The 288358-nt window shown below is 34.3% G+C and overlaps 1 protein-coding gene, 1 long non-coding RNA gene and 1 pseudogene across 5 annotated transcripts in view; 1 reads left to right on the forward strand and 2 right to left on the reverse strand.

Moving 5' to 3' along the window:
• Positions 1 to 44678, reverse strand: part of LOC105496640 (protocadherin related 15) — a 1825405-nt gene extending 1780727 nt beyond the window's left edge. For 3 of the 4 annotated variants that reach the window (XM_071069550.1, XM_071069551.1, XM_024797557.2), the window contains exons 1-2: positions 43334 to 44678; positions 43091 to 43219 (exon numbers count right to left, since the gene is read on the reverse strand). The gene's annotated coding sequence lies outside the window, so the exon portion shown is untranslated. Of the gene's footprint in view, positions 1 to 18582; positions 19617 to 43090; positions 43220 to 43333 lie in introns of those variants that run through there. The other variant, XM_071069552.1, reaches the window with a different exon arrangement.
• A 10615-nt stretch (positions 44679 to 55293) lies between these two features.
• LOC105496637 (uncharacterized) lies at positions 55294 to 176834 on the forward strand. The gene is made up of 3 exons (XR_011607434.1): positions 55294 to 55370; positions 138549 to 138698; positions 176767 to 176834. It is a non-coding gene; the product is annotated as an uncharacterized lncRNA (long non-coding RNA).
• Positions 73555 to 74539, reverse strand: LOC112429329 (glyceraldehyde-3-phosphate dehydrogenase pseudogene; annotated as a pseudogene).
• Positions 176835 to 288358: the final 111524 nt, after the last annotated feature.

The following is a 288358-nucleotide window of genomic DNA, read 5'->3' on the forward strand; positions in this document are numbered from 1 at the left end:
GAGTAATGGTCAAATTTTCTAAAGTATTTGTAATAAGATTAATAAACTTCATTCATCCACAAAATGTTTTTAGTTTCAAGTCAATATAAACCATTAGGAAAAAAGCAGACGTGCTTGATGATAATATGAATTTTGTAATAAACTTTCATTTATATACCAAAACCAAAATAACAGATATCTAAAAAATTAATTCCTAAAATGAAAACACAGAGTTGGAAAAAATAATGAAGGCAAGAATATATGTTACCTGTCTAAAATTCTATTAAAACATGACTTATTTGCATCTCATCTCCAAAACAAAAATAATTTCTCAAATTCATTGTAATGTGAAATGTAAAACTATATATGTGGGTACATGCTTTGAAGTATAATATATTTCACTATGAAACTTCAAAATTGTTTAAGAAGTGTTTTGAGGCCAAGTGTGGTGACTCATGCCTGTAATCCCAGCACCTTGGGAGGCCGAGGCAGGTGGATCACGAGGTCAAGAGTTCGAGACCGCCTGGCCAATATGGTGAAACCCTGTCTCTACTAAAAATACAAAAATTAAGTGGGAGTGGTGGTGCGTGCCTGTAGTCCCAGCTACTCACGAGGCTGAGGCAGAAGAATCGCTTGAACCCAGGGGGTGAAGGTTGCAGTGAGCCAAGATTGCGCCATGCACTCCAGCCTGGGCGACAAAGTGAGACTCCATTTCAAAAAAAAAAAAAGTGATTTGAATTCATATTGATACTTGGCCAGAATTTATTTTCAGATTATTTGTACATATACAAACACATAAAGGTTTAGAAAAATTTTTAGATCTTTACATTTATGCAGTTGTTATATAACTAATATCTATTTTAATATTATACTAAATTCTGTGGAGATACCTGAAGAAAAAGAATAATCATTTTAACTATGTATTTATTCTACAACTATTTATTCCAGCTCTACCCTCAAGAACCTATTAGTTTACTTAAAATCATGTAAATTATTATCAGTAACTATTTGAAGACTTTTTATAGCATTAAGTTTTATATAAAAAGGAAAAACACTGTTCTTATGGGTAACCACCATATTCACGGTAAAAGACAAAAAGTAAAATATATTGAAAATTGAAAAGAGTCAGTTAACACTGGTTTCAATAGAACTTAACTTTGGAGATAAAGCCTAATGTTAAATTCACCTTGGTGATCAATCAACACAGCCTATGGCTAGCAGCGTTCTTAAATGTGAATTCAGTTGTTAATTTGCTGACATCTTTTATATAAAAAAATAAGAATCATAATGAAGAATCTTTTCACAGTAGTAAATTCAATGATTTGAATTTCTGAACCCTTCAGAAAAGAGAAAATTAACTTTTTAAAAAGTCCATCTTTAAAGAAAGGTTAAAGTTAGGAGAGGGAGAGAGTATTACTTTTCCAGTCCCTGGATTTAACCATAACAATTGAAAAGGAAAAATTGCTAAAACTTTCTAAAATTTGTTTAACCTTAAGAACCAAAACAGGTAAGGTTTTTTAAAACTTACAAATACTACTAAATGTTTTAAGTTGTTCTTTGTCTAATTAAGCCAGGTTGAAAGTTCAAATTAACTGAAACACAAGATTTTATTTTTATTTATTTATTTATTTATTTATTTATTTATTTTGAGACAGAGTCTCGCTTTGTCACCCAGGCTGGAGTGCAGTGGCGTGATCTCGGCTCACTGCAATCTCCACCTCCCGGGTTCAAATGATTCTCCTGCCAAAGCCTCCTGAGTAGCTGGGAATACAGGCACCTGCCACCACGCTTGACTAATTTTTTTTTTTTTTTGTATTTTTAGTAGAGATGGGGTTTCACCATGTTAGCCAGGATGGTCTTGATCTCCTGACCTCATGATGTGTCCGCCTCGGCCTTCCAAAGTGCTGGGATTACAGGCGTGAGCCACTGTGCCCGGCCTGAAGCACAATATTTTAAAGTGATAATTCCCAATGTGTCATCCATTATATTTGGTTGAATTATACCAATTGCACTTTCATTGGTGTTGATTTTAGTTTTAATTCAATGTACGTATTAGTTCGTTGTCACACTGCTAATAAAGACATACTCAAGACTGGGTAATTTATGAAGGAAAGAGGTCTAATTGACTCACAGTTACTCATGGCTGGGGAGTCCTCACAATCATGTTGGAAGGGGCAGGGGGAGCAAAGCCACATCTTACGTGGTGGCAGGCACAAAAGACCGTGTGTGGGGGAATTATTCTTTGTAACACCATCAGATCTAGTGAGACTTATTCACCATCATGAGAACAGCATGGGGAAGATCCACTCCCCATGATTCAATTACCTCCCACGGGTTCCCTCCCATAGCATGTGGGATTTATGGGAACTACAATTCAAGATGAGATTAGGGTGGAGACACAGCCAAACCATATCAATGTGAAAATAGAAGAATATACACAAGCTCTTGATGTTACTTCTCAATTTTAAAACATGTTTATGTTTTCAAATTTTCATGGTTTTGAAACAAAAGAGAATCATTAATAGTTTTTAATTTGATAACAGAATTTTCTTACATAGCATATGTGACCTATGAGATTTATTATTTTATATCTAGTTACTTAATTTAGAATTTCAATAGAAACAGTAAATTACACAGAAATATCTGATTGTATTAGTGTCACAGATCTCCAATTTGAAATACTTTTAGATGACTAACAATAATATAAAAGTACTACAAATGTACCTTAGATGTTTCAGTAGCTAGATGACACAATCATAGAAGTGAAGGTTTTAAAATGATTTCAAAAGCATTATTAGTGTAACACTTCAAACATCAGCTCCTTAAGGAAGTAATTCCTTATTAGTTCCATACTCTCCCTTGAATCACCCACTTGTTCAACTCATCTCTGTAACTGTCCTGAGCTAAAATTTTTATATGATTTCTTTAAGTGACTTTCTGTTCCTCAAGATTCTAACTAGACACTGTCTTAGGTTTCTCCTAAGCAACTTTGTTGTATGACCTGACAAAATTAGTTATTACAGAAGGAAGCAAAAATATATGTAGCTAATATTAGTGGATGATTAAGATCTCAGAAAAAAAACAGATGTCAAAAATATTTATGATCAGGGCAGCAAACATTTTGATAGGAATTGTAATCAATATTAACCAATGTCCCTTTGCCCTCACCCTCCACTCTTACTCATCCATTCACTCATAGATTACTTGAACAATGCATATTGGGTTTTTGTGTTGCCTTTGTTTGTTATGTTTTTTATTTTTTATTTTTGTTTGTTTGTTTGTTTTGAGAAAGAGTTTCGCTCTTGTTGCCCAGGCTGGAGTGCAATGGAGTGATCTCAGCTCACTGCAACCTCCACCTCCTGAGTTCAAGCAATTCTCATGTCTAAGCCTCCCGAGTAGCTGGGATTACAGGCACCCGCCACCACGCCTGGATAACTTTTGTATTTTTAGTAGAGATGGGATTTCAGCATGTTGGCCAAGCTGGTCTCCAACACCTGACCTTAGGTGATCCACCCACCTTGGCCTCCCAAAGTGCTGGGATTAGAGGCGTGAGCCACTGTGCCTGGCCACATATTGTTGTTTTATATGCACACATGTGAATTTATATAAATAACATTTTGTTATATACTTAATTTTCTTAACTATTTTCACTATACACTATGCTTTTAAGACCCATATATTTTTCTGTGTATTCATTATTCATATAACTCACCAATACCCAATGGCTTCTTAAAATTTGGTTTTTTTTTTTTTTTTTTTGGAGAGGAAGTCTCATTCTGTCACCCAGGCTGGAGTGCAGTGACAGGATCTAGGCCAACTGCAACATCTGCCTCCTGGGTTCAAGTAATTCTCCTGCCTCAGTCTCCCGAGTAGCTGGGATTACAGGTGCCTACCACCAAGCATGGCTAATTTTTATATTTTTAGTAGAGACGGGGGTTTGCCATATTGGCCAGGCTGGTCTGGTCTCAAACTCCTGACCTCAGATGATCTGCCCACCTCGGCCTCCCAAAGTGCTGGGATTCAGGCGTGAGCCACAGCACCTGGCCATTACTATGCCTTTTACCTGAAAAATTCTCACGTGTTCATACACATCTAAGAATCAAAATCTATTTCCAATCTAATAGGAAAAAATGGCTAATTTTTCACCACCTTCCATTGCCTCTGGTCGATGTTCTTCAATTCGGCATCACACTGCATCTTCACAGGCTATTGTCCTGAGGAATGTTACACTGGAATCTGGTGGCTGATTTAGTACAGGCCATACATTGTTGAAGTTCATGAACCATCATAGATGGAAAACTCAGTTTCCATCAAGACAGAGGAAATATTTCTCCTCACTTTTTTCTTTTCCTCTATGTGAAAACAACAGTGAGATACGTTGCTTATCCAATTCTCTGAAGATGCAACTTAATCGGGAGTCAGTGATTCCTTTGGAATCCAAAAATGTACCAAAATTTTATACAATATTTTGAATGTACATAATACAAATTTTTGCCTAATTTTCATTGAATCTTTACCCTATGGCCATACATAGAGTCAGCAGTGCTCTTAGGAAAGTAAACATACAGGAGACTTTTTTAAATGTTTAGTTTATGACTTGGTACTGTGTGAAATAATCAAGGACAAAATATTTCCAAAACTAAGCTAATTTTTGAAATAAGTAATAGCAAAAATAGAAAATAAATAAAATCTACTATAGAAAATGCTAATTTTCAGAAAAATATGCATTTATAACTGGATATCTATTTAGATTGAAAATTAAACATTTAGATTGAAAATTAAACAAATAAAAATTAAAAATGTTTAATTTTCAATCTAAATAGATATCCAGTTATAAATGCCTTTCAATTGCTGACTACCTAATTATGAAGGAAGGCAATTTACTCGTTTTTTTAATTTAAATTTTGCTTCTATCTTAGCATGTTGTTTTTTTTTTCTGCACATAAGTGCAAATAATTTCAATAGTAGACTGCATCACATATATCACAAAAATATGTGAAATGATTATGAGTCAATTTAAACTACCTGCAAATTAAAACTTAATTTTAGTTCCTTGATGTATTAAGATATATTAATAAAATATAAAACTAGAAGACATTTATTAGACAACTGTCTGAAGGACCTGGTATATGGGCTTCTGCATAAAAAAACTGAAGCCCCAGTAATTAAATAAGAAATCCACTAAAGTCTACCACACACACACATGTGTGCACACACACACCATTACACATGTGGGCAATTTTTTTTTTTTTTTTTTTTTGGTGGAGGGGACATGGGGGAAAGATTCTTGCTCTGTCACCCAGGCTGGAGTGCAGTGGCACAATCTCAGCTCACTGCAACCTCCACTTCCTGGGTTCAAACAATTCTGCCTCAGCCTGCCGAGGAGCTGGGATTACATGCCACCATGTAATGGTGGAACGTAATTGGGGAATCCCGATCACTGCCTTTAAAAAGCATTCTCTGTCCTGTGCCTATGCTAACGGTGTGGACACGGAGGCCTCCACCACTTCTCATCCCAGTGGTGCCTGAGAAAGTTTCCTGGTTCCATGCACAGGGTGCAAGAATGGCTTCCTCCTCAAAGCCGTGTTGTACTGTGCAACCAATCTAGAATCTCATAAAGTCTCATCCCTGCCGAGAAGCTCATCCAGTCATCCGTGAGCAACAGTTTCTAAATAGTGGCCCTTGCTTCTCTGTCTTTAATCCTAAAAGTGCTGAGTGAACAGTCTACCATGCAATTTATCCTCCTGAGCATTCCTAGGATCGCCTTACTCAACAGAAACTGCTCCTTTCTTCTTGAGTTATAAAAGAAAGGTCTATATGTACATTTCTTAATGTAACCAGATACAGTTTTTAGACTGGAAGAGTAAAGAGGAATTGGGATTATTATGTGCCTTACCTTGTATATATCTATGTTGGCAGATAAAATATAGGGACATATTTATATGTCCCTAAAAAAATAGTGGTTGATCTGAAATTCAAACTGGTTATTCTGTGTGAGTGCGTGTGTGTGTGTGTGTGTGTGTGTGTGTGTGTGTGTGTGTATTTTTTGGCTATATTTGATAAACCTAGCCTTAATAAGAAATGGAACCACAGGTCAGCCAACCACAGAATTCCTTCTTCAATCTGTAATCATTTGAAAATGAGGCTTAGAAGAATTAATAAATTAATTAAATCCATAGGCAGCAGTTATACCAAAATGGTCACTTTATTAATGTGATATGAACAGAAACAGTTATTGATGAATATTTCACTAATGATCTAAAATCATATTGAAAATTAAATGCAGATGTTAGATTTTGATAGTGTAAATACATAATTGCCACTAATATATTCACAAAACATTATTAGGAATGTAAAACCCTTTTTATTGAGTTATCATGATGAAATTGTCATAAATTAAGCTATGGATATCAAATTCCTACTCTATAAATTTTTGACCATCACTTTCATAATATCAAGATTTATTTACATTTTTCCTACAATCAGTCTTTACTTTATTATAAAATGGGGTGCTCTTCTAATTAAAACATGAATCTCCATGACTGATTAAAATGGAATTATAAAAATTTAACATTCACTCTGATAATTTTGCACATTAATCACGGTGCAAACATAATGAGTATAATGGGCATTAAAACTAATCACATGTTTATAGTAAAATAAAAATATTGAGGCCAGAGATTAAAGTTTTCACAGGAAGAATTATGCAAGTGTAAACCATTTGTATCTTTAACACATTCCATTAATTTATATAGCATCAATAGAATATAACTTGACCCACAATGTTTCTTGTTTTGTGTAAGTGTATGTTCTGTTTGATCTTAACACTATCTTATTTATTTATTCATTCATTCATTTTTAAGACGGGGTGTCACTCTGTTGCCCAGGCTGCAGTGCAGTGGCACTATCTCAGCTCACTGCAACTTCCGCCTCCCAGGTTCAAGCGAACCTCCTGCCTCAGCCCCTCAGTAGCTTGGATTACAGGCATGCACCACCATGCCCAGCTAATTTTTGTATTTTTAGTAGAGACAGGGTTTCGCCATGCCATGTTGGCTGGTCTCAAACTCCTGACCTCAGGTGATCCACCCACCTTGGCCTGCCAAAGTGTGGGATTACAGGCATGAGCCACTGCGCCCGGCCAACACTATCTTATTCACACAGAGAATTCAACAACATCAGTTACATAAATGCGATCTTTTCATTACTTTTATAAAACATACAATATAAAAAGATTCCAAAAGTTTTAATAAATATATTTTGAAAAATAATATTTTATATATATACAAGTTTTTTGTTTGTTTGAGATAGGGTCTTGCTTTGTCACCCAGGCTGGATTGCAGTGGCGTGATCTTGGCTCACTGCAGCTTCCATCTCCCAGGCTGAAGTGATCTTCCCACCTCAGCCTCTCCAGGAGCTGGGACTACAGGGTCATGCCATGACCTTGACTAATTTTTTAAAAAAATCTTTTGTAGATACGAGGTCTCACTATATTGTCCAGGCTGGACAATAACTCTTGCACTCAAGAAATTCTCCTGCATTCAGCCTCCCAAAGTGCTAGGCTCCACCGCACCCACCTTATATCATTTTTTCTAAAAATCAATACTTTTAAAAATTATTTTCAGAGGTGAAGTTTGCCTGATTTTACATCTGCTAGATGTCTTGAAAGTCAAGTCTCATCAGATGAGTGGGAGAAAAATCACATAACCTAAATAGTATATGTAAAAAAGTCTCAGCATTGGAATTTTAATTCTGGAAGTTTCCTTAAGGAAAAAAAAAATCAATTAAGCCAGGCACGGCTCACGCCTGTAATCCCAGCACTTTGGGAGGCCGACCCGGGCAAATCACGAGGTCAAGAGATTGAGACCATCCTGGCCAACATGGTGAAACCCCATGTCTACTAAAAATACACAAATTAGCCAGCTGTGGTGGTAGGTGCCTGTAGTCCCAGTAACTTGGGTGGCTGAGGCAGAAGAATTGCTTAAACCCCGGGAAGCAGAGGTTGCAATGAGCCAAGATCACACCACTGCACTCCAGCTTGGGTGACAGAGCAAGACTCTGTCTCAAAAAAAAATAAAAATAAAATTAAAATCCCAGGGCTTCAGCTTTCTCATCTCTAAAATAGATACAGGTATGTAGATACACATATAGATAGATATAAATATCTTATATTTATTATTAGGATTTTGTTGAAGATCAGAGTTGGATCAATTTTAAATCTGGTAAAATGTTAGGCTATAAATACAAAAGGAATTATTGTATGAGCACATAAATTATATGTAAATGTTTATATGTAAATGAATAAATCATAGGCACTTGAAAGTAATATTTGATTACTTTGAAAGTAATATGTAGTTGTTGTTTTATCCCTGGAAAATGTTGACATCATTAATTTGTTAAGTAAACCCTTCTTGTTTAGTAAATTTTTTCATGTTCTATTCAGATAATGGAGAATTATAAATTAATCTATATAATTAATACTATATAAAATTAATTTCTCATATGTATATATATGGAATTATTGTAGCCATTTTTCTACCTTCCTGTGAACAGCCAGTATGTAATAAGAATAACTCTTTTCAAATAACCTAAAAATCATGAGCTTATAGCCTCATAGGATTACTGGGGATTTTTTCTTCACTCTTCCTGGGGGTAAACAATTACATGGATAACAGAAACTAACATTCTTTAAGAAAATCAGTGCTTCCTTGGCCTTTCAGGAATCAAATTCTCAGCTATATCTTCTTTTAAAGACTCAGAACACTATAAACACTTTTACATTAGATGCCAAACTTCTGTTACAACACTTCACTTCTCTTGAAATAATTTTTCTCGCTGGGCCCGGTAGCTCACGCTTGTACCTGCATTTTGGGAGGCCAAGAAGGGTGCATCACCTGAGGTCAGGAGTTCAAGACTAGCCTGGTCAACATGGTGAAAATCCATCTCTACTAAAAACACAAAAAGTCAGTTGGGCATGGTGGCGGGCGCCTGTAGTCCCAGCTACTTGGAGGCTGAGGCAGGGGAATCGCTTGATCCCAGGAGGTGGATGTTGCAGTGAGCTGAGATGGTGACACTGCACTCCAGCCTGGGCACCAGAGTGAAACTCCATCTCAAATATAGATAGATAGATAGATAGATAGATAGATAGATAGATAGATCGATAGATCAATAGATATGAGAGAGAGACTGTTCTGTTCATTTAGTTATAATGGAAACATCACAACTCAGGATAATTTGCTTGTCAATTTATACACAGAACTACTGTTCCGCCAGGCAATTGTTGATCTTAATCTGCTGTTTTCACCAATATGGGGTCTCTATATAGGATAAATCTCCACATTTTTGGTCTAAATGTAAAAGACTGTATCCAGCTCTCACTTATGTATGTGAATTCAGCCTAATCTGTCTGGAAATCATCATCATCATCATCATCATCATCAAATAGCAGTACTCAAATTTGACAAATGCTCTCTATTTTCTAAGTCTTGGGCATGAAGAGTCATTTCATTAAATCTGAACAGAAATCTCATGACATAGGTACTATGATTATCCTTGCCTAATAGGTATAAAAACAAACACCAAAGTAGCTCACTCAAGATTATATGACTCATGAGTGGCAAAGCTGGTTTTTGAACTCTCATCCAACTTACTACAAACCCCAGAATTCAAATAATATTTCAAATAATTTTAAGTAAATTGTATTTTAAATAATTTGATTAAAGACCAAAAGCCTTGCCTTCTTTTCTAGAATAAATGCAAACTACCAGTTCCTTGCACTAGCCTAGGCCAGTCTTGTAACTGAAACTCACTGGATTCAAAATCTATTCCAAGTACTTAACTTCCTTCTGAAAATTCCCTCATCTATAAATTTGAGGATGATGATAACTGCAAAGATGCCAGGGAAATTTATAATCATTACTGAACTAATCCTTTTGAAAATATAAAGCAGCATTAAATGCTAATATTACTAATTTGCTTTAATTAGATAAAGTGGCAAATGTGTCCAAAAAGTCTGCAACTAAGTTCATTACTCTCATTTATGCAGCTAAGCTTAAGTTCTACCAAATATATGTTTTAAGTTGATTAAAAATATGGTTGGCTGCATTTACAAATACCCATTATTAACCTGCTATACTGGTAAATATATTTTTGCTCTTATGACAAGAGAGTGATGTATTTTGGTCAAAAAAAATATACCTCAATAATTATCTGCTCTGCTTCTATTTTTATTTTATTTTCAGTAGACCTGTATTTATTCATGCATTTGTATTCTTATTGAATGAAGGATGTTATGTCACTTGCATTGAGTACACAGGCATCTCTTTTGACAAATAAAATCAGAATCTAAACTACAGAACCAGGTTAAAGTGGGAACAGAAGTACAATTTTAATAAAGGTCAAAGTTTTGCTACTGTTTCACTTAAAATTTGTTTTTAAGCTTTCTGAATGTTCTCTCAAAGAAAAAGACTTAATGATGTACATACCTTTTTTGTATTGTTAACAGGGAAGAAATATACTAATATGAATGGTACTACATACATTATACATGTTATACAAGAAAATTATATATTCAAGATAAACATTTTTATAATCACAATACTTCAACATAAATATGTTCAATATAGTAAAGATGCAGGTTGTATAATTTGTCAAGCAAATTATTCTCAATTATGTTTACACTCTATTTAAAATCAACATTAATGTTGACAATATTCATATTTAAGGATTTGTAATTATTTAAATAGGTTCAAATTTGCTGTTTTCAGTATTATTAGTAAGAAAAGTAGGCTCTGGTACCAAATATATATATTTTTAGCTCCCTTCTGTAAGTGTTTCCATTAAATGCTATGGTCTCACAGTTTTACATGCCTCTCACCACCTCACTGCTCTTGTTGCCTATAATATTTTATTAGTTTAATCCCTCTGAAATAATCCTGGTCATTCAAAACTACATCAAAATCTTCTAGAGTGAACAAAAGAAAAAACATTTGTGAAGATTAAAAGAAAAAGGAGACTTCTCAGATATAATAACTTTAAAGAATACATCTTACAATGGTGGTTTGATATAAAGATAATTTAGATCCATCTACTTTGAAAAGATGCTTTCTTGACTGTTGAAATTTTTTACACTATTTTAAGTGTTTTCCTCAAGAAATTCTTGTTAAGAGGTCATTTGTTAGCTTTCAAGTTCCCTGAGGCCTGGGTCTGAGAGACTATCTGAACAGTGGGTGCTCAGTACAGGTTTGTTGAATTGAAACAGAATAATGTCAGTCATAAAAAAAAAAAAAAAAAAGGAACAAGAGGAAAAAAGAAAGCAGAGCAAATGAACAGCTTTGGTTTTGACACTTGTACAAGTGCTGAATCAACAGCATATGGCCAGGTATAACCTAGTGTGCGAGTGAGAAGGTAGATTAACCTGGGCTGACCTTTTCTAATGGACAAAGCAACTTGGATCCTCTATTTTAAAGCTCTTAAAACTTTGATGTAGGAGGTGTTATATTATTTCATCTTGACTTGTCATAGGCCTCTGGCACCTTATCAGCAAATGAAAACCTGGGGCTACATTTTTTGACTATCTGGTAGATATTTATGGCAAAGACAGCAATAAAAAATTCCAGAAAAGAAGTTGCTGGCAGCTAAGACTCTTACTTATCTGAATGGTACCAAACCCACAAACTTCTTCATGAGATTTGTAAGTTGCCTGCTTCTGAAAATTTTTACTGCTCCAAGCTGACATTAATTCAAAGCTTATTATAGATGTATTATAGATGGCTTGCAAAAATACAAAATGGATGGTGGTTTGTATAAAAACAAAAATGAAACAATTAAAAAAAAACCCACAAACATAAAGAAAGCCTGCACAAATGCAAGAAGACCATGAGACGGTGTGTCTCAGTTCTGGTATGAAAATAACAGTTTAATGTCAATTTGTACTTTTATTAAGATGGGAGTCATAATGATCATGTGCCATGTGAGAATATTTGAGGCAGATCAAAGAAGAGAAAAAGGGTAAAACCTCTAGTATTACCAAACCTTTGCTCTGTTATCATTTCTGACAAAAAAAAAATATGTAAAGCTAAGAAAAACTGGGTCATTTTGAAGAAAATGAAGTCAAAAAGGTGAATACAAAATTTTGCTCTAGCAACACTATGAAAAACTGTTAGAAATAAAGGAATAGGCAGGGCACAGCACCTCACACCTGTAATCCCAGCACTTTGGGAGGCTGAGTTGGGCGGATCACCTGAGGTTGGGAGTTTGAGACCAGCCCGACCAACATGGAGAATACAAAATTAGCCCGGTGTGGTGTCGCATGCCTGTAATCTCAGCTACTCGGGAAGCTGAGGCAGGAGAATCGCGTGAACCCAGGAGGTGGAGGTTGCGGTGAGCCAAGATCGCAACATTGCACTTCAGCCTGGGCAACAAGAGCAAAATTCCATCTCTTAAAAAAAAAAAAAAAAAAAAGAAAGAAAGAAAAAAAAAAAGAAAGAAAGGATTAAAGTTACAAAATCTCACAAAGAGGTTCCATTGCCTTAACTTATCTAGTAACTATATAATAACATTTACTGTTCCATCAAAAACACAAGAGATAGTTTTCATTATAGCAATTTATTTGTTTGGCACTCTACATACATTGCTTCATAAAATATTTAAGGTTATGACAGGCAGTCCTGCTGCGGTGGCTCACACCTGTCATCCCAGCTCCTGAGTCCAGGAGTTTGAGAACAGCCTGTACAACACGATAATACCCCATCTCTACCAAAACTACAAAAAAATTAGCCAAGCCTAATGGTGTTCACCAATAGTCTAAGTTACTCTGGAGGCTGAGTTAGGAGGCTTGATTAAGCCCAGGAGATGGAGGCTTCAGTGAGTGGAAATCGGGCCACTGCACTCCAGCCTGGGTAACAGAGTGAGACTCTCTCTCATAAGTAAATAAATAAATAAATAAATAAATAAATAAATAAAGTTATGATAGGCAGAACTTTTTCAGTATAAAAAAAGGCAAGTAGTCATCATACACATTTTTCATTAAAGAAAAAGCAACGGGTCAATAATTAAACATAATTAAAATAAAATTCAAGATTTAAAGGAATATCCTATCTGACAAACTTTTGCTTTCTTTTTCTGTGAAAATTTCACCTGAAGATGTCCGAGTATCAAGGGAGGAGTAAGGAGGGATAGGTAGAAAAAACTGGCTAGGAGTAGGATGTTTAGCTTTCATTTGACACACAGCCGTCAAACTGAACTGTGTGTCCTTTTCCATCGTAAACAGTCACATAATACATAACAAAAAAAATCTTTAAAGCAATGCATGTATATTTTTAGTTTATATGTTGATTTGTTTGAGCAGTCATAGATTATTAAATACTAAGATATACTGTATTAGCTGTGTAATGCACATACATTATATATATGTCATATATATGACACATGCTACACTTGTTTTCATAGACGTTGAATTCTACATGTAAATTAAAGTGATTTAGGATTTTCAAGATCTCACTGAAAGAATACCTCTTAGAGTGAAAATCATAAATGAATATACATAAAGTATTTCTAGTGGAAAAATGAATTCCCTTGTCTAGACGCAGTCATGAGAAAAAATAAAAGGAGGAAGTTATCTGTGGAGATTTCTTATTGCACTGGATATCTTTCATTTGTCCTGGCAAGTCCAATCTCTATTCTTCTCAAATCTGCTCTGTGCACCCAGGAGGCTGAAATGTACAATGTATTACTTACAGGGCTCTCTTACTGCCTGATGTCAGTGGGGTTCAGCCAATAAAAAGCAGGAGCAAGTGACTGGAGGAAGGGAGAAGAGCAAGAACTGGAGGAGGAGACAAGGGTGTGGCAAGTAGTTACATTCCTGGCTCCCTCCTGCTTCTAGGAATGCCGGCATTAACTACTTCCTTGAACCAAAAGTCAAAGATCCAGCCAGGCAGCCCTGTCCTCACAAGCTTCTCTGTCTATGGATTTTAGTAAATTATTTACTTCTCCCCTACAGGACTATGAATGATACCAGGGCCCCTTTATTACTAACTGAGAGGTTCTAGACTATCCTTGTGTGGCTTCCCTGTGGGGTGCCCAAATATTTATTCCATATTTCTCAAGTTACCACATCAGTTATCTTTTGGAAACCTTTATGTACGCCTAAAATATCTAGAAATTTGACACCTTTGTTTTCTGGATCTTTTTTAAGAATCAGTTTAGGTGCTGACAATAAGAATTTAGCATAGTAATTTTTCAAAAATACACTTAAAACTATGTCAAACTGTTATTTAATTATGTAATATATTTGTTGCTTCATCTAATTAGATATGCATTTCTTATATATACCATGCATATAAAAATATATTTGATACAAATTATAATACAAGGCATACAAAAACATACCATTGTAATAAAAGAACATTTTCTAAAGATATTTTAAAAGTGTAAGTCAAATGCCTTAATGTAATACCACTTCTAAAATGTATTCTAAAGAAATAATCTTGCATGTGTGGTTAGATTTAACTACAGAAATATTCATTGTAACCTTTCTTTAGAAGTGAATATTGAAAACTGAAATAAATCTAAATGTCCAACTGTATAATTGCTAGTTATGGAATACTAACAAATGAAATCCATGCTTTTAAAATAGCATTTAGTGACCCAAATATATGTTCAAAATACTTATAAGGAAAAACTGGTATGTTATTAAAGAAGATAGAATAAAATTTCTTTTTGAAAGTGTATGCTGATAAGACAGTTTTGATACTTAGGAAAACTAAAATGTTAGGTAATATTTTCACTAAAATAAAATTAATTTTCTGTTTGCTGAGATTATAGGTGTTTTTAACAATTTTTACTGTTGTTTATTATGCTATAGACACTGAACATGTATAATTTAGGTATCAAGAAAAATTCAATAAGTTCAGTTTTTAAATAAAAATTTAAAGTCACATAATATATCAGAGAAGATAAAGATGAATTACACTTTTTTCTTTATCTAACAAAAGAGAGTGCATGGTTTATGCAGAGAGACAATTTTTTCTCTGGTTTTAGCTCTAAGATATAAAAGGAACTTATTGTATACATCTGGAAATAAGAGGTACTGAATACCTAATATATATTAAGATTAATTTCTGTTTTAGCTTTTTTTTTTTTACAGTATAGAAGTACTGTGTGCTGACTTACCTTATCAACCATTGAAAGAGCATTTTCAAAGACTGATTAAAATAGAAGAGTTCCATAAACAATTTTCACCAAAGCATTGAAAACTATTATCTAAGATTAAGAAAACACCTTTCTAGGGATACCTCATATCTAGGGATCTAAAGACCATTATACCCACCTGTTATAATGGAATTAGGACAACCCAGAGACCCGGATGATTGAATTGTCATTTGGGGATTATTACCATCATACAGCTCAGTTTATGGCAATTTCTATACATGTATTTAGTATTAATTGAAGGAAACTCATAGCAATTAGATGTCAGACATGAGGACTACAGTCATATCCTTAGAGTGCCTGTGTCCTAAAATGAAAAGTGTGTTTTAAGAGTCTGGAATATGAAACCACCTTTTCTCTATTCTTGTCAAATACATGTCATTCAAGCTACTGATATAATTTGCACAATATAAACACAAATAATAATGAGAAAATTTATGTGAAAATGTTTCCATTGTATAGGTAGTTTTAACCATTCTTTTTAGAAGAAATGTATGTATGTGTGTGTGTGTGTGTGTGTGTGTGTGTGTATGTCTTAATTGTTGAAATGATTAAGTCATTCACAGATTTGTTAACAATGTTTTTCCAAGTAGATAGAGTGATAATAATTTGTATTACATTTTACAGTTTTTTGATGCACATAATAAGAACCAACTCAAAATTTTATTGAGGTTAAACTTCAAGAAGATAAAAGAAAAACTAAAACCACAAAGTAAAATATAATTAAAACATTTCAACTAAGAAAAAAATAAAAAGTTAAGCTATCTCAGACAATATTCAAGGTAGAGGTTGGTTAATTGCAATGGAAAAACTGCTAACTACCACAAATAGTAATTTAGAGACATAAATATTATACAGGTGTGGCTGCAGGAAGTTGATATTAATCAAACACATTTGGCGCTTTCACTGTTGCAAAATTTACAATTGTAAACACCTTCCAATTCAATCAAATGTTATGTGAATTTTAAATGAGTTTCAGTAAATTATGCTGTATAAAAACAGGATTTTTACTATGGATCATAATTGTTAATGTGTTTCATACTCAAGGTTGAAATATAATCAATTCACTCTATTATTTGGTTTGGAAGCCTAAGAGGACAATTCACATTTCCCTTAATACACTCTACCAGTGTCACTGGACTGGTGATGTGACAAGAAAGGTCTTCTGTAGAACTGAATTGCAATAATATGCAGATTATTAAAAAATTATATATGTACCTAAGAATATTGACTTTAAAAGCCTTCTTCAGATTGCAACATTGATTTCTAGATCCGTTGGGAACTGGCTGCCTTACTTAATGCAACAGTCTTGGCAATGGAATAATCACATATATCACCCATGGATAATTAATTTTTAATCATTTAAATTCACTGAAATACGTTGAACATGAAAATTACACAAATATAATTTTGTATGCTAGGATAAGTTTCAAATTCTTTGAAATTTTATTCTAACCATCAATCAAGATAGTATAATATGGGAAAGGCTGAACATGTAATTATAAATTCAACATTCGGGAAGTTTATTTTTCTCTTCTTTTTAATTATGTCACAATGATCTTGATTCCTGCAAAGTATTAGTATATCTGGTAGGTGAGAGTCTGTTCCCTTTAAACTTCATCTGTATTAACCAGCTTTATACGACCAAAATGTCCCCCAAATTTAAAGCTTTGCGCAGTAAGGCCTTATATGTACACCTGGCCTCATTTCAAAAGACTAAAGCAGTAGTTCTCAAATTCAGCTGCACGTTAACTGTTTAAGCTCCTGATGACAAAGCCACATGTGAGACTAATTTATGCTGAATCACTGGGCCAAGGATCCAGGTATCAGTATTTTTTAAAACTACAGAGGAATAACCAGGGTTGTGAACCACTGCACATAATGGTAAATGCAACTTTTATTTAAGTTATTTTTTTTAAGAAATAATGGTTGAATTGATACTGATCTTAGTACCAAGTAATGGCAATTTTTTCAGACTTAGAGAATTCATCCTGGCATTGAGATTATTAAAGAACCTAGAAATCCAAGTGTTTTTATTTACATTTTTCCTGTAAATATTAGAGTATGCCACTGCTCATCCTTATTTGATAATTTTGGAAAACACATTAAACATCTGAGATTGAATATCAAAAATCTCTAAAATAATTTGAGGAATACCATTCTTCCATGAAATAAGTAAGCTCAATCAAGATACATATTATACTGCCCATTTAAGAAAGTCTAATAATAATGCTTGCACTGCTTAAATATTAGGTTGATAAGTTAATTATTGTTAATCCTACTTGCATAATCAACAGATACCTAGAGATGGAGTCTTAAGTATAGACACAGAAGTTGAATACTTTTAATAACTTTTAAATTTATGTCCTGATTAAATCTTCTAAAACTGTGTTGAATGGTTGTGATTAGTACATGTGTGATTAGAACCATCTTTCTCAGGTTATTACACCACCATATAGACACAGCAAAAATAATAGAATTAAAAATAAAGCAAGAAAAATAATGTAACACTTGATTGGCTTAGAGATAATTATTTTGAGATCTAAGCCTACCAAAACATTCTGCTTTTCTTAATTTGATCCTACTTTTTTTTGTTTGTTCGTTTTAATAAAAGATGAACCAATATCCTGAGAAATTTTCAAACAGGGCTGGGTATAACACTCAGTCCCGAGATCTCACTATGTTTTAGAAAAATTGTAAAGTATTTCAAACAAGAGTAAAGTTTCAACTCTGCACCATTGTGTCTTTGTAATACAGGGAAAGTAACTCCACTTCTCTCCCTCTCTCATTTTTGGCACATGCAAGGCAGAGAAAATAATATCTACTCCAGCTATCCCATAGGTTATTATAAAATATAATAAGAGATAGAAAATCACTTTATAATGATCAAAGTATTATAAAAGGAAGGCATGATTATATGTGGGCTTAACAGCAGTCTGTTATTTACCATTTAATGTATTTTAATGTACCTTTCTGCCATATTTAAAAATTATATTTTTACATTTTGATTTTTAAGTGAGAGAGTAATAGTATGACATTATACCACGTTATATCTGATGCCATTATGTCAAACAAACCAGCAAAAGCATTTTAAACTATTTGGAATATGATAAAAATAAATCTTTTAACTATGATAATCAGGTTTTTGAGGATTCAGTTTGTACAGCAAAAGCAGAGGCAAAAAAGGCAAAAATAGATAAACAGGATTACTTAAAACTATAAAGCTTGCACAGAGCAAAGGAAACAGGAGGGTGGAGGGTGGAGAGACAACCTACAAACTGGGGGAAAATATTTGCAAACTTTGTATCTCAATGTACTAGTGACTATCACCCTAAGAACTAGTCATGGGAGCACTGTCACGCATTTGGTATATTTTAATTTTGGGATGCTGCTACTTACCATGGCGGGAGCCTGGTCCCTGTGGAATCGATTGTAGCTGGACTTATCTTGAATATTCTGAGCCAGCATACCCAACCATAATGTGCTAATTCATTCATGCTTGAAGGGCGTAACAATCAATAGACGTTCACGCACACACGTAACGTTCACGCACACGTCCTTTCACGCACACACGTACGTTCACGCACCATTTAAAGGGCTGCTTCCGATTAAATCTGAAAATCTGCCCTCATCCCATCTCTGACTTTATTGTTAAATTAGGTAAGAGGTACTCTTGCCGACCCCCAAAAACAAGATACTTAAATTGAGCTCTAAAAAATCATAATTTAACCATGAACACTCCAACACTAGCCCCTCGATTAACGTAATTTTCTAAAAAAATCCTGATATTCTCCAACCAAATAAGATCTCCAATTTATATGTTAACTAAATTTCGGTGCTAATACTTATATAATATTTCAAGTATCCCTCTCTGAAAAGTGTGTATCCCAGATGTTATAGTCCTAAATCAAATATAACTTCAACTACATGTCGCCCCTCAGCCAAAACCTCTGCTAATTCAACTATTTTAAAGACTCTAAATTTCCAGGACTGTAAACGACCACTTTAGATTTATACCCAACAAGATGCTGACATCCCCCTAGTATTTCAAAATACCACTCAAATGTTTTTCATCCAGTTAATGTAGCTTAATTATTTTAAACAAGGCACTGAAAATGCGTAGATGGGTCCACACAACCCCATAAACATAGAAGTTTGGTCCTAACCTTTTTATGAGTTCTCAGTAAAATTACACATGCAAGTATCCCCGCCCCAGTAAGAATGCCCTCCAGATCACCTGGGTCAAAAGGAGCAGGTATCAAGCACGTATAAACACAGCTCAAAACACTTTGCTCAACCACACCCCCATGGGAAACAGCAGTGATACATTTTAAGCAAAAAGTGAAAGTATTACTAAACTATACTAATATTTAGGGCTGGTAAATTTTGTGCCAGCCACCGCGGCCACACAATTAACCCAAGCTAATAAAACTCGGCATAAAGGGTGTTTCAGGTCTGCACTCAATAAAGTTAAGCTCCAGCTAAATTCCAAAAAAAAACTCCAGCTGAAATAAAATATACCACGGAAGTTACTTTAAGGTCCTGAGGACACAACAGCTAAGGCACAAACTGAGATTAGAAACCCCACTCTGCTTAGCCCCAAACCCAAATGGTTATATTAACAAGACTCTTCGCCAGAGTACATGCAGCAGCTTAAAACTCAAAGGACTTGGCAGTGCTTTATACCCTTCTAGAGGAGCCTGTTCTATAATCGATAAACCCCAATACACCTCACCATCTCTTGTCACTCAGCCTATATACCACCATCTTCAGCAAAAAAAAAAAAAAGCATAAAGTAAGCACAAGTGTTCACATTAAAACATTAGGTCAAGTTGTAGCCCATGGGATGATAAGAAATGGGCTACATTTTCTACATCCAGAAAAATCTTATGATAACCTTCATGAAATCTGAAGGTTCAAGGAAGATTTAGTAGTAAATCAAGAATAGAATGATTGAATGAGGCCATAAGGCACGCACACAATGCCCGTCACCCTCCTCAAGTAGTACTCTAGAAATCACTATTACTAATAATTGTCTACACACGTATAGAAGAGATAAGTCATAACATGGTAAGTGTACTGGAAAGTGCGCCTGGATCAACCAAAATGTAGCTTACCCAAAGTATTCGGCTTACACCCAGAAGATTTCATTACAACCTGATCACTTTGAGCCAGCTCCAGCTCCAAACCTTGCTAAAAAGTATTATTAGAACTACTTAAATCAAACCATTTACCCTAGACAAAAGTATAGGAGATAGAAATTACTTATTCTGGTGCAGTAGATATAGTACCATAAGGGAACAATGAAAGAACTATATCAAGCACCAAAAAGCAAAGACAAACCCTTGCATCTTTTGAATAATGAATTAACTAGAAAAAACTTCACACAGAGAGTTCTAGCCAAGTCGCCCGAATAGACGAGCTTCTCAAGAACAGCTAGAAGAGTACACTCATCTAATGTAACAAAATAGTGAGAAGATCCATGAGTAGCAGTGACAAGCCTACCGAGGCTGGTGATAGCTGATCGTCCAAGATAGAATTGTAGTTCAACTTTAAACTTACCCGCAGAATTACTTATTCCGCCTGTAAGTTTAACTGTTAAAGAGGGACAGCTCTTTAGATATTAGACAATAACCGTCCTATAGAGAGTAACAGATTTTACCACCGTAGTCGGCCTAAAAGCAGCCACCAATTAAGGAAGCGTTTAAGCTCAACATCTGACTACCTTCATTTCTAATCACCCTGTTGAACTCCTCATATTACATTGGACTAATCTATTATTCAGTAGAAGCAATAATGTTAGTATAAGTAACATTAAGGCATTCTCCATTGCATAAGCTTACATTAGACCGGAATAATTCACTAACAGTTAACAACCTAATATTAACAAGTGATTAATAGACATCTTATTATCTTTATTTTAACCCAACTCAGGCATGCTCTAAGGAAAGGTTACAAAAAGTAAAAGAAACTCGGCAAATTTCACCCCGTCTGTTTACCAAAAACATCACCCCTAGCATTGCTAGTATTAGAGGCACTGCCTGCTCAGTTCCATATGTTTAAGGGTCATGGTATCCTGAACTTGCAAAGGTAGTATAATCAAATAGGGACTTGTATGAATGGCCACAATGGGGTTTAGTTGTCTCTTACTTTCAACCAGTGAAATTGAACTACCTATTAAGAGGCATGTATAAATAAGTAAGACAAGAAGACCCTATGGAACTTTAATTCATTAAGGCAAATAAAGATTCAAACAAGCCAACAGGCTCCAATGTATCATCCCTGCATTAAAAATTTTGGTTGGGGTGGCCGGGCGCGGTGGCTCACGCCTGTAATCTCAGCACTTTGGGAGGCCGAGGCAGGTGGATCATGAGGTCAGGAGATCGAGACCATCCTGGCTAACATAGTGAAACCCCATCTGTACTAAAAAAATACAAAAAATTAGCCGGGTGTGGTGGCGGGCACCTGTAGTCCCAGCTACTCGGGAGGCTGAGGCAGGAGAATGGCATGAACCTGGGAGACAGAGCTTGCAGTGAGCCGAGATTGTGCCACTGCACTCCAGCCTAGGCAACAGAGTGAGACTCACACACACACAGACACACACACACACAAATTTGGTTGAGGTGAACTTGGAACGTAATTCAACCTCCGAAACAACTTAAACTAAGATCGCACTAGTGTGAGTTATTACACATTGACCCAATAATTCGATCAACAGGATCAGTGACCCTAGGGATAAGAGTGCAATCCTATTCTAGAGTCCATATCAACAATAGGGTTTACGACCCCGATGTTGGATCAGGACATCCTAAATGGTGTAGCCGCTATTAAGGGTTCATTTGTTCAACGATTAAAGTCCTTCCTGATCTGAGTTAAGACCAGAGCAATCCAGGTCAGTTTCTATTTAGCATTAAATAGGGCCCACTTCACAAAGTGTCCTTACAAGACTAGGATTTTTACACAATATGCTATTGGTTATTGAACCCTATTGTAGATCCAGTGCCCAGGTCTTATAAATTTCAGGTTCTTATGCTTTCCACTAAGCTACATTGCCCTTTTCCTTTTTTTTTTTTTTTGAATTTTTAAATTTATTTATTGCCTCCATCCTACGGACAGTCTGGAAGTAGCGATAGAGATATTTTCAGTCATATTTATGGTAGTTTCCCACCTCACCTGAGGTCTGTGGGTAACAAAAGAGAAAAGTTAGCTTCTTTTGCCTTTTCCATGCCCTCCTATTTCTTCACTAAACCATACTCAATAAATGATCTAGGAGCTTTTACAATGCTCCATGAACAAGAACCTCACAGAGCAATTATACACAGTTCCTCCTTCCAGAGAGCTCTCAGTATATTAGGAGATCAATTTGGCAAAGAGAATTACAATAAAATGCAGAAGTACTATGAGAGAGTTGTGAATGGAATGGTGTGGAAACAGATACACTTATATATTGAATTATATCCTGAGAAGTTAGGAAAAGTTTTCAGTAAGAGTTGGTATTTGAATTGAATCTTATAGGAGTAAAGTATAGTAAGATAATTAGAGGAGAATATGACAAAAACAAGGTAACCAAAGTGACATTGAAATGTGTGAATTTGGTGGAAAGTCACTAGTTGTTGAAGAAGAGAGGTAAACAGGAATAACAAAAGATATAGGAGCCATGATAATTAGATTTAAACTAGATTTACACAGACTTATATACAAGACTAGGATTTTTATACAATATGCTATAAACAAATAGAAGTAAGTGATGTTAATTCGGTGGATTGAAATAGTAATGGTCGCAAGATAGAGGTGATAGAGAATTTATAGATAAATTATGACAATGATATGGAGAATGAAATTGAGCAAAAAAATAGGAAGCTGTTAAACATATCAGAGAAATTATTAAGGTTGACTTAAGGTAGCAGAAATATAAAAGAATTTCATTTAAGAAAAATCTTCAGATAGTATTTAAAAATTCATATACTGACTAGATATAAGGATAAGATAGGTAGAAAATAACTCTGAGGTTCCTTGAATGAAAGGCAGATGACAAACTGAATAATTAAGTTACAAAATACAGAGAGAAAGAGAGAGAGAAAGACAGAGAGAATACTGAATACTATTTTAGACTTTACAATTTGAGTCATTTATAAAACTATCCAAGCAAAAGCGCCTACTGGTCAAATGACAAAACCTGAGTCTAAATCTTCAAGAAACCTTTGGCTTGTAGATAAAGATGGGAGCATCTATGAATGTAGAAATAATAATGGATTACACACAGAGTATAAATTGGACTGATAAGAGACTAAAAACAATTACAAACTTCGCAGAAGAGAAACAGTAAGTGAATATAATTTGTAAAACAGTATAGGCACTCCAAAATTTGGAGGAAGGAAGGAAGAAAGGGAGGATGGAAGAGATAGGGAAGGGGAAAGGAAGCGTAGGTAAGGGGAGGGGGAAAAGGGGAGAAGAGAGAGAATAAAAGACAGCAGGGAGAAGAGGCAAAAGAATTAGAAATGAACTATGTTCCAGGACTCAAGAAAGAGTATCATCTCCCTTAACACATTTTCTGTTCTTCATTGGGTAGGGCAGAAAATGTGTTAAAGCAGATGAGACTCTTCCTTGACTAGGTAAAAATTAGATCTCTTCTCACATGAATTTACTTCAAGCTATAGGTATTCATAAATAATTGGTATATATCTGTTACCAAAACACCAGGGGTTCTGTCTAGATCCTGCTGCTCACCACACAGGAAGTCAATCACTGAGACAATGACTATTGCCAAGGAAGAAGACTTTAATCAGGTCCTGCAGCCAAGGAAATGGCAGATCAATCTCACATACATCTCCCTGACTGACTAAAACTTAGATGTTTATATAGCAGGAAAGAAATGTAACTATGTATGAGAATAAAAGGAGCTCAGTGTGGGATAAGGAAGCAATCATGATGAAGAAACATCCTGGCATTTCATTGTCTGGATGCAATAATCTGGTTTCAGTTCTTTGATATGTTCTGAGAGGCCTGGGGATCCTTTCCTGAGGAAGGAACTCAGATAAAACAAATGTAAGTTTCAAGCTTTAAGAACAGAAGGGTTAATTTCTGTTAATCCAAAAACGATTGTCTATGGAACTATATATGTGTGTATGTGTGTGTGTGTGTGTGTGTGTGTATAAATATATATAACACATACACATATATTCACACAATATTTGAGTAATTTTCTTTTTGTTTCTCGACTTGTGTCCATTTCTAAATGCTTCACTATTGGCTATTCCAGAGTAAAAATGACATCTGACCTGATTGGGAAGAGTTGTAATTCTTATATGTGCAAAAACAGATGAGAGAGGATTTGCATTTTCAGATGAGTGTAACCAATCTAAATGTATTGCATGATATACAAACCGTACTACACCGGATGACAAGAGATGAGAAATTCAGAGGCTGCTCTAGCATTACAAGTTGTATGAAGATGGGCATGCACTATGCTTTCAAACCATGGTCTTTATATTCGTAAATAGCTATAAATATACCTTCCTTAACATCTCATAGCTCTCATGGTAATCATGTGATGTCAAACACGGAAAAATTGTTAATAATCTGTAAAGTACTGTTAGGTACTCTTAGGTATTACTAAAATTTGTGTCCACTGTTCAGATCTTTATATCTTCCTGTGTACCTAACTATTGGAATCATATGTCAAAATGAAAGACATCTTCATTTATGTATAAAAATATTATATAATCAAATATTCAAGTTAATGTACACTCTCCATAACATAGTATATGCAAGAATAATACATATCAAAAATCTGAAAAAAATCAAAATAGTGCTATGTCTTTATTTAACATTAGACTTATGCTCAGGCATATGCATAAAATGATAAATAATTCATAAAATGAGTCAACACTTCATATGGTACATAAGGTTACAATTGCACACAGATATTTCGTGTGGAATTGCTCTGAAAAGCACTGTTCTGTAAAGGTAATATTTAGAAAATAAATATCTGATCCATATATTGTTAACTGTAATAGAAAAGCAAGTAGAAATAGCTCTGTAAACAATATTTAAACTGTCATAATAAGGAGCAAAAAATTGAAGCTATTTTTAAATAATAGGCAAAATAGAATGTGTTCTTCAAACCTTGTGAATTTTATACTGAAAACTTCCAGAGATATATCTTAGGTAATTATAAGGCCAAGCAAAACAACAACAAAATCCTAACTTGAATCCATCAGATGCAGATTTCGTGGCTGACTACATCAAGAGGAAGTTGCAAGCTCTAAGAGCTGGAAGGCCAGTCAATATCAGCAACTCCTCAGAAGTGAAGGAAAAGCAGTTTAAATTTGTTTAACAAAACCATGTTTTCAAACTAACTTTAATTTATGCATGAGGGCCATTAAATGTGTTCTTTTTAAAAGGAAACTTCTTAATTGGAACTAAATCATTCATTATTCACTGTGATACAGGTTATATACCCTTAGGTTCCATGTGATTATTTACATGTTCAGTTGACAGAAAGGAGAAAAAAACTATTCTAATGACTTAGCTTCGCTTTGACTCACTGGTTTTTATCTCACTTTAACTTCTAATCTCAGTTACAGAGAGTGTTAAAGCTGGAAGAAATAACATTTTGGTAGATGATAAAGGATAAGTACTAGTCATTTCAAGTTTTTGAAGCTTTCATTAAATAAAGCAAGCTATTTGAAATCTTAAAGCTATTTAAATAAAGGGCTAAGACTTTTCTGTTTTATTTACTTAAGAACTTAAAAGATACTGTTGAAAATTTAACAGTTAATCTATTGAAGGGTGTGGTTAGACATTTATTTTGACAGTGCTCACTGAAAACTCAATTATATCCCCAGAGTCAAACTTGCTCGTCATCAAAATGTCTAAAGATCTGAGTGTTTATGGGGTAACAAAAAACCCCATATTAAACAGTTTACCAGAAATCTGTCACTACAACATCTAAACGAACAATTGGGTGGTTGTCTAAGGCACCTAAACTCAATATGATATTTCAGCTAAAAAGAGTGAAATTATACCTAAGCACTTCATGCAAGTTACCAAAAGAGAAGATGTTCTTTAATAAAAAAGCACATTTGTAGAATCAAAGAACCTCATTGTTGTAAGAAATATTTGAGATCATTTCAGTTAGGCTTTTCATTTCTTAAATTTGAAACTGAGGCTGAGATTAAACAGCTAATAAAAAGACAAAGCTGATCCATGACATTGGTTTGGGCAATGATTTCTTAGATATGACCAAAAACACACATACAACAAATGTGATTACATCAAACCAGAGAGCTTCTATACAGCAAAGAAAACAATTAACAGAGGGAAGAGAGACAACTCACAGACTGAGAGAAAACATTTGAAAATCGTATGTCTGATAAAGAGCTAATATACAAAATATACAAGGAACTCAACTCAATAACAATAAAACAAATAACCCTGTTAAAAAATATGGTCAAAAGACCTGGACAGATATTTCTCCAAAGAAGACATACAAATGGCCAGTAGGGATATTAAAAGGTGTTCAGTATCACCATTGATTAGGGAAATGCAAATTAAAATGAGATTTCTCCTGACTCATCTTAGAATGGCTATTACAAAAAAAATGAAAGACAAGTGTTGGTGAGGATTTGAAGAAAAGAGAACACTTGTAAAATGTTGGTGCGAATGTAAATACATGCAGCCATTATGGAAAACAGAAGGAAGGTTTCTCAAAAATAAAAAAATATATAATTACTATATGACCCAGAAATTCTACTTCTGGGTGTATATTCAAAGGAATTAAAATCAGCATGTTGACTAGATATCAATACTTTCATGTTCATTGCAGCATTATTCACAATAGCCAAAATATGGAAACAATCTAAGTGCATATCAAGGGATGAATGGATAATGAAAACTATATATACATATTTAGAGTGTATACACACAGTGGAATACTATTCAGCCTTTAAAAAGGAGAAAATTCTGTCATTTGTGAAAACAAGGAAAAATCTAGAGGATCTTATGTAAAGTTAAATAAGTCAGGTACAGAAAGACAAATACATCATGATCTCGCTTACATGTGAAATCTGAAAAACGTCAGACTCATAGAAGTAAAGAGTAGAATGATGGTTAGCAGAGGCTGGAGGAGGCGGGTTAGACAGGAAAAGAAGATGTATTTGTCAAATGGTACAAGGTTCAGCTAGATAGAAGAAATAAGCCCTAGTGATCTATTGAGCAATAGGGTAATTATAGTTAATAATAATGTATTATATGTTTCAAAATTGCTGAAAGAGTATATTTTAAGTGTTCTCACCATAAAGTAATGATAAATATGTGAGTTGAAAGATATATTAATTGACTTGATATAAATGTTCCACAATGTATACATGTATCTTAACATAATATTGTATGCTATAAACACATATGATAATTAATTATCAAATAAAAAATTAAGATGGAGCTGAGTCAAGAATCCAAGACTCTGAAGTTAGATTTTTCATTTTCTATTATGCCAAAGTGTTTCCTGAATATTAAAATTGAATATGGCACGTCCAAAAGAGTGTGTCATAAAAAGACAGGAAAGGGTGGACTGCTGTATATACTCATATTTTTAGTCAGTTGTATAAGATCTTATTAGAAGAAGAAAATCAGATATTTTAAGAAAATTCTTATAACTCCCATAATACTAAAATTTTATGGCAAACCTAAAACCTTCAAAATATAAGGTTTTATTTAAAATGAATCATATATATGCAAAGTTTTTATTGAGATTATGAAAGCAAAATCTCTCAAAGTAGCAACACATGTTTTAGACTGTGCTATGCAGAATAGCAGAATGGTGCCAATGGCAAAATCTCTTTCAAAAGAAATAAAAATTCTAGAGGTCTCAAGCCAGCTATACTAATCTATGTCTTAGCCACCTAGTGTAATTCCTACAAATTCTGAGCATTGCCTTTAATGTATCTGCATGTTTCCCATACCATTTCATAAACTTCAAATATTCACACTTTATAATTGACATGATATACAAACTTTATTATTAAATAAGCTATGGGATGATATTCTCAATCTACCCTATAAGGATACTATCTTCCTGTCAGAAAAGCTGAGACTCTCCAATACATATTTACTCCCCAGATCTTTTTTCTTTTTTTATTTTTTTGAGACAGAGTCTCTGTCGCCCAGGCTGGAGTGCAGTGGCACAATCTCGGCTCGCTGCAAGCACTCCCCAGATCTTAATTGTGGAATCTCCAGACCGTGTTCAGTCAGTAATCCATTATTAGTTTTGCCTCATGTGTCTTAACCACCTTCTCTTTACCTTCTATTTAAGCCCCAAATAAAAGTTATTATTCTTGGCTCAATTATGCAAATCCTTTGAAGGGAACTGGTGACACTATAGCCTTTCTTTGCCACCTTGTGATCCAGGCTTCCTAGGTATCTGTGAATATTCACACCAGGTTACCTGGACTCCATAGAGGCAGCACCAACAAAAAACATAATTGAGAAATACGCCACTTTCAGACTTTCGAATACATGCCCCACCTTATAATATGTGAACTGATTATTCACTTCTAGACATTCAACTTTCAAACAGGTATGCTCTGTATTAAATATCCACATCCTCCTTCCCTTTCACTCAAAGGACATCCGGAAAGCAAAAAGATGCAACACAAAGTTCACACATAAGGATAATTATTTGTGATAATGGTGATAATGATCCCTATTTCTTTTTCTGCTCTTATAAATTTGCAAATGTCCTACAAACTAAGTGTATTAAATGAGTCTGTGAAAGTTCATACAAGTCCCTAGTATTATTTTTTTCTTACTCTCTAGAAAGTGCTAGCCAGGTAGCTCAAAGCAAAATAGAAAAGACGCAAATCATTCATAGGACAAGTGTTGAAGCAACTTTCAATTACTGAATACATTTTTAGCCATTTAAAACTAAAAGAAAAGTAACGTCTGTAATCCCAGCACTTTGGGATGCCGAGGCGGGCGGAACACAAGGTCAGGAGATCGAGACTATCCTGGCTAACACAGTGAAACCCCGTCTCTACTAAAAAATACAAAAACAAAAATTAGCCGGGCGTGGTGGCAGGCACGTGTAGTCCCAGCTACTCCGGAGGTTGAGGCAGGAGAATGGCGTGAACCCAGGAGGCGGAGCTTGCAGTGAGCCGTGATGGCACCAGTGCACCCTAGCCTGGACAACAGAGCAAGACTCCATCTCGAAAAAAAAAAAAAGTACCAAAACTCTTGTACTCTTTTTTTATGATTTAAATTTTATATTAGATTTGAAAAGTGAGATATATATCACTTAACAGTCAGGAAGCATGTAGTAAACTCAATCTTTGAACCGACGTTACCTAAAACATGTTCGTTTTCTTTTTAGAGATTGTAATGAATTCAAACATATTCATTAATTTTATAGCAGTTATTTTGGTTTCACAGTGAAACATAAAAAAGTTCTATCTTAATGGAAAGAAAACGAAGTAGCTATCTAAGTACTTGATGAGAAGGAATTTGTTCTACTGTTTTAAGTGCATGAGTGATAAAGCAAGACTTAGAAATATTTTTGTTAGACCATTTCATTTTAATAGTATTTTCTATTAAAACAGAAATGATCTACAGTAAAATAATTCAAAATACCCTTCCTTCTGAAGGTGATTTCCACATAAAATTGTAAATTACTATGATCTAAATTTAAATAAAATTTTCTATTGATGTTAAAAGTTTGATAATATACAGTTTGTTAAAGTGTTTTGGTCACTATTTGGGTACTATCGACTTCAAACCATAGGTGTTTAAATGAACCAAAGTCTTTGGTTTATTTCTATAGCTTTTTGTCTAATTTGATTAATAACTAGTATACCAGTCAGTCATATATAGTCATAACTGGCCAACCAAGGTTTACTTGGTTGGAGGGTGACAGTTTACCCTTTAATACCATCTGATTAAAATACACAAGATGTTCTATACAAATAACAGCAAATTATTTATTTCTAACAGCATAATTTTCCTTTTATAGGAAGCTCTCAACATTAATTTGGAGCCACATTTTAATTTTATAATGTAATCATTCAGTAAATGGCCATTAGATATTGGGTTATTTGGAAAATTGTAAAAACTCAGATTTCTGACAATGTCCTTTAAAATAATTAACTCAACTGGAAACAGTAAAACAAGACTTAAAAATACAAATCATAAATGAATATTCAAATGATTGTACAGTGAAACAATTGTATGCAAATAATTAAGAACAGTGACTATAATAAAAAAAGTTTAACAGATTTGACATCAACATTTAAAGAATATAACTTACACATATGAAAATAAGCCATCAAAACTTGAAGCTGTCAAATTGTGAAAAACAGTAGTAAACAATGAAAATCACTTACTCATTGGAAACACTGAAAAAGGTCATGAAGTCATTTCAGAAATGAAGGTACATTAATGAAAAATAATCATAGTTTAAACTCAGTCTCACCTCACCTTTAAGAAACACACAGTGTAAAACAGAAATAAATGGGATAATTTATATTACTGCAATAAAATGCAAATATATGTATTGTATACTAGCACCCTCTCTTCAATGTATACTTTAATCCAATAGCTTTCTACCACTAGAAATTTATCATAAGAAAATAATGGTGGCTTACACCTATAATACAAGCTCTCTTGTAGGCTGAGGCAATAAGGTCAACTGAGCCTAGGAGTTTCAGATCAGCGTGGGCAACATAGTGGGATTCTGTCTCTACCAAAAAATAAAAATAAATAAAAAATACCAATCATAGTGGCTGGCACCTGAAACCTTGCTGCTTGGGAGATTCATATGAACCTAGGTTGATTTGAGAAGGAATATCATTTGAGCCCAGGAGGTTGAGTCTGCAGTGAGCTACGATCATTCCATCACTGCAGCCTGGGCGACAGAGCAAGACCCTGTCACATATAAAAAGGAAAATAATTCAGAAGGTGCACAAAAATATATAAAGATATTTCTGAAAGCTGCATTTGTAATACTGCAAAATCAATGCCACATTGAGACAGGGTACCAAGATTAAGATGGAGTCACCAGTGACAACTGAAATCTGGAGTCAGAATGCTGTATCTAAGTGGGACGACAGTTTCTCTACTGCAGCTCACCATCACCATGCAGCAGAGTTGCTCTATTACTTCTGAATTTTCCACATTCTTACAGAAAAGCAGAAAATCCAGTTTTTAAGACAAAAATCAAGTTACAAGTGTTGACAGAAAAATCACTTTTAAATAGTCATAAACAGTAACAACACACTATAACAGTAAATCTAATTCAGTCTGATACCAGGCTGTACCAATAGATAAAATGAAACTGCCTAATATTAGTAAAACAATTGTATGGTACAAAAATACTGGCATAAAAATGTTCATAGTAAATTCATAAATGGAAAAACCAGTCTGTTTTATTTAAATCAAAAGGAGCTAGATGAATTGCAGACTACAAATTAATAGTTATACCTTTCAATTTTAGAATTAATCATATATTTTTCTTTATTTTTTTGAGTTTTCATTATTGCAATGTATTATCAAAAGGAGCTAGATGAATTGCAGACTACAAATTAATAGTTATACCTTTCAATTTTAGAATTAATCATATATTTTTCTTTATTTTTTTGAGTTTTCATTATTGCAATGTATTATGCTGAAATTAGCCAAAAACAAGAGTAACTGTCTGAGTGATACAGAAATTTCTAATGAGAAATAAGATGTGTCCCTAACAAACCCACCTATGAATCAGTTTGAAGGTAGCAAGAAAAGTTTTATCACAGTCAGGGAGAATGGGAACCTGTGACATGTGGCAGTGATATATTGATAACACTGTGCACTGAGCTGACTTGAGAAGTATTTGTACCTAATGATTTCCAGTGTCATAAAACATAGCTAAGAACACTGAATATTAGCACGGTTGATATTTGGTCCCTACAACAGACAGTATGGTGGTTAATTTTAGATGTCAACTTGAATGGACTAAGGGATGCCTGGATAGCTAGTAAAACCTATTAAAGTATTATTTAATGTAGTATTGTATAATATACATTAAAAACATTATTACATTACGTGTATTATAATGTAATACATTATAATGTATTAAGGACATTATTACATTAATACATTACTTAGTATAGTATTACTTCATACATTAAAATGATAACTAAGCTTGAAGAAGCCCTAAGCAGACAAAACCAGATAGACCTCTTAAGCAGCCTCTCAACCTTGCTTGCTTTGCAAACATAAACAAAACTTCAGGTATTTCTTGTAAATGCCTATATGAAAGAAAAACAGAACTTTCTTTTTCTTTCCAAAAGGAGTATTTACTATGGTTTTCCTGTTCCTGTATCACATTACTCACATTACACACTGAGTGTGTGGGAGAGCAGAGAGATTTTATTTACAAGTTTTAGATCAAGAGAGCATAACCAGATCCCAGGTTAAGACTTTACATTACAGAATACTCATATTGGTAATACTTGAAAGATATACTCTTCACTGTAATTGTGCAAACAATAAAATACTCTAAAACAATATGCAGTGTGTTTGTAAAAGGCCAATAACATGCTTATAGTTTTGCTGTTGAAAAACTACACAAAAGCAAATGACTAGAACAGTAGACCAATTAGTATCAGTAGAATTGTATCATTCAACATTCCAATAAGCTTGAATGTAAGATCTGACATAACCAGATAATTCCAGGGCAAGGTAATCCACTGCATTTACATTCTCTTTCTACCAATTGGTGCAAGCATATCCAGATAAATGATATTGATTCTACATTATTTTAGAGTGAAATCACCTAATAACTTCTTCAGTACTCTTTCTTTCCATTTTTATCCTAATTATTTGTCTGATAATGATCATTTAAATTGGGAAAACTCTGATTACATTACATCCTTCAGTTCAAAGTAGCATTGGGTAAAGACATTTTGGCTGCAGACAAATCACTCTTTCATAGTCATCAGCTTTTAGAACATTCTGAGATTTTATTTTCCATCTAAACTTTTCAATTAATTTTATTCTAACTTTTAATTGATGTTACTGAGTAGCAAAGGAGCCTGAAGGACACTGCTTTGTTTTGAAAAATGAAGAAAGAAAGGCATGTAAATCCTATAAATGTAATTCTAATTAAATCAAGATAAAATATAGTGTTTATAAAAAGAAATACAATTATTTCTAATAACTATGCTTTCATTTCAAATAATTTTCAACAAATTAGTGATGTAGAATAAATACAATTCCAGAAGAATCTAGGATTTTTTCTATTGCATTGCTTTTTATTAAATTATAGCTACTTGAAGGCTTTGAAAAATTGAACACCAGTAAAACTGCCCTTCTTTTGTTAATATGTTTTATTTTCTTGTTTCATTTTTTGATTCAACTAGTCATTCACCAGAAAAATTTACTTAGGTCATTCTTTCTTGGTCATCCTTTCATAGCATTTAATGCAAGTGTTACTTGTTGTAGTCTTTTGTCTATGAATCTATTAATGCTGAGAAACTGAACATTCCTAGGAGTGTCCTAATAGGAAAGAAAAATTAACAATTTCAGCTGTATTTTTACTTAAATAAATATTCATATAGTTTGCCTTTCAGGATCACGACAAACACTTTGATTATGTAAGAAGGTCTTTGTATACACATCAAACTACCAAGAAGTCATATCTGATTTTATGCTTTTCTACTACTCTTCCCCAAAACACTTGTTCAAAATTTTTACTTTTAAAGGGTCTGAACTGTGTGTCAAGCACTGACATCAGCATGTTACTTGAATTATCTCATTAAAGTCTTGTGATACTCATGCGGTATTAGCAGTGAAGAAACTGAAGCACAGAAGCTTCAAGTAAAATGTCCAGTTTTAGAGAAACTAAACAGTAGAGTCTGGAAGACCAATTACTGACCTTGTACAATTGCCCAGTATTGTGTACTGACCTAAAAAGGCCTATGAGAGATCAACCCATTAAGATCCATGACATAAAGAAAATTGTTTGTCCTACAATATCCCAATCTGGATAAAAGCGCATACAGAGAATATGCTTAAGCATGATGACAAAAAATTAGAAAGAACTGTGAATGCACTTTACAAAACAAAAAGGAACACAAGGGAAATTGGAACCAAGTTAAAAATTACATATGTTCATGTACACATAACAAAAGCATGATCGTAAATAAACTGAGTCAACACTGTACTATGAAGGTGAAACTTTCTTTTTAGGATAAGCTAAACCTTGTATAACTTGTAAAAAAATGCAATCATGTATTTTTATGTACTAAACCCAATATTTCTTTTGGCTTATATACTAAAAACAGGAATTTCTTCTTGTAATGAAAAAAAAACCACAGGCATCAAGGAGTAACAAAATTAATGTCTTAGAATGTAAAATATAGAAGTACCAGTTAAGGTTTTTTTTTTTACATAATACATGTGGAAACTGCATCAGAATTTTTAAAAACCTACAGCGTAATTGTTTCTGACAATAAGCAATCACATTCTGCTGGAGGTAACTTTAGTAACGTCAAGCAAAAGTCTTAAAATTATGACAAGTGGTATTCGTTTAAAATACTCTCAAGAGCTCTTAGAAATCAAGAATACAGTATCTGGACCCTTGATTTGAATCCACACTCAATCTCTTTCTAACTGGGAAACTTGGGACAAAGTTTTAAACTTTCCTGAACATATCATGCCTAGCTAGTAATAAGTTTAGAAAATACTAGGGGTTTATAAAGTTACAAAAATCAAATGAGTTAATAAATGTAATGTGCTTAAAGTAATAACTGGCACAAAATAATTATAACATAATTCATTATTATTTTTAATATCTAAATTCTCTAACTTGGAGCTATTTTGAACAGATAAATATATATAATTAAAAATTTCTAATACATGTTTTTCATTACTTATCATGTAGAAAACTATAGCTTTCCAGATGAAAATATAGTATCTAATGTAGAAGTCACATATAATATTTATTAAATTGGAATGCTATCATTTTAAATTATTTTGAAGCTCATTAAAGTAAGTCTGAACTGGCCAACTTTTTATTTATTAATTAAATGTTTGCCTAGAACAGTTAGTATCCTTTTCTAAGACTTAATTCCCAAATCTACAATCTTTCTTTTCCCATTTGGAAATGGGTAGGAATACTATTCCTTTCTTGCCCATCCCTTTCTCTAGTTTCATTATAATAACAAATATGCCCTTGCCTAAGCATATGCCCACAATTAATAATACAGATTCACTGTACTGTTTCACCAAATTTAACCTGTTATTTTTGGAAATAGGATGTTTAAAAATGGTTTTGTTATTCCTTAATACAGGCCAAATGTCATCAGTATATAGTGGTCCAGATGTATTCTAAATATCAATTAAAAAACATTCTTTAACCTAACAACACACAACATATTTCAAAGAGTGAATAACTGTGAGAAGCTTGGAAATTGTAGGTATTATTGAAAAACTATTTTTTTTTTGCATATGTGTTACAAGCATTTGCATAGGTTATATGTTTTATAGCTCTAGTTATAAAAATAGAGAATGAATTATATTCCCTCACATCTGTACAAAATGGTCAGCAAGAATACACATCTACAGAAGTTTAAAGTATTTACTTTTTTTTAGTTAATTCATGTTTCAGAACCTTAAAGACAGCAGATCATAATACCCATTGATTATAATGTCACATTTCAGTTATTATATTATTATATTTACTTATTATAACTTTTAGAATTTTAGGCGGAAAACAATAATTCTGAGTATAAAATTTGAATATTTGTACCCTAAAAATTTCCAATTCCATTTTCAATAATTTAGTAGAATGTTTCTTAGAGAAATAAGAAGACATTTAAAAACATGAAGTACTAGGTTTTCAAGTATATTGTAAAGCCATAAATAATATATAATCTAGCAGTGGTATAATAATTAATATATTATTTTTCAATTATATTAAGTTTTAAGAACTCGATGCTCCTAACATTTTTAAATAATACTATATAAAATACAACTCAAATGATATCAGCTCAAATTCATGTATACATCTTTGCAGGTAAAGTCTTTTAAATTAAAAATAATTTAAAATTTTGTCATACATTTATGAACCCATTTTAAAGAACATGATATGTCATGCAAATGTTAATTTAATACATAATGCATTAGTAAAAACTGTTCTGAATATATACATATATTATGTTTATGTTAGAAAATCATTTTTAAACAGCAATTAGATTGCATTGATTCATAAAATTATTAAATCACAGCATTGCTAAACTCAATTTTTACTCTCCTAAGCATATTGGAATCTATGAGAATATACAGTAGAGATAGTAATTTGAATAAATTTAACTTACATGTTTTGGCAAAGAAGAAATAAAAACTGGAATATCATGGGTTTCTAACATGCCTATTTGTTAGTTGTCCTTTTAAAAATTTCTTTATAGAAGCATTTTGAGTGAAGCCCACAGATTATTTAATAACTTATTAATTAGTCAAAAAAGTCTGTCCTTGCTGGCAATGTGGAATACACCATAGAGCAGGGGTCCCCCACCCCAGGGGCTGCAGACAGGTTACCTGCTCATGTTCTGTTAGGAACTGGGCCTCACAGCAGGAGGTGACCTGCGGGACAGGTAATGCTGGGCAGCATTACCACCTGAGCTCTGCCTCCTGTCAGAACTCAGAGCGGCATTAGATTATCATAGGCCCAGGAACCCTACTGTTAACTGCACATGTCAGGGATATAGGTTGCACACTCCTTATGAGAATCTAATAACTAATGCCTGATGATGTGAAGTGGAAGAGTTTCACACACCCCCATCCCCACAACCCACTCACCCAGCCACTCCTGGTCTGTGAAAAATTTTCTTCCACAAAACTCGTCCCTGGTGCCAAAAAGTTTGGGACTGCCGTGTTAAGGTGAAAAAGGGTACATGTGGTAATTATAAAAAAATAGAAAAAGTTCAATAAATATAGGAAAAAACTCTAGCATATATATGTATATGTGGACATATATACTTACATATACATGATTTTTCTGATTTGAAGAATGTATAAAAAATGAGAAAGTGACATTGAAAGCCCTTTTTAAGGATCATTCATAGTTAAATATAAATATTTATATATTTATATATGTGATATATATAAATTTATATATATATCATTTATATATGATATAAATTTATATATTTATATCATAATATTTATATATTTATATATGTGATATATATAAATTTATATATATATATCATTTATATATGATATAAATTTATATATTTATATCTGTATATATATGTGTATATGTTATATATATTTATATATATATACACACACACATTTTATATAGACAGGGTCTCACTATGTTGCCCAGGCTGGTCTTAAACTCTAGCTCAAGTGAGCCTCGGCCTCCCAAAGTGCTGGAATTATGGGCATAAGCCACTGCGCCTGGCCCACAGTTAAATATCTTAAGTCAAAACTTATAATTGTAATTGTACTTCCTTTCTCTTCCTTGCTTCACTCTTGAAAGGAATTCAACCCTGAAAAAGAGGTGGAGACTTAACTGAGTCATTCACAAATAAGAACTTTAGAAAAGTGAAAAAACATAGTTACATGAATCATTTCTAATGATTTGTTCATCTTTAAAGCATAGGCCAATATTTCAATTTTACCCAACTTTACGCAGCTGTATGATGCAGTACAGAAACATCTTAGTGTAGAGAATTTTTTCATAAAATGTAAGACATTTTATTTAAATTAAATGGCTGATCAACCATAAGAATTCCACTGTAAAGTAACCAAAGAAGTACAATTCTTAGAAGACAATCATGAAACAGTTTTAAGAATTAAAGAAAAGTAATCACTTTTCACCAGGAATCAAACTTTTAGTTGGCATAGCATAAAATAATTTCTCACATTGGCAAAAGAAAAACCTCCAGAAACCTGCAGGCGAATGTCCTCTCCCCACTCCCACTCGTAAAGAAAATACAGGCTGGACCGAGGCACCATGATTTCTCCTGCCTTTTGGATTTGCTGTCTGTACCACAGATGTGTCTTCTAGTCTAATCCCTCTCATAAAACTGAGCAAATGGCATACCAAGAAATGGCATACCAAGACAGAGGATCTAACATGTGTTTGACCTTTCTGAAGCATCTCAAGTCCCTGGATTCTACCTGCTGTTCTCCATATTTTCAAACATGTTCTCACTGAAGTATCACTAGTCCCTGGATTCCACCTCCTGTTCTATATATATTTTAATGTTAATGTCCTATTCTCGTTGTTAAAATGTGAGTTTCTATACAAGTTGTTTCTTATTTGTACCTGAAGACTTTGAATAGGCTCTGGCACTCCCAGACATGGGATATCAGACAGATGCAGGCCTTAACTAGGTCATAGGACTGGACTTACATAGAAGTGGCTGTGGTTTGTGAGACTAGGTTGTTGTGGTTTTGTTGTTGTTGTTTTGTTTTTTCATTTTGTCTAAGGACTTGAAAATCTTCAAGGGACATGTGTGTTAAGATTTGTCTTCTTCTAGTGATCCTCTTTTAAAACACGAATCAGTCCTGTTAAGGAATCCATTAAATCAATATTAGTGTGAATGGATTTTTTTAGGTAGCATGGATGAATTCAATGTAAATGCAAACGTAGTATGTGGAAGAAGACCCATTCTCATTCTGTGAATATAGGACAGGGATGAGAATATATATAACATTATAGTTAATGAAAAATATATGTTTCTGGTTTATGTGAAATCAATTTATTTTATATATATATATATTCTACAGATATAATACGAATTTCAGCAGATCACAGAGGATGAGGAGAGAAAAGATAGGACTGGTGGCTACTAGATCCTCCTGGGGGATTATTTTTTAAAAGGCAGTCTTTGGCAATAATGGACACTAACACCTTCTGATAGATATCCACTGGCTTGAAGAAAAAAAGTGTCAGAAATTTATCATTGGAGAAAAGTCAATGTTTCCATTAGTATTAATGTAGCTAAAGATGGCTCAAGGGTAAAATTATTCAAAATACTATGCATCACAATAGTGCCATCCTGTGGACTACTCTCTCACCCCATGGGGAAAGGGGCTATGTCAAAGTAAAAGGAATTTCTAGAACAGCAAAACAAAATTATTTATATTTTTTTACGTAGAAATTGATTGTGTTTGCTATCAGTGGTGTAATTATTTTACAAAGAAGCCCTTGAACTATGGCAGAAATTCTGATTGTTGTGTCACTATGTGTCAACCTCAATATATCAATCGTAACGCCTGTGATTTGGGATTAATATGAAGCAAAAACAAACTTCTCTTAGCTTAAGTTTATTTTCCAAGATTTTAACTAGTTTCCTATTTTTTTCCCCAGGTTTCCAAATTCTTAGTGTAACACCAACCAAATATCAAAAGAGATTATTAGAGTTTCAATAAAAAAATAAAGAATAAGCTTATAATTCACATTATTCCATTACATGCATTATTAGAGAGGACATTTCATTAAAGCATGCAAGCTGCATTTTTTTTTTTTAATTTCGACATGTAGATAGTTTAAACTAGAAGCCAGCCAACACTTTGATATAGCATAAGACAACTGGGAAATGTCAGTTGAGTAAAGTGGTTATTTAAAGAAAATAAGCAAATACAATATTCTTTTTGTCTATTGATATGTGATGTTGTACTATTATTGGGCAAACTTTTTAATTAGTAGAAAACTCTAATGCTTACGATCACAAAAACATGTTCTGTAAAATAGCACTGTATATGAAAATAGTACAAAAAGCAGAAATTAGAACTCTGACACTATAGTGTCAATGAACATCACACAGATTGAATACCACGGTAATGAATGACCAACATCTTTAGGCTGGAAAGAGTGGGAAAAATTAAGAATTTCATGGAGATGTTATTTTCAAAAATAGGCTCAATAAAATGACCTAACTCACCATTGGGTTCAGAATGTGATCAATCATCTCTTTCACTTTTATGTTACCTTTGTGAAGTTTTATTAATGGAAATGAAGAGATGTACTAGAAAAAAATGATTGTAGGCACTGTTAAATTCACTTTCTCTTTGTATAATTTCATGAAAGTGACCTGAACTGCTTTGCATTAGTAGGGAAAAAGATAAATATATAAATACATGAAATTAAAAGGTGAGAATAAAAAATAAAAAAGTTGGTATCTATCCAAGTGAGAAAGTGATAATCATAATGTTTAAAGTTATCATCAAACCAAACCCATCAGTACACTGATTTTTTTTTAACTTAAGATTTTAATAATGCTGAAACATTTCTGTCACCTCAGTACTAGTGCTTTTTAGTTTAAATCTCAAAGGGCCACCATCCAAGGTTGCAAATATACAAATGATAAAACTTTGTTATTTGAGAATGCCCATCTTCTAACAGGACAGCCATGACAATAATAATGGCATTGATAGAAGAAAACAAGAAAATTTCAAGAAGATAAATACTAGGGAAAGTTTTTACATTAAAATGCAAGTATGACACCCTCCCTCACAAAAATCAAGTTCATTAACACTAAGCCTGTCAATTTCATAGAATACTTCTTGAACTAGGAGAACTGGAATCACCTATCCTGTTAGATATGCAATTAATTGGACCCCCTTGAACCAATATCTTGCATGTTAGGAGTTGTAAATCTCAATTGTTAAGCATCTTCAGGCACTAAAATTTGAGAAAAACTGTTCTAGAGCCTGGAACTAAAGAGTTTATTTGAAAGTCAATAGTTACAAAGGAGAGCTGTTTCTTCCCTCCTTGGGATTCTCAAGTCTTTTCAAAGCATTTACCAAGTGAAGAATCCACCCTTTGAGATAAACCTGCTCGTGCAGATTTAAGATAAGGTTGATTTCTGCTGACGATAATCCATCTTCTACACACACACACACACATACACTCTCAAACACACAATGCTCAGAGTTTTGCTTTATTTCCTCCTCTTCTACACTGTCCTAATTCTCCTTCAGTACAGTCCATCTTCCTAATTTTGTCCTACTCTCACCACTTTCATGGTACTCTGGTCTCCCTATACTCATGTCCTCCAACACACCTGGATCAGCAGGAAGCCTAGGCATACACAGTATATACCCAGGAAATGTATAAACTATACTGTCAGGGGATTCGTTTATTTTAATTCAGGGCAACCCAACTGTGAGCTGCCCTAAGGGGAAGAATACAAGTAACAAGGGCCATTGCACAGAGGGAGATTTACGTTCAGACTGAAAGCTACAAGTGTACAGAAGCAAGAGAGAAAGAAAGAGAGAGAGAGAGAGAGAACAAATAAATAAAATAAAAAAGCAAGCAAGCACAAAGCAGCAGCAGCAGTTCAAGTTCCAGATTCCACTAGTTGCAGTTTAATGTAAAGGGATCCTCGTAGAGGAGAGATGTTATTGAGGCCAGATCTTGAACCTTGCCTCCCACTGCTTTATAGGATATCCTGAAATCTACAGCACACATGTGTGAAAAAGTGGATAAAGCTATCTAATATTATTCTACTACAACAAATGAGATCAGAAATAAAAAGTACAGTAGTGTCTTTATGGAACCAAGTATTGCAAGATCCGAATACTAACGGGTTCTTTTATTTCACTGATTACCGTATGTAGATATGAAATTCCAGGCACTGATTTTTCATTAAACCACTCTCTTAAGGTTAACTTGCGTCTCTCTCTTTTCACCTATGAATCCATATTCTTGCCATGTAAATTGTAATATTGATTTTTAACATTTCCCCACAGTTCAAAAATATTGTTTGCCAAAAATCAAGGGCCATTTCTAATAATTCATGTAATTCCTGTTATTAGCTAATGTGTAAGAGTAGGGAACAATTAAACATGCTGTATACAAAATCTTACCATGCTGAATTGCACCCAAGATATTAGTTCAGTCATCCTCCCAATTACCTCAAAACTAAAAAGGATCAGATACTTAAATGAAAAACTTCAGGCAAGGTAGGAAAGAAGTCTTTTATCATCCCTGTATATTGCAAAAGTGTTCCATTCTCTCTAAATTCACATTATATTTATTAATGAGCAGCACATGGAAAGAAAGAAAATGAGAGAGAGAGAGAAAGAGAAGAAGGAAAGAAGGAAGGAAGGAAGGAAGGAAGGAAGGAAGGAAGGAAGGAAGGAAGGAAGGAAGGAAGGAAGGAAGGAAGGAAGGAAGGAAGGAAGGAAGGAGAGGGAGGGAGGGAGGGAGGGAGGGAGGGAGGAAGGAAGGAAGGAAGGAAGGAAGGAAGGAAGGAAGGAAGGAAGGAAGGAAGGAAGGAGAGAAGGAAGAGAAGAAAAGATAAAGAAGGAAAGAAGTCAGGATGGTGGGAAAGTGAGAGACAGAAAGAGAGACAGAGATAACGATGAGAGAGATAAAAGAGAGAAACTCTAATGTCTTTGATATCCCCCAATTTAAAAGATAAGGATGTGACCCCTCCCCTCCATTTACATATAATGGAACAAGCCAAGTCTCCATTCACTACATGTGGACATTAAGAAAACTTGCATAGGGAAAACTTTTGGGGGGCAATGAAGGTGATTTCTGAGCTGCCACTGCAGTTGTACATGACACTGACATTTTTTCCCATAATTCTTGCCCACAGGAAACACATCCTTTAAGAAACTGAATAAAATCAAGTTGGACATTCTTAAAATCTACAAGGTATCAACTTCCCTGAGAAGCTCACATTCCCCCAACACAAACATATATATGTAAGGAGCAAGGCATTCAGGCGATGAGCTGTGAAAGGTACTTCCACCTCGTGAGGGTGCCAAGGATTTGGTTATTCCTGAACCTGGATCTGAAAAGCGGGGGTGGGGTGTGCGATGATAAATGAGGGTGAGAAGAATGTTTCCATGAAATCAGACACCCTTTTGGAATCTGGGCTGAGAATCAGGATCCCACCCCCTTGCCTACCTCCAGGCTCCAGTAAGCAACCGCTTGCGTCCTCCCCTGTGTTCCTTCCGCAGCAGCGGACGTAGGGATCCCGAGCAGCCAGGGAGCTTATGTCCCGCAGAGAGCTCCTGCCAAGCGCTTCTCTCTCGACTAGTTACCAATTGAGAAAAAAAGGGACAGAGACACACAACAAGGATGGTGATCAAAATCCAGTGTCAGGCACCAGTGTCCCAGAAGGTTCCGGCTCCTCTTCTGCGCCCTTACCGGGTTCTTTTCGCCTAGCAAAGGGTCACCCAGGGAGCCCCCAGCAGCAGATCCTTCCCTTTTGCTCCTCCTGATAGCGCCAATCTTCGCCGCCACTGCCACACTGCGCGCCCAGCTATCCACTCACCGCACAGCGAGAAGGCCTGGCGGAGACAGCGCGGGGGGAAGATTAAAAGGATAGATTTTTTGGAAGGGTAAGGGAGAAAAACTTTGATGTTGTAACCACACACAGGACTGAGAAGAAACCAAAACAAGTTGCAGCTTCAGGAGCTGTGAGGACGTTTTCGCCAGCTCGGGAAAAAACAAAATCACTCCCTACCAAAATCAGGGGGTGTAAGCTCCCCGCTACTTGAGCGATCACCGAGCGCACCTCGCAATCTCTGATCTTCGAACCTACTGAAAAAGCACAGGGCAGGGGGAGTCCTGTTGGTTCACGCCCGGGGTGCGAATACCAAAAGCGCCTCCCGCTGGAGAGGCTGCGGGGAACTCGAGGCAAAGACAGGAGGTAAACGCTGCGCTGGGAAGAGCGAGGGGAGTCCGAGCTGCCGCCTGCAAAAGCAGAGACGCGTCTCCCTTTGGGCAAAGTGACTGCTACAAAGTCTGTTCCCTCCTGCCCAGGGACAGAGACATTTAAAGGCCTGAACGGACGTCAGCACCAGTCGAGCTCGCTGGGTGAGCGCCAGGTCTCCCCGCCCCACGGATTGTAGCGCGCATAGGGCGATCTGATGCTCGCGAGGTAGAGAGTAGCTTACTTGGGGAGAAAACAGAGCTGGTGGCGCTGCGGAGTGTCAAACCCTGAAGCCCATCGTCAAGACGTTATACCGGTGGCAGTTCCGCCGTGAGTGCACTTGTCGAATTGAACAGAGCCAGAGCTGCGTGGAGAGGGGTCTGGCCACTCTGCGCGCGCGCACCCAATATTGGGTTACCAAGGAGCTCAACACCTGGTTTTTAGAAAAAACAAAAAAACACTTTTCTCTTTAGCTCTGGTTTGAGTCAGTATTCTGATTCGTTTCTCAAAGTTAGTTGAAATCCACCGAGATGTTTTTTACAAGAAAGGGATTAGACTTTTCTCTCTTGAAATTCCAATCAAGGCAATACTCAATCTTTCCTTAACCTCCACTGTCTGCTTCCTAACTCAGAGTCACAATGGATGAGAGTATTCAAATGTCTTCAAATAACCATTACCCTGCATTCTAAGGCGATTTGTGTACTGAGAGACCATTGGTAACTTAAAGAGCCTTTGCACAAGGAAGTTGTATTTCTTATAGTAATACCTTTCTGTAAGTGGTATCTTCTGAGGATTCGGCATCTATTTCCAGATCGACAGTGAATAATTAAATTCTAAAACTCAGAAATATAATGGAAAGTGGATTTATTTTTGCTGAGTAAAGTGATCAATTATGTTTCCAACTTGTTTTTACATTTTTGCGTGGTATATCAGCTATTAAAGCCACAGAATCAAACAAAGATGGAAAAAAACGGAATTCACATTACTGTGGTCCTTTCCTACAATTCCTTTGAGGAAATACGTGTGTTTGTGTGTATTATGTGTATATTATATGTACATATAAAATACTGTCTGTGCTATTAGGAGCCCAGGTTCTGTGCTGAGCACCTTGAGCCTTGGGTAGAAAGTAGTGAAGAATGGGTAATGGAATGGAGAATCTGAAGACCAAAGGAACCTGTGGTTGTGAAAGGCATTTACGGCTGTATGTTTTTCCTTGTTTAGTTCCAACCTAACCAAGGTAGGGTCTTCCTTGTTTAGTCACTTGAAGTCTTTCAAAAGTGACATCAGTTTTACTTAATAATTCCACACTGCACACAAATATCAAAACATCAGAATGTATCCCATAACTATATCACAGTTATGGTTTGCCAAATAAAAATAGTATTTTTAAAGTGACATAAACACAAATTCCGCCAGACAGCAGGGCCCATATTTATTCCATTTTGCACAACCGCCCAGCGGCCCTCCCTCTAGCGGCGGTCAAGGAATCTGTCTCTCTCTTTCACTTTGTGTGTGTTAAGTGTGTGTGCGCTCGCGCGTTTGTGTTGGGAAGGTTGACCACTAAGAGAGCTTACAAGTATCTGTAGGCTCTCCTGTGTAACCTCCTTCTCTTCCTAGCCAGGGCCTTTCACCCGTAGGCTCTCATGCGCTACTTCTAGAGCATCCTCTGATGTTGGTCCTGAACTGGGAGAATATGACCAAACTTGACAGAGACAGTACTGTCAAAAGGCGTTAGAAACTTCGGAAACTGGCAACAGTGACAGCATTTTTGCTCTGCGAAGAATACGCCCAGAAGGTTCAGAAAGAAGTCGGAAGTGGGCATGGGGAGAAAAACGTTGAAGGGCTATGGAAAAGCGTCAATAACATAAACTGACTTTAATTTTTCTTCATAGAAATACGTTTCCAGTGAAATTTTCTAAGAAACTGGGGGACAGTTAATTTGCTTGGTTGACGCTCACACTCCTCGCTCTCACTAGGTCTCAGGTCTTCCAAGCCTAGCACTCTCTCAGAATGCTTTCGGGTTGAGCGGGAGGGCCTCCTCACAGTAAGCAGGGCAGAGAAGGCAATGCCAGCAGTGCTTTCCTGGATTTCGCGACCACAATCTACCATCCCAAACCTCACTTCCCATGTCCTTGATTTTTGAGGCTTTTTGGGAGGGCATGACTTCAGGGAACATCACTCTTTCACAGATCAGGGGAGCATAGTCGGAAATCTTGGGTGGTATTCCTGACTCAGTCTGGGTGCGGAGCGAGCGGGGACAGGAATCGAGATGCAAAGGCAGACGCAACCAGCGCACCCGCGGACCGCGCGCGGCGGGAACCAGCTTCTAGCCCGGAGTCTGGGGTGCCGGGCGTGCTCAGGAGGCTGGTGGGTGGTTATTCGGGATCACTGGGACATCAGGATAAAGGGGTCACTCCAATCCCTTGCAGATCAGATTCTCGCGGACTCCATGGCCAGACCTGCACAGCGCCCTTCATATGGTGGGCGGAGAGGGTACTCCTTGGCCGAATTGATCCCGCCCTGCCCCCACAGGGTCAGCCCCGCGCCCACCCACACATCCAGTCTCCGGGAACAAAACTCTGTCTGGATCCACACTGACCCGTTGACGCGCTTTCCCAAAGGAGGAACGACACTAACAAAAGCAGAATCATTCGTGGGAGGTTTTCCACCAAGAACTGTTACCTACTTCCCCGTGTAATCGGTTTCCACTGAAAGGGATGGGAAAAGGATCTCGCCCTCTGCTGTCCCTTTCGACTGGCCCGGGACTGCGCGAAGCCTGGAGCTGCAAGGGAGGGGAACCCCGGCACCCCAGCCTCTGAGCACCCTCCCCCAGCACGGCAGCCCTCGGCCCTCGTCACCAATTCCTAGGTAGAAAAGCGCGCGGCCGGAGCGCGCAAGTCTTGGCGTCCGGAAACTAACGTTTTCCGCTCAGTCATGGCGGCTTCCCCAGTGGAACACAGCGAAAGGGCTGAGGGCGACCGTGCGACTTCCTCCAGACCGCGAGCCCGGAGCACTGGCGAGAGGGCGGCCAAACGCGGGCCTAGGGCTCCCCCCGCGCTTCCGGGCGCGCCGAGAACTGCAGCTAGCGCGCTACTGCCTCCCCCGCGCGGTGCCCAAGAGCGACAGTAGAAGGAGGAGGTCTGCACACCTGCTGTTCCTGGTTACCCCAGCTCCCATTTCCTTCCCAGTAGGCCCATTCTCTCCATCCCAACTCGCTCCGAGGCTCCTGCTTGCTCCTGTTCCTCCCTCCCATTCCCCGGGTAACAGTCGACCTTAGGGTCACGGCAGAGTAGGTACTAACTAGCTGGCAGTTAGCGTGGACTCTGACAATCCAGGGCTCATAGGACCACGTTTCCAAAAGCGCCGAGGAAAGGAACTTCCCTTGACTATGCCCAGAAGGATCAACTTACTTTGTGTTTGCGATCAATCAGAGCAAAGCTGCCTTCTGTAACATAAGCACGTCCTTGCCTTTGTTTTTGTTTTTTGTTTTGTTTTGTTTTTTTCAAGTCAAAGAAACAAGATTTGTAGTACTGTGTACACTAAAAACTGTTTCTCTTTTAAAAGATAATTAATATATTTTATTTATTTTCTTTTCTTAGTGAAAATAACGTTGGTTTAATGCATATAATAAAATACATATTAATACTAATTGATGGATTAAATTTACAAGACAGTACATAGTATTGAATTTCCACTTATTATAACCTGCTTTTGTTATAAAAATAAAGGAAGATATCAAGAAAAAAGAGTATTTCATGAGATGAAGAGGAACACCAATAAAAATAAAAGGATCAATTTATCAAGAGGATATAACTCTCCTATATTTTAATGAACCTAGTGGCAGAAATTCAAAATGCACAAAGCAAAATTTGATAGAAGTAAAATAATATACTGAAACGTGGCTGGAATTTTAACAACTTTCTCTGTTAGTAATTGACAAAAGGAAACAAAATATAAGTAGAGATATAGAAGATTCAACACGATCAATTTTAGCTAATTGACATTTATAGAATGTTACCAACAACTGCATAGTTTGAATTTATTTAAAACATTTATGAAACTTTATCCATAGTAGGTCATCTGCAGAGACATAAAATGTCTCAAAATTTTAAATAAACAGACATGACATAGAGTAAATTTTTAACCACAAGCAATTAAATTATAAATAATTTTAATAAGGTATCTAAAACTTCAAGAAGCATGAAACTACCACAAAGATATTTAAAAATTATGTGACACTCTTCTAAAACTCTATAGATCAAAGAACTAATTGCAAGGAAAAATGTGTATTTTATACATATATATGCACATATATACTTATGTGTATATATACATATTTATGTGTATATACACACACATAAATATACACACACAGTATATTTTTTAAACAAAGTAACACTGAAAACATGATGTATTGAATGAAAACATATGTGAGAGTCTGCCAATAAAATGATTAAAGAGAACTTTAATGATTTTTCCAAAGTTTTTATTCTTTTTCTGGTCTCTTTTGCAGATGTAGTTAAGTTATCTACCCTCAGACTCCACTCTTGGTCCTTTGCCTGTTTTATCTCAGACATGTTTCCCATCTCTCCCCTAGTTATTCCCTGTTTTTCTCCAAATTGAATTTTTTCAAGTTTGTTTGCCAACTGGCTTCAGATCAGATTCAATGAAAGCTAGTGTGTAGGAAATTGGCCGGTGCCCAAAGGGTAACAGCTAGGTTATTCCTCATCCTTCGCCTCTGCTATGGGTGGCATCGACACCATTACCCATCCTCTAAATGGTTCTAGCTTCCATCAGGGAACCCTGGCTCCTTGTCTTTAGTAGCTTGACCTTCTCCCTTTATAACTTTCAACCTGTTTCTGATTATAATTTGACTTCTCATGTAGAGTAATCAGAGGGAGACAATTTACTGATTTCAAACAATTACTATTCTCTGTGATATATTTTATTTATTATCATACTATAAGACTGCATTTTACGGATGTTTTAAGTATGAGTCAGCCACTCAAAATTTGACAAAAGCAGCATTGGTATCTTCCAAAAGGAAGGTCAGATCTGGATATGTGGTAAACTAATTAACATGAGATCTACGACCTACAGGCTTAGGGTTTTACTTTGGTGATTGTTATTTTTATAATTCTAAGTATCAGTGTTTTAACACATTTGATGGCTAACCTCATCAAATGATCCTAATTTATTTATTCACTCATTTATGTACTCTTTGAAAATATGTGTTGACATCTTCTGTATCCCTGTCTTCATGCAGAGGAAAGCATATGGTGAAACAAGGAGTTGGCCCCTTCTTGACAACTTGTGCAAATACAAGTGCTTTGAAAGGGGAAGAGACTGGGAAAGCAATTTTCTTAGTGTGGTGAGCTATTCTGCAATATTATAACAGATTCAATATTCAAAGAGCTGCAACTCAAAATGAATAAGATAAATTGAAGTGTTGTGACTTAAGTGCAAATTAAACTCTCAAAAACATTAAAATATAGGTTCTGCCTGTAATTAACAAAGCAAAGAGAGAGTGTAAATCTTACGTGGTAATTAGACTGGTCTATGGTAAAACTGAGGTAGCTGGTAATTTATTTTTCTATGTCAGGAAAAAAAATTAAAAACAAATATAGTAAACAGCAATTAGTGTTTTATGATTTGTAAATAAAGTTATATTTTTAAGATTGAAGCCTCACTTACCATTCTCAAAGAGCCATTTCAAGCCTTGAATCTCTCAGGGCTTCAGTCTGAATTATTATAACTTTCTGGTTTGAGAACATTTTTCATTTATTTGACATTTAAACTGTATGAGATTATATTTTCAGAAACAATTATGTTTATTTTTTATATGAAATAAAAGTGTACAAAATATTAACTGATATTTTTAAAACTATTATGACAAATACAAGGCATATTATAATTATGTGTCAATAAAAAGAGAAATGCCTGTAAAATTATAATAAATCATTCAAATATCTTAAAAGCAAAATGCATAAAAGGTAGAATGTATATATTTTCAATTGAATGAAAGTTTTTTAATTAAAAGAAATAAGAGGAGTCTTAAAACATTCAATTAGAAACTAGGGATCGTCATCTTTTCCCCTGATTCTATTAGAAATGTAAAACAAAATAAATTTAAATTCAAAAACATGATGGACCCTTCATAATGTATTCTCTGCCTGCTGATTCCATGTCACTTCTAATTTCTCCCTCTGTACAAAATATGTTGAAATCATACTAAATCTTTGCTTTCTGTGTTTTATTGTAACACACTCTATCATCTTTGCAGCTGCAATTTTCTCTGTTCATATCTTGCCTTCTTTCTTCTATTTTATGGCTTAACATCTTTTTATCTTTCTTGGATCATCTAAGGTTTAGTTTTCTTGTGGAAATCTATATTGGCTGCACTTCCTAGATATTCCCATTAGGCCTTGATTTCCTCTTATAGCACTTCCTACACTGCAATGTGTTGCCACACTTACTAACATAGCTAACCTGTTATACAGTAAGAACTGTCAGGGGAGAGTTAGGATAAAAAGACTAAAGTGGGTAGAGTTAGGGTTCATGTTAGAATACTAGTTGTATCTCAATTTGCTAGCGTAGCATATATACTAGTTACCAAGTATACGTTTATTGAATATATCTATAAATAAATCAATAATAACTTTTAAAACATGGACCTTTGGTTTGTATCTTATAAAAAGCTTCCCTAAATATGTATGAAAGTTTTCACTGACTTTATGAAATACACATGGCTCTAATTTCTTATTTATTTGTTTATTTATATTGAGACAGAGTCCCTCTCTGTCGCCCAGGCTGGAGTGCAGTGGCACGATCTCAGCTCACTGCAAACTCCATCTCCCGGGTACGAGCAATTCTCCTGCCTCAGCCTCCTGAGTAACTGGAATTACAGGCGCACGCCACCACACCAGCTATTTTTTGTATTTTTAGTAGAGACGGGGTTTCATCATGTTGGCCAGGCTGATCTCAAACTCCTGGCCTCATGATCCGCCTGCCTCGGCTTCTCAAAGTGCTGGGATTACAGGCGTAAGTCACTGTGCCTGGCCCCTTGCTCTGGGGCCTTCTTAGTCTTCTTAGGTTCTGGTCCTTAACATTTGAGAATGTCTGACAGGATCCATGAATTTTATTTTTTAAAAATTGTACATGCCCAAAATTTTCATGCAGTTTTTATGGAATTTTGCAAAATGTATGAAAATCCTGAAGTCAGGCTTGGTTTTTTTTTTGTCTGTTTGTTTGTTTTAAAAGGGTCTCATTCTATCACCCAGGCTGGGATGTTGTGGTGTTATCGTAGCTTACTATAACCTTGAACTGCTAGGCTCAAGCAATCCTCCAGGCTCAGCCTCTGAGTAGCTAAGATTAAAGGCATGTGACACCAAGTCCAGCTTATTTTATTTTATTTTTTTTCAGAGATGAAATCTTGCATTGTTGCTCAATCTCATCTCAAACTCCTGTCCTCAAGTGATCCTCCCATCTAGGCCTCTCAAAGGGCTGGGATTCCAAACATGAGCAACTGTGCTCAGCCTTGAGGTTCTGGCTGCAATCTGGCTGTTATTTATGGAAACAACAGAAGTTCTTGGTATTACCAGTCATTCTTCTTGAGAGAGTCACCCCCAACACTGAGATGAATATAGTTAAGAACTCAAAATGAGGTCATTATGGCAGAACAGAATTGATAGTGCACATTAAAAGACATTACACACTTTGGATGATTCAACTAAATCATAGTCTGAAATGCAGTTACAAAGTGGTAATGTTCAAAAGATTATCTATTAGTCAAAGTAATAGGAAGGGTCCTGGTTATGTTGGTAAAAATTGAGGTATCTGTGATTATTCATCTTCAAATTATTTGTTAAATGTTTATTAAGATGAAAAAGCTACATTTCAAAAGTATTTATATTATTTGTCAATTCCTGCATAACAAATTATCCCCAAAACGTAGTGATTTAAAAACAACAACCTGTATTATCTCAAAGTTTCTGCGGGGCAGGAATCTGAGCATGGCTCAACTGGGTCTTCTATTCAGAAACTCTCACAAGTTATAATCCATCTCACTCACATGCTTGCTGGTAGATTCAGTACTTTGACAGCTGTTGTCCAGAATTCCATATAATGTGAGCCTCTCCAACACGGAAGTTTTCTTCATCAAAATGTGCAAAGCCAAAAAAAAAAAAAAAAAAAAGCCATTGAAAAGAGTCTAAGACAGAAGTCACATCTTTTGTCACCTAATCACAGAATCAACATCTCATCATGTTTGCTGTATTCTAGGCAATAGCAGCAAGCAAATGGATCCAGCTCACACCCATGGGAGGGTATTAGACAAGGGTTGGAATCCCAGGAGATAGAGACCATTAGAAACTATGTTAAATTGCCGATTACAGTAGTGTGTCAAAGAATCCTGAGATAATAATTCTTGGCTCAAAGTTCTTATAAGGCATTGAGGCAGGACAATAAAGGAACAGAAAATAATACTATATTAATTTTAATTATTTACTAATACTAATATACTGGTATAATGTACTAAAGTAGTATACTACATTTTTGGTAATTTGTTTCAGGAGTAATAGAAACATATCCAAATATTAAATATCGAAGCATATTATAATTCTATGAAAATTTACTCTGTAATGCCTAAAAAGAGTGTTTTAAAAATATACTTTATTTCCTAATATACCAAAATGAAGCCTTCACATATGAAATTAATAAAATATTTCTGACCTAATAATTTCATTTTTAGCTTTTCACTAAGAAGTAATATTGTTTGCAAAAATGTTATGTACCAAGGAGTTTATAACATGCATTTGTAGTCAGGAAAAATTTGAAATTAAAAATGTGAAATAAATATATGTAAAAACAGAATAATATAGGCATCTAAATTGCCCTATATAAAAAGCAAACATAAAATTAAAAATTCATATTAACCAAAAATATGCTCTGAAGTATGTCCCTTCACTAAATTTACTTAAGTTTCTTTTGGAAAAAATTAAAAATAATTGTATTTGCTAATAAGAGAAGGTAGAAATATTATTTGCCCATTTGTTTTCAGAAGTAAAACAAGGCATTTATGTTTTCAGAAGTAAAACAAATACAATATTTTCTAAGTAATAAGGTTGAGACAAGAAAAAAACATCAATGAGTCAAAATGTCTATTTACATGCTTTTACAGGAAAACAAGACTTACCTACTTACTTCCAAAAAAAAAAAATTAGTAGAAATGTTATTGTTTTCTTAAAAGTAAATACCTTTTACATACTTCTCTCATAATTTTAATCTGGCATTCAGTTATGGTGATCATGTTAGTCAGTGTTTTGCAGACAAACAGAACCAATAGGAGAGAGAAAGAGATGGGGAGAAGAAATAAGGAATTGTTTAGCATGATTATGAGGGAAAAGACGTCCCAAGATCTGCAATCAGCAATCTGGAGACTCAGGAGAGATGGTGGCATAGCTTCAGTTTGAAAGCTGGCAGGCAGGTTTGACACTCAATAAAAGCCAAAGTTTCAGTTTGAGTCCAAAGCCAGGAAGAGACCAATGTCCCATCTCAATGCATTCAGGTAGGAGGAAGTTCCTTCTTACTCCTAGGAAAGTCAGCCTTTTTATTCTATTCAAGACTTCCACTGTTTGGATGGGACCCACCCACATCACTGGGGAAGTCTACATTACTTGGTCTATGAATTCAATATAGAAAAAGATATACATAAGATATCATTTAAAATTTTTAAAGATAATTTCTAATTAAAATATAACATTTTAATTTTGTTTTTAGAGTTCTTTAAGTGTCCTTAATTTTTCAGCATTCTTTTTATAAAAACAATTTTATTTTATTCAAAATTCCCTTTTGGAAAATATTAAATGGTGGCCTATATAATCTTAGACTTTACATGCTTTTTGATAAATATAACATTAAAAGTAGTATGTGTAGTAGTAACTTAAATTACATATATAAGATGCACATATATTATCCTCCAGAGGAAATAAAACTGTTAAGAACTCTGATTTAGTCAGGGTTCTCCAGAAAAACAGAACTGATAGAAGATGGGTGTGTGTGTGTGTGTGTGTGTATACATATACACATACATACATATATATAGAGAGAGGGAAGGGAAGGGAAGAGAAGGGAAGGGGAGGGGAGGGAAGGGGAGGGGAGGGAAGGGGAGGGGAGGGGAGGGGAGGGAAGGGGAGGGGAGGGGAGGGAAGGGGAGGGGAGGGGAGGGGAGGGAAGGGGAGGGGAGGGAAGGGGAGGGGAGGGGAGGGGAGGTAAGGGGAGGGGAGGGGAGGGAAGGGGAGGGGAGGGGAGGGGAGAGGAGGGGAGGGGAGGCATTTATTAGGAGAATTGGCTTATCTGATTTCAGAGGTGAAGAAGTCTCATAATAGGCCATGTGCCTATTGGAGAACCAAGAAAGTTGTTAGCGTGGCTCAGTCCAAATCTAGAGGCCTTTCCAGACTTTTCCACTAATCAATGCATTATATTTAGAAAGGTATCATAGTAAGTCTCTATTTCAATTTAAAATTCTCTATTTTTGGTAACAATGAAGGACAAAGGGGCAAATTTTATAATTATTGTGAAAAGAGATTATAGACAAAGGGCCTGGATAATATCAAAAATAGAAGAAAGAACCATCCATCTGGGGCAGAGAACTAGCAGTGATATTGCTTGAAATATGGAAATTAATAATATGTATGGTTGAGTTTAAGGTTTAAAACATAAAAGTTAAATCTAAATCTAAAATATATCATTTAACTCTCTAGAACATACCTAATCAGTTATGTGAAATAAGCAGGCTGATTCTCAGTACTTTGTCAATAATAAAGATTTTTCCAAATAGTATTGAAGAAATAGCAAAGTGTCTAAAAGAATAGCCTTAGACCATGAACCATAGAGAAAAAGACAAGGTTTGCCATGAAAAGTGAATAACCTTTTTATTTCCAGTTGTGATGTGCTCATACAAACCATTAGCACTTTCATTTCAGTGAATTATGCCAGTTCTTGCTTTACCTTGTCAAATGAGCCAGTTAATACCCTAAATATAAATGAAACTTTTCTCCCTTAGATGAAAATAAAAAGAAAAATTTATCTAATTAAGTTCAGACAAAATATAGTTCATGCTTTTAAAGATTTTAAAAAAGATTAAAATGTCAGGCAAGGTGTTATTCCCAGGATTAACTTTGGCCTGTACATCATTCCGCAATGATAGAAACATTTGTATGCTCACAAGTGGCCTTTGGGCACTTGGAGAGTGACCAATGTAACAGCTAAGCAACTAAAATTTTACTTTTTTAAATTTTAGTTAATTCATACTTAAAGAACTCTGTGTGGCTAGTGGCTACCATATTGGATGGAGCAATTCTAAATGAATGAAAGTGGCTGGACCCTTTGTCAATTTTAATGTCTTTGATTATTAGGGTAGACAGTAACTACAACTTTCCTCTTTCATCCTCCAGGGTTACGTCGGTTGAAACAACATCCACCTCTGCTGAAAATACTTCTGTCTGCTGCGTGAAGAGTGCTGCAGTCCAGGTGGGTAAAACGAAAATATCATTTACCTCTGTTGCTTGAGAGTATGCTGATATTTGTTCATTGTTTTCTAAAGTATTAATTGCATGTGATCTTGTGTATAAACTGGTGTTGACTAGACAATATATTTGTGAATGAGGCTTACTTTTGGGAAGTAGTTACAGGAGTTTGTGCTGACTCCTCTCTATTCTTCCTGAAGCTGGCCTTTTAGTGTCTTCCATCTCTTATTTTTCTTTACCTTAAATAAAAAACATTCCTATGTTACATTTGTGGTTCATAATAACTATCCTGCTTATTTTCTAGAATGTTTCTATTATGATAATTATTGTGTTCTCTGCTATAATAGTAAGACTTTATAAATGAAAAAGAAAATAGGTAGCACTGAATAATACTTAAAGTTAACTAGAAGACAATTTCTGAAACTTTGTGAATTGGCAAATATAAGACATATAACCTAGCTAAATTTAAGCAACAAATACAAAGGATACAATTAACATGTTAAAAAGTATGTGTTTGTTTCTGTATTAATTGGTGCAGTTGAACTCTTCAGCAAAATTACATCTCCCCAAAAACTGTGTTTCTTAGACTATAGGAGGAGGACTAGTGCATCCATCCTGAATATATAAAGAGCTAATCTTTTGGAAGAGATATGACAAACGTTCTTCTTGTGCCAATAATTAAAAAGAAAAAAAAGGAAAACACAAGACTTTTAAAATTAATAATCTAGGATCAAATATTAAATGTATGACAAGTGCAGATGATAGCAATGTTCCGATGCAATTATGTATAGCATAAAAATTAAGAATGACTTTAAAAAACAATAGAACATCTGTGCAATACAATTGTATAAAACAAAAAAATCAAGGAATATTCTTGAAAAAAGTGTTTTAATTATTTTCATCATCAACTCTACAATTATTAATTACATAATTGCAATTCATTACATTTTAAAATATATTGACATTTTATTTTCTAATTTGCATGTATTTCTTGAACATTTCCAGTTTCATTAATCACTACTTTTGCTAAAGTTCTACAAATTGAACTTTTTGTGGCTGACTTTAATGCTTTACTATCTTCACAAAACTAGACTGGACTCTCCTTTGAAAATATATGATCGACATAAGCTGGCTTATCTCCAGGTAGAGGTTATTTATTGGCATTTCGAAGTTAGTTTGAGTTGTTATTAGAAAGCTATGGAAATAGCTATCACTGAATTGTCCATTGCCTTAAGGAATCACATTGGAATATTGAGTATTAAAGAAAGAGAACTTTATCAACCTCTTATCAATTTTTTTTTTTTTTTTTTTTTTGAGACATAGTTTCACTCTTGTTACCCAGGCTGGAGTGCAATGGTGCGATCTCTGCTCACTGCAACCTCCGCCTCCTGAGTTCAAGCGATTCGCTTGCCTCAGCCTCCCGAGTAGTTGAGATTACAGGCATGCGCCACCACACCCAGCTAATTTTGTATTTTTAGTAGAGACAGGGTTTCTCTATGTTGGTCACGCTGGTCTCGAACTCCCGACCTCAGGTGACCCGCCTGCCTCGGCCTCCCAAAGTGCTGGGATTGCAGGCACGAGCCACTGCTGCCAGTACCCAATCTACTTTTTTATAGATGTGAATGCATTGCAAGGCAAAGCACAAATAATAACCAAGAAACCAGAAATAGAATATTCCCACATGGCCAGGCATGGATTAAAGTCTAGGATATTCAAGTCAGGCATGGTGGCTCATGCCTATAACCCAGCAGTTTGGGAGGCCAAGGCAGAAGAATCACTTGAGCTCAGGAGGTCGAGACCAGCCAAATCCCCGTCTCCAACAAAAATACAAAAAATTAGCCCGGCGTGGTGGTACACCGTCTGTGGTCTCAGCTACTTTGGAGGCGGAGGCAGGAGGATCACTTGAGCAGGGGAGGTGAAAGTTGCAGGGAGGCGAGGCCACACCCACTGCACTCCAGCCTGGGTGACTCGAAAAAAAAAAAAAGAAAAAAAATGTCTAGGATACCGGGAGGTCTCTGCTACTCTTCCCTGATTCATCTAAGATTTTTAGTACAATTTCCTGAGTCACATAAGCAATAAGGCGCCACTATTTCTCTTCTAAAAATAGAGATGTAGTGCAAATGCTTCCATTTTAAAATAATTGCTCTATGAAGTGCCCAATTTATACCTTCTTGAAAGGTTACCTCATTGCTTCAGCATACATTTATCACTGTCTTATATTTTTAACACTGATTTGAAGTTGCATAATTGTATGAACAGAGTTACAAATGTTGTTCTGCTTTTAGGTATTCATTTAAACAACAAATATTTAATGGACACTGAGCTGTTTTCATTAAGAGTTCTTTCATACATAAACAACAACAGGAAATGGATCCTTCAGCCAGAGGAAGAATTGATTCAAAAATTTTTAAATTGGGAAGTGCTTAGCACTCTTAACTTGATGGTCCTGATGAAATATGAACTTGTATAGACAAGCAATGTTTTTCACACAATTACTATACACTCAACATTGTGCTTACTGATGAGGATGCCAAATTAATTAATTAATGAATTAATAATCACTTTTTGAGGATTTTCTGGGTTCTTGTTAGGAAGATGAATATGTACAAAATAATTTTAAAATTATAAAGGGCATGATTATATACATATTGTATGGAAATTTGGAAAGAGAATATTAATGACAATTTTTGTTTATATGCCATAAAATTAACCATATTGCAGGCAAAAATTATAACTATAAACATGTAACTATATAAAAATATATACAGTCATGACTTTGTTTTATATATCTCTATAGTTATCTGCATTGATGACTCTCTGCCAGTTAAACTTACTCTGTTTTTTCATGTTACCTGCAACATACAGCCACAATATCAATATAACAACTTTATTTACTCTTGTTCTTAGTTTAAAATTTTTGCAATCCAAAGTCGTTATTGGGTCCAAATCTAATGTTCTAACTTAGTACATTTGGAAAATTCTTTCCTAATACCTCTGGGAAAACACAAAATATTACTTACAAAAATAAATGCATAAAAATGATTAAAACCTCTATGTAAGTTTGGGTGGGTATTTTCACACTGCTATAAAGAAATACCCTAGAGTGGGTAATTTATAAGGAAATAAGGTTTAATTGACTCATAGTTGAGCATGGCTAGGGAGGCCTCAGGAAATTCACAATTATGGCAGAAGGCGAAAGGGCAAGTGAAGACCTTCTTCACATGGTGGCCGAAAAGAGAGAGCTAGCAAGAGCAGGAAAAGATGCCTTATAAGACTATTAGATCTCCTGAGAACTCACTTACTATCATGAAAACAACATGGGGGAAACCATCCAGGAGCCAATCACTTCTCACCTTGTCCCTCCCTGAACATGTGGGGATCATGGTGATTACAATTCAAGATGAGATTTGAGTGGGGACACAGAGCCAAATGATATCAATGGCTTAGGAAAAAAACTATTGCATGATTACTCTATTTAGATGTTTTAAATGTCATAATTTGTAATGTTTAACATATTTTAATTACAAATAAACACAGAAAAACTAATGACTATAATGTATTTTTACAAAGTCACGTGCAGAATTTGTGATTAAAGTGGAATAATGTTGTGGATTTAAGATCAAACAATATTTTTTGCAAAGTTTTGAAACTTTTATTATTATTTTGTCTCTGTGAAACATCAATATAAAAAGAGAACAAAGAAAGGAAAATTCATTGGAAGTAAGGGTTGGCTCATGAATTTTATGTTCAGGTGTACCTTGCAAGGTTAGATTACTGGTATTGATAATACCACTCATTAAATACTTTCTGTTTTCAAACACAGAAACACTTGCAATCTAGTAGCTATTGCTTCTGCACTACAGATAAATTAAAAACAAACAAAATTTGAGCTCAGCAAAACTGATATCCCTTGATAAAATTTCCAACAGTCACTTACATGGTTCAATGATTTTCTTAACTACCTTCTCAAGGACTCACATAAATTAATCCAAAATAACTGCTTGAAAACTATTTATCTCAATATCTTTGTTCTTGTGACTTAACAGAGAATGAAAGATGATAAAAAGAAAAATAATATCTTTTAATAGTCTTCAGAGTAATTTTAGGAGATGAAATATAATTTTACAACTTTTTTTACTTTTTATGAACGTATGGAGATATATACACACAAATACAAGTTTCAAGTGAATTATTGAATGACTGATTAAATGTGGGTTTTGTTTACATTCTTTTAAATGAGAATTAAGGAAAGAAAAAAAAATGAGTGTTTCCTCATACCTACAAGAATGCCTAAAATGAAACAGAAGGAAAATACAGAATGTTGGTGACCACATGGAGCAACCGGAACTCTCATACACTAATAGTGAGAATATTAATTGGTATGGCTACTTCCAAAAAGTGTTGAGTCATATCTACCATAGCCAAATGTACATACTTTCTATAAATCAGACATTTCTTCCAACCCAAGCATATACTCAGCAGATAGGCACACATATGTTCAACAACAGCAGCAACAAAAAAGAAACCGGAATAATTGTAACAGACTTACCTGTAAAACCCTAAAATAGAAAATTACTTAAATCTCCATCAAGAACATATGGAAATTGTCTTACATTGTACCACAGAACATTTTTGAGAAATGAGGACTGATCATGCACCATTGGACACAAAATATGAAGGAATCTTACAAACATGTTGTTGAGTGAAATAATTCAGTAACATGACCTAATTTGTATAAATTTCAAAATGATTTAATTATTCAATAGTAAAATAAATTGTAGTAGAGGTCATCCTTGTGTGGAGGCAGCTAGAGATGGAAGGGAATTATGAAGGCAGCAGCTTGGTTATAGAATATCATAGGCATCTTTTTCTCAATATACCTTATATTTTTAAAAATGTATTGAGCTGGGTATTTATAATTTGTGCACATTTCTGTTTCAAAGTAATTTTTCTACAAAAACTATTAAGACCCAGATTTTCTACATTTGTCACAGGAATATAAAGGTTTGAAAAGTGCCATTTCAAATAAAATACATTTTAATGCGTTAACTACTGAAAGTGAAAAATTGTTGATATTATATTGGTTATATTAATTGCAGATGTCATATGTTGCCTAAATTTTAGGGTTTGTTACAGTAAGCCTACATAGAGTACCTTAAAAATGTAAAAATGTAAATATTCTATGGAATATTTTTAGTATTTTTCTTTAAAATACAAGACTGGAAGTAAAACAAATTTGAGTAAGTTTGTGCTCTAGTATTAACCTTCTCCTCTGATCTCTGTCATCAAGATACCAATTCAAGAACAGATCCATAAAGGAAAAAATATAGAAGCAGAATCCTCATATCGCATCCTGGCATTATATGCCAGTTTTACAAGTACAGTGTTTCATCATTATATTAGTACTGTTTATTTCTGTGTGAAGAGTTTATGTGTATCAATAGAGATAAATTTAAACTTAAATTGGTTGTTCCTTGTCTTTAGTTCTTTTGCTACTCTTATTTGAAAAGAAAAACAAATGTGAAATTTTTTTAATGCTAGAAAGGACTGGATAGCTTTGTGTTTCTTTCATAAACTAAATCTGTTAGTTTGACAGGAATATTGTAGTTCTGCACTTATTGTTGTAATTATATATGTAGTTATGCATATATTAATATATTTATGTACACCTATAACTATATGTATACACATACATATATATGGATGCATGGTTACTGGAGCAGCACCATCAGATTTCAAAATGGAAATCAAACAACACTCTTGAGTACTAAATGTAAAACATCTATAAAATTATGAACTTTTTCTGGGTTTGCTTTTACTGGACTAATGCTATTCTTTATTACTGTAAAATATTTATACTAGGATTTGCATGTCACAGGTACTTCAACAGCTCGTCTTCTTAAACTAACCCCCAGGGTCTTAGGGTCTTGCCATCTTGTCAGAATACTGGACTGGGTCAGAGAGTGTGCCCATTCTCTTAGAAGCCAAAAGATTTCCTTCCTTCCATTCTGGGAGAAATTTAACCCCATTGATTTTCTCGCTCTCAGAAACATGTTACCATTACTCTTTGTCTTCTAAGACATCTAAGCATCTTAGATGTGGGTACATTTGTTTGTGTGTCTTCTAAGCATCGTAGCAGTGGCTACTTGTTTATTTTGTTTTTCAAAGAAAAGAAGAACCAGCTACTTTTAGTCTTTTTATGTTTTATCCCAGAAAAATAAGCTTTGAATCAGGGCAGGACAAATGGGTCTGGCTTAATATTTGAAATGATGAGAGGAGAAAATATAAGAAAAACATGTCTATATTTTATTACATGATTGTAGAAAATAGGCTTTTCGACACTTTACACATTCACAGGTTCATGAGTAGTTTTGTAATTCACAATAAAGTGCTCAATGACAAAATACTGGAAAGTTATAACGTGTTTGTCTTTACGCTGGAGTACAGCTTAGAGGAAGTTATTTGTGTATTTAAAAAATTTATTTATTGTGTAATTATAAAAATACATTCCAATACAGAGATTCAACAAAATAAATATTTGTCTGAACTTTGGCTTAGAGAGTAATTTTTTTTCTTCTCTCCCATATTTTAGATAATATGTAAGTTCATTTCAATTTTAGATTTATTGACATTTTGGTCTTGATTTGCTTGAGTTTTAGTTATTGAAATTATAATTGGAAATATTAGATTAATCCAAAATTAGAAATTTGATTCATGTCAATATTAAGGTTTTTGTTTTAATTGTAGATTCACATACATATGTAAAAATAATTCATTCACATCATGTGTATTCTTTGCCAAGTGTTCTCCAATAATATCGTTGGGATAATGATATTGCTATAGTCAAGTTCCAGGAAAATTCCATCACCCCAAATATGCTACACATTGCAGACATCCTCTCTTATTCCAAATCTTAAGGGTTAAGCACTATGTCTTTCACTATGAAGTATACTATTGACTGTAGGTATTTGTAGGTAATTTTACTAACCTGAGAAAGTTATTCTGTTTATGTTTCTGATAGTCTTTATCTAAAATTGTATAGACTTTGACAGTTTTGTTCTCAATTGATATGATTATATCATTTGCCTTCCTAAGTCTACTGATATTGTGGATTACGTTGATTAATTTTGGAATATTGAACATACCTTGCATTCATGCAATTAACCCTAATTAGTCTAATATAATTATATTTAAATAGAAAATACTTTGTTAATGATTTTTTTGTCTATATTGGTAATTGGCCTAGAGTATTTTTCTTTCTTTTTATTTTGTGCTTGTTGAATTTTATATTGGGGTAATACTAATTTCAAATAATGAATTGGGAAATGCTTCCTTCTCATATTTGGTGGAAGAAATTTTATAGAATTGATGTTAATTCTTATTTAAATATTTAGTAGATTTCACCAATCAAGGCCTGAAGATTTATTCTCAACAGATTTTTAACTAGGAATTCAATTTCCTTTAGAGTTTTAAGGCTACTCAAATTATCTATTGCATATTTGATAAATTTAGTAATCAGCATCTTTTGAAGAATTTGTCCATGTTATCTACATTATCAAATTTATGTGTGTCGGGTTGTCCTTTTGATATTTGCAGGGTCTATAGTGACATCTGCTTTTCCTTTCATGATATGAGTAAATTGTGCCTTCTCTCTTTCTCTTTGTTACTTTTGCCAGAAGTGTGCAAACTGTATTGATTTTTTTCAAACAGCCAGCCTTTAACATTTATTTTACTTGATTTTCTGCTTTAAATGTCCATGATTTCTGATCTTAGGTTACTGATTTGAGACTTTCCCTTTCTTAATGAAAGCGTTTATTTTTATAGTATTCCCTTGTAGAAATTATTTAGATATGTCCCACCAATTTTGATATATTCATTTTTATTTAGTTCATTGTATTTCTGAATTTTACTTAAGACTTTCTTTTTGACCCATAGATTATGTAGAACTATGTATGTATTTAGTCTGTTGGAAACAGGTCCCCCAAAATCTGGTCATAAACTGGCCCCCAAACTGGCCATAAACAAAATCTCTGCAGCACTGTGACATGTTCATGATGGCCATGATACCCACATTAGAAGGCTGTGGGTTTATTTGAATGAGGGCAAGGAACACTTGGCCCACACACGGTGGAAAACCACTTAAAGGCATTCTTAAACCACAAACAACAGCATGAGCGATCTGTCCCTTAAGGACATACTCCTGCTGCAGATAACTAGCCCAACCTATCCCTTTATTTCGGCCCATCCCTTTGTTTCCCATAAGGAATACTTTTAGTTAATCTACAATATATAGAAACAATGCTTATCACTGGCTTGCTGTTAATAAATACGTAGGTAAAGCCCTGTTCAAGGCTCTCAGCTCTGAAGGCTGTGAGACCCCTGATTTCCTACTCCACACCCCTATATTTCTGTGTGTGTTTCTTTAATTTCTCTAGTGCTAATGGGTTGGGTCTCCCTGACCGAGCTGGTTTTGACATAGTCTTTGGAAATTTTTGAATTAGTTTTCTGTTACTAATTTTTAGTATTGTTCCATTGTGATCACAGGTCACAGAATACATTGTGTATGATATGACTTACTACGAGTCTTTTGAAGTTTGTTTTATGGCTCAGAGTGTGAGATATGGTCTACCTCAATATATGTTCCATGTGCATATAAAATGAAAAATAAAAATTATGGTATTTCAATTCTGTATATCAAGATCTGATTTTTTTTTTTTTTTTTTTTTTTTTTTTGCTGTCACTAATATAGACTAAACTGAGAATTTGGGGAGACAGTAGTCATAATAGTAGTCTGGTGGTGGGTGTGTTTTGCATGTGTTTGGATAGTCTGTTTCTTTTCTTTTATTGACTTGCTTTTTTCCTTTCTTTAAAACATTTTGTATCTCTTTTTCTATTCTTTCTTGTTTGTTCATTCTCTTTTTCCACATTACTATTTTTTATCTTGTCATTTTCTTTTTTAATTTTACTCGTATCCCTAGAGTTTAAATGATAAAAGGAGACCAAGACACACAGAGTAATTGAAGAAACATGACTTGTCCAAAGGAATGAAATTGAGAATATCTAGTCCATTTCCTCCTTTAAATTGAAATGCTATTTCTGTGCCAAGACAAAACTTTTTTGAGTAAGCAGATACTCAAATCAACCAAAGGACACAAGATTACCATGACACAGGAAGCTACGGCAGAGTATAAATTCAGTTCAACATCTGTGTTTCCAGATACATTTAGCTTCAGCAATAACATATGCCTGAACATGGAGACCACATGAGTTTTTGTATGAACTCTGAAAAATAAGCTTTTTCATGTCTTCTTTGGCCTTCAGACTGGAAAAATAGCATATTAAATAGAAACCGAGCATTAAACAGTTTTGTATCTAGTCAGGTGACTCAGTGTATCACATTTAGAGTTTCTTCCACTTTTGTATTTTAAATATTACATATTTTCTGATAATAACTTCTTTAAATACAGTAAAAACTTAAAATCTCTTTTACTTTCATATTCTTTTATCCAAATTTCTTCAGAGATATAATCACTGTTATTGGTTTAGCATTTCATTCTTATCAGTTCTAGTATTTTCTAATTCTATGTATGTGTTATTTTGGATAATCACATTTCTCTCACTTATTTACTGATAATAAATGGAAGTGAATTCCATTATTATTGTGAAATTATTATCTCCAAGGATGTTGTTAATGTATTGAAAATATTATTTGTCAAGTGCCTATTATGCTTCAGGCATTGTGCTAGTCATTGGGGATATAAAAATGTGCAGGTACATAAATAACTTTATGAACAATTAAGGGATATAAGAAAAGAAAAAAATGAAAAAGTTGTGTGCTGAGTATTAGTATACTGTAAGTACAGAGGACAGATAACACAGACTTGTGGTTAAAGTAGTATTCTCATGGAAGATGCTGTCAAAGCTTAACACATAAAGAAACCTAAGAATCATTCACACTTGGGGTATTTGAAGAAGATTCAGCAGGAAAAAAAATGACCTAGAGGCAACAAGAAACATGATACCCTTTCAGAAAGTGAATGTTTTTCATTGTGATTTCATTTTGGATAGGGCATGGAAAGCAGAGACTGACAGAAATGAGGCTCGAAGCAGCTATAACATTCTAAAGGATCAGGTCAGTCATATGCAGAATTCTGGATATTGTAATGAGGGCAGTGAGAGACAATAAAATGGTTTTAAATTGAGGAGCAATATAATCTGACTGAAGTTTTAAAAGTGCACACTGTCTGCAATGTGAAGAATTGATTAGAGGAAAGTAATATTGGAGACAGGTAGAAGATCAGGTAAGAACACTATTGTGATAATCCAAGAAAACAATAATGAGGGACTGAGTTATGTTTTTTTGCAAAATGTAGGAAATGAGTGAAGATGACTTTCAAAGATTTCCATATGTGGGCATTAAAATTATCATAATTTTAGGAATGAATGAGACATGAGAGATTGATAAAAATGAATTGCAAGTTTCTGACTTAAATAACTTCAATGAGTAAAAATGAGTTCATAAGAAAGAGGGCAGCCTGTTGAATAAGGTATTGAGTTCGATTCTCAGAATGGTAGCTTGAGGGGAATATTTAGTTAGATAAACTAGTACAGCTATCTGATAGGTTGCTGGAGAATCAGGTGTGAATTTAGGCAAAAGGTCTAGGTGGGATTTTATTGCAAGCTAATATATAGGAATGGTCAAGAATGAAGAAAAGAAGTCAGAGGAAAAAGATAAGAACTGTATAAAAAGAAAATACATTCTGAGGAACAATGAAAGCTGTATTATTAATGTTATACAGCTTCCAGAGTAAGACTAGATAAAATAAGCTGTAAGAAAAAGATTACCACTTTAAAAGGAAATCATAAAAAATAAAGAAAAGTGTCCCCAAAAAGTAAATGTCAAAATGAATATAAATCTAGACTTTAAATAGAAATCATTTAAGCAACTAATTTTAGCAGTGTAATAATATACTTTAAAATATAAATAAATAAGTTCAATTGTTACCATTGGCATAATGTTGTAAACTAAATGTTTTTTAAGACTGGGTATTGATCTTGCAAGAGTTCTTATAAAAATGGCCATGACCCATTCTCTGGGTATTATCTGTGTGTGTTTATGATTTACAATTTAGTTATTTGAAATTGTCAGCTTCCAATATGTATTAACATTAAAAGGTACAGTTCAAATTGTATATATGGGCTGAGCATGTTTCTTACAAAAATTAAATTGTTGTTACAGGTATAAATGATTGTTATAATATCAAAGCCTGTGGTTCAGGAATATAGAATTCCTCTTTTATAAATGTAAGTACAAAACATCATTTCAGAAATTAAGTTAATAACATAATCATGGGCCATAATAATAATTATCTTATGATATTCATAATTTTTAATAATTTAAACAAAATAAATACATAAATAACATAATATAAGCTTTCTGATATTGTGTAAATTGAACATTCTTAGAATTAACTTAAGATATTAAAATAAGAAACATCAATCTTTAAATTTAATTTTTATACTTATGGAAGGAGACTTCTAATTGGAACAAAATTATAAACAGGATGTATTATTTAAATTACTTGAAATGCTCACATGAAAACACTGAAAATAGGCAAGCAACAGCAAGAAAACAATAGAATACAGACTATCCTCAAAAATTTTTAAAAATGCATGGCAACAGATATTTCTACAAAGTGTAGAATATGAATGGTTTTAGCTATGTAGTCACCAATGTAGGTTCACATTGAGTTCATCTTCTCTGTTGAAAATAAGAGAGAATTAAAGAGAGCTATGATGTTATAATAACTTAGCAAGTCACTAAAAACACCTACACAACTGAGGTTCTGCATTCTGAAGGGAATATTAGACATACACATAAAAGCATGAATGAAAGAGAGCAAACATTAGGTATGAGAAAACCAAAAAAGAGGAAGATTTGGAAACTGAATTGTTAGAGCTTAGGTAATACTTTGAAATTAATGGAAAAACTTGTTTCAGAACTGAAAACCAACTTATAAAAAATGAATTAATTTCATCGTGAAACGAATAATAAGAAAAACTGAGGCTAAAGAGAGAATATGGAGGGAAAATGAAAACAATCAAATCAAAGTTTAATAAAATAATAAAGATCTAAAACTTACATACAATATAAGATACAAAAACGTATGTTTAATCAGAATTTAAATAAAACCAAATAAAGCAGAACAAACTCTGAAATATACAGTTCTAGAAAACTTCCTTAAAGCACACACATACATATTGAAATTACACAATGGTGAATTAGAAAAACTAATCAAGAATAGAAGTCACTGATAAATAGTCTAGTAAAATTGCTCAAAATTTAAACAAAGAAGGAAGAAAAAAGAGGCGGCATTCAGGTGAAAATATATAGTATTTAAAAGAAAACAAAACGCAGACTAACATCAGACATACCGACAATTCCTATCTGCAGACAATGAAACAAACACACTCAAGAAAATATAATGTGAGACACAGATTAATATCTAGTTAAACAGAATTACAGGAATAAAGTTCACAGACAAATGATTTTAAACATGCAGCAATTAAGGGTGTACTATTTCCATGAGCACTTTCTCGGAAGTCTAAGTAATGAGCTCATGTAAACAGTAAATGATAGGAGAAGCTTTGATGTAACGTCTGGGGTGGATAAGTATATATTTAAATAGAAATGTTAATGATGGGAATAAAAAGGTCAATTTGTTTTACAGATGATATGTACTCTAAAATAAAAATTAAAAGGATTTAAAGGTGAGGAAAGAAAAATATATAAAATTATAATAAGTTTGCTAACAGCTTCCTTCATGTAAAGAGAAATAAATACAGGTATCACTCTATAATATTTGGAAAGTGAGGATGGGTAGCAGATGTTTCTTTATAGAAAGAAACAAATGGTATCATAAAAGAGGAAACTACTTTCCTAAATATAACAAAGAAGAAGAAAAACTAATGAAATCATACCTTGATAACTTGAATACATATATATGTGCTTTACATCTATATATATACCTCACATACATGCACATAAGCATAAAACCACATCACATCATTGACTCCACATATAACTTTTATACAAACAAATTTAAAAGCTTAACTTACTAACTTATAGTATTTTAGGTTGATTAATGAAGGGAAATCTATTCTGTATAATAGTGGTACATCTGAAACTACAACTAGAAAGGTTACAAAGAAAAGACATACAAGGTTACAACAGGAGAATGCAAATGCGGTCAATGTTTTCATATACCAAACAAGGTAGACTCAAGCCAAAGAACCTGTGAAAATGAGCAATATTTTATAAGGCAAAAAGTGACTTTCATATGAAACATTTAACAGTTATTAATAATTATATACTAAATGCCTCACCAGTAATTTTCATAAAGCAAAAATTTGAGTAGATTCAAGTAGACAGACAAATATTAAATTATATAAAACTTCTTATCTCTCTCAGTCCAAGTCATATACAATCATAACATTTAGTCAGTACGTATACAGAACTTACGAAGAAAAGTTAATGAAACTGTTCTTATATATCAAACTCCAGATCTAACAATAGAAAATAGACCTCTTCTCAAACGCATATATGAAATATTCTCAAAAATTTAGCAAATATTCAATTATAAAGAAATCTTTTTTTTTTTTTGCAAATGCTGTATTTATGAAAATAGAATTCTCTGACTATATGGTAATAAATTCTATTTTGATTAAAAAATCGAAATGCTTGTACTTGGAATTCAAAAACTCTTATACATGGAACGTCAAAGAAAAATACCAGTTCAAAACAATGCAAAGCAAAACCAAACAAAAAAAATCCAATTATTAGTTACATTTTAGTCAAAGGAGAAATGAAAATATTTTATAACTTTTAGAAAATAACCATTATTTGAGGATGAAATCACATATTGATATGACTAGTTTAAAGCAATGTCTCAACAAAATTCCCAGAACTTACAGTAATGAAAGCTACGTGAATGTAGTCTCTCTTTTTCTCTCAAAATATTTTATTGTACTGTCTTCACCATTCTTCTTCTCAATCTGTCAATCTGGTCACCAAGAGGACTACTGAGTGACTCGTGGGCAGGTAGCATGGACAGCGTGGATATGCTGGGCAAAAGGATGATTCACTAAGTGACTAAGGGACAGGAGCGAGACAGTGAGCTTTCTGACGAACAGCCTGCAATTTAAACCTTATGAACTGTTGGCTGGGCACCGTGACTCATGCCTCTAATCCCAGTACTTTGGGAGGCTACAGCAGGTGAATCACTTTAGGTCAGGAGTTCGAGACCAGCTTGGCCAATGTGGTGAAGTCCCATCTCTACTAAAAATACAAAAATTATCCGGGCGTGGTGGCTCACCTCTATAATCCCAGCTACTCTGGAGGCTGAAACAGGATAATCACTTTAACCTGGGAAGCAGAATTGCAGTGAGCCCAGATCGAGCCACTGTGAGAGGTGACAACGTGCTAGCAACCTTTGCTCTCCCCGCCTCCTTGGTCTCGATGTCCACTCTGGCCACGCTTGAGGAGCCCTTCAGCCTGCCATGGCACTGCGGGAGCCCCTCTCTGGGCTGGCCAAGGCCGGAGCCACCTCCCTCTGCTTGTGGGGAGGTGTGGAGGGAAAAGCATGGGTGGCAACCAGGACTGCAGCGACACAGTCACAGGCCAGCACGAGTTCCGGCGGGCGCTAGTTTGGAGGGCCTTGCACATGGAGCAGCAGGCCAGCCCAGGGCAGTGAGGGGCTTAACACCTGGGCCAGCAGCTGTGGAGGTTGCATCGGGTCCCCCAGCACTGCCCAGAAGCATGCACCGCACTCAAACTCTGGCGGAGTCTCAGCCACCTCTCCGCTGGGCAGGGCTTGGGACCTGCAACCAGTCATGTCCGAACCCCTCCCTCCACGGTGGGCTCCAGCGTGGCCCAAGCCTTCCCGGGCACCACCCCCTGCTCCCTGACACCCGGTCCCATTGACTGCCCAAGGGCTGAGGAGTGCAGACACGGCTAAGGACTGGGGCAGCTCCACCTGCAGCCCCTGAGAAGGATCCACTACGTAAAGCCAGCTGGGCTCCTGAGGCAAGTGGGGACTTGGAGAACCTTTATGTCTAGCTAGAGATTGTAAATGCACCAATCAGCACTCTGTGTCTAGCTCAGGGATTGTAAATGCACCAATCAGCACTCTGTCCAAATGGACCAATCACTTCTCTGTAAAATGGACCAATCAGCTCTCTGTAAAATGGACCAGTCAGCAGGATGTGGGTGGGGTCAGATAAGGGAATAAATACAGGCTGCCCTAGCCAACACTGGGAACCTGCTGGGGTCCTCTTCTCAAGTGCGGAAGCTTTGTTCTTTTGCCGTTTACAGTAAATCTTGTTGCTGATCACACTTTATGTCCACACCGGCTTTAAGAGTTGTAACACTCACCGCCAAGGTTTGCAGCTTCACTCCTGAAGCCAGCGGGATCACAAACATACTGGGAAGAAGAAACAGCTCCAGATGCGCTGCCTTTTAAGAGCTGTAACACTCAACCACAGAGGTCTGCAACTTCCCTCCTGACAGCGAGCCCAGGAACCCACCAGAGGGAACAAGCTCCAGACACATCTGAACGTCTGAAGGAGCAAACTCCGCACACACCATCTTTAAGAACTGTAACATTAACCGCGAGGGTCCAGGGCTTCATTTTTGAAGTCAGACCAAGGACCCACCAGTTCCGGACACAAATGCGCTCCAGCCTGAGTCTCGCAGCGAGACTCCGTTTCAAAATAAACAAATAAATAAATCATGAATTGTTTACTTTTGGAATTTTCCAGGTAATGTTTACTAACCATGGTTGATCAGGTGCAAAGTAGCCGTGGATAATGGGGGCTGTGGTCCACAAAAATTACCATGATAGTGTTCTACTCATTACAAACGAAAAACAAAATAACACAATTCAATTTACATGTAGTTTTATTTAGAAAGTTTAAAAATAATTGTGACTAGAATTAAATACTGTAGGTTACTATTAATTCTGATGTGACAGATGTGTTGTTATATACTTAATCACTTTCTCTTCCTAGACGTACAAGAAGATATTTCTCAGCCTTTTTTGCAGTTAAATACTGAGTCTATGTACTGGACCCTAGACAGGATGTGGGATGAAAGCAGTGACATTTCCAGTACTAGTCCTCCTAAAAATTCTAATACAAACTTCCAGTAATGACCTTGGAGCCCCTAGGTTCCAGATTGAGAAGTTAAAAGATAGACAAGGACTACATAGCCTACATCAAGTTTTGGGTGAGTGAGAAATATTGATTATGGTAAGACATTGATTAATGTATGTTAGAAGTAGGATAATGAGAGCGAGTATTTCCTAGTGTATATATTATTATATTCCATGTTGTAACAAACCCCCAAACCACAGTAACTTTGTTCCACCATACAATGTACTTTTTATAGTGGTTAACAAAGCAAAACATGTAACTTGAGAGCTACCCATTTAACAAAATTTTAAAGCTACAGTACCACATTATTAGCTGTAAGCACTGTTTTACAACATATCTCTAGAACTATTTTATCCTGCGTGAGTGAAATTTTATACCTATTGAACAGCAAATCCCTATTTCCCTCTCCTCCCAGTCCCTGGCAACCAGTGTTCTCCTTTCTGCTTCTGTGAACTTGACTACGTTAGATATCTCATAGAAAATTTAGTATATGCATATAACAGTATACTAGTCCGTCATAAAAGGAGGAAACCTGTCACATGCAACAACATGCATGAATCTCGAGGATGCTATGCTAAGTGGAATAAGTCAGTGCATTTTAAAAAAACTTTCTGTTGGATCTTTGTAGTTGAAAGTCCCCAAAAGTACACCTAAAAGTTATTTGTTTCCATTTATATGTATATTCATCCTATATTTGTTATTTTATCTATTCTTACATTTATTTTTCACTAAATTGTACAGATTCTGCCTCTAACATTACTTATCACTGTTGTTTCTTTCCTCTGCGTTTCAATCCTTACCATTTTTGTTGAGCCTCTAATCTTCTGTTGTCTGAACTTGTGCAAAAGCTTTGTTCCCAGTTTCTCTCTTTGCAAATGCATCACCTGTAACTGAGACCACATTGATTACTGTGGAAAGCAAATCAACTTGTATCACCTATTCGTTTCATGAGTTTATTTGACTCCCAAGTTTTCACAGTATATTTTAAAAATCTTTGTAATTTATTCTCAGTCCACTTTCGTGCTTTCATCTCAATACCAAGTTTAAATGTCACTTTCTTTGAAGTATTTTCTCATTAACAAAAATAATTATTTTCTTTCTTTCTAGCTGCATATAAACTATAGCTTTACCATAGAGTTTGTAATATTGTTGTAATTATTTTTCTTTTTGCCAGTTTATTGAATGAAAACAATGAAAGTGCCTTATTTATCAGTTTACTTAGTTACAGTGTAGGCAATGTATCTTAAGCACCTTAGGTATTAAAAAGTGTGTGCTGTTTACCTATGTAACAAACGTGCACATCCTGCACATGTACCCTGGAACTTAAAAGTTGATGAAAAATAAAATGATCTTATGGCAAATTAAAAAAAAAAGTGTGTCTTAAACTAATTATTGAATTCTTCATTCACTCTAGAAGTTTCCTTTTTATTTTGAAATAAATTCAAGGGTGTTCTAGTGTTTTACCACCAGCCCCATTAATAAATTTTGTGTTACAGTGTGTCATATTAGTTATTTGCTTTGATTAAGTGAATATGTTACAGAATTCTTATTCGTTGAGTTAAATTTAATTTATAGTTTATGCCTATGACAATGTCTTATTAAAACATACATAATGTAAAAGAAAAAACCTAGGTTTGTACTTTCTTGACCAAGAAAATCTAAAACATGCATTTATAAGCATAAGTAGAACTATTTTTATTTGAAAAAATAAAATTGTATATATCTTACAAGTAGTGTGAAACAAGTTTAATTCATTCTTATCTGCCATACTGTCCCCCTCACAATTTATTACTCGTAAGCCATTTACATCATTTGCTTCCCTGTAATTTCGCTGCTTGACAACATATAATAACAACTATAATAAAGTGAAGTTTTAAATTTTATTTTGTTTCCATACTAAGGTATATCAAATTCTGCCTTCCATGTTCTGTGGAATCTCACGCCAAAGGCGTTTTTGAGCAACTGGATCATGACTGCTAAAGCAGGTCTATCACCCTGTTGCTGTAGCCAAATTCATTGTCATACTAGGAAATAAGCTTAATAAAGTGGTTGTTGAGGGCAATGTCAGCTCCAGCATTGAAAGCAGAACAGTGGGTGCCGCTGTTGAAATCACAGGAGACAAGCTAATGCTCAGTGTAGCCCAGGATGCCCTTGAGCAGGCCCTCCGATGCCTGCCTCACCACCTTTTTGATGACATAATATTTGGCAGTTTTTTCCAAACAGCAGGTCAGGTCCACAATTAACAGTTTGGTGATGGGGACACAGAAGGCCATGCCAGTGAGCTTCTCGTTCAGCTCAGGGTGACCTTGCCCATGGTTTTGGCAGTGCCAGTAGATGCAGGGATGATGTTCTTTAGAGCCCTGCAGCCCTCATGCCACAGTTTCCTGGAGTGGCCATCCACAGTCTTTGGGGTGGCAGTGATTGCATAAACTGTGGTCATGAGTCCCTCCACAATGCCGAAGTTGTCATGGATGACCTTGGCCAGGGGTGCTAAGCAGTTGGTGGTACAGGAGGCGTTGCTGACGATCTTGAGGCTGTTGTCATATTTCCCATAGTTCACGCCCATCACAAACACGGGGTCCTCAGTAGAGGCGGCAGAGATGATGACCTTTTTGGCTCCCCCTGCAAATAAGCTCCAGCCTTCTCCATGGTGGTGAAGACTCTGGTGGACTCCACAACATATTCAGTGCCAACATCACCCCATTTGATTTTGGTAGGATCTTGGTCCTGGAAGATGGTGATGGGATTTACATTGATGACAAGCTTCCCATTCTCAGCCTTGACGGTACCATGGAATTTGCCGTGGGTAGAATCATACTGGATCGTGTAGACTATGTAGTTGAGGTCAATGAAGGGGTCATTGATGGTGACAGTATCCCCTTTACCAGAATTAAAAGCAGTCCTGGTGACCGGGTTCCCAGTATAGTCAAATCCATTGACTCTGGCCTTCACCTTCACCATGGTGTCTCAGGGAAGTGGCAGGTGATGCATGAGAATATGCAGCTGTCTGTCGAACCAGAAAAGCAGAGAGCCTGAAATTGTTCTTAATGATTACAAGTACAAAGCAAAATGCCTTAAATGATTTTAAAAGCTTTCTTGAATTATTCAACAGTTCATTTCACCTAGGGGGCAGTGATGAGCTAGGGGAAAAAAAATGACCACATTGGTAGTGCAGATTGCCACTCTCACTCTTGCAAATAATTTTAATTGCTCTCCTAAATTGTCTGTCTTGGAAAAAAAAATTTGAGTTGAATAAATTTCCAAATATTTATGTTTCTCTAGCAACCCACTCACAGCAATTCCAAATTGATTATATGTTGACATTCACTAAAATATTAAAGGAAAATTTAACATTTAAAATTTGGAAGTTTGATATTTTTTATATCTGATGTGATGCTGGCCTTCAATTTTTCACAACTGCTTAAACTAACTGCAGTTGATTCTCATTATTCACAGATTCCATATTTGTAAATTCCCCTATGAGCTAAAATGTATTTGTAATCCTCCAATTAATACTTGAGGCACTTTTGCCATCATTTGTGAACATTCACAGAGCAGCCAAATTTTTTATTTGCCTGATATAAAACAGCTAAGGTAGAGCAAGGTGACTTTCTGTCTTCTTGTTTCCATTCTCATATCCTAATCAGTGACCTTTCTGAGATCTCTTTGTGCAGTGTTCTTTGCACTATTTGCTTTTTACTAGTGACTTTATGCTTTCAAATGCTTTGCCCCCTCAGCCTAGTGCTGAAGTGCTTTCTAGTATTCCTGAGTGCAAGAAGACTGTGATCTGCTATATGGAGAAATCAGGTGTATTAGACGAGCTGTGTGCAGGCACAAATAATAGTGCTACTGGCTGTGAGTTCAATGTTAATGAATCAACAGTAATTATTAAATAAGGTGTCTTTAACTGAAGTACACATAAAACAAGGTTATGTGTTGATTGGTTGATGAAAATGGGTAGCCAGAGTGCACTGGACATTAACCCTGTATTTCCCATAGGGGCTTAGTATTCTCTAAGTCAGTATTTTTGGTGAATTTATAGAACATAACTACTATGAATAGTGAAATTCACATACATGTGTGTATATATAATTTCACAGAATATTTATATACTGTGTATATACTATATTTTACATATATATAAATATATATATATAAATTTATCCTCTTAAAAAATAAGTTACATTTTAGACAAAGGTTGACGTTAGTTTCTAGTAAAGTTTTCTATCTTGTGTAGCTTTTTTCTATTTTTCATTTGGAATTTTAATTAAACTACTATAATTCTATGGTGTTTCTATTCTAATGTATTGCTGTAATGATTTACATATAAAGATTTTCTGAAATTATAACACATTTGAATTATTAGAGTAAACAATACTTGGAAACACACAGAATACATTTTATATAAATATTCATCGAAATATAAATGGCAATCAGAAATATATGCAGATTATTACACAACTGTATTAATCACAATTCTCTTTACAAAAAACACATAATCAATATTCATATGAATAAAAGCAATATTAGGGAGACAACAAAAAACCTTTGACATGACCCTTCCCGGACACTACACCCCAAAGTAGCTACAGTCCTGTCATGTAAGACCACAGCTTCTGTTTACATTTATATAAATAAAATCATAGGGTGTAAACGTAAACTTTCAATGCATTTTTTGTTCAGAATTATGTCCTGGAGATTCATGCATACAGTTGCATGTAATTTGTGTTTTTTAAATTGTAACTCATCAGGAAATTCTTGAATCTTCTCTATCAGATACATCAGGGAAAGTTACCCAATTATCTGTTTCATTCTCTTATATAACATTAAGTCAAAGTTAATGAGAATGAATCTTAGTCCACAGATCCAGTTGAGCATCAACAGCAGCATTAACAAGTAAAATTTTATTTAACTCAAGTTTTAAATTAGTGCTCTCATTCTTCCTTGTCCTATTTTATTGTATTATCCTAGGATAATTCAGCATATTACTAAGGAGGAAAAGCTACATCTGAACTTTAGTCACAGATCAACAAAGGTTGTGGCTCAAATGTCCATTATCCCTGTTCTATCTTATTCCTGTGCTCATAACCACTTCTAGTTTGAAAACAACCTGCTAGTTCTGTGTCATGTTTAGGGCACAGGAGGAGTTTTCTGTGACACTACCTATAATCCTCCATGTTCAATTGTGCTATATAGGAATTTCCCTTCTGACCTCATCAATCTCTCACAGTGATGCTAAGCACAACATACGCTACCTTTGTGTTAAAGACCTTTGGAACATTTCATCTTCCTTTTCTCTTCTTAACCAGCCAGAGTAATATCCTTTCAATTTCATGATCATTTTTTGTCCTTCATGTGTTTTCAAGATATTGTGCTCTTATATCCCCTTCGTTTTATCACTCTGCACACCTTTTGAGGTCCTTTTCAACTTAGATATTTTGCTGGGAAAAGCCAGCAAGACATGAAGGCAACTTCATTTTGCTCTCCCACATGCTTCCTCTTAGATAAGGAATTAGAGAACAATCTACCAATTTAAATGTGTGAAAAAATAAGTAACTAAATATTGTTAATAAGCATACATATTTTAAATCTTCATTATTTTCTTATTACCTCACTAAATTTTACTGAAGATACAGAAATGGAATAAAGATAAAAATTAATTTTGAGAAAAAAACATACAAACTTACAAATGCTTTACATCCAGTTGTGGAGACAACCTTTTGATAGCTTCTGATGAACTTCCTGAGAAACGAGGTTTCATCTGGGGTAAAGAGACTGGACTGAGGAGATGTGAAGGTACTTTCTCACTCCAAACTCTGATTATTCTAAATATTAAATATGATTGCATCATCCGAATTACCAAAGCTCTCCAAATCCAAAACATTCTAGTGGATTCAATTGCTTCTTCTGAGAGTATATGCATTGGTTTTACAAAAGGTTAAGGGAAAAACAGAATCAGAGAAGATTTAAGCTAATGCTTTCATGTAGAACAGAATGCTGAGGTTCAAAAAGGGTGAATGACAAAACTGAGTCGACATATTAGCATCAATGGTATGACATTTTATATATTGACTCCTGTTTTGCTTCAAGGCAAAGTATGTTGAAATTATATTAATTGTGTGTAAGTTAATCTTTCAAGAATGTATTAATTCTGTATGTATTTTTAAAATCATGTTATATTATCTGGAGCTGTAAAACTTATTCTCAAATAGTTTAAACTGTTTCTCACAGGTAGAAATCCATCATTTAATTAATAAAATATTGCGTAATTATTAATTGTTAATAAGTAAAAATGTAAGTGGCTATTAAAAATTATAAATATACCAGTTTAATATGCTACTCCTAAATAATATATCTCCTGAAATTCTAACAAAATTTTTAGAAACAAAAAGAGTATCATACCTTAACTTCTTTATGTCTCAGTTATCCAATTTCTTAGGAAATCACATTATAAATATGCAATTTTAAAACTAACTTCCCTTAAGCTACATATGTAAATGATATGGTTGCTAATCAAATCAGACTTCATCTATTATTTCTTGTTGCATAACAATTTTAACTAAAGCATAATTTTGTTTTATATATCAACAATATTTTCATTCTGGGAAATAGCTTCATAATATATACTAAGACCATATAAAATGAATTATTATTGCAACTAAGTGTGCACTGTGAAATGACTTAGCAAAACACTAGCTTGTATACCATATTCTTGTCCTGCTTAACAATTGCAATAAAATAGAAATGATAAGGCCATAAAGAACAGTGTAGAATTTGAAACAGAAATCACTGTGCATTACATTGCCATTTGATATGATGAACTGTAGCTTGCTGACGGTAATCTTAATGAGGAATACAGTAGAGATATTAAAATATATATGTGGCCTTCTATTAACAATAAGACCCTCAAATGTATTTTTATGTCTATATTTCCATGCTACAGGACTTTGAAAATCCATTTGATTAGAAATTTGAATGCCAAGTTAAACCATCAATAAAATTAATCAGAAACAACATACTGAGCAAATGCAGAAAATTTCAATGGTTTTGAATTCTTATTGTGAAGGCAAATTAAATTTAATTGAGAAGATGTATCATCTTGTACTGACATTCAGAAAACTATCCAAGACTTAGCCATTGGCTTACCAGCTGGATAACTTGCTTTTATGTGCATCTATTCTCCCAAGATGAGCAGGACATGTAGTTGTGTTTAAATACTCAAGCAATCATATAATTAGTGCTATATATTTTCTGCCTTGCTATCAAAGAATCTAAATGTATCTTATTATTTAGGAATCTTTCAGTTAAATGTGTCAGAGATCCTTATCTAACAAGGGCTAAAGTTTGAAGGAAAGGGGTTGAGTTTTGACTAAAAAAAAATCCAAGAAATTGAACGAATCAACAAAAATGCAGAAAGGAAGCTGAACCGAAAGTACATTGGATCTCACACAAGGATCGGTTCATCTTCTATGTTTTTCCCTATTTGTCTTGATGGTATTTTTTTTCACATTAATCATGGCTAGGGTTTGACTGGATAATAGAAGGATGAAAAAGTTCTCTTTGAGGTAAAAGTGTTTAGAGTAGAGCAAGTTATATAAAGGAGGCTGTTGTTCTGAGAAGGAGTGATAAGCAGACCACATAATTGTTGCCTTACATACATTGTTGTAGTTGCATATGGAATTTTAGAGACTGTAAACTGGAGTGCTCAGTTTACATTGATGAATTTATCCAAAATTAGTTGAGTCCATACTATGTGCTAGAAGCTGTGCTAAGCACCTGGGATTCAACAATGAAAGAGATCGACAGCTTCTTTGACCTGGCATAAATACACAACTCAGTGTGAAGAGAGCTGAACTGAAGGTTAACAAACAAGTGCAAAAACCAAATTGTCACAGGTATCATATGAGAAATAAACAAAGGATGGCAACAGAAAATGGTGCAGGGTGGCTATTTTAAATAACGCACTCAGCGAAGAACTTTTTGAGGAAGTTATTCTAGCTAGGGATAAAAAGACAGTAGCATGTGCAGTGTTTCAGTTGGGAAAGATTGTGGTCTGTTCAAACAAACTAGTAGTCTGTAATTAGTCCTAGTTAGTCCAGTCTGTAGAGTAAACCTGATTAAGGTTGGAGAAACAATTAGATCATGTAGGAACTCAAAGTCCTGGAATATGAATTTTATTATAAATGTAACATGAAGCCATTGAAGCAGTTCAGAGTAGGGAGCCACAAGATTTCACTGGTATTTTAAAATGATGCATTTTTGCCATTATGTAGAGAACCACTGGGAGATGGATGAAAAATCTTATTTGGTGATAATAGATTTCAGTACAGAGATAAATAAAAAATCCAGTATAATGAAAAATTTGGGGATGTGAGTATTTAAATTCTGCTAGCAAGCACTAAAAAGACTGTGCATACAGAAATAACTGTGGCAGGAAGAAATCAAGAGTCTGTTGTAGTACATGATAATGTTGAACTGATAGACATTCAAATGAAAGACAATCAAATAAGTAATACCCTTGTTGAATGCTTATGCATCTCCCTGTGGAAACATTATATTCTACCATCAATCATCTCTTTAGATCTCTAAAGACAGGCTCCTTTAACTACTACTCTGTTGTTGTTGCTCATTATTAAGTATTGTGTCCATGTGGCTTTTGACATTTAAGTGCTACCTCCTGGCCTCTCAGAGTACCAATTCTTTTACAGCATCATCACCTACTATTAGCCCTGGCCTGAAAGAAAAAAAAAAAGCCACCACTGAGGTTCTCAAAGACAGTGTTGCCCCTCTCACCTGCGCATTCCTTATCATTTTGGTAAGTGGTGTGTCCTCTAGATTCATCCCTGATGAATCTACTTGGCCAGTGGGTTTTCTAGCCTTATGTTAAATATGTACTTTGCAATCCTCATTTCTCTAAGCCTAGGTGCCTTACCTTCTTTACCAGCATTTTTGGCATTTATACTTTATTTAAAATGAGTAATTACTTTATCCAAGATTAAAAGAGACATCATAATACCATGAAGGCATCATTCCCCGTGATTCTTGTCAGAGTATTAAACCTTGTATCACAGAAGGATTCTCCCATATCAACAAATTCTCCCCTCTTCAATTTTATGTTTTCCCTGCTGTATCAAATAGCTTCTGACAATACTTATTAAACAGATTCTGAAACTTACTTGTTTTATATAATCTCTTCTCTCCTTAAAAGCTCAACTTACCTTCAGTTTTACTATGCCATTCTAACCAGATTGAGGATTATTTTTGTTCTGGTTGCCCAGAAGAGACATTAGGTGAATCCTGAGGCAGGGAAACTTTATAAAGCACCTACATGATCTTCAAACAAAGGAAGAAGAAACTATTTTCTGTCAGGGGCAATGTGCCGCTCTTGTGGGTCCAGTTGGTTCAGTGGAATCTGTAAGTACAGAGTTGTCAATTGTACCTGCTTTATCATCACCAGACCAATCATTCACTATTAGATTCCAAACAATTTTAGTAAAGCAGTACATTAAGTATTTGCTGAAAGGGGACAACTTTCTAAAACATAAGATGGCAGGTATAAAATTCGTGTGAAAATATAAAGGTGTCTTAGCAAATTAACTAAATGTGTTTCATTTCAAAAGGAAAAAAAAAATAAAATTACTAAAGAGGTTTGTTCCCCACAGATTGGTAACAATATTTTCATTGTCAGCAGATTCCTATAACTCAGAAAACAATGGCTTGCACATAATATGTTTAAATGCTGAACTAAATCATATAGAAAAGTGATCCTGCCTGGGTATATATAAAGGAAATAGACAAAAGAGAAGTGTTTGCCTAATGTGTGGCTAATTTGTACATTATGGTGACATTTAGAAAATCACTTCAATTCTCTGATTCTTCTTCCTTCACTGAATGATAAACAGCAGTTACAAAAAGAACAACTGCGTGGTGGGTTGTTAGGAACATTGGAAATAACATACGTAAGCCTCTCAGTATATGAACATAGTAGGTAGGTACTTTTATGAATGTTTCTTGAATAAATAAATTTTACTCATTCCATGCAAGATAACAATTATGTTTATCAAAATTATGAATGGCATTGTGTTTGTGTTAGACAGATCCTTAGAAAGTACATTATCTTATCATGGTGGAGGAAAAGATGTTAAGAAAATAAAAAAAAAATGCCTTTTACATTACTATTGTAAACTTCTACTCCTGGGAGGTCTGAAGTTTCCAAGATCTGTGATATACTCTGAGGAAATAGAATAAGTGGTTTCAGATCTTATAGCACTGAAAATTCAATTGACGTATTTTGTTAAATCCCGTGATAAAAAATAGATCTACATATAAATATGCAGATTTAAATGTAAGTTTAAAATATTTTATTTATGTAACAAATTTATCAAATCTTATGCATAAAAATGACTTTTCTTTGCAATAACTTAGGTGTTGCATGTTGTTTTTATGACACTTTCATTGTTCCAAACATTTTAAAATCCCTTTTTGGACATAACTTTAGAGCCAATATATGGAGTACACACCACACACCACATACAAAAATACACTATATTATTTGGCAATCAACTTTATTTTTCTTTTTTAAGAGACAGGGTCTTTCTCTGTGACCCAGGCTGGAGTGGAGTGGCATGATCATAGCTGACTGCAACCTGGAACTCCTGGGCTCAAACAGCTCTCCCACCTCAGCTTCCCAAGTAGCTGTGACTACAGGTACACATCACCATGTTTGGCTAATTTTTATTTTTAATTTTTGGTTTTTTAGAGACAGGGTCTGGCTGTGTTGCCCAGGTTGGTCTCAAACTCCTGCCCTTAAGCAGTGCTCCCACCTCAGCCTCTGAAAGTGCTGGAATTATGGGTATGAGCCACTACACCAAGTCTCAATCTTTACTTCTTCATTAAAGCTTTATTACCCTGTTTAGTCATCCCACTCACTTTATTCACAGACACAGAAAGAGTTGACAAGATTAAGTAGTCTCAAACAGATGTCCTATGAAATGTGAGCACAAATCCAAAGGGAGGGCTCTAAAACTTGCTTTGGAAACAGTGGTATCACCAGAATAGATATATAACCAACCAAAGTAATACCTGGAAAGCCATTTATGGCTTTTATAGCCATTGGCCTCAAACTCTTGCCCTCAAGCAATCCTCTGAAGGTGGCCATTTATAAAATGGCCACTTATAGCCACTTTATACACATAAAGTGCTTATTGTTTTCCTGCTTGTGTCCTCTCTAATATAAATATTGAAACTTTATCCCCAACGTAATAGTATTAAAGGTGGGGCCATGATTGCTTGGCTCCCAGGAATGAATTATTGCCTCATAAAAGGGCTGAGAGAGCCAGTTTGCCACTTCCATTCCTTTGCCATCTGAGAATGCAGTGTTCATGCCCTCTGGAAGATGCAGCAAGAAGGTGCCAATGTGAAAGCAGAGGGCAGTCCATGCCAGGCACCCAACTCGCCAGCACCTTGGACTTTCCAGCATCCAGAACCAAGAGAAATACATTTCTGTTGTTTATAATTTGCCCAGTCGCTGGTGGGCTGTTTGGTAGCACAACATCCAAGGCATAAAGTAAATTTTTTTAGGTTAGTTTATTCAAATATTCTATATCATATATGTACCATTTCATTAATTTCCACCAAGAGTAAGAAGACTTTATCTTATATATTACTTTAATATGCAGTTTCGGTGCATGTTATGGATTTCTTAATGGATGTTAATATATTTTTGAATACAGGGTGTATTATGAATAATAAATAAATGATGTGATATGTAGTATATCTTATCACTCAATAGAAAACTAAAATATCCATGCTAAAATAAAAATTATATAATGATTTCAATATGGAAGAGAGAAATTCTGCCTCGGACATTAAAATAAACAAAACAACTAAACTCAGGAAAAATTATATTATACATTCTAAAATTATTTTGGTTTAGCATTTCTGAGGAAGGAAAACAAAGGTATACCAAGTCCGAACGTTCTCTATTATCATTTTAGTAAAAAGGCTACAATTTCCTACATGATAAGATTGGAAAAAAATCAGTTGAAGGTCTATTGGTAAACAATCTAAGGAGCCTACAAAACCAATTAAGTTTGTCACTCTTTTAATTTATCCTTTTTAACTTTTACACATACAACCATTTTTGTAGGTATGATATATTTAGTAATAAAACCCTCATTTGCTCACCATCCACCTAAAGAATAGTACATAATAATTATTTTGAAGGCCTTAATATGCCTCTCTCAATTATATTCCTCTGTATCTCTTCACCTCAATAATAATCTAAATTTTGTTTTAATGGTTGTCATGATTTTAAAAAATGAAGACTTTATTTTTAGAGCAGTTTGAGGTTTAGAGACAATTTGAGAAAAAGTCCAGAGAATCTCCATATACCTCCCCCATACACACACATACACACACAGTTTCCTGTTATTATTTTGCACTTGTGTGACACATTTATCATAGCTGATGGGTCAGTAGTGAAACCGTTCTTATTATTATAAAGTTCATAATTCAAATTAGGGTTCCTCTTAGTATCTACAGTTTCATGGATTTTGACAAACCTGTGATGTCATGTATCCAACATTTACAGTATTATACAAAATAGCTCCACTGCTTCTAATATTTCCTCTTCAGCTATTCATCCTGTTTCCAACTCCTTATCTACCCTCATCCCCTGCAATAACTTCCTGGAACCACCAGTATTTTACTGTGTCTGTAGTTTTGGCTTGTTCACAATATCGTATATTATATTTGGATCACCCAGTATGTAAGCTTTCCACATTGCCTTCTTAGACTTAGCAATGTGCAATGTAGATTCCTTGGTGTTTTATAATGGAATGATAGCTCATTACTTTATACTATTGAAAAATAATCTATTCTATAAATGTACCACATATTATAATCCATTCCTCTATTGAAAGACATCCTGATTGCTTCAATTTTTTATAATTTTTAATAAAGCTGCTATAAACATTTGTGTGCAGGTTTTTTACTGTCTACCAGGTTTGCTACTAATTTACATAAAACAATATTTGGATCATAATGTGAAAGTATGTTTAGTTATATTTTTTCAAATGTCAAACTATCTTCCAAAGTGGCTATACCATTTTGCATTCTGGCCAGCAGTCAATGAGTTTATGTGGTCCACATCCTCACCAGCATTGGGTACTGTCAGTGTTTTGGGTTTTAGCTATTTTACTAGGTATGTAGTTGTGTAGTTGTATCTTATGTTAATCTGCAATTTCCTACTGACACATGGTGCTTGAGTATTGTTCATATGCCTCTTTGCCACCTGTATGTCTTTTTTACGTCTCTTTTTAATTGGGTTGTTTTAGCCTCTTTTAGGTGTTTTAGCCTCTTTTTAATTGGGTTGTTTGTTTCCTTACTGTTGAATTTTAACGTTTTTTATATACATGTTGGATGCAACTTATTTATTAGATAAGTGTTTTGCAAATATGCTCTCCCATTTTGTGACTTGTCTTTTCATTCTCTTAACAATGACTTTCACAGAGCAGGAGTTTTTAATTTTATTTAAGTTCAATTTGCAAAATTTTCTTTCATGGATGATTCATTTGATATTGTTCTAAAAATAGACAAACTCAGGTCACCTTAATTTTCTTCTACGTTATCTTTCAAATTTATAGTTTTGCATTTTACATTTAGATCCATGATCTATTTTGAGTTACTCTTCACGAAAGGTTTAATAACTGTGTCTGGATTAATGTTCAGCCTGTGGAAGTCTTGCTATTCCATCATCATTTGTTGAAAAGACTGCCCTTCTTCTGCTAAATAGCCTTTGCTCCCTTGTCAGAGATCAATTGACTATGTTTGTGAGGTCTTTTTCTGGGCTCTTTATTCTGTTCTACTGGCTTAGTTATCTATTCTTTCACTAATACCACACTGTATGGATTGATGTAGCTTTGATCAGTTTGATTACTGTAGCTTTATAGCAAGTCTTGAAGTTGATTAGTTTCTGTCTTCTAATTTCATTGCTCTTCTTCAATATTATGTTGGCTACTCTGGGTCTTTGCCTTTCCATGTAAATTTGAAATCAGTATGTCTAGATCTGTAAAAGTAACTTGTTGGGATTTTGATTAAGATCGTGTTGAACCTATAGATCAGGTTGAGAAGAACAGATATCTTAGAGTGTTGAGTCTTCTTATCCATGAACATGAAATATCTCTCCATTTGATTAGTTCTTTACTTTTTTAATCACAGTTTTTCTGTTTGCTTCTTATAGATGCTGTAAATATTTTGTTTTATTTATGTAGTTTTTATATGAATGTAAATTGGTATTTTGTTTTCATTTCAAATTTCAATTATTAATTGCTGATATATGGAAAAGCAATTAACTTTGATTTATTTTACTTGTATCCTACAACATCGCTATCATTGCTAATTAGTTCCAGGAATTTTTTCCTTGATTCTTTGGAATTGTCTACATAGAAAATAATCTCAACTGCAAAGATGATTTTACTTTTTTATCCCCAATGTGTATAACACTGGTTATTATTTTCTTTATCTTACTGAATTTGCAAGATCTTCCAGTAGTATCAACTTGAATTGCCTTGTTTCTGATTTTAGGGGAAAACATCTGTTTCTTCACTTTAAAGAATAATGTAGATTTTTTGTAGATGTTCTTTATTAAGTTAAGGAAGTGCGTTTATATCCATACTTTGCTGAGAGCTTTTATCACAAATGACTGTTGGATTTTGTCATATATTTTTCTCTGCATTATTGATATGATCATTTGATTTTTTTAGGGTATTGATATGATGGACTACATTAACATATTGTAGAGTGTTGTCATAATTTCTTCCACATGGCCTGTCTGTGATATCTGTCCGTTTCTGAAACAGGGGTGTTAAAATCTCCTGGTATAATCATGATTTGTCTATTTCTCCTTGCATTTCTATCAGTTTTGCTTTATATATTTTGAAACTCTATTGTAGCTACACAAAAAATATAATTTTTATGTCTTCTTAGAGTTTTTACCTTTTTATAATTACATAATACACATTTTATTCCTGGTAACTCTTTTTCCATTGAAGTCTATTCTTTCTGTCATTAATATAGCTACTGCTGCTTCTTTGAATTCATGTTAGCATGGTATAACTTTCGGTATTCCTTTACTTTTAATGTATATGTGACTTGACATTTAAAGTGGACTTCTTGTAAACAATATATATATTTTTTGATACAGGTTCTTGCTCAATTGCCCATGCTGGAGTGCAGTGGCATGACCATAGCTCATAGCAGCCTGCAGCCACAAACTCGTAGTCTCATATAGATTAGATCTATCTATCTATCTATCTATCTATCTATCTATCTATCTATCTATCTATCTATCTATCTTTATAGCAAGTCTTGTAAGTTGATTAGTTTCTGTCTTCTAATTTCATTGCTCTTTAATATTATGTTGGCTACTCTGGGTCTTTGCCTTTCCATGTAAATTCATCTATAGATAGAAAGATAGATAGATAGATAGATAGATAGATAGATAGATAGATAGATAGATAGATCTAATATACATATATATTAGATACCGGGTCTCACTGTTTTCCCCAGGCTGGTCTTGAACTCCTGACCTCAAGTGATCTTCCTGCTTCAGACTCCCAAAGTAGTGAGATTACAGGCATGAGCTACTGTGTCCAGCAGGGTCCTCTTTTTTTGATACACTTTGAGTCTCCGTCTTTTTAATGTCTTTATTTCTTTTTCTTAAATATATAAAACTTTTGTCAGTTATACCATAATAAAGATTGAGAAAAAATAAACAATACCTGAAAAATATCTACCTCCTGGTGAGTGATTAATAAAAATCCTCTTTCAAATTTTTTGCATTTTGGAGTTTGTACTGCATTGATTCCTCTGCTTATTTATACATCACTATTAAAAATATTTGTAAGTCTTTTACAGTTCTATACATTCTAAATATATCTCTTTGGCCTCCTTCTTTATTGCTTTTTTAATTTATAATTTTAAATTTTATTTTAGTTTCAGGAGTATATGTGCAGGTTTTTTGCATGGGTATATTGAGTGATGCTGAGGTTTGGGGTGACCTCATTACTCAAGTAGTGAGCATAGTACCCAATTGGTCATGTTTCAACAAATGGATCCTGACATCTTCCCCTCACTAGTAGTATGCAGTGTCTGTTATTCTCATCATTATGTCCATGTGTACTCAATGTTTATCTCCCACTTATATGTGAAAGCATGCAATATTTTTTACTATTTCTTCAATAATTTGCTTAGGATTATGGCCTCCAGCTGCATCCATGTTGCTGCAAAAGACATGATTTCATTATTTTTATAGCTGTGTAATATTCCACGGTGTATATGTACCATGTTTTCTTTATTCAGTCCACTATTGATGAAACCTATGTTGATTTAATGTCTTTGGTACTGTGAATAACACTGCAATCACCATACAAGTGCTATGTCTTTTTGGTAGAGTGATTTATTTTTCTCTGGGTATAAACTTAGTAACAGTATTGTTGGGTTGAATGGCAGCTCTGCTTTAAGTTCATTGAGAATTCTCCAAACTGCTTTTCAAAGAGTCTGAACTAATTTGCATTCCAATCAACAGTGTATAAGAGTTCCCTTCTTTCTGCAGTCTTGCCAACATCTGTTATTTTTTGATTTATTAACAATAGTCATTCTTCACTTGTGTGAAATAGCATCACATTGTGGTTTGAATTGGATTTTCCCAATGATTAGTGATGGTAAGTATTTTGTCATGTTTGTTAGTTGCTTGTATGTCATCTTTTGACATGTGTCTGCTCATGCCCATTTTTTAAATGGAGTTGTTTGTTTCTTGCTTGTTGAATTGTTTAACTTCCTTATAGAGCTTGAATGTTAGACCTGTGTCAGATGCATAGTTTAATAATATGTTCTCTCATTCCATAGGCTGCTTATTGATAGCTTCTTTTGCTGTGCAGAAGCTCTTTAGTTTAGTAAGATCCCTGTGTTAGTTGGCTTTGTGTCACTATAAAGAAATACTTAAGGGTGAGTAATTTATAAAGAAAAGAGGATTAACTGGCTCGTGGTTCTACAGGCTATACAAAAAGAAGCATGGTTCCAGAATCTGCTCAGTTTCTGGTGAGGGTTCAGGAAGCTTTCGATCATGGTGAAAAGTGAAGAAGGGGCAGGAGTGTCACAGTGTGAGAGTGAAAGGAAGAGAGAGAAGGAGGAGATGTTACACATTTTAAAACAACTAGATCATGCATGAACTAACATAACAAAAAAATCACTCATCATCAAGGGGATAGTGCTAAGCCTCTCAGGAGGCATCCATCCCCATGACAAAACCTGCCACTAGTCTCCACCTTAAACATTGGGGATTATATTTCAACATGAGATTTTGAGGAGACAAACATCCCAACAATATTAGTTCCACTTGTTAATATTTGTCTCTATTGCAATTGCTTTTGGGGATGTAGCCCCCATTTTTTTGTCTACATGGATGTGAAGAAGGGTATTGCCTAGGTTTTCTTCTAAGACTCTTATTGTTTGAGGTCTTACATTTAAATCTTTAATCCATCCTGAGTTAATTTCTGTCTGTGGTAGAAGGTAGGAGTCCAGTATCACTCTTCAGCTTGTGGCTATCCAGTTATTCCAGCAACATTGATTGAATAGGGGGTCCTTTCTCCACTGCTTGCTTTTCTCAGCTTTGTTAAATAGCAGATGGTTGCAGGTTTGTAGCTTTATTTCTGGGTTCTCCATTATGTTCTATTGGTCTATGTGTCTGTTTTTGTACCAGTACCATGCTGTATTGGTTAGTGTAGCCTGAGAGTACAGCTTGAAGTCAGGTAGTGTGATGCTTCTGACTTTGTTCTCCTGAGTTAGGATTTCTTCAGCTATCTGGGCTCTCTTTTGGTTTACATGAATTTTAGAATAGATTTTTCTAATTCTATGAAAAATGTCATGGTAGTTCGATTGGAATAGCACTGAATCTGTAAATTAGTTTAGGCAATATGGCCATTTAACAATATTGATTTATTTAATCCATGAGCATGAAATGATTTTCCATTTATTTTTGTCATCTCTGATTTCTTTGAGCATTGATTTGTAATTCTATGTGTATAAATCTTTTACCTGTTGGGCTATCTATATTCCTAGGTATTTATTTTTTATTTGTGATTATTATAAATTGGATTGTGTACTTGATTTGGCTCTCAGATTGAACATTATTGGTATATAAATATTACTATTTTTGTACATACATTTTGTATCCTGGAACTTTACTGAAGTCATCTACTGGTTCTAGGAGCCTTTTGGTAGAGTCTTTAGGATTTTCTAGGTATAGAATCATATTGTCAGTGAAGACAGGTAGGTTGACATCTTCTTTTCATTTTTGGATGCCTTTTCTTTCTTCCTCTTGTCTGATTGCTGTGGCTTGGATTTCCAGGACTATGTTGATAAGAGTGGAGGGAATTGACATCCTTGCCTTGTTCCAATTCTCAAGAGAATGCTTCCAGCTTTCATTCATTCAGTATGATATTGGCTATGGGTTTGTTATAGATAGATCTTATTATTTTTAAGATATGATAGCTCTTATTATTTTGAAGTTATGATAGCTCTTATTATTTTGAGGCATGCTCCTTTGATGCCTAGTTTCTTGAGGGTTTTGTCATAAATGTATATTGAATTGCATTGAAAGTTTTTTTCTGCGTCTATTGAGATGATCATATGATATTTGTTTTCAATTCTGTTTATGTGGTGAATCACATTTATTAATTTGTGTATGTTGAACCAGCCTTGCATTTCATGAATAAAGCCTGCTTGATTGTGGTTTATTATCTTTTTGATGTGGTATTGGATTAAGTTTGATAGCATTTTGTTGAGGATTTTTGTTCCTATGTTGACAAGGGATATTGGCCTGAAGTTGTAGTATTCTGTTATGTTGTAGCCAGATTTTGGTATTAGGCTGATGTTGGCTTCATAGAATGAGTTAGGGGAGAGCCTCCCTCTTCAATTTTCTGAAATTTTTTCGTAGGAGTAGTATCATTTTTTCTTTGTATGTCTGGTAGAATTTGGCTGTTAATCCCTCTGGTCCCATGCTTTTTGGGCGTAGTTTCTTTATTACTGATTGAATTTTAAAACTTGTTATTTGATTATTCAAGTTTTCACTTTCTCCCTGAATCAACTTTTGAAGGTCGTGTGTTTCCAGGAATTTATCCATTTCTTCTAGATTTTCTAATTTTTATGCACAGAAATTTTCATGATAGACTCTGAGGATCTTTTGCATATTGGTGTAATTAGTTGTGAAGTAATCTTCATCATTTTTATTTGTACTTATTTAGATCTTCTCTTTTTTCTTCATTAAACTTGCTAGCAGTCTCTCAATCTTATTTATTCTCATGAATAACACATTTTTTGTTTTATTGCTTTTTGTATGAATTTTTGTGTCTCAATTTTATTCAGTCTTTCTCTAATTTTAGTTATTTATTTTATGCTGCTAGTGTTGGAGTTTTTTTTTTTTAATTTTCTAGTTCCTCTAGGTGTAAAGTTGGTTTGAGATCTTTCTAACTTTTTGATGAAGATGTTTAGTACTCTAAACTTCCCCTTAATACTGAAATCTATGAGTTGAATCTCATAGATTTTGGTAAGTTGGGTTCCTATTTGTCATCAATGTCAAAGAATGTTGTTGATTCCGGCCTTAATTATGTTGTTCACCAAGGATTATTCTGGAGAAGGTTGTTTAATTTCCATATATTTATGTAGTTTTGAGATATCTTGATATCGATTTCTATTTTTATTGCACAATGGTCTGAGCGTGTGTTTGTATAATTTTGATTTTTTTCAATTTATTCAGACTTGCTATTTGAGTGGGCATGTGGTTAATCTTAGAATATGTTCAGTGTGTGGAAAGAAGAATGCATATTCTGTGGATATTGGGTAGAGTTTTCTGTAAATGTTTAATTAGATCTAATTAGTCAAGTATCAAGTTTAATTCCAAAATTTCTTTATTAGCTTTCTGCTTCAGTAATCTGTCTAATGCTATCAGTGGGCGATTGAAGTCTCCCACTATAATTGTGTGGCTATCTTGGCTATCTAAATATTTTTGTAAGTCAAGAAGAACTTGCTTTATGAATCTGGGTGCTCCAGTGTTGGGTGCATATATATTCAGGACAGTTAAATTTCTTGTTGAATTATGCCCTTTGTGATTACTAATACCCTTCTTTATCCTTCTTAATAGTTGCTGGTTTAAAGTGTGTTTTATCCAATATAAGCATAGTGAGGACAGGCGTGGTGGTTCATGCCTGTAATCCCAGCACTTTGTAGGCCAAGGCAGGTGGATCACGTGAGGTCAGGAGTTCAAGGCCAACCTGGCCAACATGGTGAAACCCCGTCTCTACTAAAAAACACAAAATTCAACCAGGTGTGGTGGTGGGCACCTGTACTCCCAGCTACTTGGGAAGCTGAGGCAAAAGAATCACTTGAACCCAGGAGGAGGAGGCTGCAGTGAGCCGAGATTGTGCCACTGCACTCCAGCCCAGGCGACAGAGTGAGACTCCATGTTGAAAGAAAGAGAGAAAGAGAGAGAGAGAGAGAGAGAGAGAGAGAAGGAGAGAAAGAGAAAGAGAGAGAAAGGGAAGGGAAGGAAGGGGAAGGGGAAGAGGAAGGGGAAGGGGAAGGGAAGCGAAGGAAGAAAGAAAGAGAGAAAAGTGACTCCTAGTCTTTTTTGTTTTCTGTTTGCATGGTAGATCTTTCTCTGCCCCTTTACTTTGAGCCTGTGGATTTTGTTACATGGGATGTTCTCTTTAAAATAGTAGAGAGTTGAGTCTTGCATTGTATCTAGCTTGCCTTTCTATGTCTTTAAGTGGAGTGTTTAGATTATTTACATTCAGGGTTAGTATAGATATGTGAGATTTTGAACCTGTAACCATGTTGTTAGGTGGTTGTTTCATTAATTTATTGTGTAGTTGCTTTGCAGTGTCGGTGGGCTATGTGCTCAACTGTTTTTGTGGTAGCAGGTGTTGTTCCTTCATTTCCATGTTTAGCATTCCCTTAATGACCTCTCTTAATGCTAGTCTATTTGTAACAAATTTCCTCATTATTTGCTTATCTGAGAAGGATTTAATTTCTCCTTTGTTTACGAAGCTTAGTTTGGTGGATATGAAAATTTTGGTTGGGATTTCTTTTCTTTAAGGATGCTAAAAATGGACCCCTAATATTTTCCAGATAGTAACATTTTTGTTGAGATGTTCACTGCTAGTCTGATGGTATTCCATTTTGTATGACCTGATCCTTCTCTCTACCTACCTTTAAGATTTTTTCCTCTGTGTTGATCTTGGAGAATCTGATGACTATATGCGGGGATGATTGTCTTGGATAGCACCTAGCAGGGCTTCTCTGTATTTATTGAATTTGCATGTCAAACTCTCTAGCAATATTAAGAAAATTTTCATGGACTGTGTCCTCAAATTTATTTTCTACGTTGCTTACCCTCTCTCCTTCTGTCTCAGGAGTGCCAATGAATCATAGATTTGGCCCTTTTACATAATCCCTTATTTCTCAGAGGCTTTGTTTATTTTTAAAACTTCCTTTTTCTTTATTTTTGTCTGAAAGTTGATTCAAAGAAGTGGTCTTCGAGCTCTGAGAATCCTTCATCTTGTTCTATCCTGCTGTTAACAATTTTCTTTATTATGAAATTCTTGTAGTGAATTTTTCAGTTCCAGAAATTCAGTTTAGTTCTTTCTTAAAATGGCTATTTCATCTTTTGGCTCTTGGATAATTTTATTGGATTTCCTGTATTCCTTGGATTAGATGTCAACTTCCACCCTAATCTCAATGAGCTTCTTTGTCATCCAGATTCTGAATTCTATGTCTGTTATTTCAGTAACTTTGTTCTAGTTAAGAAACATTGCTGAGCAGCTAATGGGTTTACTTGTATATAGGGGAACACTCTGGCTTTTTGAGTTCCCAGAATTGTTGCACTAGTTCTATCTCACCTTGAAGGGCTGATGTTCCTTTTACTGTGGTGTGAGTTGAGTATAGTCCATTGGTTTTGTTTCTGAGTGCTTTTGGAGAGCCAAGGATGTGTATTGATTTTTATTTGCGGATGGATTTTTGACTTTGGTTTCACAGGGTACATATGGGTGGAGTATTTTTTTTTTTTTTGGTGTTATTGTTTTGACTGCAACCCAATATATGATGCCTAAGAGTAATGGCTGGCAGATAGGCTTTTGGTAGTGCTGCAGTTTTTTTCACAGCCATACTAATTTCCTGGCATCTGTGGCTTTCTTGAGTACTCTCTATGAAAATCCCAGTACTTGTAAGTCACAGGGTGACACTAGCTACAGCCAAGCCTCCTGGGGCCTTCTGGAGAAAAACAACTGGAGTACTGGAGGTGAGATCCTTGAGATGTTAGGGGTCTTATGGATCCTCAGTTAAGACCCCCATCTCTGTCTTTTAATCATGATATTAAGTCCATTCACATTTAATGCCATTATTTTTGATAATGGCATTAGATTGACTTCTACCATATTTATATTAAAAGATGTTTTCTATTTATGGCCCATATTGTTTGCTTATCATTTTTGTTCTTTCATCCTTTTTCTGCCTTGTCTGGTTTTAACTGAGCATTTATTGTGACTAACCCTATTTATTTTTCTATTAGAATATTAACATATTACCATATACTTATTTAGAGGTCACCCTTGAACTTAAAATATAGATTTATTACTAATTTATTCTACTTCCAAATCACAATATACTGTTTCATGGGTAGTGCAAGTACATTATGACAATGTATTTCCAGTTTTTTCCTCTCATCTTTTGGAAGATTGTTGTCATATATCATACTTATCCAAAAGTTATATTCACTCAGTACATTGATTTAATTTTTAATTTGAACATACTGTTCTTTGTTAGATCAATTAATAATATAAAAATAAATAATTTTATTTTACCTTAATTTATTCCTATTCCAATATTCTCTTTGTATGGAACCGAGTTTTTTCTCCATATTATTTTCATTCTTCCTGAAAAAAAAAATTTTAACATTTATTTCTAGTTAGGCTTACTGGCAACAAATTTCTATTTTTGGTTATCTGAAAGGACTTCATTTAATCTTTACTTTTGTAGAGTAATTCTACTCTATACTGAATTCTAGGTTGTTAAAAATTTTTTTTTCATTTAATAGTTTATATTAAACTATTATTACACCAACTGTATATGCTTCTATAAACTATGCTATAAACTTAAAATTAAATTTTCTAGCTTACCAGCTATACTTAACAATATAATGCCAACATATTTTCCAAAGAGATAATAACAATTTTCACTCAAGCTGGTAGTTAATAAAAGTCAGTGTGATAGATATAAAATGGTATCTTTGTGCAAAATACTTTGCATTTCTTTCAATAGTAATAATATGGCATATGCTTTTCTCTCTTGTACACACATACAAAATTGTAAGTTTTGTCTATTTTAGATACTATTCTTTTTATCCACATTTAAATAGAATTGTTTTTCATATACTTTCTATATTCTGGAGACTAATCTTTTGTTTATGGTCACTGTACATTTAGTAATATACAATTTTACATTATTTTTTGTCTGAGTTTTCTATTAGGAATCTCTTGTTAACACATACAACTTTATACAGGGGTCATAGTCTCCCATTTCCTTGTAAACATCAATCCACAATATCGGAATTACATTATTAGCTTTCTCCTCTGATATGGTTTGGCCGTGTCCCTACCCAAATCTCGAATTGTATCTCCCAGAATTCGAGAGGTTGTGGTAGAGACCCAGAAGGAGGTAATTAAATCACAGGGGCAGCTCTTTCCTGTGCTATTCTCATGATAGTGAATAAGTCTCATGAGATCTGATGGGTTTATCAGGGTTTTCCGCTTTTGCTTCTTTCTGTGTCTCTTGCTACCGCCATGTAAAAAGTGCCTTTCACCTTCCGTCATGATTCTGAGGCCTCCTGAGCCATGTGGAACTGGAAGTCTAATTAACCCTCTTTCTCATTTCTTTTCTTTATTTTATTTTATTTTTTTAGATGGAGTCTTGCTCTGTTACCTAGGCTGGAGTGCAGTGGTGCAATCAGTTCACTGCAGCCTCCACCTCTCGGGTTCAAGCGATTCCCCTGCTTCCGCTTCCCGAGTAGCTGGGACTACAGGTGCACACCACCATACCTGGCTAATTTTTGTAATTTTAGTAGACGCAGGGTTTCACCATATTGATCAGGCTGGTCTCAAACTCCTGAACTTAGGTGATCCAACCACCTCGGCCTCACAAAGTGCTGGGATTACAAGCGTGAACCACTGCATCCAGCCCAAACCTCTTTTTCTTCCCAGTTGTGGCTATGTGTTTATCATCAGTGTGAAAATGGATTAATACAGTAAATTGGTAACAGGAATGGGCTGTTGCTGGAAAGATACCCCAAAATGTGGAAGTGACTTTGGAACTGGGTAACAGGCAGAATGTTAGAATCACCGACAGCTTGCACCGTGTACCTGAAAAAGCCGCAAACACTCAACACACCAGCCTGTGAAAGCAGCCAGGAAGGAGGCTGTACCTTGCAAAGCCACAGGTGGAGCTGCCCAAGACCATGGGAATCCACCTCTTGCATCACTGTGACGTGGATGTGAGACCTCAAGTCAAAGGAGATCATTTGGGATCTTTAAAATTTGACTGCTCCACTGAATTTTGAATTGCATGGGCCCTACAACCCCTTTGTTTTGGACAATTAGTCCCATTTGAAATGGCTATATTTACCCAATACCTGTACCCCCATTGTATCTATGAAGTAACTAGCTTGCTTTTGATTTTACAGGCTCATAGGGGGAAGGAGCTTGCCTTGTCTCAGATAAGACTTTGAACTGTGGACTTTTAGGTTAATGTTGAAATGAGTTAACACTTTATGACTTTATGGGACTGTTTGGAAGGCATGATTGATTTTGAAATGTGAGAACATGAGATTTGGAGGGGCCAAGGGCAGAATGATATGATTTGGCTGTGTTCCCACCCAAATCTCAACTTGAATTGTATCTTCCAGAATTCTCATGTGTTGTAGAAGGGACCCAAGGGGAGGTAATTGAATCATGAGGGCTGCTCTTTACCTTGCTATTCTCATAATAGCGAATAAGTCTGATGAGGTCTGATGAGTTTAGCAGGGGTTTCCTTTTTTGCTTTTTTCTCATTTTCTCTTGCCACTGACATGTAAGAAGTGCCTTTCACCTCTTGCCATAATTCTGAGTCCTCCCCAGCCATGTGGAACTGTAAGTCCAATTAAACCTTTTTTTCTTCCCAGTCTCAATATTGTCTTTACACGCAGCGTGAAAACAGACTAATACATCCTCTAAGTTATCAACTTCAAAATTTGCTCACGTTTGACTCACCTGCACCTTCTCCTATGAGTTTTTGTATACTTTCCTGAGAACTAATTAATTCAAGTGTGTGTGTGTGTGTGTGTGTGTGTGTGTGTGTGTGTGTGTGTGCGTCTTTTGTATCTGGGTGTTTGAAAGTGGATAAGGGCTGTGAGAATATGTCTCTATACATCTGGAAGAGTAACATATAGTATTATGGTGCGTGTTTTTGTTCACCTAAGTAACATCCAGTGTTATCTATATTTCTCACATTATTGTTAAATATTCCAAATAACACCCTAGATTTGGCCTGAGTATACTGCCTCTTTTAACTTCCCCTATTTCAGATCACTTTCGATATAGCTTTTGCTGCCCTTGACTTTGACCACAGTAATCTTTACTGAAGCTGAAGTATCCCTGACTCACACTTGCCTTGGATAACATATTTGTAGCCACATTTGATTATTTCACTGTAGTTATTATGCTTGAGTTTCTGACTTATTCTTTTGGCAGTACTAATCTTGGCTTTGAACAGGGGAAAGTCAAAGGTAGCAGAAAAAGGTAACCTTTTGCTTCTTATGTGACAATTCCCTGCTTTTCTCAAATCCTGTCCACAAGCCTATGGGTGCCATAGTTTATCAAATCCTATCCACAAGCCTATGGGTGCCGTAGTTTATCTTTCTCAGGTTGGGTTTCAGACTTAATACTAGTGCATTTCCCTGTATTTCAGGGTACCACCCCTGATTACAGAACTTGTATATAAAGCAAGCAGTTTCTAATTTTTATTTTTGTGATCCATATGATTGAGTATATTTTATAATTGCCTCTGATCAGATTGCACACAACCCTACAAACACAAATGGACACTCATATGCAATCAATCAGAGTTGGCCATTTTCACTCTCCTGGGCTTCAACTCTGAAGCATTTCACTAGAAGGCATTATTATTATCACATATTTTCCTGTTAATGTGAATATTTTATTGATTGAAAAAATCTATTTAGCCTGGAAGAGTTTTGATAATGTTTGCTTCCATGACATATTAACTCTTGTTGTGCTATTTATGTAGTTTGAAATTTCAGGATATAAAATAATTATTCTTTCTCTTCTTAAGTTATAGTATGATATTTTAAGTTTTATTTCTAATAAATATAATTAGAGAAATAAGGGTTAGGTCTATGGTTAAGGAGGCTTCTTAAGACATCCTCCTAAACTTATCAGGTCATGGCCAAAGTGAAGAACTGCAGAGTTGTAGAATAGGAACAATTTATCTAACATAGGTAATGGAGTCATATGGAGTCTGAGGATATAGTATTTCAAAACAAGAGGAAAAAAGGCTGATTCATTTATTCTCATACTGTTTTTTCAAAATATCTAATTAGGTATGTCAATGAGTGAGGAGGAATGAACAGAGTAGTTACTTGCTTCATTTTTTCATTTTTTCTTTCTGAGATATAGAGGAATGTTTATGTCACTAATAAAAATTTGAGATGTTATCCTTTAACAATATAGTATCTGACAGCTATTAGTATCACCTGTGCAATTACTCTCTCAATTTACATCTTCATGCTTAAGGATAGTATATGAAGTACTTGAACACTCTAAAATAGGCAACAGTAATGAATGATAAATTTTAAAAGCAGCTCATATCATTATGAGTGTTTCTAATATTATTAAGGAGAAACTTTTGAGATTCTGCATGGTTCACTTTCTCTGTGCTGATAAATTTTAGGGACTCATGAAGATACTTCCGCTTCTTAAATATTCCAGAAAAAAAATTTAATACCACAAAACAGTTACATTGTCTACTGTATATAGAACCAAATAGCAAATAACAGAAAATAACTTTATTATTATAATATAACTAAAGCTTTCTTATATGAAAACTCTTAGTCTCAAAGATGCTTTCAATAAAGTAGCAAGATCACCTTGAATTAATAGGAACCATGTTTTCCATGAATGCTTAATGGAATGGGGAAATTGTCACAATGTAATGTTAAAATATTTAGATGTCTGTTTGTTAATACTAAGCCAAGACACCACACACAAAAACATATACATGCATGTTCACTGAAACATTTTTAAAGAAAAGGAAGTGTACTTACATGTCAAAAATTACCCTTTGGCATGGTGAAATATCGGTGAATTTTAGTTTTGTGTTATGTCCCAGCAGATTTTCCAAATTGCTTTTTGTGTCTATGGGTTTGACCTAGGGATTCTGAGGGGATTCTCTATGTAATTAGCAGCGAATCTCCTAATGGCAAACAAAACAGTTTAATTTTCTTTCAAGTGTTAAAATTACCTTTGCAAGTAAGCAATCATAGAAGAAAATTTTAATTTTGGAAAGAGTTTTAGGTTTGTTCCAATCTCTTTGATTCCAGTTAAAATAAAATATCCTTTTTAAATTTGGAATAAAAGCATCCAGCATAGCTGGAGATTAGGTGCAATGTTTTCATTTATTCATTTAATTACAACTCATTTGTCACAAATAAATTACAAAAGCACTATGAGTAGAGTTTAACAGTGCCAATCTGGAGTTAAAAAGAGCCAGGCCAGAATCCTGATATTGTAGATTCCAGTTATGTGACTGGGCAAATGGCTTGATCTCACATAGTGTTTTGATGAATACTAACGAAGTCAATGTACTCAGAATAAGTTCTGAGTCTTATTATTCTATTCCTATTAAAGAAAATTAAAATTTACAGTTAAGTACTTAAGAATTTTTAAAAGTAATATTGGTGTTCATTATATAACCATTTCTGATTGAAATAAAACAATTTTTAAATAAATTGAAACATTATATTATTTTTTAGGTAGTATTTATTGTGATATATTAAATATTTATTGTCCCATTTTTGAGACCTTACAATCAATACTTAAAGAGAAGATTGATTGCAGTATTTGGAACTGATGTGTATGTTCATTTGTCTATAATTTCATTTTTGCAAATGCTATAATCAGGTGCATTGGGAGTTATACCTGATGTAAATGACGAGTTGATGGGTGCAGCACACCAACAAGGCACAAGTATACATATGTAACAAACCTGCACGTTATGCACATGTACCCTACAACTTAAAGTATAATAATAATAAATTAAAAAAAAAAATCAGGTGTCAAATGATTTTGCTTAACTGTATCAACTAATTATTTTAATATATGTATTGTCTTCCAAAGTTTGGATTTGCACATTATGCAAATATTATACTCTAATGTTTTCAGAATTTCTTAAAAATGGCATCTAGAAAATACTTTATGCTGCTGCAAATGTTTAATTTTTTTAAACATCAGTTTTATGTATATGCCTTGATAAATTCATATATATTATTGATTTAAACTTATGAAATTATGTATCTGAATGGCAGATAAGCAAATATATTTTAGGTACATTATTTATAAATAAATTAAATTATGCAATATTTTGAGGAACCAGGAATAGGAAAAATGCTATTGTTTAAAACTACTGAATAATGGTAAAAAAAAGCATTATCCTGATGTATTAAAAAAAAATTCAAGCTAAATTTTCCATCCAGTTGTCATGACATGTGCATTTTGCCTAATGTGGATATTTGGAGAGGGAAGATCATCTAACTTCTAGACAAGGTGTTTCTCTAAGATATATTCCAAACACTTCACTCTGTTTTAATCAACTTTAAGTTAAATATTACATAAGTTATTTGCATTATAGCTTGCCTAACTCAGAAAAGCAGGATTGTATTCCAGATTACCTATCCATTAAAACTAGTATCTTAGTCTTACATATCATTTAAAAATATATTTCTTTTATATACACAAAAATTACTAAGCATTCCAAGAAATACCTTTCTCTAAATCAAATATTTAATTAGCTAAAACTATTTGACAAACATGAAAATCAGAAGTAAATTTTGCCATTTATACATTTTTTGTTTAGAATTGAAACCCAATAGTATGTGAATGTAGATGAAACTCTTTTGAAAGACGTACATTTTTTATAACATCTTACTTTTACCAGTAAGATAAAAACAATGTTTGAAAAATTTTTATTAATGTAACATTTTGCTAAATATTTAAAAATATGTACAAGTTTTAATTTTCTTTCTTCTTTGAGTCATTGTTGCGCAATTGATTTTTATTTTTTGCTTATTTTTTTCTCAGAAAAATGAGTAGAATTGGGTTTTGCCTTACTTAAATTGCTTTTCCTTTCAGTTGACTATGTAAGTTCCATAGATTTTATTGTCGCATACAGCTGATTTCTCCTTATGTAAGAAAAGGCATAGAGCTATCATCATTTAAGTGATTTCCAGGTTATGCCTTATTACTGACAGGAATGAATAGTGTACTAAATTATGAAGCGTATACTTGTTAACTGCTTTTATTATTTCTAATTCAAGAGGCCTTTTCTGTTTGTAACCGATTCATGAGGTACTATGGTAAAAAATATGGAAAATGAATAAGACGGGAAAAAATCCTGAGTATTTCAGACAGAACTTCAAAGACTGACTACATGCTTCTCATTCTACAGTGTGGGGAATTCAGATTTATAAATATGTTCAGCAGAGATTCCATTCTGGGAATAGATACATGCTCAATAACTCATAGTAATAAATGATAATGTATAGAGAAAAATAATTTACACCTTACAATGGAAGTTGTGCAAATTTGAAACATAAGTCTCTGTCCCTCAATAGATGACTGAATTTAAAAATGTGATACATAACTATCATTTTAAATCATTTTAACCACTCAAGCATTTATCAAGATTCAGAAAAACTTGAGGTCTTATTTCACCATCAAGTATTTGCTTGCCCAACAGAAATAATTTACTGGAGCTAAAGTGTTGGAAAATGAGATTTTAACCAAAGTCTGTCTGATCCCCAAAACATAGGACAGTTCATTATTCCACATTGTCTTTAAAACAAGAGTGCAAGGTGTTCAGTTATGGTACCTGCTTCCCAATGCAATTACATTATTGCATGCCAGACTTCATGCAGATCATGAAAGGAGCATGAAAGGACACCTGATAAACTGAAAAGAATACCTTTAAAGATAAGTAAATAATCATGTCTGTTAAGGAGAATCCCTCCTTCAAAAATGCTGGCTAAACAATGTTAAAGACCTGCTTTTCAATATTCCAGACCTATTCTTCAATATCCCCTGAAACTCCACACAAATGGCACTTTACCAATGCATCTGATTGAAATATTATATCTATAAAACAACATAATTTCTAATTTGTATTTTTATAGATTCAGGGATACATATGCAGATTTGTTACAAGGATATATTGTGCAGTGCTGAGATTTGGTCTCTTAGTGTACTCATGACCTCAATAGTGAACAGTTCTCAGTAGGTAATTTTTTAGCCCTCATTTCCCTACCACCCTAACCTCTTTTGGATTCTCCAGTGTCTATTACTTCCCTATGTATGTCCATGTTTACCCACTGTTTAGCTCCCACTTACAAGTGAGTACAAGTGATATTTGGTTTTCAATTTTTGAGTTACTTATATTCCTGAGTTACTTAAAATAAGGGCCTCCAGCTCCATCCATGTTGTTGCAAAAGACATGATTTCATTATTTTTTGTGGCTGCATAGTATTCCATGGTGTGTATATAACACATTTTAAAATCCAGTCATCTATTGAGGGACACAGGTTGATTTTATAAGTTTGTTATGATGAATAGTGCTCCAATAAACATAGAAGTGCAGATGGCTTTTTGATATAATGTTTACTATTACTTTGGGTAGATACCCAGTAGTAAGGTTGCTGGGTAAAATGGTACAAATATTTTTAGTTCTTTGAGAAATATCCATACTGTTTTCCATACAGACAATACTAATTTACATTCCCATCAACAGTGTATAAGCATTCTCTGTTCCTCATAGCCTCACTAGCATCGGTTGTTTTCTAACTTTTTATGGAATAGCCATTGTGACTGGTGTACTACTGTATCGCACTGTGGTTTTCATTTGCATTTCTCTGATGATGAGTGATGTGGAGAATTTTTTCATATGCTTGTTGGTCACTTGTATGTCTTCTTTTGAGAAATGTCTATTTATGACCTTTGACTTCTTTTTGATAGGTTTATTTGATTTTCTTTTCTTGAGTTAATTGAATTTATCCTAGATTCTGCATATTTGTACCTTCTCAGATGCATAGTTTGCAAGTATTATCTCTCATTCAGGAGGTTGTCTATTTACTATGTTAATTATTTCTTTTGATGGGCAGATGTCATTTAGTTTAATTGGATATGCAGAAAGTTTTTAGTTTGATTAAGTCCAATTTGTCTATTTTTATTTTTGTTGCATTTGCTTTTGAGATCTTAGTCATAAAGATGTTGCCTAGGTCAATGTCCTGAAGAGTGTTTTCTAGGTTTTCTTTGGGGATGTTTATAGTTTCAGGTCTTACATTTAAGCCTTTAATCCACTGTGAGTTAATTCCGTATATGGTAGGAATTAGGGATCTCATTTAATTCTGCCATATATGGCTATTCAATTTCCCCAGCACTGTTTACTACATAGGGTATCTTTTTCCACTGCACATTGTTTTTTTCTTTGATGAAAGTCAGTTGGTTGTAGGTGTGTGGCTTTATTTCTGGATTCTCTATTCTGTTACATTGATCTATGTGTCTATGCTAGTATTAGTGCAATGCTGTTTCCGTTACTATAGCCATGTAATACAATTTAAAGTCAGCTAATGTGTTACATCAAGCTTTGTTCTTTTTGCTTATGATTTCTCTGGCTCTTTACGTTCTTTTTTGGTTCCATATGAATTTTAGGATTGTTTTTCCTAATTCTATGAACAATAGCATTGGTAATTTGACAGGAATTGCCTTGAATCTGTAAATTACTTTAAGCAGTATGGTCATTTCAGTAATATATCCTTTTGATAACTGAGCATGGGATTTTTTTTTTCATTTGTTTGTGTCATCAACAATTTCAGCAGTGTTTTGTGGTACACATTGAAGAGCTCTTTCATTTCCTTGGTTAAATGTATTCCTATGCATTTTATTTTATTTTGTGGCTATTATAAATAGAATTGAGTTTTTTTATTATACTCTAAGTTCTAGGATACATGTGCAGAATGTGCAGGTTTGTTACATAAGCATCCACATCCCATGGTGGTTTGCTGCACCCATCAACCAGTCATCTACATTAGGTATTTCTCCTAATACCCCCACCCCTGACAGGCCCCAATGTGTGATATTCCCTTCCTTGTGTCCATGTGCTCTCATTGTTCAACTCCCACTATGAGTGAGAACATGCAGTGTTTGGTTTTCTGTTCCTGTGTTAGTTTGCTGAGAATGATGGTTTGCAGCTTCATCCATGTCCCTGCAAAGGTCATAAACTCATCCTTTTTTATGGCTACATAGTATTCCTTGGTGTATATGTGCCACATTTTCTTTATCCAATCTATCATTGATGGGCATTTGAGTTGGTTCCAAGTCTTTGCTATTGTGAACAGTGTTGCAATAAACATTGCTGTGCATGTGTCTTTATAGTACAATTATTTGTAATCTTTATAATCCTTTGGGTATATACCTAGTAGTGGGATTGCTGGGTCAAATGGTATTTCTGGTTCTAGATCCTTAAGGAATCACCACACTGTCTTCCACAATGGTTGAACTAATTTACACTCCCACCAACAGTGTAACAGCATTTCTATAATTAGGGTTGAGTTCTTGGTTTTGTTCTAAGCTTTAATGATCTTGTTTTATGGAAATGCTACTGATTTTTACATGTTGATTTTGTATCCTGAAGTCATCATTTTCAAGTTTAGGAGTCTTTTAGAGGAGTCTTTAGGGTTTTCTAGGTATAAGATTATGTCATCGGTAGAAAGAGAGAACTTTATTTCATCTTTTCCAACTTTGGTGCCTTTTATTTCTTTCTCTTGCCTGTTTGCACTAGCTAGGACTTCCAATACTACGTTGAATAGGAGTAGTGAAAATGGGCATTTTGCCTTGTTCTAGTTCTTCAGGAAAATGCTTCAACTTTTCCCCATTTAGTGTGATGTTGGTTGTGGCTTTGTCATACATGACTTTAATTATTTCGAGGTATGTTTCTCTGAGACCTAGATTGTTGAGGGTTTTTACAATGAATATACTTTGGATTTTATTTAATGCATTCTCTGCATCTATTGAGATGATCACATGGTTTTCGTTTTAAATTCTGTTTATGTGGTGAATCATATGGATTCATATGCATGTGCTGGGCCATCCTTGCATCCCTAGAATAAAACCCATTTGATCATGTATTATCTTTTTGATGTTTTGTTAGATTTGGTTTGTTAGTATTTTACTGAGTTTGTTAGTGTCTTGCTGAGTTTTGCATCCGTGTTCATCAGGGTTATTGGTCTGTAATTTTCTTTTCATGTGTGTGTACTTGCCTAATTTTGATATTAGAGTAACATTGGTTTTGTAAAATGAATTTGGGAGGAATTCCTCCTCCTGATTTTTTGGAATAATTTCAGTAAAATTGATCACAGCTCTTCACTGTACATCTGTTAAAATTTGGCTGTGAATCTGTCTGGTTCTGGGCTTGTTTTTTCAGGGAAAAATAGAATTTTTAAAAAATTACTGCTTCAGTTTTATTACTCATTATTGGTTTGCTCAGGATGTCTGTTTCTGACCTTAATTTGCTTTACTAGGTTGTGCTCTCTGGTACTTCAGGTGATGGGTTGGTCTGTAGAATGCCCAGTGACCTGAGTACCCTGTTCAGTCCAAAGTCAGGAGGACAAAGCTGGGCAGAGTCACACTAGTGAGCTTTCCCATAAATGTCCCAATGACAAGTGTAGGCACCAGTCCTCTTGGGGGTGGCTGGAGGAAATCCTGGTGAAATATGCTGAGGTCACCTTGGAAGGAGGAAGTCAGCACCAAATCCATTTTATCTAAAAATGTTTTTATTTAAAGCAATTTATCTTTCCTCTGAAACACCTGTGGAATCTGAATATCTCTAATACCTTTAGTTACACTGTAGTCCTTAACATAATCTCCACTAATTCTATAATCTTCATAATCATTCATGACTTGAACAACCACCTGTGTTACTTATGATGTAGCTCCCTACGTAAGGCCTTGAATATTCAATACTAGATTGCCGAATCAATGAAAGCATTAACCAACTGGAACATTGATATTTGTAAGATGGTACTATTCTTTATATATTCTTATTGTATGGCATTGTTGTTAACTTTTTTTTTTTTTTTTTTTTTTTTTCCCGATAAAGAGTCTCTGTTGCCCAGGCTGGAGTGCAGTGGTGCAATCTCAGCGCACTGCAAGCCTTGCCTCCTGGGTTAACGCCATTCTCCTGCCTCAGCCTCCCGAGTAGCTGGGACTACAGGCGCCCGCCACCATGCCTGGCTAATTTTTTGTATTTTTAGTAGAGATAAGACGGGATTTTACCATGTTAGCCAGGATGGTCTCGATCTCCTGATCTCGTGATCCACCTGCCTCAGCCTTCCAAAGTGCTGGGATTACAGGCGTGAGCCACCGAGCCTGGCCTTGTCATTAACTTTTTTAAATCAACATTTTATTTTTTAAAAATATCATATGAAATTTAGAAGTCTGCTGCTCTCTGCAATTATTTCAGTACTTTACTTTTTACCTCTTAGCCTCTTACCTGACCCATCAATCCTGCTGTAATCAGATTAAGTGTTGTCTGGCTACACATCCCAACGTACAATAAATGTTAACATCTCACAGATATCCAGCAACTTCTGACAACATATTAAAATGACAAAACACAATCATTTTTGTCTACATTCTAAAATTCACTTGATATAATTGAATTGTAGAAATAAAAGTGAAAACACGTTCAGTACGTGTTATGTCAAAGAAATGTAGAGAAATTTAATGAGTATTTGACAGTACTTTCAAAGAAACTTTACTATGATTCAGAGAAAATGTTTACTATTTGGACATAGAGACCTAAATGAAATACTCCCTTTTTCGATGCCTGCTCTTAATCCTATGTCATGTCACCATTGTTATCAAAACAGCACTTATTTATTGCTCATCCAGAAAAAGATACAATTAACATCGACAGCTTAAAATATACATCCTTTATTTTGTACAATAAATTTTGCAAAATACACATTACTTCCTTTATGCCAATGGTTTCTGAACTCAAACTAGTAATGTGTAATTTTAATGACATTTGAGCTGTCAAAATAATAAACATTTAATATAAATATTGAAGCTGCTGCTAGAAACCTAAAACAAAGGATTGCTATAGTGGAATAATTTTCAAAACTCAGATAATAGATATAATACCATACACAGATCAAAAAACAACATTTGAAAATTTTTTCACGGAAAACAGGGAGGATGTATACATATATGTAAGAAAATATTTTCACAGGATAAATCTAAGGTTGATAGTCATAAAGAAGGCTATGTAAACAATCACTTTTATTAAAACCGAGGCTTTAGATGTTAAAGGTGAGAAATAAAGATGGAAGTATCATATAATTTATGACCATAATGCAATATCACATAAAAGCTGTATATGAAAGATAAAATTATTGTGTAAAAAGAACTAATTACAATTTAATTTTACCAAGTTTAAAATGAGATTCCAATTTAGTCATCACTAATTTATTGTTTTTTGATTTATTTCAAAGCAAAAGGGGTTAAAAATCCCTACATTGCCTCTTCATAGAAAGGTTGTACATCCCCAACTCAATATATAGGGAAATGTTTTTAGGCTATATAAAAGCAAGATATTAACTTTTATTTCTCAAATAGCAAATGAATAAATATATATATAGTGCTACCGTCATTCAGTAGCAATTTCAAGAATTAAAATGTAAGCATAGCTATCTATAAACTTTTTTGCTTATTTTCTTTCAAGTAGTCTGAGGTAATTTTACAAATAGCATATTTTTCCTAATAATTTGCATTTGCTGAAAGAATTTTGAATAACATTTGTAGTATTGTTACATTCTATTGTTGTCTGACATATTTCTGATCATGTGAAATCTAACATAGACTATGCAAATCAATTAAATCTAAAATTTCTGTATTTACTGTGAGTAAACAAAATTATTTCTCTGAAAATATTTACAGTGCCGACCGAATGAGTACTATTTTCATTAAAAATAAAATCAGTTTTTCTGCTGCTGTTTATAACAGAGAAACTGGTAATAAGCTAGATCTGCCATAAACAAGTGAGAAACTAGGTAAACCACTTTCTGATATTATACAAGAGACATTGAATGATGGGAGCCATTGACGAAACAGAAAGTTATATGGTGAGTCCAACGATAATTTCAACTTTTTAAAGGTTTATTTTGTGTTTAACACATAATAATGGTACAAGCTTATGGAGTATGTTGTGGTATTTCTAACATGTATACATTGTATAATGATAGAGTCAGGTTAATTAGGTTATCAATTACCTCAAACATTTATCATTTCTTTGTGGTAAGACCATTCAAAATCTCTTCCAGATATTTTGAAAGGTACAATATAATATTGTTAACTATATTCACCCTACTTTGTAATAGAATACCAGGTCTTATTATTCCTATCTATCTGTAATTTTTCACCTTTGACTAATTCTGGTAACCACTATGCTACTCTTTATTTCTTTGGGACCAGATTTTTAAATTTTGCAACTGTGTGAGATTACGTGGTGTTTGTCTCTCTGTGCTGCCTTATTTCACTTCACATTATGTCCTCTGAGTTTATCTAGGTTGCTGCAAATGACAGGATTTTATTCCTTTTTGTGACTAAACAGTGTTTCACTGTGTGTTTGTGTGTGTATATACATATACACGTGTATATATATATGTATACACATAAATATGTGTGTGTGTGTGTGTGTGTGTATTTTTATGCATTCATTCATTGATGAACAATTAGGTTGCTCCATAGCTTGGCTATTGTTAATAGTGCTGCAATAAACATGGAAGTCCAGATATCTCTTTGCCATAATGATTTCATCTCCTTTGGATAAACACACAATAATAGGATTGCAGGATCCATATGGTAGTTCTACTTTTAATTTTTTGAAAATCACTATACTGTTTCTCATAATGGAAATAATAATTTACATTCCTACCAATAGTATATGAGTTATTATTTCTCCATATTCATACCAGCATTTGTTATTTTTTTGTCTTTTTTGATTTGAATAATAGCCATTTGTATAAATGTGAAGTGATATTTTGTCGTGGTTTTGAAATTTATCTCCCTGACGATTAGTGACTGATATGGTTTGGGTCTTTGTCCCCACCTAAATCTCATCTTGAATTGTGATAATCCCCACATGTCAAGGGCAGGGCAAAGTGGAGATAATTGAATTATGGGGACAATTTTTCTTGTGTCTGTTTGTTGATGTCTGTACATCTAGTGGAACAGTCACCTTTTGTTATATTTTAGAGTAGCTTTCATGGGTAAAAATTTTCACCTGCAGATGTGTCTTAGGGTGTCATTTAGGTAAGGTAGATTGCCTAGGTTCCAGGTGGGCACAGTATTGTCGTTTCCATGCAGTTTATTCAGCTGCAGTCATCAATGCCTGTGAGTGCCTCAATTGCCTAAGCAGCAGGAGCTTGTAGCTTCTTAGACACAGCCTCCATGCTAGGCTAATTCACAGGTCAAGTGTGGGTAGGAGCTGTTTGGTTATTTGATCAGGCATGGCTTGTCCATTGAGGGTGAATGTACCAGGCTGTTCTGGGGGATGGACAGTAGTGAACACTGGTGGCAGAGAAAGGAGCACTTCACACATGAAGAGAAATCTGAGTGGCACACTGCAGCATCCACTAGTACCAAAGGATCCTGCTGCTACATGACAATTATACTATTAGGTGGCTCTGAAGAAGAACAGAAGGGAAATGTTACCAAAAGGCAGAGTTGCAGGCAATGCCCTTGAATATCCACTTTCTTTGGAAAGAGAAATTGTCAGCAATTAGAACAATATATGGATACAGTGGTAATGGTGACAGACTTGGTTGGTTGACTAGAGTTCTGAAATGGGAGAGACAGAAAAATTAGGAGGAGGAGGAATGGAAAAATAGCACATGGCATGGGTAAACATGTTAAGTGGGGAAGAAAACATAAAGATCTTTGCTTATTGATACCTTCTAGAAAGCAATCACCAGGAAGAGATACTAAACAATCAGAATGAGTTGTCTAGTAAGTTTAAACTGTCATACCTTACTGCAGTACTGAATGCATGAGTAGTAATTGTAGACAGTAGACATCAAGACGATGTATGGGCCCAACATTATGGGTTTCCTTCCCTTAACCAAGGGCTGGAAAAAAAAAAAGCTGCTGATGTCCTTTACTTGAGAAAATCAATCAGTTACTTAGAGTCAAGTTGATTACGTTGAACCTATTTCACACTGAAAGTAGTAATTCATGTTGCCACAAAATCTGCACAAATTCAGGGTGTGGTTTTGTCTTTCCTTCATATAAGACTTCAGTTAGTACACGTATCTGAGGACTCAACAAAATGTTCATTCTAGGTTGATAGTTGTGTCCTTCTAAGATGCAGCTGAGATAATGACTTGGAGGCAATGCCTTGTAAAGATTATAAAACTGATATAAATGACTATCGTGTTCTGTTGTGACTCAAAATGGTAGAATGCATAGATGAGAAAATAAAGAAATAGAAGTGGGTTTATTGACTATCCCCTTCAATGATCCACTAGTGCATTTTTTAAATAAACATAGGCATTGAGTCAGTTTCCAGGAACTTATCACTTTTGTCATGTTTATAAAGTTTTGTCATTGCAGTTTGGAGAGAGATTTTGCCACGCTCCTCACAGAAATGCCACTCTGCTTCTACATTTCTGAAGGAAAATTGTTTTGAAACTACATTTTTGTAAACAACCAAACTGTCAATCAAATGTGAAGGCAAAATGAAGACTTTTAAAAGGTATTTATAGAAGAAATGTTTTATCCACAAACTCTAAGCAAATTACTTGGTGATGAATTCAAGAAACACAAAGGATTACATTTAGAAAGAAGACATAAGGTACAATGAATACAACTGAAGAGAGGTGTGGGAAAATAATGATGAATCATGAATGGATAAATCTGTGGAAAGCCTCGGAAAGTAACAAATCTAGACCAGAAATGAATGTGAGAGGTGGTGGAGAGAAGGATCTGTGCAGAGAATATAGTATGACACAGATTTGTTAAATTTAAGGATATGTCAAAGGAAAGCAGCATAAAAAGAGAAATGTATGTGCAAACTTAAGGATCAACAAAACTAAACAAGAATAATATATATTACCAGGTATCATTTCACATTACAATAAAACTCTGATAACAATAATATAAAAAGGTATTTATTTTCAATGTTGACAGTTCAATTGTATACAAAATTAGAAAAGATAACTATCTATGTTAGATTTGGGGAAGAAGTATTGCATGAGAGCTAAGATAATTATTAACAAAAATGATAGATTTATTTTATAATTATTAGAATAAAATTAATGCTTCAGGGATATTACTTATTGATGGGAGGAACTAAAAATAATATTTTGGGAGGAAAGGAATGGAAGTCAAGGAAAATATGTGTCACTTAACTAAATCTACATCAAAATAATTTGTCCACTGTCCACATTCAAATAACAACCAAAAAAATTAACAACCAAAACAAAAACCAACAAATTACAGAAGCATAAACCAGAATATACACTTAAAAGAACTAAATGCGTATTCTGGGGAGTGGAACTGGGAATCAGGTAGAGTGGGCAAAAGATTGGTACATTTTACTATAAGGCTTTTTGTATTTGCTATTGGAGTATTACGTTTTCAAAAATGTGAACACATGCTTTAATAACTACAATTGTAAAGCAACCAAAATTAACTAAATTTAGAAGAGGTATGCTGTCTAAAAAATATATCAATGAATGTTAAAATTATGTCTCAGATTACTCTAGCGGTTAGGAGCACAGTGCTTGAAACCACGCTACCGATGGTGAATCCAGGTTCTGCCATTTAATGGTGTGACTATGTTCACATCATGTTAAATAAGTTATTGCAGTGAGTAAAAAAAAAAAATACACAAATATAAGAGATTTAGAAAAAGAAAGAGAATGATTTAAAAGCAAAAGATTTAAAACAAATTGCTATTGCTAAATAATAATTTATTTATTATTACACGTGACACTGGTCACGTGTGTATCGTTATTTATCCTATCATCCTATTCCTTCTATTAAGAGTTTTTGTGTCTACTTTTATTGAAGGATGTTTTCTAGTGATTTTTTTTTTTTGAGGTGGAGTCTCGCTCCCTTGCCCCGGCTGGAGTACAGTGTTGCCATCTCCACTCACTGCAACCTCTACCTTCCAGGTTCAAGGGATTCTCCCACCTCAGCCTTCTGAGAGGCAGGAATTATAGGCGCCCGCCACGATACCCAGCTAAATTTTGTAGTTTTAGTAAAGATGGGGTTTCACCATGTTGGCCAGGCTGTTCTCGAACTCCTGACCTCAAGTGATCTGCCCACCTTGGCTTCCCAAAGTGCTGGGATTACAGGTGTGAGTCACCATGCATGGCGGTTTTCCAGTGATTTTTAAAGATTTCTTTAAGAGCTAGTTCATAATAAGCCTAGTCTTTTTGCCACAACTTGTAAACCATTTGAGATTGCTGATACAGTATAAGTCGACAGAAGTTTTGGGGCTTCTGAATTAAAATAACACACTAATGATGATGATCTTTCAGTTAGGCCTGTTAATAAAATGGCTGTTCAGCAAAGTAGACTCTATTGTTAAATATATTCCTCTTACTGACAATGGTGCTGTGATAGCTTTTAAATTACAGGAATCAATGTAACAGTAGACTGAGATTAAGCAATGGTAGAGTAAAATGTGAAGAAACAATTAAAATGGAGTTTCTGGTAAGTTATTAATACACCATAAGATTTGGAATAATTTCAGAAATATACTTAGATAATGCTATAAATGGAGAGGATTAATTTTCTCATAATAATTTCCATTCAGATAGCTGACTTTGTCAGTGAAACTGACAATGCTTCTAGTATTCTGTGATCTCTGCATCTCACAGAGATTTATAATGAAGACTAAGTTTAATTGTAACTTTTTTTCCCTCTGACCTGGACATGTTTTTATAAATTCTTATTGTAATACAATCTCAGACATAAGTGCAATACTATGCATTTAAATATTCTACTTCTTTAATCCTGATCCATTGTCCTTAAAATAACCTTGGCAGCTTTTGCTTATTTTCCTTCTAAATATTTTTTTCACAGGAGCATCTTTGTCCCTTAAGATAAATAGACTTCTAGTGTCTGTTTTATCAGTGTACCAGACACATCCCGACATACTGACATTCTGATATAAAAACAAGTTACACTCATATTGTTCACATGCTGCAAACAATTATGCTCATGCATTCTACTGTAGAAAGTTATCATAAAATGTAAATGAATAAAATATGTGAAAGCATTTTAAAAACTATGAACTATATACAGTCCGAGGAATTATCATTTAATTAATTTAATTTTGATGCTTTAAGAAACTAATCCATCTTTCCAATACTGAGGTCTGAGTATTGGTAAGGGTAGGGCATTACTTGGCTTGTAAGTTACTGGTCAAAATTGAAAGAGAGATTTAAGATTTCAAACTTAAATTACTTGTGGCAATAAGTGTGAAATAGACCGAGACTCTCTTTTCAAGCCATGATAAATATGTGTAGGAGAGTACATTGTGCCCTCTCTCTCCTCTCACAGATCAGGAATAAAATGGATACAGGCATGTTGATAAGCATCTGTTTAGGCTACAAGGTTGCCAAAAACTACCAAACAATTCTTGACAAAATTCTGTCAACTGAGTAATTTAAGGCTGTCCACATTTCAGAAATTTTATCTGTAAGAAATTTGTCGACACTACATGGATGATGGCTGTAGTCACTCCTTCCTTTTACTGTGCAGTGATTTGGACAGTAATGGACAGACTCGTTTGAGGCCTCTACGTTTTTGGTAGTATAATATATGGCAATAATAAATTGCTCAAAAAGGGCAATATAAAACCAGCTTTCAGATTTTATTTATTTATTTATTTATTTATTTATTTATTTATTTATTTTTGAGACGGAGTCTCGCTCTGTAGCCCAGGCTGGAGTGCAGTGGCCGGATCTCAGCTCACTGCAAGCTCCGCCTCCCGGGTTCATGCCATTCTCCTGCCTCAGCCTCCCGAGTAGCTGGGACTACAGGCGCCGCCACCTCGCCCGGCTAGTTTTTTGTATTTTTTAGTAGAGACGGGGTTTCACCGTGTTATCCAGGACGGTCTCGATCTCCTGACCTCGTGATCCGCCCGTCTCGGCCTCCCTAAGTGCTGGGATTACAGGCTTGAGCCACCGCGCCCGGCCGCTTTCAGATTTTAATAACTGAGGTCAGTTTGACATTTAAAGACAGTGGGCTTGTTGATGGCATGTCTGCACACTTTTGCATGATTTTAAATATTAAGAAGTCACTCAGCAAACAGAAAATAAGAGTCAAGCAAAAGTAAAATTTTCTGCTTGACTGAAGAGGATGATAAGAGTTTATATTTTTATTATTCTGGAGATTATTTAAAGATTTGTTTCAATTAAGATGAGGTGAAAGGAAAAATAGGCAAAATAACAACGTTTAAAAAATTTTTCAACACTAAGAAAATATAGGAGACCTAAAGCCATTTTGTGTTGCATTTCCAATGAATCGCCGCAATTCAGGAAACCATCTTTGTATTATATTGTCTTCAAAACTAGGGGCTTTAAATATAAGCATTTATACATGCCCTCTTTCCTGCAGACATCCCTCTTGCCTTCCTTACTTGCTACAAGATAACCTTATTTTTCACTTTATACCTTAAATGTTTTGCTAGCATGATGCACAATACCCTGTGGATCTGGCTACTTGGCACCAATTCTTTTGACTTTTCTAGTCTTCTCTCCCTTTAATGTGCTCAGTGCCCCACTAGATTGCTTGATAGTCAGTAAAGTGCCATTACCTCGGTTTGGTGTCTTGATCCACCCGGAAATTTTATGTAAGAAACTGGGTTTAAAATTTTAATTAAGTAAAAAGTGAAAATATTATAAGATGAAAAGAAATGCATCACTTTGCAGTATCATAAAGCAAGAATGAAATTAAGATAATGAAAAGAGTCTGCACTAAACTAAGAAAGTAACATTTGATCACAGTTACTTCCTCATCATTTCTCTCCTTTTCACCCTTGCGGCTTAGAGAAGATAAGGTCTTTGCGGAGGAAGGGAGAAAAATAGTATTCATTATATCTGAAATATATGAAATTCTGTTATGTGATCTATCGTAATATTTATTGTTGTTGTTTGCTTTTATTTTTAATAAGCCGAAGTAGCAATGCAAAACCTAGAATAAGAAAAACCTACCTAAACCAGTAAGAAAGAATATAGTCAATGTTAGGGAGACAGTAATTTATGCTTACAAAATGAACTGACCTATTGACTGGCACTAGAAAGCATCTGTGTTAAACTGCAGTTCTCTGGTGTTTGCACTAAATTACAAGTACAAATATTTGGGTTCCAGGTCTATCTGTTATTAATTAGCTTGAGGTAACTAAATCACTTTAGGAATTGACACAATACACACATTTAATCTGTAAATAAGAGGTTGGAGTGAACGAGTTTCAAAGTTTTTTATAGCTCAGCGAAATTGTTTAATTGAGGAATTAGTCTCAAAATATGACTGGTATTAAAACTAAGATCTTTCCAGTTTCCTAATCCTGTTTTCTAAAAAAAGTCAGACATTACAATAATATAACTTTTATATCTTTTATGCCCATACCGAAGTTGTGATTAGCTCACAGTCTCTGCCCAGCTGCTGTTGTCAAATAAAGGTTTACTCTATTAGGTGGGGCGGGGTGTGTTGGAGGGTGCAATGAAGACAGAAATGAAATTAAACCTTCAAATTTTATTATTCTCAAGGCCCAATCTCTTTGGAACAGGTGTATAAAATGGGAACCAACCAATTTGGAGATTCTTAGAATCTTTATGATTGTCTTAGAAATCCCAGCCAGGCATAAAATTTAGAATTGTCCCTAATGATATTTTAGAGGAGTGTACATATGCTAGCAGGTAGACCCAAGCAGCAATGATTCTGGACCGATTTAAATTTGCAATTGGATCCCCCAACTCTAGGATACTAGCTGTCACTCTGTCTAATCATTTCATTGTCCTTGTAATTAAACAACCCCAAAGCTTCTGCAAATGAATTTTGATTTCCACTGCCGCAAGGTGATAGAGATTAACTTGACTCATTTGGAGAGTCATATGTTTTGGGTATGTGTCCCCTCCAAATATCATGTTGAAATATGACCTTCAGTGTTGGAGAGGGGCCTAGTGGGAGGTGTTTGGGTCATGAGGGAAGACCTCTCATGAATGGTTTTGTGCTGTCCTTGCAGTAATGAGTGAATTCTCACACTTAGTTCACGCAAGAGCTGGTTATTTGAAAGAGCCTGGATGCTCCTCTGCTCTCTCTTGCTCCCTCTCTTGCTATGTGACACACTGGCTCCCCTTTGCCTTCTGCCATGATTATATACCTTCTGAGGCCCTCACCGGAAGCAGATGCTAGCAGCATGCTTCTCATACCACCTGCGGAACTGTGAGCCAAAATAAAACTATTTTCTTTATAAATTGCCAAGATTTAAGTATTCCTCTATAAGAATTCAAAAGACTAACACAGAGGAGTACAAACTATTTTTCAAGGAACGTAAGTTTGACTTTAATATTGACAGTGTTTGCAGGAGCAGGTTAGTGTGCTACAACAAAGGCTGAATTAATGAAAGTGAAAAAAATGCAGCCTAGTGAAAGTGGGTTATGATCTGTAGAACTAGAATGCTATGTTTCATTGGAGAGTTCAGTATAAGAACCTTTCTCTGTTTCTGACTTTATTTTTACTGCTGCTCTTCTAAATTTTATTTATTTATTTATTTATTTATTTATTTATTTAATTTTTGAGATGGAGTCTTGCTCTGTCACCCAGGCTGGAGTGCAATGGTGTGATCTTGGCTCACTGATGCCTCTGCCTCCTAGGTTCAAGCGAAAGCAATTCTCCTGCCTCAGCCTCTCGAGTGGTTGAGATTACAGGTGCCCACCGTCACACCCGACTAATTTTTGTACTTTTAGTAGAGACGTGGTTTCTCAATGTTGGCCAGGCTGGTCTCGAACTCCTAACCTCATGCAGTCTGCCCGCCTTTGCCTTCCAAAGTGCTGGGATTACAGCCGTGAGCCACTGCGCCCAACCCTACTGCTTCTAGACTTGACTGAAATATACCTGTAGCTCTCCGAACTACTGTGATGTGGGGCTAATATAAGAATCACCTGCCACTAGTTCCATTGAATAATTAATTTTTTATAGGAAGACGTGTCAAAAGGCTTTCAGAGAACCATCAGTCAAGACATGGACTGGTATATGGTGTACCTTAAAATTACCAGGGCAGCATCTTATAATTTTGATTTCCTGGAAAACATTGTAGAGCACAATAAAGAAATTGTATGCAGGAAAACAAAATATTTATTCTATACAAGTTACTCACTGTCTATATTATTCATAAAATTGATAACTGCTCATAAGAAAAACAAAAATGTGATTTTAATTAAACTTATTTCTGTGTTGGAATTGTTGGTGCCATGATTTTTACCTACTAAACTTCAATTTTTAACTCTAGAAATATTCCCTACCTTGAGTTCTTCACCCTGTAGAATTTTCACTTTTTTCTGGTGTACAGACATTTTAAAGTTTCAGATTAAAAAATAGCTATCAATTGTATTTATTTTGTAAGAAAAATGTTAAAATAAAGACTATGAAATGATATTTAGAATAAATTCTTTGTTGAAAGAAAAAATATAGAAGTAAAAGTATAAAGAAATGAGTACAACTCTGTTATGTTAAATGGAAATTAGGAATAGTGGTAGGAAATCTTTGTAGTTACTTTATTTTTTAGATATATATTTCATAATTTTGGCTACTAAAATGATTACTAGGAAGCAACTTCCAGTAATGATGTACATTATTACCAGATATATTTTTGTCTCTCAATTCTGAAATATAAGAAATTAATGTTCTTTGGAAAAAATGATTGAATTTAAGTCTCAGACAGGAAAGAAACACACAAAATGGGAACTAGAATGTAAAATTTTGACCAAAAAGCACAATATCAAAGCCTGAAGAGTCATAACCAAAATGATAGGGTGGCAGGTCTGAAGATGATCCTATAGAACAAAGATGTGATCATTAGAGTAACAAAAATGAAAATAAAAATTCGTTAAATTTAACCTCCTAATGACTACTGCAGTTTATTGAGACACATTAATTATCTAAAAGTCCAATAGTTCAAAATAAGTTTAAAAAATAATAATTTGACACTATTTAAAATAACTAGTGTACCAAATACCTACTTTGAAAATTGATAAATTAAAGAACAGGAATTTTTTTGACCCAGTTTTCTGTAAAAATTCTGAGTTTTGTAGAAGTAGGAAAATATATCATAAAATTGCTTTTTAAATACCCCTAAAGATACAATTAAGGCAGTCAACAATTGTCAACAGATATTAAAACCATTACTTGAAAACTTGTTTGGTGACTGGATAGTCACAAGACATTAATGTATCACCATGGTAATTATTTGCTCCTTATAAAGGGAAAACAAGAAATGTGCACTTGTGGGTTCAAGCTCTCACAATTTGAACCCGGTGACCCATCACTAAATGTGGACTTTTAGTGCGTCATGATATAATGTAAAATGAAATACGTACAAACATCATACTATGATCTTGCAATAAGGCTGAAAAAAATTATTTTTATAAATATAAAGATTTAAATAATATATCTATACTGTACCAAAAAAATTGTTATTTTGAGTATCTAAACATTAAAAAAGCCAAGAGTCATTCTTTGTATATAGTCCTGTATTATTATCTTTCAAAAGTGAACTGTTGATATTTATCTGAATAAGTATTTTTTCCAATATATTTTTATCAGTTTTAATTTTTTCACACGATTAAAGCGTTTCTTTAAATTTGCATTTTGTGGTCAACATATTTGAAATTGTTGGCATTCTAATCAACATTTCTCAATTGATCATAATATATTTTTTTGAGAAAATACTCCTTCTTTAGGAGCCAAGGTAACTAGGTTAGATCAAATCTGCTAACAAACAGGCATTATTAATTTTATATTATAAATAGTATGTATAAATATTTTATCTCAAATATTTAAATAGGTACTATTCCTTAGACTGAATTGAGTATTTTTTTAACAAATAAAAAAAAATACAATTACTAATTTCATTTCTTATTTAGTGAATTTTAGCAAAATTGTTATGGGATGAAATTGCTGGTCTTCTGTTTTCTATTAAAGAATATAATATAACTTATCTGATTAAAAATAAGAGTTCTGATTGTCACTTCAAGAACGGCAATGTGAGGAGCTCTGCAGACAGACCTGCTTCCTAGTGAAACAGACATAAATTGTGAAAAATAAAGATAAAAGAATATTTGAAATCTCTTGAAATGGTCTTAAGCAGAAATTGCAAATAAAAAAAATTATTCAAGAAAACCTACTAATATTCAGTAAGTGCACTGAGAGTCTGTGGCATTTGAACTGAAACCTACTCCTTTTCTCCTATAGTCCCTCTACCACAGTATAATGGGTGTTAACTCTTAATAAGTGCATCCAGAATATTGGATTTCTTCTCTCACCTTAACATCTGAAGGCTATGGTAAATTCCTGGTAAGGGTGGGACATTAATAATCTCATTCTCTGCCTACCCCAGCTACCTGACACAGAGGCAATTCCAGGAGAGTTTGGCCAAGAGGTTGGAGGCTCCCTTCTTCCACTAGATCTCCCTCATAAATGATGTCTCTGCCACAGAAGCATGCTGATAATACTTGTGCCCAACTGCTCCCACCTAGCCCATTCATAGAGGTTCCATTCTTCTCTACATAAAGATAAAGGGAAATAAAAATGCCCAGAGGTTGCCATTCCTAACCAGAGCTCTTCCAAAGTAGCAGTGGACTCAAAGAAACAGGTCACTATCCCTGGCATCAGCTTCAGGTCCATAGCTCAGAGACTTTGTCTAAGTGGAGATGCAGGCCATGTAAACAGAGAACTCTAAAGCTCTCCTGAATTTGAACCATGCCGTGGAAGAAAAGAGGGCAAAGCAGGATGACAAAACAGGTCCCTCTGGTGATTGTCCCTCCACAGAAAAGTAATTTGAGAAACTATCCACGCCTGTAAAGAAGAATAATAGATAACCTGATTTTTTACTAGAAACGTCTTTTGCCACTGAGGTTAAGCAAGTATAATTTCAACATTTGCATTGCTCTTCTGCTAATGGTGCTAAAACATTAAGGGTATCGTTTCACTTACATTTCAGCACAAGAATGGTCAATTTTTATTTTTATATCAATGGAAAGTTGGGCTTCTTACAGTAATAGGTAAACCAGTGTTTTGCAGCTGAATGTGTTTCCATTGTTTTCAAGCACAGTGTTTTAAATATTTGACCTTTGATGTGGATATTGTTGCTTCAGTGGATTTATCTTCTGATTTTCTTGGTTTCTGTGAAATCACTATAATCACGAAAGCCCCAATGGTAGGATTTAAATGTCAACGAAAATTTTATTCAAATTATACTTTAATCACCACATTTATTAGTATTTAAATTGCAGTACCTAAAGTCTCATTTTAAACTTATTATTTCAAAAGGATTTACTGTAGAATAAAAACGTGTTCCTAAAAACTAAAACCAAAGCACTGCAGCAAGAATGCTCAACTGTTTTCTATAAGCTCTATGACAGTCTATTTCTGTTCACTTTTCTAAGCTGTGCAGCCTATTTCTGAGCACATTTCGTGTGCACCTAATGTACAATTCCCCATATTTATCCTTGACCTGACCTACAAGAGACCTAGAATATTAGGACATTTTCAACACTGCAGGATTACCTATGAGAGTACTGCCAAATTTTCAGCAAATGCCCAGCACAGTCAGAGAAGCATTGGATGCCTCTCCAGTTGTGCTTCTGAACTCATTTTGCAAGATGTACTTTGCAAGGAAGGAGTTATCTATGCTGTGTCTGCAATGGTAGTAAATGACAACCATCTTCACTGAGCATGCTTGCTTATAAAATAGCAGAAGCTGGAGGTAAAAAGTGAAGGCTTGTGGAAAGAATCTCAGTTACTTTCATACGTTTTGTAACAATAACATTTACCTAACCATGATGCATTGCTGAAAAAAGGAAATCTACGAGATGCTGAACTGGATGCAATTCAGGACTATAGGTAGCTATAACTGAGACTCCGGCAGGTGAACATCTTGTATGGTTATATTAACATTGGTGGAAAAAATGTAAACTCACTCAAGATATGTAATAAAAAATGGGTTCTTGATTATAAGGATACAGAATGATCTAATATGAAGAGTACTTAGGAAATTGAGTTGTCCCTCCAGAGGAACTGGATCTAAGGATGCTTTTCTTTGCATACCTGTTATTTCTGAGTCTTTCACTGCCTACCAACTCTCTACTGTTGGACCATATGGGGGAGAAAGGAAAATCAATGCTAAAAGCTAAGGCTATAGGAAAGGACTGCCAGATAATGAGGGGCTTTAGAATCACATTAGTGCGTTTACAATCTATTCTTCAGGCAACCGGAAAATAATAGGATGTAGGCAAGAAAATATAATCCTATTTGTATGTTAGAAAGACGAATGTGACTGAAGAAAAAAAAATTTTAAGACTTCCCAAGAGAAGAAATTGTAAAATCTACTTTTCAAAAATTTCTTGTGCCTCGTCAACAGTTGCAGGCTTCCAGGAAGTGATTTATTTGCTGATAGAATGCGTCCCAAGTGTACAAATTAAGCATTCCTTCTTACCCAATCTCATAGGCAGAAAAAAAGAATAATTTGAATTGTACTTATGTTTCTCATTATGCTCCAGGCTCTCAAATTGTGTGAAACAACTTCCTCTGTGAATAGTATTTTGGATACTATGCCAAGGGAGTACACCACAGGGTAATAAATGCAGATGTTTTCTGAATCGGGGCTTCCCATAAAGTAAGACCACATTATAATTTGGAGCAAACTTTTTTCGTTACTTTAAATATAAGCTCTGTCAGAATACAGAGGAAATGGCTTAATATGTATAAACATTAAAATTTAAAGGCCCCAAAATATTAAGTACAGGTGTATAAGTAATGAGTTTTGCACTGCGTTTTTATATTTTATCTTTTAAATATGTATTTCAATGTAGTAATCATAAAGTATTTTTTATCTTCAAGGAATAATAACTATTATGTAGGGCTGTGTTCCAAAGTCTTTGTGCATCAGCGGCAGTCTGGCTTTCTGAGATTCTTCTATAGGGCTTATTAAATACAAAATTCATAGCTCTCCTCCTCAAGAATCTGATTCAGTGGATCTGGGGACCATTTACATAAATATTATAAAGCTGAGTTGAGGAAATTTTCTATTTTCAATATTTGCAAGTTAGAAATGTTTCATTTCAGCCTCTTATATTCCATTCTTCCTGCTCTACAGAAATATATATTCACCATGCCTTCACTATCACTCGAACCTTCTAAGCAGAAATCTTCCTGCCTATAGTTTAATTCTGTCCTATTCATTCCTATACATAATATACTTCACAGCACTTCGAATATAAAAATTCCTATCGATTTTACCTCCTAAGGAATTCAATTACTCCTCACTATCTTGACTACCACCACTCTTATCTAAGTTACACTCATCTCTTTCATAATCTACAGGTGTAGCTTCCTAATTAGTCTACCTCCATCAGGCTGTGCTCCCTCCAATCCATTCCTCATAATATAGATGTAGCCAACTTTTTAAAATGCAAATTGAATCATAATATCACCAGCTCACCTGCCTACATGTGTGCGCGCACACACACACACACACACACACACACACACACACACACACCTTACCCTTAAACAATTTCATTTTCCTTCAATAGATTTTTATTAAAGTCAGCATTTCTTAGAAGGCTACAGTGTACATATACTAGCCATGACTCCCTTTCCAACATCACCTCACACCAGGACTTTATTTTCATTCCGTGTTCCGACAACTGCCTTATTATTTTTTTTATTTTATTTTTTTTAGGTATCTGAACTATGGTTGACAGAATAATGCCATAATGCCCCCAACCCAAGGTTGCCACTTAATAATCCCTTGGACCTAGGGATGCATCATATTACATGGTATAAGGATATTGATGATGCAGATTGAATCAAAATTGCCTATAAGTTAATTGTAATATAAGATGACCCCGAATTGTCTGATTGGGAACAATCTAATCACATGATTTCTTGGAAGCAGAAGAAGCAAAGGAAGAAATGTGAGTTAGAAAAATGCAAGTTTTCATTTTAACCAAGGAATATGGTTCCCTCTAGAAGCTGGGAACAGAACAGCTCTCAGCTCATCACCAACACAAAAATAAGGAGAACCTTAATCTTATGACAAGGAGCTGAACTACACCAATAACTTCAATGAACAAGGTAATCAACTCTCCCCTAGAGCCTGCAGAAGAAAACACAGTCTGCCAGCACCTTGATGTCAGCCCATGAGACTGGTGTTGTACTGCTAACCTTCAGCACTGTATGATAATTAGTTCAGTTTGTTTTATGCCCCTGAGCTTTTGGTGAATTGCCACCCCAGCAATAGAAAACTAATTCTTATACCTAAGATGTTATCACATGATGTTCCCTGCCTACAATATGTTTTCTCTCGTATTCTCTCGTATTTGTTAGATTTCAAGTTTAAAAATTCAATTTATCTTCCACTTTTTAAAAAGTTATCTTTCAGTTGGAAAAAAAGTGCCTCCTACTTCTGAATAATTTGGGAAGTACTATCAATGTGCATTCTTGCACAGCTGTAAATATTTCAGTGTTCTTTTTAATAGTAGATTGCAAACCCTTAGAGAGCCAGACATATAACTTCGTACTTTCTTGTATTTTGTCTTGTAAGCAGTATATTTTAATTTTGCTTACTTTGAACTCTTTGCACCTTTTATCCAGTAAAAAACAGATAAAGGAGAGTATTATTCCAGAAATAGGTATTAAAAAGAGCAAGACCCATTCACTCTGCCCCAATCCTCCTCACCATACTGAGAGAGTCACTTCATTAACTTCTAGAGTTCTGGGACAAACCTGAGTCACATACAACAGAGAAGTACTCACTGTTTGAAACTCACTGAATGCTCCCTATCCAAGGAAGAAAATATATCTACAATTGTCCATAGTAAATTTGGTATTATCACAACATAAGGTGGGTACATTAATAATAAAAAATGCATACTTAGAATTGGATTTGACTATGTCTGCAGGATACCAGTAAATTTCAAAAAGCAATTGGATAAAGAAAGTCTTAATTAATTACAGGAACCTGGAAAGTGGCAAGTGGTTTGACTGGTGAGAGATACTTGAAGGATCAAATTTAGACAACTGTATACAAAGAAGTCTGGAAAAGAAACAATCATTTGAATGTCATAGGAGTGGGGTGAAAGTGTGTGGATTTTAGTATCTTGGGTCAGTGATCACAGACAATTTCTACCACAGAAGTGGAATTAAATATCCAGTTATATAATGCTTACACAATGAGCCTCAGAACAGAGTAAACATGGTGGTGGGAATGGAGGTTCTAGATGGGCCCCAAAGTGTGTTTCCCTCAAAATTCCTTCTCTGAATTCCAGGTGTTAAGAGGAGGTGCCCAGGGCACTGAACTTTCTGAAGAAGCTTTGCTTGCTCTGGACCTCTCAAACCTAATAGCCTTCTGTGTAACTTTTCTGTGTAGGGGACATGAAACTTCCCAAATGTGACATATATTCAACATATAAAAAGGCCTACTAAATTCTCTAGCTTTCTCTTAGTGCGTTGAAGATGTAGGGTACAATAAACTGTCCTTCATTCAGAGTGAGTGTTCTAGCATGGTTCATACCTTGAAACTTGAGAATCTTTACTAATGTGGTTCACCCTGAATCTTTGCACGGTTACCACCCAACTACTAAAATTCATGTGTCTTGCCAGAGAATCTGGAGTACGTGCCATTTTCTACTTTTCAGGATACTGAGCAAAGGAATGGAGCAAAGCCATGAAATGAATTACTGACCTTTCCAAGTGAAGGTTAATTTGCATTGTCCTATCTCATGAGAATTAAAAATGACATACTGGCTAAATAGTTTAACACATGCCAAGTCTCAGAAGTTGTGTTGAGCTATTCCAGTGAAAATACTACATCCAGCCTAGCTGCTGTGACTAGGCTAACAAATAGTTAACTGTGGCTCACTGCCATGTAAAATGACCCATCTGGCTTTTACTGGGATTGGGATGATAAATTGAATAGACATAAGATAGATACCACTAATTTACCCTCCTTTAAGTCTTTTTGTGTGGCATTAATCTCTTCCAGTCTACATAGGATGAAACATGGTTTCTAATTTACTTACGTGGCTAAAGACAGGGTCAGTTCAGTAGCTTCCAATTAACCGTTCTTTTTTAGTATATCTTATTCCATAGATCTGGAAACCAGTATGATTATTCTGTAAAATGCTAACTATACTCTTGCTGATTATAAACATAGGGACCACAAGAATGATTGAAGGGTATCAGGGCAGCTTATTCTCATTTCAATATGAATTTTTGGCTTCCCATAAGTTCACTGTAACAGGGTTTATGATGGAACTGTTTTTCTATTGGTGTCAGTGTCTGCTCAGAACCTGCATTCAGTACGCCTTGTAACAGCTGTATATTTCTTTTTCTAGAGTGGACAGTTATTCCAGAAAATGGTCATAGGTCTCATTGATGAAAGTATTAGTGAATTTGTTATGATGTATACTTTCTGAGGCTTTGCTGGGGCTTTACTTAAGGTGTCTAAGCCTCTCTTTCCATGTCTGGCCTCTAAGTCTGAGTACTAGCTTAAGCCTGGAAAATTGAAAAATAAATTCTGATTTTCTACTATTATGGATAACATTGGCCTTCTGTTCAACTACTTTTGAGATTTTTCATGTATCTAAGTCAAGCAATGTCCTTCCTGGCTGTCATCTAGCTCACCCATAGTGCAATATAGATTAGACAACACCCCTGACCCTGTGGTTTAAGGTCTTGTGATTGCCATGTTGACCTTGCTACTCAATACCCTATCATGTCACTTTGTCTCAGTTAAGTAGTTACCTGTCTTATGCTATTTTGGAATATTACAATTGCCACTGGATACAGAATCATCCCTTAAGAGCAACTCTGGCCTGCAGAAGAGAGCATCCATTATCTTTATAAACAACATTGGTGACTGCTCTACTTAGTAAATTATTTATTGCTTTGGTAAAGAGTGTGTCCTTTGGCTCTTCCTGAATAATTTAGTAAGTTGGTAGATTCTCTGATATTATAAAATATATCTATTGCAACAGACTCACCTCTCTAAGTTTTTTGACAATTTTTCCCACACCCTGACAAAGTATTTACAGCATTTCTGCCCCATTCATGGTAAGCCATCGTGTACCCACACTTCACAGATACACTCAGCAGTGCATGAGAACGAGCTCCAAGTGCCTTGTCTGGAAATTCAGTCATAAAGCACAGAAGAGAATTCCGTCCATATTCTTCCTGGCCTTATATCACCTAATCCCAATTCCAGCATCTTCAAAATAAAATTCTAAGCACATTCTCCGAGGTACTGTAACTCCTTGGTAGAACATTGTAACCTTCTCCCTTACCAAATCTAAAATAGTACTTTCTATGTGACATGCTGATATTTGACCCCTGTTTTTTTCTTTGGATTAAATAAGTAAAGGTAGGGGTAACTGCAAGAAATGAATGCTCATTTAACACTATATTTACCCCATTCTCTGAGTTAATCTTTGTCTAACCCAAGCCTAGCTATTCTTTCCTTCACATCATAGATGACACTGGTAGTACACAAATATCTCCACAGATTTTTGAATTATTGCTGACTACGTACTCTTGAATTACAGGGGTATTTCATTATCATATGCATCCTCTTCCATCTTGATTCCATAACAATTTAACATAGGTCAGAGTATTAGCAGTAGTGATGCAATGATATGAGAAGGGTGATCGCTTCCTTAAACCCACCAGCAGTAAGATTGTTGTTGCCATTTAGCTGTCTGGTGACCAATTCCAGAATTGCATCCTGAGAATCTACTTCTTAGGATCAATTCTGGCACCAAATGTGCCTGCAGCACAGAAAGCAAACTTCACTCAGGTGGTCATAGAGCCCAGGCAAAGAAATATTTATATTGGCTACTAAGAGTTGAGACTGTTGAAGTGAAGAAGTAGGGACATAAAGGTAGGGCACCAGTGCTTCTGCTGCATGAGTCTCTGCTCCTAGGTCACTATAAGATAAGAAAAACTTCTCAATTTTACATCCTTATTTCACAGAAATAGGAATATGTCTTTAAACTTTATTTCTGAAAGCTTTGCATGAACAGTTAACAAAATGAGCACAAATAACATTGACCAACTAGGAAAGACAAACATATACACAAACTTAAAAATAATATTTGTTACTAGTCTTCTTTTAAATGTAAACTCTCTTCCACCCTTGGTTTGTATTTCTTGGATTCCAACAGCATCAGGGGTTCATATAAAATTACACAGACATTGCTCTGGGGAAATTTGGTTGGAACTGTGGCCATATCTGGTGGTTTTCTGATTCTCCTGTTTTCCACTTCCTAGATTTCCTTACAGGTGTAGATTCAATATTTTCTTTCAGGACCTGAGTTATGGTGAGTTATTGTTATGTAGTAACTTCTATTATGCTTGCTACCTGCCTACACACAAGATCTGAACCAAGAAGGCAGGAACAGAGCAACGCCAACTTTACAGGACTTGTCCTAAGAAAATCACATTGTCATATTTCTTTTGTAACCTTGTTAAAGTCACATGTTTCAAGGTGAAATATTTAGTAGTAGAGTGTGACACCTCCAGGAATCCCTCCACCCACACAGCAATCAGGCCGGCACTGCTCTACTTGTGCTACACAAATACACTTGAATATTTCCAACAGCTATGCCATTCCTCTATTCCAAGGACTTTCTTACTCAGGTTTACCCATATTCCTATTAAACTAGTTTGCCTTAGTTATCTCCTTTACCAATTCAAAGTTGAATGGTAAAAACCACAGCTATTCTACCTAGAAAAATATAAACCTTGTCATTACTAAGATAAATAATGTCTTCTTACTAAAACTACTACATGTCAATATGAGCTACTTATGTACATTTTATTTGTAAATTTAAAAATCATTTTCTCCTTTGAACTTTTTTGTAATTATTGGAGTTATCTTACAATATGTATGTATGTCTTGATTATTAGGTCAAAATAATAAAGTTTATTAACTTTCCTAGAGGATCAGAAATTAATTCCATTTTGACCATCAGCTTTTTATAATCTATGCTATTATGATGAGCCTAGACTACTTATTTAAAACCCAAGCCTTCTCTTAGCTATTCAGTAGCAGAAGGTAATGTTCTTCAAAGGGAATACATACATATTTTGACTGAAATATTGAAACATAGTGCAGAAAGGTGCTAAAGGAATAATTTCTTCATAGCTAGCTGTATTTTCAAGACGGTTCCCTTTCCAGAATTTTTTTCAAGATTTCACAAGTTTTCGTACCCTACCTATGTAGTGCTTACTTTCTGCCAGAACAGCTTCATCGGTAGGAGCGGACAGAACAAAGTTGTGACGGGAAGTCACACTGAGTCTATTTGTTGACCACAATTTATTTCCCAACATTCATAGATCTCACATCTATGCATATCAACTTTTTATGCATATCAAATTTCATTATCAATGTATCATGCCTATGCTATCAGTTTTCATTGATCTCACATCTTACTGCAGTTAACATCATAAACAACATTTAGACAAAACAATTTGAATATGCCTGAGCTCTTTGATGTTACTGAGGAATTACCCTGGTCTGTTTCCATAGAATAAAATGTTACATAGGGTGTGTACTATGAAAGAAATGCAATGTGCTTTCCAGTATGACAGGACCAAATTAAAATCTGGCTTGAACACTGCCAACTTGTTTGAACTTTTGAAAACTGCATAATCACTTCGAGCTTCAAAATTCTACTTGATAGAATGGGAATTTGATTGTTGTGATAATTAAACATAAGTACTTGAGTAGATTGACTGTTTTATATTAATTATGCATTTAATGGTTACAGTATTAGCTCTGTATTGTTACTTAACATATTACTGCAAACTTAGCTTCCTAAAACAACACATTTATTTCAAAATTACTCAAAATTACTGTGGGTCAAGAGTCTGGGCATGGCTTAACTGGGTCCTCTATGTAGGATCTCAGATGGCTGCAATCAGGTTATTAGCCAGTTTGTGTCCTCATCTGGAGACTGGATTTAGGATTAATCCACTTTAAATCTAATTTAGTTTGTTGGCAGCAAGATGAAGTCTTATACAACTTACTGTAATGACAGAAGGAACTTACTATATTGACAGAAGGAATATCTCATCATCTTTGCCATATTCTCTTAACTAGGTGCAAGTGACAAGTAACTCTGCCTCTAAAGAGGAGGTAATTATACAAAAGCAAACACTAGGCAAGTAAAAATTACAGGGTTACCTTAGTGTCTTACACAGTAAATAAGCTATTACTTCTCCAAGTCCTAGATTTCTTGAGCTTTTAAAGCCCTTTTGGCAATGATTTTACAGAACCAGGTCTTAGATTCTTGCTGATAAAATTTCTTTCAGTGTATGTCTCTTAATGAAAAATGAATGTGTGATTTTTTGTTTTCCAAAGGCTTCTTATATATAAAAATCATTTCCAATAGCTTATGAAGTATGACTTCAATTTCTTCGTTAGGTCTCAATACTAGAAAACATCAAATTCCCAATTCTGATAATCAGATGTTCTTCTAGCTGCATATATGTTTCTCTAATATAATCATATATGTATATACATATAGTCATTACATTTAACACATCATATTAATCAAAAGATAGCATAAGGAAATATTATGTGTATATATGTATATGTGTATATATAATGTGTATATATGTATATGTGTATATGTATATATACACACATAAATACAAATATATATGTGTATATATACACCCATATAAATATGTATTTATATATTATGTATATATATACACACATATATATAAATTGCTAGTAGATATATTAAAAATTATATAACACCTTTGGTTATCATATGAATGCACATTTAGAACTACAGTGAAATATCAGTATATACCTATCAGAAAGGTTAAAATTAAAAAAAGATAAGAAGACAGATAATACCAGGGCTTAAAAATATATGAAATAACTAAAATTTTCTTATGTTCCTTATGAGAATGTAGTGAAACTACATCAGAACATTTTAATGGTATTAACTTAGGTATTAATTCTATGACACATGCTAATTTTATGACCAAGAAATCTCACTCTTAGATACAGAGCAAAGAAAAAAAATGAGCATGCATGCCTATTAAAAGATAAGTGAAACAATGTATTTTTAATAATTTTATTAATAATAACCCCAAATTGAGAATAACCCAAATGAACACATATAGGCAAATGAAATACAATGCGATAAATAGCAATTAAAAATATCAAACTACTAATATGAATAACAGTTGCAAATCAAAAATTTATTATCCTAAGTGAATGATACCAGGCAGAAAAGAGTAAATACTAATAATTTATATGAATTTCAAAAGAGGACGAATTCTTGATAAATAGCATAAAATAATGGTAGATGTTTAAATGAATGTTTTTGTTTTTGTTTTTGTTTTTTTTCTGAGGCAAGTATTACCTAGGAAGGGTCATGAGGCACTTTCTGGGAACCTGGACTTTCTATGTATTAATATGGATTGTGATGACATGGCTATATACATACATAAAACATATTCAAGCTGTATACTTAAGAGTCACACAATTCATAAACGTTATGGCTTATATGTTACACTGCAATAAAAATGAAAGCAAGCATGCATATGGCTACAGGAATGCTGGAATTAGCCTTAGGTTTAGGCGGACTAGGCTCTTACACTATCTTCTTTAAAAATAACCTTTGTTCTACCTTGACTTTTGTTACCAAATCTTGAACTAGGTGAGTTCTGAAATCTTCTACTATTCTGTGTATGGACTAGGGAGTACCTAAACACATATGAAACCTTTTTAGAGTTCTACTATTATTACTACTGACAAAAAGTTTAAATGTGGCAATTTCACTAATTCTACATTTTACTGAGTTTTATATTTTGCTGATGAACAATGTAAACACAAAACTTTCCTTACCCCATATTATTCCACTTTCAAAATTATATACACGGAAAGATGTATGTTCTTATAACTGACATTTTGAATTAGAAGAGACAATAATTGCTAAATTCCTTTTTGTCCCTATTTTAATGACATCTCCTAACAAAACTTCCTGGTTATATTTTCTGCTCTATAAAAAGAGTAAGGACTTAGAAATCCACAATATGATTGACACTTACTTACCAATATATCATGATAACCAGTACAACTTATTGTACCATTCAATGTGTTTTTATAGTCTTTAGTTAATTAAATGGTAACTAAGACCATGTAATATACAGTCAAAGAGGTTTAGCTATAGATGTGTCTAATCATGAAGTCATATTTTTAAATACTCACTTCAGAGGATTTTTTAGCTACCTTACTATTATATTCACCTTATTTCTCTATTATATTTTCTATGAAAACTACTGATAGATAACATTTAAAGCTAATACTTTAAAATAAATGTTTATACCTCTGATGGTCTGAGAATTCAGTTAAAAGCTTTGATTTAAAATACATTTTAGGCAATAGTGGAATTTATCAGATATTTTATTCAACTCTTTGAAATTAAGATACATCACAAAAATCTGATATTGTGTCATCCATAAAAGCTAATCATATCTCTTCCTTTGTAAAAGTATTTCAGTGGCTGTCACTGGTCTGGTGGTAAAGTTGAAACTTTCTATCAGTCTTAGAAGTATGTTCTTCCCTTATATAATTGAGTCTCTGCTGCCATATCCATCCTCAACTCACACGGCTCCTAAATCTTACTACTATGTTTAGCGTTTTTATTGTTTTCAATTTCCTAAACATAGCCTTTTATGTTGCTTATGGACATTTGGATATTGTAACGACATTATAGTCTATTTTAGAATTTTTTTTCAAATATGGCAATTATGCTACTATATTAGAGTCTTGAAAATAATACAGTTGGCCAGGTGTGGTGGCTCACACCTGTAATCCCAGCACTTCGGAAGGCCCAGAAGGGCGGATCACGAGATCAGGAATTCAAGACCTGCCTGGTCAACATGGTGAAATCCCATCTCTAGTAAAACCACAAAAATTAGCTGGACATGGTGGCGCATGACTGTAAATCCAGCTACTCGGGAGGTTGAAGCAGGAGAATTACTTGAACCAGGATGTGGGAGGTGGAGGTTGCAGTGAGCCGAGATCGCACTGCTGCACTCCAGCCTGGGCTACAGAGCAAGACTCCGTCTCAAAATAATAATAATTATTAGAATTATAGAGTCAAATTATACTATGCAAGAAAATGGAGTAGAATCAAAGAGCATTTTATTGTCATATCCCTAGCCATATGCCTGTTTTCGAGAAAACATTTTTATATTTTTCCAGCCTTTCACATTATTATAAACATATGCAAAAGGAAAAAACTGCATATAAATGTCATTCCATTGATCTACTGATATTAACAAATATTTCAACAGTTTAAAATATATCTGATTTCTGAATATAATTTTTTTCCCCAGAAGTGAAGTAAAAAATAAAGAAGCAACAAAGCTCTCTCACTTCCTAGCTGTCTGATCTTGGGCAAATTAAAAGCTCTTTAAGCTTCAAGTTTTCCATGTATAAGATCAGACAATAAAAGGGTTGTGAAATGAACACTCGGTGGATACAATTTCAAATTAAAGTAAGTTGATTAGATTTCTGGCTTCCACATACGTTACAGATGTTACTCTGTCCTCATAAGGAAGATTGAAGGCAGAATGACAGACGGGACCTGAGAAAGTCATTCCCATGGTGCATGCCTGGGGAAGCAGAACATCAGTTTCTGAGGAAAGACACAAAAGTCCATGCAGATTGTATTCTTCTATATTACTTATGGAAAAAAGTAAAAGTCTTACCTGTGGAAAAAGAGGAGCCAATGATGTTGCTGTAGGAGAGAATGGAAGTAAATAATGATAAATGTGGCAATTACTCAAAAAAGCATAACAATGTGAAATGTCCATACCCCTAAAAGTAGAGATCTAAAATATATGAAGCAAAACCAATAAACTGCAAAGAGAAATAGACAAGTTTATAAAATTTATATATCAGTTTTTCATAGACTTGGCAGATAAAGTACAGGGCATATTAGTAAGTATAAAGAAGTAAACAGCACTGTCAAACAACATGATTTACCCAACATCCTGAAATGCTCTATAGAAACAGAGATTATGTATTATTTTCCAGGGCCCATGTGTTATTCATCCAGGTGGATCATATCCTTGGTGACACAGAAAAACAAGCTCAAAATACTGAAAGCTCATGAAACTGTATTATTGGGGCATAATTAAATAGCATTCGGTAAACAGAAAGATATTTGAAAAAAAAAAACCCAACTATTTAGAAATTAAGAACATACATCTAAATAACCAGTGGATCAAAGAGAGAGTCAAAAGAGATTCTGTAAAATACAATCTGTAATGAAGATAGTTATTTGAAAATATCAATAAAATTTATAGACTTCTAGCTAGACTGACAAAAAAAAAACAAAAAGAAAAAAGAGAAGACAAAAATGCAAACGATATTTTAAGAAAGAAAAGGCTATAAAAGGAATATTAAAAGGCTATTAAATAAATATTTTAACAAAATTCTATGTCCTTAAATTTGACCAATTAGATTAATTAGAAACTTTTTTTAAAGTAAATAAACTACAGAAAATTTTCCAAGAAGAAATAGAGAGAGTAACTTTGCATCTGTTTAAAAAAATTGAATTTGTTGTTAAAAAATACAACCAAAGAAATCTCAATATTCATGGAGCTTCTTGCAGAATTCTACTAAATAGTGAAGAAGTTATATCAATCTGACACAATCAGTTCTCCAATAAAGAATGAAGGGACTACCTTCAAAATCACTCACTTTAATTAGGGTATAGTTAATACAACCTAAAACCCAATATGGATATTACGATAAAAGAAAACTATAGATAATTATCATGAACATAGATGCAATCAACTTTAACAAATTATTAGTAAATCAAATCCAGGAACATATGAAATTGATAATATATCTTGACCAGTTTTGGTTTATCTGGTTATTAAACATTGATTCAAAGTTGGAAAATCATCCAATGTAACTCACCATATCAGCACACTAAAGGAAAAAAAGATAATTTTAATAGATGTAGTAAAAGCATTTGACAAAATCTAACATCCAATTATAATATAGAACTTTCAGAAAACCAAAAATAGAGGAACATGTTTTCAATCTGAGAAAGGATATCTTTTTTTTTTTTTTTTTTTTTGAGACGGAGTCTTGCTGTGTTACCCAGGCTGGAGTGCAATGGCCAGATCTCGGCTCACTGCAAGCTCCGCCTCCCGGGTTCACGCCATTCTCCTGCCTCAGCCTCCCGAGTAGCTGGGACTACAGGCACCCGCCACCTCGCCCGGCTAGTTTTTTTTTTGTATTTTTTTTATTAGAGACGGGGTTTCACCGTGTTAGCCAGGATGGTCTCGATCTCCTGACCTCGTGATCCGCCCGTCTCGGCCTCCCAAAGTGCTGGGATTACAGGCTTGAGCCACCGCGCCCGGCCAAGAAAGGATATCTTAAACAAACAAATTAAAAACTGTAGCTCACACACAGTTCTACATAATGTTTCCACATATTGCTGAAAAACTGGGTTTTCTCTCTCTAAGTTTGGAAAAAAACAAGGATATCAACTATGACAATTCCTACATAGTATCATACAGGAGGTCCTAACAAATGCAATAAAGCAAGTAAAGAAATAAAATACATACAGGCTGGAAAGGAAAAACATATAATTATATCTATTTGTAAATATCAAAATTGGATAGAAATTAGTGAATAACCAACAAAATGCTAACAAAACTAATGAGTTAAACAAGTTTTCAGAATTCAAGGTTAATATGAAATGTTAACATTTTTATCCTACTAATGAACAATTAGAAACTGATTCTAGAAAAAAAGTACCATTTACTGTAGCATTATTAATCATGAAATGCTTAAGTATAAATCTCCTAAAATACATGTAACATATGTAGATTTTACTTGTGTTCATCTGGACCTATACTATATATTTAAGCAATCCCAATAAAAATTCCAAAAGAACATTTGAAGGAATTGACTATATTTACATGAAAAGTCAAAGAAGTCAATAAAGTCAAAATAGTTTTGAAAAGTAAGAACAGAGCTAGATGACTGTTGATAGTTGACTTCAAATCTGTAGTAATCAAGACAATATTTTATTGAATAAAAAAGAGGCATAGGAAACAATGCTAAAGAATAGAATGCCCTAAAATACATACGTGTGGTTATTCGATTTCTTTTCGAAAGCCAAAGACAAATAGAAAAGGGGTATCTTTTTGATAATTTATGCTGGAGATATTAGATATCCCTAGGTGCAGTGGTTATCAAATATATATGTAGTAATCCTTGTATACTCCCTCCTCCCTCCTTCAAATGGGAGGCTAATTCATCTATCCTTGAGTGCTGTCTGCACTTAATAATTCACTTTCATCAAGTCAAACGCTGTGGAAATGAAGGTCTGTGTCATCTGTTACTACATTATACTAGGCATTGCTGCTTTCTCATCAGTCTGTCTCTTGGATCATTTGGTCTTGGAGATTCCCTTAACATGTCATGAGGACACTAAAACAGCCCTATGAAGATTTCCATGTGGCAGAATAGAGACCACGTTGCAACATCAATGTGAGTGCTTAGAAATGGATCCCTCTCCTCTCAGTCAGGTGTTTCACGAATGTAGCCTGGGAACATCTTGATTACAACCTCATGAGAAACCCTGAGCTAGAGTTACCCTGCTATCAAGTTCCAAATTCCTAACCCACAGAAATTGTGAAATAATGTATGTTTGCTCTTCAAAGCTACCTAGTTTTGGTGGTAGCCTTTTACACGGCAAGTGATAACTAAATTCAGCATGCAAAACAAACAAACAAAAACAAACATGGTTTACAACTCTCTAATAACATTAAATACTGTATAAACTTAACCATTTGATCCTGCAGTTCCTTCTCTAGGTATTTACTTAAATAAAACAAAAGCTGTTGTTCATACAAAAACTGTAAGCAAATGTTTATAGTGGCTTTATTCATAATCGCAAAAAACTGGAAAGAGCTGAAATGTCCCTCAACTGGAGAATGGATAAATGTAGTATAATCTTAGCAGTAAAAAGGAATGAACTATTGACAAATGAAACAATGACTGAATTGTAAGTACATCATGCTAAGTGAAAGAAGACAGACTCAAAACACTACATATTATATTATTTCACTCACATGTCATCAGGGGATATGCAAAAATGTTTAGTTTTGTAACCTACACTTTAATCTGTAAATTAAAAATGAAATCAAAATCAAATGATTAAATGTCTTAATCATTACAAATATTTGATAAAGATGAAATTTTACTATAACTAACTGGAAAATAGTTATGTTAACAGATCAAATTTAGTTTTGTCAATCTGTTTTCATAATATTTCACCAACTAGAAAAATCTCTAAAAATTGTTTTTGCAAAGAATCCAGAAATTGGCTTTTTATTTCTCCTTATTTTCCAATTTTTAGCATTGTAAAGACTTCCTTTTGCATCTGGGAGAAAAACTTTGGCTCATCAAATAATTAGGGTCACATCAGATACATGTTGGCTCAGGATATTTTTAATCCTACTTTAGCTTTTTTTCTGTTAGTCATTAATTTACAGTACAAATAAAAATTAGTCGTTTATGAGGTTCAAAGCAGTGAGTAAGACAGTGAAAGTGTCAGTGCTTGTCAGTTTGTTAATGTTTATGCTTGACACTTCATTTATTTTTCCTAGGCATTCATTTAAAGTCATTTTAATTATTACCTATTTAGAATAAGATGCAAAAATACATTCACATAGCCCATAGAATAAAATAAGAATTAGAAAAATAAACCATATTATGTTATGTATTACTGTACACTATAGTATGGTATACTATAATATATTATACCATACTATAATAGAATAGAATATATTAGAATAGAATATAATCAAATATAATATACTGTGGTATATTATATTACACTATATTACATTATACCACAGTATATCAGGGTATACTATATAGATTATATTCTATTCTCATATATATATAACAGTATAGTATACTATATTATACTACATTAGATTATATTTTATCATAAAATAATACATTATATTAATATATTAATATACTATATATAGTATATATTACACTATATAGTCTATATAATAATAAAATACTATATTATATATAGTATACAATATCACTGTATTATACTATATTATAAACAAAATTATGATAGTGTATGGATGTCTTTTTATGGAAATATGCAAAAGAATATGAGAGCACTATGTAAATAGATGCCACAATGCATTCAGTTACAGAAATAAATATTTTTATTGCTTTCATAGTTTTTTGCTTCATTATAATAATTTCAATAAATGGTTTATACACTTTCTAATGTAACTGCAGATTTAATTGATTCAAATAGGCTAAGACTTAAGGTCACTGAAAATAATGTCAAAATCACATTAGCATCACTAGAGCTAGTTAATTCAAGTTATTGTGAAATGGAAACATACTTGAGAGATCTAAGTTCCATTACCAACTTAATTAGCTAGAATTTTATTCTGTAGTGGAAATGTCTTTGACTTTCCATCCGATAGTAAATAATTCTATGTGCATTCAATAGAAGAAATTTCATGAGAAGTGATCGTAGTTTTGATGCTGGTGAATGATTAGAAATTTATTTTGTTATGATGTAACATATGGAATTAAAAGGATAATGAGGTTATAGTCAACAATTGAAAGTGTCTTGGGAAAAAGGCCAGTAGGTATGCCACAGAGATGCCACGTGTGACAGCCAGGAAGTACAATGATAGTACATCTCTGTTGGTGAGGAAAGGTAACAGCTTAGTGTGTGGATGCCTATTTATCACTTCATGAAACTCTCTCACCTATTTCTATGAAAATCAGTCTTGGAAGGGAGGTTAAGGAAAATAGAACTATAAAGAGAAGGTTTTGGAGATGTTTAGCCAAATACTCTTATCTGATGAACTGGCTGGGCTACAGAAAACTTGATTCCATGTACAGAAAATAAAGCTTTAGTCTAAAAAAAAAAAAAAAAAAAAAAAAACTTTAATATTTCTTGATGACTGTCTATAGACATAGCATTTATGCCTAGATACACATTATGAAAATTCTTTTGTAAACAGAATTAATAATTGTGTTCCATTATGGGTTGAATTGTGTCACCACAACTTTCATATAGGGAAGTCCTTACTCCGTAGTACCTCAGAATGTGACTGTATTGAAATAGGGTCTTTCAAGAGATAATTAAGCTGTGGTCCGATGCAAGGGCTCTAATCCAATATGACTGGTGTCCTTTTAGGGGGAGATTAAGACACAAGACAACACACAAACTGGGGAAAACCATATGTGAACCCAGGAAAGAAGACAGCCATCTTCAAGGCAAAAAAGAGTCCTCAGGAGAAACAGCATCAGCAGACACCTTGATCATGGACTTCTGGGCTTCAAAATTGTGAGAAATAATTTTTTGCTGTTTAAACTACCTAATATGTTGTCTTTTGTTATGGTAGCCCAAGAAAACTAGGGCATATTCTCATTCCTCCTTCCTTCCAGACGCCTGTGCCAGTTTCTACCTCATCCCCACAAACAAAGTTATAAAGCAAGACCAGATTAGATTTTTTAGAATAAAAAATTCACTGCTTCCCTTCTCTGCCTGAAAACTTCAAGGCTATTGAATAAATAAAAATTATCTAGCATGGTATATGAACGTTTCAGAAATTAATTCAAATATTTTTCTCTAAGCCTTTATAACCTGCTCACCATTCCCCAAATGTGTCTTGCTCTGAATTTTTTCTGCTTCCATGCCTTCGCAGATGTTAAGCAGTCCCTTAGAACGTTCTTTTCTTCCTTTCCTAGCTCATAATTTTTAATCCAGTTCCAAGTCCTCTTACAAACATCTCGTTTTTCAAAATTATTTGACTATCTCCAGTCAGAAATATCTTTATCTCTGTATTTCACAGAATTATGTACCTATTCATTCATTCTCCAATATTCATTGAATACTAATTGAATGCCAGGCAGGCTACTAGGAAAGGGGAAAAAACATTAAACCACTTGGCGTTTCATGAATCTTACATTCTATTGAAAGATAGGCATTAAATGAAAATGTATACATATCTCTACAATTAGGATAGCACATGTACTGCCTACTTTATGCACCAATCTTTAGGTTATGCACAATTCATTTGTATCTATTCATTTGAATAAATTAAAGTACTGAATAAATTAATACACATACAAGGATGATATCATTTATAGGTGGAGTCAGAGGCTTCCTACATCCCATGATGCCAAACACCTTATTTACCTAAAAGGTTAAACATCTGCTTGATGATAATTGTCAATCTATTACAAGGAAAACACAGTTCATAAACAATATAGAGAAGAAAATGCAAACTGCAAATATAATGTAATTTTTGACATATCCATACTAAGATATGACTTACCAGATTCTTTAAAAAAAAAAACAAAACTAGATAATTGTAGATTCATATGCAGTTGCAAAAGGGGTGTGAGAAGGGGAGCGTTAAAGACAAGGTGATTAATGGGTACACATATACTCTTAAATAAATGAAGTAAGACCTAGTGTTACACAGATCTGTAGGGTAACTATAGTTTGCAGTAATCTGTTGTATATTTTAAAATAGCTAAAAGAGAATAATTCAAATGGTTCTAGCATAAAGAAAAAACAAATATTTAAGATATTTAAGATGACGGATATCTGAAATACACTGATGCGATCTTTACAAATTATTGGACTGTTTTAAATTTATCACATATACCCTGAAACTGCATACATCTGTTAATATTATATGTCAATAAAATAAAAATAAATAAATAAATAAATAATATAGACAGATCCTTGGTAAAATTTACCCATTTTTCCTGACATTAGCATTTTGTAAAACTACAGTATAATATCACAATTGGAATATTAACATTTATGCAATATATCCACTCAGATTTATCCAGTTTTACTTTTATTCATTTGCGTGTGTTTGTGTGTGCATGCAATGCTATGTGCAGTGTTATAATCTGTGTAGGTTTTAACATCACAGTCAAGATGATTACCAGTTTCAATACCCAAGAATCCCTTAAGTGAACTATTTATCCACTCTCCTCAGATTCTTTTGAGATATATGTTATTTATTATGTATTATATTTTTATTGTTTGTACATGTAGGAACGACACAGTATCCCAAGGAGAGAAACAATTCAATTAGTAAGACGGTAAGTACAGAAAGGAAAGAAAAGGGGCAGGGGACTCATTATTTATTTTGAGTCACTGTCATAATCTAGTTAAACTAATACTAGGCACTTATTTTTGTCCAGGGGTTTCGTTGAGCACAAAAAAGTTTATAAAGATAAGTAAGTAAGTAACAATTTAATTTTTTCCCCTCAGTTGTGCGAGGTAATCAGTCTGAGCAAGATAAACACTGTGAGATCTATAATATGCAATCCCTGGATCATGCAATGGCAAGGAAAAGGAGTGGTGCCATCCATGTTAAGCTATTTGTTGATTAGCTTTTCATAGATACACAGTACACATTTGTACACAAACACATTTTACATAATATTGTCCACTCACAAATAATTCACATATTACAGAATATCTGAATGTACTTTTATCTGAAGACCTTCTCTTAATTCCTAGGCTTTTCAGCATTTTATGACTTATAACCATTTCCAACTACTCATAATGTAATGTTTGATCAGTACTACTCACTGCCCCTCTTTGGATTCTCCTAGATTTGTCTCTCCTCTTCAATAACAGTTTCCAATGTGGGGAGAGGAGGATTTGTGTGGCAGGCTTTTGGTTAGCTTGTTTATCTGAGTATTTTTGTTAAGATTTCATAATTGAATGACAATTTACCTAGATACAAGAGTCTATGTTCTCGGTGCTTTGTATACAATATGTTAAAAATGTGATTTCAGGCCTTTTGGCCTTTAAGCTTTCCAAATGCAGGTAAAGCATGAAATTGCAGCAACCATTTTGGTGTCATGAGGGTAATCAGCTAAAAGAGAATGCCAGCATGCCAAGGATGGTGCGCACAATGTTACATAGAAACTGAGTCTTTGATTATGTTGGTGAGGTGCTGAAATAGTCAACTTTGGGAAGAAAAAAAAGTGTATTTTATTGTTAACTTTCATGCAATGTTGCTGCTGGAAAATCTGTTATGCCTTTGTATAATACATAATCTAAAAAATTAGAACATCCTCTTTCTTTGTGATAATTAACTAATAAAATGATTACATTTTTTGTTAATTACTGTAAATGTTCAGTCAAAATTCATTCCCTCTCAGTAGTTTAACCCAGGATGAGTTCCACAGAGCTGGAATTTGGCTATTGGGGTTCAGTAACGTCTTTAGATATCTAGGGTTAGTAAGCATCGCTAAGAAAATCAGACTATTGATACTGGCAATACAACCTCTTCTGAGAATGTCTACTGTCTTCAGTTATATTACAACACCCCTTTCTTTAAAAGTTAACTTGATTGTGTGGCAGGTCTTGGAAATGGGAAGAATGTGAACAAGACTCTGAGAAGAGTGGTGGAGGAGAGACAAGCTGACACACCACAAAGTTTATGTGACATGAAATCTCTTTGAGTTCTGAAATATTTTCATTTCTGTATTCCCAGTGGACAAAGCGTGCCACTTCCTAGCACAGAATACGTGTGTAGATATTGAATAAATAAGTTAGCCCTATAAATAGTGGAATCAACTGTTTCATTAGACAGAGGCTCATATAATGATGGTCTACAAGAAGTGTCTACATCTAAGTTTTAAAATTCAACATTCAATATACTTAATACATTTAAGTTATTTGTTGGAAATATGCACAGCTTTTTAAAAATATTATTTTTCAGTTTGGTTTAGTGGATTCATACCTATTCTTTTTTGGGTTCCAAGAATGAGAGAAATGTAGCAAGTTTGGTGTTGCTTTTCAACCGACACAGTCGCAAAACAACTTCCTACTAGTGAAGAATTTTGTTTTCTGCCTTTTTACTGTGTAGAATGCTTTCCAAGTAGAATATAAACCTAATTCATTTATATCATGCTAAGTCTGTTTGTATCACTAAAGTTTTGAACAAAAATATCAAACCATCAACTTCGTGAAAGTCTAATTAGTGTGCAGAACTTCCTCGACTACGTTCTTAAAAGATGTAAGTAAAACTATAAAAACATCTTTCTTGATGTTGAGGTTTTAAATAAATCAATTAAGTGTGTTCCAATTAGGTCGTTTTTCTTTCAAGAAATAATATCACTTTCTACATTTTCTAATGTTTCATATGGAGAATGAGTAATCTAAACTTGGAGTCTCTATGTCCTCAGCTTGCGTACATTCACTTCTTCACCTGTTAAAATGTAGACTCTAATTATTAATGAAGTTTGTCTCTGTCAGTTCACAAATTGTCTCTTACTTGGTCAGTACATTAACAACTTGTAGGCCTCCTACATCACTATTTTATTGCATTGGCTGTTGTAAAATATGTTCTCAAATTTTTCTTTTGCGCTAAACCCACTAAATGTATTGTGTAATTCCTTGGCTGATTTTAAATTGACATTTAAAATTACATTTTAAAAATGTATATTTTAGATATTTGCCAAGTATATAATTTCAAAAATGATAAAAAATATTTTTAAAGATAAAAATATTTATTTTTATATAAATGAATGGAATCTAAAAGCTATAGTGATTTAATACCTGTCACCAAAAATTTATCATATATTAATGTTCTCTTTTTCACTATTCATAAATCGCATGCTGTTTTATTTTCATTTTGTTTTCAAACACTCTTTTGACTTCTCTGATAGAATTGATCATTATATAATCGATTTAGTTGTTTGAAAACATTGTATTTATCAACCTGTTTATCATTCTGTTATAGAATTCTGTACATGTGTTGGAATATAAGTTTTTCCAGGGAACATACATTCTTAATATTAGGAAATCTCTTTCATTGTTACTGAAAATGAGTTATCATTTATATGGTAATTAACACAAAATCAAATAATATAAACAAGTGACTGTTTTGTACAAATAATTATTAAATACAAATACCAAAATATTAATTAAAATGTATCTATTAATATTATTCCTTGGAGAAATATTATCAGCTTTTTTCAATTAACTAAATTGTCAAATAGGTGAATTTATGCTGGAAGGTGATTTTAGTTTTCTCTTAGTGATGAAAACTATCAGGAAAATAGTTACAATTATTACTTTTCCCTGTGATATTCCTGAAATGCTTCTGTCAATCCAATACCCTTTAAGACTCAGCTAATATAATTTTCTATTCTGATTTTCAGTGAAATGAATTAGATTGTGAAGCAAATCCTCTCTGTTAGAAACAAGGAATTTGGAAGAATATTCAGTATTTCAAGATACCTAAAATAATAATAGCTACCACTTTCTGAGTGCTTAGTATGTGTGAATCACATTTTTATGGAATATTTTATCTATTCTTATTATAACCCTATGAAATAATACCAATATTATATATAAAAGAAGTAAAGATCACATATTAGAGATGTTAAATAAATTTTCAAAAATTTTGTACCTATAATAGGGAATATTAAATTTAAAAAGTAGTGATATTGTGTACTGTTCATTGAAATAGCATTACAAAAATTATCTCCTTTCATTAAACTCATATGGTGGTATTTGGTACAAAGTCAAAGTGTTCACATGCTTTGTGCGCTATCATCTTTCAAATTGAGATTATACATGCATACATAATATTTTTATTTTTTGAGACAGAGTCTCACTCTGTCACCCAGACTGGAGTACAGTGGCACGATCTGGGCTCACTGCAACCTCCACCTCCCAGGTTCAAGCAATTCTGTCGCCTTAGCCTCCTGAGTAGCTGGGATTACAGGTGCCCACCACCACGCCCGGGTAATTTTTGTATTTTTAGTAGAGATGGGGTTTCACCATGTTGGCCAGGCTGGTCTTGAACTCCTGCCCTTGGGTGATCTGCCCACCTCGGCCTCCCAAAGTGCTAGGATTACAGGCATGAGCCACCACACCTGGCTTCATATATAAATTTTAATAAAATATAGAAGAGTTGTAGAATGTTTTAGTGTCTGTAATGATGTGGATCCTTAATGTGAACACATGAGAAAAATAATAAATTAAAACTATTTTCTTAATACATGAGATACTTATATTTCATTTTGTATTTTTGTAATTGTTCATAACTTGGCAAATAAAATTGTAGTAAAATAGAATGCAAATTTACACCAATATTTTGTTATGATGATGTAACTATTCCCATATGCTTTTGGTTATGAAATACAAATGGAGTATTTCGCTGTAGTCAAAGCTAGTGAAAGTTACAAAAAAAAGTAAGAGGAAGCCGGGCGCGGCGGCTCACGCCTCTAGTCCCAGCACTTTGGGAGGCCAAGGTGGGCGGCTTATGAGGTCAGGAGTTCGAGACCAGCTTGACTAACATTGTGAAACCCCATCTCTACTAAAAGTTCAAAAATTAGCTGGGCGTGGTGGCACAAGCTTGTAGTCCCAGCTACCTGAGAGGTTGAGTCAGGAGAATCGCTTGAACTCCGGAGGTGGAGCCTGCAGTGAGAGGATATGGTACCACTGCACTCCAGCCTGGGTGACAGAGACTCCATCTCAAAAAAAAAAAAAAAAAAAGGCAAGAGGAAAGGAATTTGCATTTAAATAGGGTATAGCTGAGACATATGTAGGATGCAAAAATAGCCGTTTATATGTATTAATGAGCTTCTATAATTTGTCCCGCACTAAGTTAGGTTCTAGGGCTATGTCTATAAATGAAGATTAACACTAAAACAGATACAGAAGCGACCATATCCTTTTGGTGCTTAAATTACTTTGCAGTGAACCTCTGGGTTTTTCTCCTCATCAACACAATCTCTTTCCCTCTACCCTTATTTCCTGACTTATCTAACCCCTTCCCCTTTTTGTGAAATTGGCTCTTGTATAGCCCATGTGTTATACACAAGCATAAGACCAAGCTAGATTATGTATCTGGGCAGCTTTGATCTTAAACCATGACATATAGGAATAAAAGTCATTTGAAGTTTAATTATCAGATTTCAGAAACTTAGAGTTAGTTTCTTCATTTCTGCAGTTGAGATTCTGTTAAAAAGAGTGAGGAAGACTCTAATATTTTGAAGAAAGTCAATCTTAAGGAGGAGAGAATTTGCTTAAATATTTAGGGATGTAAGAGATGGAGGAATGAAGAGTTGGGAAAATAGTGTTGTGTATGCGTATGTGTGTGTGGTGAGTGTGTTTATTTGAGCATTCTGTATATAACCATCCATATTAGTGTTGTTCATGGACTTGATACTGACATGAATCAGTAAAGTACCCTTTCTAATTTAACTGCCTCGACTTAGGTGTTTCTGGCATTTACAAACTAAAGAATCCTGATTAATACATAAACGTGTAATTTATTATCATCATAGTATATGCTATAAAGAAACATTCAAGCTTATTATTACTGTATAAACTCTAAAGAAGAATACACAATAATATGTTACTCTAAAGAAAAAGCAAACTTTTTTATCTCTACATATTTCTGGTTTTTTCTCTCTTCACACACTACTCAATACAACATTCTGACAAACTTTCAGGTATATGGGGTTTTTTGCTTACAAACCAAGAAATTATTCAGTGGACACCAGCTGCGTCTTCTATAATTCAATTCAATTCTGACACTATCTGTGGAGTTGCAGTGTGTCACTCACCCAGTACATGAATGTGTTGCCCAATCCGGAGGGTCTCTGAACCCCATAGTTCAGGAATTTTTATGGAGTCTTCATCATGTAGGCGTGATTGATTATTAACTCAATTTTCAGCTATTCTCCCCTCTTTCCAGAGTGGGATGTAAGGTAGAAAGCTCCAAGATTCTAATTATTGCTTGGTCTTTCTGGTGAACAGCCCCCAGCCAGGAGCTCACCAAGAGCCACCTTATTAGAAGAAAAGATGCTCAAATGAGTCAGGAAATTACAAAGACTTTAGAAGCTCTGTGTCAGGAACTGGGGTCAGACCAAATACTAGAAGAGAAGACTTTATTTCACAATTAGTAAGAAATATCTTGGAAGAAGCAGAAAAGATACATATGAGGAAGTCAATTTATTCTTAGACCCAAATTATAGTAACTAGCGATCAACTATGTATAAGAGGGAACTAAACATTTCCCAAAAAGCCTACGTGAAAATTTAAACATTAAAAAAGAAGAGAGAGAGAGAGAGACAGAGAGAGAGAAAGAAAGAAAGAGAAAGAAAAAGAAAGCAAGGAAGGAAGGAAAGAAAAGAAAAAAATTTCTTTAACATTCTAAGCAGGCCAAACTGAACAAAGAATCAGAAGCATTAATTACCTTATTTCTTCTTTACCTTTTTATCTGGTAAGAATAGAAAATACAGTGACTGTGAAGTGGGTAATTGATATCATTAATAACAACGTTTAGGCCAATAGACCATCAGGGACAATTTTTTATTCTGAATGGATTGCCTAGTCAGATGAAAATAACTACTTGAAAATCCAATTTCCAGAATACTTAATCTATAAAGAAACAGCCTAAGCTAGAGGAGCCAGAGAAAAAAATTAAGATTCCAGCAATAAAGAAAACTAAGCTAAAATAGCAATCATGTATCTCAACACCGAGGCAAGAGGAACCTGAGGGCAACTTTGCTGTAATCTGCCACCAAGAGGTAGAAGCCCACTATGAGATGTTGCCTTCTCTCTCTACTTCCGCAGCAACTTCTTCCTCTGCGTATCCTCCTTTCTTTTCTTTCCTCAATGACCCTGTTTCCACCGTCAACCTTGCCATAGAGAGTTGGTGTGGATTTTGTTTTCAGACTGAAAAGTTTTGTTAATTATTCAAGCCTGCAATTACTAGGCCATGGGTGAGATAAATTATGTATGTTTAATTTATTAAATGACAACTTTGCCCTGTCTTTTGTTCTATTTTTATCATTTTTCACCTCATACATCGGTGTCCTCAGAATTAAATACTTTATGAAATTGAAAGTTGGGTCATAACTAGAACTCTATATTTTTGACAATTCTCAGTTGAAAAATATTACTTTTACACATCAATGTCCAATGACCAAGCTCATAAATGTTTTTTCCTAAAGCTGAAAAATAAATCAATACTTATATCCCTTTGGATTTCTTAGTACAGGCACTGACAGCTGAGTTAGTGTAAAGCAGGTGGTTATAAATTGCAAGTAGGCACTTACAGCCATCAAAATCTCACTGTTAATAACCCCATTGACCAATAACTAAGCCACCTCCTTATGGATACCATGAGTAAAGCAACCAGACTACTGACCAGTGAAACAACAGAAAAATACCGTCAGTAGGCCAAATTGACTTGTTAATATGTAATCCGGTTTACCTTACATTAAAAAAAAAAAGAGATTTTCTCTTGTCTGAATATCTGTAATCTATAGATTATATCCTGTACCCCTGTCCATGGAGTAGCTGTCAAACTTCTTTACATTGAGTCTAATGCACTAAATTAGAACATTTGCTTTGTTTCTAAATTCCACATCTATTTTTTTTTTTTTACCAAGATACCTGTTTTCAGCAACAAAACTATGTTCTTACTTATGCTATGTTCTGTAAATAGGTACATGTCCCCAGACGCATACAGAGTTAAATGAAAATCAATAGAACCACATATTTGTGCCTACTAAAAGCACAACTTGTGTTGACTTAAATCACTTATCTATTGATGGCAATTGTAGCACAAGACATAACTGAAAGGAGACATCTCATTATCTATCAGAGAAAAACAAAATATGTTATCTTTACCTTTAGGAAAATTACCTACTGAGCTCTTCATACTCAGGAGACCAAAATTTCACCACGGCATATATCTTAATCAAGACCTGGGAATTATATCAAAGATCATCAAATGTACAGCTCCTGCAAATATCTTGATCACAAAAGTAGTAAGCTAGAAAAGAGAAATTCCATTTCAGGGAGTGAAAACCCTATTAGCTTCTGGCAGGAACTCACAGACATCATGTTGCTTTGCTTTCTATACTCTGGTGTTTAATAAAAATGGCCCCTTAATTCAGTGAACTTTACTGAGTATAAAAGAGGTGTGGAGAAAGAAGAAATACCATCAATATATCATTTGTGATAAAGTGCCATTATTTAGTTATAGTTTCCTTGTCTGTGAAACTTAAATATTGATCATAACTTTTAGGATTCTCCTCTATGGGGCAATCTATTAATACATAATTACATTGCAAATTCTAAGGACACTTTTCTGTAAAATGACATGACTGATGTTGTGGTTTAGTGTACTCAATTGAATTATTTTGCCTGAGTATTAGGGAAAAGTTTATCTAAACTAAGTATTTATTGCTTCTCACTTTAACAATGCTCTGTGGGATAAAGTAGTCAGAAGAAAGAAATTGAATCATTAAGAATAACTTTAATATTATATATTTGACTTTGTTTAACCTTGGGGCAGATAATACTCTTTTAAAAATAGCAATAATAATGCTTCACAGTCAGTACCTATAGATCATATTAAATAAGGTACTCAAGTGTCTTAGTCCATTTGTGTTGACAGTAAAGGAATAACTGAGTCTGGATAATTTACAAAGAAAAGAAGATTATTTGGTTCACAATTCTGCAGGCTGTACAAGAAGCACGGTATGAACTTTTGCTTCTGGTAAGAGCCTCAGGCTGCTTTCACTTATGGCAGAAGGGGATGGGGATCCATCATATGCAGAAATGACATGATGACAGAGAAAGCAAGAGCAGAGGGGAGGTGTCAGGATCTTTTAAGTAAACTCTTCAGGGAACTAATAGAGTGAGAAATCTGTCATTACTGTGAGGACAACAGCAAGCCATTCATGAGGGATCCACCCCCATGACCCTAACACCTCCCATTAGGCCTCACCTCCAACCTTGAGGATCAAATATCAGCATAAGGTTTAGGGGGACAAAGATCCAAGCTATAGCACCAAGCTTATGCCAAAGATGTGTTAAAATTCAACCCTTCTCACTAATTTAGCTCAGTTTTTACACTTTTGGGTTCACACTGAATAATAAATTGTAATCAATTCTATGTGAGGACAAAATAATTTTCCTTTTGCATTGGTTGCCTATAACAAACAAGAAAACCTCATGTCTTTTGTTTGGTTAAACATACATGATCCTCAAAGATGATCTGTAATGTAGTTCAGTTTTTGACATGAGGATCTAAAGCTTTTTCATTTTCTGCATATGTGTTTAAAGGATTGCAATTTGAAGGTGTCTTCTAAATATTAATTATCTACTTTAACCATTGTTACCTATGTCAGTGGAGTGCCTGTCTTACTTGGCTGAGAAGAATAAGCAATAGTTTACCTATTTTCATGTTTTCTTCCTTTTCATATAGCAAAATAGATATATTTGTGGGTTGTGAAAGTTCTAGAACTGTGATGTATTATTTAGAAACATAAATTTTCATTCAAACTGAGTATGTGAGGATCCTGGCCCCAACCACCTCTGAGTTTCAGTAATTCATGAAATGGGGGCCATAATAAGGGAGGAGACCACCCCTCATATTGTCTTATGCCCAACTTCTGCCTCCAAAGAAAGAAGTAAAAACTAAAAGGCAGAAATGAAATCCACAGGCAGACAGCCCGGCGCCGCACCCTGGGCGTGGTAGTTAAAGATCCACCCCTGACCTAATTGGTTCTGTTATCTATAGATTACAGACATTGTATAGAAATGCACTGTGAAAATCCCTATCTTGCTTTGTTCTGATCTAATTACCGGTGCATGAAGCCCCCAGTCATGTACCCCCTGCTTGCTCAATCAATCACGACCCTCTCACACTCACCCCCTTAGAGTTGTGAGCCCTTAAAAGGGACAGGAATTACCCACTCGGGGAGCTCGGCTCTTGAGACAGAAGTCTTGCCGATGCCCCTGGCTGAATAAACCGCTTCCTTCTGTAACTCGGTGTCTGAGGAGTTTTGTCTGCCGCTCGTCCTGCTACAATAATAGTACATTCCATCTAGGGCTTACTTTTTTGATTGAAGGCATTAATGTTGATTTAAAAAAACTTAATATCTGACACAAAATAAATTTTTCTAATAGCTATTATATGTGGCAATGCAACAGAAGTTTGAAACACTCAAATAAACCATGAAATACATATATTTGTGCTTGTCATTAATTAATTGAAACAATAAAAAGCTCAACTTAAAATAATCAGTTGACAGTAGATATGTAAACTGTTCTTTTTTAAATCTGTTATTTTGTTTCTCTTCTATTGGACAACATGCTATTCTGAGTGAACCCAAGTTAATATGCAGAATTGCATTTCTAATATTTTTTGACAAAAATGTTCTTGGAATTTAAACTTTAAGAAAAAAAGGAATTTGTAATCCCAGCACTTTGGGAGGCCAAGGCAGGCAGATCACGAGATCAGGAGATTGAGACCATCCTGGCTAACACGGTGAAACCCCGTCTCTACTAAAAATACAAAAAATTAGCTGGCCATGGTGGCGGACGCCTGTAGTCCCAGCTATTCCGGAGGCTGAGGCAGGAGAATGGCGGGAACCTGGGAGGTGGAACTTGGAGAATGGCGGGAACCTGGGAGGCGGAACTTGCAGTGATAGGGCCACTGCACTTCAGCCTGGGTGACAGAGCAAGACTCCGTCTCAAGAAAAAAAAAAGAAAGAAAGAAAAAGAAAAGGAGGAATTTACATTGTTACCTGAAAATCTGACGGTTGTGAGGTGAACTGAATTCATGAATTCCACTTGTATTCAAGTGGAATACAAATAGGAGTTGGAAAGTCAGGAAAGTGTTATGAGATGGAGATATACATATGTGAGTTACTGGCTTTTCAAGAGTGTTTAGAGCATGGTAACGAGTGAGGTCATCAAAAGCAGTAGCATGAATACACAAGAGATGTCTAAGGCCTGATACTTGGAATACTCCAATGTAAACAGCTTGGGGAGAAGCAGAGAAACTACCAAAGGGGATTGAGATGGAGTTGCAAATAAAACAGAAGAAAAAATCAAAAGCATGTGATACCCAGCTCTAGGAAGCATAAATGGCAATTTTGTGCAAATCAAAAATGCGTCCTTTCCTCATGGCACAGTACTGCCATCTGCTGGAATATGTTTCTAAAAACTGCATTAAGATTATAATGCCCCAAGGTAAATGTCCTTCAGTGGTTAGCTGTAGGCAGCAGAGAAAGTGTATCAAGGTGGAGGAAGTATATCAAATGTTTCTGATCTGTTAAGGCTTATGAGTATTGAAAAATGATTAACAGATTTAGCAACATTAAGTATGTGGTGACCTTGACAAATGTTGAAGTCATGAAAATGAAAGTTTAGTTACTGCTGAGTTTAAAAGAAAATGAAAAAAAATAATTGTACGCATTATTATTTTCATTTTCTTTTAAACCCACAGTAATGAAACTTCCATTTTCACAACTTCAAAATGACATTTGTCACGGTCACTAAATAATCTGTACAACAAACCCCCATGACACAAGTTTACTTATATAACAAACTGCACATGTGTCCTTGAACTTAAAAGTTAAAAAAAAAAAAAGAGAGAGAGAAATAACTATAGATAGTGACAATGGACCATTCTGTGAAGAAATTTTGTTGGAAGCAGAGGCAGAAAAATAGGTTATTCTGTAGTTGACAGGGAAGCTGCTTCAAGGAAGTAGGGTGGAAAAATTGGTAATGAAGGAGAAATAAGGAAAAATTAAGACCACAGCACTCTGTAGTAGATGAGAGAGAATAAGATCTAAGGCACTAATGAAGCAATTGTCTGTAGAGAGAGGGAAATATATAGTTCATGCACAGGAGGTGGTGAAAAACAGAGCATATGGGTAGAGGTTCTAGAAGGAGGGTAGATATGGTAATTAGAGTCTGTAGACACTTTCTTCTTTTCACAGTATAGTAAGAAGCAAGGTCAGCAAAAGCAAGTGAGGGTGAAAAAGGAGATTTGAGAGCTCTATGGCTAGCATCTTCTCACTTTTACTATTGCTACGGGAACTGGGAGAATCTCAAAGTATTTACATACTTCTTGGAGAATACATTTTTCTGATGAATATTTAATAACGCCAGCCTAAACAAGTATTATTTAGTAGAACATGCTTGCTTTTAGTAATCTTCTTTCCTCACAGTGTTATCTGTGTTACCTGTTCTACTCATGTATTGACAAGTGAGCATTTCATCTGAATATTGCCTAACAGGTTTGCATCCTTCTCTGACCTTGGACATTGGCATGTGTTCCTAACCTGGTTTCCTTCTCCATTAATGATACACATTATTATTTAATTTCCAAACTCTCTCAAATAAATGTGTGACAATATATTCATGTGATTAAAAATAATCACTGATAGTTTGAATACATTTGCAGAAGCGTGACTTGCACCTCAGTTTTGTGCTGACGTCTAGTGCAGATCTCAGAGTTAGGCCAACTCTCCGTTGTCCTCACAATCCTACTTGTTTTAGTCTGTTTTCTGACGGACTATTTTGGACTGGGTAACTTATATTGAAAATACATTTACTTCTAACAGTTATGGGGGCTGAGCATTCCAAGGTTAAGGGCTGCATCTTGTGAGGGCCTTCTTGCTGATGGGAACTCTGTACAGACTTCTGAGCCAGCACAGGGCATCACATGGTGAGAATGCCGCATATGGTAACATGCCGTGCTCAAGTCTCTCTCCCTCTTCTGATAAAAACACCAGTTTCATTCCCATGATAACCAATTAATTAATTAACTGTTTAAATACACAAAACTATGAATGGGCTAATCCTTTCATGAGGTTAGAGCCCTCTTAAAGACCTCAGGTCTCAATACTGCCACATTAGGGATTAAGTTTCCAACATGAGTTTTGGAGGGGACCAGCCATAGCACTTCACTTCCCCATTTTCTGGCCAAGGCCTTCAGACTGCAAAGCAGCTATTTAATTCTATGTTTTTGACATTATCCCATGCCTGCCTCACTTTTAGTCCAAGAGGCATAGTTTTAATGGTTTCAAACAATGCTAACAGTCCCAACTGTTTTTTCTTTATAAGATTAATGTGGAAAATTTGATGAAATAAATAAAAAATAAAACTGTATACATACTAAACAACTATGAGCTAGTTAACGCAGAATTTCTTGTCTCCATTGTTGATGGGGGTATTTCAACTTTTATTCTTGAATGAGGGATTTCTCCATTTTGAATACTATTATATTCAAGAAGCCAATCACAAGAAATATTTAAGGATAACAATGGCTATTTTCTTGCCCAAAGTGGATATTTTGCATCTCGAAGTTTCCAAACTAATTTATGTTGCCCTTACCAACTTGTTGCCTGTAATCATATTTTTCATATTGATAGTGAGAATCTTTATCTTGTTCCTTGCCTTTAAAGATAACTTTTATTATAGATTTTGTTACTGTTTACAGGATAGGATGTTACTTTAATTCTTAGTTTTCAAAGAGTTTTTATTAAAACCAAGTATTGAACTTTTGCTTATCTATTACATTAGCCATATATTTTTCCACTTTAGGTAAGTAACTACTTTGGTGCATTGAAAAAATAGATTTTATAATGCATAACCATCTTTACAGTCCTGAAATAAACTGATAATTAATTTTATTAATATACCCTGGGTTTGGGCTAACCACTGATTCATTTAGTGGCATTAATATTTTCCTCTGCCTCACTTTTAGTCCAAGATAAAATTGACCTATGGTATTATGTTTCTGCTTTCTTTGTTGTGGATAATGTTACAAATGTTACCCTAACCTCATAAAACATATAATAGAAATTTTAGTATCATCAAGTGGTGAGAGAATTTTTGCTTTCTATTTCCTCTTACTCATTGTTTCCAAGATATCTGGCTTCTCTGTAAGGCTAGTTTAGAATGTTACACTTCTTACAGAATTCTAGCTCTATGTAGGCCATAATTACATAAATAACAGAAGATGAAAATCACTTGAAAGGAGGAAACATAGAAATTGATGTAGCGAAGCTTAGGCTGTCCAAGATAATATTTTCTATTTAAAATGTTACAAATCTGGCCAAGTGAATTAAATTCACTTTGAACATCTATAATAAGAGCTTACTTTTGGTTTGAGTAAATACGAATAAATCGCTTAAGAAAATATGGCGTTATTCCCCCTCAGGGTGCATTTAAACTAGAATAAAAAATTGTTACAAGAGGAAGATGAAGTCACCAAGAGAGCTGAAAATTGTTGCAATAAAGAATGTCAGGCAGAATACTCATAAGGCTGAACTGGTAACATAATTAGGTACTTGCTAAAAACTTACCAAGGTACAACCTGGGCAATAACACCTTCTAGAATAGCAACCAGACTATATAGAGTGTTAAAAAGAAGAATCTTAGTAAAAATGATGCTAGCAATTAAAAATGAGAAAACAAAGGATAAAGAGAAGGGTTCTAGAAAAAAATTCAGGAAGAAATATTTGAAAGGTATGTACTATGATAAAGTTTAAGTGACATACAATTAATAGTAATATCAGGAAGCAAAAACATTAGCAGAAATTGAAAGATATAGAGTGAAAGGGGACATTTACTTGAATCACAGGATTGTATGTTTGAGTTCAGTTCACTGAAATATTTCATTTTTCAATATGACACACATATAATACAGTGACCTCTAGGAACTCATTTCAATATGCAAGAGTCATTAAAAAGGTACTTCAAGGTGTTAGCAGGATCTACTCCATTATAACCATAGATTGCAGGTTTGCCTTCACTCTGAAGAGTTTCCTTTGCAGTTTTATGTGAGAAAAATGCAATATCAAAATGATTATATTGCGATACAGAATCTCCCTATTAACTAATTGCAGTGACCCAAATATGACCCCTCAAGAAGTGAATCTGGTGCATATAACTAACGAGGAGGGTGAAATTGTTCATTCTGTAAAATTGATGGTCAGTCCCTGAAGAGAAGAATTTGGCACTGCGTTTCAGGAAAAAGAATCAAAACAGGAACACAATTCTACTTCTACATAATTATATGGACCCTCATGAATCACTTGTGAAGAAAACAAAACAAAGCCACTTCTCAAAATTCTGTCCACTAATTTCTATGGAAAAAAAGTGTGGTAGGTAGGAAACATGATACTGCTAGAGCACAGATACGCAGATAACGAATGACAAATCTTTCTCTACGTTAAGATTTTTAAAATACTTATTTTGCTATTTGAATATAGGAAGATGACTCCTGCTTTCTCATTTGATATATTTAATGGAGAGTTCACAGACACAATTGTTTCTTCAGCTCAAGGTCAGTGTATTAAGGTCATGGTAGAACTGGAAAATAAAGAGAAAAATGCTGAAAGTTTTCAGCTTTAGCGTATTTATTATCTATAACAAAAGTATTTCAAAGACACTGTTTTTACACTGTTATAATGAATTCAAACTATGTCTCATGATCTTTTGGAAAACTGAAATAATCTCAAATTATTTCCTGAGTACAAAATGTCAATGTAATGAGAGTTTAAATGTGATGACCCAATTATTTCAATTAAATTATACAATATTTATTAGACTATAAGTTGCAAACTGCTATCATATAACTTTATGAATTGCAGAAGATAGAAGAGGATGAAATAATACATAGGAGCGTAAAATTATCTCTTGTTCTCTCTTTGATAGAAACAGACGGTATATGCTCATTATAGTATTTGATGACTTAGCTGTCATAATCAGTTCTATCTTTTCATAATACTGTTTATCCTATTATAAACCTAAATTCTGTTTGATCAATTGTTGGTCAGAGAGAGGGAATCAATCTTGAATGTATTAATTGAAGATTATGGTATGAAGTACAGTCCAAAGATTAATTTGACAAGAAATGTAACTATAAGTAAAACAGATTCTGACACTTCTATACAACACATTAACACATCTTTGTCACAAGCATGATTCGAGACAATACCACTTTAGAACTTTAGTACTTTAGCTCTCTGTTGTTGAAGATTGGGAGATTTTATTTTTTATTTTTTTACAAAGAAAATCTAATCATATCAAAAATCTGCCATAAGAGAAAGATTTTAAGTTTTAAAGAAGTCAGAACTACAGCTAATGAGACTGTATTGTTTACTTGAAATTTGCTAAGAGGGTAGCCTTAAGTGTAACACTATGTTATACTCACGTACAAGTGAGTCTTAAAACAAATAAACACTCATGATTTTACTTGTAGCAACTTTGATTTGCTCTCTTTACAACCAAGCTTCGTGAAAGTAATTTTGACTTCCAGTTTTCCTCATTTAATATTATTTTAAGTCATGACACATTGCTTCATTTAAAGCTCTCCTACTGATAGTCCTAATTGTTCTTGTCTCTACCAGGCACTTGACATTTATCCAACCATTCAGTTATTAAACAAATATTTATTCAGTGCTTACCTTTTGCCTATTGCTGGGATATGTCCTGGAAATCCAACAGTTGATTCTTCTATTGTTTTGTCTGCCTCCATAAACAGCTCTGCTTCCGGTGGTCTCCAGCAAGCTGTCCAATCTCAACAAGTTAGTTATGCACAAAATGTTGTAGAAGTCATGTGCCAGCATTATAATCTTTCTTTTTGCCTCAAAAGCAGAGCGTATTTACAATAAGAGTAAAATATTTCAGTTCAGAGGCAAGAAGTATACAAGTGAACATTTTGAAGTAATGACAATGTGTGACTATAACGAAATTTAGAGACTTGTAAAGGAAACTACGTGATGCCAAGGTACTGAAACACCATTCATAGTGGAGAAATCAAAGTCACGTCATACGTGTTTTACAAATCATTAACACACTCAGAATAAATGCTTGAAAATATGAATAGCTTAGAGAGGAAACAGCTTTTCTGTCCTACTACTTACCTGATAACTAGAGAAAATGGCTACTTCAACCTGTATACACATTCAGTGTATAGTTTCTCTAATATTACCAAGCCATGTCAGATGAAAATACACGCAATTTCTGTACCTACTGTTTTGTGTTAATTTTACAGAATTTGTTTTACAGAATTTGTTTAATCAACTAACAGTATTACATTATTTAGTAGTGTCCTTGTCGCAGAGCCAATTAATCATAAACATTCCCACAGGTTGAACCGTCTAACAATGGAAAGGATTTTCATGTGTTTTCTGCACACTCGCTCCCCAATTACGTTCCAAGAGAAGATCCAGAAGAGAGTCCCTTCACTAAGGCATTAAGAAACATGTGAGTGAGGGCAGATTTTCCATCACTGAAAGTTCTGTTTGCTCACTTCTGTGGGCCAGATATGACCATAAAGGAGGCCACAATTGAGAAGTGCTCACAGATTTCAATAGGAATGATGTGATTCCAGAAAATCAGATGCAACATTATAGCACTTAACCAACAAACAAAATGTGGGCATATCTACAATCAAGGCTAGTAGAGTTGTACAGGTCATCAGAGTGCCTTGGAGCAAGAAAACGTTGGCAGTGGCTAAATGATTTTGACATCCTTGGAACAAAATAGAGACCCTTTTAGAATACTGCTTAATTCATATAACAAGAAATTCTTCAGGTCTGGAGTCAAAAACTTGACTCCAGTCACTATTGTGTAGATATAGCCTACCACCTAGTTTCCATGTTAATTTTCTGACTCAGAGCCCTTTGCTTAAATAGGATGCCTGGAGGACTCGGCACTATTGACGCACCACTCACAGTAAATCTTTCCCCATGCCTTCCCCAAAGAGACCTGTGGCCTTTTTTATAGTGTATCCTCTCTGTGAAGCAATTCACTGTGAATAGCTTTTCCTGGCACCTGAGGAGTTTACCTAGACACATACTCGTCTTCATGGATTTCGTAGTCTGGCACTACTGGTCACATCCTTCTTTCCAGAATGATTTCTCATTTGTTGTTGTTGTTGCTGTTGTTTGTTGTTTTGAGACAGGGCCTCATTCTGTCCCCGAGGCTGGAGGACAGTGGCACTATCTCCACTCACTGCAACCTCTGCCTCCCAGGTTCAAATGATTCTCCCACCTCAGCCTCCTGAGTAGCTGGAACCACAGGTGTGTGCCACCGTGCCCAGCTAATTTTTATAGTTTTGTAGAGACAAGGTTTTGCCATGTTGCCCAGGCTGGTCTTAATTAGAGGGCTCAAGTGATCTGCCTGCCTCAGCCTCTCAAAGGGATGGGATTACAGATGTGAGCCACCATGCCCAATCTGCTTTTCCATTTGAATTCATGGAATAGCCTCTCCTGATTCTACTTTTATATTTTAAGCTACTTTGTATTATTGGAGCATAATATAGACACAGAAATGGTCCTAAATTATGAGAGCGTAGGTCAACGAGTTTCCCAAATAGAACAACCTCATATAATCACTACACTGATCAACAAATAGAGCAGCCCCCACACCTCAGATATCATCATTTTGACCTCTCCCAGTTAGTGCCCATCTAGGTTTGTCATTACCTTGACTTCTGACACTATGAATTAGTTTTGTCTGATTTTGAGCTTAATACAAATGTATCACACACTATGCACTCTTTTATGTATGGTTTCTTTTGCTCGCATGATAAATCTAATGTTTGGAAGATTGCTTCAGTATTATATATCATTATAGTCCATTCATTTTCTTACTTCTTTTGTATGAGTAAACACAAATTATTTATCCATTCTACTTTTGATGAACATTTGAGTTGTTTCCCAAATATTCCTCTATTGTAATGAAAACTGTTATGAACATTCTTGTACAAGTCTTTGGAGAACATATTATACATTTCTGTTGTTTGATTCACTCATTAAATATTATTTTTACCAGTGTTCTGAAATTGGTCCTCTTTGGTTATCATACATCACTTTTGTTACTACTTATTTCTTTAAAACTTCTACAAAGACATCTGTCTACTGAGAACTTCTGAACTTTTAACAGGTACTTCCAATACCTAATATTTAATTATTTTTCTTCTTTAATTTTCCTTTCTATATTACCTTCTTAGATTAATGTATGCAAGACACATGGTAGAGTTACTTAAAATATCACCTTTTTCTTCTCATTTGGTAACGAAATGTGTCAATTCTACTTAATTAACAACACTTTTACTTAACCATCTTCTGTCAGTGTCTTAGTTTCTGCCTTTGTCTTATTTGAAAGTGTTTGTAAAACTAATTTTGTGACAGCAATGCTGATGTCTAGTGATTTAAAGTAGTTGGGCTTTAAAAACTAGTTACCACGTTCCAAGATAAAAGTTATTATTATCACAAACTCTTTGAGCAATCCTTATTGTAGCAGTGCAAGAGTGAACGAAGTGAATATCAACTGAGAAACTGGAAAATAATAAGCAATAAAATGCTTGAAAAGGAAAAAAAAAAAAAAAGAAAAGAGTTTTTGTGAATGTTTGGTGGGTAAGTCCCCTGAGGAATGAATGCCCTGATAGTTGTGACTCCACGTAAATCAAACGGACATAAAAAGAGATTTCAATTTTGGCACGAACAAATTGATCCAACTGGATGCTGGCTGATAAAATCCATCTTACCCGAAGTTCAAAAAGATCTTGGCTGATCAAGGCAGCAATTCAGAAGATAATAAAGTCTGGAGAGAACTGAACAAGTTTCTTGGAGTTTATATAAAAGGAAGACTGAGAGTGAAATGTCAGAATATTGAGGAGTACAATACCATGATCATTATAAAAATTACATTATTGAAGGTAGAATATGTGGATATGCAAAGGATATGAAAGGGATAAAGCTGTTTCATAAAAATATAAAAAATCAACAGTCATTTTCACTGGTAATTTATTCTAACCCTTATTTCCAATGATGGTGTGTGTGCTTGTGTGTGTGTGTGTTTGTGTTTCTAGGATTAAATACATATATGTGCCTTTCTCCTGGAATTAAATCTTTTCACTCGTTTTCGTACTGCTTATTTGATTGTGTCTAAACATCTTATGACAGAGATTTGCCTTTTACTTTATTTCTAAATGCTTCTCACTAGCACCTAGATTCCTGCTGTATCAAACTTTAAATGTTTGAAATATTACATATCTTGGCCTTGGCTCATATGGTTTAATTTTCCTGGAATAGTTTTACCTTACTTGACCATTTGGAAAACTTCTTTTCCCCTTTCCTGGATCTCAGTATTTTTGAAAGCTTCTCTTGACCTTCATAAGCAAACCTGTATTGTTACTTATTATTGTGTCAATTTTTTTTCATAATATACAGCCTTGGCTCTTCACCTTTAGCATTTAAAAAATTGCCTTTTTTTTTTTTTTTTGAGACGGAGTCTCGATCTGTGGGCCCAGGCTGGAGTGCAGTGGCCGGATCTCAGCTCACTGCAAGCTCCGCCTCCCGGGTTTACGCCATTCTCCTGCCTCAGCCTCCCAAGTAGTTGGGACTACAGGCGCCCGCCACCTCGCCCAGCTAGCTTTTTGTATTTTTTTTTAGTAGAGACAGGGTTTCACCGTGTTAGCCAGGATGGTCTCGATTTCCTGACCTCGTGATCCGCCTGTCTCAGCCTCCCAAAGTGCTGGGATTACAGGCTTGAGCCACCGCGCCTGGCCGAAAATTGCCATTTTTTTAAATGAACTTTTCTAGCCCCAATGCCAAATTTACTCACAATAATTTTTAGAATAAATTCAAAAATACACTGAGAAGATTCATATACAGATAGTTTGAGTATCTTACTCTGAGAACACTGTTCCATAGCTATTATCATTTTTCACTTTTGTTTTCCTTAAGGGAAGGAATGGATAACATTTATTGTCCTGACACCTATTACAGGGATGGACAAGTAGTATTAATTTAATAATTGATAATTATTTGTTCATTATACACTTACATGGAACTTAATATAAGTCTGTACAATTATAAGCTTTTTATAAGTATTAAACTGATTTAAGTCTCATTATAAACCTGTGAAGGTGCTACCCTTATTAATTCCTTCTTTTCAGGTGAGTAAACTCAACAGACAAGTTACTAACTTGCCTAGTTTCAGGCAGTTAGAAAGGCAGCTCTGATTAAAATATAAGAAACATGATTTCAAATTAAAGGAATTTATCCACATCATAACACTTCTGGAATGTTGATTTTTAAAATACGTATTGTAGTATAACACTGACATATGTACCAACATCAAATGTACAGCCTGAAAAATTATCCAGAAGTGAACACAGCCTTATAAAGATGACTCCTGTCGAGTAATAAAATCTGAGCCGAATCCTAGGAAATTCCTTCTTTCCCCTACACAGTAACTACTCTCCCTCTCACCATTATCCTCACATCTGTTGATACTTTAGAGCTACTTCTTTCACTCAACATACAGTTTGTGTGTAAACATAACACATTGTACTTATTTATTCTATATTTGATACATATTTTTCCAGTTTGGGGCTAATATAAATTATGCTTCTAGAAAGATTGTTATACATATCTTTAGGAGGAAGTATATGTACACATTTATGTATGTATTTCTATATACACACACTATATATATATACACACACAGTATATATGTATACATACACACAAGCATGCAAACACATATGTGCATATATAGTCAGGATGAATTTGGACAATGAGCTAGAAAGGATATGTTCTTTACAAGATTAAGTCGAATATTTTTCAGAGTCATAGTGATTTACATTCCTTTCATAAATGCGTGCAAATTTCATTTCATTTGTGCAACTTCTGTAGAAACCCTAAATACACTTTATTTTTTAAAATTTAGCTTTTTACTAATTATAGAGTATAATTTATTTTATTTTTAATTTGTATTTAATAAATTATAAGTAGCTTGATTTCCTTTTGTTTATTTTTTTCTTTCTTTAATTTTTTTTTTTTAATTCTGTGTGGTAAAGTGCTTTTAAAATTGCAAGACACCTTTGTTGATGTTTCATTGGTTGTACTTTCATTTACTACTTATTAAAAAAAATTTTTTTGGAGATGGTCCTAAGTCTGTCACCCAGGCTGGAGGGCAGTGGTTGATCAGAGCTCACTGCACCCTTGACCTCCCAGACTCAAAAGAGCCTAGCTACTCAGGAGTAGCTGGGGCTACAGGCCAGAGCCACCATGCCTGACTAATTTTTAAAACTTTTTGTTGAGGCAGAGGTCTCTCACTATGTTGCCCAGACAGGTCTCAAATTCTTGGGCTCAAGTGGTCCTCCCGCTTTGGCCTCCCAAAGTGCTGGGATTAATGGTGTGAGTCACCGTACCTGGCTATATTTTTACTTTATCAAAAAATTCATTTGTAGAGTTTACAGATTATCTTTTAAGAGTTCTTATTGTATTCAAGTTTGCAAATTTCATTTCTCATTCAGTTGCTTGCCTTTTCACTCTCAGTGAGTTATTTTATGATTACAAATCTTTATTTTTTGTGATTTTACTATTTATTAACCTATTTATCTTATTTATTAGTCTTCAATGGTTAGTTTTTGAGTCTTTTTAAAAAATCTTAAGGTCATAGAGGTGTCCTCTGTATTACTTTTTAAAAACTGTACTGTTTATGTTACACACTGCCTTCTATATGAAATAATTTTTGTGTATGTTGTGAGGTTGGACGTTAATATTCATTTTTCTCTGTATGGATGTATGAAAGACAGCACAATTTATTGAAAATAAATCTTTTCCTCGCTGTACTGAAGCACTATTTTTTTCACAAATCAGCTAACTATATTGTTGTGTGGTTCTCTTTATGAACTCTCCATTCTGTTTCATTGAAATGTCTATACTTGTACCTTTTCTATGTCATAATTAATATACATTTATAAAAACTTTAATAGTGTAAGTCTTCACATTATATTTTTTCTTCAAAGTTATTTATATACTGTGTTTTTATTTGCATTTTACAGTCAGTTTTTCAGTTGCCACCAAATATAATGCAGACAAATTACGCTATTACTAATCACAGTATTATGATTTCCAGTGTATTACAAATATAGATTTATTTAAAATACTGAATCTTTCTTCTACTACTAGAAATGAAATAGGAACATGGTACATCTTTATTTCTGTTGAATGTCTTTAATTTATCTCAATAAAATTTCACAATTTTCCGTAAAGGGATTGCAAATAATATGTTATATTTTATATTAGGAATTCACCGTTTCTTCCTGGAAACATTTCAGATTTTTAATATTTTATTTGATTTAAACTCACTACATTTGGAAAGCTTTAATTATAATTTTATTTTTATTAGATATAGAGCTACTCAGATTTGCTATTTATTCTTGTGTCACTATTAATAATTTTCTAGAAATGTTATGTATTTCATCAAACTATTTCAAAATTTTTTAAGTTACTTATTGCATTCTCTTTTTCTCTCTCATGACTATAGAATCTATAATGATTTCCTTGTTATTATTCATGATATTTAGAATTTGTGGATACTCTTTTCTTTAATTTCATGCATAATCATGATATATTTTTATCAGTCTTTTCATAGTAACTTTGGCTTTTGCTGATTTCATTTATTTTATGATTGTTTCCATTTCTCCTGCTTCTTATGTATCTTCTCTTTTCTAATTATTTGGATTTAATTTGACATTATGTTTTACATTTTTGTGATTGACAATTAGATTTTTAATTTTCAAGCTTTAATTTTTTAAACATATTTATGTAACCATATACATTTATCTCCAAGCTGAGGTTTGCCTAAGTCTCCCAACTTTTAACAAGTAGTATTTTTACTTTCATTTTTATTAAATTCAAAATACATTTTAATATTCATCGTAGTTGCCTTTTTGATCCATGAATAACTTAAAAATGTGATGCTTAATTTCCAAACATTTGTTCACTTTCAAAGTCTTGCTACAAATTTCCAGCTTAATAACATTGTTGTACAAAAAACACTGTCAAGTATTTCAAATTTTTGGCATTTATTGATTCTTTTTTGGGGCCTAACCTCAGCCTCTATCTATCTATCTATCTATCTATCTATCTATCTATCTATCTATCTATCAATCATCATGTATCTACCTAGATAGACAGAGATATCTATAGATATCTATGGTAAATTTTGAAACATGTTCTAAATACACTATAAAAAATTGTGTTTTGCTATTTTTGGGTGCAGTTCTTATGTCAAAGTATTTAATCCTACTGCTTTAAATTTCTGTATTATTATTGATATTTTGTATCCTTTTTGCTATCAGTTATTGAAAAAGATATATTAAAGTCTTTATGATTGAAGATGTGCCTATTGCTCCTTTAAGTTCTATAAATTTTACATGTGTGTTAACTGTGTGTGAGTGAATATAAATACACAAGTTTGACAATTTCCTCAATAATTGATTCTTTTATGTGGATGATGTATACATCTTCCTCTCAGGTAATAATTTCTGCCTTAAAATCTCTATTGTCTGATATTAACATAGCTAAGCAAATTTTCATTTGGCTTGTGTTTGATTACCTTTTATATACATATATGAAAGATTTTTTAAATTAAGATGGCTCTATAGATAGAAGATAGAAGATATATAGATAGATGATAGCAGATATCTTCTACAGATACAGATATGTATATGTGTATATACACATATATAGATATAGTAACATTTGTATCTATATGTCTATTTATATCTATATATAAATGTATACATGTAGATATGTATATATGTGTATCTACATATATATCTGCATGCCTATCTATATCTATGTGTGTATATGATATCTATATACATGTAGATATGCATGTATATACATATATACATAGATACCTATGCATATATATATCTATACGTATACATGTAGATATATGCATATCTATATACACATAGAAATGTAGATATAAACATGTATCTATATGTGTATAGAGTTATGTGTAGACATATATATATACAGAGAGAGATAGTTCTATATAGAGAACCATCTATATCTAGCTAGAGATATCTATCAATAGATATCTCTACCTATCTATCTCTAGATAGATTATATATCTACCTAATCTATCTATAGAACTATCTTAAAACCATCCTAATTTAAAAAATCAAGATTCATCTTAATTTAAAAATCTTAATTTAAAAGTTAAGAACCATCTTTATTTTGTGATTCTTATACATCATGGAATACTAGGCAGCCATAAAAAAGAATGAGATCAAGTCCTTTGCAGGAACATGGATGGAGCTGGATGGAGGTCTTCATCCTTAGCAAGCTAATGCAGGAACAGAAAACCAAATGCTGCATGTTCTCATTTACAAGCGGGAGCTAAATTATAAGAACACAAGAACACATAGAGGGAAACAACAGTCACTGGGGCCTCTGGGAGGGTGGAGTGTGGGAGGAAGCAGAAAATCAGGAAAAACAACTAATGGGAACTAGGCTTAATAGCTGGGTGGTGAAATAATCTGCACAACAAACCCCTGTGACACTAGTTTACTTATATAACAAACCTACACATGTGCCATTGACCTTAAAATAAAAGTTAAAAAAACTATAAAAAATCTGTAAATAGAAATGTTCAACCAACACAAGATGGTTCATTCCAAGAATTATCTTAATTTAAAAATCTTTACATCTTAAGATGCTACACAGGAGGCTGAGGCAGGAGAATCTCTTGAATCTGGGAGGCGGGGGTTGCAGTGAGGCAACATCACGCCATTGCACTCCAGCTCAGGCGACAGTGTGAGACTCTGTCTCAAAAAATAAAAAAATAAAAAAGAAGAAGCAGCAGCAACTTTGCTGCTTAAATAGAGTATATATCCATTTACATTTAATGTGGTGAATGAAAATTTTGGTTTTCATTTACCACCCTACAATTGAATTTTTAATTCCTCCATATATTCTATTTGTCTTTCTCAACTAATACTTTACAAATGAAAGGACTTACAGAAAGCAAATATATGACTCAATATTCTAATAAAAGTGCTTGAAATAATGTATATTGATGGCTTTATCCTTCTTTCTTAAATATCTTAAGTTATACACATTACATAACTAGGCACTGATGAGAATCTAGTACTAGATAACCATTATTTCAAAGGCATGGATAGAATGTTTTCCAGGTATGGAGTGTTTCCACACTCCCCTTCCATACATTTTCAAGCCATTGCATAAAAAATACGGAATTTTGTAGAGAGAGGTGAGTTTATATCCTTTAATATTTTCTCACTTTAGAAATGCAGTCTTGGAATGATATAAACTCTATAAACAGATTATCATTCTGCATTTACCGAGAATTATATCAAGGTGTCTATTTTTAAGACAAGAATAAAAATTATGTTTTTTTCTAATAATAGAAATGGATAAGCAGAATTCTGGCTTATAATGATAAGAACATGCTATCTCCTAGTTTGAAATAAGTTAGATAATTTAACTTTCTCGTGTTATCTTGAAGTTAATACATTGTTCATATTGGATGTATCAGTGTAATACATGAAGTGGTACGTTTGGTACCATCCCTTTTATCCTCCACATAAAATGACTCAGTGGCTTAAAACACTTCTTTCCATATCCTGCAGTTTTGCACAGCAAAAGAAGCACGCACTTTGAGGAAACTGTACCGTTTAATTTTTTGTATTTTCAATATTATGGGTACAAAATATTTGTATATAATTATGGAGTACATGTGATGTGTCAATACCTCCTTTTTGATCCCAGATCTTCCCTGAATTTTTTGTCCAATTTGTATTGCATTATTTAAGTTTGAAAAGGAGTAATGATGTTTAGTATACACGGTTATAAAATAACTGCTTCAAAAGATGTAAAGTATCTGATACTTACTATGTCCAAATATGATTTTTAAGCAAATGTTCCTAACAATACATAAATAATAACATGAAATAAAATAAATTCATATAACTTTATGATAATAATTTTATATAATTAAAAGGTGTTATGTGCAAACAGATGGTATACAACACTTGGCATGTAATAATGAAATTAAGTCCAATTGAATATACTGTCTGATTTATTTCCACAATCTTTAATACACGTATTGTAAATCCAAACATCAAAAACCATAAGTAGCCTATATAATGCCTTTTTTTATTCTCTGTAATGTTTTTAATATAAATATATGAAAGAGCATCTTAAATTATTTAAAGAAGTCAATTATTTTATATGTGGATTTAGTATTAGAACATATATATTCTTTTGCATAAAAAGCTTTTTTAAGTGTCAGAAATTGTATACTTATATAGTGACTTTTGTTCACAAAGTCGTTAGTCATAGGTACATACAACATACTTGAAAAACATTTTTGTCAACATTGGATGCATTTTTCTCTTATAGACTCTTGAAAATGTTAACAAGCCAACAAGTGAACATACTGAAGTATTTTTTAATCATCTTTTTTATTGTTGATAATGAATTGGTTGATATAAAGTCATTAGAGTGTCAATTCAACAAATATTTTCTATGGCATAACAAATGTCATTAACTTGCTAGTCTGTCATGCTGTTGCAAAGCTAAAGCCACATTCATTAGTAGTTTTTGTTGCTGTTTGTAGTGGTGGTTTGTTTGTTTTGTCACATGAAGTGTCCCACTTCTTGTATTAAATTATTATGCTTTCTGAGAATGTTCAATCAGAATGTAATAAAACCTTTTAAAAATGATTTACAAATTTATTCCCATAGGTGGGAATTGAGCAATGAGAACACTTGGACACAGGGCGGGGAACATCACACCCCAGGGCATGTCAGGGGGTGGGGAGCTGGGGGAGGGATAGCATTAGGAGAAATACCTAATGTAAATGATTATGAGTTGATGGGTGCAGCACACCAACATAGCACATGTATACATATGTAACAAACCTGCACATTGTGCACACGTACCCTAGAACTTAAAGTTCAATAAAAAATATATATTTATTTCTACTGAACACAATGTCTATATATTAGATGGCCTAGGACTGGTAGGGGGCTCTAATCCAGTGGATTGTTGATAAACTAGACAACTTGTATAATTTTTACATTGTTACTCTTAAAGTCTTGTCATTGTCTGGTTATCTCAATATTGAAAAATAACATGTCAACATTCAGTGTAATAAACTGGAAGAAAAAATGGGCCAATATCCCATTCAATTAAAGACATTGAAAATAATGTGTATGTATTACTTCTACTCACATCTTAATGTTCATCATGTTGTCACAAAGCCACATAGAACCATATACTGGGGAATGTAATGTTTATCTGAGAAACCAAATGCCTAAATACAAATTTTAGTAGTATGAAGTAAGAGGAAATAAATATTGGGGATTTTCTAGTCTTCTCTATTAGATATAAATTGCAAGATTTGACCACTTTAAAAAATATTAATATTCACTAATTTTTCATCAATTCAAATATCATATCATAGAGAGCAATTTAGTCAAATTAGATAACAATTCTAAACATAAGAGTTAACTGTACATCTTCTAGAAGCCAAAAACGAGAAATTATTTGTGGCTTTTGGCTAGACAAAGGTTTCTTAGATGTGGCCCAAAGAACAACCTAGAGAACACGCAAAACAAACCGATTACAACAACAATAAATATGACTTCATAAAAACAAAAAATTCTATATTTCTAGATTTTTGAGTCATTATGACTCAAACTAGGAATAGACATTTCCAAATTATGTCTGATAAAGGATGTGTATCCAAAATATGTAAGCTCAATTACAAGGCAAATTACAGACCAATAATAAACAATAAGGAAAAGAACATATTTGAACACACATTTTGCCAGAGGAAATTCAGAGACAGCAAATAATCACATCGAAAGATGTTCAATATCTTTAGCCATTGTAGAAATACAAATTAAATGAGATGCCATTCCACACCTGCTAGAATAAATACAATTAAAAATACTAATCATCCTGTGTGTCGGTGATGATTTAGAAAAACTGTAACTCTCAAATACTGATGGTAGGAAGGTAAATGATACAGCCACTCCGGGGAAAAAAATGGACTGCTTCTTACAAAGTTAAATAGACACCCACCATTTTACCTATTTATTCTACTGTTGCTCTTTAAGCAGAAAACATTATAGCATATATACATACAAGAATGTGTTTACAAGTGTCCATGGAACACTTATTTATAATAACACTAAACTCTAAACAACCCAAAGTTTGTCAATGGGTGAATGAATAAATCCAACACGGTATGCTCATAACGTGAGAAGTAACTTCACACACACACAGAAAATCGTATTTTTAACAAATGGTGCTAGAACAATTGGACATCCACATCCAAAAAAAGAATCTAGACACTGTGTTTACACAATATACAAGAATGGATAATAGATTTAAATATAAAAATGCGAGACTATAGAAGAATGTTATAAATTGAATTTTATAAAAGTTAATACTTCTGCTCTAAGAAAGACATAATTAATATTTAAAAAACAAGCCAAGACTGGGAGACAGTATTTACAAAACATGTATCCAATAAAGAACTGGTATGAGCAATACACAGAACTCTAAAAACTCAACAAGGAAAAAAAAGATAAATAATCCAGCTAAAAAGTGGGCAGGAGATCCGAACAGACATTTCACCAAGGAAAACATACTGATGGCAAATAAGCAAATGAAATATGCCCAACATCATATATTATTAGAGACTTGCTCATTAGAATGAGATACTGAGGATAAAGAGCAAGGGAAACTCATTTATTGCTTGTGGGAATGCAAAATGGCACAGTCACGTTAGAAGATAGCTTTGCATTTCTTACAAAGTTAAATGTAGTCTTACCACATGGACCAGTAACTTCACACCTATCCAAATGAGTCAAAAATATTTCTACACAAAAATGTCACATGACTTCTTAAAGCAGCTTTTCTCATAACAAAACTTGGTAGCTACTAAGCTGTCCCCAACAGGTGAATGATGGTTCAATAAACAGGCATATCTATAAAATGGGATAGTTAGTGATAAAAGAATAATCTATCAAGTCATAGGAAACATGCAAGAACCTAGAATGCATATAACTTAGTGAAAGAAGCTAATCAGAAGAGGCTGTATACTGTATAATTCCAATGATATAACATTCTTAAAAAGAGGAAAACTGTCAAATGATCAGAGTTTCCAGTAGTCTCCAAGGGAAGGGATGAATAAATCAAGCACAAAAACTTTTAAGAAAGTAAAACTATTCTTATAATACCATAGTAGTGGATACATGACATATGCATTTGTCCAAACCCATGAAAAGTATAATACCAAGAGTGAACCCTAATATAAGCCTAATATATGGACTTTCATTTGTAATAATACGTCAATATTGATGTATTAATTATAATAAATGTACCACACTAATGCAAGATATTAATCATAAAGAATATGGAGGGTAGAAAAAAGTGTATGGAAATTCTCTGTGCTTTGTTAGTTTTTTCTGTAAACCTAAAATTGTTCTAAAAATAAAATCTAATAATTTAAAAAAGAATGAACTATTGTTACCAGTATCAACACAGGCGAAAGTCAGAGTAGTTATGTTGAGTGCAAAAGACAGACAAAAAAAGAGTAGATTTTGAGTGACTCCATTTACATAAAATTCTACCAAGTGTAAACCATTCTGTAGTATCAGAAATAGATTAGTAGTTGCATGGAGATTGAGTAGGGAAGAGGGGAAGAAGCGATTACTAAAAACACAAAGTAACATTGGGGAAATGAATACGTTCATTATCTTGACTGCCATGGTGTTTTCTCGTGTACCAATATGCCAAAACTTTAAAAATAATATACACTGGATACGTTCAGTTTATGTCAATTACACTTCAGTGAAAAACATTTAAAAATGTTATTTATCTTGATTTTATATCTATGCAGAGATATTCTATATCTGCCATATATACCGTTTGGCATAGTGTAAAGATTTATAAACATATTATATAAGTATGGTATTTGCAATATTCTTATTCATATGCAAAATATAGTTTGCATTTAATTTTTTAACTTTTCTTCTATTTTAATTCTGCATCCTCCAGACATTGACACTGAGAACTTCATATACAATTACATATTTTAAAATGAGTCATGTCTAGTATAATACAAAATTTCAGCAATGTAACATGGCAGGAACAAAATATAAATGAAGTTGCTTTATATAGATTCATTTTCCTCATTAAAACATTTCATAGCATAAATCACTTATTCGAAAGTATTAGCATATATATTTAAGAGCACTATGAAAAAACAGAATCAAGAAATGGATACCATATTGATACTCACTAAATCATATGTTAAAATATATTGAATAATTTTGTAGTTTTACAAAAGTAACTCACCCATGTCACATACTAATAATGTATATATTTATTTTTAGGAACTCTTTTTAGATAACTATAGGTGTATAGTTTTATGCTGAGTTTTATGAGAAATACAATAAGCATATCATTTTATGTCAGAAATAGAGAGTATATTTGTTCCTAGGTCATTTTCTATAGCTGTCAAAATGTTTCAACATCTTTTAAAACTCAAGAAAATGAGGAAGAAATATAGAAATGTTCCTAGGTTAATTGTTTTTATATCTTTATCTAGTTCTTTCTGTTATTAATTATATTAATTCTTCCCAACGGCTTATTTAAAAATGGGTCTTGAATTGTCTTTCATTAAAATTCTATGGGGTCTCATTACCTGTAAGAAGGTTTTATTTCACACCAAGTATTTTTCTTTTATGTAAAAGGCAAATAAAGCTCTGGGCTAAAGAAATAGTTTTTTTTTTATTTTCTCTATTGGGAAGTAGTTGAATATATACATTGCTGTATTTAGCTAAAACATATTAGAATGTGCTTTTATTTACAATAAAAATGAAATAAGGCTGTGTTACATTGGCAAGCTTTAATGGGAAATGTATTTGTCACCCTAGGCAAACTGAAAAGGCAGGTATATTGAATTCAGTAATGCTGAGTAATTAAGCCTTCACTTATAACCCTTATATTAGAGAATTCAACTTAATAAGTTAAGTCATTTTCCAAGTGTTTGTTAATGTATCAAAAGGATTTATACATTTCACAAACGGGGACTCAAGCTAAGCTAAAGATTTATAAACACAACCAATTCACTAGAGAAAGAATTTTAAGCTTGTTTTTCTTGTTTTTCCAAACCTAACTCTTTCATGGAAAAAAATAAAGGCAATATTATAAAATAGATGAAAGTACAGGGTAATTACCTTAAGTGACATTGAGAAGCCTAGAGCTCACCTGGTCCTCAATATTTGATAATCCATGTCACCCCTGGTTTACTTCCACAATTCCCTTAAAGATTGAAGAGCTGTCTGAATACCACAATCTTAGTATATTATATTTTGTAAGGAAACCTGCCCACTCAAGAACATCTTCTGTGACAGCCAATCCATTCAGCATGTTAGGAAGTTTCCTTCCACGTATTATTTAAGTCCACATGGTCCAGTGGATTGGACAATGTATGAACACATGATTTAGGTGGAAGTTATCCATTTATTGGTTGGAAATCAATAAGCCTCTTTCAATTGAGAATTCCAATTGATATGAAGAATATAATAGGGATGCATACTGGATGAGCAAAGCCATATAGCCTCCATAATGTTATAAAGAATAATATTGTTGAGCCACAGGCAAGCAATGGAGATACAAAGAGTACAAGAGTAAGGGAACAAGTGTTGCCCTGGAGTGAGAAAAATTGATAAAAAGCCACTGCCTTGATGTTGGACAGGCTCTTAGTTCTATGTTCAGTCTTTATTTTCTGCCCTTGGATTCTACACTGTACATTTCAAGTTTATTTACAAATGGTTTTGACTACAGAAAAAGCAAGTGTGTCGTTATGCCATTTTTGACATATTTTGGGAGAAATGAAGTAAAAACTAGTTTTTCTTTTCTTTTTTATTTATTTTTATTTTTATTTATTTATTTTTTTTATTTTTTGAGATGGAGTTTCTCTTGTTGCCCAGGCTGGAGTGCAATGGCACGATCTTGGCTCACTACAACCTCCGTCCCCCTGGTTCAGGCGATTCTCCTGCCTCAGCCTCCCGAGTAGCTGGGATTACAGGCGTGTGTCACCACACCCAGCTACTTTTTGTATTTTTAATAGATGTGGGGTTTCACCTTGTTGGCCAGGCTGGTCTCGAACTCCAGATCTCAGGTGATCCACCCACCTCGGCCTCCCAAAGTGCTTGGATTACAGGCGTGAGCCACCGCACCCAGCCATGAAAACTATTAAGATAGTTTTACAAAGTAGTTTCTGAGCTACATGTAAAAACAAAATAAAAAAATTTACTAACAGCTCTGCAGCTTTCATAATTAAGCAGTCAGATTTCCATGTGGCTGAGAATTTTTAGCAGTCTCCTCCGTTAGAATTTGCCATGCCCAAAATGTTCCATGCTGTACAGTTAAATGATTGATGTTTGAGTAATATCCAGTTTGAAAGTTGACTTTAAATGTTTCCTTGAGGGGAAAACATGCTTAGCATTTCATTATAAAATTATTCAAGCTTTCCTCTCATTTCTATGTTCAAATTCAATGCATGAGTTAAAGCATCTAAGGCTTCCTTTGAAGCAATTTCTATATTTGCTCTAAGATTTCAACTAGTCCTAATCTCAGAGGATCACTTCATTGGAAAAGTTGTGCAAAAGTAAAATGAAATGGAGATTAACTATACTAAATTGTCATGTTGAGCTTCGTGATAAATTTAGTTACAAAGATATTATTCGAATTGGAATTAACTGCAAATTTTCTAGGTATGTAAATGAAAGTGGAGTGAAATTATTATATAAGCCTAGAGTTATGACCATCAAAATACATGATATAGCAATACAATAATTTAATGTTGACTTAGGGAGTAATAAATCAGATATTTTATTCAACAAACTGTGATTTTTAATTATAACATAAGAATTATAAAATGATATTTAGAAGTAATTGTTTCTTAGAGTCAACAAAAATAATAGTTGAAAAATAAAATTATATAGGATGATTATATTGTGAAAATTTACATTAAAAATTAAAATAATAAACAAATCACCTTTGGAAACTACTTTTATTTAAAATATCAGGAATCCAGAAAATTGCAACTTTTCTTGATCTACATAATCATTTTTACATGAAATTTTAATTCCAAAACCATTGCAAAGATTTATTATTTTCTTAATAACCATAGTGTTAAGTATCAAACAGCTTCTGTGAAAGTACAATAGAATACAAGCATATACTAGATGTATTATTTTCTGCATTTATGCATGAACAATAAGATTTTTTAAATTCTTGACTTATTTGTGGAAATATGATAGAGACAATTTTATGGTTTGGTTTAAGGATTATTCATTTCCACACTTAGATGAGGTAATTTTTTCTTTTCTAGATAAACTCTAATTCCACTTTTTTTCATGCGGTATACACAAATACATGCATATATATGTTTCAGTTAAACAACAGTAGTAAGATTTTAACAAATTATTTACCTGCCTTTCTGAAAAGTGTCTATTAATGTCGTTATGAGCCTATAAGGGAAGAGAGGGACTATATTACAAAGGAACAGAAATGATCCAGTAGAGTATGAATACACCTGGATTCTAAGAATATTAGGCTATTGGGTATTGGGATGTAGACTGGGATAAAAGAGTATACCCCTATCAGAGCACTGTCAGTTTCACTATTGATATGGTGCAAACACACGATAGGATTGTTCAAGCACAGACGTCAGGAGTAGAGTAATGTCTGGGCCATATCTAATAACAAACAAATCAGAATCTGGACATGATATGTAGGCATTTGTTTCTTTAAAAAATTGCCCCAGATGATTCCATTGTGTATCTAATGTTGAGAAGTAATATGCTCAGTCATTTTCTTTGAATTCATTCTGCCTGAGATATCTAGAGTTGTTTTGGTTCTCTTCCAAGAAGAGAGACTGGGACTCACTGATTTTGGTGATATTCAGTTGAACTATGTCCTTACTGATTCTATTCATTATTGTTAGAGAGATGTTAACATCTCCAATGATAATAGTGGATTTATTTATCTGTTCTTGCAGTTCTATCTGTTTTCACCTCATGTGTTTTTGACAGCCTGTTACATGCAAACACATTAAGGATTGTTACGTTTTCTTGGAAAATTAAACTATTTGTTACTATGTAATACCCCTTTGTATTCCCGTATAATTCTTCTTTCTTTGAAGGCTTTTTGTCGGAAATTAATATATTAATCCAACTTTCTTTTAATTAATATTATCATGTTATATATTTTTCAAAGTTAACTCTCAAGCTTGTCCACAATGAGCTTCCAGAAATTAATCAACTACATATTAAAGTTTTCTACTCCATTACTAACTCCTATGGGGGCTCCTGGGATCTTGCTCCACTGAGCTACAATTCTTTGCATTTTCCCATCTCTCTAATTTAGTGGAGATTTAGGGTGGGGGCAGCAGTTTTTCTGTGACCTCAGTCCTCTAACGGATCTAAAATGGGTTGTTGATAGTCTGTTTGTACAGCATTTTTCTTGTTGTAAGGATGGGAGTGATGATGTCCAAGCTTCTTACATGCTCGAATAACTGACATTTTTTATTAAATACTTACCCCATGGTGGTAAAAGAATGCTATAATTTTTGGATCCACGGAACTAAAGTACTAGGAGAGGGAATTTTTCGCAGGAAAGATGGTTGCTACTGGGAAAAAAAAAAAAAAAAAAAAAAAAAAAAAAAAAAAAAAAAAAAAAAAAAAAAGATAGTCTTCTCTGCTATCTCTGCTAGACTCTCTAAACTCTCCTCCTGTCTCTGGAGTCCAGACACACAAGCCTCCTTTTAGTTTTGAGTTTTCACTATGCTTTTATCTTAAAGGCTTTGCCTACTATGTCCCTCTTCCTGAGAAAGCACCTTATCCCCTCAATTACCTAGTTAACATCAATTATCAAATCATACTTCTTACTGAAGGTCAAGTACCACCTCTAGAAGAAATCTTCCCTAAGAACAGCCTACATGTAGTTAATTCTGTGAGCCCTTTTCTTACATCCTTCGAATACTCTTCCTTCACATGACTCTTCCTTCACAGTCTTTAGCCAGATAATACATCACAGGAAAACAGGGAGAACATGATTTGGCCATTCACTCTTACCTTTGCCTAGCCCAGTGCCAGGCAAATAATAGAGTTTCATTATATATTTTTTGAATGAATTACTACATCCAAGTAAAATAATTGATGTTTTGGAATTATCTAAGACAGTTAAAATCAGTTAAATATAGTTAATGTGAAGCAAAAAACGGTAAACAAAATTAACGTAATATACATGCTGATGTTACTATTTTAGATAAAACAAAATAATTTACAAATTCTTTTCAATAATTCAATTAACGTTTATGAGATTTGATTGAAAACAAATCTACAAATGCTTTGTTGTAAATAAAAGGTAATCCTTGTAATAAGTAAAAATAAATTAACATAACAAATATCGATTTACAGATAAACAAAAAGTGCTTTCTAAATGAAAAGAGGATTATTAATAGTTGGCATAAGAAATCAAAAATTAGTTCAACAATTAGTCATGTGGAAATGTCAAATATTGACATTAATGTGATAAAACAAGAGTTTCTGCAAATAACCTCCCATCCCTGATGTGAGTCTTTCAGGTCATTCTATAGTTCAACTAGTTCCTAATAACACAAAAACAGGAAAGATAAAATCCATCATTTTTCTTTTACTACGCAGATCCTCCTGTAGCTGTCATACAGAGTGTGATTTATGACTTGCAAGTTGTGCTATGGAGCTTGACAAGTAAGTTTAATTTCATTTAATATTTTCTTTAAACCATCTTAGATCTTCTCTTTGACAAGAACTTCACCTATTAGTGTTCTCAAAATGTAAAATGGGTAACTTAATGAGAACAAAAGTTGTACCCTAAGGTATATTTGCATTATCTACATACTCGCAATTAAATCTTAACAGTTCAAATATACCCATTTGTAATAGAATCTAACAGTTTTCCTCCTGAATTGTTTTAGACACCAGAAATTTTTAGCCCTAATAAATAATGTTTAGCTTCCTAGTCACAAACCAGAGAGCAAATTTCATCGGTTTAGAATGGTTAAAACCAACATAGCTGCAATATTTTTATTTTTGTTTTAAAAATTTGTTTAATCAATCAGTAAATCAATCAGAGTTGACCATTATGTAATCCACAGACCTTGAAATAACGAAGATACAGTTCTCCGCAGATAAATATCTATATATGGTTTTAAGATGAATAGAAATTATCCTGAAGATTGTGAAGAAAAAGTATACCATATAATATAGTAAATAAAAATAATAATAGTTATTAATTTTTCTGCTTATTATGTTCCAGAATCTGTAACTAAGCATTTTAGAGCATTATTTTTTTTAATTCACACAATAATCCCTTGAGAAATATACTACAATTATTATCTTTATTTCACAGTTATTGAAAATGAGACACAAAGAGGTTAAGAATTTTTTCCAAGGTCAGGCAGCTAGTGTGACTTAGCAAGGGTGTAGTTAAGAAAAAATATGTCTTTCTTATCTTACAGGAAATTTGGAAAAGCAAATAACTAGGTTCTCTTTTTAATTAAAAAAAATAAAATATTGAAACAATACACAATCCTTTGTTGTTCATGCTCTATATTATTATTATTATCTCTGCTAACAGCAAAAGCTAAGAATAGAAAATATTTCTGACCCAAGTTTGTAAATTATGAATCAACCTGTTAAATAACCAGAATAGGCTAACAAGTGGAATTAAATGTAATTATTCTACATTATATATAGAATATAGAAAATTTCTTATTGTTATAATTTTACTAAGATTCTACCAGTTTCAACTGAAATATAACATTTCAAATCCAAGCTTGATAAAAGAACTTGGCATGAGATGTTTTCATAGGAAATAGTGACAATTCATATTTTTTAAATTAAGTATAAATGGGATGTATTATTTCTTTATATCATTTTCCTTCTAAAAGTTATTTTTAAAGTTTCAGTTTTTCTGAAGTTGATAGCTATTACTAACTCTTTTGGGCAAAGTTTTTTGAGATAGATTAATTTATAAAATTAGGAAGAAACTAAAGTAGTTGTGAAAGTTTCTAAAAAGATAATAAAGTAGTCTCTATGTTATAACAGAAAACGAGAATGTGAACACAGATCATTTTGACTCTCAGAGTTTGTGTTTTCAGCAAATATTACCCGAATATTGATATATAAATTAGAATTCCCCAAAGGAAAGCATTTAAAAATGTTAAAATTAAAAAAATGAACTTGTCCTTAGTCTCAGGACAATCTCCAGTGGATTCAATAGAGCATCTGCAGCTTTGTTGAACAAAGGTGTCTGCAATATAGACTCATGGTGTGAGCTTAGTGGGTCACCTTCTTTTTTCCTTCTTGGAACTTTGGGAGGCACTTATAAAAGAGCTACTGTAGTAGGAGGACTGAGTTGCATCACCCTGAGGATTTATGTTTCTATGGGAGAATCAAATTCACTTCAGTATAGGGATTTACTAGGTTTCCCTAGCCTTATTAATAAAATAGGAATACAACATGAAATATGCATACTTTGTCATACAATAATCCAATTAAGACACTATTTTTGTATAGCAAAATTCTTTACTAAACACTAGTTGCAAATCAAGTGAAATTACATTGGCAAGAGGTGATCATACTGCTCTGCTCTCCTACTCCTGCCTTTTCCTCCTACCCCAGCTGAAAATACTTGCTGCAAAGGTCCTTTCATAGCAGACTTTGACCTCAGGGTGTAGAAAGGGAAAGGAAAAGGTCAGATATGTATGTCTTGTCTATAACTTAAATTTAATACCTGCCGGGCGCGGTGGCTCACGCCTGTAATCCCAGCACTTTGGGAGGCTAAGGCGGGTGGATCACGAAGTCAGGAGATCGAGACCATCCTGGCTAACACTGTGAAACCCAGTCTCTACTAAAAAATACAAAAAAATTAGCCATGTGTGGTGGCGGGCAGCTGTAGTCCCAGTTACTCAGGAGGCTGAGGCAGGAGAATGGCGTGAACCCGGGAGGCGGAGCTTGCAGTGAGTGGCGATCTCGCCACTGCACTCCAGCCTGGGCCACAGTGGGAGACTCCGTCTCAGGGAAAAAAAAAAAAAAAAAAAAAAAAAAAAAAAAATATATATATATATATATATATATATATATATATATATATATATATATATATATATTTCTAATACCAGCACAAAAGCCTAAAAGGACCGATTTTTAGAGGGTGTTGGCAGGAAACTCTTTGCTCTGCTATCATCTGTTTTAAGCTACTTTCTATACATTATTTATTTTTTCAGCTTCTACTCTGCTACTATTCAACAGCAAATGCAATTTGTTATATTGTGCACTTCAACACCATGAACAGCATCTTAATTATTATTGAAATGTATTACAAGTTCATAAAGAAAACAGCATTTTGTTTCTTTAGTCAACTACTTTGGATGAAAGTTTTATTTAGAAAAGAATAAATGGGAAAAATGATACATTAAAAATAAAAATTGCATATTTTTTTAGATCAAATTAACCAATGTTAAGCATTTTCATGGACCTTTATAACCAAAATAAACAAACATTTAAAGACAGATGATTTAATTTAGTATTTTGCTTCTTGAAAATATTGGAATATGTGTTTTAGATAATGCATATATTTCCGTTATTGAAAAATAAGTTTTCAATAGTTGGCTGACTTCATACGTAACTTTTTGCAAATAATGATACCATTTTAAACTTATTCAAGGATTTGAGGTGTTCTTAAATATTATTTTGTAACTTATTTTACTCCCTTAAAGTAAATATTTATGGTATCTGTAAGCCATCGTAAAATTGGTATGGCATAGTATTCGGATTGTCCTTTGTAATATTTTATAGTATTCACATTTGTATTTAATCACAAATTTGATACAATTTAGCCAAACCTTCAATACATTTATGAAGAGAGCGGTAGGGAGACTTTATACAATGGAATAAAATAACAAAATGTGCTGACAGCACTCTTCCACTCAAAGAGGTATATATATTTTTTAATTCTATCTAATTTTTTTACTAATTTTATTTTTTAGTACTCAATGATGGGGAAAATTACTAGCAGTGTGATTAAGTCTATTATAAGATACATAAACCGTATGGCACAAGCATTCTCAACTGAACTTTATACTCCACATTGTTTATGAACTTAGTATGCCAGCTTTTTTAAATGTGGTGGGATCTGGTATTCCACACTTATATGTCTCTGAATCCCACCCTTGTGCTGATGCCAAGCTGAACTGAAGCAGGGATGAAGTTTTCTCTTACATGAAAACGAGAATATATTCCAAACTGGAGTGAGCTCTCACAAGCCGTTCGCCTATGGTAATTACTATGTGTCTTGTAATGGGTCACATAGTATCCTCAAAAAGTTTTGTCTGAGTCCTAGACCCTCTCCCATCCCAGTACCTGTAAATGTCACCCTATTTTGAAATAGGAGCTTTACAGATACAATAAAGTTAAAAATCTCAGGGTGAGATCATCCTGAATTTAGAGTGAGTTATGGATATGTACATATGCATATATATATTACATGCATGTGGAGGCAGGGTGTATATAATATAATATGTGTGTATATATATATTATGTATGTCTATTGTTTTTATATGTATGTGTGTATATATATTATATACACCGTGCCTCCACATGCATGGCCTCCCTCATTATCAGTATCCTCCCCCAGAGTGGTACAACTGTTAAAATTTACTCACCTACATTAACAAAATGTTATCACCTGGTGGTAAATATACATAACATAAAAGGTACAATTTAATCTTTTTAAATTCCAAAACTCAGTGGTATTGAATACATTCACAATGTTGTATAATTAACACTGTTTTCATAACTTTTGTATCATGTCAAACAGAAATTCTGTACCATTAAGCAATAACTCTTCATTCCCCTTGCCCCAGCCTCCATGCCCTGGAAACATGCAATCTGCATTCTCTCTACATGAATTTGACTATTCATGATCTTTCATATAAGTAAAATCACATACTATTTGTCCTTTTGTGTCTGGCTTATTTTATTTAGCATAATGTTTTCAAGATTTATCTATGTCGTAAACATGTATCAGAACATCATTCCCTTTTTATGGCTAAATAATATTCCCTTGTATGTACATACCACATTTTGTTTATCCACACATACAGGTTTGTTTTCACTTTTTGACTCTTGTGAGTAAGAATGAGTGATGGTATCTGGCTTGTGCATGCAGCCATTTTCTTGCTAAAGACCAATAGTATTAAGTACTCTACTAATGGTTGCTATTTATCTGATTAGAATCCAGAGTTCCAAAAAGGTTAATTCTAATTTTTTTTTCCAGTTTAATGGCAGTTTTTATAGAGGGATTAACTTGTAAACTTCCTATTCCAATCTTCTAATTGTGCACTTGTAGGATGAAATTGGTAAAAAATTATTTTGCCAACTTTCAAAATTGCATCACAGAGATAATGTCTTTGAGTATTGGGTGTTCACATATTTGGCATGTTATAAACAACTTTCTGGAAGATAAAGTCCTTTTATCTCACACTTAATATTAAGACAGGAACCAGTGTGCTAGCAATGGCTTTTGGGTTTGATGTGATATATTTGTATGTAATAAGTTTTTAAAAGTTAAAGTGAAAAGTCCTCTCATACAAAACAAAATAGTTTTTACTGTTATGAGAAAGTAGTTATTAATTACTTATAAAACATGCAGATATCCTTACAATATTTGGTGATTTGTTTTTCTCTAGTCATCTTGTGTTGTTGTTAGTGGAGAAAAAAAATAGGGATGTTCTTTATCTATGAAAATGTGAAAAGTATATACACATTTTAAATATATATGGTTTCCCTAAAAATTCTTCTTCTAAGTTTTTAATCCCCTAAAATGATCATTGATATGTACAAATAAATATTGATAATAGCAACTGAAGGATCATTTTTGTTGTTATCAGAAATTGAAAATACTGTAACAGTCCATCAGTAGAGAAATGGTTATGTATATATGATATACAGCATACATAGCATATGTCCATATATAGAATATGTACCAAATGTATACAACGAAGTACAATGAATACATGATTATAGTAAGATGGATAGGCATCCACATATTACTCTGTTTGTACATGGTCTTTCACAAACAGAAATAAAATGTAAGAAAGAAGAAAAGAAAAATAAAAAGAAAGAGAATAAAGGTGACAAAATAAAATATAAACCAGGATGCACAAGTGGTCTCATCTTAGGACTGGAACACCAGTAAAGCCTGTCTTCTCTGGAAAAAGTTTAGGTCTCTGAAGTCTTCTCAGTGCATCATAACTGACAGCAGCAGGAATGTGGTTTTGCTAGAGGCAACAGAAAAGCAAAACTGTCTCAAGATTGTATCATTAATCCAAAGGTTGAACTCTCTTACCTTACTGTTGGTGCTTTCTGTATACACATCCCAAAGGACCTAGGAAGGTGGAAAGGATGGAGGAAGGTGGAAAATATAGAAAATAAAAAAAAATAAGGTAAACTTAAAAGGTAATAAGACTAACATTCATTTATTCACATTAAGCTCCTAACTTGTAATATATTCTCCTGTAGGCACTGCGGATAAAGCAATGAAAAAAAGAAAAGAAAAAAAATTATGCCTCTTTGGAGCTTATGTTCCCTTGGAAGGAGATATATAATAACATAAATAATTAAACTACATAACATGTTAAGTGCTGATAAGTGCTATGGAGGAAACTAAAGCAGACAAAGCAAATAAAGAACATGAGGAGAAGATACAATTTTAGGTAGGGAAATAAGGAAGCCATGATGGAGACGGTAGCATTTGAGTGAAACACTTGAAGAAGGTGATATGGTTTGACTGGGTCCCTCACTAAATCTAAAACTTGTAGTTCCCATAACCCCCACGTGTCATGGGAGGGACTTGGTGTGAGGTAATTTAATCACTGGGTCAGTTACCCCCATGCTGCTATTCTTGTGATATGAGTGTGTTCTCATGTTCTCTGATAGTTTTATCAGGGATTTTTCTCTCATTTGGCTTGGCACTTCTCCTTGCTGCCACCACGTGAAGAAGGATGTGTTACTTCCCCTTCCATCACGGTTGTAAGTTTCCTGTGGTCTCACCAGCTGTGCAGAACTGTGACTCAATTAAACCTCTTTGCTTTATAAATGACCTAGTCTAGGATATGTTTTTATTAGCAGCATGAGAAGGAACTAATACAGGAGGTAAGAAAACAATCCAGGGGGGATTTGAAGACAGGTGTTTTCAGTCAGAGAAACCATGTACAAAGCATCTAATGTGAGAGTGCTATGATCTGAATGTTGGCAACTCCCCCTAATTCATACATTCAAATCTAATTCAGAGTATGATACTCTTAACTCAAAGTTAAGGCCTTTGGATGTCATGAATACAGAGCCTTCGTGAAGGAGATCGGTGCCTTTATGAAAGATGCCTGAGGGGTTTGGTTTGTCCCTTCCACCATATGATGACTCCATCATACGAAGAAGAAAATGAGTCTATGAACTAGAAAATAGCATCTCACCATATATGGAATATGTGAGCACCTTGATCTAGGACTTAGCTTGCAGAACTGTGAAAAATAAATTTCTGTCATTCATAAACTACTTACTCTATGATACTTTGTTATAGATGCTCAAATGGACTAACATAGAGACAATTCCCAGCCTGCTCAAAGAGCATCAGGAAGTGTTGGGTACAGCAAAGTTGGAACAGAGGCATGAGGGGAAGAGCCACATGGCTGTGATCAAAGAGGTGTGCCTGGTGGGAAGCATGAGTAGAGCTGTATAATCTGTACAATAACGACTCAGAGTGGAATTAGAAGTCGTTTAAAGTGGGTGAGCAGAGTGGCATGGTCTCTATTATATTATGTTATATTCTTGCTTGGGTATTGAGAATAGACTGGAGGTGAGGGCTAATGCAGAAGCAGGAAGGGAGATAAAAATTCAGATGAGACATGATGTTGGCTTGGCCTGGGTGGATAACAGCAGTCGAAAAAATTATTTAAATGTTCTGAAGGTAGGTTTGCTGAGAAGTAATTTTGGAGGTACATTACCAAGACTAAATTTGTATTTTATGAATGAACATATTTAAGCTGTATACCTTAACTTTATCTATTTATGCACTCATATTCACACCACCCATATTAAGATAAAGAACAGTTTCACTACCACAGAAAATCTTCTGGTGCTTTATTCCAGTTAATAATAACCATTGGTCAAAGGATATTCTACTATGACCATAGGTTTCTTTTGCCTCTCGCTAAACTTAATTTGTCTGGAGTCATATAGATTTTAGGCTTTTGTGTCTGACCTATTTTACTCAACATGATGTTTTGGAGATATATCCATGTTGTTTTATGTGTCAATATTTTATTTTTTATTGCTATGTATTATTACTCTAAGTCAATATCATAATTTGTTTATCTCTTCTCCTCTTTATAGATGTTACATCCAGTTTTTGCCTACAAAAAAACACAAACTGCTATAAATAATTTTATATCTGTCTCTATTGTGTGAATACACGCCCTCATTTATTTTGGAATATACCTACAAATTGAATTACAATGTCATTGGGTATGTATGCAGTTTAACTTTATAAGAAATAGCCAAACTTCTTTAAAATGTAGTTGTACAATATACTCTCCCACCACAAATGTATGAACTTTTATTTGTTCCATAACCTCTTCAAAATTGGTACATTCAGTTCCCAAATTTTTTTTCTTAAGAGATGAGGTCTTCCTCTGTCACACAGGCTGGAGCGGAGTAGTACAATCATAGCTCACTGCAGTCTTGAACTCCTGGCTCAAAGTATCCTCCCATATTAGTCTCCAGGTATTTAGCCATTTTAATTTTACCAGTTCTTTTGAATATGTAATGACATCTCATTCAGGTTTTTATTTTCATTTTTCTGATGACCAACTGTGTTCAGCACATTTTCTGATCCTGATTATCCACTTGACTGTCTTCTTCTATGAATTGACTGTTCAAGTCTTTTGCCCACTTTTAATTGAGTGATTTGTCTTCTGCATAACAATTTGTAGGATTTATTTATTCTTCATAGAAATCTTTTGTCAGGTCTATGTATTTCAAATATGTTATCTCACTGTGACATTTCTATTCATTTTTAATTGGGATAAAAACATAACTTGTGATCTATCCTCTTAATAAGGTTTTAAATGCACAATATAGTACTGTTAAGTATAGGCATGATGTTGTACAGAAAATCTCTAGAATTTATGCAACTTACACAACTGAAACTTTATACCCATTGAACAGCAACCCTTCTTCCTCCTTCCCCTAACCATTCTACTCTCTATTTCTATGACTTTGACTATTTTAGAAAGCTTATATAAGTGAAATCATGCAGAATTTGTCCTTCTGTGACTGACTTATCACACAGCATGATATCCTCCAGGTTCATCCATGTTGTTGCACATGGCAGAATGTCCTTCCTTCTTAAAGCTGAAAATATTCCATTGTATTTATACACCACATTTTCTCTATCCATTCATGCACTAATGGACATTTAAGTTTTCAAATTTTGTTTTTTTGTGAGTGATGCTGCAAAGAACAGGAGTGTGCAGGTAATTCTACCACATCCTAATTTTCATTCTTTTGGACATATGCCCAAGAGTAAGATTGCTGGATCGTATAGTTGTTCTAATTTTTGTTTTCTTGAGGAACCTCCATACTGTTATTCAGTGGCTGAACCAATTTACATCCCAATTTACAAGAGTGTACAACCGTTCCAGTTTCTCCATGTCACTGCCAAAACTTGCTATGTCTTGTTTCGTTTTATAATGGCTCTCCTAATGGGTGAGAAGTGATATCATATTGTGGCTTTCATTCATATTTCTCTGATCATTAGCCATGTTGAACATCTTTTCATATATCTTTTGGCTATTTGTATGTCTTTGAAGAAAATTTATTCAGTCACTTTGCCCCTCTTTTTAAGTTGCTTTTTCTGTTGTTGTATAAGGAGTTCCTTATATATTTAATGAGGTTTTTTGAATAAATGAATATAAGTTTAATATAGTAAAAACATTAATATAATTTTTATTTATATGTTTAATACATTCTGTGCTCCAGAAAAAAATCATTGTTTATCTCACTCAAGATCATTATGATGTTCCTCAAAGTATTCTTCTAGAAACTTTAGCATTCATATTTAGGTCTGTGATCCATCTTATATCAAATTTAGTGAATGATATGTGTGAGATATTCAGATTAATGAAAATGCTAATTATAATAGATTCTCAGGTCCTAGCCAAAGGTTTGGTATATTAGGATCTCTTGAGATCTAGGTTATTTAAAGGTAATAGACAATCAGTATTAATGAATTTGTTTTCTTTTTCTATCTGGTGGTTCTTAACCTTTGTTCAATATCAGAATCAAGTGGTTTGCTTGCTTGCTTCATTTTGTCTTTGCTTTTAATAGCACTGCCTCAATGATAACTTTAAAAATTCTAATTTGATAACCTGAACATCAGGATTTTTGGAGGGGGAGGGGACAGGGTCTCACTCTGTCACCTGGGCTAGTGTACAGTGGCATAATCATAGCTCACTGCAGCCTCGAGCTCCTGGACTTGAGGGATCCTTCTGCCTCAGTCACTCACGTAGCTTGAATTACAGGTGTGAGCCACCATGCCTGGTGACATTGGGATTTTAATGGGTCGCTGGGTGAGTCTAATATAAAGCCAAGTTTAGGAATCACCGACAAGTTCCAGAAGCCTGGAAAAATGTATACAGGAAGATAGAGGTTAGTGTTACTCTCTCCTTGGAAGAAAACACCTGAAAAGATTTATTTATTTATTTATTTGGAAACAACATTGGAAGCAGTTTCTGCTCTGCCTCTTTAATCCCTTGGCTAATACAATGTTGAGTTCTGCTCAGTCTCACTATTAAGTCTTGTAGGGTGAATACATCTTTACTTCAATTTTCATCCACTTTATCTTCATCTTGGAGAATTATTATCTGAAAAAAGTTCTCAATATCAAACTAATTAAGTAAAATACATATAATACATTGTAATAATTCAACAAATATTGCTTGTGGTGTCATACTTACTTTACACTTGTGAGAAATTTAAGGAAAATTTTAAAATAGTTTTACATTATTTTCATAGAAAAATCACAGTAAACTAAGAATTCTGCAAGTCCACATTTTACTACGTTGCATTATTTGAAAAGAAAACTAATTTTGAAGCATCTGATTACTTCAAAAGACAGTTCACTATTATTTAGTGAAAGGAGTTGCATGCGAGGATTTGAAATAGAATTTTTAACGTTGACTTGGATACTTTCCCTAAACATATTAGACATAAAAGTAAATGGTATTTATGTATTATTTTATAAGATGCTATAATTTTAAATTTAAAAGTCTATGTACCTTTTTCTGAAGGAAGCTGTTCTACCATTGTAGAAACAATTTGGGGGCATTTCTCTTACTCGATTGACTCTTTTCTTATCCAGATGCTACCCATTTCAAGATTGCACAAACTCCACTTCTATAAGGGAACTCAGCCCACAAGGCTCTCATGTACATCAGTAACATCTATATCTTTATTGTACCACATATGCCTTGCTCTATCAGATGAAATTGTGTACCACAAAGTCAGGATCATATCTCAACTCTTCTGTAAACTCCGCAATGCACAGCATAGTGTTACTCATGGAGAAAATCAAATACTTGTGATTGAAATGGGTTAACATTCTTCTCACATTAAGGAACATACTTCTTTTATTGTACCTGTTGTTATGCAGGGTGTAAAATGTATTCTTTTCTCCAGAGTTGATATCAATAGTTAAAAAAAATGAAAATTGAAGATAAATTGGGAAACAAACAATTTATGGAAGTCAGAACTATGAGGTAAATTTCAATTCATGGTTATTTGGTAGAAATACTAGGTTGGAGGGTATGGTTTACATTTGAGACCAAATTAAATATTATTTAATAGATTGCTTTCATATGTAGTTGAAGGAAAGCATGCAGTAAAAACCTAGCTTGACCAAAAACCTGACTTGCACTTGGCAAAAATTGTGGTAGAGCCAGAAAGAGAGAGAGAGAGAGAGAAAAGGAATGAAGAAAGAGAAAGAATAACCTCTACCCTGTGGGAAAGTCTTTCCATTCCAAATGACACAAGTAGAGAATCTGATGAATCTGAGCCTAGGAAAGTCAAAAAGGAAGCAGATTGGTATCCAGTCATTGAAGACAATAAACCTGAGCACTAAGAAGACATGACTAAATAAATGTCACGTTCTGAACAACTAAACTGATTACTTCTCTTACACTGAAGTAAAGAGAGACTGAAAATTTCTGCCTCAACTCTCCCTATCAACTCAATACCTTGGAGTCTAACATAGTTTTCCAAATAAAAAGATAATGAGGCAGAAAATGACACCTTGTTTATTAAATTTTCTAGTTCGTATTGAATAGTTCCGTCTGAATTTGAAAGTCAAGGTCTCAGGGAACTATTTTTAATGTGCTTTTCAAAGAGCTCATATTAAAATAATTATTTTATATGTAATTAGCAAATAATTAGATATGAGGCTTACAAATGACATATTTATGTTCATACAATATGGCTAATGTATGGTAACAATAGTATTAAATCTATAAATCTATGATGGGAGAATTACTAAAAAAAAAAATAGTAGGTCTCCCAATCCATAAGCATTGAATGATTTTCCATTTGCTTAGATTATTAGTTTTCAGCACACAAATCTTACACACATTTTGCTAAATTTATTTCCAAGGGTTTATTTTTATAGTGTTGTGAATATAATTATTTTCTTAATTTTTTTTAAGACAGAAAGTGTCTTGCTCTATCTACCAGGCTGGAGTGCAATCATGTCTTGCAATCACAGCTCACTGCAACCTTGAACTCCTGGGCTCAAGCAATTCTCCTGCCTCAAACTTCTGAGTACCTAGGACTGAGAGGTGAATGCCACCATGCCTGGCTAATTACAAAAATAAATAAATTTGTAAAGAAGAAGATCTCTCTTTGTTTCCCAGGCTGGTTCTGAACTCCTAGCCTCGAGTAATCCTCCTAACTTGACCTCCCAAGGCACTGGGATTACAGGCCTGAGCTATTAAGCCTGGCCACTTCCATTTCCTGATGGCTTTATCAATGTTTTCTTCATTGTATTGACTATAACTACCAGTGCAATATGGGATAGAATTAGTGAGAGTGAACATTATAGACATCTTTGGCATGTCACCAATTTTGAGGGGATAACATTCAGTCTTTCACCATTAGATGTGCTGTAAAATACCGTGTTTTTAGTTGTTTGTGTTGTTGATGTCCTCTATCAGGTTGAAGAATTTCTATTCCATTTTTTAAATTAATTCATGTTAGAGTCTGTCAAATCCTTTTCCTGCATCATTGAGATAATCATTTCATTTTAGTTCTTTATTTTATAAGATAGCATATTACATTAGTTACTTTTTAAATACAAAAACAATCTTGCATTTCTGAGATTAATTTCCCTTAGTCATGGAGTGTAATCATTTTTATATATGGTTGAATTTAGTTTGATAATATTTTATCGGAGATTTTTGTGTCTGTATTTGTGAGGTATATTGATCTGTAATTTTATTTTTATATTTTTCTTTAGAAGTTTTTTTTTTCCTTTCTTTCTTTTTTCATTTTTGCTTTTGAATATAGGCCTTATAATATGAATTGTGAAGTTTCTCTCTTTTTCTATTTTCTGAGTATGGGTATCATTTTTTTTCATTGAATATGTGAAATAACTTACCAGTGAAGTCATGTGGTCCTATATATTCCGTTATAGAAGACTTTTAATTGCTAATTAAACATATTTATTCAGATTTTCTATTCATTTTTGTTTCTGCTGTGGTAATTTATATAGTTTTAAGACTTTGTACCTTAAATATAAGTTGTATACTTTGTGGTCACAAAGTGTTTTATAGTATTTCTCTTATAATTCATATATTTGGATGGGGTGGGGGAGGGTTGGTAGTAGTAATCTTTGTTCCTGATTTTGGTAATCAACATGTTATCTCTTTTTTCTTTTCTTTCTTTCTCTCTCTCTCTCTCTTTTTTTTTTTTTTTCTTTTTTGAGATGGAGTTTTGCTGTTGTCACCCAGGCTGCAATGAAATGGCAGGATCTGGGTTCACTGTAACCTCCACCTCCCAAGTCCAAGCGATTCTCCTGCCTCAGCCTCCTGAGTAGCTGGGATTACAGGTGCCCACCACCATGCCTGGCTAATTTTTGTATTTTTAGTAGAGAGGGGTTTTCACCATGTTTGTCAGGCTCGTCACGAACTCCTGGCCTCGAGTGACCCACTCACCTCGGCCTCCCAAAATGCTGGGATTTTAGGCGTGAGCCACCGCGCCCAGCCTTTTTTATTATTTATCATGTAAATATTTCTCAATTTTGCTTATCTTTTCAAAGATTCAAACTTTGGATCATTAAACTTCTTCATTGTTTTTTGTTTCATTTTCTATTTGATTGATTTCTGCTCTAATCTGTATTATTTCTTCATTTTTCTTGCTTTATGCTCACTTTAGTCTTCCTTTTCTAATTCCTAAAGTCGGGAGAATGAATTATTAATTTAAGAACTCTCTTTTTAAAATAACCTTTAAATTTTGATGTGATCGTAGATTTACTTGCAGTTGTAAGAAATAATATAGAGAGATGTCTTGTAACCTTATCTCAGTTCTCCCGATGGTAACATCTTGCAAAACTATAGTACAATATCATAACCAATATATGGAGATCGATTTAGTCAACATACAGAATATTTCCATTGCCATGGAAACCCTCATGTTGTTCTTTCCTAACCACATCCATTTTCCTCTTTTTCACCTCATCTTTAACCCTTGACAACCACTAATCTTTCCTCCATTCTCAGAATTTTGTCACTTCACTAACGTTATATAAGGGAAATTCCACATCGCATGATCTTTTGTGATTAGATTTATTTACTCAGCATAATTCTCTGAAGAGTTATGGAAGTTGTTGCCTATATCAATAACTCGTTTATTTTAGTTGCTAAGTAGTGCTTCATTGCATGAATGTAATACATTTTGTTTAAACTTATTCCCTCCTTCAGAAATGTCTGGGTTGTTTCCAGTTTGGGGTTATTAAAAATAAAGCTGCTCTGAATATTTGTGTAAAGTTTTTGAATTAACATGGTTTTTAAAAAATTACTCTGCTGTAAATGCTCAGGAGTGAAATTCTGAGTCATAACATCATTGCATGTTAAATTGTTTGTTTGTTTTTTAAAGAAAGTATCAAATTGTTATAGAGAATGGCTTTGTTATTTTACGTTCCCATCAACCATGCAGGAGTTATGTAGTTTCTTTGCAGCCTTGCCAGCACTCAGAGTTGTCATTATTTTTATTTTAACTATTTCATTGTGTATATATTGAAATCTCGTTGGAGTTTTAATTTTTCATTTCCCTGATGACTAATGATGTTGACATCCTTTCATGCTCTGATTTTCTAAACATATATTCTTTTCAGTGAAAAGTATATTCATGTCTTTTGCCCACTTTCTAATTTGACTTTGTTCATTCTTAAGTTTTGAAAGTTTATACATTTTTTTTTACTAGTTTTTTTCAGACACATGGCAAGCAAAAGGGGAAGGAAGGAACACCTTTAAACCGTCAAGTTGAGATGAAGGTCAAGGTTCCCCATTAGGCCTCCTTTGCCACACAAAAAGTAAATACTCTCTGTTTTCAAGATAAAGCAATGAATGCCAAGAAATACTCAGACTATATTTATGTACTAATCATAAAAGTGAACTATATTATTTAGATAATCAGAGTTAAGGCAGAGCAAAGGAAACTGCAACTGTGGTTCTACTATCTTCAACTCTCATTGCTAATTGTATTCATGAGATAAAAATCATGACTAAGTAAACTAGGACAACTGATGTTTTACCCCATTTTAAACAATGTATCCAATTACTGAATGGGAGTCGTATTGCTGGCAATCTTTGTTTTGTTTAAGTTGCTTTGTTATCTAATGGAGTTTCATAAGAGATCTCTTTCATAAAAAATAAATGTTTAACAGACCACCCCTTAGGGCACAAGAACAACCAAAATAATCCCCTTCCAAACTGCTTTTTCTTTTGAAACTCTTGATCTTCTTGTATACATCTAGGGTTGTAAAATGAAATGGAAGGTACTTAAAGAAAATGTCTATCTGGCACATAGTTGTCACATTTTTTCTTATTTGTACTTGATCCGTATCCAGCTCTGTGTATGAATGGATTAATACTAGCCATTATTTGTTGTGCCAATAAGCAGTGGCAGTTTTGTGGTGGTGATACTATCACAGTGGGCTAAAGAAGGACATCAGGTTTGGGGTTTGTTTTTTGTTTCTTTTTTCCTTTATCTTATAGGGGTTTTTTTTGTTTTTTTTTTTTCCCTCTTACCTAAATCTGGTCCTCCATTGAAAATGACTTATTTTACCTTTCACTTATATTCACTGAAATGACACTTGACCTAATATTTTTGAAAATTATACCAACATTTATAATGATTATCTAGAGAAGCAATATGGTATGATGGTTATAAGCATAGCTCTGATTTCAGAGCTCCTATCTTTGAATAAGTACAATCACACAATGGATCCATATAGTAACTATTAAAATGTACTCTGCCTGAGTTTCATCTTTCATAAAATAAAAATAATAATAGTGTTTTACTTGTATGCTTCTCATGATAATTAAATTGCTAATAGATATGTCACCAGAATACTATGCCTTCAATAAATGCTAACAATTATTATTATTACATTAGAAAAGTTCTTTCTTCGTGTCACTCACCTGCTGTTAACCTATAGTGCCTTTTCTGTAGCTCACTCACAGTTCTCTGTACAGCCATTGTGAGCAGCTGTATTATATTCATTTCATTAACCGTATTTGTTCAAATCTTTGCAGGGCTCCTACTAACCTATGTAACCCTCAGAGCTCCAAACAATATTGTCTTATCATTATCTTTCTACCTTTTCAAATTCCCTTGACTTTATCCTTAATTTTCTTTTTCTCTTTTCTAACCTGTACTGTTATTCTTATTAGATTATTTAAAACATTTTTTCTTCAAGAAAGTCTTCGCAATTTATCAGTATCTTACTCAGAACTGTTTTAATTCATGCTCTCTTACCATTATTTGATATACATTTATTTATAATGAGTGGTATATTTTAATTTATTTTCTCTGTTTTTTTTAACTAAATAAGAATGTTCTTGAGAAAAGATATTTATTCCTTCCATATTTTCCTATAAACTCAAAAGTCTATTAAACTGTTAACTACATAGAAAATACATAATACATGCTGGAGACAAACTTATTTATAATAAAAATATCTTAGTATCTTTATATGTGCATGATATTAACAAAATTTTTCTCTTTAGTGATATTATAATTGCCTTTTAAAAGGTCTTGTTATTCATTAATGTCTCTAAGTGCTTTCCAATAATAACTGAGAGAAATATGTGAGTGAACCTTGAGAGTTTCACAGGCTTATTCTACTTCTGAGGTGAGATGAGAAGCCACAGACTATCTCTCAAGTGTGATTGTAGTCATAATTGATCTCAGAATTAAAAGAGGAATTCTGCTTTCCTAGGTCTTAAGCTTATTGTTCTTTCTTACCCATTATTTCACACTTTGCAAATGACTGGGCATTTTGCCAGCAATCACACTGAATAAAATGTGGCTTCCGTGGCCTATTATTGTGCTGAATGTCTTTGCAAGTTGCTGGCAAACATGGTTTTATTTTACATACTGTTATATGAAGTACTTTTTTTAAAGTTTGCCAATTTATTCATACATTTCTTAATATCTCATTTTCATTATTAACAGATTTATATACAGTGCTTCACACTTATCTGTAAAATAGTGAATTCTACATCAAAAATATTTACCAAGAGCACTGGTGGATAAAGTGACTATACTTCCAAAGCAAAAATCATCCCTCTTTAATTTATCAGTTTAGATGGAAAATGTTTAATGTTACTTGTAAATAATGGACCAACAAAAATCCACCCACGCTACCTTTTGAATTTTTATATGCAAAATAGTACTAATCATAAAAGTACTGTCTGGAAACTGTAGACTGGAAACTGGAAATAATAGACTGTCTGGAAACTGATGGATCTGCTCTATGTAAAGGCATGAGGTGATCAGGAATACTATATTCTAAGGATATGGGAGTTTTGAAAATTCTCCCATACAATATGAATGGGGAATGCATGTGTACTTGTTTTTATATATACTCTATGCATGTGTACACATTCATTAACTACTTTCTGTGTTAGCCTGCCACAGTGGCATGAATGCTGGGAGAAGATACAGGACCCCTGGTTCATAGACAAGGCCTTTATTTCTCAAGGCACAGCAATGCGCATGAGTTCTTCATTCTTATTGTTCCTTTTAACCCAAAAGTCTAACAAGACAAAGTAGAAGAACCTGGATTTACATCAGAGCTGAGTTACTCTAGGCTGAAGGAGCCCAATCATTTTATCATGAGCTGTAAGCAAACCTGCCCAGGATTTGCCTTGGAGGGAGACATCTTTATTACCAATAGGTAAGAAAATCTATTCTTGCTTTAGGGGGAAATATTTAGTCTTTCAAAGTTGTTCTCTATGCAAAGATCCTTTAAAAGATAGCCTAGTGCAGAACAATATTGTGCAGAAATGCAAAAGACACTTGGAAGACTGTCTCCTAACACCTGTCAAGTGCAGACTACTACACTAGGTATCAGGGAAAGAAAGATGAAATTATATGGGCTTCATGGAAATTAGCAGCTCACTTAAAAGAAGCATGAGTAGAAAGTTAGTTATGGTAACACAGGAAAGGAAATGTTACCATAATGTTTACAAGTCTAGGAGGTCAGGGAATACTTCTCAAAATTAATACCTGATAAGAGTTTTGATGTAAACGTTCTCAAAACACTTCTATCTACATGTCTTTCTTACTCTCTTAGGGGTTCTGGGTTATACAAAAGTCAAAAATTTCAGGACTTTGTATTAAAAATTGCTCAACATATATTTCTAAGATTTTTTGCTATCAGTATCCTCCTGTAGACAAAATTTCTAAGGTTTCAAGATTATATAAAGATAATGAAATCTAATCGGATTTAGACACTTTGCTTAGACACTTGCTTAGTCTTTGCTTAGACACTTTGCTAGTAGGATCTTGGAAATTATCTTGAAAAATATAAGAAGATTTTAATAATAATTTTATTTGCAAACTCTTGCCCATAATGATAATGTTTTATAATTTTATATCCTTCTATTCTCATTTGAATATACAATGTTCAACTAAAATCACTTATAAAAGAAGTAGGAATATAGGAATAACTATTTGGCCTTTGGGGAATCTTATTTCATATCTTGTTGCCTATGGCCTCCAAAGAGGAATTTGTAGATCTCTATTTCCCTGCAAGATGATCTATTATGGTGAATTATAACTTCTATGTCTCATTTTATCTCATAATGGATAAAGAAAACTTGGAACATATATACCATGGAATATTATGCAGTCATAAAAAAGGATGAGTTCATATCCTTTTCAGGGACATGGATGAAGCTGGAATTCATCATTCTCAGCAAACTAATGCAGGAACAGAAAACCAAATACCACATGTTCTCACTTATAAATGGGACTTGAACAATGAGAACACACGGACACAGGGAGGGAAACATCACATACTGTAGCCTATTTGGGGTTATGGGACTAGGGTATTAGGAGAAATATCTAATGTAGATGACGAGTTGATGGGTGCAGCAAACCTCCATGGCTCATGTAAACATATGTAACAAACTTGCACTTTCTGCAAATGTATCCCAGAAATTAAAGTATAAAAAAATTCCATATTTGCATATTTTGATGTACATATTATATCAGTATAGCTAGATATGTAAAAATTTTAAGAGTAAATATATATAAAACATATAGTAGTCTTTGATTAGAATTGTATTACCAATATAAATAAAATACCATTTAGAATACAAAATTCCTGACTCTTCAAATGATTTAATATATATCAATATTAATAACTATTTAAATGCTCTTTAGCTGCCCATCACCATAGTAATAATAGGAATAATGGCAGCTAATTTTAACTGAGTACTTCCTAACTGTGGCCCAGTTACAGTGAAATAAACACTATTAGATTCACCCCATCAATTTATTACAGCAAGCCTATGAAACATACTGTAGTACTAAGTCAGTATTATATATGAAAACCTCGTGGGAAGGATATGTATAAAACTTGCTCAAAGTTACCCAGCTAATAAAAGGCTAGGAGAAGATGAAACACCTATGTAGTTTTCTTTCCTGAGCTGAAGTTCCTAAATCCTTGGCTGCATGGTCCCTCATTCAAAAGTCCTAAATTGGCTAAAATTTATATAACAGAAAATTCACAGAATCATTTCCTTTTACTCTTCCACTACCAGGGCTGTTAATGGTCCCAAGCAAAAGGACAAATTTTTTTCTACTTGAGATAAGAAAAATATAGAGTGAGACAGAAGGTATTCTACCAATATAAAAACACTTTACCAGGAAAACTGAGAAGGGGGCTGTTAACCTTTGGGGAAATGTAGGTCTTCAGTGGATTCTTATTAGAAACATAAAGACATAGAGAGAAGATTTTCATTTTAAAGCCTCCTCCATTCAGCAAAGTATATTCTGATTCCATTATAGTATTAGGCTCCTATATAGTTATAAGTAACCCCATGTGGTTTTAGAATTCTTAAATATTCACACACATAATCATCTGAAGAATGAATAAATCCATGAATGACTAAAGTTTATTCCTATATCATTTTCAATATCTTTAAATTATGCTTACATCTGTAAATCTGTTGCCTCATTCTCAAATCACATAGTCTGTAACTCATGAAGATAAACCCCTGTCGGCCAGACACGGGTGGCTCACGCCTGTAATCCCAGCACTTCGGGAGGCCGAGGTGGGCGGATCACCTGAGGTCAGGAGATCAAGACCAACCTGACCAACATGGAGAAACCCCCATCTCTACTAAAAACACAAAATTAGCCTGGCGTGATGGCGCATGCCTGTAATCCCAGCTACTCGGGAGGCTGAGGCAGGAGAATCGCTTGAACCCGGGAGACGGAGGTTGCCGTGAGCCGAGATCATGCCGTTGCACTCCAGCCTGAGCAACAAGAACGAAATTCCGTCTCAATAAATAATTAAATAAATAAACCCCTGTCTTCCTAGTGCTTTATGTCTACAGTCCAGAAATGTTTTACCGACCTCATCATGTATCACTTGTTGTGACCTGTTCCTATTCTTCATTGTGTCTAGCCTCCTATCATCTTCCTAGTTTTGGACTAACTTAATCCCGTAATCCCATAAGGTCATTGCTAAAGTTTCAGCTTTGAATAAGTTCCTCTTTTCAGCACCATGTATTGAACCCTTCTATTAATTATGCTGTCTTTAATATATCTTCCTTGCTTTGAACAGACTTCTGTACCATTCTACTTATAGGTTGTTCCAGCCAAACTCCACCTAAAACATTCTAAATAGGCCGGGCATGGTGGCTCACGCCTGTAATCCCAGCACTTTGTGAGGTCGAGGCGGGCGGATCTCTTGAGGTTGGGAGTTCAGTATCAGCCTGACTACCATGGAGAAACCCCATCCCCACCAAAAATACAAAACATTAGCCGAGCACAGTGGTGCATGCCTGTAATCCCAGCTGCTTGAGAGGCTGAGGTAGGAGAACCACTTGAAATTAGGAGACAGAGGTTGCCGTGAGCCGAGATCGCGCCAGCCTGGGTAACAAAAGCAAAACTCAGTCTCAAAAAAAAAAGTCCCAAATAATTCAATTTATTGTGGGATAATGTGAGAAACAGAAAGTAAACAAACAAACAAAAAAAACTAGAAAGACCAGAAATAATCTCTCACTTTTTCGTGAATTTGTTAGCTTTTTCTGAGTTCCACTTACAGTGACTTTCCCATTCTTCCCTGCACACTGTCAACACATAAGGACTCAAATTAAAATGATGTATATGTTTACAATCCAAAATTTTTAAAGGGAAAGGAGAGAGAGAGAAGAAAGTAAAAGAAAGCCAAAAAGGAAAATGTAGCTAAGGTGAACCCGTGAGTTTCTACTCAGAATCCTTATTATTGAGCATGATGTATTTTGTTTTCTTAATGTATGTATAATGAAAATGGAAGGGAAGAATTATAAAAGATTACTTTAGCTGATATCATTAGATGAGAAAGCTGGTACCTGTAATTGTGCATAAATCCCCAGCCACAAGCAGAGACCCTGTAACTTGTATCACAGTTGCTGCAGTCGTCCTTTGCACCTTCCTCTTAGTTGCAATAATGCCCCCCAATGAGGTTTATCGACTGCTGCATATGAAATCAATTCTGTTAAATGCAGATAATGAACACTTCTCTTACTAATTGCTTGCTCCAATTCATCATTTCTTAGCAAGCATCAGGAGCCAAGATAAAGCACTGCTAGATGATGTTGAATGGCACCTAAACTACTGAGGGCAGGGCTCAGCCCCACCTCACACAGTTCTTTTGCCATGGATCCCAAATTAAATGCTTTCCTGATCAAAGAACACACATTACTCCTTTATCCATCCATCATCATTTAACTACAAACGCCACTGTACACGTCTCTGAGCTCTTTCCCTCATGATGGAAGAATAATGACATGAACAATTAGAAAATACCACCTGCTCAGTGCTTAATGCAGAAAAAAAAAAAAAAAACATGAATGTAGAGTTTGAAATTAAAAATCCATTAGCCTGTGCTCTGTACATTACTTATACTACCAACCATGGAAGATTTAAGGTACTGAAGGTGTGAAATAGAATATTGCACTACAGATGTCTGTTTTCTCCTTGGAAATTTCTGTCTAAAGACTGTCAAGCAAGGAGTGTGACTCATAAGGCTACTGTAGGCCTGTCTCTATATTCAACACTTGCTGTTTGGAGCATGATAACAACAGTTGTTATAAGTGAATATAGTAAGTCCACAACACAGTACATCAGATGACCCAAAGGTAGCCTGTTGTTGAAGCCTCATATGTGGCTGAAAGTTTCCCTGATGTAAAATGATGAAGGAAAAGATGGTTTTCAGCAGGCTTGTTTTGATGCCAAAGCTCAAAACCCAGAGAATTTTTATTTATCCCTAAAAATAAAAGAGAAGACCACAGATCATGTGGTCTCGTATTTGTATGTTTGAGCAAGCACAATCATGGTAGAAAAAGAGGCAGAGAACTGCAAGGAGACGGATGACTCAATGTTGAACTAGTATTTGTTCTAACTGTTCTCTACCATTTAGCATCCCGCCAAGAACACAAGTGATTTCTCTTCTTCAAAATTTCTCACCTTAGGTTCATTTGTAATCCATTTTCTTCTTGTTGGTTTTTTTCTTTTAGTTTTTTTTTTTTTTTTCAGTTGAAGAAGTAATATTCAATGAGATTACATTCATATTAATAGCAGTTTTTTTATTTCAATAGGACATGGGATGAAAATGTTGACTATAACTGAACAAATATTTGTAATATAACTATTGAGAGTATATAAGTTTAATATTTTAGGGAAATAAAATGTCAAATTCTATCAAGCTCTCTCAAACTAAAATAATAGCAGTTTGCTTTCAGATATTTTGAATATTATTGTGACATTTCTCCCTTATACCTTTCTGGGACCTTGGATATAGGAACCATGTAAGGGTAAATAGTCTAGGTCTTCATTTTGGGACAGGGGTGATATCCTACAGTTCCACAGGGGCTGAGCCAGGTTTCAAAGGTGAGATAGAGAGCTGTTGGTAAAAATTAGAGTGAGAGGAAAGGCCAAAATGTATGGAATATTTATTACATGTCAGACATTTCACTAAGCATTCTAGTAAAATATTTCTTCAGATCTATGGAAATCTTAATCTTATACAGTAAATGGTTTTATTATAACCACTTTACAAAATAGAAACACTAACATAAAAAGGTAAAATAATCTGTTTAAATTAACTTGGATTATGAACCCAATTAGCTGTGTCCTTTGAACAGAAGCTGTTAGCACTACACTGAACTGTACCACACTTGCAAGCTTCCAGAGGAAAATTCCCTAAGAGAAAATGATATCTATGACTCAATATTTCTTCCCATACCCTCGGTGACTTATGGTATTTATTTACTAAATGCCAAAGCAGATAGCCCAATAGGAAACATGTAGCTAAATGGCCTGGGAAGAGAATGGAATGCCAAATAACAAGCAAAATAGAATCTGACACCCTAGGTCTCAGCAAGTGTTTTGAATGGACAATAAAGAAAGTGACTAGAATGTAACCTCTGAAAAAATGTTGTGAAGCACCAATGGCCTTGAAAAAATCTGGTGAGCTAATGTAAAGGACATCCAGTTCATACTGACAATTGTTGAACAAATTACTTGTTGGAGATGGAGTTGCAGACAAAATACATACTTATCACTACTTTAAAATATGTTTATTGTACTCAGGAGAAGAGTCTGGAACTGTAGTTTCAGAATGAGCTTATCATAGAGTAAGAAGAGGACTGGGGCATAACTTTTAAAATAATAATGATACACTTATAATAATCCTAGTGTGATTTATTTACCTTTTAGTAAATCAGGTTTACAGAAAACTAAAATAAAAATATCTTAACATTACATATGCAGGACTTAATCTGAATAATTATAAATTTTCATAAACATAATTTACATACCATACCATAGTAGCTGTGATATAGTAAATTAATAAGCTTTCTGTACTACGGTGTAGCTCTTTAATTCTAAGAATAAAAAAGATTCCATTATGTCACAGGACTTCTATTGGGATGGTTAAAAAAGTCCAATCATATATAACTGAAGAAAATACAGGTATTTTAGTGGAATAAGAATGTGATAAATGAAAACAGAAAAATAATTAAATATCTTCAATGTTACTTAAGTAAATAGAACTAACAAATATGTATCATGGAAGAGAAGGTAGTTCTGTAAAAACACATAAAATAACTTTCTAAGATGAAAATTTTACATACTTAAAAGCATTTGTCAAAGAAAGTAATAATAATTCCATTCATGCATTTGTTCATGTATAACCAGTAACTTGTAATGTCACAGAAAAAATTCAGTCATGAAATGGAAAAGCAAATTTTAATAGGTAAGAAACTAATAGCCTTTAAGCTGACAATATGTTTGTTTGAATAAAAAATATTATTACTTTAAAATAATCAATTTAGCAAAATACAAAAAAAAAAAGAACATTTCACATGAACATCTTAATTTTTGGTATGTGTTTAAATATCAGGACATCTACTCATATTCTTCATAAATGGAGTCATAAGTTTTAGTAGATGCTGACATATTTAGGCAGGTTGTCTTCTCTAATTGTCCTCAGTCCCCACCATTCCATAATGTCCCCAGTAGAAATACTACTGACATTTGTCATTTATTGCCATATTTAGCTGTTTCACAGTCAGTTTACCTTCTTTATTTTAATTTTTATATACCATGTAGGCATGTCAGTGTTTCACTCTTGCTGTGAGACAGCCATAGATCCCTTTTGACCTAGTTTTTTATTATCTTTCTTTTTCAAACTAATTTTCCCTAAAAGAATAGAACCTATAAAACTCCAAATAGTGTATTTAAACTCAATCACATCTAGAAAACTATGCTAAACTATTCAGAAACAATGAAGAGAATAAATGAATTCTCCAAACCAAGACCTAATGAGTGCCAGCTCTGAAAATAAAGTTCTTGATTCTTGACATCTGGCCTACTGTGCCTAGGAAGTATAATCAGTCACTCTAACTCAGTCATTTTAATAACTGAAGTAAATTACTTAACAGTTAAACATTATATACTTAAAATGCTTAAATTAACTTAAATATAATCAAATAATTTCACTTTTTAATTCCAAATAATGAAGTGTTTTGTTGTAGAATATTAGATCTTTCATGAAACAAAGTAGTCCCGTAAGTCTAAGTACAAATTTCAAATGTAAAATAAAACTGATCAAGTCAGGGACCAGGTTTGGCAAAAAGTATTACATGATGTGACTTGTAAAATGTCAATTATTGTGAGCAATTTTAATAAGACCTCATCAGAGCATATTGCATGTACTCGTGATGGGGAAAAGAAGTATGTATATCAGCATGTATTGACTACTTTATACCCATTATACATCAGGCTTTTTAGATTCATTTTACCATTTAATGTTCATGGACTTGCTGGAGATAGGGTATTGTTATCATCCCTATTCTTTAGTGAGAGCTGAGATTTACAAAAGAATAAGTAAATTTTCAAAAATTACTTACTAACAATGTGTACACAGACCATTTCCAAATTCATGAGGTAACTGCTGTTTTAGTTACTTTGGGCTGTTAAAATGAATTACTGTAGACAGGGTGACTTAATCAGAAAACGCTTGTTCTCACAGTTCTGGAGGCTGGGAAATTTAAGATAAAGGTGCTTCCACATCCAGTGACTGATGAGGGCCTGTTTCTTTGTTTGCACATGGCACTTTCTCATTATATACCGACATGGCAGAGACTGAGAGAAATAAATGATCTCTTTGGTGTCTCTTCTTATAAGAGTACTCATCTCATTCACCCACTAATTACCTCCCAAGGGTCCACCACTGAATATTATCACATTTGGGGACTAGGGTTTCACCATATGAATTTTGAAGGTATATAGACATTCAGTTTTAGCAATTGCTAACAATATTACACTTACACAGCCATTTTTCTCACTTAAATATTTTCTATCAATTATTTAATAAATGGAAGCAGTGGGATTACTTTGTTATAACTGTAAGAATTTATCTGGGAGATAACTATGTGTGTGTGCGTGTGTGTGTGTATGTTTATCATGGGGGAGAAGTTTGTGAAGTAGATGCAGTGGATTGAGAATCTGGATAATAAGAAAATATTCCACCGATGCTGATGATTTTAATGTAACATAGGAATTGCCTGTCTACTCATTCAATTAGTGAGTATTTCAGTATGAGGCATACTTGGTGACTAAGCTTTCACTTGGTAATCTGAGGTTAATATTGACATAGAATTAGAGTTATAACTCACATAAATTCACACAGAAACATTTTTACATCGCCTACAGAATTTTATACATATATCCAAGAAATTAAGTATATGGTGTGTTCACCTTTCTCCAGGGATTTATAGGATAATTAGACAAACTCTTCCAACAATTATAAAAAAAAATGAAATAACAGGTGCATATTCTGAATTATAAAAATCATTCGAAGTAGCAAAAAGTTTATGTCTTTGATTCCAATAACCTATTTTAATTTTCTTTTTAAAATAAAAGCGTTAGAAGCAAAAAATAAAAATAAAAATAAAATAAAAGCCATAACTAAACCAAGTATAGATAAAGGAAATAGGAATGAGAAACAGTGTATGTGTGTGTATATGTGTGGGCATGCCTATAGGCATAGTTGTGTGTGAATTTAAGTGAACACATTTACTAATTGAATAAAAGCCATTAAGTGTTTCTATGTGTATATGCATGTTTGTGTTGTGTTTTGGAGTTGTTACTCAGCTTTTACAGAATATTCAAATAGAAAACCAAATATGATTGTCACCTATATTGCATAAATAACCAGAGAAAAGTCACTTAAATAGCCATAAAAGAAATGTTGAAAATAAATGCAGAGAATAATATTTAGAGTAAGAATGCCCAAATGTATCACAGTCCCCAAAAAGCAATTAAGCAGAAGAAATTGTTTAGAGGTTGGAAAGATTTAAAGAGTTATCATTAAAATTTGAGTTGGATGTTACTCCATGAAGAGAATGTATACTTAAACACTGCTACCCTGTGCATCAGAACATACTCACTTTGTGGACAAAGATTTAAAGGCTCCGATATTGGACCTGTTGCTGATTAGAAATGCCTTGATAAATGGGATCTAATTAAACTAAAGAGCTTCTGCACAGCAAAATAAACTATAATCGGAGTGACAGGCAGTCTACAGAATGGGAGAGAATTTTTGTAATCTGTCTGACAAAGGGCTAATATCCAGAATCTATAAAGAACTTAAACAAATTTACAAGAAACAAACATTCCCATCAAAAATTGTGCAAAGGATAGGAACAGGCACTTTTCAAAAGAAGACATTTATGTGGCCAAAAAAACATGAAAAAAAGCTCATCATCACTGCTCATTAGAGAAATGCAAATCAAAATCACAATGAGTTGCCATCTCATGCCAATTTGAATGGCAATCAATAAAAAGTCAGAAAACAACAGATGCTGGAGAAGATGTGGAGAAATAGGAATGCTTTTACACTGTTGGTGGGAGTGTAAATTAGTTCAACCATTGTGGAAGAAAATGTGTGATTCCTCAAGGATCTAGAACTAGAAATATCATTTGACCCAGCAATCCCATTACTGGGTATATACCCGAAGTATTATAAATCATTCTACTATCAAGACAAATGCACACGTATGTTTATTGTGGCACTATTCACAATAGCAAGGACTTTTGAACCAACCAATATGTCCATCAAAGATAGACTGCATAAAGAAAATGTGACACACACACTGCACGGAATACTACGCAGCCATAAAAACGAATGATTTCAGGTCCTTTGCAGGGACATGGATGAAGCTGGAATCCATCATTCTCAGCAAACTAAGACAGGAAGAGAAAACCAAACACTGCATGTTCTCACTGATAAATGGGACTTGAACAATGAGAACATATGGGCACAGGGAGGGAAACATAACACACTGGGACCTGTCGGGGGCTAGGGGGCAAGGGGAGGGATAGCTTTAGGAGAAATACCTAATGTAGAGGACAGGTTGTTGGGTGCAGCAAACCGCCATGGCTGATGTATACCTATGTAACAAACCTGCACGTTCTACACATGTATCCCAGAACTTAAGTATAATAATTTTTTAAAAACGAAATGTCTTTGTTAATATTTCCCCCTTTTTCTTGATAAAAATTTAATTTGCAGCCTGGTGGGGCATGGTGGCTCACACCTGTAATCCCAGAACTTTGGGAGACCGAGGTGGGAGGATCACCTGAGGTCAGGAGCTCAAGACCAGCCTTTCCAACATGACGAAACCCTGTCTCTGCTAAAAATACAAAAAATTACTACTCGGCAGACTGAAGTAGGAGAATCTCTTGAACGCGGGAGGCAGTGGTTTCAGTGAGCCGAGATTGCACGACTGCACTGCAACCTGGGCAATAGAGTGCGGCTCTGTTTAAAAAAAAATGATAATAATAATAATAATTCACAGTTGTAAGCAGCCTAAATTTTAAATATTTCTTAAGAAAGATTGAGACTTTATGTTTTAGAATTGTGTTTTTATGACAGAATACCTACACACACACACACACACACACACACACACACACACACACACCCAACAAACTAAAGAACGTTTTCTATTATATATCAAATTATAATTTTATTATTGTGGTTAATTTTATTTTATGTTTCTCTACCTCATCAATTTATCTATTACCTATCTCTTAATCCATCCATTCATCCTTCCATTCAATCTTTTATTACTTTTAATATTTTTAAATAAACTGCCTTGTTGCTTTGATTTTTATTAATGTAGCCTGGCAAAACATGAGATGACAGAAAGACTTTTATTTGCATGGAGTCTCCTGAAATCAGCTAATAATTCACTATGGACTCTATTTACTCAGATTAATAACTGTGCAGAAATGTCATTATCTGAAGAGCACAAATCTGAGGACAGACAGAATTTTAATCATGGGCTCTGTCACTGACTGACGGTGTGATTTCAGTTGCTTAAATAATCCAGACTCTAGTCTCCTCAATTATAAAACAGGAATAATAATAGACTTAACTTTATTATATGTTAAGCTACATAAATTGCTTCGGGTATTCAAAGAAGATAATTAATTGCCGTGGATTAGGAATCTGAAATAGAAGTTGAATTCCCAGGAGTGAAACAAATTTAGTAATACTTGCATGACTGTTGGAGAACCAGGCCACTTAACAGGTATATATATGCCCCTCTGACTACCTCCTAGATGTTTTCTGCCATGTCAGCAGCAGGCAGAGGACCAGCTGGCTTAGTGTCTATATTGTTTACATGCGACAACTCAATGTGATGTGAACTATGGAGGGAGACACTTCACACTGAACATCTGTTCTTCAGTTTCCCCAACAGGATGCCTCCAAATGTGCAATGAAACTCATCAATAACAAGCTGAGGAATGAGTCTAAACGAATGACATTTTGGAATAACATATTTGACATTTGTGAGTTCCACCAGTTGTGGCTTAATCAAGAAAGCCAGTAGATATCCATGGAATCCATCTCTTAGGCATACACATCTAAAAACACATCCATTTGTCTTATGTTAAATTCATGTTTTAACTTCCAAAATATTATTTCAATGGGATATTTTGCCACACAATTATGCTAGTTTTTACCATTTTCTTCCCTAGTGTATAAAAGAACAAGAGAATACAAATTCCTTGGCCTGTCAGTTATTTAGTTATTTCAAATTTTTATATTCCCAAAAGTCATAAGAGGATTCTTCTCTCACAGATGTGATTATAAAATACATGTGATTTACCAACTTTTAGTCTTCTATTTTCTACAAACTAGCTCTCTTGTGCAAATGGAGAAATAGTATATGTATTTGGTACTAAATTTCCCGCATAATTGTCAGAATCTCACCATTTATTGTTTTGTAGGAACTGGGCTTTTCAAAAAATCAGACCACATGATAATTTTGATATTAACACTCTTCTGAAAGACTCAGTGAATAAACTAGTCATCTATATTCACTGAATAAAAACACAATAAGTAAAACTTATTCCATAGTATAGTACTTTGGGTTTGCTAATTTAAAAAAATTAGTTTACAAATACTATTTCTGAGGGACAATAGCATTTCTCTAGGATACATCTACTAACTTACAACTGAAGAAAATAGCTTTTATGTTTACTTTATCTCTTGTAGGAGTTGTATAGCTGCGTAAGAGTATCGTAATGCAAGAGGTACATCATAAAAACTGCTTTGTTATATGTTGTGTGCATGTGTTACATATAGACAGTGTATTCACTGTTGTTTAGTAGCACATTTTATGATGAATGATGGAACCAGCACAAATTAAGTGTGAATTTGACTTATGAACTCTTCACATGCACTACCTCATAAACATTACAAGCTAGAGAATGTAGGGACTTGAATCCACAAACCACAGATGTCAAGATTAATACATTACGTTTTGATTACTTGAAACTGCCTGTACAATTGAATTTGCAGTTGTTTTGTAAAAAAGAAAATAGAACTGAGAAGAAGTGCTACAGCAATCATACTCTGTGATTTAAAAGAAAATAAACACCACTAGTTCATGCCCAGAAAAAATAAAAAATAAAAAAAATAAAACTATGGGAACTTTACTACCCTTATCTATACTCTCCCACTGGCGAGGGAAAAAAAATGTCTCTCCTCACAATGAATAACACTAGGTAGAGGAAATATCACTGCTTAGTTTTAGAAGAAAGAGAAAAATATCATTGCAAAACATTCATATGCAAATAAGAATCTGAAGGAAAAGGCAATGTGGAGGATAGGGCATTCATCACTGGGAGGGAGATGTAGCCTGGCAGGTGCACAGCTACTTTTTCATAGTCAGAGTCATCTACTCAAAGGTAGAAACCAAACCAAGTCTAAATCAGAAAAATGATTGTCAGTATATAACATTTAATGTCAAAACATACTTTGTAGAATATATCAATTGCAATCTCATTTTGAGAGCTAACCTAGAATTATGATTATATTTGGAAGCCTGATTCTGTTTGCCTCATTTGGTCCATTTGGTTGTACATTAAGGCTTGAACATAAGGTTTGTGATATAAAGCTGTCTTTAAATAGGCTCCATGACATTTAAAGTTATCTGCTGGGAAATAATCAACTTTTTCAAATTCATAATAGCCTTGCTTTGGGGAAATTAGCTTTGATTTGATGAGCAAATAGATCACTAAGGATCACTGAGGTGGGGAGTAGTGATGGGAAGCAGTCATAGAAACCACTAGTTAACATGTCTTGGGTAATAATATCAGGTGTTTATTTGCAAGTGTCAATGAGATCCTGCATGCCAGTTAATTTCAAACAAAATAAACAACAACAAACACTTTGATTGTGTTACACAACCTGCAGTCATTATTTTTATTAGCTGCTATCTACCTACCTGTCCGTTTATCCATTGATTATTTCATCAGTGTGTGTACGTGTGTATGCGTTTCAGAATGGACTGAGTGATGAAAATTATATTACTTCATGCATAGATATTTGTAGAGGGCCTGCTGTGTGCCAGATATTAAGCAACTGCAATTGATTAAAATAGTATTTAAAAACTACTCACTGCCTTCAAGGAGCACAGTGCCTAACTAGGGAACTCAGACAAGTAAATAGGCAATTACAGTGTAGGATAGTTCTGGGGATCAGAAAACAAAACCCCCAAATGAAAGCCTCAGCAGCAGACTCAGAAACAAACGTTTTTCTCTGACCTTCTCCTGTCCTCTTGTCTCTCAGTTCTGTTCTCCAATAAGGCTAGCCATAGAAACTAGACTCGCTCTTCCACAATGGCGGGTCATAGTAAACAGAACCCCTTTTCTTCAAAGCCAGCCGTAAAACCTAAATATGTTACTCTAATTTTTCCTCCACCTTATCTGTGTAAAAACTGGCCATAAAGAAATTATCTGACTTACCTTGTTTGACTGAACATCTTAAGACCCCCCAGTCCAAAGATGGTGATACCCCATACCCAGAAGAAGAAAAAAATACATGCTTAGAAATGACAAGAGAAATCTAGACTGACTGACCTTGCTGGGTTTCCCAACCCAGTCTGTTAGCATTATCAGATCATGTACCTTTCTTCCAACAGTATTTCTACACAGCTGTCCATACTTTGTTAATTTCCCCTGTATCTTAGGGTCTGCATTTGGAAGGCTGCCGTGTATATTCATTAAATGAATTTTTAAGCCTTTTTTCCTCCTAATCTGCCTTTTACAACTAGATTTTTAGTAAAACCTCAGTGGGACAAGGGCCTTGGCATCCACAATAGCAAGTCTTATAATACAAGGTTAAGTACAGAATGAACCCACAATGAAGAACATAAAATTTGAGGAACTTCATATAAATTATGGAATTTGCCAATTATTTCCCAATGAAAACAATAACATACAGCACATATTTTTCTGAAGCAGAGATAATACATTCTTACACATTAATTTTATCACTGATAAAATGATTAATTTTATCATTATTTTTAAAGTGAAACACAATGGTCATTACTTGCCCAAGCTTAAGAAGCTAATTATTAGTAGGGCGCGGTGGCTCATGCCTGTAATCCCAGCTCTTTGGGAGGCTGAGACGGGCAAATCACGAGGTCAGGAGATTGAGACCATCCTGGCCAACATGGTGAAACCCCATCTCTACTAAAATACAAAAAAAATAAATAAATTAGCCAGGCATGGTGGCACGCACCTGTTGTCCAAGCTACTTGGGAGGCTGAGGCAGGGGAATTGCTTGAACCCAGGAGGAGGAGGCTGCAGTGAGGGGAGATCATGATACTGTACTCCAGCCTGGCAACAGAGTGAGACTCTGTGTAAAAAAGAAGAAGAAGAAGAAGAAGAAGAAGAAGAAGAAGAAGAAGAAGAAGAAGAAGAAGAAGAAGAAGAAGAAGAAGAAGACACAACTAATTATTATCAGAGTTGTGAGTAGAATCCAGGACTCCAAATATGAATCCAATGCTTTTTGTATAAGTTGTGCTGCTTCAATTTAAATTTCTTTTATAAAATAGTAGAAATTAGTGGAAATGAAACATTTGTAAAGCTAACTCTACTTGCTTGTTTTTCCTTTTTTTTTCCTCCATTTTGCAGTTAAATCAGTATAACAAACAAAAAATGCAAATAGATAAATAATCAAATTAATGGCTTACAACTGAAGAATAACATCATGTAAATGTTACTACTGATCTGAGAAGTCCCATCCATTTCAATGAAAGTTATATTTGGGAATTCCACATCTCAGTCTGCTCTTAGTAGGGATGAAGGAAATTGTTTCTGTATCTGGCCAAACTAATATGGAGTTTGGGATACATTCTGTTAAATTCTCTACTTTGATATGATGTAATACAATCCAAAGTAATAGTTGTGCTACATATAATGTTTCATTAGAGATTTAATGAACAAACACTCTGATCATCCTCTGTGACACTATTTTAAAAAGAGGCTCGTTATTATGATTAAATATAACTGCAGGTGTAGGCTGCTTAAGTTAATAAAGACCAGAAAAATGAATTGGCCATTCTAGAACTTTGTTCTCAGCTGGAGAAGCGATAACATCAATAACATTGTAGGCTCATTCTTGGCTCTAATTGACACTCAGAATAATAGGCCTGAATACTAAAGCTCATCTCAACCAAATCAAATTGGCAATAATGCCTTTATATCCACAATTGATTTACAGGTTAACTGTAAGCCCAGTGCCTTTGTTATGGAGGCAGATCATTCGCTCTGGAATCAGTGAAGCCTGTGAATCTGTTCTACCATTCACTAGCTTGCTGAGGCTGAACATTTCTGAGATGCTCTGAGTTCTAGTATTTTATAACCATAAATAGATGTAAAATTTCAGGAAAGAGATCAAGAATTTTTGGTATATACAAAGTGCTAAGTAATAAATGTAGACTCATTAAATGTGAAGGTAAAATATAAAAACAAAGTGGCTATAAAAGAAGTTATCTATTAGAAATTTGTGAAATCTGGACTTCACCAATTTAGAGCAGAGGTCAGAAAATGTTTTTTCAAAGGGCCAGATAATAAGTGCTTTAGTTTTTTGTAGGGTATATAATCTTGGTTGAACTCAACTCACTGTAGCAAAACAGCAGCCACAGAGTATATGTAAATAAATTTAAATGGTTGTATTCTCACACACACACATGAAGTTTACTAAAACAGATGGGAGTGAGTGACATAAGCAAGATGGTGCATTTGGCAACTCCAAGCTTCTGTCCCTCCATAGAAATATTGAAAAAATGAACAGAAGCCATCAGAATCAACATTGTCAGCACACTGGAAAACAGACAGGTTTCTATCAATCCAGTGAACACTAAAGCAATAAAAAGTCAATGTAAAAATAATTTAAAAATCATTGTGACAGTTTTACCTTCCCTTTCTATAACCACTCCCCAGTTGAAGAGCAGTCTTGCAGACAGCAGCCCATGTTCCCAATGTGAGAGAATAGACCCTGTTTCCAGAGGTAGAAGAGACAACTTCATTTGCAAATTATTTTGGCTTGGTTTAACCTATATGGGGGCTACCTGAAGGAATGATGTAAGGTACTTTCATCTGTTTTGTCTATTGCACAGCATATCCAAGAGGTAAAAGTGGTAGGAATTGCTTAAACATATTATTGAATTCCTAAGAAACCTAAGCTTGAGGCAAAAAACATTTAAGATATATAAACGAACATCCAAGGCCTGGAAACACAATAAGAACAGAGATTTTCCTTGGAAAATTAGGGTAACAAAAAAACACCTATGAGTTAGGAGAGATTTGAAAAGCCTCATACATGCCAATTATACAGTGCATGTTCAAAAAAGGCCTAAGAAGTCCTTAAGTTTTATAGTGTTTTGTAGCTTTGTTTTGTCTGATACTGATCCTTAACCTATTTTTTCAACCTTTATTTTAAGTTCTGGGGTACATGTGCAGATGTGCAGGTTTGTTACATAGGTAAATGTGTGCTGTGATAGTTTGTTGCACAGATCAACTCATCATCTAGTTATTAACCCCAGCATCCATTAGCTATTCTTCCTGAAGCTTTCACTCCTGCCACCACCTATCACTTTCAACAGGCCTCAGCATGCGTTGTTTCCCTGCATGTGTTCATGTGTTCTCATTGTTCAGCTCCCACCTGTAAGCGAGACCATGCAGTGTTTGGTTTTCTGTTCCTGCATTAGTTTGCTGAGAATAATGGCTTCCAGCTCCATCCATATCCCTGCAAATGACATAATCTTGTTCCTTTTTATGGCTACATAATATTCTGTGGTATATAGGTACCACATATTCTTTATTTAGTCTACAGATCCCTAACCTTAATTCAAGTCTGGCTAAGTGTTTAAAGAGGAACTCAGGACAGAGCCAAACAGTAAAGGCAGAGAGAAGTTGGTTGGTTGGTTGGTTGTTGTTTTTTTAGTTCCTGGTGTTCAAGAAAACTCTGTCAAACACTAGCTGAACAAAAGCTAAAAAACAGAAACTTTATTCACAATACATGCAACAAATATATTTGCTGAAAAACAGTATAGAAAAGTCACTATATCAACAGTTTACTACAACTTTCAATAATTAAAAACCGTGAGAAGCAGGAACATTTGATTTCCAGAATCACACTGTAACATTTGTGTCCATTTCTTAACAAAAAAAAAAAACAAAAAAATCAAAGAAACAGGAAATAAGACCTATTTAATGGAACAAAATAAGTTAACAAATACCATCCCTAAAAATATCTGGATATTGTAATTAACAGAAAAAATATTATTTAAAAAAATTATCTTAAACATGTTCAAATAATAGAAGGAAAACCTGAACAACCAAATAAGAAAAATAAAAAAAAAAAATAAGTGAACAAAACAAAAATATCAATGAAGAAAAATTCTCAAAGGAACCAAAAATTTTGGAGTTTTAAAGTATAAAAACTGAAATAAAAAATTAAATAGAGAAACTCAACACAAATTTTACCAACCAAGAAGCAAAATCAGGAAATTGATAATAGAGTGATAGATATTATCTATTCTATCTATCAAGTCTGAGAAGTAGGAAAAAAATGATAAAGAAAAGTAAATGGCACGTAAGGGGCTTGTGAGATGCCATCAAGAGGACCAACATATGAAGGAGAATCCCAGAGAAAGCAGATAGAGAGAAATTGCAGGACAGATATTTGAAGAAATAATGGCTGAAAACTTTCCATATTTGATGAAAGATATAAATATACAAATTCAAGAAACATAAATAAACATCAAGTAAGATAAAGAGATCCACACTGAGACATACAGTTGTCAAATTATTGAAAGCTAAAGACAGACAATTTTGCAAGTAGCTAGGGAAAATCAATTTATTATGTACAAAGGATTTTCAATAAGATTAAGAGCTGATTTCTCATTATAAATGATAGAGATCAGAAGATAGTGGAATAACATGCTTTAGTCCTGAAAGACAAAAAACAAAAACAAACAAAAAAACTGCTTACTGAGAATTCTATATCTAGCAAAACATTCTATCATAAATGAGTAAAAAATTAAGAGATTTACAGATAAAGAAAAGATGAGGGAGTTTATAACTTGCAGACCTGTCCTATGAAAAATGCCAAAGAGATTCCTTCACGTCGAAATGAAAACACACTCGACAATAACATAAAGGTGAATGAAGAAATAAAGGTTTCCTGCAAAAAGTAAGTCCATGGGCAATTATAAAACTTAGAATTATTTTATTTTTAGTTTATAACTCCATTTTTATTTTCTATATGTGTTGAAAAAATTCATAAAAAATAATTATAAATTTATGTTATACAGCACAGAATGTATATGAACATAATTTGTGAAACAATATGAAATGGGTAAGGGGACTGCACAGACACAGAATGCCTTATGATATTGAAGTTAGGTTGGGATTAATTAAAACATAGATGATTATAAATTTAAGATGTTAAACACAATCCTTATGGCAGTTAGAGATAATATTTCTAAAATGCACACATAAGAAAATGACAAAGTTTTTAAGACATTTCACTGTAAAAAAACTAATCACAAAAATGTATTAAGGGAAGAAATGAACAAAAACTTATAAGTCATGTAGAAAGCAAAATGCAAAATGGCAGAAGTAATCCTCATCAATAATTTCTATAAATGTCAATGAAGTAAAATTTCCAATTGAAAGGCAAAAGTTAGTGTAATGGATTTTAAAAATCATACAACTACATATTTTTTATAAGTGACTCATTTTAGATCCAAGCCACAAATAAATTGAAAGTGAAAAACAGAAAAATATATTCTACACAAATGGTAACCAAAAGAGAGGTTGTGTAGCTTTACTAATATGACATGAATTGACTTTAATTTAAACACTGTTACACTTGAAAAAGGGGCATTAAACACTAATAAAAGGATAACTTTTTCAAGAAGATATAACAATTGTAAATATGTATGCACCAAACAACAGAGCTCCCCAAAATATACAAAGCAAACATTGGCAAAATTAAGTGGAAGAATAGGTAGTTCCGCAATAATAGTTGGAGACACCAATAGACCACTTCACATTCTTGATAGAAAATCTGCAACAAGGAAATAGAGGAATTAAACAATAGTATTTATATAAATCAACTATACCTAACAGATATACATAGAACATTCCACCCAACAACAGCAGAATACATGTTCCCTCTGCCAGACCATATGTTAGGCAACAAAAAAGTCTTCAATAAATTTTAAAAACATTAAACTTATACAAAGCATCTTCTCAGAACACAATGGAATGGAACTTTAAATCATCAACAAGAGAAAACTGGAAAATACACAATTAAACCATGGGCACCTTTTCAAGCAATGGGTCAAAGAAGGGAAATTACAAATATCTTAAGTAATAACAACACAACATACTAAACTTATGAGATGAAGCAAAAGCGGTGCTCAGATGAAAATGTATAGTTGTAAGAGTCTACATTAAAAAATGTACAAAAGATCTCAAATCAATAACATAACTTCAGACTTTTATTAGCCAGAAAAGAAGAACAAACTAAACACAAGTAGAAGAGAGGAAATAATAATAATTACAGTGGAAATAAATAAAATACAGGACAAGAATTATAGATAAAGAAATAATAAAACCAAAAGCTGATTCTATTAAAAAAATTGACAAAATTGACAAATTAAGCTATACTGATAAAGAAGAAAAGCGATAATAAATAACTGAAATCAGAAATAAAATTGGGGTTATTACTACTGACCTTATAGAAATAAAAATGATTACAAAAATATGACCAAATTAGGCCATAAGCTAGATAATCAAGATGAAATTGATGAATTTTCTGGAAACACACAAATTGCCTAAGCTCACTCAACAAGAAATAAAAAATGTATGTCAACAGACCAATAACATGTAAAGAAACTGAATTTGTAGTCACAAACCTCCCAATCAAGAACATTCTAATACCAGATGAGTTTACTAGTGACTTCTAGGATACATTTAGAGAGGAACTGGCAACAACTGTTTGGCACACTTTCCAAAATCAGAAATGGAGATATTACTTATTAATTCATTCTATGAGGCAAGCATGTCCCTTTGTGTGAATTCAGATGAAGAGATCACAAGTAAAGAAAATTACAGGAGATTATTCTTTACACATATAGATGCAAAAACTTTTACCAAATACTAGCAAACCAAATTGCTAAACAGAATTATGCCCTATGACCAAGAAGAATTTATCTCATAAGTGTAAGTGTAGTTTAACATAAAATCAATCAATGTAAAGCAGCACATTGACATTACCGATGTAATACAGCGAAGAAGAAAAAAAGAGATCAACTCATTTGACACAGAAATAGCATTTGACAAAATTCTATACATCTGCATGATAAAAGTCACTGAGCATATGGAAGGGAGTTTCCTTAACCTAATAAAGGACATTTATAAAATACCCCCAGCTAACAATGTATTCAGTGGCGAAAGACTGAATACTTTCCTTTAACATCATGAAGAAGACAAGGATGTCTGCTTAAATCACTAGTGAACATTGCAATTTCTAGCAGAGCAATTAGCAAGAAAGACAAATAAGAGGCATCCAAATTGTAAAGAAAGGAATAAACTATTTCTCTTTTCAGATTATATGATTCTATATATAGAAAATTTGAAAATTCTATCAGACATCTACTAGATCTAATAAAAAACTCAACAAATTATATGGTCAAAACACACGATTCATTTGTGTCTCTATATGCTAAAAACAAATAATCCAAAAACAAAATTAGGAAACAAATTCCATTTATGATGGTATCTAAAAGAACAAAATACCTAAGAATAAATTTAATAAAGAATGTGAAAACTTGTACACTGAAAAGAGCAAAGTATTACTGAAATAAATCAAAGAAGTTCTAAACAAATTGAAAGCAACCCGATGTTTATGGATTTGAACAAAAATTAATTGTGCTAAAACAGCAGAACTACCAAAGCTATCTGAAGAGTCAATACAATATTTAGCAAAATTCCAACTGACATTTTACTGAAACAGAAATGAGAGTTCTCAAATTCCTAGAATTGTACATGGAAATCCTAAAAACCAAAAAAGACAAATTTGGTGGATTCACACTCTGCTATTTCAAAACTTACCAAAAAGCTACAGTAATTAAAACAGTATGGAATTGGCATAGGGATAGACATACAGATAAGTGGAATAGAATTGAGTCCACAAATAAACCCATATGTTTATGGCAAATTTATTTTCAACAAGCCTGCCAAGTCTATTCAACGGACAATGAAAAATCTTAAACAAATCATGTTAGAACAACTGAATTTCCACATGCAAATTAAGGTTAGACTTCATCCCATGTACAAAAATTAACTCCCACCACATATAAAATATTTACTCATATTATATACAAAAATTCATTCAAAATGAATCAACGACTCAGATATGAGAGCCAAAACCATGATACTCTTAGAGATAAATCTTTATGAACTGGCATTTGGCAATAGATTATTAAATATGACACCAAAAATACCACAACAACAACAAAAGATAAGTTGAACTTTATCAAAATTAAAAACATTGGTTCATCAAAGGACATTATGAAGAAAGTGAAAGACAGCCTATGGAATAGAAGAAAATATTTGTGAATCATATATCTCATAAGGATTTAACATACAAAATATATAAAGCATCTTCATAACAACAGAAGACAAAGAGATTATTTTTTAATTTCCAAAGTTTATTGGGGAACAGGTGGTACTTGGTTAGACGAGTAAGTTCTTTAGTGATTATTTGTGAAATTTTGGTCCACTCATTACCCGGACAGTATACACAACATGTTATTTATAGTCTTTTATTCCTCACCCACCCCCAACCCTTTCCCTGAATCCCCAAAGTCCACTGTGTCATTCTTATGCCTTTATATCCTCATAGCTTAGCTTCTACTTATCAGTGAAAACATACGATCTTTGGTTTTCCATTCCTGAGTTACTTCACTCAGAATAATAGTCTCCACTCTCATCCAGGTTGCTGTGAATGCCACGAATTCATTCCTTTTTATGGCTGCGAAGTATTCCATTGTGTGTGTGTGTGTGTGTATACACACATATACAATAAATATATATCACAGTTTCTTAATCCATTCATTGATTGATGGGCACTTGGGTTGGTTCCACGTTTCTGCAATTGCAAAATTGTGCTGCTATAAACATGCATGCAAGTATTTTTTTGTATAATGACTTCTTTTCCTCTGGGTAGATACCCAGTAGTGAGATTGCTGGATCAAATAGTAGTCCTACTTTTAATTCTTCAAGAAATCTCCACACTGTTATCCATAGTGATTGTACTAGTTTACATTCCTACCAGCAGTGTAGAAATGTTCCCTTTTCACCACAGCCATGCCAATATTTGCTTTTTTTTTTTTTTTTTTTTTTTTTTTTCAGGAGTAAGGTGGTATGGCATTGTGGTTTTGATTTGTATTTCCCTGATCATTAGTGATGTTGAGCATTTTTTTATATGTTTGTTGGCCATTTGTATATCTTCTTTTGAGAATTGTCTGTTCATGCCTTTAGTCCACCTTTTGATGGGATTGTTTTTTCTTGTTGATTTGTTTGAGTTCATTGTAGATTCTGGATATTAATCCTTTGTCAGATGTATACACTGTGAATATTTTTTCCCACTCTGTGGGCTGTCTGTTCACTCTGCTGACTGTTCCTTTTGCCCTGCAAAAGCTCTGGTATAAAAATAGGCACTTAAACCAACGGAACAAAATAGAGAACCAAGAAATAAACCAAAATACTTACAATACCAACTATTCTTCAAGAAAGTACACAAAAACATAAAGTGGGGAAAGGACACCCTTTTCAACAAATAGTGCTGGGATAATTGGCTAGCCACATGTAGGAGAATGAAACTGGATCTCCCTCTCTCAACTTATAGAAAAATCAATTCAAGATGGATTAAATACTTAAATCTAAGACCTGAAACTGTAAAAATTCTAGAAGACACCATTAGAAAAACTCTTCTAGACATTGGCTTAGGCAAGGATTTCATGACCAAGAACCTAAAAGCAAATGCAATATAAAGATAAATTGCTAGGAATTAATTAAACTAAAAAACCTATTTTTAAAATAGGCAAACAACTGGTATAGACAATTTCAAAGAAAATGTACAAATAGCCAACAAATGCATAAAAAGTTAGTTAACATCATTTGTCTTCAAGAAATACAAATCAAAACCATAGTGAGATACTATTTCACTACTTCACAACATTTTTTTTTTTTTTTTTAGATAGGGTCTTACTCTGTCACCCAGGCTGGAATACAGTGGCATGATATCAGCTTACTGCAGCCTCCTCCTCCTGGATTCAAACAATTCTCCTGCCTCAGCCTCCCAAGTAACTGGGACTACAGGCACACACCACTGCAACTGGGTGTTTGTTTGTTTTGTTTGTTTGTTTGTTTGTTTTTTGTATTTTTGGTAGAGATGGGGTTTCACCGTGTTGGCCAGGCTGGTCTCAAACATCTGATCTCAGGTGATCCGCTCACCCCAGCCTCCCAAAGTGCTGGTAGTACAGGTATGAGCCACCATGCCCGGCCTTCTTTGCAACTATTTGGATGACTGTAATGAAAAAAAGAGAGAGAGAGAGAGAGAAAGAGGGCAGGGGGAGGAGTAAGGGTTGGCCAACATGTGGATAAAGTTAGACACTTACATTGGTGATGGGACTATCAAATTGCACACTTACTGTGGAAATCAATTTGGAGGTTCCTCAAAAAGCTAAAATAGAATAATTCTACTTCTTGGTACATACCCAAAATAATTCAAGAGTGACTCAAACAGATCCTTGTACACCAGTGTTTACCACAGCATTGTTTTACAATAGTCATAACATAGAAAAACCCAAACAGATGAATCCTTAATCTATTAATAGATGAACAAAATGTTGTACATAAATACAAAGGATTATTTTTTAGCCATACAAAGGAATGAGTTTTGATACATGCTACAGCAGGATGAACCTTGAAAACATTTTCTACGTGAAATAAGCCAGACTCAAAAGGACAAGTATTGTATGATTCCAAATATATGAAATATTTAGAATGGACAAATTCATAGAGACAGAAAGTTATTAGTGATTACTAGGGTGTGAGGGGAGAGTTAAATAGGTGTTATTGTTTTATGAGCATAGTTTTGTTTGGAGTGATGAACTAATTTTAGAAACAGATAGCTCTGATGGTTATACATTTTGCATGTAATTACTACTACAGACTTATCCACTTAAAAATTTTTAAACGATGTATGCATATCATATTAAAATTTAAAAAGCAAACAAATAGGAGGTGCCTAAACTTAACTAATGTTCACTAATTTGCTGACCCCTTGATTGTGGCAATGGTTAATATATTTTAGAATTTAAAATTCCCTGAAAAGACATGTTAAAACACAGATTGCTGTTTCCTTAGTAACCAAGAATTTGCATTTCTAATACGTTTGTGTATAATGTGGATGTTGTTGGTCTGTTGATCACACTTAAAAAACTGCTAGACTACATTATGCCTAAAACAGCTCCTTTCTCTCATCAATGCAGTTATTTAATTGATTTGTTTTGTTTTTCGTCAAGTAAAGTGATTAAGTTATTCTAATCTAATAATGTGCTAGTATAATTTGGCTCAGTCAGGCAAAATCAAATGAAATCATGATCAGCTGAAAAGAAATAGAGACAAAATTGGGATGAGATTAAATGTGATAGCTGATGTCAGATGGCCTGGATGCAACTAAAATCCCAGTTTCATCACCTTTCTCCTCTGTAACATTGGAACAGGTAATGAACTTCCCTGAGATTTAGATTATCTTGCCTGTAAAAGAGAATAAATAACAAAAAGTCCTGATAGAGTATTTTGAAGATTACGTGGAACACTGCTTATAAAGTTATTAGCAAAATGTCTGGTACATAACCAGTCCTAATAAACAATTACAAATGAAAAACAAAGGACAGAGAATAACATTCATGATAAATCAATCTGAAAAATGTTGATGTAAAAAATTATAGAACTCTCAGGCTATCTTCTTAAAGTCAGTGTATTAAAATAAATATGGCATAAACCCTCCAATCTGAGCCTTATAAAAAGAGGAGATTTGCTTATTGCAAAAAAGGGAAAGAGTAGAGGGTGTATGAAGTAATTATTAATAATATTAATTTTATGAAATATTAGCACATTTTATTAAGTGTGTATCAGCAACCTCAAGCTGGCATTGTTAACTGAACTTGGGAGAACATTTGAACTCATGAACTATTCACATTATTCTAAATCTGAGTAAGTAAAAATGTGATAAAGGAGTAAGTGCAGAAGCTAGTTAAAATGTGTTTTCCTTTCTGCTCTTCCTTTATATATATACATATGTATATATTTAAAGCCAAATATAGGGTGAATTAAATATACATCTTCCTGTTTGCAGTGACGGTTCTGGCTTACCATTACAGATATCTTGATTTCTCCTATAGAAGTAACACGCTTTCCTACTTTTGAAGACAGATTGTTACATTGATTCTATTGTTGTTAAGGGAAAAATTTCAACTGAATTAAATTTAGTAGTTTGAGTAATGAATGATTGGAAAATCTTAATCAAACACAGTTTGATTATGTTATATTTAGCACAAGTGACTCCATTTTTGTTTGATTTGGTCTGTTGGGGCCTAGTGCATGAGCTCAGTCCAACACAGTGGACTCCCATCATTTTGTTTAAAAGAATTCCCCTTTTTTTGTTCAGGTTCTCACTTAGGTGAGGGTGTGACCAAAACTTAGGGCCTTAGCATCACTCTCAGTTGCTACCATTTTGGGTTTCTGGTCTCATCGTGTCATTCATAAGTTATGGTGTCCTCATGGCTGCACATTTCTTTCAGCTCTTGTCATTCTAGTTAGAGAGATTATTTGACATCTTAGAGGTGGCTACATGCAAACATTACAACTTTTGAGAGAACACAGCACACCAGGGGGACTATTATTATAACTATCGGGAGGATAATACCAAGAGTTTGGAGTATGGTCCTTACCGGGGTGCCCATAAACCAAACCACCTAAAATTAAAAAGATCAAAGAATGAGCTACATAAAGAGTCTACTCACTTAACTAAGGAGTCTCTTCATTAATCCCCTACAACAGAATCTCTATAATACATGACGTGTTCTCCATAGAACATAAGTGCCAGCAGCTGTACAGATACTTCTGTTTAGCCAGTAACTAATCCAGAGAAATTCTATTATTTAGCATTACTTTCACAAGAGAATTTAAAGTCTGTTGTGTAACCATAGCCTTTACAATAGAATCTGCTATAGAGCCTATCATGAGGGATATATTTTTAATCATTGCCTCTTTTATTCCAAACCACAGAAAAAGGACCTAACAAATGATGCCCTTTTAGAAGAGTGAAAGCCTCTCAGCAATGTTCTTCTTAATCCATTATGTGAGTTAAGAGGAGTAAATCAATGTTTTCTTTCTGATTATGAGGCAACATATGTACCATTAATGTTTCTTATCTACATTGGGCCTTCATTTTTGTCTATTAAGGTATGAGGTAATCTATATATAAGGCTGGCTGTAAAATTCTTCACAAATAAAATTATACCCCATAAGCACACACAAGAGGACCCCTTTCACTTATATTGTTTATAGAAGCATAAGCAAGGGAAAAATAATCAAAGATAAGAGTCTCATGATAGTAGAGAAGTCTTGATCTGTGATCTTGGGAAAACCTCTTCACATCAAGGATGCCATCTTCTTCTGGGGAGAAACCCCCCTGGTTAGCTTTACCCTAAGGGTTCCAATGGGTGTACAGTTCTAAGAGTGTAAAGAGAGCCTTCTCAGTTATGAGATTATGAACCCAAGGTTCAAGGTCCCGAAGTTTTGCTGTAATGTAAATGAGAATGACAGTCTTCCTTTGATGTTCTGAGAAGATCCATCTTCAGGTTGTAGTTTGTGAAGGGGTTGATTATTCTCAGTGAACCATAAAAACCTTACTTTACTTGGTAAAAATACAGTGTAGTATAATAATCTACTGTTATAATGATGGCAGCAGTACCCCTTCTGGAGCAGCCACTGCCATCACATCAGCTACAGCAGAGAAACATGGCCAGGAACTGGAGACAAGTGGGAACCATGCCCCCTCTGAGTTGGTGGAGTTGGAGCTTCCTGGGAACAGCTGCAGCAGCCCAAGTAGTGGCCGCAGATCTGGGCCTCCCACTCCATGGAGCAGGTAGGAGACCTGTCCTTCAAGGTGCAGCTACAGATGCCCAAGCCATGGCTTCAGAGCCAGGCATCTCTACAATCTTGGGGGCACAGTAAAAACCCTCAGGAACTTGAAGGCTTGGAGGTATCTTTTGCTCCCACTGCCTGGCTCCTCCCCACTCTTGACACCTGCTCTGACCTTGGAGCAAGGTTGGGGGTAGGCCCAGGTGCTGTTGCAGGTGCTGTTGCAGCCTGGTGGGTGTACACATGCTTGGGGCAGTGCTGACACACTAGTATCATGCTGCTTCTGGCCCCTGCCCAGACTTTGGGCACTGATGAGCATGGGAGAGAAGCCGAGGAGTTGCTGAGGGCAGGTTGGCACTGGCCTTCGGGCTTTCCTTGGCACTATATCCTGGGTGCCATATAGCAGGAGATAGGCTCCTACACAGAAGGGGGTGGGTCCTTAGTGAGGCCCTACCTTCAGGCCAGAGAGGGCATGAAGGCTGGGGTCTGGGCTACCAGTCCCATGGACCAGAGTGTAAACTTGTGATGCCTTTTCTGGGGCCACACATGGCCTCTCATGGACCAATCAGTGTGCAATTTCCCTCCTTCTGAGACCCATAAAAACCCCAGACTCAGCCAGAACTGAGCAGACATTGGGATGACTAACTGCAGAGAGCAGCTACCCACTCCAGGGCCTCGTCACTTCTGAGAGATGCAGATGTTGGGATGCCCAGCTGCAGAATGGAGGTACCCACTCCGGGACATCCTCTGAGTTATTCTGTCACTCAGTATTGCTCCTCTTTGCTCACCCTCCACTTGTCTGTATACCTCATTCTTCCTGGAGGCAGGACCAAGAACTTGGGACCTGCCAAATAGCAGGGCTAAAAATGCTGTAACACAAACAGGGCTGAAACACGCTCCTTGCTCACCATGTTGTGGGTGACAAAAAGAGAGAAGAAAAAAAAAGAGCTGTGACTCTATGGGAACCCAGACCTGGGAGCTCCCCAGGCCAGAGCTATGACTCCCACTATGGGACCCTGTGGTTCCTGGAGTCTGCAAGCTTCCAGGCACAACTGTATTCCCTTGTACCAGCTGTGAAAGCTGCTTGTGATGTGTCTGGTCCAGCCAAAGCCTTAGAGTGAGCTAACATGCATGCTGGCATCTGGAGCTGCCTGTCCCAGCTGCAGCAGCTGGTGTGCCTAACTGCATGCAGTGGCCAGACACCACACTCACTGGCTTACACACCCCTCACCACTCCACTCCGGTCTCTTTGGAAGCATGAAATCCAGGCTAGTAGTGGGAGCTGAGCAAAGCCAGTGGGCCCAGGAAAACTGGGGCAAAGGCACCACCAGCCACAGAGGTTTCCAGCCAGAAAAGCAATATCCCCAAGGATCCCATAACAATAACGTTAGACCTCTTGCATGGGAAAGCTTTTATACAACCAGAAAAAAATGCACTGGAAGTGACAATTGAATGAAATTCCTCTATAAATGTTTTAATGGCGCATCAGGTAGCAAAATACACCTGCAGCTTTGATTATTTTCTCAAAAATATGAGTTTGATAAAGCAAATGTTGTTCATTAACTATTTTAGCAACTTATAAGTCACCACACCAATATATATTTAATTTGGATTATTTTATCTTTCCTATGATGAGTCATGGGATGCAGAACCTTTCATAACAAAAGCTTTAAGGACTCAAGAAGGACAAGGCAGTATCCCAGTTCTCCCTAAGTCCATGCTTAGCACTGGACTTATGCCCTCCCGAATACCAGACGTTTTTCTAACTTAGGTACATAGCACTCATAACTGATGGGTTATCATAAGTAATTTGACTTAGACCATAGAGTTTATTCAAATGGTATATCGAAACAATTTATGTATTGGCTGATTTAGTATAAAAATCTGGCAAAGTGTTTTATTTGTATTCAATTAATTTTGTTCTACTTGGGTTAGCAGTTTTATAACACAATCTTGTCATTTAGTTCCAGGAATTCTTACCCAGTTCAAATGATATGATTCTAAAGTTATCGGACCACCTGTACTCAAAAGTGTTTTTCAGAGTCCTTTTCATCCTTGCATGAACCTCCTAAGAGACACCATATTCTAGGATTTTATGCGTGTGTGAAGTTTTCAGAAACTGCATCAGCATTAAGCAATTAACTGTAGAAATGACTTTAAAATTTTGTAGTTAAAGACATAATTGGCAAGGAAATTTGGTTATTTCTTTGGTCAATAATAACTACATTGTAGTCATAATTATAATTAATGGCATATACTTAGATATATTAGAATTTTAGAAATTCCATACAATTTTGGAACATAAATTAATATTATTTACTAAAATATAACCTGAAGAAGGTTAAGCATTATCTTTTATTTTGACAATGCTTCCCATGTAACAAAATGTGCCAAATAATCCTGTTTACCTCTCTTTTGGATGCTTCAGGGTTCGTTTGTAGCATCCCAAAATTAAAGGTCAGAAAATATGATTTTGAAGCTAAAATTTGATTTTTGGAAGGTTATCAAATATGATAAGGGTGTAAAACACTTAATATTATTATGAAATAGAATTCCAGGTCATCATAAGTCATTCACTTAGCCAAAAAGTTGACTCAAAAATATTTAAAAAGGGAGAAACCTTTATGCATTGATAGAGGGAAGACTTAGCTTTCCAAACAATTGTCTCTTGTGTTTCTCCCTTTTCTTCTGTAGTTTATTCAAAAAGCAAACAAAAATATTTTATTATTATTTAATATTACATGAAAATCTTGTTCAAGACTGAAAGCCAATCTTCATCTTTGCATTAGCATATTATTTATGTCAACCCCGGTTCTAATAAAACTTTAAAACTTTATGGCCGGGCGCAGTGGCTCACGCCTGTAATCCCAGCACTTTGGAAGGCTGAGGCGGGCGGATCACAAGGTCAGGAGATCGAGACCATGGTGAAACCCCGTCTCTACTAAAAATAGAAAAAATTAGCCGGGTGCAGTGGCAGGCGCCTGTAGTCCCAGCTACTCGGGAGGCTGAGGCCAGAGAATGGCGTGAACCCGGGAGGCGGAGCTTGCAGTGAGCCGAGATTGCGCCACTGCACTCCAGCCTGGGCGACAGAGCGAGACTCCGTCTCAAAAAAAAAACAAACAAACAAACAAAAAAAAACTGTATAAACAACTTGATTAAATCTTACTCAGTTTTACCATAAGGTGAGATTCTCATAACCCTTTTATAACCCTTTACAAATTTTTCTTAGGAAGCAGATCAGTGCTCGAAGAAAATCCTGTTGTGTTTTTATTTCAATATTCAATTCATGGAAAAACTGAGTAATATGCCTGAAAATTTAGTCAATATCTTCACATGCAAAATTTCTTCTACAGGATTAATATTTTACAAACCTTCCACAATTTGTTTAAACATTTAGCTTTATCTTATCTAATTTAAAACAGTCCTTTAACGTTCTAAACTAGGCAAATGCCTAGTTTATAATATTTTTAAATGCCTTCTTATAATATTTAACTAAAATCATATTTTACTTTCCTTACACACTTTGCATGTAAAACTGTTCTTTTTTTCAGTAGTCTCAATTACATGTGATGTTGGTAACTCTTAGCAATTTTAAATTTTGGGGAAAGATTTGATAAGTTATTTTAATTGTGCACTAGTCGTGGACCCTAGGGCACCCAACAGAAGTGCAGATAGATAAGGTCCAACTCTATCCAGCATAGCTAGGAGTGTGGCTAACTCCACATATCCCCAGGCCTTACCTAGCTATAAACCAGGCGAGTTTAATAATTTTCAAAAGCCAAAGAAACAGTTTATATCCTTAAAGCATTTAGCAAATGTAACATCTGACCTGCCTAATTTAGACCAATGTCTTTATTTTGCCAATAATCTTAAAACTCTTTGTTTCCCAAAGATTACTGACATCACGTGAACTAAAAGGCATTATAGTTTTTTTTTTCTCAAAATATTCTAAGTGCTTATTTTTTAAAGCCAACTAATTAGAGTTATGTATATAAACATCATACACTAACACATATATAACTACACAGATGGATGGAAGAAGATCCAGCAGTTGTAGGATTTTTCATTTGCTAGTTTTTAAATTTCTTAATTGGACTACTGGTTTTAGGGTGGAGTCCTTGGAGGAACAGGAGCAGGAAAACATGTAGTTTCTAGGGACTAATAAACAGGCACAGCTAGAAGGCAAAAACAGGTCTCCAAAATTATGAGTCCCATTTTAATATCGGATCTTAGATTCAAAAAAAACCAGGGAAATGTTAAGGGAGAAGACAGTAAAACGCTTTTACTGTGCATTTTGTTGCAAGGCAACCCAAAGTCAATCAGCCTATTTTGTAATTCTCCCATCTCCCGTGGGAATCTCATCTCTCAGTGCAGGGTGGTGACCTTGTCATACCTTACAAATGACTAAGAGCATCTGTAAGTTTTTTAGTCCAAACGTGCAAAGAGCTGAGTATCCCTCAATAACTGCCTTTTGCCATCCCTAAAAGTATATTTAGCCTTGGATTTTGAGAGGGATCTGTCCACCTCCCAGTTCTAGGGTTTCTTGAGGGAAACAGATGTTTTTCTCAAAACAGGGTCTGTGGTGCCTCCTCTGTTTTGCCCAAAGAATCCCAAGCTGTTAGGGCTTGAATACCTGCTTTCAGTTAAGCTGACACTTAACCATAGTGCACTTTTTAAAAAATTATTTTAAATCTCTTACTACCTGACTATTGTCATACCAAGTGGCCAATATTTCTGGCCTTTAAACTTTACCAAAAGTAACCTCACAGGTGAAACCAACAAGCCTCAACTGCTTACCACCTCTTTGAAATACCTTGCACATTCTTGGAAAGTAGAAAGAGGGGAAACAAGCTTTCTTTTGCCTCTTATAATCCCACTCATGAGTACTCTAACCTCAGGACCTAATCATCTCCCAAAGGACCCACCTCCTAAAATGATCACAGGGAGATTAAGATTTCAACATGTTAGTTTGAGGGGGATGCAAATATTCAGTCCATAACAAAAGACTATTTTGTCTGATGATAGTATTATATACACATTTCAGCCTTCTTATGTAATCACATAATATATCCTTTTTATTCTTTTATTCTCAATCTATTTGCATTTTTAAATCTAAAGTTTCTCCTGCCAGCAGAATATAGTTTGACCTGTTTTTTATTTTTGTTTTGCATTCAGCCCAACAATTTTTTAATGATAGGATTATTTGATCCATTCACATTTAGATTTTATTTATATAATTGATTTATGTCTGCCATTCTAACTTGTTTTCTGTCTTATAGCATTCTTCTTTCTAAAGCCTCTTGCTGCTTTTTTTGTGTGTAATAACTTTTTTCTAATATAACATCTCATAGTTTAGTTATTTTCACTATATTTTTACTTATTTTATAAATTATTGTTATAAGGCTTATATATCCATCTTAAATACTACATGTGTGTGCACAAGTACAAAAACACATACACATACAGTATTTGTTATGTCAAACTTTTTATTTATTATTTCTCTGCATTGTTCTTGTGGATAGGAATTAGCACTCAAAGTTATTTCCTCAGCCCATATAGCTTTGCTTTCATCTATGTACATTGTGCTGGTATTGCTAAGTGCATTGCATTTCTTTATGTTATATAACCTGGAATATAGTTTGCTTTTTTTTTTTTTTTTTAAATGATGCTTTCTTGTCCCAGTTTACAAGTCTGTCAGTTCACCCTTTTGAGCATCTGGTAAAATCCATACCCTAGCAGTGTCCCTTATTGGTATCTCATATTCAAGGGTCACTAGGCACCCATCCTCATTGCCCCAGTGCCAGGGACTAGACAATGAGGGATAGTCCCTATGCCTCAGAGTCCACCAACATTATTCCAATTAGCCAATCTACAAGAAGCCTGTGAAACCTAGCTAATCCCACTCAATTTGCCATACATAAGCTATCTGCTAAAGCTACAGCTTGCTGTTATCCTGTCCCTGTATGGTTCTGCCTGACAGCTTTCTCACTTGGCACCACAAGCAACCATGAATTTTGCCTTTCATCTTCCTGAGTTCCAGTGTGTTGTGTTCCCCCATCAAAAAAATCTTCATATCACATAAAACAATTGGTGCTGAGAGTAGGAGGGCTGTGTCATCCCTATTGACTACTGAATAACTTCTTCGGGGAATTGCTCATGCCTTATTAATTGGCTTCAAACATCTTCTGGTGCAACACAGGACAGAAACACTGCTTGTTGGCAAAATTACACTTAGCACATTATGCTTGCTGTTGTGTTTGCTGTTATTTCCTTATCTTAACCTTACCCAAATGCTTTGGTGACATAAATCCCATAGTAATAACAATACATATGGCATAGTTTGATTGAATGATTTTCTGAGAGTAGAGGGTCCCAGGTGTGAGCACCCTCTTAAGAAACAGAAGCCAAAACCTGAGCCATATCCCCTAGGATGAAGACTTCTGTGTTTCTGTGTCTGCCATATGGTTTTGTCCTATTTTAAACTGTAAAATGTTTATCTCCAGTTTGTCTCTGGTGGTTATACATCAAGGGAACACAAGTATGACTCTAAAATTGAGAGAGATAATCACTTCCTGATATATGATTTTGCGTTGCTCATATAAAGGGTGTGTTATTACCCATCTTCTCTGAGGGCAAATCTTACAACCATCAGTAGAAAACTTCATACTCCTTACACATTCAAAGATATCTTGGGTTGCACTCTTGGAAGCCAGTAGCTCAAAGTTTAATCCAATAGAACTTCTGCACAAGGATGAATGTCTCATCCCATCCTGCAAAGCACCTATGCCCTACACCACCCCCACCCCACCACCAACAACTTACTAAGTTAAGCAAATGCTTAGATAATTCAAGATCTCTAGCCAGTGTGCTTGAGCCTTTAGTGAGTACCACCACATATCGTTGATATAGCTCCGATGAGTGGAGGAACACCAGGGTCCTTAGCCTCGTGCCAAATTGGATAAAATAACATGGACACATGTGTAGTTGTTTTAAGGAGCGGAGAGTTTAATAGGCAAGAAAGAACAAAGGGAAAAGAAAACAGCTCCCTCTTACAGAGACGGGGGCGGGGGAGAAGGAGTGTTGGGATTAGAACAAAAAGAAAACCCTGTGTGCGGAGGAAAAGTGGCTTCTTATTAAAGGAGATGAGGGGGCTGGAGGAGTTGGCGTCTGATTTGCATAGTGCTCAGGGGATTTGTTTGACCAGGCATGTCACTCATGTAGCCCACCAAAAACTGGCCCTCCCACCCTAGCCTTTTAATATGCAAATGCAGGGTACCATGTTGTTCTATACACGTGGGGATATGTGGGGACAGCCATGAACAGGCACATGTAGGGGCAAGGGCAAGAAGAAGAAGGCAGGAATCACCATGTTTAAGTGGACCCAGTTTCTAATGGCTTGTATTTGCATATCAAAGCTTGCCCTCCCCACTCTAAGAGCCAGGGCTTTCCTGCTAGAGAAGAAACATTTCTGGATCTCCTTTAAATAAAAAACAAAAACTTTCCAAGGACCCCTTTTCCTCTCTATCTGCCTATGTCTGTAGATTACAGACATTGTATGGAAATGCACTGTGAAAATCCCTATCCTGTTTTGTTCCAATATAAGTACTGGTGTATGCAGTCCCTAGTTACGTACCCCCTGCTTGCTCAATCACGACCCCCTCACATGCACCCCCTTAGAGTTGTGAGCCCTTAAAAGGGACAGGAATTGCTCACTCAGGGGGTTCGGTTCTTGAGACACAAGTCTTACCAATGCCCCTGGCCGAATAAACCCCCAATCCTCCTTCAACTCCGTGTCTGAGGAGTTGTGTCTGCGGCTCGTCCTGCTACACTAAAACTTAGGAGAATAACTAAATATTAGATAGAAAAAAAGGAGCTGGCCGGGCGCGGTGGCTCAAGCCTGTAATCCCAGCACTTTGGGAGGCCGAGACGGGCGGATCACGAGGTCAGGAGTTCGAGACCATCCTGGATAAGACGGTGAAACCCCGTCTCTACTAAAAAATACAAAAAACTAGCCGGGCGAGGTGGTGGGCGCCTGTAGTCCCGGCTACTCGGGAGGCTGAGGCAGGAGAATGGCGTAAAAACCCGGGAGGCGGAGCTTGCAGTGAGCTGAGATCCGGCCACTGCACTCCACCCTGGGCGACATAGCGAGACTCCGTCTCAAAAAAAAAGAAAAAAAAAAGAAAAAAAGGAGCTATGCCTCGCATTACCTGTAGTCTTTCCTAAATTTACCATAATCATATTACTTTTTGCCCCCAAAATATCACATAATAGGCATACTCTGATACAAGTAATAAATTAAAATTAAATTGCCTTTGGTACTTAGAAATTGGCTTGATAAAATGGGACTCCATAAGCTCCCAATTAAAAATAGTTAAAATGGCAAAATATAAGTTAAAACAGGGACTTACTTCAAGGATTAAAACGTGTTATTTTAGACATAATAAACGGGTGATTATTTTCACTACTACTTCATTTGACAGCCCAATTTTGCCTGTTGTGAAACCTGAAATGAATAAATTGCATCTCATCATGGATTAATGCAACCTAAAGCCATGGTGCCATCTATTAAACCCTCATGTCCAATGCCCAACATCATTAAAGTTATTAATTTCATTCTATCAGCAACTGGTAAATATTTGCTGTTTTAGATTTAGCTAATGTGTTCTATTAAGTGCCTTTTTCAGCAGCCTCTCAGCCATAGTTTTCCTTCATCTCCAAAGAGACATGACACACTTTGCTAGATTATCCAGGAGGGACCTCAACTGCTTTGCCATCACACACCATCTTTGCAGACAGTATCTTAATTATATCCCCTTTCTCTAGGAACATAGGTATGAGATTACATTGAAGACATCCTCCTCTGAGGAGATTCATTTGACACGCTTATTAAGGACCTACAAAGTTAACATCTTTTGGCCCTATTTGGGTACTGGAGGCAACTTAGTACTCATAGAAATTTTACTTAATCTCACTGATGCTACTAAGTTCCTAATCAGTACACCTTAACTAGAGCCCCTTCCAAAAACAGGTCTAGAGTCTGTCCAAATTAAAATCAATAAGTACTTTTGTTAGTGCCCTTTGAGACTCCTTCACTGTACAGGTTCTAATGATTTCCTCTCATGCTGTAACTGAGTACCACCATTTTTCTAAGAAATAGTGGGTTTTTTTGTTTGTTTGTTTTTTAATAATTTCTCTTCTTTTTTACTTTCTTTTCCTCTGGTTTCCCACTTCTAACTTAGTCTTTAGAAATGCAAATATAGCCTTTGACCTCCCTTCCAGCAGACTATCTCTACAGGGCAAATTCAACTAACTATGTGCTCCAAGAACAGAGTTAACAGTTGATTTGCAAGCCAAAGCATACTGCTACATAAATTTCACCCTCCAGGGAGTTGCCTCCAGAGATAACAGCTTGCCCAGGAAGGCACCAGAAGTCTGCAGCTGGATCAGACGGTAGATACAGCATCAGAGCTAGCATGCACCCTCTGCTCCCTTCCCCTGACCGCTGTTTTGCTCATTTCCTCCATTGCCTTGTTTTTTTGTTTTGTTTTGTTTTTGAGACGGAGTCTCTGTCACCCAGGCTTGAGTGCAGTGGCGCAATCTCAGTTCACTGCAAATTGTGCCTCCTGGGTTCAAGAGATTCTCCTGCTTCAACCGCCTGAGTAGTTGGGACTACAGGAGTGTGCCACCACGCCCAGCTAATTTTTGTATTTTTAGTAGAGACGGGGTTTCCATGTTGGCCAAGCCGGTCTCGAACTCCTGACTTCAGGTGATCCACCTACCTTGGCCTCCCAAAGTGCTCCCTTGCCTGCATCTGCTCCAAAAGTGAAGCTGTAAGGTAAGACATTTGTGCCTCTTCCCCTAAGCTAGCTTCAGAATCAATCAAATTTTTTATGTCAGACCTAGCTCTAGTTAATCAGACTCTGCGTGTGGTGAGCAGTTAACCTTTTGTTTGGTTACAGTGCCTCCTGGAGGCTCTGGACCAACTATGATGGCCAAGAGTTGCCATGAGGTTCTGTATCAGGCCTTTAAGCCCAAGCTAAGCCATCATATCCCCTGTGACCTGTGCCTATATACTTCCAGATGGCCCGAAGCAAGTGAAGAATCACAAAAGAAGTGAAAATGGCCTGTCCTGCCTTAACTGATGACATTACCTTGTGGAATTCCTTCTCCTGGCTCATCCTGGCTCAAAGGCTCCTCCACTGAGCACCTTGTGACCCCCACCCCTGCCCACCAGAGAACAACCCCCTTTGACTGTAATTTTCCTTTAACTACCCATATCCTGCAAAATGGCCCCACCCCTATCTCCCTTCGCTGACTCTTCTCAGAATCAGCCTGCCTGCACCCTGAAAAGAGTTCATAGATGACATTGCTGCCATTATAACTGGTAGTGGTCAGTAGAACGTTGCTTCTTTCTCTATTTTTTAACTAGAATTTCACTGATAAAGGACAGGCCAAAGGGTCAGCACAATTAGCTTTCTTATCACTGGATGCCCTAGCCGATAAATGGCCCAATTTGAACTTTTTTTTTTTTTTTTTAACAAAATCTTGGTCTACTGTCTAAGGCTTATTCCTTTTATCCTTGTCTTTCCAGGATAAAGAATTCTATAGATCTCTTGCCTCATAGATACCTAAAATACAAATTAAAGTCCCATTTTTTTCTACATACACTAAGGTCACAATACAGAGCATCAGCAAGAGATGCCTTACCCTCTTTATCCCTAGTGTAACCATGGTACACATTTCAAGTCTCAAAATACACAGTGCTGGGCTTTAGAAAAAGACATTCAATACAACTTTTAGGCAGATGGTTTAATTAAAACTGTAGTAGTCTTAAACAATTCCCTTTTAACGTTAGTCCAGCAGATAGACCCATCAATAGGTCTCTATCTTGTCTATCAGGCTTTAATTTGTCTTAATTCAAGGTTCTTTGACTATTCACACCTCATGCCAATTTAAAAAACAAAAGCAAAAACTAAACACTTAACCATCTTCCTTTTCTATGTTTAAAGTTGGATATGTCTCACCTCTATGTATATGAAAACTCATTATGTATGAGGCCCTTTAATAATGTCTCCTTATTTATCATTAATAGATTTTTCAATCATGCCTCTCTTCTTTAGGGCTGAAGGCCAGAGCAACTGTGAATATTCTCTTGAGACCTGTTAACCATAGATTGTCCAATGGGCCAAGAACCTGTCCATTTAAAATGGGACCCGTTTGAACTTCAACTTCTTCCACTCAAAATCCTTCAATGTTTAGATCATAAGGGTTGGATCATTCATCTAGCTCTCCTTCAGGAAATTAAAATTAGTTCTCTAGAACCATTCCTACAAGCCATGTAGACCACCCAGAAGAGAGAAAAATACAAACAAACAAAACACAATACTTAGTAAATGAGTATCACATTCAGAGATAATAATGGAATCAGTATTGTGTGCCATAATAAAACCTGAAAATTCCTCCTGGTAATAATACATGCTGGATAAAATTAATATCAGATAACAAAAGCCAGTCAAGTCCATCTGCACACAAGTGTGTTGACTGTTGGCTTTATTATTATTATGGGTGTTTTTACTGGTTTGCAATCTAGATGTCCAAACTCTCCATGGAAGATGTTGTTTTAACCAAATATAGCAAATACTAAAGCCTATGTGCCATCAACTTTAGCTAACACAAACCCTGAAACCCAAATACACTGCTGGCTTGCCTGTCATCAACTGAACCAACAAGTGAGGTAAAAGATCCATAATAACTGGTCAAAGTAGAGGCCCTGCCTAGTGGCTAATTCTGGACTTCCAATTTCTAGCCTCAGATATTTTTATTGGCAACAACCTGACACCTATGGACAACATGCACTAAAATCAGGCCACGTAACTTAAATCTTATTCCCAGAAGAGTCTCTCATCACTCATCTGGATAAATCCTTTCACCATTGAACAATTTTAGATTTGTGTATCCTTAATTGAGCTTTAATTGTGCCAGTCAGGTTCTGGCACTTTGGCCCATTATAAGAGTATCATGGATGCCATCATCACCTTTGCCAGTTGTGCCCATGGAAGTCCTTGACTTAAAATATTTTGTCAGTTGAGCTCCCAGGGCTTACTTTCAAATTCTGCAATCAGTTAATCTTCATTTCAATGCCGTGGAGCCAAAAAAACATACAACCCATATCAACCCTGCTGGATATCTGCGTGAGAAGGGTATTCCAGTCCATCATATTAGATGACATCATCCTGGCCCAAGAGCTTTTCAGAGATCACATTTCCCTGGCATAATACCTTGATATTGGAAATAACTTTGATCCTACACAGGGCATGACTTCAACCAGGATACTAGACTACAGTCTCAGAAATGCCCATAGGCTGCCTCCCCTAAAGCACTTACAAATGGGACACTGAATAAAGCATTTATTGCTTTCTATCTTTAGTATTAGGGATTCTATTATGTTTCCTGAATTAAGTCTATAATCTTGGTGTACGCTGCTTTCTGCCAAGTGTACATCCTTGCATTACCATGCCTAAAGGGCAATCTTGCAGAGATTACTAATATCTGTGCCATTCTACAAAATAAGGCAAATTGCTTTCCCAAGGAGACAAGTGTTGATTCCACTGCCTACTTAGGCATCATGTGATCTTGAAGAATTTACTAATGTTTCCATGCCATAGTTTTCTCATCTATAAAATGGAAATGTGAATGATTTCTACTGTAAAGATATGAGGATAAGAGGAGTTAATATATTTAAAGTGATTATAACAAATGACTGGAATTCATGAGTACTCAATAAATGTGAGCTATTATCATTGAGAACTACAAAGATAAGAGCATAAAGAGCGAAATATATGTAAAGGCAACTGCTTAAGTTATTTTAAATAAGATACAAGAAAAAAATCAAGTCATAAAACAGTAAGTTATCATTTATCAACTATCACATAAAATGTTTTTAACTCCTACCTAAAGTTACATAGGTAGGAATTCACGTAGACAAATCCAAATGTTTGCTCATACATAATGTTATTAAAAGGGAAGAGCAATGGCTGTTTTTACTCATTTCTAGCGGGTGTATGAGCAACTTAGTTTCTGTGGAAAATAAATTGGTAATTTGTCAGCATGAAAGTGCACACATCCTTCCACTTAGCAATCCTTCTACTATGAATTAACCTTGTAAATACAGAAACAAAAATGTCTCAAATGGAAACACCCTCATATACACACTTTTCCCTTTAGGCAATCATACAAAAATATTTAGTGAATAGTTGTGGGTTAAGAAATTAGGAAGAGACACCTCCACTTTTTATTTTGTAATATTAGACACAATAATAATATATACATTGTGAATATATACACACATAGGCATACACACATGTGTCTAATGTGTAATAATAATTATCATTATTATTTAGATTGGCAAATGTTATCTGGGCAGGAAAATTATGTTTACTTTATTACAGTTCACTTCATTTGAAAATTAAAATGTAAAACTTTTTATTTTTAAAATATTGAAATGTTGAAGTTGGAATCATCGTGACAGAAATTTAAAGTAGTCAAAATTGGGTAAGAAATGTTGATACATTGTAAAATAGTAAAAACGAATATATTTACATTGTATAAAAAGTGCACACACACACACACACACATCCTAACCAAAAATAAAGCTGGGATCAATGATAAACGTACAATTATTTCATATAGTTCCTGGTATATAGTCAGTGCTCTCTATTACTCTCTTAGTTGTTGCTAATACAGTTGAGTGTTTGTATTGATTTTGGAATATGAGGTGAATAAGGCAGAAAACTGGATGTGTTTTCAGAAAATAAACTTAGTTTTAACACAGACAAAATTTTCAGTAATGATGAGGTCTTTAAAATGTCTTTGATTGAAAGTCTAAGGTTATGAAAATCTAAAAGATGATTATGTCAGTCAGAAGCCTTTACAAATAAGATTTCTCTTGCTTTGGTAGAGCCAATGAGTTTGCCTGTGGGTTCTTCAGAAAAAAAAAAAAAAAAAATCTGTGACTTACAAGGAATATTTTGAGAAAATACAGAATTATAAAGTCCACAGGGTCAGTTAATTTTTATAATAAATCCATGTCCTCCCTGTGAGAGATATATATATATATATATATACACACACACACATATATATATCACATATAATACACACATATACACAGGCACACATAGTATTTAAAGTCAACATAGACAAATCCAAAGCAGAAGTTCAAAGTGGACATTTCCGAAGGAAATGAGGTGGAGAGAGATCCTTTTTCAGGAATTAAGTTATTTCAGAAAGAAATGAACCATATGAGCAGCAGGTGTGTATGCTAATAGAATGACTCCACATTTTAATTAAGCAGCATTTCCCTACAGAATAATTACATATGTTGTTTATTCAACTATTTTTTAAAGGCCATTAACACTTCTGTAATGTGTTAATGTACTTTCCTCCCAGGCTAGAAGTTAGAAGCTTTAGGAACATTTACTTTCATTATACAGAATAGGAACCCTGCTTATTGCAAATAATTATTCCCTATAAAATAGTGCATCCAGAAATTAAAACAAACATATTACTAGTCTTCCTTTCATAGTTTAAATTTATAAAATTTTTCATAGCTTTATTGTAAGATATTATGCCTTGAAATATATAGAAGAGTAAAATTTTTTGAGATATCTTCAAATAAATATTACTCCACCAAATGTGAAATTCTGCAGCTGCCATTAACTCTCATAGTTGCTGCGGGGAAGTTCATTGGGGGACTGTCACTGCGTGCCAGCCAGAAAATCACCCTGTTTTATCTTTTGAACTACATAGTTGTCAAATGGATTTAAATCTTCCACACTGAAACACCCAGAATAGAAGCCATTGCTTCTTTGAAAGAGTCTCTGGAGAAATCACCATAGAATTATCTTATAAACAGAAGAAATCTTATACATGTTAAAGGCTTATAGAGGACTTGACAGTTGGGAAAGTATAATTCTCTTACTTGGACTATCATAAATCTACAGAAATTTTGAAAAAAAGATTCAATGGTGTTGAGTTTCTCAACAGAGAAAATCAGCTAATTGAATTCTCTGAAAGATGAGCTCATAAAAAATGACATGAAAGATGCCTATAATATTATCTCTCAAAATTTTGAATTTAGCTTCTAAGGTGTCTGTATTCTAGTGCTTCAGATTTTGATTATTTATGCTGGGATAGCGAAATCGTTTGAAGTAGGCTCAGTATATTCATTGTCAGTACAGGAATCCTAATAAGAAAAAATGCTTTATTAAATTTAATTAGGGGTTTGAAAAGAGAGATATTCTTCCTTTTTATCTCTGTATATCAATTTTATAAATTATTGTCAAAATACTTGTAGATATGGGTGCAATAAAATGCTTGACAATGAGCATTTTTGATAGAAATAATTCTGAACAAATTGTACTGTTTTTCTAGGAAAGCAATAAATGTGAATAACTGTTGAATGGAAATATCATGGTTGGCTAAATTCAGGTACCTTTCTTGAAATAAAAAAGCCCCTGAGGTTACTAAAGTCAGATATCCAAAGAACATAGCTTTACACCATACAAATAGATATTAATTCAAGATGCATTTTAAATGCTTGTGTCAACCATAGCAATATGCATTATACACACTTTATTTTGTTTACACCAACCACGTTCTGAAGAATATATGCCTGGTTCCTTAGAAGTGAATTAAAAGTACAGTTTAAAAGAAAGAAGTTCTCCAACATAGAAAAAACAATAGGGTAGATTTTAGATACATAGGTGTGAGCGTTCTCAAATAACTGTCTGATATTGTAGAGCCACACCTTCTTTCATGATGAATAATACATTTCTTTCTTAAGGTGTAAATTCAGTTGTCATTTTATAAAGCAAAGACATACAACTGAAATTTGGGCAGACCTTTAAAACTTCTCTTCTTATAACTTCATAAAATAAAGTATGGGAAAATTAGATTAAAGTATATTTTTTCTGCTAACTAAACTTCTTTTTCAGATGAGGTCTTGCTCTGTTGCCCAGACTTGTCTTGAACTCCTGGCCTCAAGTAATCCTCCCACCTTGGCCTCCAAACTTTTGGGATTATAGGTGTGAGCCACAGTGCTGAGCCTAGGTAAATACTTAAAGCAGGTGGGGCATGGTGGCTCATTCCTGCAATCTCAGCTCTTTGGGAGGCCATGGTGGGCCGATCACTTGAGGTCAGGAATTTGAGACCAGCCTGGCCAACATGGTGAAAGCTCGTCTATACTAAAAATACAAAAAATTAGCCAGACGTGGTGGTGGGCACCTGTAATCCCAGCTACTCAGGAGGCTGAGGAAGGAGAATCGCTTGAACCTGGGAGGCGGAGGTTACAGTGAGCCGAGATTGCGCCATTGTACTCCAGCCTGGGCAGCAATAGCGAAACTCCATTTCTAAATAAATAAATAAATAAATAAACAAATAAAGCAACATTTTGCCTCTAACTTTTTGGAAGTGTAGATGAATTACAACATCTATATTGCTATGTTTCTAATGTTCTCTTTTAACAGGGTCTTAAAAGGTAGGCAAAATGAAGCAAAAATATAACTCCATTTAAAGGAAACCTTAATCATTATTAACTGTGACTTGATACGTATTTTTATTTTCAAAAGAATGAAATAATCATGCATTTACATACAAATGTAAAATATTCTAGAATCAATTTCCATAAAAATCTTTGAAATTCTGTGCACACTTGATTGAATCAGGTATTTGATAACAAAGAGATGCCATCATTTGGACAGAATTCTGTTTATAGGTGTGAAGAATTGAGATCTAGATAAAGTTAGTAGGCCTTATATTTTAGTGGTGATGAAGATGAGGAAGAAGAAGAGGAAAAAGAATAAGAGGAGGAGTTCACTCCTGTAATCCCAGCACTTTGGGAGGCCGAGGCGGGTGGATCACGAGGTCAGGAGATCAAGACCATCCTGGTCAACATGGCGAAACCCTGTTTCTACTAAAACTACAAAAATTAGCTGGGCTTGTAATTAGCTGTACACATACCTGTACAAGTATGTGCCTGTAATCCCAGCTACTCAGGAGGCTGAGGCAGGAGAATCGCTTGAACCAGGTAGTTGGAGGTTGCAGTGAGCCAAGATGGTGTCACTGCACTTACAGCCTGGCAACAGAGTAAGTCTCCATCTCAAAAAAAAAAAAAAAAAAAAAAAAAGAATAAGAAGAAGAGAGAAAGAGGGAAGAGGAGGAGGAGGAAGAGGAAAGGAGGAAGAGGAGAAGGAATAGGAGAAAGAAGAAGTTGTTCATAGGTATCTTCCCCTATTTTCTTAGGTCTTTCTAAATCTTATAATTTTAAGATTTTGAGGTCTTATTAATTAGTTCTATAGTGTTAAGCATATATAAGACAAGCAAATTAATTCTTGTCACATTTTACATGTACATGTAATTGTAATTACGATCAACATTTAACTTTTGTAAACTTTGTGTGTAAAAAAAAAAAAGACTAGTTACCCTAGGTCTTATCACCTACATTGCTAAAATATCTTCCACTCAGGGATGCAAATGTAGTTTCTGGCTACTGTTTGATTATAGAACGTGATTTATTTATTTATTTATTTTCCCCACACATTACCAGATGGAGGGTAGGAAAAAAATGAGATTTTTTTTTTTTTTTTTGGCCTGCTCTGTATCTGTCATACTTGGTGGTCACTAAATACTTACTAAATTAATACAAAGACCACCTCAGTAGCAATAAAGTGAATTATATGTTTTTAATTGAAGAATGAAATTTCCTGAGATAGTTTGCTTTTTACTTCACTACTTCTGTAAGAGCAGCCATCGTTGAGAGAAACAAATACAAAAACATGAGAAAATGGATTTTCAGAAACATAGGTCTTGGCTTCTTATCATGATGTCAAGGGAAATTTATACTTGAATAGTATTGATGCCAGCTTGAAAACAGTGAACGAAGCACAATAGATCTGTCTCAAAAAAAAATGACTTTGACAAAGTTCACATAGAAGACAAATAGTAGAAGTGGATAAACTTCTTTTAAAAATGAGAATAAAAGCATGTAATCCCACCAAAAGAGCAACACACAGGAAGAGGTATAGAGGTAAATAAATTTTGGAGAAGTCAATAAATGTTGGAAGATGAAGTCAAATGAAATGCTATAGAAATATGATTCCTATTGAATAAACATTACATAGGTATATACAAAAAAATTACTATTCATTTATTTATTTATTTTTAGAGACAAGAGTCTTGCTTTGTTGTCCAGGCTGTAGTACAGTGGTGTGATCTACACCATTGTAGAGTTTAAATTATTTGTTGTCAAAACCACAGTTTTGAGACTTGTGGTTTTGAACTCCTGGGCTAAGCCATCTTCTTGCCTTAGCCTCCTGAGTAGCTAGAACTGCAGGCGCAAGCCTCCAGGCCTGGCTACTTTTCTTTATTTTTCTTTATTTGTTTGTTTGCTTATTTATTTATTTATTTATTTATTTATTTTTGTAGATACTGAGTCTTTCTATATTGCCCAGGCTCTTTTAGAACTCCTGGCCTCAAGTGATCCTCCTTCCTTAGCCTCCCAAAGCTCTAGGATTACAGGTGTTATCCACCATACATGGACAAAATTATGAAAATACTGAATGCTGAAAAACTTGTAGTTTTGACAACAAATAATTTCAATGTTATTTTATCTAAGAAACAAGATTGGGTATAAAAAATGACTTGTGTGACTATGGTGGAATTGAGTCTTAAGAAGTTTATGTAGAAAGAACCTTGAAAGAGAGAGTTTCATCTTTCATACTAAGAGTAAGGCATTTGGTATCACTATAAGTATAGGTTGAAAGGAAAAGATATTTATTATTGTAATAATAATATTTATATTATATAATAATAACTCCCCTACAAACAAATCAAAGTGGATGTATTATTTGAGTGTAAACTTTTAACTTGTAGCTACCGATATTATATATTATATATACTAATAAATTATGTGTATTATATATATTATGTGCATATACATATGAGTATATACTTATACATATATGTATTATGCTATAAATTATATATATATATATATCTCATTAGTGTTATGCACTGATTTGTGTCCCCCCCAAAATGTATATGTTAAAACCTTAAACAGTATTAAAACCTTAAACCTCAGTAACTGTATTTGGGGATAGGGCCTTTAGGGAAGTAATTATGTTAGTTGATAAGGATGGGACACTAATCCAAGAGAGTTGGCATCTTTATAAAAAGAGGAAGAGGCCAGGCATGATAGCTCATGCCTGTAATCCCAGCACTTTGGGAGGCCAAGGCGGATGGATCACCTGAGGTCAGGAGTTCGAGACCAGCCTGACTAATATGGTAAAACCCTGTCTGTACTAAAAATCCAAATAAAAACAAATTAGCCAGGTCTGGCGGGGTGCACCTGTAGTCCTGCCTAATCGGGAGGCTGAGACAGGAGAATCGCTTGAACCTAGGAGGCAGAGGTTGCAGTGAGCCAAGATCGCACCACTGCACTCCACCCTGGGCAACAGAGTGACACTCCATTTCAAAAAAAAAAGGGAAGAGACATCAGACATTTTGCTCTCCCTGTGTGCACACAGAGAAGAGACCACTGGTATGCAGCCAAAAGATGGCCATCTACAAACCAGGAAGAGAGACTTCACCAGAAACCGACCCTGATGAAACCTTGATGCTGGTCTTCTAGCCTCCAGAACTGAGAAATCAATTTTTGTTGTTTAACCCAATCTTCGGTAGACTGATATAATTAGTTATAATTTTCTATTACCTATGAATTACTAGCCTGAAATATACTTAAAAGTTATAATTAAAAATTGAAAAGTTTCATGTGGAGTAACAAATAATTAGTGGCATGTAAGTAAGAGCAAACATTATATTTTTATTAACCAGTAATCTATATGAGGATAGAAACTTTTGTCTTTTTTTCACTGCCTTATTTCAAGCCCCCAGTGAATTAAAAGTTGCATGAAAAAGAACAGCCACCAATAGACACCCTGTAATGTAAAAGAGAAAAAATATTGCGGTATCAGGAAAGAGAGGAATTACTATTGTGTGAGAGAATATATTGTTTTAGTGTTACTCAGCAGAAGAATATATATTTGCTTGTTGATACTATAAATGAGAAAATGAAGAATATGATAAAACTGCCACAGAAGGAAACTGCTCTGCAAGTTGACAATTTTCCAGCAAAATTTTCTGATACCACAAAGATTGAGATTTCAGTGGATTGTGGGGAAAACAGCAGAAAAATGAAGAAATGCATTGCCTTAATAAGGAAAAGTGGTATAGATGAACATAGATTATCTGATACAGTAGAACACCCCCGAGCCATTGCTTGTTTCTTCCTAGGCTTATTGTTAGGCATCTCTTTTCATTTTTTTTAACACAGTCTTAATTTGGCTCTCCGCTCTTATGCTGTCAGGACTGTATTTCTTATATTGGCTTAACTATATGCTAACATTTACGGTGTAGTTTATCAGTTTAGATTCCCTAAATTGATGTTGTCAAAACAATTATACAGTTATTGTCAATTAGTTTCTTATTAGTAACTCTAGGAAAATGCAATAAATTTAATTTGAAACCCAGTGACAATTGAAAATCTTGTAACATATCTTCAAAAATGTACTAGTTCTTGTTGTTTATATATATAACATATATGTGTATACACACACACATACACACACACACACACACACACAGGCTTAATTTGTTTGTTTTTTTCTTTCCTGACTCTCAGTTGCTTAATACTCCCATTTAACTCTGCCAAATACTGTTTGGTTTGAAAATAAGTAACACTATCAATTTTATTTCAGTGTACTTTTAGGTATGAACATTTTTAATGTCTAATTTGATCCTGAGTTCTTTCTCAAGCTGGTATTTCATCTTCTCCCTTGTTATGAGAACATATTACCTGACCATCTTTTATCTTGACGACACAGAAGTTGATCTAAAAAATGTGTGCTCCACTATGGTCTTCTAGAGGAGAATGACATTTCTATGTCGGTTGACCTAAAATACAGGCTCTAAAGACGTGGCCCCGACCATCTAGGTTTCAAAATGCCCTATATTATTTTTTCTATAATCTCTAATTGTTCATTCATGGTTATGTCTTAGTTTGTCAAGAATTTTTAATTTTTTGCGTATTGCATAGTTTGTAGAATATTAAAAAAAAATCCTCATGTAGTCTCTTATTAAACTACTACTCTCGTTTGATTGAGACGTAGTCAAACTTCTACTTTCGCCGTGGGTGATGCTATTTCCTATTCATTGTATAGATGGTTTCTTAAATGCTCCTGTTACACTTCACAGCCCCAGCTATGCACATTGTACTTTCTTCATTGCTCTGTTTTTCTCTTTCTTGCTCCTGATGCTTTTATTAGACAATTTTTGATTGACTATATCTTTAGGTTTTTGATTGACTATATCTTTAGGTGAAAGTTTTATTTAACTTGCTATTAGCGCTGAATCTCAGCAGTGGTTATATGGCTGCCAAAGGAGTGGTTCATCCACAAAAGAAACAGTACCTAGTTTAGCTTGTTTCCCATGTAAATGTATTTTATAAATGGCGGAGAAAATAAAGCCTACAAGTGTTCTTGAGATTGGTTTTGTTTGTTTTGTTTTATTAAACCATCTAATTTAAGTTTACTTCCAGTTTGAAATGGGAAGTTAGTTTCTCATTTCAGGAAAAATGTTCAATGGATCTCATAATCTAAATATCGTTCAACTGGACACTTTACAGGTTTTAGGTGCAGGCATGGGGGAGAACAGAAAGGGTAGAGATGCCTATGAATGAATAATACTGCTAAGATAGTTAAATTCTAATTAAACTTGATATGAGGTGAAGAAGAAATTAATTTACTAAGGGAAAATTTTAATGACCTGATAAATCTAAAATTGAACACAGCATGTTGAAAAGATTTATAGTGATTAACAAAGATATTATAAGCCATTTATATTAGGTAATACTCATTTAAAAATATTCAACTTTACTCAATATAAATTATTAGTATTAGAGCCAAAACCAAAATATTAATCATTTAAAGATCAAGGTGTTTTAGAAAAAGAGTGGTTACCAGGGGCTGGGGCAATTGAGTATGTATGTATGAGGGGGTATTGAGGAGAACTTGCTCAAAGGATACAAAATTTCAGTTAGATTGAAAAAATAAATTCAAGGCATGTATTGTGCAACATGGTGACTACAGGTAATAACACGACAGTGACTACTGCACTGTTGAAAAATGCCAAAAGAGTAGTATTCCATTGATATTTCACAACTATCCTTTCATATTCCCAGGGCTAATAAAATAATTAATTTCCATATGAAGAAATTAAAAAGTAGCACATACAATTTTAAGTTTTTTCAAATTATAGTTGTTTTTAATTTTTAGACACTTAAAAAAATCTTTATATTTTAGAACAGTTATCAATTTACAGAAAAGGTATGAAAATAGTAGTGTAGCTCCCATATATATTCCACATGTAGTTTCTCCTTTTGTTAGCACCTTACATTAGTGTGTTAAAGTTAATAAACCAGTACTGATATATGATTATTAACTAAAGTCAACATTTTCTTCAAAGTTACTCAGTTTTTTACCTAATGTTCTTTTTTGTCCCAGATTCCCATCCAGGATACCACATTACATTTAGTTGTCATGTCTCCCTAGGCTTCTCTTGGCTGTGATATTTTCTCAGATTTTCTTGACTTTTGATGACCTTGAAAGTTTTGAGAAGTATTTGGCATTTTGTAGCATATTCTTCAATTATGATATTTCTCATTTTTTGTTATTAATAGGCTATAATAATGGTTTTGATAGGAGGAAGCCTACAGAGGGAAAGTATATTTCTAATCAATCATTTGAAGGGCATATGCTGTTTTATTTTAATTTCAAAAGCTATATCTTTCTTGGAAACAGGCTCTCACATTGTTGCCCAGGCTGGAGTGCAGTGGGGCAGTCATAGCTCACTGCAGCCTCTATATTCTCGGTTCAGGCAATCCTCATGCCTCAGCCTCCTGAGTTAAAGTAGCTGGGACTGCAAGTGCATACTCCCACAGCCAAATAATTTTTTTTTTTTTTTGGTAGAGATGGGATCTTGCACTGTTGCACAGGCTGGTTTCAAACTGCTGGCCTCAAGTGATCCTCCCACCTCAGCCTCCCAAAGTTCTGGGATTACAGTCATGGGTCACCACACCTGGCCACATGCTATGTCATTGATGGTGTTATTTTTGATCACCTGGCTGAGGTAGTATTTCAGGTTTCTTCAGTGAAATGAATAATTTTTTCCTCCCTTTTCATATAATACCCTTTGGAAGGTGGTCATTAAGCACAGCCCATATTTAAGAGGTGAGAACTATGGTCATATTTAAGGGGTAGCTCTTTGAGAAAGAAATATTGATATTTTTTTCTAATTATAAAAATACTGATTACGGATTACAGAACACTTTATAAAAAGGATTAAAGAGTGAATAAAAGTATCTATAATCAAATACATACATATTACATAATATCAATGATTCCCATGTGCCAGTTGTAACATAGATTACATTTATTAACTTTGAGTTACATTATGAGAAATTTATTTTTAAAATGCTCTTTCAAACTTATGAAAAACTTAAAAAGGAAGTTTGGGGTTCATCTGTTATTTGCAATTGTCTGAAATGAAATCATTTTCAACACAGCTGGAACAGTCTCAGGTTCAGATATTTATAGATAACTGTTTCTACCTGAATCAAAATGACAGGATTTTGTTTTCATCATATTTTCAGGAACGTGTCTATTTTTGACAGGAATGCTGACCTTCCAATTTTAATTTTAAAACATTTGTTTTGAACAGTCTTATTTCATTTAAAAATGAAATTGTAAAACTAAAATTAAAAACATATAAGCAAATATAATACAGATTGTATACGTAAATGGCAAAAATAAGGATGACAAATATTAAAGAAATATTAATTTAACACAAAAAGTAGCAAACTAGGCCAGGCGCGGTGGCTCACACCTGTAATCCCAGCACTTTTGGAGGCCTGGGCTGGTGGATCAGCTGAGATCAGGAGTTTCAGATCAGCCGGGCATGGTGGTGGGTGCCTGTAATCCCAGCTACTCAGGAAGTTGAGGCAGGAGAATCGCTTAAACCCAGTAAGTGGAGGTTGCAGTGAGCCGAAATCACTCCACTGCACTCCAGGCTGGGCAACAAGAGTGAAACTCTGTCTGAAAAAAAAGAAGAAAAGAGGTTAGCAAACTATATAAAATAAACTATATAAACTGGGGTGCAAATACGTCTTAAAGTGTGTGGGCTTCTGTGTAAATATTAATTTTCTGCTTATGCTTGACTGTAGAAACAATTTTATTAAAAATGTACTATATAAGTTATGGTTTTTGGTTTCAAATTGTGATATATCAAGGAAGCTATAAAATATTGGATAGAAAGAAATAGTTACACAGTTGCTTGTTGTCCATTTAGTGCATATGAAAGTTATTCATATTGTTCAGGTACTATTTCTTTATTTTTAGGTCCAGAAACCATTTCTTCCTCTTCTTGAAAAAAAACAAAAACAAAAAAAGCAAGAAAGCAAGAAAGCAGGAAAGCAAGAAAGAACGAAAAAATGAAAGAACGAAAAAGAAAGAAAAGAGAAGAAAGAAAGAGAAAGAAAGAAAGAAAGAAAGAAAGAAAGAAAGAAAGAAAGAAAGAAAGAAAGAAAGAAAGAAAACAGAAGCATGATTTCATGGAATTTTGTATATCACAGTCTAGAAAAATTACTCACAATGTCATGTCTTTTCAATATGGCTGCTTGTATTTGAGCCATATAGATTTTCTTGTCCCTAGTGTTCCCAACACTATTTATTTAATGCTGGTTACATTGTTACACAAGATGCTGCTTCATTCATTGTGCCACTTATGAATGCTGCCTGCCAATGATTTTTTTCTCATGATTTGTTACTCTGCTATGTTGTTGATGACCATGAAGGCAAATATTCCCCAAAGTATGCAGGGACATGTAAAATATCATTTTAAAAATAAAAGGTCATGTTAAATATTCCCTTTGGATTTTATTGTATAAACATGGAAAGGAACTTCCAACTGTGTTTTTTTCTTTAACATTTTAGTCATTACTTTATCTCTGCATTCTTAAATGTGATCTCTTTGAATGCTGGCCATACCCTTGCTTTTCAGGTACCGACGACCAGCAAAGGGGATAGGTGAGAAATTCATTGTGTTAGTCAGTAATGTGGTCCCATTTCTGCAAGGAATGTCTCTTCTATCTCCAGCATAGCTTAAGACCAATCTGTGAGGATTTGATTCCACCTCTACATTAATCAGGGACAAGAGAGGACATCAATTGTAAGAACCCATGGGTTTGAAAAGCCCTCAGAAAAGACAGAACAGCTACTCCATCAGGGCTATTCTGGGTTACTGCCTGACAACATGGTTCAGAGTATAGCGGTGTGGGGTGATGACTACCCTGGGTGTCAGGAAAGGGAAACACACAGGTGAAGGAAACCTGCTGCCCCCCATCCACACTGCCTAGGAAGCTGCACAATAGTGGGGACAGGGACAAGTAGAAGCCCTAACACAGGCCCATGAATGTTGCTCAAGCTTAAGAAAGGGATTGTGATAGACCAAAACAAAAGGCCTGAGTCTAATCTGTGTCTACTGTTCATTCAAAATTAGGGAGAATGAGAGAATTTGAAGGGCAAATGCAGGAATGAATTTTCAAAAAAGGAATTGTAGGAAAATTTATAGTGGGAGTTCTGTTGCAGTTCATCACCTGACAGATCATCAGAGGATCTCGTATACACTAAGACTTTTCAAAGCATTTACATTTGGATATGAGTTTAATTTCTATTCCATAACATACTCTATTTGCCCTGTTTTTAGACATGCAAGTTCAACTTTACTAGGGTCGGTCGCTTTTAAGCCATATTTATATTTTTGACACTTGCATTCTCATTTATACCTTTAAGAAAGTATTTATAAAACATAGACAAGTTTCAGGGTTCAAACGTATCCTTGATACTATTTTGTAATTTACTGATTTTCATATTTTGAACCTTATTGCTCTTTTGACTGACAAGGAATCATCTCAGAGCAAGAGTTTCCTAGTTGAGTCATCACTTTTCAGCACTTTTGGGATTATTGTTTTCTATGGAGGAATGATTATTTAGTCTATTAGTCTATTCTATTGAGGAATAATTTGGAATATGGCAGATGTATTATGCATTTTCTTTAGGCTATTCAATGTCTAATGATTAATAAAGAATACATTCTTAACTTTATGACAGTTTAATAGCACCAATATTTACCTTTTAGAATTTATCCTATTGACTACTTGAACATGAATTTTGTTAAGCAAGTCCAACGTCATAAAGTGTAATAGTTTTTTTTCACTAAAGTGAACATGTTTGAATTCTATTATTTATTATAATCATCAAAAGTACATAACTAGAGTTCAAAAGTGAACACATTTCTAATGATCTATTAGCTATTAAAGAAATTGTTATTGAAATAAGAAAATGAATGTATAATTTTATAATTCAGTTTGCTCTTAGTATTATATTGAAAATAATCTGTTTTCATTATGATGTCTATGAATTATACATATATATATAAATCACTTTTTATATTTAAACCCAATGTATTTAATAATTTCAACATATGGTATTCCAAGGTTGTGCATAACCAAATGACGGTTAATGGGTTCTGAATTATCATTTAGTAATAACTAAAAAGGTGAAAACATAAAGTTGGAATAAGCATGATGTAAATGCTGGATCAAAAAGTTGGAGAATGGGCCTGGCACGGTGGCTCATGCCTGTAATCCCAGCACTTTGAAAGGCCAAGGAGGGCAGCACGAGGTCAGGAGTTTAAGACCAGCCTGGCCAATATGGTGAAACCCCGTCTCTATTAAAAATACAAAAATTAGCTGGGTGTGGTGACACACACCTGTACTCCTAGCTACTCAGGAGGCTGAGGCGGAAGAATCGCTTGATCCCGGGAGGTGGAGGTTGCAGTGAGCCGAGATCGCGCCACTGCACAACAGCCTGTGACAGACTGAGATTCTGTCTCAAAAAAAAAAAAAAAAAAGTTGGAGAACGAATATATGTACCTATACGCTTATATACATGTTTCATATTTGTGTATATGTGTTCATACCCATATATTCATAGTGACTATATTAGAGCCATTATAATGTAGTACAAGAAAAACCGAAGTTTCAGATCTAAGGTATACTAGTTGAGCAAGATATTTAATATGACAAGATCTTATTTTTGTACTTCGTAATTTTTCATATACTTGAAAGACATTCAGGTTTCAAGAAAAGCATTTTAAAAATTCAATTTCTCTTTCTCTTCCAGTCCAACTCATTTTCAGACTTCTCCTTTCTCATTGCTTTTGTTTTTCCATCTCCCTACTCACATTTGGAGCTAGATCTGCCCCACTCACCCTCTACTGGACGAGATTCCATCATGTACCTCTTTTCTCATCTGTGACTTCAAACTCCATCTACTAATCACATCCTTCAGTATAGACACATGCCACAGAATGGGAGAAAATATTTGCAAAATACACATCTGATAAAGTACTTTTACCCAAAACATACAAAGAAATCTTAAATTTTGACAATAAAAAACTAGCAACCTTATTAAATGTAGGCAAAAGACCTGAACAGACACCTCACCGAAGAAGATGTACAGATGGCAAAAAAGCATGTGAAAAGACACTCAACATCATATGCCATTAGGGAACTGTAGCTTAAAACTGTAATGAAATACACACACATATATGCTCTTGTGCATACACACAGAACCTGAGAGACTTTTAGGTGTTTATAATTTAGGAATGCTGAATTGGGCAAGTCCAAAAGTTTATAGAAAATAATATGAGCTTTGCAGTTTGATAAATAGAAACTCTTCCCCTTTACTAATTGGAGGACTTTTGGTCAAAGTATTCAATGTCTTTGAGACTGAGTCTTCTTCTAACAAATAGGCATAATAATTCATATCCCACAAATTGTCAAAATAATAAAAACTTTATGTATATTTTGTAGTGAAAGGAGTTAGTCAGCTTGCTTTAGGCAGACAGTAAGGGAAGCGTCCCTGGAGAACCTCAGATCAACACCACAAGTGCTTTACAACAGATGTTTTGTGCAAATAATGGAACTTGTGCAGGGGACTTGCCTAAATATGCCCGCAGTGGACTAAGGACCTGTAGGCATACTGGGGGAATAGGGTGAAGCCACCAGGAAATTGTGCCTTATATGAATACGGAACTTAGCCCCATCAGTTTATATATAAAAGCCCTTGTATTGAACTGTGAAAGGGGCAAGCAGAAACCTGCTTTCAGGACTCCTCTCTTTGCTGAGAGCAAAGAAACCTTAAATTTTAACAGTAAAAAACTAGCAACCTTATTAAATATAGGCAAAAGACCTGAGCAGGTCTTTCTATACATGCACACACACACATATATACCTACTTTCATATTTATGCCTTTATCTATTCCTATATCTATTTGGATATATACAGTCAATTCTCATCATTCATGAAGTCTTTGTATCAGTGCTTTAAAAATGTAAGGAATAGTACCTACTGGCCACCACGCTAGAATCTGTTCTCATATTTGAAACATATAAAAATGATAACACTAAGAAAAAAAAAATTTATAAGTCAGATTAAAGTTAAAATAGTTATTAGTGCATGACCTTCTGTCAGATTTTATTAATTTTGTCACTTCTCAATAGCATAGAACATGTAGTCGATTGTTCAATGTATAATGGATGAAGCTAAAATATTTGTTTAAGCTCTTGTCACTAAGAAGTAGATGAACTAGAGTACTTTTAAAGGTAGATTTAAGCCTCTTTTCTTATTATCCCCTAACTTTCCTCATTTAGCTAAAAAAATGGGTCAGATTCAAGGGTAAGGTAATTTACAACTAGAAATGAGTGAAGCTCTACAAATGTGAGGACCCAGATAAGGTCAAAGTTGTTAAGGATAAGAATTTCAAAGGGGTTGAAAAAATCAGCACATATAGATCCAGTGTGGTTGTTTTTCTCTACCAACTGAATCAAGAAAATACAAAGCAATGCTTAATCTCCACATCTCTAATATATCATGAAAATGCTAACAAACAAAATGAAAGAAAAGAAAATAGCATCCTAAGTACATAAATATTTGCATCTGAGATTCATTTCTGACTTAAGAAGTCCATGGATCTGTTTTCTTGAAACAGCAGCCTCTGGGAATTAAGAAAGAAATATTTTTACTTATTTTCTCTTTCTTGTATTTCTTGCCAACTTGCTCATCTTTGATTATGTATTTTCTAGAACTACAGTGGGAAGATTCATGATTCTAGGTGGTGGACATTTGTGGTTGGAGCAAACAGCTTGTATTTCTTGCCAACTTGCTCATCTTTGATTATGTATTTTCTAGAACTACAGTGGGAAGATTCATGATTCTAGGTGGTGGACATTTGTGGTTGGAGCAAAGAAGCTTGCAACACATTCCCCATGAAAGGAAGTGATGAGTAAAGGATTCTAGTCCAGCCTACCTCACTAGAATGTTCTTTTAACATTTGTGGCCAAAGCCTAGAGTAATTACAGAGGAGTGTCTTCTCTCCCCCACCACTTCTGTTATTGATATGCATATATATTTTCCTCAGGATATGGGAAGGAATGTTTGATCAGGTATATCATTTGGTTATTCCAGGATCCACTGACCAACATGCAATTTCAAGGTGCCGTTTATATGTATATTCATATTAAAATCGGATCCTAGCATTCAAAATGAGCCTGTGCTTACTTGATTCCTAATCCTATGATCTTTTTGTCTATGATTTTCTTTCCTCAGTGTTATCAGTAGTCTTCTGATATCTTACCTCAGCAGTCCTCCACTCTCTTCTCAGGATATTAATTTAAAGCTTTTATATTCTAATTACCTTCTTTTCTATAGTCAAAATGTGTTCTGGGATAAGGGGCTCTCAGCCTAATGTTAATAGAATTCTTTAGCTATGGCATAAGATATTCACAGATCTAAATACTATCTAAATTTTTGTCAAATTTGTGTTTTGGTGTATTTATAGGCATTTAATATTACTTTGTAATAGAATCCACAAATTTTATTATATTATTAACAATTACCATGAACCCTCCTAAGAATTAATGCTTTAGAAAAAGTAGAGCAATGAAAAATAAATAATAAAACTGTAGTATAACAAAAACAATAATAATCTCTATCATTTATTGAGTTCTTACCATACTTTAAGTCGTATGCTGGGGGCATTATATACGTAATCTAATTAATTTTTGTAATAAACTAGTGAAGGTTTTAAAGAAACATTAAGAAACTGATTCTTAGAAAGATTAAGTATCTTCCTTAAAGCCTCATGCTAATTAGCATCAGTGACAGGATTACACAAAGTTCTACCTGCCTAGTGCCTATTCCCTAAGCACATCATACTAATAATCTCATTCATGAATTGGTTAAATGACTTGCACAATTTGATATATTCTCTCTTCTACAGGTGACGGTTATGTATGTTAAGCCTAGAACAAAAGTTTTATTTAGCTAATTAGTGAGTGGGCAGTGATTGTCATCTTCAGTTTTACCACTCTCCTCCAAGTTGACCCATGCTAAGTAGCAGTATTTAGATCAAATTTTGGCCAAATGTAAACATGATTCCAAATTAAATTTTTGTGATCTCTTTGTAATTAGAAAATTAAGTGTATCCTTTTTAAGACTAGCTTTCATTAGGAAGTCATATGAATGTATGTCCAATAGTTGAGACTGTCAAAAATTCATGCAAGGAATTATCTTGGTCATCTTTTCCATGTTGGTTACTTGAAGGGTCATTGGATTATTTCAGAAGGACCAAAACCTATTCTAGGTGAGCCACTTGCTGCATTACTCTGTAAGATTTGATGATATTCACCTTTTTCAATGATAAGGAATAAAATTATTGAGTCAGGTAATCATTTTTTTCCTTTCCTTTCCAATGAAAATGAATTATCTTTTTTTTTTTTTTTTTGTGAGATGGAGTCTCGCTCTGTCGCCCGGGCTGGAGTGCAGTGGCGGGATCTCGGCTCACTGCAAGCTCCGCCTCCCGGGTTCACGCCATTCTCCTGCCTTAGCCTCCCGTGTAGCTGGGACTACAGGCGCCCGCCACCTCGCCCGGCTAGTTTTTTGTATTTTTTTAGTAGAGACGGGGTTTCACTGGAAAATGAATTATCTTGACTTCTGCAATCTCTCTCTCTCTCTTGCTCGCTCTCTCTGTGATCAAATTACTTATTGAAGCAACAACATTATAAAAATTAGCTTTTATTCTTTTACCATCTGAATAGAAGCTTACACTGAATGTGTATCATCTTTCTCTTAAACTATCTGTCTGAATATATATGCCAACTAAAATAAGCACTAAGCACTTTGAAGACACGTTCTGCCTATTTCGTCTGATAAATGACCTCCATAGTAAGAGCTTGCTGCCCTTCACAATTTTCTCCTCTAAGATAAGACCTATAAAAAATAGACTACTTAAATAATTTGAAGTTTCAGTTTGATTTCCTAGATAAAATGTGAGATATTGTATATAGTCTATCTACTTACATTAGAAAAATTTCAAGCAAAATAATCACTTAGAACTCTACTGAGGTGACAAAACGCAATATATAATTTGGGTCACTTTATCCAGAAATCCTTCAAGGATGAATTAAAATGCCATACAATTTTAATTTAAGGTCCTAAATTTTTGAAGTCTTCAATAATTAGTAATAAAATTAACTCACAATTGAAAATTATTAATGTATATGCAAATATCCTAAATTATCTGAGAGATTTCCTTAAACGTAATGTTAGGTTCAGTAATTATTTAGATGTATGAAACAAATTTAAAGAAAAACAAGTGGCTTTTGAAATTCACATGTTCTGGTGTATATGTGCATGCACATAAGAATATGCTTATGTGTACTACATTATTTCTTGAATTTTTCTGTTTGCTATAAAATTTCACATCATTTTGCATGGTGCTATGCAAAATATTGTAGGATTCATTTAGGGCTGGGCTACATTCTGAAGAAAGGCAATAATCATTATATTGATTAAAGAGCTAATGACTGCTAATATGATTGAGACGTAGAACAAAAAGTTAAAGAAGTGTTGATTATTTGGTAAAATATAAAACAAACACACCGACAAATAACAGTACATTTTCTTCCCAGTGAATATTTATTGAGGACCTCTTGTCAGATCTTGTGAAGGCAGAAATCATTTGACTATGGAGACAACAGTAGAAGCACTATTTATCTGCAGCAGTGGCAGAGGAATGTCAATTTCTGTAATTATTCCGGAAAATTCAAAAAGCATTGGTTCTATCTGTCTATGCTAAGATGTAATTTATGATATCCATTACATGTAATACTTTGCATCAGCAGTACAAAGAGCGAGATTACTCAGTCAGGGCTGTAAATAGTGAAGACAATGACATCAAGTGCATTGGGGAATAGAGTTTGTCATTGAAAGTGAGGGTCAGGAGAGGATCTAGGCAAGGGCAAATAGATTAGAAAAGAAAGTATGATCATCAAGATAAATGAAGTGTCTTTTGTAAGAAACTCTAATCTACTAGAGACTCCACAGTTAATGTATCGTTTATCTCAAACACAAGGAAGAGAAAATTAGCAAGGGAAAATGATACTGAAATATCCATAGCCAAATTTCTAGCAGTGCTTTATCACCCGCATTTGTGGATGAGAGTTAATTTTATGCATTGTTATTAATAAAATTACCTCATGGATAATCATAAATATATGACTATATCTAAAACAGTTAATATGTTATCTGAGTTTTATGGAGGTCATATTTAGATCCATTTAACTTAGTGTGGAGGCTTTCCTGAGATAATTTATTTCTTTTATATGTGGGTAAATTAATGATCTTCTTGATTTATATTTTCTTAAAATAGATGTATCCCTACACAGAAGTATAGGTTGTAAACTTGTAATCTTCATTTAGTAATTTAGCTAGAGCTAAATATTTTTTTTTTCCAAAAAAACAAGAATTAAGCCTTGGCTATGCTTGATAGAAAATTTCTATCATCTATGCAAATAAACAAAAATAAAGTTACTTAATTTTATCTGGTATTTAAAAAATATTTAAGTCGCAGAAATATACATCATATGCAAAATTTATTAATGTATTTTTAAAGGATTTATGGCCAAAGCTAATATTTGAACAAGTAATGTCTTTCATAAAGGTGTTATTTATTTTTTCATTGTCTAATTTTTCAGAATTTGCTAGGTGGTTGCATGGATATAGGTATTCAGATGGAACACTGAAATTAATTTTTGATTCTATAATTCTGCCTGAAATCACATTGTCCTATTAAATCATCGTTAATAATTAAAACATGCTATATGGTTTTATTCTTTGCATGTGTTTAACCTAATAATCACATAATTATGTTATGAACAGATTTTATCCCCCACAGTTGTTGCGGTCTATCAAAGAAATTTTCACATTATACAGCGGAAATAATAGTACACTTAGGTTATCTTGGTGTTTTCTAATTGTTAAGTTGTTGGAGTTGTCAGTTTCACACTTTGTGAACTTTCAAATAATTGTTAATCCTTGGAGCTCAGACACCATTTCCCAGGCATGGAATTCACTGATAGCTTTAATGGAGTCTAACATGGTCCCATGGGTTACAGATGTATAACTTATAAGTCAGTGTACCCCAGCAGGTTGTGCAAAGATCACTCTGTAGGTAAAAGTTAAAATAAATATTTGATCATATTCATACATGGAACAAATTAATATGAACCTGAAGGCAATTCTCTTGTGTCTAATTCTTAGTGTTAGGAGAAAAATAATTTAAACATTGTGAAATTCAACAATACAATTTTCCTGAGTTTCACAGGGCAGTAGAACTTGGTAAAAATAAAACAGTTTAACTTGTATTTACATGTATGCCTTCAGTATAAGAGTGTTCAGCTCTTATAAAAATCTACAAAGTGTAGCAGAAAGTATACTTTTACAATAAAAAATACAAGATATAGACTTAATAGTGCAGGATAGAGGGTCTGATTGCTGAATTTAATTCCCGACTCAACCGATGTATAACTATGTAAATTTAGTCAATACTTGTAAACTCCCCATAAGCCTGCTCACTTAAAAAAAAAAAAAAAATCTGTGTTATGGATTAATATTCTCCCTTCTGGAATGCTGACCCTAAAGTAAGTAAAAAAAAAAAAAAATTGCCCAGATATCATTATTTCTTCTATAAGACGGCATGTCATCAATATTTTAGTGCTGTGATGAGAATAAAGTAAATTATTATAAATAGAAAGGTTTTAAATTGTGCGATCACTTTGCAATTTTTTTTATTCCAGCCAGTAAGTGGAAATTCAAATTGACTGGCCCCAGGAGTGCCATTAATAGCCTTGAGTCAAGGAAAGTTAATTGATCCAATTGAGAATTTAAACCCATTTTCTGGCTTCATTAGCAGAATTCTCTTGACAGCTGGGTTAACTGGTCATAGACCCAAGTGGCAAAAAACAGAGCTGCTATGTACTGTAGAAATAAACTGGCATATTGAAAACTATTTCTGTAAGAAACAGTTTAAAGTATTTTACTTCCATATTACCTATCTCATAAGCTGAAATCTATAGTGATTATTGTCAAAGTCACCAAGTGAACAAGAGAGTTTTGTAGCCTTGACTATTCTTGTGTATACTTTTAAATAGTTATTAATAATATACTTTTATAAAACATCAACAAACCCATCAAAGCACAAAGCACACATCTTGTCAAGGAAAGAATAAAAAAAAAAACTGATTGAAAAATTTCCAAGCTAAAAGAAATAAGTTTTTTGCTTACCCTCTCAAAATTTAAAATTGGATGAACAGAAATAAATTTAATTTTCCAACAGTTAACTCCATTGTTGGAGAACTATCATACAGAATTTAGCATAAAGAAGATATTTTACATCTCATAAATATTTTATAAAAGAAAAAATAAAATTTCTGAATTATTGATATAAATAAAATTAGTGGTAGCTACAGCATATAATTTGAAAAATGGAAGAATTTTTTTTATTGAGATTTCGGTGTCATTTTTCTCATTTAGATTTGCTCATAAAGTCAGTATTGAAGAGGACAATCAACCCTGGGTTTTATTTCTTACATCAAAAATTCTGAATGAAAACAAAAGATGATGAGATAAAATAGATAAATGGTAACAACATCAATTTAAACAGTGTGCACTAATTTCTATCCTAGTAAAGATACATATATTCTATATTTTCTAAGTTGTTTTAAGAGTGTTTACATTCCCAATTAATTGTTTATTTCTGGTCCTGATGGTGTAATGAACAGGTTAAACGTTTATGGGGTATGCATGTGGGAAAATCTAAGGTCTTTACTATGGAAGGGTGAAGCAAAGACCTAAACAAATCTGGGTTTCCTAAAAGAAAATGCCTTAAGTGAACAAACTAAGCATGAAAAGAAGAAACATTTTATAGAGGGAGAGAAAATAAAGTCTATTTCCTGACAGTTCTTAACTACAAGCTGAGTTTCACACAGTATTACAACCAATATTTACAACACTTGTGTCCACCTAAAAATACACAGGTAAAAATTAGAATAAAGTTTGTCCTAAATTTGTAAGACTATGAGGAACCTGTCAGAAGCAAATACAAATAATTTCTTAGGAAATAAGGATTAAAATTTTAACAAATTCCTACAGATAATGTGCAAGTATTATGGACTCATCATTAAAGATCACAAAATTATATGAAAAAGTCATCCATTGTGAATGAGAGTTGTAAGAAACAGGAAACTGCAAAATGATACTGTAGATACTGGAATTACCATAACCAGAATAAAAATATATTAACATAAGCTGAGATATAAAATAAGGTATATAAATATTAAATATGAAATTGTGTCAACATGTCTAGTAAAGGTTTATTAAAGATAATAGTGTTTTCTATAAATTTATATATGTATAAATGCATATAAATGTGTGTACATATATACATTTATATGTGTGCTTACATATACACATATGTACATTTATGTGTGTAGACATATACATATATAATGTATATATAGATATATACACATATATACATTTTTATATGTGTATACATGTATGTATATACATAACATCTGAAAGTAAAATTAAATCCAGAATTAAAGAATAGATTATGTTCTACAAAATATAGAATTGGTATCCTTTCGAATAGACAAACTATGCAGAATGTACCATAGAGAGATAAGAAGATAGTAAACATGGATGTGTTGAGACATATTTGATGAAGTAAGACCTATCAGATTAAAAACTTAAGTTAGAATGAGTGATAATAGTGAGAATGGAGAAAGGAAAATATTCAGAAATACAATGGTGCCATTTCCTTTTTGCAACTTTCTTTTGTACCTTGTCCCTTCTTCAACCTTCTCGTTAACTTATGAAATACCAAACTATTAAAGTACTAATACTAAAGTACAAATAAGGTAGGCATCTCAAGCTGATTGGAACATAAAGAATATCCACATTGGGAATGTGGGGAGGGAATAAACCACACTTTTGGAGTCTGAGTGATGTGAGGAGAGCAACCACATGAGGGGATGGTAATACAGAGAAATATTTATTAAATACATGCATGCATGCATGAATTATAATTAGAGCATTCCTGGCTCTTAAGAAAATTGTTAGAAACAGGGAAAGGAAGAAAGCCAGAATGAGTCTTATGGTGCTAGATTACATTTGGCTATATCTATGCGCATTTGTAATTTTGATGACAGATAGATGATAGATGGATTAGATAAACTGACAGATAATCATATATGCAGAAAAAAATGTTATCAAATATAAATTTCCTAAACCTTTCACTGAGAGAGCTAGGAGAAGCACCATCCCAGTAGCCAGAAGCCTACCAAATATTTTCATTTTGGCTTCCAATTACCATCTTCTTATAAAAGGAACCAAGGCTTCTTGGATAAATGGCTGACACAGAAATTGCCAGATAAAAGTGCACAATGATCCAGGAACAACTTCTTGTGTCAGACATAAACTGCCGAAAGAAAAATATAAGCAAGTCAAAAGCACACAGAAAATGAAGATATTCCTCTCAGCCAAATCTGGGTATATTTGAGCATCAAAATAATAAGGTACAGTATTGGGTGATAATACATCACATAAAATAGGAAAATATGAATCTAAACTTGCATAAATAAACAAATATGAAGTTTTATAAAGAACAAGATATTTACATAGTTTCAAAGCAGCTCCTCAAAAAACATTTATTATTTACAAAGGGAAAACTTTTACTACTTTTGAGTCGTCATTAGGCAGAAAACATCTTAATATAGTGATTAAAGTGATCATAACTATGAATGGAACAAGTCTAAAATGTAAACCGCCAAATAAGATGCAATGAGAAGAACATAGCGTCAGTTCTGTAATATTCCTGCTAAAGAGGCATAATCTGCATCACATCATGAAAAAAATATTGGACAAATCTAAGTAGAGAAACATCCTATAAAATAACTGTCCTGTAATATTCCACGTGCGAAGGTCATAAAAGATAAAGAATAAAAAAAGGATTATTTGAAGTTAGAGGTGATTAAAGAGACTTGAGCACTAAATTAAACTCATGATTCTAAACCACATTATTTAGCGAAAAATGACATTATTGACAAACTGAAATGGAGTTTGAATCTCAGGTAGCATCAGGTTTATTTTTGACGTATCGAGGTTTATTTTTGAACTTGATGGTGGTATTAAAGTAAACTAGAAGAATATGACCTTTGTATAAAATACATACCAAATTATTTTTGGTGAGAGAGTATCAGGTCAAAAACATACTCTAAAATGACTCAGAAGATAAACATTGTTCTGTATTTGCAACTATTTTGTAAGTCTGAGCATTTTTTTAAAAAAACCCTAATGAATTATTTCATTATATATATCTTTAAAAATTTATCTTCTAACAGTGGTTTCTATGAATTATATTCTTTAAAAAACTCTAAATTATGTATATATTTCAAATTTTCATCTATATATTACTTATCTATATTATTTATATATACCACATATAAAATATCAACATCATATATATATGTATGCCAGGATAATTCCAGAATATATGAGAAACAACAATCTCTAATAACTGTGTTTGAATCCAAAGAGAAATACGAAAATTTATTTAACAATAATGGGATTGATACCTAGAAATATCATAGTGAATATCAAGTCACTTAAGACAAAAGCATGTTAGAAAGAAGTCAGATAGAGTTTCTTAAAATTGAGATACAGCAGTCTTCTCAGCAAGAAAAATGGAAATAATTTTTAAAATTATAATAAAATATATATTTAAAATGATGACAGAAAATAATGCCCAACCTAGAAATATAATAATATTATTATATATGGTTTCATTATACTTCATTATACTCAGTGATATGAGAATTTGCCAATAAAGGAACATTTATAGGAATGGTAAGCAAACTGATTGGTAAATATGTACATAAATCTGAAAAATAACTTACTGAATGGTAAAATATTCTGCTTGTTTGGTGATAGAATTGATATAGGAGGAATATAGTGGGAAAACTGCAAAAGTGCTGGAAGATCAAGGTTAGATTAAATCTTTCTAATAACCTTAAATTATTTTTCTGAAACATAGTGAATTCATATAAATCATGCTTTTAAATTTTATCACCAAATAGTATTTTCTGTTCTTATTTGTTAACTTTTAGAATCTGTTGTGTGCCTGGTGTACTGCTAAATACCTTGTTTTACTTTGCTTAAAAAAAAGCTAATAAATATTGTCCCTCATTTTAACTATGTATATTCTGAAACAGTGAAAAATAATATACTTCATTAGTTAAATTTTTCCTTCCAGCAATAATTTTAGTCTACACATATTTTCTTAATTATCTTTCCTTATAACATTGGTTTCTCAGCCTTTCCTTCTTAAAAAGATTAACATAATTTATTTGATTTTTATTACATTATTAACTTTCCAAAAATATCAGAAAATTTATTACCTTTCCAAAAATATCAGAAAGGTAAAATAAATAAAAAATATTATTAAGAAGTTTTTTCTAGAGGCTTTATATCATTGCAGGTACTATATTGTACAAATCATAAAATTCTTATAATATTTTAGTGGTGAAATTCATACTTTAATAATAAGGCAAACTCCATTGACAAATTATTTTTGGTTACAGACAATTATGCTAAATTAAACAGATCAGTTTCAAAGACTGCATATTCTTTTCTATTAAAAATATTATTTGGTGAGGTGAGGGAGGCGAGAGCATGACGCTTCAAGAGGTGGACTGCAAAGAAAGTTTGCTCTTTTTTTTTTTTTTTTGAGACGGAGTCTTGCTGTGTCGCCCAGGCTGAAGTGCAGGGGCACGATCTCCACGCACTGCAAGCTCCGCCTCCCAGGTTCACGCCATTCTCCTGCCTCAGCCTCCAGAGTAGCTGGGACTACAAGCGGCCGCCACCGCGCCTGGCTAATTTTTGTATTTTTAGTAGACACGGAGTTTCACCGTGTTAGCCAGGATGGTCTGGATCTCCTGACCTCGTGATCCACCTGTCTCGGCCTCCCAAAGTGCCGGGATTACAGGTGTGAGCCACTGCGCCCGGTCTGCTCTTTTTTAAATTAGTTAAGAAACTTTGAAATTCTGTGCCATCATAAGAGTTTTACATACAACTGCAAATACAATAAGAGCTAATTGAGTGGTTAAACTGCATAGTGGTTAAAAATTAAGCAACTTGAAAATCATGCTTAATTCTCCAGGATATCATGTAGAGAAACTAGAGCACGTATACACTGTTCAGATAGTCTCCTAGTGACCCAAAATGTTTAATGTGGATCTTTTTAAGGAAGAAGATTGTGTACTCACTTCCAGTCCAGTAATTAATACTTAATTTTAATTTTATTAAAAATGTTCCATGTACACAGAAATTTGTATTTAAACTGTACTATGTAAATACCAACAACTATGAAACGATTACGGAAAGTAAATGCCTTTTAAACACTATAGACATAAAGTAAAACTATGGAACAACTATTTTTTTCTATGTACAAAAAAACTCAACAATTCAGGATTACCTCAAAAGGAATATATTCCAAACAGCCCACAAAATTCTGAATTAATTGTTAGGGCAGAAATTATAAAATATTTTAATCAAAAATACACATTAAAATGCTAACTTGATATTGATGAACAGTGAGTTATGAGCAGTAAGTGGCTCTAGTGCTTTTTCTCTTAATCACAGGACAAGAAGTTTAAAAGAGCAAGCCCCAAAGACAAAACCATCACAAACCATGTTAGCTTGAAAACATAAAGCACTTTCTAACAATTCAAGTCTCATGATACCAGATAAACTTTCTTATGTGAATGTCAGCTCCATCTCCTAGAAGGTAAATAAAGAACAGGTCATCACCCTTCAGAGAAACTGAAAAGAAGGGAATTATACATGCTAGTGCTCACGTTTTGTTGTTCAAGGAAGGAAAGGCAGTGAATGAGTTGACTGGTAGGTATATTTTCTCTCATAGATAATGGAATAATACAAAAATACAAAATTTAGTTTTCAATAGCCCTTTTTTCCTATTTTTTCATAGATTCAGAAATAATTAGTTTGGTTACCACTGAGGTATGTCAGGTTGATGTTTCAAGGACATGCATTTTAAAAACATCTGCCTGACAGAGTTGTTATCAGTGTTACAGTCTGCTAATTATATCTCAATCCTTTTTACCATTAACTTTTTTGGTAAAGAGCTCGGTTTAAGAAGAGTAACTGGCCAAATAGTGAGAAGCCACCTTTCCTAGCCTCCGTGCAGTTAGCTGTGGCTTCTGACTAAGGTCTGTTCCATAACTGTGAGGGCAGGAGTGTGAACAACTTCTGCATCACATCCTAATGAGCATCAGATTTCTCTCTGCTTTCTCTATCCTACCCCAAAGTCCAGATAGCAGAAATTGTGGGTAGGAATCCACTACAGCAGTGCAGGCAAGGATCAATGGGGGACAGCAGACAAGAAGGCAGGAGTTCTGAGTTTTACAATGCACTGCTTTTTGAGTTCTTTCTGTTAAAACAGCTTTTTCCGTGATTTAACTCAGTGGCTTTGTATATTTGGGTATGTGAAGAATATTTGAAGAGTGTGCAAGCATGGCTGAATTTAAGGAAAACAATTTTCAGCCCTTTAAACCTCCACAAATATTCTTTAAACACATGATTTGCCTGAGAACGCGTCTGAGTTACCAACAGCTCTTCAGTTTTGCAAAAGAAAGGCACACTTTGTCAGCATCCCTGCTCTTAGGAGAGTGTGATGCTCTGGCTATGGAAACCCTTATGGCATACAAAATAGGAAGTTTTCTTTAACGATTGATCAAGAATTCATAAATGCACATGACTTTATCTAATCCCTTGTTATAACCATAATTAAGTAGTGTGAGTAAACAGAGGAAACACACTCAGGCAATTGGCTCTAGTGTTTAGTTTCTTAATCACGACATAAGAACTCCAAAAAAGCAAGTCCTAAAGACAAAACCATCACAAACGAAACTCTGCTCACTGAATCTCTGTTTCTGAGCCACAGCCACAATCTTCTCACACACTTCTCCATGTGTGAAGCCTGATTTCGATGAGGGGGTGGATTATTGTTTGAATTTCTCTGAGGTTCCAGTTTTAAAATAAAAATAACCCAAAATAAAAATGTTGGGAACATTTACTATATGCCAGGTCCCCTACCAAGCCATTTATAAAGATTTACATTTATTCTATGAGAAAAATATTATCATCCTCATTTTACAGCTGACTGAGTCACAAAAAGTGAAGCAATTATTTAAAAAATAGCATAAGAAGTAGGTGGCTTAGTAAGCGTTCAAATCAACTCAGCATGAGAGTTGTTTCGCCTTTTGTGGAACCCAAGAACTCAATGATAGTAGCATCTCTGATAAATAAATATCAGTAAGAATGAGCATGGATTATGCTTAGGAGCCTTTTAAAACTTTATAGTCTATGAAAGGCCATATATTTTCTTAAGTAAATAGCCTTTTATGATTACCAGGACATCACAGAAAAACCATACATGTCAAAATGTTAATGCTTTATATATTGACAATGATAGCTATTTTATTTATACCTATATAATCATTTAGTAGTCATGGTAGATGCCTGTCTACTTAAATCGTGGCTTTTAAAAATGGAAATCTATTTTGCTATGAATCTTCATGTAGCATCATGTATCACTTAACAATGGGAATACCTTCTGAGAAATGAGTCGGGCAATTTCCTGGCTGTGAAGATCAGAATGTATTTACACCAACCTAGCAGGTGTAGCCTCCTTACATACCTGGGATATACAGGAGAGCTTATTTCTCTCAGGCTACAAACCTGTACAGCATGTTACTGTACTCAACACTATAAGCAATTGTTACACAATGGTATTTGCATATCTAAATATATCTGAACATAGAAAAGGCACAGTAAACATATAATTTAAAAATATTAAAAAATGGTAGACCTCTATAGGCACTTACCATAAATGGAACTTGCAGGACTGGAAGTTGCTCCGTGTGAGTTAGTGAGTGAGTGGTGAGTGAATGTGAAGCCTAGGACATTACCGCATACTACTAAAGACTTTATGAACACTGTACGCTTAGACTACACTAAATTTATTTTTAAATTTTTCTGTTTCCATTAATAAATTAATCTTAGTTTATTGTAACTTTTTACTTTATAAACTTTTTAAACTTTTTGACTTATTCATAATAACACTTATTTAAAGCACAAACACATTGCATAGCTGCACAAAACATATTTTCTTTCTTTATATCCTTATTGTATAAGATCTTTTCTATTGGAAAATTATTAATGTTTTACATTTAAATTTTTTTGTTAAAAACTATGACACAAACACTCACATTAGCCTAGACCTGTGTAGCTTCAGGATCATCAATATCACTGTCTTTTGCCTCCACATTTTGTTACTGGAAGGTTGGCAATAATAAGCATGAAAAAGTTAGCTCCTATGAGAACAATGCCTTCTTCTGGAATACCACCTCAAGGGTCTACCTGAGACTGTTCTAGAGTTAATTTAGACATGCACACACACACACACACACACACACATATGTACACATATGTGTAGAAGTAATACACTCAGAGATAATGACAAGAAGTGTAGTAAATACTTCAACCAGTAGCATAGTTGGTTATTATCATTACTAAGTATTATATGCTGTATATAATTGTGTGTTCTATACTTTCATAATACTGGCAGTACACTAGATTTGTTTGTGCCAATATCACCACAAACAGGTGACTAATGCTTGGCACTATAATTTCAGTAGCCACTGGACGGTAGGAATTTGTAATTTCCATTGTAATCTCGTGGAGACACTGTGGTATATGCAGTTAGTCATTGACCGAAATCTTATTATACAGTACTTGACAATATACGTATTTGGGTAGGCATACATTTTTATTTGTCATGGGTAAATACCTAGAATTGAAAGCTCTAGGTTTTATAGGTAGCTATTTGCATAACTTTATAAGTAATGTAAATTATTTCAAACGCTTTCTGAAATAATTGCACCATCTTAAACTCCCTCTCCTTCCAAAGCTGCATGAGTGTTCTGGTTATCCAAATCCACACCACTGCTTGGTTATCTCAATGTTTTTAATGTTAGATATCATAGTGTATATATAGCTATGTGTTATGCTAATTTTAATTTGTATTTTTCAGAAGAATAATTTTTGAACATATTTTACATGCTCATTGGAAATTTAATTATGTAAATTGTTCAAAACTTTTGACCATTTTATTTGGTTGTTGTCCTATTACTACTAAGTTATAAGAATTTTAATTTATTTTTATACAAATCAGAAACATCTGTTTTCAATATGTTATCCAAAGTCTGAAGAGCCTTTTTCCCCTTGTTTCTCTTTAAGAACAAAAGTTTTCAATTTGGCAAAATGAATATTCTTATTGTTCATGCTTCTTCTGATCTTTCTCTTCCTTCAATGTCATGTAGATATTCTCATAGTCCCTTAACAAATGTCTTAGTTTCACTTTTATGTTTGAATATGTCATGATCTGTTTCCCCAGTTAAGTTTTCATTTGGCAGGTTATGCTCAAGGTCCATTTCCCTCCCGCATAAAAATATAAAAGTTTTTAGCATCATTTGTGAGAAACACTGTCCTCTAATACACTTAATATTCTTGAAGTCTTTGCCAAAAATAATTTGAACATTGATATGGTTAGGCTTTGTGTCTCCATGCAGATCTCATCTTGAATTATAATCAACATAATCTCCATAATCCCCACTTGCCAAGGGAGAGACCAGGTGGAGGTAATTGAATCATAGGGGTGGTTCCTCCATGTTGTTCTCCTGTTGGTGAGTGAGTTCTCACAAGATCTGATAGTTTTATAAGGGGCTCTTCCCAACTTGCTCATCACTTCTCCTTCCTGCCACTTTGTGAAGAAGTTGTCTTGCTTCCCCCTCACTTTATGCCATGATTGTAAGTTTCTGGAAGCCTCCCCCACCATGTAGAACTGTGAGTAAATTAAACCTCTTTGCTTTATAAATTACCCAGTCCCAGGCAGTTCTTTATAGTAGTGTGAAAACAGACTAATACAGTAAATTGGTACCAGAAGTGAGGTGCTGATATAAAGATACCCAAAAATGTGGAAGCAACTTTGGAACTAGGTAACAGGCAGAGGCTGGAACAGTTTGGAGGACTCAGAAGAAGACAGGAAGATGTGGGAAAGTTTGGAACTTCCTAGAGACTTGCTGAATGGCTTTGGCCAAAATGCTGATAGTGACATGTAATCCAGGCTAAGGTGGTTTCAGATGAAGCTAAAGAACTTGTTGGGAACTGGAATAAAGGTGACTCTTGCTTTGCTTCTGAAAAGAGACTGGTGGCATTTTGTCCCTGCCCTAGAGATCTATGGAACATTGAGGTTGAGAGAGATGATGTAGAGTATCTGGCAGAAGAAATTTCTAAGCCACAAAGTGTTCAAGAGTGACTTGGCATTCTTAAAAACATTCAGTTTTATGCATTCACACAGAAATGGTTTGGAATTGAAACTTAAGTTTAAAGGGTAAGCAGAGCATAAAAGTTTGGAAAATTTGCAGCCTGACAATGTGATAGAAAAGAAAAGCCCATTTTCTGAGAAGAAATGCAAGCTGGATGCAGAAATTTGCATACATACTGAGTAGTCAAATGTTAATTGCGAAGATAATGGGGAAAATATGTCCAAGACATGTCGGAGGTCTTCATGGCAGCCCCTGCCATTACAGGCCCAGAGGCCTAGGAGGAAAAAATAGTTTCCTGGTCCAGGCCCAGGGCTTTGCTACTTGTGTAGTCTTGGGACTTGGTGCCCTGCCTTCTAGTTGTGGGTAAAAGGGGTCAACATACAGCTCAAGCCATTGCTTCAGAAAATGCAAGCCCCAAGCCTTGAGAGCTTACAGATGGTATTGGGTCTACAGGTGCACAGAAGTCAAGAATGAGGTTTGGGAATCTCCGTCTAGATTTCAGAGGATATATGGAAATGCTTGGATGTACAGGCAGAAGTTTGAGGCAGGGTGGAGTCCTTATGGAGAACCTCTGCTAGGGAAGTGCAGAAAGGAAATGTGGCGTCAGAGGCCCCACACATAGTCCCCACTGGGGCACTGCCTAGTGAAGTGGTGAGAAGAGGACCATCATCCTCCAGATCCCAGAATGGTAGATGCACTGGCAGTTTGCACCATGCTCCTGGAAATGTGGCAGACACTCAATGCCAGCCCATGAAAGCAGCCAAGAAGGGGAATGTACCCTGCAAAGCCACAGGGGCTGAGATTCCCAAGGCCATGGGAAGCCATTTCTGGCATCAGCATGACCTGAATGTGAAACATTGAGTCAAAGGCGATTACTTCAGAGCTTTAAGATTTGATAGTCCCACTGGATTTTGGATTTGCATAAGGCCTGTAGCCCCTTTGTTTTGGGCAATTTCTCCCATTTGAAATGGATGTATTTGCCCAATGCCTGTACCCCTACTGTATCTAAGAAGTAACTAGCTTGCTTTTGATTTTACAGGCTCATAGGCAGAATGGACTTGCCTTGTCTCAGATGAAACTTGGGACTTGGACTTTTTGGTCAATGCTGGAGTAATTTAAGACTTTGGTAGACTGTTGGAAAGGCATGATTGGTTTTGAAATGTGAAAGAAACATGAGATTCTGGAGAGATTGGGGCAGAATGATGGATTATAATCCCCATAATCCTCATAATCCCCACCTGTCAGGGGAGAGATCAGGTGGAGGTAATTGAACCATGGAGGTAATTGAGTCATCTCATGCTGTTCTCATGATAAATAGTGAGTTCTCATAAGATCTGATAGTTTCATAAGGAACTCTTTCCTTTTTGCTTGGAACTTTTCCTTCATGTTGCATTGTGAAGAAGGTGCCTTGTTTCTCCTTTGCCTTCTACCATGATTATAAGTTTCCTGAGGCTTCCCCATCCATGCTGAACTGTGAGTCAACTACATCTATTTTCTTTATAAATTACCCAGTCTCGGGAAGTTCTTTATAGCAGAGTGAAAACAGACAATACAAACATATGTGTGAGATGTACTTTTGGACTTAAAAACATTATTTCGCTTTTATATATATTCATTCTTACTCTAGCAACATATTGTCTTGATTATACTATTTTAAAATCAGTTCATATTTATTTTGCTATAGTTCTTTGTCTAGATTTTTTTTGAAATTAAGGGGTGCTTGCATTTCTGTACAAATTCTAGAATAAATTGTACAATTTCTGCCTAACACATGCTGCATTCTAATTTGAATTGTATTAAATTTATAAACTAGTTTTGGATAAGTTGATATCTAAACCATATTGAATGTAAATATGACATAAAAAATCTATGCATTCATATTTTAAAGGAAGAAAATAAAAATAAATGCAATCAGTTGTAATTACTAGTACATTTTAATTTTGGAAAAGTAGATAAATAATAGATAAAAATTGAATTAGATATTTAGTTTGCATATCTATGATATATGCAAAATATATGTATTAAAAATAAATCATGCTGTATTGTTTTAAATGAGTTTTTTGTATGAGTGCTATAAACATCCAAATATGACCATATTAGAAAATACAGATCTATCTTTTCTATGTTTGTGCCTGCACATTTTTTTATTACGCTATACACCATCATTGATTCATTTCAGAACATTCAGGATGCTTCTATTTTTTCTTTTTTGCCACATAAAAAACCCTATAATAAACATTATTATTTGGAAACATGATTTAAAAAAGAAATTTGATATATCAACCTACTTATGTCAATAGGATAAATTCTTAAAAGTGTATTTTCTAGATTAGTATATTTTAATTTTTCATTTGCACATTAAAAAAATACCAAACACACTTCATGAATACTGGCACAAGTTAGATTTTCACAGCAATATATAAGAAGGACCATTTCCATAAACACCTGCAAACTTTAAGTATCTTTAGAGTTTTCCAGCTTTTTGCATTACTTTTCAAATTACTTTAATTATGATCTATTGATAAAGTTATGAAGGACTTATCCCAATGTACTAAGACCTATCAGATATATAGTGATTCATTTAAGGTTTTTAATGTTTATGTGAGGCCCGAAAAGTATAAATTCTGAAAGTAGGCTTTAAAAATAATTATGTGATTCATTTGTCTTCCAGGGCAAATGAATCACATAATTAAATATATCTGAGTACTTTTATGTTTGCCAAGTACTGTTTGAACATTACAGTGAATTTTGTGAAGAATGAAGAGAAAAGCAACATTTTTTATAGAACTAATCCTCAGCTTAAGAGTGTTGTGCATGTAATAACCTAATAAAAAGTATTATAAGAAAATTATCAACTATTTTATTCACATTCAAGAAATATTTATTTAGCACTTGTTTTGCTTAGGATATATCATTGAATAAAGCTGAGAAAATTTCCATCATTGTGGACCTCATATTCTATAAATAACTACATAACAAATAAGTACAACTTATTATATGCTATTTACTTGAAAGTTTATGACACAGTAGTCCAGAATTTGGGGAATTAGATGGCATTGATAGGTATCATACAGAGACTTGTGACAGAGGATTATGGCAGAATGAAGAGCAATTACAAAATAAGTGACATATAAGCTGAAATTTAAATGACAAAAAAGAAATCATTAATTTGAAGATTTGCAGTCAGGAAGAATAAATAGTGCAAAGGCACTGCAGCAGGAATAAAGTGGACATATTTGAAGTAAAAATAAATAGAAGGCCCATATGCTAGGATCTTAGAGGCAATAAACGAATCACAGAAGCTGATGTGTCTGAGAAGCAGATACGGGCTATAAACATCAATAAGAGAGATATATAAAGAATAGCTCATTCTTTCTAATCATGTAATATATCAACTGAAAAAACTAAATTTCCTTATGTCTTCATAAATATCTATATAATTTCATTTTTGTGTATGTCTGTGTGTGTGTGTGTGCGCACGTGCATGTGTGTGTTTCTGGAAACAATCACACAGTGACATGAATAATAGTTCTGAGTTCATGTTATTATTTTATTCCACTGACATTTCAATAAGATTGGCTAAATTTTCAGAATGGTTCCAAATGAGATGTCATGAGCACGTCCATTTGATTTGTTATACCCAGTGGTGGCCAGAAGGAATTAAGATATATGTCAAGGAAGTTGTAACATTGGATGAGAGAAGCAGGTCACAATGTGTCTGAGAAGGAGATGACATAAAAAGAGGATGGCATGTTACTGAAATGCCAAAAGCAATGCTGTGGCAAAATGTGAATTGAGGTAAGACTCAATCCACATATTTGGATGTGCATAGATATAACTTCTTTTATACTTATTTAACTCAATTTAATTTCTGTTATGTCTTTATTTCACCAAAGAAAACTAAATTAAATGTATTTGTGATCCCTTTCTATTATATCCTACTTTATTTATGTTGCATGAATTGGGAGAAGAAAGATTATTTTGCCTTCTTTATCTGTCTATGCTGCCAATTCTCATTCCCATTAGCTGGTGTTGTCCTCAACTATGAGTGCCACACAAGTTGCCAGTGAGTTTCCCTCTGCGATCTATTTTAGATCTGCATTCTTTCTCCCCTACATTCATATCAATAATAGGAGTATCATGTTCATTCCACTCTTAAGCAGGTCTGTCATTTTTGGAGATACAGTCTTCCACTTCTTTTTCTCTTTCCTATTTCTTGCAGTTGGATCTAGAAAGCATGAAATAACGCTGCTCTGCCCTGAAATTTCTTAATGTACATGGCTCTTTCTTGATGTTGCTCTCTTCTTTCTAGGGTTTAACAACTTCAAACAACTTTCTTAGGGTTTAGAGCAAGTTTATTTATTTATTTTTTTAAGCCCCTGTTTCCAGGAAGCCATCAATATATGTTAATTTGTTTTCCCTCTTATTTTTCTATCTCCAACTACATCCACCCCAGAAAAATAGTTTCTATTTTTTTTTAATTTTTCAAGTCTGAAGAATAAGACACTGCTCATCTATTAATCTTCAAAATTATTTTCACTGTTATGAATCCTTATGAAAAATTTAAGCTGTTTTTTTTGGGGGGGTTTTTCTACCCACTGCTTTTACATCCCTCCCATAAGTGAATGAACACAGCAGAAATGTCATCTGATTTGGTGATGGTAGTACGTGTGTGTGTGTGTGTGTGTGTGTGCGCGCGTGTGTGTTAGAGGAGGTGTTTAAGCTTAGGATAGATCAAAGGGCCCAAAATACAGAATCCAAGGCAAGAAAATATGTTTATCTTTCAAATCGCTATGCTTCTACCAATTAACAACTTGGCAAGTTGAGATCCTAGGCTGGAACACAAGATGGAAGAATTTTGTCTCAGAGGCAAGTTGAATTAGCAAAACATTTAAGTACTCTCCCATATATGCCTTTCAAACACTTGCTACACTTAGCCCACAAAAACAATGATTTTAAACATTTTTGCTTTCATGTAAATTCATTCATTTGAGAAGTCCTTTGAGATTTTAGAATAAAGTCTAAGGAAAAAGCCACAAAAAAAAAAAAAAGCATAGCTAAACTTTTAAAAATCCAGTTAAGAGTTTTATTAATTATATGTTCTTTAACATAAGACCCCCATTTTTGCTCACCAATCATGTAATACATTATAGTAATTTGTAAGAAATAGTTTTGTGAATAATGATAATTTTAAGAACTTCCAAGAAGAAACCAACATAGTGAGATGAAAGCCCAGGGAAAAGAAGTTTCCTTTTATGTCTGGATTTGTGTTTACCTTTTAATTAACTTGTCTGTATAAGAACTTTTCATAACAATGAAATCAAGTATGGAAAGAATCTTTAGCTTATCCATTACCTCTCATTGAACACATTATGGAAAAGTCTTTGGGTGCCATTTGCTGTTATATACATCTTTAATATTATAAAACACAAAAAATGAGTATTAGAGCTAATTTAAACAATTTACAAGGGAAGGATAAAAATTTCCTTCTTAAGTATAATTGATAGAGCAAATCTAATCTGAAAGGTTAACAAGCACTGCAAAACTATTGAATCAAGTAAAGAGTGATACACCTAATATAATTGAATGTAGTTAGAAGGCATATTCTTTTTATATATTAAAATCCAGATTTCATTATAGCAGATAAAATATGAATTGAAGACATTGAAGATTATATTATGTAATATCTGAATGAAGGTTTTTTAATTGATTCACAATTCAAATGCATTTTGTACACAGTTAAACAGTATTTTTATGAAGTATTTGTTTTGAAAAATCACTATAAATTTCACTTGTCTTACTAAATATTATTTGGGTACCTAATATGTGAAAACATTTTGCTTTAGTTCAATACTATTCAATTCTAATGACAATTTTTTAAGCAAAGTGGAACTTTCATTCCAAATTCGTTGTTCTCAATATATGTGTTTAATATCACTTACACATTTACTCTTCCTGATCGAATTCAATTGATATCCAACTTCCTCTTTACAAAAATGTTATTATCTGTTTCCCATTCGTTGCCTCTTTTCAGTACAGCCAATGCAATTACTTTTTAGTTTATTTGCAGATCAAACAACAGATAGGTTTAGATATGAATAAGTGATCAAGGTTTTACTGGGATTAAGTTCCAGTCATGTCTCCCTTCCCGTTTTATTTTGATTTTTTGTTCTATTTTCTTGTATCACTGTGATGAGGGAAAAAGCCTTATAAAATATGCTCTCATATTTGAATATCCAAAATACCTTAAGCATACAAAGAAACAAATATATTTATCAACCAATGAAGAAATTTATTTCCTCTCTCATGAATAAGGCAGTCAATTCAGGAGGCTATTAGGATCCAAAGAATGCATTAATATTTACAATACTTGTCTCTTACTTCAAGCCTGGTTCTGAGTTAAATACAACTCTGGAGTGACTGGAGGCATTAAATATCCTGCTCTGTGCTTTGAAATATAATGATTCTGATGATGTTGATCTTTAAGGTCAAAAAATGTGTGCTTTAAAGTGTGATAAACATAATCTCTGTTAGGTTTTATTGATCTGAATATATCATTGTGGAGCTCTACCTTATTGCATTGCATCAAAGTTTACATGGCCTTAAACTCTGATATCCCACAAGGAAGAGCACACAATGTTTTATGCACTAAGGAATATGAGATAAAATGAAAAAAAGAAAAAAAAAAGGAAAAACAGGAATTACATTGAGACACCTTGCAGCATCTCATTTTGCTCACATCTTCATGGCTTTTGTCATTTTTCCTGTTTTAGTGTACTGGATTGTGTGTTTATTGCTAAACATTTTTAGAACAACAAATATTTCAAAATAGATTAAATATGCATCTCTAATTTAGTCATCTTTAAATTCCCTCAAGCAACTTTCAAACAAAGCACAAACTTATTTTTGTATTTTGATACAGTAAAACTTTAAGCTGTTGGTCTCTGCCTGTGTTTTCAGTATTGTTTCTTTCTTTTTCTTTATTTTTTTGTTTTTGAGATACTAAGTTAAAAAATATTCTTTGGTTCTTTTATATTGATCGGTAAGAATTGTACATACTTATGGGGTATATGTGATATTTTGCTATCTGCATACAGTGTATAATCTTCCTACTATGCTTTCATGTCCATTTTATTTATTTTTTATGTTTTTGAGACAGCTGTTACCAGGGCTGCGGTGCAGTGGTGGGATCTCTGCTCACTTCAGCCACCTCCTCCCGGGCTCAAGTGACTCTTGTAACTCAGCCTCCTGAGTAGCTGGGATTACAGGTGTGCACCACAACGCTCAGCTAACGTTTTTGTATTTTTAATAGAGTTGGGCTTTTGCAACATTGGCCAGACTGATCTCAAACTCCTGGTCTCGAGTGATCCGCCTGCCTCAGACTCCCAAAATTCTGGAATTGCAGGCATGAGCCACCACACTCGGCCTCTCATGTCCATTTTAGAATGTGGTTATTCCAACACCTAAGGTTAAATAAAGGTGTTAGATATTCCTCTTTTATCGTCTGCAGATTTCTCTTAGCTTCAAACCATGTTCCCCTTATTTCTGACCTAGATAATGCCTAATCATTTAGTCTACTCCTCTTAGAAACACTTCTCGAATCCTCCCTCTCATCTCAAACTGAGTGAGTTAGGTGCCTACCCTCTGAACCCCATTATGATGCTCTAATATTCTCTATATTATTACATTCCTTTTTTGTAATACACATTCCCTGGGTCACACAAGCTTTTGAGACTAGGGTTGGTGCCTTGGTTATTTGTGTCAAGAGTCAAAGATGTATCTCATGAGCCTGTGCTGAAAGAGAAAATTAAGCAACTAGGTTCTGATAGGTAATAAAATATCTCAGGGATCAGAATCTTCTCTGAAGTCTGAGTAGTTTAGTCTAACAAATTTATTATAGAGAGGTTCAACCTCAGAAAAGAATCACAAGCTGGAGAAGCCAAGTTGGTGTATAGTAGACTAAATTACATCTTTGTCCATTAAAATCCTTTCTGAATTGTGTCAATTATTCAAAATTGAATCTATTTTCCAAGATAACAAAACACCTAGATGGAAAATGGGGCTGAATGTGATATATCAAACCTAGATTTAAAAATTTTTACAAAAAATTTTGGTAGTTTGAATGGAGTTTCTCATTCTTTACTGCTTTTTAAAAATTCTCTACCAGTACACATATGTGTTCAAAACATGTGGAGGATTGTTCAGATATAGCAGAATTAAAATATTTGCATATGGTCATGCTTTGCAGCTGGCTTGTAATTAAAGCAGAGAAATACTTGATGACATTTACACAAGAGAAATAATGAATTAAATCCCTAGGTCCTCTTAGAAACAAAACAATGCAAAATTTAAATAAAGGTTAAAGAAGGAAATGACACAGAATTTTAGAGATTTAACTAACTAGAGATTCCTTATAAGCTGAAACCACAACTATTTTATCTTCTAATGAACTGCAGAGGCATTTTGTATGACATTATTTGTTATGTATACAATCATTGGTTCATTCATTGCATATTTATGAGCATCTACTAAGTAGTAGAGACCTTGTTAGCTGCTAGGTCTAGAGAATAGTTATGGAAATTCCCCAATAAGATACAGAAAAATAATTGAACAATTGCAAGAGTCTCTAAACACGTCAGAAGGGAAAGAACAATGTATATATGGGTTACATGGGAGTGTTGGTTGGAGGTGGTCACAAAGATTATGAAGAAAAATAAAGTTTATGCTGAGACTTGAAATATTTGTAAAAATAGTAAATAGGATGTAAGGTAATTAGAGAATAATATTTTCAGAGAGGGAACAAGCATGCATCCAGCAAGAAAGCCTTATTCTAGGAAGTAAAAATCAAAAGGACAGTATAGCTCTAATACAGAATGCAGGGAAGGGAAAATAAGGAGGAATGATGGTACAGGGATGAGCAGTTCAGACTTGCAAAAGAATGCTCTAACCACAGTATGGAAATGGATGATATGGTAGGTAGACAAATTGAAATGTTTTATCAATAATACTGGCCAGAGATGCCAACCTAAAGTACAATAGTGATGATTATATAAAAATTAGTATTCTAATTTAAAAAGAAAAAAAAACTATCTAGAATGTAGGTGCTACCAATTTTTCCTAATTAAATAAATGAGATTCTTAGGGATCATTGTAAAAATAGTTTAACTGGAGTGATAGGGCAGAAAGTAGATAATAAAAGTTTGAGTAATGACTTTAATATGGGTAATTCAACATGAAATACATACAAAATGTTTGGTTAGAAAGGGAAGATAAATATGATAATTTTGCAACAGGAGATAGAAAGGAGGAAATTTGAGCATGGTTCCATGCTTAGACGGAAAGGCAATACAGAGAGAAAGAAGCTGAAGATAGAGCAGGAGATAGGATTGGCATTGAAGTTCTCGTCTTAATGAGGTTCTCTTCAAATGAAGTTCTCTTCTTAATGAGGCCAATTTTTCAGAGCAAAAGTAGAAGCATTAAATGTGTATAGGAATGGGGAGTTTTAATTTCACAGTAAAAGAAAGATAATTTTCTTGAAATTTGTGGCATGAATCTGAAGGAGAGTTAAATTTTAAGGCTGACATTTAAATTAACCAAAATTTATGGAAATACAATGTAACTAGGGAGCTGAGGATATTTATAAGAGAGTAGCTGAAGCTATAAACTATCAAAAATAACCTGAAAGAAAAACCTTTTTTTTTTTTTTTTTTTTTTTGCTGGCCATTAACTTAACTTTAGGCTTTTGGGCATATGCTAATCTGAGCTTCCAAAAAGATACATACGTATTTCACTTTTCATTAGATGAATGAGGATATTTTAGGAAATTGAAAGATAATTTATTTTAAAGTTGTGAGTAAATTCTTTTTAAAAATTCACCTGATTATTAAATAACTTAAAGTTTAATTTTAAAAGCTTATTACATTTTATGAATCTTCTAGTAGACAGTTTCTAAAACTTCAACTCAGATACTAACGGGACTAGTATTAAATGGCTTTATTTCCAGTTTTGCAGCACAGAACACTGTTGAAATATCCATATCAACCTGATTTTTTTTTTAACCTAACTCAGGTGTCCTTTGACATCTCCTAAATGTTCGAGGCTGGCGGTCAGGGCCAGTTACCTGGCTTCTATTTTGTCGATTGCTCAGATTTGTTCCTGTTGTCAAAACTGTCACCCCCAAAATTGGTGTGACATATGCTCATGCACAAGATGTTAAAATGAGTACATCCTTGTGTTTGTATTTGTTTTCAACATCGCCAAGGTGCTATGGGAAATTAAAGCAACAAAATTAGAAAAAAATAAAATTATTCAAAAGCAAAAAAATAGAAGTGGAACAATATGCAAAAAAAAACAGTCACTAAAGGACTCAGTAACTTCTTGACTTTGAAGATAAAATTGATGATGTAACAAATTAAGGACAAATTAAGCAGTAGAGAGAACAAATTTTCCCACCTAAGGGAAAGCAAACCCAAGGATTTTTGCCAGTAGAAGAGATAGCTAAAATGGATAGAAGGAGAAATTTACAGACTACAGAGAATATAGAGGTTAGGGAATTGGAGGCCAATGTTCTGTTTGATGGGCTACCTAAACAATTAAATCATGGAAGAAAATTGTAAAGGGAATAAATTGGTGGCAACAGATTCAATGAGAGAGACAAATACGCAGAATTGCTACAGTGACAGAAATCCAGTGGTACAGAGGTAGGACATCCAAGGTCTTTGCCTCAAAATAGCATTAGGGTTACTCAAAGATAAGGGAAGAATGATATTAGATTGGCTTTGGTAGAACAGAGAAAACTTCTCTTTTATCATCCTGAGATGTGTGTAAAAAAATTGAAATAATGAGTTGCCTCAAAATCAAGTAGTTATTTAATCTGGTGTATTAAAAAGGATCCCTCCAAAAATAAGACTGTTTTTCTTATTGCTACATCTCTTCTCTTCCCTCTCCCCAGTTTTTATCTCCCCATTCATGTTAAGCATGATAATTATTTTAATTCTACATCACAAAAATATCTTCACTTTTATGTAAGTGGTTGTGGCATACCATACCAGTTAAAGTATTACCAGCAACCTGGCAACTAAACTTTCTTCTACATAATTTTTTAGTGTTTTTTACGTAGCACTTTACTACATTCTGAGAGGCTTACAAATTAACTAATATTTTGAGCTAATAATTTTACCAATATTTAAGAATAAAATATATTTTGGTTAGAACTTTTATTCTAAAACCCTACACCCCCCAAAAACACAAACACACAAACAGACACACACACACACACACACACACACACACACACAGAGAGAGAACAAAAATCCTTCAAGCAAAGCTGACTTCATTATGGAGCCAGTGTCTATCTGTGCCAATGTAAATTGATTTATTGATTCTTATAATATTTTCTATTGAAAAAGACCTATGCTGAGTTAAATTAGGAAAGACTCATTTAAAACTGGCTGTTAGATGTCAGAGAATATCTCTAAAATGTTCTCATGATTAGAAGATTTAATTCCTCCAATTTAAATCTATTAATACTCATGGAATCATTTTAAACTCCAAACAAATCTTTACAAAGCAAGGAAACATGCTGGTTATAACGCTTAGTTGAGAAAGCTCTGCTGCATAATTTCATTACAGGTTTTTTCATAACACCCACTTCTGATTGCAGGACTTTTAGACACAAGATTGCATTCTTACCCTTGTAAATAAAGCAGATTAGAATGGTATGGTTTCCCCTTACTCCAGACAGTGGCAAAGTACTGGATTTATGTTGTGCTACTTCGAGTTTGTTATAGGCTTTGTCACAGGAATTAGGTTTTAGAATTGTATGGCTTCATTTGTTTCTTGATAGTTAATATTAAACTGTGGAATTTTTATCTTTCTTACATTGTGTAATTTCTCTGTATGGTCATCCAGAATTTTCTCTTTATGTGCTCAGAAGCCAATGACAAGACAGAAGAAACAAAAGATAATATTTGGAACTCATAATTTGCCAAAGGCAGGCAACCTAGGCCTGTAATTTTCAGGGCATTCTGTGCTTTCTGACTCTGGTTTATTTCCCTTGAAACTCAAATAAGTATCAGAAGGAAAACAGAGAGTCATCAATCAGTTAATGGAAAAATAATGTTTTCTATTGATGGTTTATTTTCCTACTTTATGTACAAAATATTTTGTCAGTGACATGATTTTAAGTTACCACACAAAAAATAAGAATAATTCTTTATCAGGCAGTAAATATCTGTGAAATAATCAGCAATGTTTGTTTAATTTTTATTTTTTAATTGACATATAATTATATATATTTATGGGGTACATCATGATGTTTCAATACATACAATGTATAGTGATCAGATCAGGGTAATTAGTATATCTATCATCTCAAACATTTATCATTTCTTTCTTGTGGGAATGTTTATTCTCTTCTCTTCTAGCTATTTGAAAATATATAACACATTATTATTCACCGTAGTAATCTTACAGTGCTTAACATTTAGATAGAAATAAGTTCTAGAGTTCTATAGCAATATTTTTAATAAACAGGAAGATTTTATAACCTCTATCAAATATTATCTAGTAATTAGCAAATACCATTTTTAAGAAATAATTAACAGGCATGGCCCCAGCAGTTACAATCCCTTTAATATTATGTATCTGGCAAAGATGTAGTCTGTGTATGGTATGATATGAACAAAATTACTACTGTCTATTCAGCCTTAGGATTCCTGATAAAGATGAATAAGCTCCAAAAATATAAAGTCTTCGGAGGACAGGATTTTATTAATACATGCTATCCCTAGACACCTGCTGTAGTCACTTTAAATTTGCACCTACCCAGTGTCATGAAACTAATCCAGATGACAGCCTCAGGAGCCTTTCAGTTCCCTGATATTTTGTCTTAATGCTGCCAGTGATGCATCTCCAACTCTGAGCACTATTCTCCCTTTATTGAAGTACTATAGCTGTAAGATGAAAATAGTTAAATCACCCACTTGCCTTGCAGGTACATGTTAGTGAGAGGCAAACTTACATTGCACTGTATTCATTAAGTACTTCATTGTTAAAGATCTCATCATTTGACACCATGTTTTCATTCACAGTATCTTATCACTTTGTCTAAAAGACTTTAAGCCAAGGAAAAAGCTATTTGAAAGTAAACAGCTTGCTTTGAAAAATGTACTGAGAGGCTGAATAAATAGTTTAATGTTGCACATAAATGTCTGGATACATTTTTGGGGAATCTGGGTCCCGATAACATAATGTTTTACTTAAGTCAATTTGATTTGTTTTCTTCTGATTGGTTGACCTTTTTAACATTACAAAAAGTTTTCCTTTATCTCCACTAACAATTTTCTTTTTAAAGTTTTATAGTAGTAAGACATATCACATACAATTTCCTATTTTAAGCATTTTTATGTACAAAGTTAGTGACATTAATTTTGTTTACTATGTTATATAGTCATCACAATTATTAGTTTCCAAAATTTTTTCATCACACTAAACAAACTCTACAGCCATTGTGTAATAACTCAATTTTTCTCTTGCCCAAGTCACTGGCAAACTTTAATATTTCTGAATTTCACTGTTCTAGGTATTTCATATAAGTTGAATCAAAATATTTCTCCTTTTATTATTTCATGCTTGGTTTCACTTAGCTCAATGGTGTCAAGTTTCATTTATGTTTTCAGCATGTGTAAAGGCTTCATTCCTTCTTATGAGTGACTGACATGCCATTGCATGTATATGTCACATTTATTTATCAATTTATCTATTGATGGACACTTGGATTCTTCTACTTTTTGGCTACTGTGAATACCCAATGAACATTGTTATTCAACTATTTGTTGGAGTCACTTTTCAATCATTTTATGTAAAGTATATGCCTGGGAATAGAATTGCTGGGTCATATGGTAATTCTATATTTAGATTTTGAGGAACTTCTAAATTGTATTAATATTTCACAGTGGCTGCACAAATTAACATTTGTAGCAGAAATCTATGAGGGTTCTGATTTTTCCACATCTATGCTAACTCTTGCTATTTTCTGTTTTGTTTCTTTGTTTTTAATATAGCCATTCTAGTAAGTATGAAGTAGTAACTAAATGGTTTGACTTCAATTTCCCTAAAGGATTAATAATGTTGGACATTTTATATTCTTATTGACCATTTCAGCATATTATTTGGAGACATATCTATTTCAAGTTCTTTGCCCCTTTTATAAATAAGGTCGTTCATTTTCTTGATAATGTCATTTGACATACAAAAGTATTCGATTTCATTGAAGAAAATTTACCTATTTTTCTTTCTCTTATTACTTATGCTTTTAATGTCATATGTAAAAATTAATTGCCAATACCAAGGTCACGAAGATTCACCTTAATATTCCCTTCTAAGAGAAGATTTACATTGTTGTTGTTATCATTTTAACCCATTCTTTCAATATCTGTCTTTTGATTAAAGTTTCATCCACACACATTTAAAGTAATTATGGATAGAAAGGATTAACTTCTGTTATTTATTTGCTTCATGTATGTCTTATAACTTTTTTGCCCTCATTTTATTCATTACTTCTTCCTTTTGTGTTTAGCTAATTTTTTTGTTGTAAACTGTTTGAGTCCCTGCTCATTTCTTCTTTAGAATATTCTTCAGATATCTTCTTTGTGAACCATATGGATTAAATTTAACATCCTTAGTTTACCAAAAAAAAAAAGAAAAAGAAATTCTCTCTTATTTTAGAATGGCAGTTTTGCCTGACTTATATATATATATATTTTTAGACAGAGTCTCACTCTGTCGCCAGGCTGGAGTGCAGTGGCACAATCTCAGCTCACTGCAACCTCCACCTCCCGGGTTCAAGCAATTCTACTGCCTCAGCCTCCTGAGTAGCTGGCATTACAGGTGCATGCCACCATGCCCAGGTAATTTCTTTTGTAGTTTAGTAGAGATGGGGTTTCACCGTGTTGCCCAGCCTGGTCTCAAACTCCTGAGCTCAGGCAATCTGTTCACTTGAGCCTCCCAAAATGCTAGGATTACAGGTGTGATCTACTGCACCCGGCCTGCCTGATATATAATTCTTGGTTGACTTTTCTTTTAGTACTTTAAATACATTACTGCCTTCTGGCTCCCATGGTTTCTAATAGAAAAAAATAGCTTTAAATCTTATTGAGGATCCCTTGTGCAAATAAATCAGTTTGCTCTTGCTGCTTTTAAGATTCTCTCTTTTCTTTGTCTCTCAACAGTAAGATTATAATGTAAATCATTGTGAAACTCTGATTTTATTCTACTTGATGTTTATTGAACTTCTTAGATCATAAGATTCATGTCTTTTATCAAGTTGAGTAAGTTTTTGATCATTATTTCTGTAAATATTCCTTCTACTTCTTTGTCTTTCTCTTCTCATTCTGTAACTTTCAAAATGAAAATGTTTGCTCACTTGATATTGCTCCACAAGTCCTTGAGGCTATCATCAAGGATCCAAGACTAGAATAGATGGATACATTGTAAAAATTCAGATTAAAAACAAAACATATCACTGAAGGCAGACTAATAATTTTATACTCATTCAAGCAAATGTTTATTTTAAACTATTTAGTATGTATCTAGAGGAGAAACCGAGTTATTTTGAGAGAAAGAGTAGAATGAGAAGCCTAGAATAGCACTTGTAGTCAGAGTAGCATCACTTTTCCCAAAGAAATTCACAGCGGGATTCAAAATTGAACCCCAATTCAGCAAAATAACACAGTAATAGTCAACATAACCAGACTGATTTTACTAGAAGATTGTTTAGATATACTCTGTTTCTATATAAGTTCCTGTGTTCTTATCCCTCATTCATGCAGATTATTTGAGAATACCATAAAACGTGAATAAAATTCTTCTCAAATAAATTTTTATTATCCCATCATATACTGCAATATTTAGCATGGGTATGAACTGGCACACAGGAACTACACTAACAGCCTCACTGTTGAGTCTGTTCCAAGAAGAGATTCCATAGTTATCTTATTTTTTGGACACTAGCACATTGCCTTATAGCCTGTGGACAGTTAAGGAACACAGTGCAAACTCAAACTACTTATTTTAGAGAGAATGAAAGTGAGTCAATAAACATAGACTTCGCTTTCACACAAATGAACCACAGTAAACAGACAGTACAGTGCATGACACCATTTAGTAACTTGCCTAGGGTTTAAGGAAGAGAATCTTAGGAACAATTATTTAAACTACATGGATATTAAAAAATTAAAAGTAACAAAAGAACTATACACTCCATCAGCTAAATTGTTTTCCAGACCTTTGCCAGTAGATGCCAGCTATTATCACTCTTCCAGATAACATGATTTATATCTAAAAGAAGAACTGTTCAGTTATTTCATGATTTTTATCACTTGGTCATTGCTTTATTATAAAATTCACACATTTTATTCTTAACCATTTGATTTGTGTTCAGTGATAATAGTATAAATTTTAGAAATATAACCTAGTAATCATTTTAAAGTGCTATTTTTAGTATTTATACTTCATCTTATTTTGTTCAAAAAAAACATTTCCTAGATTAGTCATTTAAAGATTTCAGAAACCTGAAAGTACTGAGCAAGCACTTTTCCAGTGTTTCCTAAAGAGCCTTCTTCTTGGACATGTTCTTCTTAACTATTGAGCATGTTTATAAGTATCTAGCTATATCATGTCTGTTGTACATTAGTACATTATATTTAAGTTTTATTTATGTAACTATGATAAATTAATATGTCTTAAGTTCAGTTAATAATTGAATGTGTAAAAACACTTAGCTATTAAGTCACAGTATCTATATAGATATTAGCTGTCTATTATTTCATCAAAGGACTAAAATATGGTTTTCCTTCCATAGTGAAGTCTCCTACCATACTTAATAACCTGTTAAATTTGCTAAAAGTGGGAGTGTGACTCACACATAAAGTTTTAGGAAAACATCTGTATTACAAAATTAAGCTTGTTTGTTTTGCCAGATCTTAGAGTAAAATATAAAATCCATAAAAAGCAATCTATCGAAACATCTGGTATTTAAATAAATAAATAAATGAGCAAACAAACAAGAAAAGCAAACAGCTAAATAAGACACACATGAATCTTAGTGAAAACAGAGACATTCAATAATTTTTAAAAAACAATTTATAAATTAACAGATGGAAAATGTCATGGCAGAAATACTTACTTTGGCTTTACTATTTACACATGTATAGTATTTAGTAGTTAATAGATAATTTGGTGAAATTCAACAATTTTTTTTTCAGTAGTATCAGGGAAAACATTCACTAAAATACTGTAACATGGCATAGAAACTCACCACAAACTGAACTTTGTCCAATTCCCTGGCCGAATGTTGAACAAATGTTTTCTTTTTAACTAGATGTATATTAAGGACATGAAAACATTCCTATATCTTTAGCATAATATCATTTTGTATGGAAACTTTTACCAGCCTTCTCTGAACTGCACTTATGCATGAATCCTGATTCTCAGAATGAACATCCTTGAAGGCAAAGTGTCAGTCTCCCTCAAGGACCTAAGTTCAGTTTCCAGGGCAATATTTGGCAAAAGGTGGATACTCCATATCAAGACTTGAATGAATGTGTGAAACTTCTGTTCAATAGATCATTTTCTGGCTTTTGCTGATTGTTTAGTATATTGTTTAAGATGTAAGTGTTTGGCTGTGAAAAACTTCAACCCCAGCAAGTTCTGGCTCCACTAAATAAGCAGTTTATTTTCCTCACTTTAGGGTTCAGCACTCCAATTCAGAACAGAGATCCCCCCAATCCTTCCAGAGAGTCAGGTTCCTTCAACTTTATAATTCACCATCCTTAGTGTGTAGGACTTTCCCTCAAGCTTACAAGAGTGCTCTGGCACTATTAGGCATCAAGCTTTTAATTAAGATAGGAGAAGGCTGAAGGCTGATGGAAAAAAAAAATGATAACAAGAGCAAGTCAACAGGACCAATTCCTTACTTTATTTAGCTTGGAACCCCACCTTGTAACTCCTTACATTTCCTTGACCAGAACAGTGTCTCATGACCTGTTCTATATGCAAGCCAGTCTAGGGTGGTGAATTTTTACTGCCAGGGAAAAAATGAAACTGATTGATATGATTTGGCTGTGTCCCAACCCAAATCTCAACTTGAATTGTATCTCCCAGAATTCCCACGTGTTTTGTGAGGGACCCAGGGGGACGTAATTGAATCATGGGGGCCTGTCTTTCCCGTGCTATTCTTGTGATAATGAATAAGTCTCATGAGATTTGATCGGTTTATCAGGGGTTTGTGCTTTTGCTTCTTCCTCATTCTGGCAGAGGAGTCAGGTTCTTGGGTGGCTCTCTCTCTGGTTCTCATCTATGGGATGATTTATTTTTATTTTTATTTTTTTGTCCCCATCTCCTTCACAGCTCCTGGATCTCTCCTCTGGGACAAACCTCATTTTGTATTTTTCTCCATGGCCACATTTGAGATGGACCATAAGGAAATGCCTTTCATGGATGCAGAGCAGTTTTCTCTATTCCCTGTTGCATTGAGTTCAGTGTTCCAGCAAATGACCTGGGAGTTGAAGTCTTACAAATACTTCCTAGCAATTTTCAGTGTTTCTTTAGCAATGCACTTTCATCAGAAACATAGTAAATGTCCTGCTCATTTACTTCTGGACAATTTCTTTGATTAGTAGCCATAGGTAGAAATGTTGTCCAGGTAATGTCTATTTTTCTTCTCCCCCCACCCCACTGGCCTTTAAAGTAAATAATCACTCTATGGAGGGAATCAAAAACGACAGCATCAAATTGGAGAAGTATCATTTTTTATTTCATTATGGCTGAAATATCCCATTTAAGCAGATAAATCTTGATAGAAAGTGCTAGAGAGAGGCTTTAGATCATAAACCTTTTTTTTTTCCCTTGTAAAGGATGTCTCATCACAGCTGCTTATAACAACTTCTGTTTAGCATGCAGAGGCAATATTTTTGAACCATGAAAGTTTACAAATAGATCACACTGAATTTTTATTGTGTGACACTGCTTGAGTGTTCCTCCACAACTTGAGTGTTCAACAAAGTGGTTTTCCTTTCCTTCTCTGCTGGCAAAGTGACTATTCTTCATATGATGTTTTTGTTCTTTCACACAACACTTGGATGAAATCAATAAAATAAATAAGAAGGCAATTCTGATTTACTTCTTTGTTTTACTCCTACCACTGCAGCTCAGTCAGCACGTAGTCTATGGCTCAATGATCATTGTATGAAAGTTTTTCTGAAATGTTTGAAGAGTTTACATGTGCATCAAACAGCTCACCAGCACTTGAGACTTTAATAGCGAAGTTAACAAATGCCTAGAGCCCAATCTCTTATTGACCACCCATTCTGTATTTTAAAATCTGTTACTGGGCACAACACAATATAGTTAATTCATGTAATTAATCTGGATAAGTCATTCTGTGGCTGTTAGTAATATATTCAATGCAAAAAAATACAATAAAAAGAGTAGCTTAATCATTTAGCTATTTATTTTATTTATTTTCTTTGTTTGTTTGTTTATGACCTAATTAAAAGGCAAGGGTTAGCTGTGAAGAGTGGCATTGTGACTCCGTTGTTACTTCACGGACCCCAGATTCTACTTTCAGCTCCATTAATATTAGCATGTGACTCTCTCCCACTGTGCTTAAAAAATATCTGCGACTATAGTTCATAATACTGTATTGTATATTTGAAATTTGCTGAGAGAGTAAATCTGAAGTGTTCTCACCACACACACCCACATAATTGTGATAATGCGAGAAGATGGATTAGTTAACGACCTTGACTATTGATATCATTTTACAATGTACATGTATATCAAAATTTTACACTGTATACCTTAAATATATATATTTTTATGACAAAAATATTCACAAGGTCAACTTTATGGGTTAAACCCCTTATATAATCAGAGAAGTTCCTATACTCAGAAGAAAATTTGTTCTCGGTTTAATGCCTGCATTAGTCCATTTTCACACTGCTAAGACATACCTGAGACTGGGAAGAAAAAGAGGTTTAATTGCACTTACAGTTCCACATGGCTGGGGAGGGCTCAGAATCATGATGTGAGGCAAAAGGCAATTCTTACATGGCAGCAGCAAGAAAGAATGAGGAGAAGCAGAAGAAGAAATCCCTGATAAACCCATCAGATCTCCTGAGGCTTATTCATTATCACGAGAATAGTATAGGAAAGACTAGGCCCCATGATTCAATAACCTCCCCCGGGTCCCTCCCATAACATGTTGGAATTCTGGGAGATACAACTCAAATTGAGATTTGGTTGGGGGCACAGCCAAACCATATCATTCCACCCCTGGGCCCTCCAAATCTCATGTCCTCACATTTCAAAACCAATCATGCCTTCCCAACAGTCCCCCAAAGTCTTAACTCATTTCTACATTAACTCAAAATTCCACAGTCCAAAGTCTTATCTGAGATAAGGCAAGTCTCTTCTGCTTATGAGCCTGCAAAATCAAAAGCAAGCTAGTTACTTTCTGTATAAAATAGGAGTAAGGGTATTGGGTAAATACAGCCAATATTTCCAAATGGGAGAAATTGGTCAAAACAAAGCGATTATAGGGTCCATGCAAGTCTGAAATCCAGCACAGCAGTCAAAATTTGAAAGCTCCAAAATGATCTCCTAGCTCCTAAATGATCTCCTTTGACCTCAGGTCTCACATTCAGGTCACACTAACGCAAGACGTAGGTTTCCATGGTCTTCGGC

Source organism: Macaca nemestrina, chromosome 9 (genome assembly GCF_043159975.1).
Source record: "Macaca nemestrina isolate mMacNem1 chromosome 9, mMacNem.hap1, whole genome shotgun sequence".
Classification (NCBI taxonomy): Eukaryota; Metazoa; Chordata; class Mammalia; order Primates; family Cercopithecidae; genus Macaca; species Macaca nemestrina.